We start from the raw sequence: 268,624 nt of genomic DNA on the forward strand, positions 1-268,624 counted from the left end.
GCTGCTCGTCCTTCCCTCCAGGCCTGGGACCCGGACCTTGACTTGGACCTAGCGTGGGCTTGCCTTGCGTGGGACCTGCCACCACCACAACCATCATCCTCGCCCACGCCGACAACGAAGACGAACTGGACGGGGCGGCGGCGAGGTGGGTGTTCGGGCTCTCTGTCGCTCTCACTGTCGAGGCTGACGACTTGCAGCTGGCAGCTGCTGAGTGGGAGTTTCAGAAAGCTCGGGGTAGTGTGCGTCGCATTCTGCCATGGTGATCAAACAGCCACGACCATGGTCCATGGACGGTACCCAGGTTGCGAATGGCCACTGTCGCGCCCCCCCACCACGTATGTGCAAGCGCACCACGCCGGTTTGCCGTCTTGTCGAGAGAGTTTTTGGAAGGTTGATGCTTGAGATCTGGTACCTTGCATGGGAGGCACCGCGCTGCCGTCCGAGGTTCGGCCGTCGCCCCCATTTCGACGTCGACGTCGTGATATCGATCCATGAACGCCCTCCCAGTACAGAGTACCCATGCACCATCATGACCGCGATGTGTCTTTTGACATGCGGGAGCCGGGCTGGAAAAAATTGTGACAGCTCGGCGTACCATATTCCAGTTCTTCTGGTGCCGGAGGATGTGCGGTTTAATCCCCGAGGGAGATCCACTCCCGTTTAGTTCATATCCGTACTGGGTAGCAAGCGAGGAGCGGTGTTCCGTGAGACGACAGCAACCGTGATGAAGAGCTGCCCGGATCGGATGGCTTGCAAGTGCGAAAACGGGATGGCTCTCGAGCCCGACTTCTCCACATGGCCGAAATGGTGCTCTTAGTCAGTTGATTGGCAATGACGCGACTCAAGCAAGGACCCTCCGTTGGTGACATTGCGCATATACAGACAGAAGCCGGGAAGAGGTTTCCAATGGGCGGGAATGTCGAGATTGGAGCCCAGCTTTGGGTATACTGCTATACGCAGGCATTGGCCATGGATGGTAGGCCGTTCAGGCTTGCAGCAGAGAGAGAGAAAGAGCCCAACGGTTGCCAGCAAGCGCCATAGAGCTTTGCTTAGGTTGTGTCTAATGCAAAGTGGGCTGGAAGAAGCAACATGCCGCGGGCAGCAATAGCCAGTATCAAGTTGTAGAGCGGACCGCATGAAGCTCGATGGGAGGGGACGAGCGCCCGGTGACCTGCAAGACATGGGCCGTTGGGCAGTGGATTCGACGAGAGGTAACTTTCTGCTGCGTGTGTGTGGCCAGAGGTTGATGGCATTCGGACGCAATTGGTGCAAGGCGGTCCAATGGGTCCTTGATGACCATCTGCACAGCCCGTTTTGCCGAATGCTTCTTTGGAGCGGATCGTGGCTCGTGGGAGCAAATCATTTCGTGTTAGCGGGAAACATGGTGTTAGTGAGTTGGTTGATGTGGCCGGCCTGGCGCGGGTAAATCGTCACGCTGAAAGCAAGCACTCACTCACTACGCAGTTTTTTGGGTAGGTATCTGGCTGAGGTGCCCTGGCGAGAGTGACTTCCTTCTGCTTCCGCTGGAGGAGGGGTGTGACGGGAGTGATTGGAGGGCAGTGGCTGTAGGTTTGGCAGGAAAGCATGGCTGGAAGTGGGTTAGCGCTGGAAGCTAGCAGCCCAAGCTATTTTCTGAAGCAATGCGCCAGGCATGTTTCACATTTTGCAGGGCTCTTCCCGCGACAGCATCAGATTTCTCCCACTCTTGAGGCCTGACGAACAAGGCAGGAACACCTCCATGGGAGCTGCCACTGCCAGCCAGTCAGCCAGGGTGGCAGTGGTACGGACGCTGCTACCGCCGCTTTTTCTGCCCTCTCGGGCCTCCCGCTGTGAGATGAGTGCCGCGCCGGGCCGCGCAACACACACACACACACACTCACACAAACCCCTCCTCCATCTCACCCCAAACAACGACACACAACCGCTGTCGAGCCGCCTGTAAAGCCTGCCGCCTCTAGCGACCTACAGGTACTGACACTTGCACATGCTGGCCTGATGTCGCTGTTGAACGCTGTAGCATGCTTGGAGATTTGCTAACATATCTCACCGCTGGCCAGCGAGAATGAGTTGAGATGAAAAGAGCCGTCCTGGATCCTGAATGCAATCTGACGATGGCTCACTCTGGCGACGTGGGCGTCTGCTGTTGTCTTGGCCTTATCAATCTCCTTTGTCTCTCTCACAGTCAGACACGGACGGTTGCGGCCCACTGTCCAAGTGCGGGTTGTTGCAAAAAAAAAAAAGCCAAAGGGACAGGAATGCAGCCGTCTTGAAGCCCACGAGAGGGCGCACCAACGGCTGGCTCATTTCCAACGGCCGTTCCCTCACTCAGTCAGCACTTACACACATCCCCTGCCAGCTGGTTGCAACTGGGCATTCCTCACTGCCCACGTTCAAACCTACCCACACGTGAACAACCTCGATCGCTTCACCGACTTCCGCCGTGGTGGCATCGCCAGGTCCTCGGACCTGCAACCCGGGGCTCAGCTGATATAAACAACAGCGTCGCATCGAACGGTACCAGCCCATCTCCTCGGCGTCAGGGGTCGCAACACGAGCCTCTTGTTGAGATGACCCAGCCCGAACTTCTTCAGCAAAAAGAACCCTCCGAGACGCGCGCAGAAAAATAAAAGAGAATTCCGACGCTTGTCACGAAACGGAGCATCTCCGAACGTGCTGATGGCCCTCTAGCAGCAGCAGGAGGGGAAGGGGGCGCGATTGGGAGCAGCCCGCCACGTTGTTGCACTGACGCTCAAGCCATCGAGAAAGAAAAGGCCGACTCTTGTTACAGAGTCAGGCACTCTCTGCTTCGTGCATCTGCAGTCCTCAACGGCCAGACATATGTCGCTGCTGCTGCTGCTGCTCCCTCAAGTTCACCCCGACTTTGGAATGGTTCCGTGGCGCTGAGCCCGTCACATTTCCGTCCGAGCTACATCTTGATGTCGAGACAGCTGTGCTAGTGCGGTCTCGTTCTCATCAAACTACCTAACCACCAAAATGGTGCTCGGACTGGACTCCCCTCGCACCGGTCTTTCGTCTCTGCAAGTGCTCAGGAGAAGCCAATCTTACCACAATGACATAAGGGCAGCGATGTGTCAACTATTGCAGCAACCGCGTGTAGACTTGCATCCGCGCCGCCGTTGGGCACCTGAAGGGTGGTGGTGGCAGCTGCGTGTATCCTCTTCACTTCGCACTCCCCCCCGAAGAAACAAGCGATATTGCAATGTGGAGATTATTGGCCAAATCTCCTCAACTGCACGATAAACACTGGGGAAAGAATGCATTTACCGTTCTCTCTTAGCGGCAAAGCCTGGTCCAAACCTTTTTTTCCCCTCTTGTCCCTGTTGCTTTGCGGTCAAATTTCCCTTTGTCTCGTTTATCCAATAAGACTCTTTCATCATCACCAAGAAAAATGCAGGTCCGCGAAAGGCAAGAAAAGAAGCAATAGAGACTCCGCCCCGGGGATCGTGTCCTGCAAACGCCATCTTGAAAAAAGCGCGCTGCCGGGCTGGCCCCCCCACCCCGCGCAACAAGGACTCGCCCTGTTCCGGTTCGCGGAAGACAATGGGAGAGTTCGCGACATGCGATGACTTGTCTGCGGTTAGGTTAGGTTGCTGGGCGTCATAGAATATGTCAAATCCCGACAGAACAGACCTGAAATTCTTTCTTCGCAGAGTTCTGTGGTTGTAACGCAATGGCCCCTCCATTCGCCTGAGTAGTTCAGCAGTCTTTCTGCCCGGGTCTGCGGCGTGGCTCGTCACCTCTCCCCCGTAGATTCCGGAGCGCAGAAAAGGTACTTGGAGCGCATTCCCGTGTTCCTGCAGAAGGGAAACGAGGTTCAGGACAGGAACAAAAAGGTATCCACCGTGTCTTTCCCCTTCTGGTAGCTGCATCGCCCATTGTCACCGGCCTGTTGGGTCACAGATTTCAATGGGCTCATCTCATCATCCGGGTACGGATAGAGAGGGAAACAACAAACAACCGAAAGAAGATACGATGCCTTGCTCACCCGTATCGGGCAAGGTCCGCGCTCCATTCGTTATCGAAAAATCTGACGACATGGGAAACGAAGGAACGAACGAGCACATGACTTGCCGGGCAGGCAGGACGGGGTTGCAAGAAAGACCCCTTGGGCCAAGAGAATTCCCAAAAGTCCCCCAATGTAACTGTACCTTTCGGATTGTCTCGCCGTCTTTAGAAACAAGACGGCAGCGCAGCGTTCTGGATTCTACCATGTTGTTATTATTGCTCTTATTCGCCTACAGCTATACATACCAACAGCCAAGAGATGCCTTGCCGATAGCAGAAACATGGGGGGAATATCCATGGCTTCAAGCAAAGAGGCGGTCATCCGGAATAGTCTCCCGCCTGCAGGGCCATCATCAATCTTGGTCTGACATAGAGCAATCGCGAAAAATGCGATCCCGAAAGACGACAGATTATATCGTCCATCGACCTGGTTCGATGATTATTGCCCCCAAGCATCGGTACATGCGTGTGACAACCACCCATCTTTGCCTTTACCTATTACCCGTATGTTCGGCATAAACCACCGACTCAAGCAACACCCAAGTGCCACTGCCCGACCAATCAGCGTCCTGAGACTGGCGACCAAAATCAGCACAGCACGTCTCATCAACCGCCAGACGCCGCCCATTGAGCAGCAGCAACAAACTTCTTCAACGGGATCACAGCAGGACACCACCACCGTCCACCACCACCACCCACACCCACTGCCACAGCCACAAAGAGAATTGGTTCTTGACTCTTGAGTCTTGTGACGTGACACGCAAATAGTAACCGCAATTAAAAGACAACAGCAGAAAATCTGCAGCGAGCGGACGTTGCGTATCCGCAAAAACCTCGTGTCCGCCAAGGAAAAACACCCGCCTTCTGCGGGAGCGAGCACGAAAGAGAACGGCAATGACGACGGCCAGAAAAAGCTCAGGGTTAAAGTGGACGTCCACCCACGAGATGGGAATAGATCTTCCCCAAAAGACGAGAGAGTGTGTCTGAGAGAGCACTGTGTCGTCTTCTGAGCATCCACAACCCCTGGCTGCGTATCCCCAGTTTTCCCTCTTCCGTGCCATGGCACACCCCGGCCGCCGTTACTCGCGTCACCCATGCTTACCATTTTCCGCGTGCTGGAAGGTACGGGAGTACCTTGCGGTCTTCTTGCCCGGGGGTTCAACAAGAGCAGAGCAAGAATTATCGGCACGCCCATCTTGCTCTGCTCTCATGGGAACCGGGGGGTGGGCGTTGGTGGGTGGCAGCCAGCAAGGGGACCCGATGGCACTAGAGATTCCTCTCAGATTTGTTGATTTCGATTTGCTCTTTTTGGCTTCATCGCTAAAAAAGTTATTGGCACCCGCACACGCGTGGAAGAGGGAAAACTCCGCAATTCTTCTGCGTCGATGATGGACATATGCCCATTCTCCGGGGACCGAAATGAGAATCCCCTGGACTATCGAGATTAGGTGGTCGCGCCGTTTAACCTTTTGAGCAAGGCCTGGCGGGCGCGATTAGAAAGTGTGGCCCGATGGAGGGGATCTACTGCTAGACACATCGGGGGGCTTAGAGTGAGAAGCGCATATTAATCCCGAGAAGCAGTGGAGATGTAGCGCTGATGCTGCTGTTTCTGCGAGGCCCGGCCGCTGCCCCCTCGCCTCGTGCCTGGGAGCCGTCCCGTCTCGGAGGAGAGAAGAAGAAAAGAAGACAAGATGTCGGAGCATTGATCCCTCTCTTGCATCCCTGAGGAGCCCAGTCTTTCAAGATTTGCAGCCAGGGATCAGTCCATCGGTGCCGTAAAACGTCGAGAACCACTACCGCGTAAGGGTGCCGGATTTTCGATGACTTCTCGCTCCTTGGGCGTTGTGTGTGTGCGGTGGATTTGTAGTGGATGCCGGCTCCAGAGGAGAGCCCTGACAGAAACAGAGGCAAGGTTGACGGCGGACATGATGACATGCGAGGCCAATTGATGGTGGGTAGGCGAGAGTTGACCGCTGCCGCGCCGTGTAGGGGGTGAGAGCCAGCCTATCCGTAGAGGGAGAAGGGCAACGCAGGGACTTGTCACTGACCGAGTTGATTGCCCTGACTTGTGGTCGTGGTTGATGCTACCGCCGTCACGTCAGGCAGGTCAAAGGCGGTAGGCGGGCGCGAGACAGGTCTGACTGCTGACTGACTTGGGCTTGACGGGCTTGTTGGAAAACGACTGAGCGGGACGGGGGACGACGAGAAGGCTACCCTTTCCGAGAGAGGTGCAGGAGTAGTCCGCAGGCAAGGGGAAGAAAAGGGACGAGCGGGAGCCAGTGTCAGTGTCAGTCAAGCAAGTTGAATTGAGCAGGGTCTCGGTAGGCTTTGCTCTGCATCTGTCTGCTGGGCCTTTGACGTTGCTTCTGGCTCTGCTTCTATGCAGATGTAGAGCGTCTGCAAGCAAGACATTTGATGCTCAGTCCATGACAGACATATGTGCGGCATAGTACAGAACACAGCCCGGCGGTCTGGTGTCGTTGCCCGTAGACCGAGCCGACTTGCCAGTTGGGGTTGATGGTTGTTGGTTGTTGGTTGTGGTCTGCCTGCCGCAGCAGCAGAAGCACAGCACACCCTCTCTTTCTCACAATGCGATATCCTAGCCCAGCTCAACTCAATCCGTGGTCTTTGAAGGGGTGGGCTGCCAAGGGTACATGCGTCTGGCGGGCGGTCAGCAGTGAATCGCAAGTACCGCTCACACGCGTCTGTCGATTTTTGTGGTTTTGACTTTTGCCGTTTTCCATGTTACGCTTTCTCGTCTAGCAGCTCTTTGCGCTAGGACGTGGACCATCTCCCACGACGGAAAATGCAGTGAACAAGCGGTCTCTGCCCCCCCCCCCCCCCCCCCCCCCCCCCCCCCCCCTGCTGGGTCCGGAGGTAGGTAATCTTTCAACCGGGGCGGCGGGCGGGCGGGCGAGATTGAAGATCAAGAAGAAGCCGGACGCGAGCCACGCAGTTCGAAAGCCGTGGTGGACGGTAGACTGTGGCAGGGCAGCGCCGCAAAGCAGGGCGCGAAAAAAGGCCATCGGGAGGGAAAGAAAGAAAACAAGCTGGAGGGGAGGTAGGTACTTCGAGGCAGGTACTTGGCTAAGCTGGCTGGCTTGCTTGCTTGGTCAAGGTGGAGGAGGCTAGTTCCATGTCCGGCCAATCGGCGATCCACAATGGAACCCCTGGACCCCCGGTCGGTACTTCCGCACCCTTTCCCCCTTCTCTCCGTGTGGTCCAGTCCAGTGCCTGCCTGCCTTCTGAACTTCTGAGGTGCAGGTGCAGGCTCTCGTCTTCGACTGCCCCTCCTAGAACAGGCACAGTCACGCTGTGGAAGCAGGAACCAGGCACAGAGGGGAGAGGGGCAGGCACAGGGCACGCTCCATTCCCACACTTGTTCTCGTCTAAGTTGGATCACGCGACGGTCTCGCTGCTAGCCGCAAAGTACCGTTCCGCGGTGCCACAAGCGGCATCGGTACGTCTTCAGCCATCTCTACCTACCTACGCATATGTATCTGCGGGAGAAGGGGAAGGGCTTGTAGTTGACCCTTTTGCCGCCACGGGCCACCACGATGGCGAGAGACAGAGACACTGGACTCACTCACTCTCACACTCTAGTCACCCACCACCCTGTGACGGATACCATGTTATCCACATGCGCGACTACTACCAGCACGCTCGTCCGCGTTCCCTCTCAATCTCAATCTCGCGCACGGAAACTAGCCTCTAGGGAGCCCTAAAGATGATCTCGCTCTGGCGGGAACCTACTCTACTTGTGGTAAGCTGAGGCTATATCGACGCTGCATTATTGCCCATCCTGCGTGGTATGCGCTGGGCTGGACGTAGATGGCCGCTTATTCCCTAACGTATACTACCGGCCGTGTTATACCACAATCACCGAACGAGAGACAATCCGGCAGCCTCCGGCGAGCTATGATCTATCAACTCGGCTTCTGCTCCTCTCCTGTGGGCTGTCGGATACGGGTACGGGCACTGGCACTGAGTCTAGACAGTTCGCAGAGACAAACAAACTCGTCATTGCCATTGTTCCTCTGACAATCCCCTGTTCGCCAGCACCGCGGATACAACACACAGCAGCCAAGACAGGACCTGCAGAAACAGAACGACATGGCAACTCGGAGGAGAGCGAGCAGAAACATTTTGCCGATACATGCCAACGGCCATACCGCGTACATAGGCCTACTACTAAGGTATCGACGTTGGCAACATGGCCTGTTGTCTCTGTCTCGCTCTCTTTCTTCTGCGGGCGACTTGTGTGCGCGCGTGTCCTCCCCCCGTGTGCATGTGTGCGCGCGCCGTGTGCCTGTCCTGTCTCTGGCGCTCATTCTACCACGCAGTACTCTGTATCCGTACCAGCAGAAGTACTTGCAAACTGCAAACTGGACGACTGGTAACTGACTGACTGACTGACTGGGTCTTCGTCTTCCACATCCTTCCTGGACCTGGACCTGGACTGGCCCTGGCTCTGGCTCTGGCCCTGGCCCTAGTTGCTAGTGCCTCCCGTCTTTCTCTCCCATCCTCCACAATCCCATCCACAATCCAACCACGGCCCCTTGTCCAGCAAGTCCCATTCCCACTTCCCAATCAGGTCCCGGCCCAGTCCCTCGTCTAGGTGCTCTGCTCAGTACCCAGCAGCCACGGTACCACGACCTCGCGCAGTTGCTGGTTGGTACTGAGCAGCAGTGTGCCCTCTTGTCTGCGTGTATGTGTATGTGCCGCTCAGCACAGGAAACGACTGATCGAACAGAATGCAATTCACGTTAATCTGCCGGCTTCGATGAACAAATCTTAGTGAGATGGGCTAGCATCAAGACCGGGCGTTGAGCGGCAGGAGGGGAGAGAGAGAGGAGGTACCTGTGGTCAATAGGTAAAAAGGTAGGAGAGTGCGGTACCTGCAATGTCCTTGCCTTGGGCAGATGGATGGCGTCTCCCCCTCCCTCATCCTCCTTCTCCTCCTCCTCCCCCCCTTCCCCTTCTTGTCTTATCACACGCCCCCCTCGTTTCCCCCTTAAACACCCCCCCCCCCCCCCCCCCCGGTGCCAGTCTCTCTCACTCACTCACTCTCTCACTTCCCGCCCAGTTGCATCCATCCAGTCGCTGTAAGTACCTTCTTCCCTGGCCAGTCTCTGTGCCCTCGCTCGCCCATCCGCTGCCACCACACACTCTGCCTTCGTCCCCGTCGTCGTCCTCCTCCTCTCTTACCAGGTTCACTCCCCATCAGCAGCAACAACCTGGACTGGTCCCAACCTAACCTGACCACCACCACTACCACCATCCACCCTCCACCACCACACACGCCTCCACATCCACTTCTCTTCTTCCACTCCGGATACCTTGCCCATATCCACATTCGCACACACACGCCCACGCCCACGCGCTGCGACCTTGCCTTAGTACTGCCGCTGTCGCTGTCTGCCGCTGCCGCTTGTCGGGTCCTGTCCTGTCTGTCTGTCGTCTGTCTGTCTGCTTGTCCCTCGTCCTCCTCCTGGTCTAGCTGCTCCTACCCTACCTAGTACCTGTGGCCTGTCCCTCTCTCTCGCTCCATCTCTCTCACGCTCGACCTATTTTCCCCTTCCTCCCTTCCTCACCCCGTCCAAAATCATTAAACCCCCAGACCATCCTCCCATTCCCAAAAGTCTTCCGATATCTCTTTTTACAAGACTCTTCTCTTCTTCCCATCTCTCTTTTCTATTCTCTCCACTTCCCTCCCCCTTCTTCCCTTTCTCCTCGTCGGAGCCGCACATACCTCCCACCCCCCGTTACGGATTGAGCTTTCTCTTTCCCATCTCATCAGGACTGACCACCCCCGAGGCACATCATCCCTCCCGCCGACACATCAGACACTGCTTGTCGCACGCTGTCTATCATCATCGCGAATCGACAAAAACCACAAACTAGTCGCATCAGTCGCCTACAGTTCCTGCGGGGTCCTCTTCGTCGAGCTTTTCACCAATTCTTGTTTTGCCATTGACGCATCCACCATCCTCAACTCGACCCTTAATTCATTCGATCCCGTGTTTCCACTACGAGACCCGAGGACGATACCCAATCAACCCGCCCATATCGACATTAAGCCGCAGCAGCCTTGACGGTCACCGCCTGTGTCGAATTCCCCCCTCCCATCATTCGCTTGAGGTCGAGTTTGGGTCGTGCTGGTCAACAGTGTGCCAAAAGTTATTTCCTCCGGGCTGGACTCGATTTACGTCTCTAAAACCAACAACATCAAAAATCTCCACGGCAGCGCCTCAACTAAAGCGAATATCGCTCAAAATCTCACAACATTTCTTTGACTGTCATCATTGACGCGATCTTGCCGACTCGAAAACAACCCGCGCGGTCTCGCTCTCGATCCGGTCAGACGCGACCGACATTCGTCGTCAATCACCACCACATCACATCCTCAAATCACTGACAGGATGTATTCACAACATGCCGCCGCGGGCATGGCCCCCCAAAAACCAGAGACCTTCATGCTGAGCACTGAGGCCCAGCAGGCTCTCCCCCACGATGCTCAGGTCGCCCTCCAGCAGGTTGACAACCGTGAGTTGCGATTGAGTGGCGGACTCCGACGTTTTTGCTGACAACCTTCTAGTCAAGTACTTCCTCATTTCTGCTCCCGTTGATTGGCAACCGGATCAGTACATCCGCAGATTCCTTCTCCCCACGGGCGAATACGTCTCCTGCGTGCTATGGAACAACCTTTTCCACATCTCCGGCACTGACATCGTCAGGTGTCTGTCTTTCAGATTCCAGGCTTTCGGCCGTCCAGTCAAGAACTCCAAGAAGTTCGAGGAGGGTATCTTTTCCGACCTGAGAAATCTGAAGTCCGGAACCGACGCCTCCCTTGAGGAGCCCAAGAGCCCCTTCCTCGACTTCCTGTACAAGAACAACTGCATCCGAACGCAGAAGAAGCAGAAGGTCTTCTACTGGTACAGCGTCCCCCACGACCGCCTGTTCCTCGACGCCCTGGAGCGCGATCTGAAGCGCGAGAAGATGGGTCAAGAAGCCACCACTGTCGCCGTCAGCGAGCCCGCCCTGTCCTTCCAGTACGACTCGTCTCAGTCGCTGTACGAGCAGCTCACCAAGGCCCAGCAGGCCAACTCTTCTTCCTTCAACGCCCAGCAGGTGACTTTCTCCCAGTCCCAGTCCACTTCTCCCGTCATGAGAGCCATGGACTCAATGCCTCCCCCGCAGATGATCCCCCAATCGGTGGCCCCTTTAGCGGATGGCATGGAGGCGATGGTTCCCTACGGAGCGATGGGAATGCACCAGCAGATGCCTCCTCAGCAGATGGTCAAGAGGGAGCCTGATTTCGCCCGCGTCCAGTACAACCAGAACGGCGTTCCCATCACTCAAGGCCACCAGAGGCACGCCTCCATGCCCGCCTACGGTCTCGAGTACTCGCCCGCTCCTTCCTTCGTCTCCTCCCAATACGAGGACTACAGCAACCGGGGCATCTCCTTCGAGCCCATCACCCCGCCCCAGCAGGCTCTCGGCATGGCCGCCGAGCCCGCCTACATCGCCAACGAGGAGACCGGCCTCTACACCGCGATCCCCGACCACATGGGCGGTGGCGTCAACGGCCTCAACGGCATGATCCAGCTCCCCCCCTCCAACCTCGCCGGTCCTCAGTTCTCCAGGGCCTACGGCACTAACAACGTCTACTCTGTGATTGAGGGCTCCCCGACCTACAAGCAGAGGAGACGCCGTTCTTCCATCCCGCCGTCAATGTCCGCCATTGCCGCTGCAACCGCCCAGGCCCAGGCGCAGGCTGCCGCTCAGCAGCAACAGCAGCAGCAGCAGCACAGACCCTCGGATCTCCGGCGGTCAGTCTCTGCATCTGTCGGCCCTGTCGCTGAAGGCGACGAGTCTGCAGACAACTCCCCTCCCGGCCTTGCCTACAGCAGCTCCGCCATGTCCATGGTAAGCCAGCAGCACAAGGAGATGCTGGAAATGTCCCGACACGGCACCCCGCTGTCCACTGTCGAAGGCAGCCCAGCACTCAACCCCATGTCCCTTCAGCAGCAAGACTTCTCCCACCTCACCAATGACGACTTGTCCGGTGATGGTTCTATGAACGGCGCGTCGCGGCCCGGCATGCAGGGCCCGAACGGCGTCGTTCGCAGAGCCCGCTCCGCGACTGTCATGGAACTTGGACCCTACCCCCAAAAGTCCCACTCCTGCCCCATCCCCACGTGTGGCCGCCTCTTCAAGCGTCTCGAGCACCTCAAGCGGTAAGAACCAGATCTCATTTTCATTTGTCACCAACCATAAAACGACCTGCCTGAAATCTAACCAAAACCTCCAGACACGTGAGAACACATACACAAGAAAGACCCTACATCTGCCCTTATTGTAGCAAGGCATTCTCCAGATCAGACAACCTAGCACAGTATGCCCCAACTTTCCTTGATATCATTTCCTTTGTCATTTCCTTTGTCAGAAGAAGATGTAGAGTGTGGAGCGAGACCCCAAGCGATCAAAACCAACGTCCAACCGCCACGACACAACACAACACTACACATCATCGCAGCCACCAACATGGGGGGACAAGAAACTTTTTCTTAGCAGGACTTGGACTGACCCGAATGCTTCTACAGACACAAGCGTACTCATGATCGTGGCGAGAACGGCGAGGCCGCCCTCAACTTCTCCGGCGAGGAGGAGGAAGAGTACTCTGGCGAGGACCAGCTCGGCTCTCTTGAGGAGGCCTCTCCCAGCTCCGAGAACGCCTACGTTACGGCCTCCATGAACGGCGCCGTCAACAGCTCGTCAACGCCCACGTCTGCCGGCATGGCACCGGCCCCGACGTTCAACAGCCTGCAGACGCTCAGCATGCCAATGACCATCAGCCAACCGGCAGTCAACGCGAGCGCTATCATGTGAGACGGCAACTGAGCTTTAGCTCTCATTACGACTGGAGTTACGTTTCTTCACGGTGTTCTTTAGAGTGGGCGGCATGGCTATGACAAACGGTTCGGAAACGGTCTGGGACTTTTCATTTTTTCTTCATTTATCCAACCATGGATTTTCGGCACGCGTTAGCGACTGGACACTTGCTCCTTTGGCTCCGGGCGATTTTTTTTTTTCTTTCCTCATCGTTTGTTGTTTTCAAGTGTTCAGCATCATCGTCTGGCCTCCGGTGCCAGGCGAAAACCAAAAAGGAAACCCGCACACATAGATGCGCACCGAGAGACTGGGAAGATCTCGAGGAGCGTTTTGTTGTTGTTGTTGTACCCATGGAAAAGAGAGTTTCATGCATGAGCTTAGGGTCGCGATGCGAAGAAGAGAAACGACTCGCACATGTATATATAGTTTGTTTCTTTTCCTTTGTGCTGGAGAGGCATGTTTGAGAAGAAGCAAGCTTGCCTGTATGGCCAGATGATACCAGGGTTAGGAGGAGAGAACTGTGTCGGCGACTCTATGAGTTCCGGACAGGCATGTCACGATCAGAAGCAGAGTCTTGAATGCTGATATATGTTGATCACACTGATTTGTCCCATGTGACGTTTGATTATGCCGTGAATGATGCATGTGATCCAGAGACTCTTAACATGCCCCCGTCAGTCCTAATGTGAACACTGGATGCGTTCAACCATGTCTAATAGGGATATCACAGAGATACTTGTAACAGATAGTCGACATTGATATCTAATGCAATCATCTCCGACCACCCCTTCCACCCCTTCCGCCTCGTCCACCTCTCATACCACCACCACTACCCTCGATACTCCTCACGTCCCTCTCGCTCAACGTCAACTGCGCGCCCCTCATACGTCCCACAGAAGGCCCGCCAACGCTCCTCTCTCCCCTGCCGCCGCCGCTCTTCTTCTTGGGCGCGGGCGCCTCCCTCTCCAGCACGACGCCATTCTCCTTTGCCTGCCTCCTGCGCGTGGTCTCGCGCTGCGCGGCCTTGGCGACGATGCCCTTGCGCTGGGCCATGGGCATCTTGTCCTGCTTGAAGAGGGAGGCGACGCCGGGGGCGAGGGATTGCATGCGCATGTCGAGCTGGCGCTGGCGGAGTTTCCCGGCCGCGAAGGATTTGGGCTCGGAGGAGGTGGAGGAGGAAGTGCTGTGTTTGGCGAGGAGGTGGGATTCGGAGAGGAGGCGTTGGAGGGCGAGGTCGTTTGCGAGCATCGACTTGTCGTTTTCGTCGTCTTCGTCGGCGGGGGTTTCGGAGGCGGGTGTTGTTGGGTTCGGGTCGGTTTGGGAGGGAGGTTTGGAGGACTAAGTGGTTGAGTTAGCTGGGGGATGGAAAGGAGGGAGGTGGGTAGGGTAGCGTACCATGAAGGCTTTGAGCTCGCGTTTCGACATGCTCGGCGCCGGGAGGGGTTTGGACGAGCTGTGGTCCACCACCTCAACCACATTCTCTCCCTCGTCGTCGTCTTCCTCGTCTTCTGTGAGAATGTCAGCGCCCCGGCCTCACCTTTGCGGTTCAGGAATTTCGTTGACATACCATCAGACACACCGCCCCATCCATCCTCGTCGTCAACCCCGACATCCTCATCCAAATCCTCCTCTTCCTCGTCATCATCATCATCATCATCCTCGCTCTCCTCAGCCATCGCCGCCGCCCTGCCCTTCTTCGCCTTGCGCTTCGCTCCCGCTGTCCCGGGCAGCGGCGCAAACGCAGCCTCGAAGTGCCGTCTGAAAATTTCTTGCGCGTCCATCGTCGCCTCGTCCTCTTGCGCCTCGGCCTCTGGTTTCCGGCTCGTTTGCGGCTTTACCGCGCCTGACGTCTTGCGCTTTTTTGTCGTTGCCGCCGCCGCCTTGGAAGCGGAACTACTGCTCTTCTTCGTCGCCGTCGCGGGAGCGGGTTTCTTAGAGACGTTGGCGGATGGCGCCTTGCGCTTCCCGAGTACTGAAGCCATTTTGTCGTTTACTCCGGCCCTGTTTTTTCTCTTTTCGCTCTCGGAAATAGTGTCAGGTCGTGCGGTAGAAGAAAGCCGCAATTGAATCGTCAAAAAGGCCTTGGGAGAATGGGCGTCGGTGGTGCAGGATTCTGCTGAATGCAAAGACACAGAAAAAAAAAGCTATCGCCGCCCGGTGCAGAGACAGAGCGAGAGTGAGCTCCGAATTGAAATTTTAGCGGGTCCATGTAGCCTCGTCCGCCCACTTTTCATCCCTACCCCAATCCCAACGTCCTAACTGGCCTGGGCAGTAAGACACTGAAGACACTGGCGGGGCAGAGCTCTCAGCCTTGGTGGGATACATTCCGCCCCCCTAGGAAGAAAAAAAGGTACATCTCATCCTCACCGTCTCACGTGAAGCACAAAGCCCCAAACCTTCCTGCCAAACTGCTGCACTCCTACATCATGGGACGAAGTTTTCTCTAACAAGGCGCGTCCGCTGTGTACGTTGCCTTTCTACGTGTCACATCAAGCAAAAGTCTGTTCATGTGTGGGACGGCGAGAGGAATACGCAGAGAACAACAAAAAGTTGGAATGCCAAGAGACTGCCGGCGTCCAATGATGCTGAAACTTTTGTTGGCCTGTGAACTGGATGAAACGGACAACAACAGAAGAACTACGGATGATGTGGAGGGATGACTGTTTGATACGTTGGTGTCGCTGACGGGAAGAGACGACGAGATCGAATAGTTCCAGCGGCAACCCTGACACACATACACACGTATGCGCGCGCGCGTGCCCGCTGGGGGGGATCACAAGCGCCAAAGCTACGCTGCGCGCCCAATCGTCACCGAGGTCTCACCCAGAAGCAAAATCAGAAACGGAGGGAGAAGAAAAAGAACTAATAAACACCAAACTATACAGCTTTGACAAACACTGCTTGCTATCCATCCCAAAATCCCCCCGTTTTCATCACATCTTTTCCCCCACTGTCCACACACACCCCTCCCCTAGTTTAGGTAACACGCATTCGGGCAGCAGCATCAGCAGCATCAGCAGCGGCAGCAGCGGTAGTTGTAGTAACATCAAGGATGTGATGTGATCTAAAACCGCGCGGCTTCGAGCTCCAGCTCCAGCTGTCTGATCCTCTCGCTCTGGTCCTGAGATCCACCCGCGTTCACCTTGCGCTTCAGACCCTCCACCTCGGCCGACAGCTGGCTAATCTTGTCATTCTGCTTGCCGATGAGCTTAGTCTGCTGCTCCAGCATCTGTCGGATCTGGTCCAATGAGGACTCGATATGGCCCGAGGAGCTGGGAGAGGGGGCGGCCTGCTTGATGGGGGACGGTTGCGATGTGCTGGCGGGGGACTTGAAGGCAGGGGAGGCGGGCTTGATAGGAGAGGGGATCTTGGTGGCGTGCTCGACACGGGCAGGGGTAGCAGCAGCGGGCGCGGCGCGCTGAGCTGGTCTCTGCACCTCCTCGAAGCTCGAGTTGTCGTCTTCCACCTCCGGCTCGGCGGGCTCGTCATCCTTAAACTTGGACGCCATGTTGGCCATGGATGCACCCTGGTCCTTCATCGACGGAGGCGGCGAGCGCGAGACGGGCGCAGGCTCCGGCGCGGGGGCGGGAGCGGGCTTCGGCGCAGGCTTGGCGGCCGGCGTGGGGGCCGAGGCGATCGTAGGGGGCTTGTAGTCGGCGACGACCTCCTTTGGCGCAGTTCCCTCGTACACGCTCTCGAGGTCGATCTTGTTGGGGATGCCGTCCTTGCCCTCAAGCCACTCCTTGGCGCTGACAGCAGGCTTGAGGCCGGTGGCAGGAGGGAAGATGTCGGACTGGAAGGTTTCGGCTCTGCGGGGAACAGTGAAGGAGATGGGCTCGATGTAAGTGTCGTTGACCGTCTTGTAAGCGCGCATAACCTCGTTCTCATGGACCTGCTGGAGTCAGACATTGCGCCGCTGCTTGAAAGGCTGCATGAACTCACGTTAATTCCACGCCTGGGAACAAAGGCAATTCCTCTTTGGGGCTCCGCAGACTTGTACTCGCTGAGGAACTCAAACTTGTCGTTCTCGTACTCAAAGTAACGAATGTTGCCGTCACTGCAGACGCGTCAGCAGGGCTTTCACCTTCAACAAAGCACCACACCAAATCACTCACCCCTTTCCAGCAAGGTACAGGCAGTTGGATCCCTCGTCTGTACAAAGTCAGCACTTCAGCAATGGACAATCAGAAGACAGCACCAACCCCAGAAGGGCATGCAGACACCCGAAATGGAGTCCAACATGGTAAATCCTCCAATAGGCTCGTTGCGGCCAGGCTCCCACAGGGCGATCTGACGCTCGCTCATTCTCGAGAAACCGCAAGTCGCGAAACGGTTGTGCTCGCCCATCCACACAGCTCTGCTGTTCTTGGCGCCCGGGTGGCCAGGCGCCTCGTGGACGGGCTTCTCGGCGCGCACATCCCACACGCGGATCTTCTTGTCGCGGGAGGTCGTGACTAGCAGGCTGCCGCTGGCGTTCCAGGACAGACTCTGCACGATGTCATTGTGCTTCAAGGAGTGGGTGGACTGGCCGGTGCCAATGTCCCACAGCTTGATCGTGAAGTCGCCGGACGCGGACGCGAGGATGTTCTCGGCGGCGGGGTTGAAGAGGACCTGACCAACCTTTCTGTACGTCTAGCAGTCAGCAACTATAGCTCACAGGGGGGTGATTGGTTTCGTGGCGCGACGAACCTCGAGTGACCGGCGAGCTTGCTGACGGGAGAAACATGGCCGGGCTCCTCGGCATCCGTGTAAAGGGTGAAGTTCTCGGGAACCTCCCAGATGAAGACCTTTCCGTCCTCAGAACCGGAGGCGATGATGCGGTCGTTGAAGGGGTTCCTGGCACGTGAGCCGTCAGCATGTCGCGTGCGCTTGAGGCAGGTGTAGGGGGGGCAGGGCGGTCGCGGGATCGGCGTACCAGTCGGTATCCAAGACGGTGGCGGTATGGCCTCGAAACAGCGGGATCTGGTCGGGGAGCTTTCCCTTCTCGCCGAGGGGGATGACGGCGAAGGCGCCGCCGCCGCCAGCTTCCCAATTGACCGAGAGGTATTCGGGGTTGGCCTAGCAGTAGGGAAAAGTGTCTCGTCAGCTTCTTTGCGTCTCTTCAATTTCGCGGGCGACCCATTGACGTGTCTCGGGCCCGACGACCGTAGAAGAAAAAAAAAAGTCGAGTTCCCCCTTACCTTCACCAGGTTGGTATCCCACGCATTTCGGCTAATGTGAAGGTTGTCGTAGCAGAACTCCTTGCGAGTCGGCTTTCCAAAGACGTGTCCTGTGTAGAGAGAGGTCGGGCGTCAGCAGTCAGCTCCTCGCAGCGCAACGCGGGCGGTTGCGACAAAGGGGATGACGGAGAGAGACCCACGATACTTCGACGCTCGTACAAAGCGGCCCGCCATATGGAATGATGTATTATGTTAAACGGGTATGGAAAAAGCGGGAGTGAGTCGGGAGAGGGAGGGAAGGGGTATCGCAAAGATGCAGACGATAGACGATAGAGAATGCTGTGTGCAAAAGGCCAAGGCCTGCGACGAGTTTTGGTGATCCAAAAGCAAAAGGGGACGACGAGGACGACGACTGGGAACGCGGAGGAATCGATAGCTACAGTTAGCATTACCTTACCTCAAGGTACACTAGTGTAGTGTAGAGCTGCCCGTTGTTCCTCCCAATGGCGGGCCCGGCGGGACCTTGACAGATGAGTGTGGTGCTGCTGGTTCCATCCGTAGCACCAGGGTACCTTATTTCAGGTACCTTTTCCACCCACCTCACTGGACCTGCCTCTTCTGCCTTCCCGCCGCTACGAGGAGCGACACTGGAGCGACATTGCTGCTCATTGCGCCCATCCCGCCGCCCCGTCACTCACAGGCTCGCAACCAGCCCGCTGCCCACGTCCAAGGAGCTACGTACCCACTTCCACTTACTGAAGACGTCCAGCGCTGGAATTACAGATGGATACCTTGCGTGAAACTCCCCCGGGCCAGCTGCGCCTCCGTGGCTCCCCTCCACTTACAGCCAAATGATGGAGCAAGGGTCCAGCCAAGTTCTCAAGTTCATGCACATCACGCCTGTGCTGCACGTGATCCTTTTCCTCACCGAGGTGAGAGGCTGCATGTCGCGTCGACTTTATCACGACAACCACCACCAATCCGCGCATGTCAAAATGATATAAACCTCCCATTTTAGTACTACATCATACGTACACCTAAACGGGAAACCCGACTCCAGAATAATGCTTCCAGAGACCGCGTACGAATCTAGTAGGAAAAGAGAAAAAACCACGTAGACAATGACTCTCACAATCTCCGGAACTTCCACCCGTTGCTTGCTTGCTTGCCTTCCAAACCATGCCCAAACGCCGTCCTATCAGCCAAATTATTAAACATTGGGGCGAGAGTGCGCGAGGCAGACGCAAGCCATCTTTTTTCGGTCAAGAGCGGACGAGACACATGATCATCCGATCACGAACACCTGGTCCAAGAGAATCATAGATCATGCCGTGTCTCCCGTTCCTTCGTCCTCGTCCTCTCCGATCGTCCCGGTCATGCCAAAATCATAAAGAAAAGAAGGGGGTATCGCTTTAGTTGAATGTGCTCTTGGTCCGCGAGTGCACCCGCCGGCCCTCTGCCCGACGTCGCAGCGCATCCTCTCTCTTGAGCACGAGCTCGCACCACTTGCCCTTGCTGCGAGGTCCGTCGTCGCCCTCGCCTCCACCCTCGGGTCGACCGACGACGTCCGTGAGCGCTTGCATCCAGCCCTCCTTGTCCTCGGCCGTGTCGGCGTAGAAGTCGATGAGCTCGCCGTTGTTGAAACGGATGCGGAAGCCCTCCTCGACGAACATGTAGCCTTCTTCTTCTTCGGCAAAGGCAGACCTGCGGCGACGGCCACCCTTGCCTGTCGTCTCCTTCTCCGTCAATGCGCGTCGATCGTCAATCAGGCGCTTGGCATTGGCGAGGTTGATGGTCGCACGGGGCTGACGGGTTGCCTCGTGGTATGCCGTCAGCTTGGTGCCGACAAGCTTGAAGTAGCGACGACGCCAATACTAAGATTGATGTTAGCAAAGAAGTCAAGTAATGGACATTAAAGTATCTTACCGGGCAATCGCCACCCTGCTGACTCAAGTGGCCCTCCCAGTTCTTGGAGAGACGCTCCTCGGCAGCCTTGATCTCCCGGATGCAAGAGTTCATGCTCTTGGGCATGTCGTCGTCCGTGGCTCCCTTAGGGCGCGGGACGAAGAGGAGCTGGAGCTCCAGCTTTCCAATCTTGTACGGGGCACGGCGAACAACCGCGGTGCTACCACGCTTGCTCTTGACGCTAGAGGCAAAGGCAGCCTCCTCCGTGGCCCACTCGTTGAAGCAGGCGACGTTGACGACGTATGGGCGACCGTAGCAGCGAGATTCGTGCTCCTTGAGGCAGACGTAGGAGCGGGCGAAGCTGCCGTCCTCGGCAGCGAGGGGTGACAACAGATCCCAGGCGCTGGGCGCGACCTTCATTTGTCTGGCCTGGGCTTCACGCTGCTGCGCTGCCTGTCTCTCCTCCTCCTCACGGGCGCGCAGCTCCATCTCCTTGCGCTTCTTGGGGGACGCGAACACCCTGCTAAAGGTAGACGTCTTGGGCTTGCTAGCCTTAGTAGGAGACGACTGCACGACGACCTTCTTCGGCAGAGGCTTCTCGAGCTTGACGTTGAGGGTCAGTTGGAACTCGAGATCATTAGGCACAACAAGTTCAAACTCCTGGCCGATGGGAGCGTTGCGAGCGAGCTCAAGCCAAGCCGTGGTGACACAGTGAACACCGTTGTCGAGGGTCAAGCTGAACCAAGTTCGCTCGTCTGGGAAATGTTAGTACCATGTGGCGCTTCATTGGAAAATGCGACTCACTTCTAGGGATGGGAAGATCCAGATCCTTCACACCCAAAACCTTGATGAAGAGTCTGCCGCGCTCACCGCTCTCCTCGGTAGCCAGCTCGGGGTTCAAGTCCTCCTCGGCCAATGGGTTGAGAGTGTGGGCGTTGCTCTCCTGGCCGGGCAAGGGCGGCGCCGGTCCGCTGGTGTGGGCGCGCGATCGTCGTACGCTCTTCTGTCTGGGCCTACCATTCCAGGGCTCGACGGTCCACGACTGCGGGCGGTCGGTCTTGACCGGGGAGTTGCCAGCCGATCTGGTCTTCCACTTGTCATCAGATTCCTTGTCACTTGCGGTAACAAGCTTTGTGTTCTGACGCATGAGGTATCCGCGCTGATTACGAGATTTGATGTTAGCATTCTGTGATTGTGTTTCTTCTGCGATTATCTCTCTGTTGGATGCGGTCGGCCTAGACGCTTGTCTGCTGAGGCTTTTGCTCGCAATCTGGGAGGCTTCGTAAACTTGTTGAGAAAAAGCAACCTTTTGTTGTTCGATGACGCGATCGAAATCTTGGTCGAGACTGAGACCAAAGTCGAGATCCAGGGTGAGACTGCGCTTCTTGAAGCTCGGGTGGCGCTGCGTGTAGTAGTCCTCACCGACGTTGGACTCCTCCGTAAGATCGCGAGACAGTCTGTTGCGGTGACGCTCAGGGATAGGGGGAATATCTGGCACCTCGCGACTAACTTGACGCCGGGCTTCCCTCATGGCAATGATGTCGGAGGGAGTGTTGGACGGCCTAGTCTTGAGCTTGGAGCCGGAGGCCTTGATGGTTGCCTGACGCTCGGGAATAGCAGGGGACTCCAGGGGCTCCTCGGCAATCGAGGGGGGATGCTCAAGCATGGACTCCTCAAAGTCTGACTCCTCGTCCGAATCCTCAATCGGGCGATGAATGACGGACTCGGGCGTACCGGGTTCATCGTCGTATTCATCCTCCGGCTCGCCCCAGCCAGAGCCGTCGTAGAGACCCTGAAGCTGAGGAGGAGTAAAGGGACGCTGAGCCTGAACGTCAGCCATCTTGGGAGGGGGCTGAAGCTCTTCCAAGTCTTGAGCTGTGGGCTCGGGAGGAGGCGGCAACATGAAGGACTGTAGACCCTTGGAGAACTCATTCTCCTTGGCTTCATCCTTCATCTCAGGCAGACCAGAACGGACGGAAGCAGGCGACTCGATCTGCTTCTCCTGCTCTTGCTCAATTTCCTGGATTTCAGGTTCCATCTCAGCCTCAGGCTCAATGACCTCCTCAGGCTCGGGGGTGGGCTCCTTGGCGGGCAGCTCCATAGGAGACTCGACAGGCGACTCAGTAGGGGTGTTTCCAGTCTTGTCGGACTTGAGCTCAAGAGGCCTTATTTCAGAAGCAATATCGAAAGACTGGAAAGCCTGCTGGGGGCTAGCAGCACGAGGAGTGAGGATCTCCTCATTCACTTCAGTGACTTCAGGCACGCGAGCGGGGCCGTCAGAGTAGTGGCTTGCAGAGTCCGCATCGTTCTCATCCTCGGATCGGGCGTAGAAGTCAGTGATAGACTCAGTCTCAGCATCAGTGTCCTCATCGCGGTGGATGATGACACTGCCTTCCTCATCCGACAAGTCGGAGACCTCATCGTCCAAGATGGAGTCTTCGGTGGAAGGAATAGGAACGTCGGGGTCGAGGGGAAGGGGGAGGCGACGCTCAGGGCTTGGGCGCTCCGGGCTGGAGCTAGGCGCCGGAGAGGAGAAGTACTCGGCCTCTTGTGCGGTTTCGCCAGTGTTAACGCGGCGGAGGATGGATTCGCGAGAGATGCGAGTTGGCAGCTCATAGTCCTCAAGCGCCGAGATGTCACCGATGGTGTCGTCCTCCTCATCGGCCTCGAGCATGCTCGACTCAGCAGTCTCCGTCTCGGACGAAGGGCTCTGGAATCTATCGCGTTGAGCGCCACGACGGAGACGACGCTCTCTCTGCTGCTCGCTGGCCGACTTGTGGTCGTCCGAAAGCATCATAAGCTTCAGTCTCTCCTCCAGCGTCATCTTGCCGTTGCCGATACTTTGGATCTCCGACTTGCTTGCAGCAGCGGCCGCGGGCGGCGGTGAGGGCAAGCTGCGGTGGGTACCAAGCATCCTCTCAGCAGTAGCTGAGATGCCGGGTGACCCACGAGAGTCGCTGAGGCGAGACTCGCTGCGGGTGAATGAGCCACCCATGCCGGGGAGAGGCGGCAAGGGGCGGTGGTCTGAGGTGGAGGAGTCGGAGCGAACATGCTCTGGCCTACCGGGGCGGGCGGGCAGTGACTCGGGCATGGGGCTGCTCTCGAAGGGGTCCTCCATGCGCTCGGCAGACTGCCTCCAGTCATCGGGACCGACGACAGGTGTCTTATCTGTGTCCTCCAAGGAAGCGTCGAAGCTGTCCTCTCCGATGTCGTGGTCGCCGAGATGGTAGTGCTCCTCATCATCATCCTCGTCATCCATAGAATCGAAGCTGCCCTCGCGGGAGTTGGATCCGATGGATGAAATGTCGGGTGTGGCCATCTCATACTCGTTGATCTGGGGGGGCGCCGCGTCGAAGGTGACGCTCTTGGCATGCCTGTGGAGGGATTTGCCGGAGGGCAGCTCGCGGTCGTCAAAGGAGGTATCGGCAGACCATGTGCCGGTCTCAGGGTCGAAGCTGCTCTTGAAGTTGCTGCGAGAGAGCGACGACTTCATGGGTGATCCGGGCTCCTTGCCAGGGCTCTTGGGAGGGCTGGAGAAGGTGGCTTGCATCGGAGTGGCGTCGCCAGAAGCCTTGGTCGGGCTCGTTGCCGGGCTGTAAATGGGGATGTTCGACTTGCTGCTGTTGTTGCGCTGGTGGCCGAAACCCCTGCTCAGAGAGTCCGAGGACCGAAGCCCGTTGATGATGGCGGTAGGGGCGGCTGATCCTCCATATGCGGATGCCGAGTAGTTGGCAAGAGGGCGTTCGATCTGAGGCACTCTCGTAGGGTCGTATTCCTGCTTCTGCTCGAGAGCGAGGATGTTGCTATTCTTGACGCGCGAAGCCTTTTGCAGGCGTTCAATGGATGTGCGACGGGTTGGTGAGGGCGAGCCGTGGCGACCGCCGTATAGGTTCTGGGTCTCGGTGCTGATGGAGTCGAGGTTGCGCTTCTGCCAAAACAGCCTAGGTGACGTGGTGGTCTCCATTGGAGACGACTGGAATGGAGAGGAGTCGGTGTTCAGAGTCATCTTCTGCGCGGCGTTTGTTAGAGGAAATTCTGGGCCGGGGGGCTGTCTAAGACACGATCCGCTTACCTTGGATGGCTGCTTGAAGCTGGGAGAGTTTCGTCTAAGGTCCGAAGGGGACAACTCTGAAAGTGCGCGAGGGAGGTTCGCTGCCTTGGGAGGCGGTGATCCCGTTGAGCCCGTGGAGCCCTTGGAGATGCGCAAAGGGTGTACCTGAGGTGACGGTGTTAGTCGCGAGGATGCAATGAGCACTGGGCCGCGGGCAGAGGGACTTACTGGGTCCTCTTGAGATGCCATTTTAGGTGATGTTTCTGTGGCCGCGAAGGCGCATCTGGCGGAAAACAGTCGTAGTAGTAGATGAGTTTTGGCGATGAATGCTCGAAAAGAAATTCAGGGTCGGGCAGGCTTTGCTGCGGCGGATCCTGCTCTCGGGGATTGTCGTAGAATTCGGAGCGGCTCGCAAGACACAAAGGGGAAAACGCGATGCGTAAAGGTTGTACTAGAATGAATGTTTGACGTATTGCGTCTCGTGGGGACACTTCTTTCGCTCTGCCCTTTTTTTTCTTCCTTGCCGTGGTAAAATTCCGATGCTCTGGTGGGTGTAATTGATTGACGAGGGATGACTGGAATGGAGCAGGAGAAGGTTCGGATGGATGGCGGGATGCGGGTAGAAGGTCGCAAAACAACAGGCAACGCACACAAAAAAAAGACCAAAAGGCGGTGCCGCCAAAAGTGCAGCAACAATAAGAGTAGCGTTCCTGACGACGGGGGGGAAGGTGGTGAGAAGGCAACAAGAGAAGAAGCAGGCCGTGTTGTTGGTCGGTGTGGTTTGTCTTGTTGTTTAAGGGCAGGCGGCGGTTGCAATCGAGGTTGAGGCGGGGAAGCGGTGATTGGTGCGCGGGTGCGGGAGAAGTAAACAAACAAGGAAGGCAGCTCTTTGTCGGGCGGGCGTTGCTCCTGGCGACGGCGTATTTACTTCTACGAGGTACCTATCGTAGACGAGGGGCACACACGGCAGTCAGTGGATGGGGGGGGGGGGGGGGGGGCAGCTTCAGTTGGCAGGTGCCCCAAAGGCCGCCGCTATCCACCAGCTACCCGCCTGGAGCACCACTCCATCACCACTGTTTCTGCCGCACGTTCCCACTCTTTCTGTGACCTTAGCGAGCGAGTAATGGGCCTCGATGGCCAACCCAAGGAACACACTGCAGGGAGAAGAAGCAAGCAAGCAAGCAACATGGAGAGCAAAGCAAAGCCTCTAGCCGTGTAGTGGTCGGATGCCTGCCTGTCCAGGGACACTAAGCAAGGAAGGGCATTGTACTTAGTATGCAAGGCCAGGCATGGGCAAAGGCAAGGCAAGGCAAAAAGCTGCAGACGAGGAGTCAAAGTAAACAACAACCTGCTTCCTCTGTTGTTGTCGAGCCGCCGTACATGCACAATTCGCCGGGCCAACACGGCAGCTGAGAGCAAGGATCTCGCCATCCCATCAGACAATGCCATTCAACCAAGTCCAAGTCAGTGATCACCGTGGCCCAGCACCTTGTTTCCCGTCCCTGGTCCAGCTCCATAGAGCTCGCTTCTGTCCGGCGCAAGGCACACGATGTCGTGCTTTCTTTCTATCTGCGCATCGCATCTGTGTCGAGTCTGACGGGGCCCCCTCTCAGTCTTTGGTGGGCTGTTTATTAGTCTTTAGCCTCGAGGCTTGGGATATGTATCCGTAGAAGACTATTCGTACTGGGCAGGTCATTTATGGAGTTGCTAGGGGTACTGCAGAGGTGCATTGCGTGTTGGTAGAGTATCACCATGCCCTCCGAAAAGCGGATTTCGTCTTCCCGCTGTCTTATCTTGCCGTGGTCCCTCACTTGCGCAACTCGTGTATGCCTTAGCTGCAGCCGTCCGTTTTGCTGGCGTGTTTCTTCTCTCTTCTGAAAGGTTTTCCTCTCTAGCTTCGTTATAAACCGTTGCGTCTGTCAAGTCATGATCCGGCCTCTTTCACATGTAGCTAACCCAAGGTAAGGTAAGATAGCCGCGCAATTGATCGCCCGGACTTTGTTCCTAGAAGCTGCACCATCTGCGTCCCCGCCCCCGCCGGCGCAAAAGCCATCGCTCTTTTCCTAAGGCCCGGTGTGCGCCGCGCCGCAACTGACTGACTCCCCCTCCCTCCCCTTGTGGTTCCTCCTGTCAAGATCCCATGTCCAGACGCCTCCAGTCTCCAGTCTCTGTCTCCATTCTCCATCCTCACTGTCTACCTCTCCACGAGCCAGGTGCACCATCTGCCCCCATCCCATCGGATTGCCCCTCCCTTCCACTGCCTCCCCCTCCTCTTCCTTCTGTCATCCTCCTCAGCCCCGGCGAGAGAGGGGAAGATCGGACACGAAGGAGAATAAATGCCCAGCCGGAAGCACATCATCGATCGTGCATCTCCATGTACGTACACATGTACGTAAATCTCGCAGAACGGGGCCCTCTTAGTCCCCTTAGCCTCATCGTATCGCCACGGGCACCAAACAAAGAGGAGTATCGTGTGTTTTACTTCACAACTGGAAACTAAACTAACTCGTTTTTTTTTTTCTCTTCCTCCTCTTCCGCCTTCTCTTCCGGTTTTCTAGCGTCGCACTGGCTGAAACGACTCAACGCCGCCGCCCTCGTCCCAGCCGCACGGTCACCCACCCGAATGTGACGCCTGTCATCTCAACAACTCTGCGAGAAAGACAGAGAGAGGTGTCTTTTCAATGTCCCAAAAACTTTTTTTGATATGACTGCTACCCTACTGCCTCATTGCTGGCCCTTGTTCCACTCCACACACTCCTCCAGCTTGACCCCGTTGCCACCGAAACAGTCCAGCGCGCTGCCAATCGTCAGGTCCACCTTGCCCTTGCTCAGCTTCTTCACCATCTCCAGGTCCTCGAGGTTCCTGCCGCCGCCTGCGTACGTGACCGGCAGGCTGCACCACTCCGCCAGCCTCTCCACGAGCTTCTCGTCAATGCCCTTCTGCAGACCCTCGTTGTCCGCGGCGTGGATGAGAAACTCGGAGCAGTACGGCTCCAACTGCTTGATAGATTCTGGAAAAATGTGTTCACCTCAGTCAGCCACTTCTTCAGCAAGTGATTGATTCAAACGTCAAAACCAACCTGCGTTGACCTCCATGTCCGTGATGGTCTGCCACTTGTTCATAGCCACAAACCATCTATCGTCCCCGCGCCGCCGGCAGCTCAGGTCGATCACGAGCTTGCCCCTGTCGCCCCCGAGAGCCTCCAGCACCGCGTCCAGCCTTTCCTGGCTGAACCGGCCCTCGGGGAACAGGTACGACGTGATGATGACCTTCTCCGCGCCCGCCTCAACCCACTCCTTCGCGTTCCCGTCGTTGATGCCTCCGCCGACCTGCAGCCCGCCCGGCCACGCCTTGAGCGACTCCCTCGCGGCCTCGGTGTTCCCCGGCCCCAGCATAATCACATGCGCGCCCGTGAGGTCATTGTCCCGGTAGAGCTTCGCAAAGTAGGCCGGCGGGTGCGTCGACACGAAGTTGGTCTTGAGCTCCGCCGTCGTGCTGTCCAGCGTGCCGCCGACGATCTGCTTGACCTGCCCCGCGTGCAGGTCTATACACGGCCTGAATCGAGTCATATCTGCGTGTATTTGCGTGCTTTTTTAGCCGTGGCTGAATGGTGTTGAAGGAGGTTCCTCTTCGAGATGCGTCACCACGGATCCGCTGTTGTCACACTGAACTCAACCCCTCCTGTTCAGGTTTTGCGTGGGTGGTGGGGTTCGCCCCGGTACCGGCCTAACTTTTTGGATCGGCGTTCAAAGCTGTCGTGATGTTTGAGCTGCTTTCAATGCTTTCATTTCAGTCAAAGCAAGCTTCTATCAAGAACTACCGAGTCTCAATGCTCACCTATGATTGAGACTAGGATGATTTATATGTTTTGAAGACGGATATGTGATGTGCCCTGTTGAGTAGAAGTTGGACGCTTGTTATGGAGCAACATCCAGCGATCAACCTCGCAACTAAAACTAAGAGCAAAAACCAGATGAAAAGGGAAGCTGTCTCTCTCTCTTTCTCAATTGATGAATGCCATCGAGTTTCTCAGCTCATGCAAAATTGTATGTAGTTGTGCTGAGGCATGTTCCGGTTCTGCTCAGCTCAATGAGGCCCAAGTCAACGAAACCTTGCTGTGATCAAGCATGCGCGCTCCGCGAGGGAACTCAGGCTCAGAATTGGACGAGAAGTTCAACAAGGTCGTGTGTTCTAGTTGGTTAAGATTCTCGCCTCACATTGATGTCCGCGAGAGGTCGCAGGTTCGAGCCCTGCCACGATCAGTTTTTTGCGTATTCGTGCGAATACCAATCTCTTTTGCACGGTGATGTAGTTTGGCAATTGGTCGTGGATAGTGTGTCTCAATCACACAGATGAGTTAGGCGTTAACCTGGGCCGAAATGAATAAGAGATGTAGCAATTTTTGACCCATCCCATGGGCACTCCTTTCTGCTGCCCACCGACAATTAGTGGTGAGTACCGACACACACAAGTCGCAAACTTTGGTCGGGTCAAGCCATAGCCATCCCTTTTTGTCGTGGTCAATTAAAGTGCACCGCTGAACGATTGAATGAAGCGCTCGCGCTGCTGATGGCCTAACCTCTGACGAGATACTGAGCGCGTGGCATTCCAGCATTACTGGATTGCGCAGCTAAATGAATCTATCAAGGTCACAACGAATACAGAATTGCTGAGTTGGCATTTGAGTTAAGAAAGCATGCGAGAGTGAGGTGTGTTGCCCTCTTATCGTCGCCTGATCCGTCGGCGTGAGTGTTGGCATGGGGGCTGGTTTGACGTCATTGGAAGATGCGGCCATCCAGCGAGGAACCCAAGCGCAGCAGAGCAGCAAAACCACAGTAATGCAGCTTTCTTCCTAAAGAACAAGCCAACCTGAGCTTCAATGTAATGCAATCCTCCGTATTGCTCAGAAAAATTGGCTGTGCATTCCGTCAATCGTGACGGGACTAACGAGTCAATCCTCATACCACGCACAAACATGATTGACAAGTCCGTCGGTGAGGGGAGGAGGAGCAAAGTATCTAGGCGGTCAAGCTCGACTAGCACATGAATGCAAAACATTGAAGAACACTAAAATACCCATCCCCTGAACATGGGATTCATGGGCAGATCCAATGGATAATCTCGAATCCTACCATGTGACCCCCCAACTTCAGATTTAGCTCCAGGTTCGGACAATTGACGTGGGATGAACCACGTGGATCTGCGCCGTTCCTGGATCAAGCGGGGATACATGATTGGGGCTTCTGGAGTAAGCTCCGCGAGACTTTGAGGTGATCTGCAACCGTCGTTCAGTTCAATAGAAAGCAGCTAAGCGTTAATAAGCATTGGCCATGTGTGGCTTAATGACTGCGCAGGACAGTATGATGGCGGAACTGAGAGTCTGGCATAACAGATTCATCATAATTGGGTGATTGTGAAATCCGAAGAGTAGAGCTTGTTTCCGTGCTCAGACCGCCAAGCATCGTGAGCCACAAAAAAGGCATCACCTAGATGTGCCCTCAACTACGTTGCCAACCTATCGTCAAGTCAACCACCCGCTAATTATAAATCACCTCAGATGACCACCCATCCAAGATCATGGTCACTACAACGATCAGAACAAACTCCCACCTCATTTTCAACCCACGGCCAAAGGCACACTCTACCCAAGCAATATCTCAACCCGATCCCTCGCAACCGCATCCCAAACCCGCTGCACGACATGCCCCAGTCCCCTCCGGTAGCACACCCCTCCCACCCTCTCAACCCACAGCACATTAACAAAGTCCACAATCTCGTCCTCGTCCATGTTGTCCCGGAACGCCTGGATATCAAACACGTGGCTCCCGCCCCTCTCGCTCGCCGTCGACACGGCGATGAACTCTAACTTCTCCTCCCCGGTGTGGTTCGCCCCCTGCAGGCCGAGCCAGCTGTCGTGCGCCGTCACGTTCCCGCACCACTTGCCCGTCCGCGACCAGATGTTCCCGATCGCAAGCGGCACGCCATATCCCCTGCCGGGCCCGGCGATTCCTACCGCGGAAGCACCATTGACAGCAGCCCCAGCGGCGGCGGCGGCGGCGGCACCTTTGCCATCCACCGGCGCAGCGTTCCTCGCCATCGCAAAGTCGACCTCCAGATAGGCCACCGTGGTGCTGAACGACAGTAGCGTCGCGTTCATGGAGTAATCCCCCAACGGCACCGCTGCCGCGTCCGGCCCGTTCATCTCCCCCACCGGCACCGGGTACCGGAAAACACACTCCGGATCCCCCGCATACCGGAACCCGCCCCCGCCGCTCCTCGACCATCCCGCAGGCAACGGCTGCGTCCTGCGGTGCCGCCGGTCGCGGAACATCAGCCCGTCATTCGGCAGCCGCGTATACGTCGCCCGGTCCGTAAGCTCGTAGCTGACCAACGGCCTCAGCCGGAACGCGTACGGGCTCTTGAACCGCTTCTCCTTTCGGCCCCCTCCTGAGACCGGCGGCGCGTCCTGCACGTAATCTGCCGCCGCCCTCCACAGCGACATGTCCGCGGGAACCCCGTCGTAGTGCCACCCGAGCCAGCTCCAGCTCGGAAGCGGGTTCATCCCCGTGACGGGCTGCACCATCATCCTCCTCCTGATCATCGCGCGGGGCTGCCACAGCATGGCGATGTCCAGGAAGCACACCGGCATCCCGAACACGAACCCGCCCGCGAAGGACTTGGACATGACCGTCGTGATGCCCCGGAGCGCCCTCGTCGTGTCGGACATGAGCGTCACCCGCCTCGAGCTGTAGTCCATCGCGATCCGCGCGTACTCGTCCATGTCAGGCCACACGGGGTGTAGGAACCCCGTCGCCGCAGGGAACGTCCGGGCCAAGCACGGCGCGTTCTTGTTGCCCCCTTTTAGTATCTTGCTGAACCGGCCTCCAGCCCCTGGCGCCCCCTGCCATACCTCGCAATGGCACTCCCACGTCACCGTCTCCTCGAACACGTACACCTTCCTCCGCGAGTACATCCCCTCCTGCACCGTCCACGCCCGGGTGGCCCACCTCGACCCGAGGATCAAATCCTCATGCTTCGTCTTCCCCGGCGGCGCCTTTGCCGGCGTCCGCCTCACCAGCCCATTCAGCCCGCTCTCCGCGTCCCCTGCCGCAGCCACAATCGTAAGGTACGCATTCGCGAACACGTACGCCATGTTCTTCACGTACTCCTCCCTCTCCACGTCGTCGTCCTGCACGATGCAGAACCGGTCCACCCACAGATACTTCACCCCAACCTTTCTCGCCAGCCACATCGCGTCCAGAATCGTCTGCGGTATATCCGCATCGTCCAGACTCGCCGTCAGCATGTCCAGGTTCTCCCTCAACGTCTCCACGGGGCCCCTCGTGCTCGGCAGTGGCGGCTCGTACACGTAGCTCAGCGCGATATACCGGTCCGTCGCCCGCGCCCTCACAAGGCACCGGTTGACGGAGTCGATCAGCCACAGCGGCCGCCACGTCTCCCCCGGCGGGCCGGAACAGTGGTCGCCGTGCTCCGCGTTGCACGTGTCGAGCCACTCGCGCACGCGGGCGATGGGGTTGAACCTGCCCGCGGCCGTGGAGGCGGACGAGGCGCGCCGGGAGGGAGCCGTGAGGGAATTTCCCGCCGGCGGCTCACCTCCCTTGCGCGCCTGCCACGTGCTCATAAGCCGCTCCGTGATGCTCTGTCGTTTGCTGCCGTTGTGGTGGAGGGTGCTCTCGTTCGCCGGCGGCGCCGTTGGTCGTCGGAAGTGCGAGGGATCCGCCGCGACGCTGTGCCTCTTCAAGTCCCGCGGCGGACTGTCCCGTTCTCTGTCGCGATCCCTCGGGCTGTCCCTGTCGCGGTCTTTGTCGCGCCGCGGACTCTCCCTGTCCCAATCCCTATCGCGATTCCTCGGAACGTCTCTTTCGCGCCGTGGGCCTTCCCTGTCCCAGTCCCTATCGCGGCTTCTTGGGACGTCTCTCTCACGTCTCGGGCTCTCTCTTTCACGTCGCGGGCTCTCGCTGTCCCAATCTCTGTCACGGCTGGTCGGCAAATCCCTTTCGCGGCGAGAACTCTCCCTGTCCCTGACCCTATCTCTATCTCTGTCGTCGTCCTTGTCCCGATCTCGATCCCGGTCTCTGTCGCGGTCCCGGGGGATATATCGATCCCCCCTCGGCAAGTCCCTCTCTCGCTCCCGTTTCTCAACCCTGGCAGGCTTAAACGAATCTCGTGGTTGCAAAGGCGTCGGCGCTGGCGGAGGCACAGGCGAGTACTGCTGCTGCGAATGCCTCTTCTGCGGCGGGGGCCGCTTCTGCCCGTGACTCTGAGGCGGGGGTGTCGGCGGTCTATATCCGCCCGCATCCTCCTCGTCCGACATTGAAGATGCAGAAGAAATGTCGTCCGGCAACACTGACGCAACTCCTGCTCCCACCCCATCTCCCCCAGGCCCTCCTCCCGCGGGCCCTGGACCCTTGGCCTCCGGACCGCTGCCGCGGGCGGACGGGGACGTGTGGTCCATCTAAAGCGTCTCACGATATCGGACGCAATGGCACACTTTGCCTCTCCCAACAATGGACGAACACCAATGAAAACCTTAGAATACGGGCATGCAATGGCAAGACCCAAACCAAAGGTCGGGAAAATGAAAAAGAGTTTGGTGTGTGCGTACGTGTGCCTAACGCACACCACGACGCAGTCTCCCTCAAAACCTGCTGCGCTCGCTGCGCGCGCGCGCCCCTCTGCGCCGTGGCCCCTCCCTCTAAAGTAAGGAAAAGGCGAGGTAAGGTAGGCGATCAACCGTGCGACGGACGTCTCCAGTCCAGCTCAGCCCAGCCCAACCCAAGCCCTTGAAAGACAGACGGAGCCCAAGTGGAATCGATGCCGCAGTGCTGTAAAACTGCAGCGCCGATGAACGCGACCGATATCCGATGAAAAGCGACGTTGTTTCCGATGGTTTTCGTTGACATACGCGTATTGCGACAGAGATGTCGGGGAAGGAAAAACAGAAAGAGAGAAGATGTACAGAGTAGAAATGCAGCTTTGCGACACGCGGCTTTCTGCCAGTGAGAGCGATCAGCGTGCGTGAGAGGGTGCGTGAGAGATGGATGAGAGAGGTCAGCGCTCCGCCACCCCCGGCCCGCCCGCCGAACCAACCTCGATCGCTCCATCCCACCACCACCACCGCCCCCAGCCCCCTCTATTAAGCCAAAATTAAGGCCGCACGAAAAACAATAATCATGGGGAGCTTTGCTGGCTTGGGGGAGGGGCCTTCAACACTAATTACGATTGACACCCAACCCAACAGGGGCGTTCCCTACTCCATTTCAGGGCGAATTGATCAACCGTCGAATCCAATCAACAGGGACACAGTCGTGGGGAGAGACATCGCGACATTCGTCAATGACACACTGGGCACTTTTTGGATACGTTTTCAGAAACTGAATCGGCCGATACATCGTGCTCACATCTATTAAAATACAATTGCTTGCTAATCTAACATACTCGCGAACGAGGCTTCTACCGCCGTGAAACCGGAGCAGAAGTCCTCGTCTGCCATCCTCCATTCGAAAGCCTCTTCTTGCCCCGGTGGCCCTTATTTTGGCCCATGGTATTTGTTGTATAAGTGCCGTTCCGCCGTAACCTTTACATATTGCAAAAACCGCCCCTAACCGTTACGCCTGGAAAATGTGTAAAAGGGTTTGACAGTGACGTCGTGGTCTTCGAGCCAGCCGGCACTTGCCACCAGATGAATCGTTCAGTTTACGCCGCCATCGTGCCTTGCGTCAAACCCGAATAAAAAACGACCCTCAAAGTTCATTAAACATCACCTTCCTGTGACCACTGACACGTCAGAAATGAAGACCCTAATCCTCGTCGCTTTGAGTCCCGTTGGCACTGCCATTTGCTTCTTTTGTGCCGTTTGTTGACGAGATGAGCTTGATTCTAGTGCCAGAGGTTGTCGGTTGAGGTGTCCCAACGCTTGCACTAGCGCTCGGCGCCGCAGACCCCTCCTTGTTGGCCGCTATTTCACTTTCAAGCTCCCGTAGCTCGGAATGCTTCTCAAGCTCCTTTTCAAGCTCTGCATGGAAGAATTTCTGGTAAAGGTTAGCAACTTATTTCAATCAGCGGGGGCTTCGTCACCAACCTGGAGAACTTGGGCATCCTGGTAGAGCAGCGATGCCTCCTCGTTGTACGTCTGGCAGTTGTTGAACATCAGATCGACGTCCTTGCGCATCTCGCTCAAGCTGTAGTACTGATTCTTTTTGATCTTGGTCTCGATTTGTTTCATCGAGATGGGGTTCTGGATGATCAAGTAGTAGTCGGCGTAGTCGCGCTTGGGAGGCAGTACCAGGAACGGTCCAATGATGATGCGCTTGCCCGCCACTGACTCGTCGTCATCCTCCTCCTCGGGCGGCTCAGGATCATCGACTTCGAGATTCATCATGCCATCGTAGAGAGCACGAAGACTGGTCTGCAAGACTTGACGTTGGTGGGGATTGACACGTGGGACATCAGCGACCGCAGACACGGACACGGCTTTGGGTCTGCCCTGGGGACCGCGACGCTTCTTGGCAGGGGGCTCATCGTCACCCTCCTCTGCTTTGCGCTTCTCCTGGTTCTTGCTGCCCGGCTTGCGGCCCCTCTTCTTCGGTGTCTCCACCTCTTCAGTGCTGGCGCGGCTTGCGGAAGGCGATGCCTCGGCGGCGTTCATGATGGCGGTCCTCTTGAGCTTGTTGGTCTCTCGCTTGTCCTTGCGAGCTTGCTTTCGGGCGGCAGCGGCTTCAGGAGAGTCATCATCATCGTCCACTGCCATGAGCCACTGCTCCTCGGTGAGACCATCATCGTATTTGACCTTCGTGCGCTCACGAGCTCCACGTCCCAGACTGGTCTCTTGCTCCTCTTCGATAACGGTTCCGTCGCCAAGATAAATATCGGGCAGTTCATCCTCAGCCATTAGACGAGGCTTGGCCTGTTTGCCGGGTCCGTCGCCGTAGATTGGATCATTCCTGCGCTCTTCATCTATCTTCTGGAAGACACCGATCTCATCGTCGTTACGAGCCAGAAGCATGTTGAGCTCATCATCGTCCATCTCGTCCTGCTCGCCCGTTTCAGCCATGTCGGCAGTCTCCAGGAGTGTTCGCAGCATGGCATCACGGTCTGTCTCCGTAGATTTGTTGTCGAAACGACCGGCCTGAATAACCTTGCCGTCCATGTCAAGCTTGAACCTGGCTCTCTCAAGAATCTTCTCCTCAACTGAGTTGGAGCTGATGAGACGCAAGATTCGCACCTCGTTCTTTTGACCAATACGATGAGCACGATCCTGGGCTTGCAAATCCTGATGAGGGTTCCAATCAGAATCGTAGATAATGACAGTGTCAGCAGTCTGCAAGTTCAGACCCAAACCACCAGCACGTGTGGAGAGCAGGAACATGAAGTACTCGGAGTCGGGGGCGTTGAATTCACGCAACAAGTCGGAACGCTCGTCTGACTTGGTCGTACCATCCAGACGCATGTACTTCATGTTGCGGTACCTGAGATAGTCCTCCATAATGTCCATGATGGCTGTCATCTGGAAGAACATGAGCACACGATGGCCAGTCGCCTTGTACTTGGGCAAAATGCGGTCCAGCAGCTCAAACTTGCCGGCTGTCCTCCACAGCAGATCGTTGCTGACGTTCATCGGGTTCAGCAAATTTTCGACCTCATCGAAAACGAACGGATGGTTGCAAAGCTTTCGGAGCTGCATAATCATGTTGCTCAGACCACGAGCACCAGTCTTGCCACCCTGTCCGTCGCTAACGAGAATCTTGTTGTGGGTGACCATCTGCTTGTACAGCTTGGATTGGAGAGCCGAGAACTTGCACTTGATAACCTTTTCTGTCTTGTCCGGCAAGTCCTTCTCGACATCCTTCTTCAAACGACGAAGCAGGAATGGACGCAGCACTTTGTGCAAACGGCGGATGACGAGAATCTGCTCTTCTTCCGTGAGGTCCATCTTGTCTTGGCCTCCCGTGTTGGCAAAGGGTGTGTTGAACCATTCATCGAAGGTCTTAGCTGACTTGAAAATGGTCGGGAGCGTGAAGTTGAGCATGGCCCACAGTTCGGTAAGGTTGTTCTGCAGCGGCGTTCCAGTCAAAATAAGGCGGAATCGGGTGTGGTAGTACTGCTGAATCGTGGACGTCAACTTGGAGTTCTGGTTCTTCATGCGATGACCTTCGTCGATAATCATGTGGAACCACTTGATTTTACTCAAGATCGGACGGTCCTTGATAATATACTCGTAGGTGGTCAACAGAACTTGGAACCGTCCCTGGCGGATCTTATCCTGCTGCTGCTTTCTGGCCAGAGGCGGGCCCTTGTAAACAATCTTGGACACGGACGGCGCCCACTTTTCGAACTCCAAGGTCCAGTTGGTGAGAGTACTGAGGGGCACAATGACGAGGTACGGGCCCTCCTGCTTCTTGCGCTCAATCAGGTAGGTGACCAGACTGATCGTCTGAATGGTTTTACCGAGACCCATCTCGTCGGCAAGGATACCATTGAGGTTGTTGTTGTAGAGCGAGATCATCCACTGCAGACCCTTGATTTGGTACTCCTTGAGAGTACCACCAACCAAGATGTTGGCTTGCTCTGTGACCTCTTCCTTGATGCGATGAGCCACAGCATAGTAGTCAATCTTCCGTGCGCTTTCTTCGTCGTCGCTGTCCACTTCACTGGGCTCCTCTTCCTCTTCTTGGATCTCGTCGTCGAACTGCTCTTGTTGGGCCTTCCGTTGCTGGCTCTTGACGGACGCAGCAAGCTGGCGCAAGAAACCATCGGTCTGCCTGAGAAGGTGGGTGATACGGGTATCCTTGGCTTCGTCGAGCAACTTGAGATAAGCCTCCTCGTCGTTAGCCTTAAGAGCCTGGAGACGCTGCTTCGCAGTGCGCTCAATTCTCTTCTGCTCTTCCTTCTCGATGTTATAATGCTGTGCAAACATGAGTTTGTTGAGCTTGTTGGACTTGTTGCGCTGACTGGATGCGGTTTGCTGAATCTCGTTGCGATGTTGAGTAATAGCTTGGAGGAAGTCGATGTGCCTCTTCTTCTCCCGGTTTTCGCGAATGTCTCGCTGCTGCTTCTCCAACTTCTCAGTAATTCTAGCCTCACGAACGGTCATCTTCTTTGTACGGCGGTATCCAGATCGATTAGTCGTCATAGCGAGGTTGTCGTAGAACATCATGGAACGGCCTATCTTATCTCTTAAAGCGCGCTGCTTTGCATAGAGACCTAGACTCTTCATTTCGATGATGGCTTTGACCTTGGCACTGTCGTCAAGCTCAACGTTCTCCTTGGTGGCATCCCAATGAGCAATGTTCGCCGGGGTAGCTCTCAGCTCGGCATAACGATCTCTCATGCGGTTGAAGACAACCAATTCACGCTCATATCGCAGATGTTCGAAGTCTACTCCAGTTGGGAACAGGCCAGGGATAAGCTTGCGGTTCTTGCGCTGTGTGTGTTCAAAGTGACTGATGGATTTGCGAACCAAGGTAGGATCGTCGTATGGGGCCTTGACGGTCTTGAAAGTTGGGCCTTGAACCTCTGGCACAGATTCGGGCTTCGGCTCACCAGCAGCGGAACCGGGCTGGGCGGAGTCGCGAGATGACGCTTTTGGTGTTGATGAAGCAGCATGAGCTGCGGCTTCTGCGGCGATGGCCTTGCGGCGCTCACGCTGAGCGAAGATAGCCTGCTGCATCGGCAGGGGTACTCCAGCGTTCTTTGTCAAGAGCTTGAATGCATGAATCTGCTGACGAAGCAGACTCAGCTGCTGCGGGTTGAACTGGCCAGCTCCAGGTCCAGCAGACGGGGCTGCAGTGGCTGGTGAGCCAGACGCGGCGGCATTATTTGAGGTCTGTGCCGGCAGTGCAGAGGCACCAAGAGCGGTAGATGATGGAGGTTGTGTTGGTTGAGGCTGCTGCTGTTGGCCAGGCTGCGCGCCATTGACAGCACCGTTGGGGCCAGCCTGTTGCATCTGTCGCTGCATTTGCTGCTGTTGTTGCAGAAATTGTTGTTGCTTCTGTCGCATACGGGCTTGTTGTTGGAAGGACAAGACGAACTGTTCTGCCTTGATGTATTCGGGATCGGTGTTCGGGACGCCGCTTTCTCTCATCTGCTTGAATTTCTGGGTCGTGTCAGCATCATCCATCGAAAGCAAGAGGATTGACCGTCACAGAGATGCATGCCCATCGCAGACTATGGGTGGAGAGGTCTTACGTTAAATATCTCCTGGGCCTGTTGAGGTGTGGTGGCTGCCATGCCGGCGCCAGGGAGCTGGACGGCAGGCGGTGCTTGTACAGAAGCCATTTTGGCAGTGGATGCGCTGCAAATCTATGGACTGCTGGAATCTCAAGAGATGCAGGGACTATCTCGTGCGCATTATCTTGCAAGAAGACTCGTGTAGGTGGACAAGTGGAGCCGTGTGGAAGGTTGGTCGCGCGCTGGGCTCGTCGCGAAATGAAAGACTAGAATGCTAATAGTGGTTGTGATGAAAAATCCGGCGCGTCGTCGACAACACGGCGAGGCAGGGAGCGGCGGCGTCGGGTCGGGCTGAAAAACGCGATGCCGTGGGGAAACCAGATACACGGCGGTCGCGTGGATGTCGTTCACCGAGATGGACGATGGAGTTTGGCCGCCAACCTAATGGGCTGTGGTGCCGCGAATGGAAGCGTGGGGGGGAAACGGGTGGAAGGGGGCAATCGCGGTTGAGGCGAAAATGCGATTTGGGGGGAAAGGCGCGACGTCGGGGCGTTGCCTCGAGCGGAATGCGCGAGGAAATCGCGTCGAAAAGGTTGCTGGACAATTTTTCGAGATGGTGTCGATGCCTGCAGAGGGGGTATGGCGATTTTTCGATGCGCGCGGTGCCGGTTGAGATGGAGAGGTGAGGACAACGACAAGATTCATTGATGGTTGGTGCGGTCTGTGAAACGCGGTCCCCGTAATTTTCAGCACAGCAAGATGTTGATGCCTGAGGCGTCTCGCGCTAGGCTTATTACATACAAGCGAGGGCGCTCGGGCCATCTTTTTCCTTGGTCCGACGCAGGCAGGAAGCAGCAGCAGGCAGGTGCTTGCTCATTTGACTGGCTGGCTTCGGACTTACAAGGTACCTACCTTCCGTGCTTCCTTACCAGCTTACCTGCCAGGTGCCTTGCCGGCCACCTTCGCCTAACGTAACGCCTGTCCCAGCCGCCAGAGAATGCCAGATCCACGCCGCTTGGCATCTGTGATTGCGGGAGGCTTGAGGCTCTGGTCTTGTTTCCAGGCACCTAAGAGCAGGATGAAATAAAGATACATGGTTCCGTCGCACCTAGGGGCGCGTCGCTTCATTCCTTCCTCCAGTCGCGCTCCCTTCCTACCCCACGTAAAAGAACCCTGGGCCTGGCCCGATGAGTTGGCCGCCCGCCCAGGATGCCCACATTGCTGCAAGTCACAGTAGCGCTTGCGTGTCGCCCTGCATCCTCTCCAAAGACTACTCTCCAGCAAAGCTAATCGGAGAGATGAACGGGTGGAGTTCTGCTCGCAAATGTCTCGCCAGTAGCAGCTTCCCCCGGCTAGAAAACTCACCCAAGGTTCCAAACCCATCATGCCATCACCAATCGGCTCTCGACCGACCACTTGCCAAGAATATTTCCTACCCCAATTGCCCTACGAGGATACTGGAGACGGGAACATGGCTAACGGGATTATTATCACCGCTTAGCCTTCTTCTTCTCAGGTCCTTCCTCCTCATCGCTCAAGTTCGCATACTGTGTCACAGGCTGTGTTTTCTGCCAAGCAGCCGTGAACATTGGGTCTTTGTTCGCGGCTTCAGCATACTTGAGCAACGCCTCTCGAGGATCCTCATGCAACATCTTCGCGAGCGGGATGTTCTCCGCAATGTGCTTCTCGTCCGGTTGGTTTCGCATGAATGGCGTCTGCTCCAGCACTGCAGGTCTTCTCGGGTCGCGAGACTTGCCGGATGCTGTAACTCCGCCTGTCCTCCTGCCAGCCATCGCACCGCCCGGTGTGACGATCGAATCACCCGACATTCCCACAGACATGTCGGTCGTGCGAGACGGATCGTCATCAATGTGCCGCTTCTTCGGCGCTCGTGACATGACCTCGACGGCGCCGCGAGTAGACATTGTCGGATTGTACAAAACATGGGTCTCCCCATTCGCCGATCCGGTGACAATTTGGTTGATTTTCGGGTGCCAGTCGACTGTGATGAGAGGCGCTCCAGGCGTGATGGGCGTGACATGCTCGGGGCGCAGGTTCCCGGGGTTGAGAATGTGCAAATCGCCATTCGCGGAACCCGTCAGGATGCTCGTCGAGTTTGGCGAATACCGAATGTTGCTCATCGGGAAATGGTCCGATGTAGAGGCGTGATCCACTGTAACGAGAGGCGTCTTGAACTTGCGTGTGTCCCACAGCTTGATTGTGTTGTCTCCTCCTCGAGTGACCACCATTCGGCCATCGGAAGAAATGTCAATGCCACCAGTCCATGTATCCGGCTTGTGGGCATCGCGGATCTCGGCAGTGGGCCGTGAAAAGGGGCTATTGCCGCTGTACATGACCAAAGACCCGTCCAATGCTGCTGCGACAAGAACGTTGTTGCCTCCTTGCACCGGTGAGCCCCATGCGACCGCCGTCATCCTCGTCCGACCGGCCGACCCGGCCGCCTTCGATTTGAAGACAATAACGTCTCTCTGGCTGCGCTTGTTGTTGACGTCCCAGATTCTGAGGGTGCTGTCTGTACCAGCGGTGATGCAGAGGTTCTTGTCGGCAGGATGCCATGTGCCGGTTGTGACCTCCGAAATATGGCCTTTAGTGTTGTTCATGTCCCGAAGATACATATCGCCCTTGACAAACTCGGTCAAGATATCGCCGTCCCTCGACATGATCTTTGCTTGTGGGTGTGCGGATACACATAGGAAGGCGCTACCCGATAGGTGATTGAACTCGACATGGTGGATCGGATGCGACTCGGCGCTCGCAGCAGAAGCCTTCGTTTCCCAAGGGTCGACAGTTCGAAATGCACGCAGTGTGCTCGGCGTCATGGAGGCGAAGTCGTGCAGATTGATTTTGCAATCGAGAGAAGCTGAGACAAGTCGTCCGCCGGCGGGATCCAACGTCACCGTTGTTACCGCTCTTTCGTGGGTCTTCAGTACCAGCTCATGGGAAACGGGGTAATCGTCGCCGTCATCCGAATCGTCCGAGTCCGAGTTTGAGTCGCTGTCACTGTCACTATCTGAGTCGGGCTTCTTCTCGGTCTGTTCAGTTTTGGGCGGACCTGCGGATCCTTCTTTAGAGCCCCCCGCCGAGGCCTTCTCTGTTGTTCTTCGGCTGCGGTCGATTTGGGCGGCAATATTGGCTTCCTTGGACTTCTTGCCGAATGAGGCGGGGAGGAATGCGCGCATGGGGTCATCCTCGGCGAGCTCTGGTCCTTCGACCACAAAGTCGTCTTCGTCGCTCATCGTGGCAATTCTGTCGGTACGGACGAGGTGTGGCGTGGAGGAGGTTTGGAAAGAGGAAAGAAAGAAGCTGGGCTCAAAATCTACTTAGAACGGCTGGGCCTAAAGCATGGGGTGATGTCAGGCGGAAGCCGTTCCTTCGGCCAGGGTCCTTGCCTAAGCGAAAGCTAGTGGAACGCTAGCAGCTAGATGGAGCTACACCTGCATGACCAGAACACTACCTAGGTACCTTGCCTATCCGCACCTCCACGACGTGGCACTCTAGTGAGGAAGGACCAATTGTTGCAGACACGGCAGAGACACGCTCAAGACAGTGGAAATCGTGGTCCATGTTCGTGAAGGCGCAGCCAGCCAGTTTTTCGGGGTATGAGAGGCAGACTGCATCACTCGGGATACCCGTATGGGTGGTGGAGACTTCGTCGCTGATCCCCGCAGGCATGCCGTCCACTTCATTTCGTCTCCTTTCGAAAGACCAGCCAGCTTCGCATTTGCATGCGAGCAAATCTTTCCGTTGACCGTCTAACGTGATATCGCAGGCAACTGTCACAGAATGGTTGGCCGAACCCGCACCAGTTCCGGGATTGGGGAAAGAGGCGGGTTCGTCCCTAGATATGGATGGTTGGGTCGCTCAGGTTATGGTGAACATCCCACTGGCTTCTACGCGTGTACTTCGAAAAAGCGTTCCGCAAGTTAAAATGGAGTCACAGCTAGCAAATCGAAGTCTGCTTCAGGTTCGATGTCGGTGCACCTTGCGCCGTTGAACGAATGTTTGAGATTACCAAAAGCTGTGGCACAACGAATTCCTCCATCATCCAGAATGGAGACAGGTAAAGCATGCAGTTGGGACTCGGTCGACGCAGAACCCTTCGATAAACAACCCACAACGAGACTCTTGTGCACTCCAGTCCCATATCTGATGTTGAGCTCTCCTTATCGAAGCTGTCTACTTGCAAAAATTGTTTCTACACACAGCTATTACAACAACACATTTCTGAAGTGAGTGTGGTCAACTCAAAGGAGTCAGTACAAACCCACATAAGCAGGGGTAGAGAGACTCGAGGGTAACTTCAAACAGAAGAGAATCAGAAACAGATGAGAAGTGAACGTCGACTCGATTGACAAATATAACAACTTGATTTCGAAGTTAAGGCGCACTCCCAGCAAAGGAACTAGAACAAGTTCACCCAATTCGCGGGCACTTTTCGCAATACGCTGTGCGGGCACTTTGACCTGAGCGCTCTGAAGGGAAGCAGTGTACTTACTCAGTGCTGGTGCGGACTCTCTGAACGTTGGTCATCAGTGATCCCCATAACACGCCTGCTCATTAAGAAATTATACTTTTCTTTCTGAGGATATACTTAATTATCTGGAATAGTTACTGTGGCTGCTTTGGTTTTTGAATGTTGCTTTAGGATGATGCGTTCGCTGCAGAGACTTCTTTGAGGGATTCCTCTATCCAATCTGTCCAGACAAATCTTTCAAAGAATGCACGGCCAGACGGGTCAGCAGCAGCTCAGAAAGTATGGATTGAAGTTGACAACACAGTATATCGTTAAGATCTTTGAATCCGGCCAATGCTGAAAATGTTGATACCCAAATTCGAAAATATTCATTAATATTTGAATGTTAACATCTACTGGCAAGGTTTTCGGACGTTTGGGCTACATCACCCATCTCGACGAGCCCCTCATACACTTTCACGAATAGAGCATGGCTGACACATGCAGATTGAAGTTCGTCGAGTTGGTATCCGTCACCGCCCGGCCCTCCGTATTCTTCAAAAAGCAGTTCCCAGAGAACCTCGAAACCAAGTCAACAATGTCAGCGTGGAACTGCACCCCAGCACAACTCTCAGACCCGCTCGTCCGGTTCGCGTTGAACGAGGAACACGCCCTGAGACAATCTCCCAGCGACCAAGAAACGCCAGCGATGATGTCGATGCCGTCCCCGTTGTTGTCCACGCCGCAGTCGAGGTCGTAACTTGACGACTGACCGCCTGCCGTTATGGAAGCGGTGGTCCCTGAAATACTGGGACAGTCGAGCGCTAGCAGTCCGGACGTGGGCATCGATATCCGGGTGCTGGTTGTGGGCGAGCCTGTCGCTGACGCTTTTGCTGAGCCTGACGCCGAGCCCGTTGCTGAGTTTGTCGCTATCTTGGTCTCTGTCAGGGTTGGAGTAAGAGTAGCTTGGGACTCTTCTGCAGCCTGGGCAACCCTGGATGCTTAACAATAGCTTACGCATTTCTCAACGCGACGAGGGCGTCTATCTTTCTCACCTTTGGGTGTTCTTGACCACGAGCGAACCGCCGACACCTCCGCCGACCGATCCCACAATGATGGCCACTGCAAAAACCAGCGCGAGGTAGAATGTCGACCGATGCAACCCACATATCCTCCGCCCATCGGAATCAGAACCCAATGAAACTTGTTGGCTATACTGTCTGGCATCGATGCCGTGGTGGGCGGGTGTAGGCCAGTACTGTCCTGGTACGACCTCCGGCCCGTGATCCAACTCGTGAGCCACGATCTTCTCCGCCGGTTCTCTGTACCCATTCATACCGCTCATGTTGTGGAACAGCGGAGCACCTTGAGTAGTGCAGTAATCGTCCGGTTTGTTCTCGGAGGTCATTAATTGAGGTGTTCGCGGTGTCAGCTGTGCCTCCCCCTTATGACGCGCATCTTGACGCCTTCCTGTTCAGTCTAGACTGCGACACTAAATCAACACGTTTTGCATTTAAAATGAGATGAGGCCCAGCTGGAGAATCTCTTGGCAGATCCATCAGATACTGCGGTTGGAAGCTCTTCCAACATGTTTTAGCCGCCGCGCAGCTCCTCAACCACTGCCAGCCTTGGACGTTTTCGTGTTGGTCCCAACCAGAGCCAAATTCTCCGACAGGTCAGGAGACGAGTGAGAGACTCGGCTGATCCGTCATTCATTCGGCCGTTGTGTTCTAGAGCACTTATATGGGAGAGCTTTGACATAATTCCCTTTTCTGCCATATTTTCCCGTCAGATACAGCATTCGCTTAATCTCAGGAGGCTAGTAATTAGCCAAGTTTTCAGGAATAGAAATAAGAGCACGTTATGACAATATACGAGGCCTAAACTGAGGTTAGACTAACAGAACTGACTTGGCTCCATCTTCCGAGCTCCAGATTCAAGCACCCATATCATTCAAGATGATACAGCCTCTATGTATGCGAGATAGGCGCTGGTTCTAACCTGGAAGGCTCTCATAGCAGGAGAACAAATCAACAGAAGGCCTTTGTTTTTGTGGTTGACGATTGGCTTAGTCTGACTTATGTACTTCTAGTCTCGTGTAAGAGACAAAAAGAAACATTATGAGACCCAGGATTCTCCTCTGTCAAATGGCGAATTCGTCTATCCCACGGGCATGTGATATGTGATTTTCCTTCTACAGAACTTCCCTTGCAACAGAATGGATCCGGATGAGTGAGAAGGGAGAGGTAAAAAAAAGAAAGAAAGAAAAACCCAGTTCGACCTTCGAGGGTTGGACTAAAAGATTCTTGGACTTTTACTTGTGGTATTATTAATCAGAATGCTGCACTAAGCAGCCTTCTTTGAAAGACATGCATGTAATTAGAATTTGAAGGGTTGCTGCCTATTCTGGCCACTGCCCGCGAAGCAAGTAGCAAAGAAAAAGAGATAGTCAATGATTGACTTCAACAAATGTAAGCTGTTCGTACTCATTTGCCCTCCCAGCTCCCGCCACGCAACGACTGGTCGCCCTACATCGTCACTCATATCTCACATCAAACAGCATCGTCCATAACGTTAAAGTGAGAAGGGGGTATATCATTTCCATTACTTTTCGTCTCCACCGTCAACCCGCAATCAACTTGTCATCCGTCTCCAAGACCTTCTCCTCAACGCTCTTCTCGCCATTCACCTCCCCGTTGCCATTCTCCTTCGCCAACTTGGCCTTGTCCTTCTTACTCAGTGAGACAGCCCCCTTGGCCATGGCCTCCTTCGGCAACGGCCTGATGATGGGCTGCACAACCCACCACGGCCTCGCACACCTCTGCACAGCCCCCTTGGAGCTCTCTCCGTCCTCGACAATCTCCTCCTCCCCCTCTTCACCCTCTGTCTCAAACATCTTCCCATCGCTCTTCTCATACTCGACCAGGCCGTCTGCAACCTTCCTCTCCACCTTGCTCAGAATCTCCTCGTAGGCCTCCATGTCGCCCGCCCGGGCGCGCGCGAGCATGTCCCTGACGTCGGTATGCTTCGACACAAAGTGCCTCAACATGTGGAACATATGCGGCTGCATCGCCGCGTAGTTTGGGTTGTTCGTGCGCTCCTTCTTGCCGCTCGCCTTCTTCCCGGGCGTGTCCTTCTTCCTCTTCTTCCGCGCAGGCTCGTCCTCCTCAGCAGCAGCCTGGTCCATCTCCTCCATCCACGCAGTGTCGTCGCCAGGCACGAACAGCGGACGCCGCGCAGGCGGCTCGACGCCGGCCGCGTACCTGTGCAGGATGTCCATGTACCGCCTCATCACGGCGTCCACCCTCCACCCGCCCTTGCCGTCCTTCCCGCGCCAGTACTCCCTCTTCTCGACCTCGCTCCCGGGCTCGGGCTCCCTGCCGAAGATGGCCGGGTCGCTCAGGTTCCCCTCCGCGCTCATGATTCCGTCCGCGCCCGTCGCCTCCAGCGCGCGCGCCAGGTCCGCATGCTGCAGGATGTTCCCGTTCGCGAAGAGCACCGTCTCAGCCGGCAGCTGCTCGCGCAGCCACCTGATGATGCCCCAGTCCGCCAGCCCCGTGAGGTGCCCCTTCTGCTCCCTCCGGCGGCCGTGCACCGTGACGATCGACGCCCCCGCCGCGAGCACGTTCTTGGCGTACGCGAGCGTCGCCTCCTTGGTGTCCAGGATCCTGATCTTGGCCGTCACGGGGATCGGCAGGTTCTTGTGCAGCGTGTTGATCAGCTTGAAGATGAGCTCCTGGTCCTCCTGCAGGAACGCGCCGTATTTGCCCTTGCGCGCGATGCCCTGCGGACACCCCAGGTTCAGGTCCACCGCATCGCAGTACGGCGCGGCCTTGAGCGCGGCGCCCAGCAGCGCGTCCGGGTCGTTGGCGCAGAACTGCACGAACAGCGGCCGGTCGATCTTCGGGTTGCCATCGAGCCACGGCTCCGGCGTCGGCTTCGCCTCGGTGCCGCCGTTGGTCGCGGGGCGCACGGCCTGGAAGTGGCCGTCGCGGTAGTGCTCCGTGTCGTTGAAGATCCTGGCGTGGAACATGGGCGTGTATGCGACCAGGTTGGTCTGCTCTTCGGGGGTAAGGAACGATCGACTCAGCATTCGCCATGCCTACATAAACGCCAAGCTGTCAGTCATGCGCCCGAGGCAACCGAGTTCATGGGAGACCAAGGGAAAACTCACGAACTCAGATTGGTCCACCATGGGAGCCAGGATGTACTTGGGGCTCCCTATGCTCTCGTAAAAGGCCCGACCGTGAAGCTTCGGCTTGACCTCCGCAGCGGCCTCGGGCCCCGCGGCGGTTGTGTCGGTCGCGGGTTTCGCCATTTTCGTCGAGAAGGAGCGGGTGAGCCGGATGATGTGAGGCGTCCGGAGCCTCCGTAGCCTCAGTATAATCTCCAGAGTGTCGGTATTCTCAGTCCAGTGGGCATGCGACCAAGTGCAGCATCATCCGTGGGCGACTTTGATGGGTGATGGCGAAGGCGATAGGCGGGACCTAAAAAAAAAGTTTTGAGCCTTGCGCTGGTGGGCACGAGGCTGAGGACTCTGAGCTTATCTGATTGGTGGGGCTGCGGGTCTCTGCCAATTCCCCCACGCACCCAAGGGGACCTCGACGCACGACGAATGACGTCGTCCCGCTGGTCCGCAAGGGGTAGCATGTACCGGGTACAACGAGGTGCCTGGGTCTCATCGCGCCGCTCGTCTGAATCTAGCACTGAGACGGTGTGTCGGACCAGTCAGGGCGCGTCAGGAGAACAAAGGACTTCGCCTGGTGGGTAGCATTTCAAGCCGTCGTCACATGTAACCCGGGATAAAGTTTTGCAGGGAGGCAGTCCGCTCTAAAGTATTCAATTCGCTGGAATGGTCGATACCAGCATCAAGACCTCGCTGAGACTAAAGCTGTTTTTTCGAGATGAAAAAGCCACACACACACTTTCTATCTGCCTCCTCTTGACTCCACGAAACTGGAAGGCCACAGAACGCGAATGGAACCGACAGATAAAGAAAACCCTTTGACCGCCGACAAAGCAAATACAAACACAGAAAAACTCGACCGAGTGTCGAGTGCGATGGGATCTCCGTAGAGTCCGCATCTCGTCCTCCAGAAGGCTTGGGCCCATCTGATAAAAAGTGTAAGAACAATGGAGGCTACCACCATTATCGCCATCGTGTCCCATGGTCCGTGTGATCGCTGCCCAAATGCAAACAGGCTTTTCGGCCTGTGTATGCACTGACTGGCCTGTGTATGCTGTTCTGGCTGGCCGCCAACTCCGAGTGTCGCCCAGCCCATCCGCAGAAAATTAATCGATGGAGGGCGGCCCTTCAGCCATTCCAGCCAGGCAATGGAAAATGCTGTCGAGTGACGACTGAGAACGCCTTGACACCGTACGATGCTGTTCCTGAACGCCGTCGAATGGTAAATGTAGTTCAAATACATGATGGGTTGAGTGTACCCATCATCAAGAATCAAAATTTGGAAGATTCCGTCTTGCAGGCGTAGCCGTCGTTAGAAGAAGTGCGTGTAAATCTTGGAGTTTTCGTGAACTTCCATTTCCTGTGTGCTGTTAGCGTTTGCGAGTCTGGAAATTTCCTGCAATACCAACGTACCATCTTGAATGTGTTGAGCTCCTCCTTGATCTGCTGAGCCAACATGGGTGTCAGGCGGTTGCATGTAGCAATCTCGCCCCTGCGATCATACTCTCCACTTGGCCATGTGTCGTGAAAGACGATTCTCGGTGAAAATGTCGCGTTCCTCTTGGTACCTCCGGAAGGCGTTCCAGGAGCACTCTTGCTGTCTTGGCGGAGTCTAAGAGCGGTCATGAAATAATCCTCGCTGCCAATGGCGACCGACCCCGAACGCTTGTGGCCCTGTGCCTCATCATTCGGCGTGCTAGGCGCGGTGGAAATAGGCGAGTCGGAGACATTGGGGATGGCGGGGAGTTCGAAGGGTTTGGCGCCATCGCGTGCTGGGCTGTTTGATCGGCCGTTGTGCTTGAGGATGCCTTTCCTGACAGCAGCCAAAACCTCGGCACGCTCCCTGTCGCCACCCACGATGCTCTTTCGACCGGCGCTGTCGGTGCCAGAACTTCCAGCACGCTCGGAAACCATGCTAGGAGTGTTGGAGACGTCCAGCGAGTTTCGCTCCAGGTGAGGGAACCCTGTACCACCGCCATTTTGTGCGCGGGGGTCAGGGTTGATGTTGACCCTTTCGGCCTCAACAGTGATCATTGAGACAGCGGCCTGGCTAGCTTCCGGAGCCATGGCATCGGCGGCGGGAACGCCAATGACGGACTTCGGTCGGAAGAGACCCACTAATGATCGCGTGCTCTTCTTCATGCCGCGACCCATCTTACGGATCATGATAGAAGCAGAAGACGCCGTTGACGAGATGGACAGATTGTCGGTCGATCCAGAAAATAGCCGTCCGCCGTAAATGTTGCTCCCGATTCCTCCCTCCTCCTGCTTCTTAGCGATGGCCGCCTGCTCAGCCTCGTACAACTCATCTGCGGTCGGGTCCTTGTGCAACTTCGATGCATCACCGGCGTTCACATTGCTGGGTTCCACCGGGGGTTCGGGACCAGCAGCTTTCTTAAAATCAGCGGCGCTGCCAAAAGAAAATGCGCGGCGAAGTCGCGATGTCTTGCTCTTCGATTTCGTGCCATTCTGTTTGATTGCTGCGAGCTGCTGCGCGGCGGGGCTGCTGGCGTTGGCGTTGGATGCAGCCTGCTGCGGAGCATTTCCCAGAGAGGAAGGTGGTTTTTGGGGACTGGACTCGGTCGACATGGTCACCGGCTTGGAGAGAGGAGACGGAGTGGGTTGTCGCTTGGCCGCATCTGACGATGAGTTTCGTGGCGGGATGTTCACGATCTTGAGCTGGTCATGTTTCGATGAAGCATCATCTGGGGTTGAAGAAGACGAGGAGAGAGAGGGGTTTGCCGTGGGGGTGGGTACGCTACGGTTGGCAGACTGGTGGAAATAACCTTGTTAGCGATGGAACACTTCAGGATGGTCGGGCCAATGCGTGATTGGGCAATCCATCAGAGGGATGAGGCGAGAAGACGCATCAACAAAAACAGGTAATGCGGTGTGCGTGCAGAGCGAGATGCTTACCGAGGACGGCCGCGAATGGCTGCTTCGACTCGACGCGACGCTTTCTGCGCTGCCATTGCGAACATGCATGTTGGTGTCGGTGGGAGGAGCGAGACTGGAAACCATGCGAAGCGATTTTTCGTTGTTTTTGGGAGTTGGAACGCGGTCGGGACGGGAGGATTCTTCCGACTGAGCGAATTCCTGTGGGGTTAGCGGCTTGGGATAATCGGCAGAGTCTAGCGAATGCATGCTGCGCCGCCTCAGTCGCATGGTGTCCTCCGCCGGTCGATTCAATTGCATGTCATCAACCGCGCCATAATAACTGCTTGGTCTGCTCTGGAAAGACGCATTCCGGCTTCGCACTGACGCGCTCTTCTGGTCATTGGAGCCAGGTGCATTGTACAAATGACTAACGGTGGCCATGCCTGACCCTGAAGGGGCGCTAGTCTGGCGAGGCTGCTGTTGCTGGAGAGCCGGGCGCCTGTACCTATCAGGTGTCGTCTTAGCACCGGCGGCCTGAGCGAACGTCATTTGCGGTGTCGTGCTGCCGGCAAGATACGCAGATTGAGGTCTCTGTGCCTGGGGATTTGTGCGAGCGGCGGGGATGGCTGAATCGTCTCTGGATCCGCCCTGGCTCGTACCCATGTTATGGCTGTATGAAACGGAAGAGCTTCCAGTGTGACGAGACCGGTTGCCATCATGTCCTTGAACCATACCCTGTGTCGGAACAGCGGGAGAAGATGCCGTGCGATAACCGTTGCCATACTGCTGCCACTGGCCAGTCGTGTTCAGGCTGGGAGTGCTGGTGAAGGCATAGGGCTGGATGGGAGCATTACTGCCACGGTAAACGCCTGACGCCCCCGAGAAGTTTCGCTGCGCCTGCTGGGCGGCCATGTACTGCTGATTTGCCTGAGCTTGTGCGGGCATCATGTTTCCGGATGATCGGGTCTGGAGAGTGACAGTGCTGGTCTGCTGGGGATACGTTTGAACCAACGCAGCCATATTCCAATCAAACGACAACTGCAAAGGTGCCGAACGAGTGCTCTTACGTCAACCTCGTTTTGCTCCTAGGTCAGGTCCAAGCAGACTTGGACGTAACGGCGACAGATGTTTATAGACGGGTGAACTAGCAAATTGCAGCTCAAATGCTAAATACTGAAAATCAGTTGTTAGCCAAGATGTATCGCTTCCAGCAGCATATCCAGATGAAGCCATTCGTATGGCGAGGCTGCGAACACACACAAGCCTCGTTCGCCGTGAAAAGGTCTAGGATGATTTGCGAGATAGGCGATGGACGAACCTTTTAGTCTCTCGAATGCAAGGGAAAGAAATATTTCTGCTGTATCCCGGGTGACCAATAACCGTGTGGGAGAAGTGAAGTTGGCGTGAGTGGTCAGAACTCGGGTGTGGAATGGAAGGTCGCCTGCGGCCAGGGGCAGTAACGGTGTCGTCGTGCCGAAGAGAGTAGACGCTTCACTGCTACCGCGAAGTCGTCGTCTTCGCCGTCGTCGACGAAGTAGTAGCCAAAATGGAAGAGGTGATCGACCGAGGGCAGAGAGAAGAGGGGATCAAGTGTCACGGAGACAACTCGAGTCGTAGCTAGCAATCGACCAAGAACATGGGAATGTCAGGGACTCGTATCCGGTTCGAAATCGTAACGCAGCAGTCGTCGGGAACGGAGAGGGATGGGTGATGACGAGTCAGGGCACGGGATCGTCTAATCGTTGTCGTCGTCGGCTATGGGAAGGAAGCTTTTCGAGAAGCTCCGTCGGGTTCACACAAAGAGGAAGCAATCGTGAGAGGAGTCGGTTGTGTTTTCGGTTTGTGGTTTTTTTTTGTTGTTGGGTTGGGAAAGACGGACGGGCGACACGCGGAAAGGAAAGGAGGCACAGTAAGAACGACGGTAAGAGCGAAGGACGAGTTGAGGTGTGATCGAGGGGACAACGTTGGACCGGGGAATTGAATATGGGGACAACCTAGGAAGCAGGACCCTGAGAGTCAGACAACCTCAGCGTTGGGGGGCGGATTTCGTGACTTTTTTTTTTTTTGGACGAAAAAAAAGGGGTCGTTGATGGGACGAATTGGGAATGATTTTTTTTCTTTGGGGGGGGAAGGGCTGAGGAGGCTGTGGTAGAGAAGGGGGACTAAGGGAAGGGGGGAGGGAAAAAGGGAAGGAAGACGAGATGGGAATTTTTTGAGGGGATACAGAGAGAGGAAGTTGGGTGTGAAGATGGTGAGGTGCGAGGTGAGTGAACGAGAGTCCTGGAAGGAGGAGGAGCACGCTGGACTGGAGACTGGAGACAGACACAGACGGTGGATAGGCAGGAAGGGTCTGGTCGAGATTGGAGACTGCCAGATGGGAAGGTTTTTGGCACTATCGTACCGATGCTGCATTGGCTTGCTGGAGCCAGACGGCGATGGAGTTCCACTTGGACCAAAGCATCCTGGGAGGGAACCCCGGCCGAGTGTCCACAGGCAGACTTACTGCACCACTGCCCACACCATGCACCCGTTCGACGTTCCTATTCGTACCCGCTACCTCGACTGGGGCCTGGAGCAGCGAGGAGCGAAATGTCCCGTCTACCCCGGCACCCTGTGATGTCCACGGCAGCCTGGGTGCCCTGTCCAGCGCCGCTGCCTCTGACTGGTCCAATTCGGCAGGTAGGGGACTTTCCCCCCCATTTGCTGCCATGGCCTTCGATGTGCAATTCATGCCATGCCAGGCCATGCCATGCCCCTTTCACTCAGCACTCTGTCCGCTGTTCATCAGAAGATATTACGGATATCTGCTCAGTTACTCAGTGTGCTGCTGTGGTTCCAGGGGCACCTTCCGTCAGCTTCATCAGCCCGCCTTCAGGACGCCCCTGCCTGCCTAGGTGCCTAGGTTTTCAGAATACACAACGCCGGGCCTCACACTGCACCGGGCTCGCTCAACCACCTCTCTCCTCTCTCGTCTGCTGCTCGTCTCGTCCTCCCAGCAAGACCAAGACAAGACCTGTGTGAGACTTTCCACCACACAGGGCGAACCTTCAGGAAGCCCCCAATACGGAATGGTGCGAACGCGTCCCTTCGTCTCGGGGAGTTGTCTCTCGGCTTGGAGAATTTTGGCATTTTGCCATTGGGCAAACGGCCGAGAGGCGGCGAATCACGACCACGCTACCCCTTGCTCCTGGGCGACAGACATGCCCGCGTTCGACGCTCTCTCCTGAATGAGGTAAGCCGACGGTACTCTGTTAAAGGGAAACAAAACACACATCACAACATTGAACACGCCAAGGAACCGCCAACCTGCCCATGGGATTGGTCCGGCACCGTTTGGTGACGGCCAGATGGAGGCAAATGGCTGGATGGGATAGTGCAGCAGGCTGATCAGCACCACCAGTGCAGGCACAGGCAGGCGCTCATACTCACTTACGCAGGGCCTTGAAGCAACTGCAAAAGGCACATCATCAACATGTCCCGCAGACGCGCAGCAGCCCCTTTGAAGCACGGCCGACGCAGCTCATCAGCGCCAATCCCAACTTCAGGACTGACAGCTTCCTACCTGTCTACCAAGCCTACCTACCAACAAGCATCACGCGGCATCACACGCACACGCAGGGCGCAGAGCACAGGCCCAGGCACAGTAAGACGAGAGATGAAAAGCTGCATCCAGGAGACGCAACGCCTCCTCCGACACAACAAATACACGTAATGGCAATCCATCGCCATCTGCCTTTGCGTTGAAACGAGGCACGAGGAGCGGCAACAAACGGCCCTCGTCTAGACCCAAGACGAAAATCTTCACACTAAGACCCCGAATCGCCTCCCTCCAGCCTCACATCGGGACCCCTTACGCAAGGTACACAGACAGTACAGCGAAGACCTGCGCTGGGACAGAGCCAGCTATTCGGGATTGAGGCACACCATACACCACACCACACACCGCCGTCGCCCCAAAGCCTAGGGGACCAACTAGGTGATGCGCACCAACAAGTAGCGTACAGTCGCGGAGCACGAATACAACACAGTAGCTCGACCCTGCAGATTCCTCAACTCGGCCGGTCTCCCGTATCAGCAGCAGATCGCGCAGCTAAGCTCACCAAAACCAGGCTCGTCAACGCATCTCTCGGTGGAGGGCAAGACAGCCAGACCGCCACGGCGGTACAAACACATGCCTTACGAATCCTGCCCAGCCAATTACACCCGCCTCGCCTCAGTCAGTCTCTCTTGGCCAGTCCGGCCTGTATGAATATCTCTGCCTCTGGCCTCTGCCCCCCTCTTTTGCTGCAGTGCAGTGGTCATTCACCTGTTACGTGTGATGGGCCGGGGGATACGAAGAAAAAGGGAACGCTTTCCCCGTATTTGAGTTCGTGCTTACCCCACCGCAGTGGCTTCGCCTGGCTAAGATGGTGAGGTAATGCTACGTGCATATCGGAAGGGATGGCCTCCCCTGTTCCGGGAAGGAAATTTCACAGGTCATCTCTCAAGTTTCGACACCCATCTCCCACTCCAGAGTCCACGGGGGCCCGACTGCGGAACGTGTGGATTGAGGCCCGTCTGGAGATGCTGCCGGACTTGGTTTGGCTGGTCAGGGCGTCCCAGGTGCTGGCCGACGGAGGGGGGAGCGAAGCCGTTCACGATGGGCTCCGCAGCTCGGCCGCATCAGCAAGCAGCAGCGCCGCAGCCATCACAAACAAATCACAGACGGAGAAGCCCTGTCGGACGACGCACTTTATATCCGGACGTCCAAAAAAGAGTGTCCTGTCTTACGAGTCCGTCCCAATCTACCTCCGGCGCAGTTAATGGCCTGTTGAAGTCACTTGCTTGGCTCAGAATGCTGCACCACGGCCATGCCTGATTCTCGAGGCCGGCCGTTGAGGTTTGACAGCCTCCCATGACGTTGACTGAGGCCCGGCCTCCGATCCGATCTCAGAGTTTGCAGCTGCATGCCGCATCATCCCATGGTTGCCACATTTTTCTTGCTTTCATCCATTCTTTCTTCCTCACGCTTGTTCTTCGCCCTTTCGAGCTTGAGCCTTAGCTCAGTTTTATACACTATATTTAGTCCGTGGCCAGAGACCAGTCGGGGGTCCACCAAGTCAAGTAGGGACCAACGACCAACGGGCTGCCAGTGGCCCACGAGAGAGAGGCGGGCGATGGAGAGACATTCGAGGTATGCTGTACGTGGGATGCACCGCGGCTTACATGCAAAAAGGAGGAGACCTCGCCCGGTCCACTAGGTACTTGTACCCGTATTGTATCTATGCCGCGAGTGGCGGCGACTACGAACCAGTGTACGGCCACGACCACGACTTCGCCCACACGAGATTCCCACAGGCTGAAAACGGGGTCAACAACGACAACGGGGCGGGAATGACGCTAGCAGGCTAGTGGGTACGCAGCAACATGCTTGACAACAGGCCCTGATCGCTTCTGGCGGCGATGCGGCGACGGCCTTGCGGTCCCCTACAACTTTCCGGCGCCCCCTGCCGATGAGATGTGATGCTTCCGCATGCTGACCACTGTGCAATTTGCCTTCAGGATGCAGTGAGGGGGATTATGGGGGCATGAGTAAACAATCCCATGTTATCTCCCCTGTGGAAGGCTGCATATCAAAGCAAGCTACGGACGCTTGATCCTGATGCCACTGCAGCAGCGCTAGCGGCACGCGTCTCTGGCGATGTGAAGTGAGTTGCGGTGAGTTGCTCTCTGCATTTCGATGCTGGCAAACCCCCATGAGGTACTCCAACACATTACTCCGCAACGCAGTCTAGAAGCTCATGCTTTGGAAATGAAGTTTTCCTGTCAGCGACCAGAAGAAAAGAAAACCCCCAGGCCAGGTCCCGCTAACATGGTTTTACAAGGAGCCGCCTGGTCGCGCGCAATCTGCTTCTTACATTGAAGGCTATGCTACCTACGCACAACTCATAAGCTAACGATACTTCAGCCTTGTGATGCTCGATCTGCTAGAAACTATTGAGCCACAGCTGGGCCGCTGGGCATAATACAGCACGCGACAGCAGAGCTATTTTGGCTGTCAGTGTTGCTTTTCCCGCCCATCCGTGCATTGATGCAGAGATTCGTGTCGCTGGCTAGTGCTGTTTGGACGATGCGCGCCCATGTCCTTGGTCCTGGGCTGTGGTGCTGTTCGCGATGAAGAGAATGTCAGCAGCACAAGACCCTGCGTTGCGCCTGAGGTAAGCATCCAGTTTAAGGTTGATCAGGCGATGCCGCTGGTGTGTTCTGATGATGAGCAGCATCGAAATTAAGATTGAAGGACACGAACGACAATATGGAGAATAGTCAAGCGACGAACGGCCTGAGCATTATCTCATCGAAGCCAGCATCTGTACTTTGCTTCCTTCAACCGCCGTCATTATTCCCGACAAAGCCTTCCCCACGGAATAACGCAATCAACACATCCCTGGCCGCCGCGCTCTTGCAACGGGGAAGCCGTCGGCGCCAACGTCTGGCGAATGTTCCTGCGACTGCGAGATGAAGAAGCCCAGACCAGGTGCACAAGTCTCAATCTCGTTGGAAACGTCCCGCTGTCTGCTTGAAACAGCTGTCCCAGACCGATGCTTCACTGTCACCAAGTTTACGAGAATTTTTGTCGTAGCGGGGGGTGACACTCACGCCGTAGAGCCTACCGACAACCTTTGCTGCGACTTATCTGGCTGCTTATTGAGGGCCTGAATGGGTAGGTTTTTAGCATCATTTGCAACAACAGAGTTGCGTCCTGCAGCTTACACACTGCAAGGGAAGGCAACATCATCCCGTCTGGTCTTTTTCCAAGAGCCTCGGCGCCGCAGACATCATCAACTCATCACCATCAACAGAGTTTCGGCAGCTTCCAGCAACGTTTTCTGCCTCATCCCACGTCTCTGGAGCAAACCTTCCGCTCCTAGGCCAATCAACCCCCGTCCCTGTCGCTCAATGCCCCCCGTGGGCCGTCAGCAATCAATCTGGTCTTTCAAGTTCCTTCAAGAGAAAAATGCGGAAAGCACTTCACCAACAGACAAAGACCCCAGAACCTCGCCGTTTTTGCACCCGTCACGATGCTACCGTAACGTTGACAGTATGTAGGGAAAACAAGCTCAACATCAAAAGGGGTCCCCGTTTGGGATGCACTCTTGGTGACTAAGTCCGGAGTCTTCGCCGACGATGGCATTGATTCGCAGAGAAGAAAGGGGCAGGGCAAAAAATTGGCCGCCACTCTTCCACAAAGATGGATTGTTCCTGGCTCTGCCGTTCCCCTCCCCGCGAATATGACCCGATCGGGCAGCACACGACCGAGATAGCTGCCGAATGCCAGGACTCAATGACGCGGGCATTTTGCGGCTTTCGGGGGCAGCCAAGCCGGGCAAGCTGGGGCATGGACGGCTGCCATGTGTATCAACAGCAAGGAGGACGGCCGAACAAGCCGGGTTTGATTATATTGGAAACCTCTACGGACACAACTGCATCGCAGCTCCAGCCATAAAATGACACGATCGCGATCTGCCCAGGTGCCTGGCGGCCAAGTACAAGCAATACTTTAGTAAAGGCTTAGATGCGTCCAGCATCCGGGCTTGCAATGTCGGGCCTACTGAGTGATCTGGAAGGTGCCATCTGAGCCGCCGAATCTTGTCCCGAGGCACGCTCTACGATACCAGACCAGAGGACGAGAGACGGGCCACCCTTGCCCGATCGACCGTTGCAGACTCCCAGAACGCCTTCCAGCGGCTTCCCTGCATCGCTGGCCGCACTTCTCGAATTGTTCGCTGAGGGTGAGCCAAGTCGTGCTGGGACGTCGGGCTAACTCCAACTAGTATCGCGGACACGGATCTTTTCTTCTGGCGTTCGGCTTGTTTCAATCCACCAGCACCAACACAAACACGGGTACACCCAACAACTCCTGACCACCAAGAGATGAGAGACACGACCTCAATTAACGCGCCAGAGTCTCGCGGGCGCGCCCAGAGCGTCCAGTCGCGCTAACAAACATTGACAACAACCGAACGCACAGAGTGCCATCCATGCCAGGCCATGCTAGGCTCTTTTCTTCTTCCTCAAATCTCGGTCGGCTAGGGACTGACCGACTCCAAGGGATCTGAATCCCTATCATTTCCTTCTTGCTTGCTAGTTGTGCGGGGGATAAATTGCACGACTCTATTGGTCAACCGCACAGATGCCCACCGCACTGCAACCAGGAACCTCGCATGTGCAGCTCTCAGCAGGCGCGGCGGGGGAATACCACAGGGACTGGACACTCGCGCACTTTGCCGTTTGCTTGGAAGCAGCGGCGCAATTCAGATTCGGATTCACGTCAGATTCAAACAGCCCTCGACCATGGCCACCAACAACACAGACTGGACAGATACGCAGACGGCTGACAAGGCGCGTGGTCCCTGGATCTCGCCTCGTCGCGCCGCGCAATGTGTATTGTAATCTCCTCTCCAGCCCGCGGTTCAGGACGTTCCGTCTCGTCTTTCGCGCGCAGTTTTTTCATCTGGATCAACCTTGCAACCTGCAGGACAACTGCATACCGACACTGACAAGTCGTCGCCCGCTCCAAGGTCATTCCTGTTGGTGTCCTGGCAGCAGTGTCGAAGATCAGACGCACCTTGTGGAGATTGTCCTATCATGATCACCTTGGCTATGGACCGACTTGGTAGTGATCGCTTCGGGGGTTCAAGAAGAGCCGCCCACCGGCAAAAGTCGCTGGCCAACTGCGACCCTGCCAATGCCAGCAATCACTGGTTGACTGGCAGCGGCTCAAGGTCCCTGAAGCCTTACTGCGTACGCAACCAGGTCTTCTTCCAAGTTTACCCCTGTCTTCAGCATCGCCGTCGCTGCTGATGAACAGTTGCTAGCAGAGCACGGCATCCGTATCCACGGACTGGCAGACTGTTCCGAACCTGGGCTGTTTGGCTAGTGTTTTCCATCCAACGCGATGTGGAAATTGTCAGAGTTGTCACTCGTTGAACCGCCTCACCATTCGCGGCCCCGTCGTCCTCCACAGACTTTGCGCGGCAAGCCACCAACATCTCCAAGGGCTAGGAGGTCCGCCCTCGGACGCAATCGCATCTGTGGGTGAAAGAAGAACGAGAACTGACCTCCAACAGGCGGATTCGCTCGTGCTGCATCTCACATGGCCCCACGATCAAGACTGTGGGGTTCCTGGTGGCTTGTCCTTAGGCTGCGGCACCAGTCTACGACGCCATCGCCCGCGCTAGTCTAGCGAGAAGATGATGGGCGACGATCGTGTCTACCAGAGACAGTCCGTCAATGTTCGCACTCCGTCCTGGCGGGTCCCTGTGCGACGACGACGAACAAGTTGCGCAAGTAGACTTCAAGAACGAAACAGAAAAGTGTTGAGTGCTTCGAGCAAGTTCTAGGTGCAGATGCGCACGCAATGCGAGCGCTTTGAAGCCGCTGCAAGCGATGCAGGCGCAACCACAAGACCGCAAGTCAATCCCGATGAGGCCACACTGGCCGGTCAATCGGTGATATCTTTGCAGGACCCATCATCCTCCACCCGTGGGTACGATCCCGAGGCTTGCAAACTCGCACGGCCAAGACCGGCCATGGCTCCGAGTTTGTGCAATGCTGGAGGGGAGGTGATGACGCCCCATCCAAGATGACAGATCAGTTGCGGTGAGATGAGGGCAACCAACCTTCGTCCCCCGCACTTCTCGACATGTCCATGCCTGCCCGACGTCTGGACAATTCCCATAGTCTTGCCGAGGCCGGGAGCAGCAACCATTCTTCCGAGAAAGCTTAGCGAGATACTGAGTACAACGAAAGGCGTGCGAAGGTATACTTAGCGACCGCCAGTAACCCCCAAGTTGTGGTTGAGTTGCCAATAAAAGAAATCAATTCAATAGAGCCAGCAGAAGCGAGACGAGGCGACCGCGCATTCCCATTCAGTGCTACCGGGCGGCCCCCAATAGCATGACACTTTAAGGCGGACGGCCGGCTGGTTTCCCCCAAAGGGCCCGGACAGCACAAACATCCCCGTCGTATGGCCCGCCGCCCTGGGCGATTCAACTTCACCGAACCCACTCAATACGGCACCTGCTCAGTTCCAACTTGGAAGCGCTCATTGTCCCCCATGCAGATGGACTCCAGCCCTGGACACTGGGGGGCATTAGGACGCCTGTTATTCCCCGCCGGTTGCCGTCAACTGGCCATATTTGGCCTGAAAGACACCATACCTACCACGCTCGCTTCCACAACGGAGACGACCTGCCAGGGATGAGCCGGTGACAGCAGTCGAATAGACGGAGCAGCGCGCCCACACAGCGTTCCTCCGCAGACGGTACGCCGTAGCATCACCGCCAGACCGACTCGCGTCCTCCCTCAGATGGCTCCATCCAGTCCGGTAGAGTCAGTATCCCGAGCCAAGCCGGGTGGAGGTTTCTCCAGCTGCAGGCGGCGACCGCACCGTAGGACGGCGTTCCGGTCCACTCCGTGTGCGTGTGCGGCCACATGCAGGTTGTTCGTCCCACGCCGTGCGACTGTGTCAGGGCTTCCGGCCTCCCAGGAGGACTTGCCGTCGTGCAGAAATCGGGTTCTGATGCCTTGGGCTGACAGCCTCACGCATCCGAGCTCCACTGAGTTGTGCGCCTGGACTATTCGCATTTTCTGCTTGTGGTGGGAAAATAGGGCACAACTCTCGTCCGGCCCAAGAACTGGGTTGCCAGGTTGCACCAGCTGCGGGAGCTGAGTTAGGCCGAAGACAAAGTCGAGGCTTGTTCTGCGGGGTAGAATGCTTGGGAGATGCCACGCGGGTTGTTCCGGTGTCGGGATACCTGAAGTTTTGTGGTGTTCTGTACCGCTATTCAGGATTGGGTTGTGCTCCGGGAGACTTGTCCGGGGACGGGCGGTGGTGAGCTTCCAAACCCCCACCGCCGGCGCCGAGTGGCCGCCATGGGCCGGGATTTGATACGACCGCGATGGGAACGACCTCGGTGTTTTGGAGTCAAGAGTCATCGCAATCCAAGCCTGGCTGGCTGGCACTGGCTGCTTGGTGTTTAAAGATGCGTATATGCCTATGGCTGCTGACCGAAGCTGTCAGTTGCAGCAATGACATGCCAGTCCACGATGGGTTCAGCTGGGACGTCCCGCATCCGATCATGATTGCAACAGGCGCGCCTGGTGATATACAATCATCATCGCTGTAGTGCTTTTCAGAAAAATGGCCTTGCTTGTTGAGGGGTCTGCATTGCGAACGTATACTTGCTTTCGGGCATGTGCATTGCCGCCTTGGTCACTGTGCGTCTGCCTGTCAAGTAAATGAACATCATATTGTCAGGCAGATGATCATATAGCGATCGGGCACCGACGGTCGACCTTTCGCCTCAACCGCCTACCGACGTGGGCCTCAGTACACGAGGGAGCAACGCTCGACTATTTGCCCATCCCAAGGTTTGTGATATTCGATGCAAACATGACATCGATCAAACTTCTGGGGATGACGCGCAAAGTCTCATGCACCTTTTGGCTAGGCATTTGGAGACCTTCCCATCTGCCACATCATTTAGCCGTGCCAAGTGGTAAGATTTCTCGTCGAGTTTTTGAGCCCACCGATCAAGACGAAAGCTCTTCGTTCTGCGTCCACGTGGCGTTCCTCTCGACCCGAACATAAGATTAGGTGAGCGAAAAGAGTTTTGCCAGTCGAGTGTCAAGAAACGCTACCATACGAAGCCATTTTCCAGTCCTCGCCGCCTGTTCCCGACAAAGACATCTGTGATGGCACCCGGCAAGTCTGGCCTAGCATTGCAGCAACGCAGCACGGGACGCTGCGCTGGACGACTGAGCAAACAAGCGGACTCTTGCTACTCCCTCCGAGACGCCTTGCACTCAAATGTTCGCCAAGATGTGCTTCGGGAAGTTGCTTGCAGAGTTGGGGGATATATTTCGGGCAACTGTTCGGCCATGAGGCGTTTCGCGGGATCAACTTCTACTAATCCTTGTCACTTCTCAAATCTTTCTTTGAGGGGATGCATCGCTCGTGAAAGTTCGAGGAATCCATCAACCTTGACCTTCACCTTTGTCTGCTGACAATCTTGTTTGCGCAGTAGGGCGTCGACGGCTTCTTCAACCCATGAACGGGCTTCAAGCGAAGCTGCTTATCGGGTGCTGCATTGGTAGTGATGGCTTTACTGCCAGTGAGCTGATCAAGTGGTTACGCTCGTGGATGGAAGCAATGAGGACGAAAATGCCCATAACGGAGGCGTTCAGCGAAGCGTGTGCGGAGAGTGATGTTAGCCAGTTCAATGAAGGCAGACTCGGAACTGTGTTTGCCTGCCAGACGTGCGATTCTGGCATCATCATGACGTTGATGAGCCAAGTGCCGAAATGGTCAATATCAGAATGGAGTATGTGAAGAAGTCTTGACATGCCGTCATTATCTGAATCCTAGTTCTCTTGGCTCCAAGACCTGGAACGCTCCTCGACAGCTGCGGCGGCGTTGTCATGAAGTTTTGAGGCACTGGAATGACGCAGGACACAAACAAAGTGCAACATAACACACAAACGAGGGCCGTCATCAACATCCAGAATCGTTGATAATGTCGCCTCCCAAGATCAATTTGCTGCTCACATCCGTCAACCCCGCAGCGCAGCTTCGGCCATCCTCCGACCGACGTCAATTTAAACACCAAGACCGTCGTTCCTCGGACCAAGATGAAATGTCTCAGCGAATCGAAAGCGCAATCGACCAGACGATCACCTCCTCTTTTTTTCTCTCCCCCAGACTTTTTCTTCGATTTTGGTAGGTCGTGCTCTGCCGCTAGCTCGAAAATTAACCGGCACGAATCTGTTCCAAGGAAAGGCGCCCAGCCACTGCGGGACGACCGTTGGGACTATGGACCTCGCTTAAGGCTTAGCGGTCTTGGAGTCGATCACAGTAGGCAAGCTCGACGGCAAAGGCCTGGACTTTTCTCTCTCCCTTCTTGTGGACTTGGCATCTCCAGACCGGGCGAAAGCCGTTCAGGCTTTGGTTCGAATTGTATTTGTTTGGCCTGGCTGCTTGCTTCTTGTATCCGTCGGTCATGTGCGCTGTCGCACCTGCAACGGCGTCACACATATCTGAAATCTCCGAGGCGGGGATAGTCAGCAAGCGCTGACGTCCAGCGTGGCTTGTAGCTGATGGGCTTGCTGTGGTCTCCCTTTCAATAGAGTAGCCTACGGATTTGGTCTCTCGGTGTCTACCATTGAAGGATTCACTAGCCGCTGAAGAAAAGCTACTTAGACGCGGCGTTTGTCAGCGTCTAAAACTCGTGGTGGCGCGGTGAGCATTGAGTAGGGCTGCGGTTTGCTTGGAAGAAGCCCTTTTAACTCGATTTGAGGATATGCTTTCCGAGGATTCGGGACGAAGGATGATTGTCTCACAGTTTGCGTGGTTTTTGCCGTTTGTGCTCTTCTGAAAGCACGTTGTGGGCGCTTGGCTAGACGCCTGGTGACGGGGAGAGGATCTTCCGCGGGTGACCGTTGTGCCGGTGAGCGTTGGCAATGCGTCTTGGCGTAACTTGCCTCGTGTGCGTCGAGGGACGACAACGAGCTTGTTTGCTTACGGCTCGGGAGTTCATGTGAGATCATATACCAAGACCCGAAGGTAGGGCTGAGCACACACGGGATTTTTTTAGGGAAAGGCTATGAAGATAAACTTGGAGCGAGGCTCTTCGCATGGCTGTTTTCTATCAAATATGGGCAAATTTGGTACGCGAGAGTGCCTGAAGGGGAAAACAGATTCCATCCGTTGTATTCCGCGCCTCGCTCGCCGCGGCAAACGGCCTTTTACCAACCCGTCCAACGACGTGTCAGCCGTCTAATTCCTTCTACGCAGACCGGAGCATCTTTTGTCATCCGCCTTTTCTCTCCCCTCCTTTCTCATTGACCCAGCCAAAGAAGAAAGGCGGCTTTATTACAAGCCCCTCCTTCTCCTCCTGCGCCTCCCGCCTCTCGTCTTGGCATCTTTCATTCTTGCTTCTCGAGGGGATGGAAAGTGGACTTGGTGATCTTCATCTGGCAGACTGACGCCCCCTCCCTCCCCCATGGGACTCCTTCGTGGACCCCCCAGTCCGGCACCCTGGCCGTGGGGGAGACTGGAGTATCCGTACCTTACCGACACTTTTTCGCGGAAACGGAGCTCGCCAAGATTCTGAACGCCGCTTGAATGGGGAAGCCAAGTTGTTTTGTCACACCCAGCCTCGTGAGATGATGGCTCATTGGAGGTCGAGTCGAACAATGCCTGCTTGTCCTTTGTGCGTACCCGCCAGACAAGCAGCTTACACCCTCCTCCAAGATCTGAGGAGATCGTGTGCCCAGAGATCTGGAGGAGGATAAAGAGCCCCCATCTTCCCGACTTCAGTCTCGAGGTTCATCTCATTCTACAGCTCTCTACTCTTGCAGTCTATTCAACGTACACCAGCCATAATGAAACCCTCAAGCCTCCTCCCCTTCGCAACCCTCTCGGCGGCAATCTGCCACCACCGCACTTCCCTCTACGCCCGCTCCGCTGCAGAGGGCGAGGTCGAGGTCGCAACCTTCGGCTACAACGACCTCGTAGGCCCGCTCAACTGGCACGGCCGCAACAACGCCAGCTCCAAGTGTGCCACGGGCACGCACCAGTCGCCCATCAACCTCAACGACACCTCGGCGACGCTCGTCCCCGGCGTGAGCCTGGGCTTCGACGTGCCGGCGCACCCGGACGGCGCCGTGTTCGAGAATCTCGGCAGCACGCTCGAGGTGGTCGCGCAGAACGGCACGCTGACGCGGGACGGGCGGGTGTACGCGCTCAAGCAGTTCCACTTCCACACACCGAGCGAGCACCGCGTGGACAGCGAGTACTTCCCCATGGAGGTGCACTTTGTCTTTGAGGCGGACGAGGAGGCGAACAAGAGTAAGTTTTTTCTGCCATCTTTTCTTCTCTCGTATTTGTATAAACTTGGTAGTTCATAAATCTCTAACAATCTTGCTCCCCCCCACAGACTCCACCGGTCCCGCCGCCTCCGTCGTGGGATTCCTCATCGAAGTCGACAACGCCGCGCCGTCGCCGTTCCTGGCCAACGTATTCGCGCACCTGGACGAGGTCGCCGAGCCCGGGTCGCACGCGGAGACGCAGGGGCTCGACTTCTGCGAGCTCAAGGACCTGCTCGCGCGGTCCGACGTGTACCAGTACAGCGGCAGCCTGACGACGCCGCCGTGCACCGAGGGCATCGCGTGGAACGTGGTCGCGGAGCCGCTGACGGTGGACGACGTCACGTTCCGCGCGGCGAAGCGGGTGATGAAGTTCAACTCGCGGTACACGCAGAACGTGCCCGGGCACAAGAACCTGCTGGATCACTCCAGGGTCATGTTGAACGCCATGTCGCCTTAGGTGGGTTGTTGGGGGAAGGGAGTTTGCGGAGTAAGTGCGTGGGGGAAGAGGTTGAGGTGAGGTGAGGTGAGGATGCCCACTTGGTAGTCGGGGTTACGCCGATGTGGATCTCATGGAGAGGGTTTTTCTGCTTTTTCACTGGCGTTTTCTGTGATGGGGGCATACACGGGCACAAGTACAAAGGGCTGGGCTTTTTAGACTGGTACACATTGCATCGAGGAGGACGACATGGCAGGTACATACACGCATGATATGCGGTCATATCCATATGGAGAGATGAGAGACGCGAGAGAGCCATGGTATCGACATCATAAGCGTACGAGTTGCAGGGGTTAGATTTCTCGGCGACAGGGTCACGAATTGGCATTAAGATAAGACATTTCTTTGTTGTAATGTAGTTTTTATTATTCAGACCAAAATTTGTTGAACATTTGCTAAACAGATGCTTTGTAGACTGTTTGACTACCTGGTATCATTGACAAAACAGAGACAAGAACAAGGAACATGGTATCAAAAATGAGAAGACAGGATAAAAAAAGCAGAGCTGTCTCAGACAAGAGCTGAGGATGAAGGCTACGGAAACCATGGGGCTTTATCCGCCTCCGAGTTGTCTTCGTGAAGACAAACCGAAATCCGGCTATTGCCATTTGTCCGCGGGCGGTGTCGTCGAGAAGAGATCGCCATCTGCTTGCCAATTGGAGCAGCTGAGAAAGAACAGGACGGATTCTGACCGGAGCGATGTCACGTCGTCCATGGGGTCAATTTATTTCGTCTGCCCTTCTCCGCAATGCGGCGGCGAGCAAGCAGCAGCAGCAAACTGGAAGTTGACGAGGGACGTGGCCAGGACGGCCTCTGATTGGCTCGAGCGTCTTCTGTTTCAACGGTCCCGTTGCTTGGCACAATTCAAGCTCATCCTCCTTACTCGTGGCTTCACCGCTGCCAAGGCGCCAGCAATCAGTTCCCCCGTAAAATTACGAAAGGTGAGATAGGATGAGGGGTGGAGTGGAGATTTTGTTTCCCCTTGCGCGCCCCCAAATGTCTTGTCTTGTCTTGCGTGACGTGACGGAAAAGAAGTTCTTGATGAGAAGGGGAGAGGAGGAGGAGGAGGAGGCTGGAATGCGCTTCTCGTCCCGGGACGGTTCCTCGTCTTGGCGCCGAGGGGACTTGCGCGTTTGTTTACGCCGCATCCGGTGTTCTGCAGATCAATGTTCCGCATCAAACAAAAGGGACACTGGCAGGAAACATCGGAGGGCGGTTTTTGCGGGTTCCCGCTTGGCGCCGCCTTCTGGAGCCGTTCGAGCCGTTGTGGAGCCCTGCGGCCACGCCGTCTTCTTGGCGGGTCTGCTGCCGGTCGCATTCGGCGACGGCGAACGGTTGGATAAACCGTCTGTGGGTGATGACTTTTGCTTGCTACGGTGCTCTCTGCTTTCTTGTCTTTTCTTGCAGAAGAACACCGGTTCACAAACAAATTAGTCGCGCTTGAAGATGGAGCGCGCCATGTCGGTGAATGAGCGACCGCCAAAGAGGAACTGGGAGCTGTGACGCCCGCAGTGGGTGTAGACGTTGACCGTCTGGGAGTGGGAGGACTTTCTCTTCGCCGGACGCGGAGAGTCCTGGGAGACTGCCCTTCTGGTGGTGAAGGAGTCAGTGGAGATGGAGCTCGCGTCGGAGCCGGCGCGGCTGCTCTTGGGCCGCTGCATCTCGAAGTTGGGGGCGGAGAGGTTAGAAGACATTATGTTTGGTGTTTGACTTTGAAAGTGTTTGATATGTGTTGAAGCCAATTGGTTTGTGGCTTTCGATGTTGCTTGATGTGTAGGTGTGAAGTCGAGGCAAGATTACACGATGAGTTGGAAAGACCCGTCTAGACCTCGGGGTGTCCCTCTCTTAAATGCTTGAGAGGATGTCTGTTCTGAATGCGGCTGCACGGCTGCTTATTCTTGGCTCGCGCTCTCGGCCGCTTGGTCGGCATGGATTGACGTCGCCATGGAGCTCGGTGGTCTAAAATGCTGTGCCCCGAGTGGCCGTTTACCGACTTGGCCGGGTTGCCGGTCGTTGGTGGACCCACTGAGGCCGGTCTGCTGAACATGCTTTCCCCATCGATGCGACCGAGTGCGAACCGCAGGTGGGGATGGCCTCGTAAGGCAACAGCTAACGCAGGCTGTCCAACGCTCTCCCTGTGCGTGGTTGTTCCGCATTCGTCCTTCCTGTTGGCTGCAAAATACGCGAGGATCTGCAGGACAACATTACTGGGCTGATTGTTGGGTGATGGCCTCAAAGTTGGTGCTAGGCAATTAGCTTGCACATGCCCAGGAGAGAACAAGGGATAGGTATGCGACGGTTGGTTTGAGGCCCGTCGATGACGACCGGATGAGGAAACTCAAGCTGCTGCTCGTAAAGAGTTCCGAGCCTCATTTGGCTGGTCGCGAAAGCACGAGGCCCGAGGGACGCGAGAAACCGATATTATGCAAGGCTCTGCATGGTATGAATCCCGTGACTCCTTGTCGAGTTTCCGTATTTGCGTATCTGCGAATAGGAACGGTTCGTCGGCACAGCAGCGTCGTCAGCAGCATTGGTTTAGTCACATCCGGCCCGCATGTTCGGACGACGCCGATGGTTTAGCGTCGTTTGCTTCTGGGCGCCGCTGCACGTGATGTTTTGATAGATTGCTGCCTGCTTACTCGGGCGCACCGAGCCACGTTCAGGCCGCAAGGCATGGCTCCACTTCTTCCATGCAGATGCCTTAACCAGGGGGCATCAACACACCAGCCACGTTCCCCGGCCACGTTCCTGAGCTTGGCGGCTCGGAACCTAAAGCCCGCAGGTTACCCCAGACTCGGACTCTGTAGGGCTGATAAAGGGTCGAATTGGCGAAGCTTGGTGTTGAGCCGCCATGATGAGGATGCGATGATGAAGTTTGGAAGTTTTCTGGCGGACTGCAGCTGAAAATTTGACGTCGGGGTTGAGATTACTTGGATAGACACACCCTCGAAACTCCTGGAGCATTGGGCCTCTTCGAGAGCTGGAAACCGCACCGCAGTCAGAGACGGCGCAAACTGAGGCCCGACAACGAGGAACAATCTGAAATGACATCATTGCCGTTCATCGTTCGATGTTTCGCAGATATCTGCGCCGCAGTCCGCATGCCCACGAAGTCGGTGTGAGGTCTCGGCGGCCCGCCTTGCATCCCCCTCGGCAGATCAGATGCACTCGACCAGAGTCGCACTTCATCTCAGTAATACCAGTCTCTTGCTGTCCTCGAGTGGTACCGTGGTCGCGACAACGCGACATTTTGTGGTGGACACTCGACGCCCACTTACCCCGGGCCCGACTTTTTTTAACCTCGCGCGCCGATGAGCACCGTCAATCCTTGCACGGTGATTGACATGCTTCAGACTTGCGGTAGGTCGAGACGAAAATCGGTTGACAGGACACTGACGATGCTTGAGCAGACGCAATACACATGCCGACCAAGTTACTTCGGATCGAGAGAATTTGGTATCAGAGATGCGCGATTGTTGAATCTGAGGCCCCCAAGATTTCCCGTTGAACTGCGGAAAAATGGGTCCAGCCAATGGCTGCTGCTTGAAATGGCAACCTCAGAGGTAGAAAGAAGCGCCGCTCGGACCACTTGTGGCTGGTGTCTGCACGTGAGACCCACTCTACTGACTCCCCGTCCTTCTCGCCCAAGAGTGTGAACGCCTGGCGCGCAAGACGTGGAACGCGCGATGGTGATTTTTCTGCGAATCTGAACCTATCACCAGCCTGTGGTCAAGCCCATCTCCACGCAGCCCGGGATCGCCAACGACGCACGTCGCAGACATCAAGGCCACCTTGACTTTTCGCGTTTGCATCGTCGCAACCCCAATGGCGCACTGCTGCACCACCACCTGACGTCCGCTTCCATTGTTCTTGCTTTCTCCCTGAGCGCTAAGACAGAGGTGAGCCTTCCTTGCATCCACCAACCTCCCAATAGCCCCAATACAGATCAACTTGATACCTTCGCCATCTCAGACACTTTTTTGATGATACTCGAGTGCATGTGGATGCTGACACCGCGTAAACAGACTTCTTCGCGACAACAGGCAGCAGCAGCTCATCGCCAACCAGCGTGCACAACAATCAGAACGCGAAAGCACAACCGATCCGCACCTGCCATTAATAATCCACCCACACCACGATGCCGTCCAAACGTAAGCGCGACATCGAGGACTTCGATCCTAACAAGTCGGATTCCGATGACGAGAACTTCGAGCCCGGTACCGACCAGCCACCCGCACGAAGCAAGAAGCGATCGCGCGGCTCAAAGTCGAAGAGCTCTGGCGGTGGAGGCGGCGGCAGCCGAAGACGCACGAACAAGTATCGTGGATCTGACATCGACGACGATGATGAGGATGTCTCTGATAGTATGGCAGAGGGCTCATTCGTCTCGGAAGACGAGGAGGAGGAAGAAGATCTCCCCGTCAACGCCGCCGGTCGCCGTTCCAGGAAGGCCGCAACAAAGCACAACAGCTACAAGGAGAGTGAAAGCGAGTCTGAGTCTGAAGAAGCTGAAGCATCCGAAGACGAGCTTTCCGAGGACCACGCCAAGCCCAAGAAGAAGAAGGAATCCTTGATGATCAAGCTGAAGGTGCCCAAGAATCCGGCTTCTGCTGCACCTGTCACTAGGAGATCTACCCGCGCCCGGACAGCCGAGGTCGAGGAAGAGCATGTTGAGTTGACAAACTCGGGCAGGCATATGCAGCGTGCTTCTAAGAGTCGAAGCCCGGAAACGTTCGCTCGCACTCGCAACTCCCGCTCAGTTAAGGGACTGAAGAAGGCACCAGACACGATTGAGGAAGCAACTCAGGAGAGCAGCTTCCGTCGCGACGATGACGCCGATGCCGATGAGTTGGCCGGTGATGCAGAGCCAGTGGCTGCAGACACCGAGGAGGTTGTCGATAGCAAGGATGCGGTAATGGAAGATGCCATCAAAGAATCGACCGAGGTGGATCCCGATGCTGCAGCTGATGATGACGATGAAGAGGACGAGGGTCCAATCACACGGCGAACCCGAGCTAAGAGGGGAAGTGCATCTGGACCTTCAGCTGCGGAACCTGAGGAAGACCCCAAGGAACCCACTGATGGCGACGCCCCAACACGACGTCTCACTCGCCGTGGACTTCGAAAGTCGAAATCCCTCCAAGAGCCCAGTAGCGATTTTGAGCCCGGTGAAGAGTCGGCGGAAGACGCGCACATGTCTGACGAATCGCCCACCAAGAAGAATTCCGCCGATGCTGAAGATGGCGACTTTGACAGCCCGGCCCCGCGCGGTAGAGCTGCTAAGCCCAAGGGCAGATCCACCCGAAGCTCGCGCCGTGGGGCCGAGTCCGGGGATGAAGTCGAGCTAGACCATGATGAGCTTGCCGAGGAGCTGCACGAACTTCGACAAGACTCGCGCTCCCGCCGCACAAGGCGACCTTCACCCGCAATCATCTACCAAGAAACTGCGTCGAAGCGTCGCAGAGCCGCAGCAAAGCCAATGAACTACTTCATGCCTCCTCTTTCCGCCGTTAACATAGAGGAAGACGATGGTGAGGACCCCGCCCCGACCCCTGCACGGCGCCGTAACGGACGTGGAGGCGCCAGTCAAGCATGGGACCGCGCTCTCAACACGACTTTTGGTCCCTTTGGAGGCGGAGGCGGTGCAGGTTCCATTCTCGCTGGACCTTGGGGCACCGGCGCTGCTGGAGGTGTTGACTCCGACAGCAGTGACGATGAGATGGGTGGACGTTCTGCCGCCGCCGGCAATGTTGGCATGACTCCCACGTCGGCTGCTGCTCCAGGTGGCCTGCTCCCTGGTCTCGCGCAGCCTGTGGGTGGTGAAGGTGCTGGTGTCGGCGCAACGCCCAACGTCGGCAAGGTTAAAAACACAAAGGCCCTCGCTGATGCCGATCCTCTTGGTGTCGACCTTAACGTGGACTTCAACCAAGTTGGTGGTCTCCAAGGTCACATCGACCAGCTGAAGGAAATGGTTCAGTTACCTCTCCTGTACCCCGAGCTCTTCCAAAAGTTCCACGTCACACCCCCGCGAGGCGTCCTCTTCCACGGTCCTCCTGGTACCGGTAAAACTCTTCTCGCCCGTGCCCTCGCCAACTCTGTTGGTATTGGTGGCCGCAAGATCACCTTCTACATGCGCAAGGGAGCCGATGCCCTGAGCAAGTGGGTTGGTGAAGCCGAGAAGCAGCTGCGGCTGCTGTTTGAGGAAGCCAGACGAACGCAACCAAGTATCATCTTCTTTGACGAAATCGATGGTCTGGCTCCAGTACGTTCTAGTAAACAGGAGCAGATTCACGCGTCGATCGTGTCAACGCTTTTGGCGTTGATGGATGGTATGGATGGCCGAGGACAGGTCATCGTCATCGGAGCCACCAACCGTCCAGACAACATCGATCCTGCGCTGAGAAGACCTGGTCGATTCGATCGAGAGTTCTACTTCCCTCTTCCTGACGTAGAGGGCCGTCGATCCATTCTCGAGATTCACACCAAGGATTGGGGTCTTTCAGAACCTTTCAAGCAATCGCTTGCGGAGAACACCAAGGGTTATGGTGGTGCCGACCTCCGAGCACTTTGCACTGAGGCTGCTCTCAATGCCATCCAACGAACGTACCCACAGATTTATTCCTCAAAAGACAAGCTTATCGTCAACCCCGAAAACATCAGCATTCATGCCACCGACTTCATGATCTCTATCAAGAAGATGGTGCCCTCTTCAGAAAGATCTGCTGGCACAGGCGCAGCTCCGCTGCCCAAGGGAATCGAGCCACTGTTGCGTGATCAATTCGACTCTATCAAGAAGGCTCTCGACGAGGTCCTTCCTCGCAAGAAAAAGCTAACAGCGCTCGAGGAGGCAATGTACGAGCAGTTTGACGACGAAGACCATGGGTTTGGACGCGAGGCCATGCATCAAGAGTTCGAGCGATCTCGTGTGTTCCGCCCACGCTTCCTGATCCATGGGTTTGCCGGCATGGGCCAGAGTTACCTGTCATCTGCGCTTCTTCACTACTTCGAGGGTGTCCAGGTTCAAAACTTCGGCCTTCCCAATTTGCTCGCTGATGGACGGGTAAGTTCATCTTTTCTCTTTTTGTGGTATTTGTACTAACCTATTTGTAGCCCATGGAACAGGTCATCGTTGGCCTTTTTACGGAAGTCAAGAGACACAAGCCCAGTGTCATCTACATTCCTGGCATTGAGTCTTGGTACGCATCACTGCGGGATAGCTTGCCGTTCATGACCTTCAAGGCCATGCTAAAGTCGATTCCGCCAACGGATCCTATCTTGTTGCTAGCGACTTCGGAGTATGAGGCTGGCGAGAACCTTTCTCAAGCCCTCGTCCGAGAGCTGTTTGCATTTTCTCGCAAGAACCGGCTTCAGATCGAGCGGCCCAAGCATGTGAGTACTTGCGCTTCTCTTTTTATAACTAGGCACTGACTAACATGACCAAGCCCAACCGACGCGAATACTTCTCTACAATCGTGGAGCATGTCCGCAAGAGCCCGGCCGAATTCCCTGATCCCGTCAACCGAAAGAAGAGGATCTTGGACCAGCTCCCAGTCGCTCCGCCGCCACCGCCCAAGGTGCCTTCAAAGGAAGAAGTCAAGGCCATGCAGAAGCGCGATCATCAGCTTCTCAACATTCTTAAAGTACAACTTCAACCAATCATGGACCAGATCAACAGAAAGTACAAAAAGTTCAGACAGCCCGTCATTCCACAGAGCCAACTCGACTACCTCTTCGCCGAGAACCAAATTAACTTCGTGCGCCCCGACCTGGCAGGTGTCGAGCCTCGGCCATTCGAGATTGTGAAGGATAAATACGGCGATGACGTGCTTCGCGAAACGGCCACAGGCAAGACGTTCTCGAACTTGGAAACCACGACCATTGAGGAGCGTCTTTCAAACGGGTACTACTGCCGTCCTAAGGACTTCCTCAAAGACATAAAATCTCTTGCGAGGGACTCCAAGAACATCGGCGACAAGGAGCGCACGTTGAAGGCGAACGAGCTTGTAAGCAATGTCGAGGTTGATGTCGCGACTATCGAAGGCAACACAGCCACCGTGGACTGGGAGTCTCTGTACCAGAGACAAGTCCAACGTGCCAGAGCTGCAGCCGAGAAGGAGAGAAAGAGGAAGGCTATGCAGTCCATCGTCGATCGCGTCCAAACTGATGCAGCCGGGGGTAATGACAGCGACTCTCAAGGACCTGTCACCTTGGGCGAGCGCATCCCTGGCTCTTCTCATGCCATGGCTCGCTTCCAGGTTATGAGCCCGGGACCTAGCGGCGGCCCTGCTGTTCCTCCCCAGAGCAATGGAACGTCCAACCCATCACGGCAAAGCGACGTTCACATGAGCGGGGTCGATGATGACACCACCCAGGACAGCTCATCTATGCAGCCTCCCCAGTGGCCGGCACAGGGCAACCAAGCAACGGGCGCGATAACCGGCACAACCGTGGTTTCTCAGAAGTCAATGATCACCACGGTGCCTCCTGGCATGTCTCCTTCAGATCTACTGAACGATGCGTCAACGACTAAGACGTCAGATCCGTCTCAAAGATCGTCGGGAGAGAAGTGGACACAAGGCACTAATGGTGTGCACGGCGAGCAGCAGAGCCAGGGCGATAATTCTCAGCTGCAAGACACGCAGATCCCAGCCGGCATGCAGGCTAGCCAGGCCACCTCGAGCGACGAAATTTGGCCACACTCCCAGGCCCAAGGCATCGCGCGCGGTGTCATACGTCCCTCAATGGGCGGGCCAGGTAGCCAGAACTCATCACCTAACAAGTCTAGAAGCTCGGGTGATTCCAAGTCGCATGCCCCGACTCTGGTTAACATCCTGAACGACTCGCCAGGCGAAGAGATTCGAAATTCCGGCTCGTCCTTGTCGCAGCAACAGCCTGTGATTCACGAGGAACAGGTTGAGAATTTCCTTGACGAGTTGACCGAGGGGACATCGGGCTGTACCATTGAGCAACTCGAGCAGATCAACCGCGAGTTGATGGATGAAATCTGGCGCACGAGGCATGAGTGGAACCGTATGAAGGTTCTTGGAGACCTCACCAAGGTGTTTAATGAGACGATAAGCGACATCGAAAACATCCAAGGGCTCTTCCAGCAGAGCCAGGAGGTATAAAATGAGGGGAGATGGTGTTGCGAAGGGTTTGTAAAAATAGTACATTTGTTGTTTGGTTTTTCAAAACATTCTTTCGGCATTGCGGAGAGAAGGATCTGGCGAGGGGAAAAGGGGACACGGAAAGGGTCTACTAGTTTGCGAGCGACAGGACGACCTCATTTTCTTTGATAAAGTACACTATACCGAGAAGCACCGCATCCTGACTGCGTAGCGCGGCAGGCAATAGACAATAGTTGCATCAACATCACGTCTGGGACAGTGAGGTACTTCTTTCATATCTTTGCTTTTGCACTGCTGTACCTCTTCCCCTCATCATCCTGCTCCTTGACGGTCAAGTCCGGGAGCTCTGCAGGCATAATCCTACGCGGACTTGATCCAGGCACGAGGGCATATTTGGAGAAGTCCGTCACATCCGCGTGGTCTCTCAAGAAGTCTTCGTCGAGCACGAGTTCGCCATTCACGACACCCGCCGGGGCTCGCACGATAGCAAGCACCGCATCTGAGAAGATGGTGGGTTTACGCAGGTCCTTGGCCTCGTCTGGATTTGACGCCTGAAACTTTTGCGTGGCTGCGGATTCGATTGCCTAGAAATTGCAGATAGGTGAATATCTTATACACCGCCGAGGACTTGATTGCAATAAAGGAGACAACATACCACAGCGGGCCAGATGCTGGTGATGGCCATCCGGTCCAACCCCTGCCTCACGAAATCCATGGCTAGACCTTTAGTCAAGACGCTCATGCCGACCTTGCCCATGGCATATGCCGTCTTGCCGCGGAAGAAGCGGCTGTAGATGGGCGGGCTGACCACGACAATGCGGCCGGCGCCCTCGCGCTCTAGGTGCGGGAGGCAGGCGTGCAGGGTGAGGTAGAGGCCCTCTGGGTTGACGCGCTGCATGAGCTGGAAGCGTTTGGGGGGCGTGTCTTCCACGGAGGCCCACCAGATTGCGCCGGAGTTGTAGACTAGGACGTCGAGACGGGAGTATATCTATGTGGTGAAGGGTGAGCTGTGATTGTGCGGCAGTTGAGATTTAGCGGATTAGTAAACGTTTTGGATCGTACCTGGATTGTCTGGTCGACGAGTCGCGTGATGCTCTCCTGGTCACGGACGTCCACGGCTATGGGTGTTGCGTCGCCGCCGGCTTCGTGGATTTCGCGGGCTACGGTGCTGATCGTCGAAGCTTGTGAGTTCGGGTCTGGTGGGAAGGGTGAGACTTTAGAAGCGTCGCTTGTTGACTTTGCGGCTACGACGACTGTGGAATTTGTTAGCGGTCGTGAGGAAGCTGGGTAAATGCCAAGGAGGTGTACCGGCGTAGCCACTTTTTGCAAGATCAATGGCGATTTGACGTCCTATGCCTCTTGATGCGCCTACGACGAGAGCGACTTGCTTCGGTGAGGCCATCTTGACAACTAAAGTCTGAGCTTGGCAGGGGTTGCTGTGTATGAAAGATAATGGATTGTGGGAATGGCACTATTAACCGCTTGAACTGATGGGGTTTTGAAGGTCTTTCAAGATCAAAGCACAAGATTTCTTCTCTTAGAGTTAGAATTTGAACATTCTCGGCCTTGATTACTTCGATTTGTCGCGTCGCACGTCGTCGGTTGTCGGTGATGTGTATTAGTGATCATCCACCCCGGAGCAAGGAGCTTCCCCAGATTCCAGCTGTGCCGAGGATGTAACCCCACTCTGGCGACTTCACCTCATACCTACCACATCACCCGGTTATTTAACAACTTTCCCACTTTGAGCGATTGCGACATCGCGACTGTCGGGGTTATCCATCGCGTTCTCGAAACCATTCGTCCAGAAAGACCAAGCCTGTCGAAAAAATAGTTCGGTCCTGCGTCGCCAAGATGGGCGGCAAAGTAGATATGTACATTGATATCGGTGAGTCTCGGTGTGCAGCAGATAAGCCTGTGAGACTAAGTGGGCGACCAAGCATCGCTGTACAGCTACATCGCGTTCTACTACATCATCAAGAACCAGGGTGCTCTCGCCGCACATGGTGTCAAGCTAGAGTCCGTTCCCATCCCTCACTTCCTAACCTTTGTCTCACCTCTCATCGGCCGGCAGCCTCCATCCCGTGCTTCTCGGCGGCATCAACGCGGCATCCGGTACGTCAGCCCCCTTCCATTCAGGTCTGCCTTCACTAAGATCGTCGCAGGAAACAAGCCGCCATGGACACTCCCCGCAAAGGCCAAGTATGGCACTCATGACGCCCGGCGCTCCTCCATCCGCGTCGGCAAACCCGACATCACCACGCCCCCAGACTTCATGGACCGCAGCATGACGATCCTGCCCCTGCGCGCCCTGCACTTCATCAAAAAGACCTACCCAGACTCGACCTACCAGACAGCCTGGCACTGGCTCCTGCACTGCTTCTGGGAGCCGCCTAACTTGAACCTCACCAAGCCCGACGTCCTGGTCAAAGCGCTGGCCGACGCGCCGCAGGAGTACCCGCCACCTGCGGGAGCCCAGGCCAAGCTGTTCAGCGAGGCCGATGTGAAGAAGATCATGGAGGGCACCGCGACGCAGGAGATCAAGGACGCGGTGAAGGCCAAGACGCAGGAGGCGGTTGAAAGGGGCGCGTTCGGCGCGCCGTGGTTCTGGGCCGTTAACGACGAGGGCAAGGAGGAGCCTTTCTTCGGCAGCGACAGGTTCCATTTCTTGTACGAGTTCTTGGGCGTCCCGTTTCAGGACATTGCGATTCTGCCGCCCGGGTCACAGAGGAAGGACACGAAGCTGTAGTTAAAGAGGGACAGCGAGAATGTAGTCATCTGTGTGAGCAAGGGGTATCTCTTCTTCCAATCTGCCGTAGACAAACGCCTAGCCAAAGCCATCCAATATCCATATAAAAGTGTTCATACACGCCCCGAAATCCTCGCCCGCCGGGCTTCCTCCTCCCTCTTGGCCTCGCTGCGCGCCAAAAAGTCCTGCCTTCCAGCGTAAGACTCCTTGGACCGACCCGCCAGCTCCAACTCGTCCTTGAGACCCTCCTTGTCCACGTACCCGGCCCAGTCCATCTTGCTCTTCTCGACCGTGTTGAGCTTCTTCGCCTGCGCCTGCTTCTCGCGTGCCTTGATCCGCACCGTCATGCCCAGGTTCAAGTCAGACCGCTGCCCGACGATTTCAATGGTGGGCTCAAACGCCGAACGGAATGCCTTCTTCAGAACCCTCTTTGGCTCTTCCGGCTCAGCGGCGGCTTCGTCAGCGGGTGCGTCTTTGCCCAGCGAGGCAAGGTAGAGCTTCGCCTCGGCCGAGTCGCGCGGCACGAGCTTCTCCTCTGTCTGCACTTTTCCGGCAAAATTGTACGTTCGCTTGATGCGGATCATATCTGAGGGCTCGGTTTCCGGTGCGTCGGTTTGCTTTTGCGCGTCTGTTGTGCCGGAAGGTTGCGCGGTGGCGTCCGCTTCTCCGGCGCCCTGTTCTTGGCTCGGTTGCGTCGTCGTCTGCCCCGCGAGCATCTGCGCCCAAATCGCGTCGACGTCGACCGTCACCGGCCCGGTAGCAGCAGCCATCTTTCGCTCTACTTTTCTAATGCACCAAGTCAGCATTCGAGGCCTATTGAGTAACTCAGAGCGACGCGACAACTCACTCTGCAGCGCGCATGCTCCGCGTCTTCACCAGCCCTCCCTCGCCGCCCTCGTCATCCCCGTCCGGCGCCCCATCGCCGCCTCTCGCCTTCTTGCGCTTCTTCTTCGCCTTCTTGATCAGCGCTTCGTCGCCCGAGTTCTCGAATCCCGCATCGTCTGCCTCATCGCCCGCGGCGGCGTCGCGTTTGCGCTTGCTGGTCTTCGCGGTTTCGGAGTCGGAGTCGGAAGAGTCCTCTGCCTCAGACTCGGCACCGCCATCGGCGCCGGCGGCGTCTTCGGGCGCGAAGTCAGAGTCTTGGGAGGACTCGTATTCCTCGTCGTCGATCGTTGGGTCTGGCGGCATCTTGAGGGTCTGGGGTTTCGGGGGTGTAGAAGCTAGGCTGGTGATGTTTGTCGACCTGAAAGATTTGGTCGGTTGGTGTCGGCATTTGATTGACCGAGCTTTCGGTGAGTGGGTCGGTCAATGACCAATCACCAATTCGTGGTTAATTCGACGACTTATGATGGGCTACCCCCAACCTGCACTTGGATGACTCGGCATTTCTGCCATTATCTCCCGAACTAGACTCGTCCTTCACATTGAAGGCCGTTAAACTTTTGGGTTTTCTTCTAGGTGGGGGATCGGCAAGAGACCCATAGAATTCCCATTTAGCCGGCGCGGCCGTTTGTAGCTTCAAAACCGTCGAAGTTATTGACTACATGTGAACCCTCACGACGGCATCTTTCTTCCGAGCACTGCTTGCGTTGACGTCTTTCAAAGTTTTGCGTGAAATTTGGTCTTTTCTGGAGTCTGAAAGTCTTGAAACAAATCCAATCAGACGCGGCTTAATTGACTACTTCTGCATACCTTATCCCGGACCCCGCATCTCCTCGCTCCCGTTCGAGGGACTCGATGCTGGTCCCCAGCTCCTGAGTGGGGGTCTATATCAATCAAGCATATTCTCCCGCCCCTGCGGTTTATTGATTTCTCTCGTCTGCTCCCTTTCATTCCAAAACCATGTCTCCGATAGCAGAACCTCTCACCGAAGCCCAGAAAGAGCACTTCCGGACCACCGGCTGGCTGAAGCTAAGCAATTGCTTCACCAAAGAGCAGGCAGATTGGGTGACAAAAGACGTCTGGACCCGTCTGGGCATGGACCCAAACGATAAGTCAACCTGGAAGCACCGCACAAATATGCCCTCCCACCGCACGTTCGACTGCTCCGAATTCGCACCGAAAGCCTGGGCCGCCATCTGCGAAGTCTGCGGCGGTGAAGACCGCATCGCACCCGACTCGAAACACTGGCGTGACTCCCTCATCGTGAATCTTGGCAGCCCCGAGTTCGAGGGGCAAGAACAGAACCCCAAGGACCTCGACAACTGGCATGTGGACGGCGATTTCTTCGTTCATTACCTCGACTCCGCGGAACAGGGCTTGCTCGTCATACCCCTTTTCACGGACATCGTCCCTGGCGGCGGCGGGACTGTGATTTGCCCCGAAGCGATTCCAAAGGTTGCGAAGCATTTGTACGAACATCCGGACGGGGTCTCGCCACGGATGGTGCCACGGGGTCATCCCGACTTTGCCGCAGAGAGGAACCTAAATTGGTTCAACTCGCTTGCTGAGAGCTGCGGGGAGTTTGTCGAAGCTGTTGGGCAGGTTGGCGACGTGTACCTCCTCCATCCATTGATGCTGCACAGCGCGTCGAGAAATCAGCTACGGAAGTTGCGTATTATCACAAACCCGCCTGTGTCACTGAAAGAACCGCATCGGTTTCATCGACCGCATGGATCAAAGTTCAGCTTGGTGGAGGAGGCAACTTTGAGGGCTTTGGGGGCAGAGTCACTGCCTGAGTGGGGTATCACGTCGCCTAGGGAGAGAGTCGTTCCAGAGAGACTTAAGATTCAAGAGCGGATGAAGGAGGAAGAGCTGAAGAGGCTTCAAGCTAGTGCATAAAGAACTTGTACACACCATATGACAATTGACTCGACTCAGGATATACTCATTATGATCAACGTTGTCAATTGCAGCTGGACTAAGTGACCGCTGCAGGATGAATAAAAGTAGGAATGACTGTGCAACAGTCATAAATCGGCACAACTCAGCTAGTAATACTAGAAGTCTGCCGACCTGAAGTATTACGTTAAAAAGAAGATGATGGGATGAAGAGATGAAGAAGATAAATCCCAGAGTTACTGCCTTACTGGCAATACTACGGCAACTCCACCGGATCATGAGATGCTTGTTTTGGCACTGGCCGCGATTCAAGCTCACTCATAGGTGTCATATCGCTAGGGGAAGAGCCATACATCTCTGCAGGGCCCTTCTGATATTCAGCCATGACCGTTTGATCCAATATTACAGTTTTTGCTTTCCTCCGTCGATAGTAGAAAAAGGCCAACGCGCCAAAACCAGCAAGCGCTGCCACAGAACAACCCAAACCGATGCCTACCTTGGCTCCCGTTGAAAGAACAGCAGAGTCTTCTTTCTGACCGTCATTGCTCGACACGCCAGACTGCACGGGAGGTTCTACGGTAGTGGTGCCGTTTGCCTCGTCTTCGGTCAAGGCCTTCCAAGCTCCCTCCCACGATCGTTCCCAATCATTGCTGCCACTTTTGATGGAAACATCATCTTCGGTAATCTCAATGACGCTTGGAGACAGCTGGATGTTGGGTCCAGGCGCCTGACCAAGCCACCACTTAGACTGCCCCCAATTTGCACCGAGAAACGCGTCCTGGAGAAACGCTCGACCTAAGTTGTATGTGCCAGGGCCGCCAGTAAAGCAAGGAAAGTATTGCATCGGTGAATCGACGAGGGGTTCGGATAGCGTCAAGTTGAGATGGTAAAACGGCACACGGACCGTAGTCGTCTTCGTGTTCGAGTCGGAGAGGAAGGTGAAAGATAATGCTGATGCTGACGAAACAATTTGGCGATATTTTGTAGACTCTGCGTCCCAGATATACAACCCGAGATCGGCGTTGAAAGTAACCGGGAGATTCGCAGCAATGTTGTCGCAGGTTGATCTTGGTAAAGTAAGGTACGGGGAACATCCATCAACAGCCACCGGGAGCCCGTTGGCGATAGAGGTATTCCCTGCGGCTAAGAGACCACTCTTGGCGGTGAATTCGAACGGCGAAGCTCCTTGTATGACATCAATAGCGATATCTTTGAGAGTTATTGGACTCCGAACGAAGTCCTCGTCTGCCACCAAAACGTCCCCGATCAACCTGTTCTGATCGTATCCGCCAAACCAGAGAGATCCCGCCATCTGCGAAGAGACCGATCCAATATGCATGCTGAACGAGTTGGAAGGTATTTTGTCGTTGAACCAGAGCGCACCAGGTATCAGGCTGGCATTAATGGGATACGATGATGTTGTGAAGGACTGATTGACAGTTGCCGCAGCCCCAGTGCCTAGGCACCCAACAAAAGCAGGATACCATGTACCGCCGGGATACGCGATCATTTGGCTTTCCACCAGTGTCAAACTGACATTCTCGACCTGATGTGTCGGCCCAGAAGTTGCGGCTGACTTTAACGCTATTGAATCCACCCAGGAGGTAGGCAAGGTGCCACGAACGTCCATCCCAGCCATCCATTCGTAGAGCGGTGGTTTGTACTGAATTCCAGACGCAGATCCGGTACCATCTTGAAAGGCTTGCGCTCGGTCATACGTCCCTGCTTTCGATGCATAGCAACCGTTGGAGCTGTTTGTCAATTAGGTGTGTGACACAGGGTGGAGGCTCACAGAGGCTAACTGCAGTTAGGGGTCAAAAGATGGATTACTGAAATCTGCCTCCCTATATAATGTGTGTAACCTGCTCCCTATATATAACCTTGCTGCTCTTTTGTTGTTTCCTCCCTATGCTTAACTAGTTCTAGTGATCCTGATAGGGCGCCCTTATCCTAAGAGCTTTGTCTTTAAAGATGAATGTGATATTAGGCTGCCCTATAGTTATTATTCTTACTAGCCTTATATATAGGTTATATTTATGCTGTTAAGGGTATATTTATGCCTAATTAATACCTTTACTTTTTAACTAATTATACTTTCCTTTATAATATCTCTTGCTTTTAAGTTAGCAGTTAACTTACTTTTTAAGGTTAATATAACTTATTTTTTAAGGCTAATAATTATTTCCTCTTTAATATATACTTTCTTATTTCCTTTCCTCTTTTTTCCTTATTTAAGAATAACTTTATATATTTTACTTATTACCTTTTTTATATTATTATTATATCTTCTCTACTAATTATTTATATTATTAGATCTTTATTTATATAGTAGTTCTTAAGATATATTATTACTATATCTTTCTCTCTTTTATACTACTAACTTACTAGCTAGTCTTATTATATCTACTGTTCTTGCCTTTAGTGCCCCCCTATCCCCTAACCTTAATAGTAATAGTAGTAGTAAGCGCCCTCTATCTAACTTTACTTACCTTAATATATATATGCTCTTTATATATATGCTACTTTTATTTATTATTATTTAGCTTACTTCTTAGAAGAAAAGAAAGAAGGTTATAAAAGTGATTAAGGTTAGTAGTGCTTAGGTTAGTTATATATATTATATTACTTATGTTAGACGTAAAGCAGCTAACCTTAATATTAAGTGCTATAATTAAATAGGTATATATTATAATATTACTATTTTATTATAATACTAATAATAGTTTTAGGTAAAGGTGTTTACTATATAGAGTATACTTCTTATAGATATACCTATCTTAGTAGTATAAGTATGCTGCTTCCTTATTACTTCCTTATAGTATCTTAATTACTTTAGATCTTTAACTTTACTGAGGAGGCTATTAATAACCTCTAAGATACTATAGAAGCTTTTAATAATAATATTTATAACTTAGAGGTAAGTTATAGCTCTCTAGTTATTCTTATAATATTCTTTTACTAATTCCTCTAAGTTTAAGAGGATTACTAAGTTATTATTAGTAATATACTAAAGGTGCTTTCTTGCTATAACTCTACTTTTATATATATTATGCCCCCTCTTTAAGCTAAGATTAAGTTTAAAGATCTTATTAGTACTACTCTTATACCTCTTATTCTTATTACTCTTACTTTTATTATTAGTACTACTCTTATATTTATTTTTAGCTCTACTTTTAAGTAGCTCTTAGCTTATATAATTATAGTTATAGAGAACTTTACTTTTCTTAATATTACTCTTATTATACTTTTTAGCTATATAGTTATTACTCTTAATAAGATTTAATAAGTAGTTTACTTTATATATTATTATTTATACTTTTTGAGAACTTAGCTAACTTATTATTATAATATATCTATTTTACTTATATTAAGGGAGAAAGAGAAGAGGAGGAAGAAGAGGAAGAAAGAGAGGAGGAGGAGAGTGAGGAGGAAGAGGAGACTTTATAATACTTTACTTACTACTTAAAAGTTACTCTTATACTACTTTTATGCTGCTACTATATTATTAGGGGGATTAGGTTTTAAAGTTTATAGATAGTTAAGTAGAAAGTTAATTAGTATAACTTCTATATTACTTACTAACTATAGACTATATAGTTTCTCTATAACTATTATTTAATTAATATTACCTCTTTATAATACTATATTAGCGTTATATCCTTAATATAATATTCTAGCTCTTATATATCTTTATTAATATTATACCCCTATTATTAAATAAAGTATTACTTTTTTTTCTTAAAGCTTTAATAGTTTATAATATAGTTAACCTTATATAGAGGTTTATTATTAATATTACTAATAGGTAGTAGTTAGTATAATGCTTTATTATAGTGATTATATAGCTCTAAGAGGGATATATAGAAGATATTATAAATTTAATATTAGCTAGGAATATCTAATTAGTAAGCTACTCTTAATATTTCTATAATTACTAAGATAGTAAAAGGTCTTAGATACTTATTAGCTAACTTCTAGTTAGGTTGCTATCTCTAAATATGTTTTTTAGATAGAAATATTAAGTTTCTAACCTTATAAGCTTTATAGACTTATATTTTATTAGCTTAAGTTACGTATACCTATTATATATACTGTAGTAGGGGCTTAAGGGCTTCTTAGTTAGTATGAAGTTGTTCTATATAGTTAGCTGCTATAGCATTCTTAGTAGTTAGCTTTATATTAAGCTTTATAGTTATAAGACTAATTAGTAGAAATCTAAAAAGGGCCTCTATTAGTGTTACTTATATTACTAAATACTAAGTGTTATTATATATAAATTATATAAGGTGAAGTTATTACGCTTAATCTGATTAGTCTTATATATAGAAGTACTATAGGTACTGCTCTAAGTGTTAGTTCTGCTGTTCTATCTAGCTGTTTATCTAAGAGTAGAAAGCTATACTTAGCTGCCTCTTAATAGCTAAGAGGTAGTAGAGGTATATTTAGAATTTATTAGTGAAGAGTGATCCCCTATTAGAGATAATGCTTTTAGGGATGCTAAATATCTTAAAGATCTTAGTGAATAATAGATTAATAAGGCTTTAGGTAGTAAGCGTTAAGTATATAGTAATATATATACTATATTTAGTGAGCTAATTAACTATTATTAAGATAGTATTATAAGATTTATAGCTTAGGAGTGTTATTAATATAGGTAATCTAGTAATAAAGTTAAGGGAGATCTCTTATTAAGGCTGTTATAGTATAAATAGGAGCTATAATAACCTATAAAGGTGATAATAGTAGGGTTTTATTCTCTAGTATACTATATAAGTATTAATATAAGCCTTAATATCCTTACTTATTAAGTCTTAATAGTAATATCTCTTAAGTAGCATTAATATCTGCTTAATATTATAATACCTTGCTATTAGTATATTATAGCACCTCTTAATAACCTCCTAATAGATGCTGTGGTATATAGGAATATATATATAATTACTAAAATATAGTAACTTTTGCGTATTATATCCTTAGCTTCTCTGCTAGTAACCTTTAGCTTATTATAAGCGTTAGTGCTTCTTAGCTTATTAGTGTTCCTTAATAAAAGCGTCTTTTTATTAGGCTATTAGTAATTAGCTTATTATTAATATCTAACCCTTTTTAATAGCTATTTTAAGCGCTATATCTTTAATATAGTCTTATAGAATAAGTAGCTTATAATTTATAGTTTTAGTAGTAAGCTTAAATATCTCTTTAAGTATTATACTATTACTTTAACGCCTTAAGTTTATAGCTCTATTATACCTCTTAAGTGGCTTTTTAGAGCTTATATCTTAAGCTAGAGCTCCTACCCTCCTTTATTTACTTTACTACTATAGTAACTATATAACCTTAATTTTAGTGCTACTCTTATAGTAATACTTTATAGATATTACTACTATAATAAGTAGCTCCTATATAGCTTTTACGCTTAATAGCTATATTCTTATATCCTTAAGTAATTCTTAAGCTCCTCCCTTAAAGTGTATAAAGCTATAGTTAGGTCTCTATAAAAGCCTATCTGCTAAATTCTTTACTCTTAGTTTAAACTTAATATTAATATTAAAAGCTATTAACTTATTAAGCTAGTATAGCTACTTACTATTTAGTTTCTTTTTTATATTAAGAAACTATAAGTTAAAGTAATTTATAAACACTATAATATAGTTTTTACTATATACTAAATAATGCTATTAGTTCCTTAGAGCGTTTATAATAATAAAAAGCTTTATATCTCTTATTTTATAGTAGCTCTCTATATCTATTAACTTTTACGATCTAAATATAATAAAGTGCTAATAGCTCTTAAATAGCTAAGTGATTACTACCTTAATCGCTTATATAGAAGTATTAATTTATAGCTTTATTAGTAGTATAGGATTAAAATGCTGTAGTATAAGTGCTTTAGTGAATACTTTAAGGAGCGTCTTAAATACTATAATAGCGCTTAGTAGCAAATTAATTTCTCTTAGCTTTACTTTTTAAAGTAGGTTTATTAATAGTATAGTGATCTTAATATAGTTTAATATAAACTATTTATAGAACTTAGTGAAGCTTAAGAACGTTTAGATATCCTTAATACTACGTAATAGTAGCTAGTTTACTATAGCTTTAATATATACTAACTCTATTTTAATCCTTTTATTTAATATAATATATCTTAAGAAGCTTATATATAAAGTGTGAAACTTATATTTATTACTATTTAAGTATAAGTTCTACTAATAAAGCTATTTAAGTATACTATATATATATTCCTTATATGCTTTATAACTACTACTATATATTAAGATATTATCTAGGTATATAATATATATAGTGTTTATTAAGTTGCTTAGAATATTATTAATATATATTTAGAAGGTAGCTAATATATTAGTTAAGCTGAATAGGATAACTAAGTACTTAAACTAGCTATACTTTATATAGAAGGTAGTCTTTTACTTATTACCTTTAGTGATATATATCTAATAATAAGTATTCTTAAGATTAAGTTTAGTGAAGATTAATATATTAGATAGGTAGTTTAGAATCTCTCTAATTAGTAGTAGTAGTATTTTATTTTTATATATAATCTTATTTATTACTTTATAGTTAATATAAAGCTATAGCTCTCTACCCTTCTTAAGGATAAATAAGATAGGTGCCCCTATTAAGCTAGTTAATAGGTATATCTAACCTCTTGCTTCTACTTTTATTAAGTAATCCTATAGGATCTTAAGCTTATAGTTTAATAATAGGTAGATAGGGCCTTAAGGAATAAGAGTAGCGTTATTAAGCTTAATATAATAGTTATAAGCTGCTCTTTTAGGGAGTAAAATAGCTTTCTCTTTTGAAAATAGATTATTAAAGTTATTATAGTATGCTTACTAGTTCTCTATATTACTTAATAGTGCTAGAGGTGTGTTAATAGCTAAGGTAATAGCAATATAAGCTATTATAGCATATTATAAGCTATTTAGTAGCTTCTTCTTGAGGGCGTCTAAGTGGATATAATATTTATAGATTAGATAGCACTATTACTATTATTACTAGCTAATAAGAAGGTTAATATCCTCTAACTATAAGATGCTTAGGATTAGTATAGGTGTTAATAGATCTACTATAATAAAGTAGTATAGCTATATCTCTATGATATTATTGCTATTAGAGATTCTTAGTTAGAGGTAGTAGGTTCTAAGTGTTTAGATCTCTTAGTTATTTATATTTACTAGCTAGGAGGCTAGGTAGATATATAGATTAGCTTTAAATACGTTAAGTAAGCTATAGCTAATAATATTTCCCTCTAATCTTAAGTTAATAAGCGCCTTTAGTTTTGCTTAATTATTATTAAGTTATACTTAGGTTAGGATATCTAAGTAGCACCCTTATTATTATAAATCTATAGTATAAATAGGTATAGTATTAAAGTTTATTACTAAGCCTAGCTGCTCTAGAGCTATGCTGTTTATAAAGTAATTAGCTGCTTTATAGCTTTTTTAGCTATATTTTCTATATATTATATTTAGATATATATTAGCTAAATAGCTTGTTTTACTATAGTTATAGTACTATTAAAGCTATACTTTTAAGTATAAGCAGTCTCTTACTATATAGCTAGATTTATAATAGTTATAATAAATAGTATTTTTAGGAGGGGACTTATACTATTAGAGGGGTGTAGTAGTATTATTAGCTAGCTACTGCTTAGTTAGTAAGGTGCTTCTTAGTAGGCTATTTAGAGGGGAAGCCTATTAGTTAAAGAATATTAATAAAGACTGCTTAATATATTATACTAAGGAGATAAGCTTATTATAGGTATATAGAAGTATTATTTATAAGGTTATAATATAGTATAGTTATAGCTATAGCTTACTAAGTAGTATTAAAATATACTGCTTCTCTATTAGGTAGTAGTCTAATTTAAGCTTTAGGTTATTAATATAACTTATAAATTTATTAACCTACTTTTTAAGCCTTTAGGAGGTATTATTTAGATATATATTAGTAGTTATACTATAGCTTATAAGGTTAGATAAATTATTATATAAAAAGGTTTTAAGCTATAGAAAAGTAATCTAGCTTATATAGAAGCTTAGCTCTTTTTAGAGGTTATAGATATAATATATCTATAAGGTCTTAAGATAGCTATAAATATAGCTTACTATATATATTACTTTATTACTATTAGTATATATCTAGTATGCTTATAGATTAAATTAGTAGCTATAATTAAATAGGAAGCTTTATAGATCTCTTATTAACCCTCTTAAATATAATAAGGTAAGTAGTAAAACTTACTAGAAGATAGTATTAAAGCTTTAAGGTTAAAGTTTAGTAAGTATAAAGCTAGTAGCTTATAGCTTATTTATAAAGTAAGGTTAGCTTTATTCTTATAACTTAGAAGCTTTAGATTTAGTAAGGTTAGATAAAATAGTTTTATAACTAAAGATTAAAGCTTTAGTAATATTAAATATAGTATTAAATTAAGTTAAAGTAAGCTTACTATAGCTTAATTTAGGTGCTAGGCTAGCTAAGGCGCTCTAGAGGCGCTCTAACTTAGTATACCTCCTATATAAGCGTTCCTTATATATAATAATAAGGATCTCCTCTTTAAGTATATGCTCTTCTTTATATAATTTAGATAATTAATTATTAGTAGTATAATTTAGCTATTTATAGGTTTAAGTATACTTAGCTAATAAGGGTTTACTATATTACTTCTACTTAAGAGGAGTAATACCCCCCTATTTTTATTATATCCTCTTTAGAGTTAATTAGTTATTTACCCTTTATTATAGAGGTAGTAAGTCTTACTATTCTTACTTATCTTAAACGCTTAGAGCAGTTAATAATAATAATACCTTATTACTAGGTTACTATATAGATTATACTCTCTTAGTATATTATATTTAAGCTAGTATTTTAAGCTTCTAGCTTAATCCCCTTTATAGGTAGAGATTTTAGACTATTAATTAGGTGTATAATATAGAGTAGAGGTTTATAGAGGCTAACTATAATTAGGGGTTAAAAGATAGATTACTGAAATCTACTTCTCTATATAATATGTGTAACCTGCTCCTTATATATAACCTTGCTGCTCCTTTGTTGCTTCCTCCCTACGCCTAACTGGTTCTAGTGATCCTAACACTGTTAAGCTTGCAGTAGTCTGTGGATATGACGAGAGACTGGAATGTGTGTCCTGGATACAGAGCGACCTTTGAGTTTTCGCCAACGTTGACCTCAACTGCTTGCCATGGGCCATCGGGACCGAATGTTGCTGATGACCATGTTGCTTCGAACGGGGCCGAACTGGCCGCTTGAGTGAGCGTAGTCAAGTGATGTATCAGCCAAAAATAAAAGGCCACAGATGAGCCTCGGAAACTAACTTTCATGACTAGGCGATGATTAAATCTCGACAGTCTCGACAAACACGAAGAATACAAATGCATGGAAGAGAGGGGGAAACAAAAGAGAGAAGGGAATGAACATAACATGGCACACCAACAACACTTTTTGGCTGTGCCTCACTCCATTCCCAGAAGAAGACAAGATCCATGACAATTGCGAAGAACAACGCCCATCAAATTGTCAGCCACGGTGGGTATTCTCCAACTTGCCCTGCTTTTCCAGTTGTCGGAACACGCGGGTTAGTCTTCGTCGCCGTGCCACATCGTCGGTGATCACTGCAATTGGTTGATTTTCGTCAGGAATTCCACTCAAAATACTACCAACACGAAATGAAGTCTGGGAGGCTGCTGCTCTCTTGCTTGGCAGCATGCACGTTAAATGAGGTCCAATCATGGCATGGATGCGCACCAAGGAAAGCTGTATCAACTTGACATTTCGCACTCAACGCCAACATAGAAGTTTCTCATTCCTTTTGTGCTGTGACACGGATTCTGGCATGAAAGAGTTTAGCTTGCCCAAGAAAGAAGACGCTCAAATTGAGTAGGTACTGAACACAATTCCCGTTTTTTTTGATGCTTGAAGTTAGTGCCAAGGAGACCAACGGCCGTCTACCTGAATTCAGACACAACCCCTTGCTTCATGATTCCACTCTTTACATTACGTGACAGGGTTAGTGCGGCACAGAAGGAGGTCATTCGCAAGTTCAGTTGTGTCACCGAGGTTGAGCAGTAATCGCATCACCGGTCCTCTTTCACCAGTCCTATCCAAGATCACTATCTTCTACCTACTTCATGCATCGATTCGAATTTTACGAAGGTTCAAACTTGCAGCATAGTAGGAACGACACTTTGGTTTTGTTACCCAGTTTTTTTTTTTTTAGTGTTCTAGAAAGAGAAAATTCTTACTAATAAACTTCAAGGTATCAACAGATATGCTGCCATTTGGCCTCATCTCTCAAGGTCACAGAGTAGTAGGAACGACACGACTTACAAGTGGTGAGGCGCGCGCCAGAGCGGAGCGGCGCAGTCAGGGGGTTGCATCTTCAAGCGGCAAATCAACGTTTCTGATTGGGTCCGAGCACCAACAAGAGATGCAGCACCCCGGAACCAACGACATAACTACAAAGCGTCCTGCAAACAGGAGAAGGCTCGGTCTTTTTGACTCTCCCCTATTCAACATTCTGCTTCCTGTGGGCCAGTCTTGCAGAGCCTTAAAGCATCAGTTCCGCGACGCAAACGATTCGCACGGCGCTTGATGCACTCACTGTACTAGCTGCTCGCAACCACCAACATGAGCACTCTTTTCAGTCATAGGCGGATCTCCATAGCGGGACTCTGGAGAAGGCAAAACGTCTCGGCACGTTTGTGCGTCACCGGAATTCTTAGCTTGGTGCTCCTTATCTCGGACTCTCGCGGATGGGCTTTCGACCCCGCCTGGTACGAATCTTCTTTGGCCGAGAATGATTCGACATGTTCTGTTATACGGCCAATCATTCAATTGGCTGGGAGTGTATTGAATGCTTTACACATCAATATCTCAAAACGCGTTCCTTTCGAGCTCGTCGCCCGCCTTGCCGCCTACGCCATCACCATCTCACACATCTCTGCGATTGCCTATCTAATCCATAACAATGTGATTTCGGGCTTTCTCGGCAATACGACAGTACCCTGGAGCGATACGAAGAGAGAAGTTTCTCACAGAAATCTTGGAACACGCAGAGATGTGTCTTCCACTTCATTGTCTTGGATTGTCATCTTATCTATCTTTGGCGTATTCTCGTCAGCACTATGGACTGGCGCAATAATGCCGACAAAACATACTGCGGTTGTTTCAGGCAGCATCTCCATCCCATCCTTCGCAAACACGACGTTCATAAAGAACTACCTAGTCGACAATAATGACGGAAAGTCCACTTCTTCCATCAGCCCCAACCTTTTGAAATCTTTGACCGGATTCAAGCCTTCTACAACAGGACAACCGAAACTCGATGACACCGGCTACTTCTTTGAGGGAAGGTCGTATGGAGTTGCCTCATCAGTGGGCATCTCAGACGATGGTCTCAAGAAGTCCGTTCGGAAATACCGGTTTGAGGAGGTTGGCTACCTCCCTCAGGTTGAGTGTCTGTACAACAGCAGCACGAACTTTCGGATCGGGAAAGAATATCCTCATAGAACTTTTGCCGTCACTGGATTCCTACCCGACTCTGTGGGCAGTGCTCAATGGTCTGAGTACATCGGTGCAACTTCTGACTCCATCGTTGCCATTGGTGTCGCCGACAGCGCTCAGTCGCCTCGACGCTACATCTCCATCGCGGCAGGAGAAAATTACCGAGCATTAAACACCACGCAGTGCACAGTAGACTTTGTGCCTACGTTGTTCCAGGCAACAGTCGATGTCAAAGATAAGAGCATCGCTGTCGTTCCAATGAGCGGTGTTAAGACTCAAGACATCGACCCAGAGCGCATCTTGACACGAAGAGCAGTAAGACAATTCGACGTGATGTCGAACAGCTTGCAGAGCTTCTATGGTTCTGTACTTGGAGATGCCCTTCTCTCGAGCATTGCCGCCTGGAACAGTTCGTTCAACGCACAGGGTCTGGTACCAGAACGGGATGCGACATTGTCCGGACTGGAACACGCCTTTGCCGTCATGACTGATTCAATACTAGCGGGCTATGGACAGATTCAACTGGGTCACTTATCCAAGCCAACAACAGCAGAAGTCGAGGTTGATGTTTATGTACTGGGAAAGAAGGCGTTCACCAGCGTAGCTGTGGTGATCAACGCCATGATCACTGTTGCATTTCACTTCTACATTCCGTCATAGGGGCTTCAAAGACCACGTCAGTTGGAAATCGTTCCTCAGCGCTTTTTCAATGATATTGTTGTGTCAACCTTTCTGAGTTATCTTTTTTTTCGTCATCTCCCCAGCACAAATTGCACTGCTCGGCTCAGCGACGTGAAGCATGTCAAATAAATCTGTTTCTGTGCAGGGCAAAAGGTACTCTTGAGTCTCCTGAAATGCTCAACTGGCTGGATACTAGCTAGTTGGTAGAAGCCACTGCCATGCTATGCATGACTACTCAAAAAGACTTTTAGGTGCACTTGTTTCATTTGAGGGCCGCAAATGAATGCCGCGGAAATGCGTACTTTAGACTAAAATGACGCCAGGTTCCTGTTGCGGACTGAGGGAAATGTATTCCCGTCCGTACGAGTCTGTCCGAGGTACTCGCAATCCAAACACGAGAAGTCTACTGCAACGCATGTAGAACGCCACCTTGCGATTTCATCTCTGAAATTTAAATAAATTAAGAGAGAACTGCTCAGTCGGATTATAAACGTTCAACGACGTCCAAAGTATGGCCGTGGCATGTATTCCACTGCTTTCAGACTTTCTTTTAGTACTGTAGTTGTTAAGAACATGTTCGTCTCATCTTTTCTCACGCCCGTTTTCGCTCTCGCCCTGGCTCGTTTAGTTGGAGGACAACTTCTGAAAAGAGATAGTCCGCAGCCGTTTGGGTTCTTCGACAACAACGTTATCTACCAGCCCGAAGATGGGAAATCGGCCTTGTATCCTCGCTTTGTCGAACTGGAAGATGGCACACTTCTGGTTACATCTTCATTGAGTGGCTACTCAGCTTCATTTTTTCCTGTTTTCGAGAGCAAAGATGGCGGTGCAAGTTGGTCTTGGATTTCCAACATAACCGACCAGGTCAACGGTTGGGGTCTCAGCGCTCAGCCTGCATTAGCTGAATTGACAGAGCCTCTCGGTGGCTACCCAGCTGGCACAATTCTGGCTACAGGAAACAGTTGGTCAGAAAATGGCACTCGCTTCGATATCTACGCCAGCACCGATGGAGCAAAGACTTGGGAATTTGTGAGCCTCGCGGCTGAGGGGGGCAGGCCGAACACCACCAATGGAGCAGATCCCGTGTGGGAGCCGTACTTGCTGTAAGCACTCCTTTACCCCATCGCCTACGCCAAGTTGTACAGTCCTTGTGTTTCGCCCCTTCTTCTTGAGCTCACGATCATACTAGCATCTACAACAATTCTCTCGTTTGCTACTACAGCGATCAGCGTGACCCGTTGCACGGTCAGAAGTTGGCACACCAAAGGTCTTTCGACTTGCGACACTGGGAACCTGTTGTCAATGATGTAGCATACGCCGAATATGCTCGACGCCCTGGAATGACGGTGGTGACGTACGTGCAGCCAATCGACAGCTGGGTGCTGGTGTACGAGTTCCCAGGAGCTCCGAATATTACTGGCGCCGAGTATCCCGTCTACTACCGCATCGCACGCAGCCCACTTGAGTTTGATGCCGCGCCACACCACCTTCTTGACACGCGGCGCTTTGGCTCAGCTGCGGCGGCCAGCGCATCTCCGTACGTAACTTGGTCGCCCGAACCGGCGCCCAACGGTACCATCATCGTCTCCGACGCCGATCATTCAGCAGTCTTCACGAATACGGCGCTCGGCGATGGGGGATCTTGGCAGGTCAACAACGTGTCACAGCCGAGCTCATACAGCCGCGCAGTGCACGTGTTCCAGAAACAGCCTGATAGACTCATGATCCTAGGGGCTTCTGTCTTCAACCAGCAACCAGGCGTCAAATATCCGCTTAGCCTTAGTGTCGTCAGTTTGAACAAGACACTCCGGAACTCTTGGCCGCTTACTGAATGACTGCGGGTCAATGACAAACTTTCAACAGCGCGTCTGTATCAACAGCTTTGTGGAAGTTGTTGGGATGTAGCACAACACGAGTAGAGACAAGGTTAGAGAATTGAATTTCAGAACCACCGAATGATTATTCAGAAGCACTGCATGTATTATGCAACCGTTACGATACTATGAGGCGAAAAGTTTAAACCACGAAAGCGAAAAAGGTAGACAAGTGACAGGGGTTAGGGTTAGGGCCTGATATTACATGTCTATCCAGGTACTAGTGCATGTAGTAAGTTTGATTGAGTGTCATCGATCCTTGGAAGAGTTCCGTTGTCTAGCCTATGGACTTTCATTGGCTCTTAGCTTGGTAGTCTTGAGAACAGTACTAATTACTCAAATCCAGTCAGGTTTTGTCAAGATCAGAGGCGGCCCAACATGTGAGTGATAAGACCTTTCGAAAGCTGACCATTGTTCTCAACCATGTCCCGGAAACTCTGCCATGTCCACAAAATATCTATCTTGCAAGCCGCGTACAGAGTGACCAGATGTCTCAGCGGCTCCTTGTCATCCTGCTGGTGCTTCGTAGCTTTGTAGGTATACTTGACAAGATCTGCGACATCGCCGATGGCTTCGTCATTGAACTCATCTAGGAGAAGTTCCTCAAGGGCTGCCCTTAGCTTGCGCAGCGACAGTTCCTGTAGACTTTCAATGTCGTGCTTCTTAGCAAAAACATACATTTCCGCGTTGGATAGGAAAAGCTCGGTATGGTCCCCCTTCCCATCAACAAATTCCTCCGGCTGTATCGGTTCCGGGTGCAGGTTCAAAAACTGACTCCATGGCCTTTTGCGATTGCGCCGTCGCTGGTTCGGCTGGCGTTGTGCAGGCTGATCCCACGATGAATCTGCAGACTGGGACAAAGTCTCTGATACCGCGGAATCTTCTTTGCCAGGGATCATGGCACCATATTCAATCATGCCATGACGAGGGACGACTTTTGCCTCCTTATAGTCACCCGTGTAGATGTAGCTTACGAAGCGACCGAAGATCGCCTCGCCAACGTCTCCCCAATGGACCGAGCCATGATTTTGTTCCGTTGCATGTTCCACCACGAGCTTTTCTAGTGACGGAGACTGAGCTGCAAGAAGCTCACTGTGAACGTAAAATATGGTGCCTGCGCGACCGATTTTGAATGTGACGGGTATAGACTGGGTAGAGCTATCGTGGCATGACGATTAGCATGAAGAATCAAGATGATTCAGGATCTTACCTTGGGAGTGATGTTGAAGACATCTTGTCGAGATCACCATGTCCGTTCCTATTGTTTGATAGACTCGGTGGCTGCGTGTTTGTGTTGAATCGTGGGAGGAATCAGTGAAGTCATGGCGCTTAAATAATTAGAAAATCATTTAGGCTGCAACCGAGCTCTATGGCAAGAATCTCTCAAGGTCTTGAAAATCTTGCAATGGGCTTGAGCTTAGAAATCGTGATTGCTAACCTTGTCCTCTTATGTCAAGCCTCTGCGGGGCTAAAAAGGCTCTCAAGAACTCAAAGTCATTTACATTAACAAAGGTGTCGGGCGCGTGACCAGGATTGTGTATATCTATCTAGGTATGCGTGAAAACAAGCTCGAAACACTGCGTGGGTTATTCGAGCGTGTCTTCCGGTTTGGACCTGTACGTCCTCGCCGGACTGTGTGATTACCATCTTGCCTTCAAAATACTCCGAATATTTGGGTTCTTCAACAACCAAAAACTATGGACATCGGCGCGGAAGGCCGTCCCCGAGGCAGATATCAGAAGACGACCAACCACACCAACCGCCGGAAGCGAATTCCTCGGAGCGACAAATCCAAAAGAGTGAATGCAATATGCTGTTGGAACCAAAATCTACAGCAAACTGCAGCAGTGGAGCTCTGCTGCAAGTCCGATTGGGGCGGGACGCCGTCCCGGCCGCTAAGGAACGACGTCGAGGCCAACAACGGCAAGTGGGGCCGTGGCATACGAACCGCCCACCGTTCCTGGTCCAGCATATCGGAGGTACCTATTGAAGTGGATAGGTTCAAACGAGGATAGCCCTGCGAAGAGGGGTGTCCCAGCCCTTCCGTTGCGTTGCTCCCAGATAAAAGGCGAGCTTGCGCTTTTCTAGCGCGAGCGGGAACTAATGATGTTTAGACGAAGTCCAGGTACGCGAAAGTCAAAATGACCGGTCAACAACAAGAAAGTGAGGCCAGCGCCTCTGCGGCTCCTACTGCGGCCCCTACCACGGCCGCTTCACCCACTGCTCCTCCTCCTACTTCCACGACTGCTCCTACGGCTTCCACAACGGCTGCTCCTACGGCCGATCCGTCGACGCCGATCGCTGCACCAGCAGCCCAGTCTCCTGTGGAGTCCGAGCCTGAGCTCGAACCCGATGTGCCGGGTCCGATCGAACCAGACGCAGACGGTGTCTCGATCGACGGTTACTCCACGACCGATGACTCGCAGGCCTCGCTTCGCCCCACGATTCTCGACTACCGCCGTGAGAACGGCCGTACGTACCACCGCCTCAGTGATGGCAAGTACATTCTGCCAAACGACGATCTGGAGCAGGAGCGCCTCGACATCGTCAACCATGTCTGGATGGTCACTCTGGACAACAGATTCTGCATGTGCCCGAAGAACGAGGGCGCTAAGCGCGTCCTGGACCTTGGAACTGGTACCGGAATATGGGCCCTCGACTACGCTGACGCGTTCCCTGACGCTGAGGTTATTGGCGTAGACCTCAGCCCTATCCAGCCCGGCTATGTTCCCCCGAACTGCGTTTTCGAGATTGATGATGTTGAGAAGGAGTGGACTTGGACCAAGCCCTTCGACTTCATCCTCGCGCGTAACATGATCGGCTGCTTCTCCGATTGGGAAGCAGCTATTGAGCAGGCCTACAACCACCTTGAGCCCGGTGGCTGGATGGAAATCCAGGATAGCGAGTGGCCTGCAGTATGTGACGATGGAAGCATGACCGAGGACATGGCCATCTACAAGTACACGACGATGGGCGCCGAGGCGTGTGAGGAGATCGGTCGCACGATCAGCAAAACGCACACCTTCGATAGGCTTATGAGGGAGGCTGGCTTCGAAGATGTGGTCAAGATCCCTCTCAAGTTCCCCATCTCGCCGTGGCCTAAAGACAGGCGCTTGAAGGAGATTGGTCTCTGGACGCAGGCATCACTACTGCCTGGATTGGAGGGCCTGGCACTGGCCAACTTCACTCGCACTTTAGGCTGGACTAGAGAGGAAACCTTGGTTCTGTGCGCGCAGACCAGAAGAGATATCCAGGACCCAAAGATTCATGCCTACTGGAACGGCTACGTCATTTACGGACGCAAGCCTCTGAAAGCAGACAAGAAGGAAGATGCGCAGCACTAGCTGAGAGGCAAGATGTCTGGCTGCTCACGGCTGGCCCTGCCTCATGGTAGATGTATATCTGATAAACTCGTACAAACTCTGGGAGCAATGATGAAGGCATTTGATGCAATGAATACCATCTGGGAGAGGGGATTGTCTGATTCGTTTTGTCCCGTAACGCGATTGTCTTGGATGATACTGGTTAGCTGTCACATAATACTACGGCCTTTTCTTTGCTCAAGACTTTCTTCTTGCACGTTGAGACACCACAGAACAACTGGCCAAATGCTTACCTCGGCTCGGATGTGGAGCTTTTAGAGTACTCGTGCCACGGGTACCCATGGATACCCAAGCTTGGGTGCTTCCTGATGGGTACCCACGAGATAAAAAGGCCCATTAGTGGTTACCCACGGGCCCATGGGTAATAGGCAATGGGTACTCGTGGGTATCCATGGGTATTTCTAAGCCTATGGCACCATTCGACATGGTACAGCTCCATGTTCCTCCTAGATGAGACACAAAACCTCTTCTCAATTCAAAAATATTGACAAACCGTAGGCAGCAAGAAGATAGCAGTCGACTGGCCGGTCGTCGTTCAGTTGTCAAAGTGCAAGAGAATTGGCATAGCTGAGAATGAGTTGCGGTGCAATTCGACCCTCTGAAAGCAATTGCGTCTTCTTTTTAGCTGGCAAGCTCTCTACCAAGCCGAACTCTGTCGTTAGTTAATGCTGATGAAGGGCACAGCAGCGAGGCGTGTAGAGGGCTGAGAACATGGCCACAACCGCAGCAGTTTGACGCCATCAAGGTCGTCTTATCATCACACAAAAAGATCAATGTTGTAGAAAGGCCGCCCAAAGCAGCAAACCGCCATTCAATTATCACAGCACCGACCCTAAGTCCTGCTAGCTATACAGTTCAATCTGACCCAAACGGGCTTCTTCCATTTCCATCATCATACACTTCCGCCCTGTCTAATCTCCTCTCCGTCCCCTCTTTACGGGCGGTGGACTTCTCGACCTAGATATCGAGTCGCTGTGTCTCCTCCGCTTCACACCGGCCGGGCTTGATCGCACCGGCGAATCCCTTCTCGGCGCAGGCTGTCTTCTGGGCGGCGGGCTCGGTGACCTCGAGTAAGAGTCTCGCCTACCGTTTCGCGCCCTCGGCGGCGGAGAGACGCTACCGCGGGGTGGCGGGGACCGACTATCTCTGGGTCCTCTGCGGTCAACTGGTGAACGGGATCGTGAGTCCACCGAAGATCCGCGACTCGGGGACCGGCTGGGCGAGCGGCTTGGTGAACGGCTGCCGTAGCGGGCGCGTTTGCGCGGCGCGCTGCTCACCGATGAGCTGTTTCGCCTGACAGCCCGACGCGTGTCCTGCTTGGGGCTCCGGCCGCGGGGTGCACCCCTGGCTGGCGGGGGGCTTGCGGAGTAAGATGCGGACCGTCCTCTTCTCGGAGGAGGCGATCTGCTGGCTGAGTAGCTATCTCTTTTGGCGCGACGAGGCGGCGGGCTTCCGCTCTGACTGCGATCTCTGGGGCCATTTCGGGCTGGGGAGGGAGATCGTGAATAGCTGGCGGATCGACCGCGTCGTCTGGGTGGGCTGGCCGAGTAGGAATCTTCGCGGCGTCCCCTGCGCGGAGGGGTAACCGAACGACTGTATGAACGAGATCGTGATGAGCTGCGACTGTACGAGCGGCCTCGTCCGCGGGGTGAAGGAGATCTGGACACTGAGTTTCTGCGATCTGTGACGCGTCTCGGAGACCTTGACCTTGATCTTGACCGTGAAGAGTACGAAGAGCCAGTGTATGAGGAGTAGCTGGATACCGACTCCGAGTCCGATTCGTCGGCGGCTGCGGGGGCGGGCAACGCCGGCTTGGGCATGTTTTGAAGGTACTCGCGCGATGCCTCGGTGAGGGCACCCATGCCGATACTGGTGAAGTAGTTGATGGAGAAGCGAATGTTGCGTGCGTTGTCTCTTGGGAACAAGCCGGTGAAACTGGGTTGAAGGATCTCGTCCTTCATGCGCACTTGGAGCTTCGCCATGCCAATCTCCTCGGAAATGTCCTGGAAAAGAATCTTGATGAAGATTCTGGAACTGCTGGTTGTCTCTTCCTCGTTGAGGTGGATGGCGGACAGGACATGCCAGACTATGGCATCGGTAGCCAGTAGGTGAGCGAAGAAGCGCGCGATATTGCGCAACCTGTTCGTCTCGTAGCGATGGATCTTGTTGTAGTAGTCGACGAAAGAGTCCTCGAAAAGGCCAGTCCATAAGCGGTTGAGCTTAGCAAAGCGCTCTCCAATGAGACCGTGGAATTTGGAGTATGTCTTCTCCTGAGAGCAGATCTCCACAATCATGGAGGGCAATTCTGGCTCCTGTCCCGCGGGAAGGTTGACTCGGAGCAATTTGTGGACTGCTTCCTCGGGGTCGATCGACGACATGACCGTGAGGTAGATCGTTCGTCGGAGGTTGACCAAGTCGGTGTTGGACTGGTCCTTGATCTCCATGGCCTTCTCCTCCTCATCCTCTTCCTCCTCTGAGCTCTCATCTTCGTCGTCGTCATCCTCGTAGTCACTGCCCTCTCCCAAGATCTCAGCCTTCAACTTCTTGTAAGCCTCCTCGTGCTCTTCCCACTGCGGGTCGAACTTGAAGATGTTCAGACTATCCTGAACATCAATCTCGCCATCCAAATCGACCATGTGCGTGATCTGATCCTCTTCTTCCACCAGATCCAGCTCCTCCTTGATAGGCGGGTTGTCCTTGAAGTTGTCCTTACGAACCTGGAAAAGAACCTCAATCATGTACTGCACGCGCTTATCGATATCGGCCTCATGCAACACGTTTCTCAACTGGTCCCAGACCGCCATAGCAATCGCGGGCTGCATGTCTTGCAAGTGTTGTCCGACCTCGCGGAAGAAGTTGACGGCAATCTCTACGCTGTCGTCGGTCGGCTTGTGCAGGAGAAGCAGGAGCATTTGGCCAGCAAGTCTCTCGTGGACGACTTGGTGGTTGATAAGATGTGCCAGGAATGTCGTAGAGGAGACGCAGACAGCCTTGTCGCTGCGCTTGAAGCCCTTGCGGAAGGACATGATGAGGCGCTTCACCAGGAGTTCGCCGACCGCTGGGAGCTTCGTGTTGACGATGGCGGCCATGGCCGCGAAGACGGGCGTGAACGGCAAACTTGCTGCCTGCGCCTTCATAATGGAGCGGCAGAAAAGACCGCGGCCTTTGATCAGGTTCTCGCCAAACAGCTCGGGGACGATGTGCTTGATGTTGGAGTAGTTGACCTTGTTGATCAGACCGTTGATACTCTTCTTCAGCGCCTCCCACATCAACCTCTGGTATTCCTTCGAGCTCTTGTCGGTAATTTGAGCCTGGAGCGCCCTCAGTCGAGCAGGCGGGATGTACGTGCCACCGGATCGCATCGAAAGGAGCTTCTCGTACTCGGCCTTCGCGATGGCCTGCTTCTCCTCCTCGGTCTTCGCAGGCGGGCTCGGACGACGTTCCTTGGGCGCTGGACGGTAGCTATCGGGGCGAGCTCGATCGCGACCACGATCGCGTGGGCGCTCGCCATCGTTATCGTGGCGTGGTCGACGGTCGCTGATGTCGCGTTCGTCGGCAGATTCGCCGTCGCGCTCGCGGCGCTCTGGGCGCGGCGACTCAACGTCTGCCGATGCCATCGTGCCTTTTGCTTTCCAAGTCCCAGAGATCGATCCCGGATTCGAAAAGAACTCGCGACGCTTTGAGGCAAGGGCGGGCGATCGGACACACGCTGATTGCTTGTTGGCGACTTTTTTTTTTCTTGGGGAAAGGATACTTTGACGCAGCCTGGATGGAAGGCTTCCCAAGAAAGGTACCTAAAAATCATAATTGTGGCTGGGGACTTGTAACGCCCCATAATCGAGAAGGACGCACGAGCCAGTTGCGGCTGGAGCTTGCCTTCCTGACAGGGGGACCCGCCCAAGCAAGCGTGTGTGGAAGTGCATTGTCAACCGTGGCAGCTCCTCTGTTAGCACAGGTCCAGTCCAGTCCACCAGGCGCGCCCTCATCCCCTGAAATCGCGACGACAATTTTCCCGATCGGCCAGCTAGCTGTTGACCTTTAACCGCTTTCCTTCTTCCCCACGATACCTCTCCCACCCGGTTACTTGTCAACTATCTCACCGGCAGCCGCACTCGCAACCCGCCAATCCCTTCCTCACGCTCCTTTACTTCCGTTTTACCAACACGACAATGGTACGTCGACCCTTCCCAGGAGACCTGTTCATGCGTCCCACCTTGCGCAACAAGGGATGCAGCGCAAGATGACCGAGGCATTGTCATGGCTAACTTTTGCTCCTCCTCCAGCTTGGAACACTCGTCGGTCTCGCCATGCTCGTGGCTGCCTCTGTGATCTTCACATACTACTCCATCTGGACCCTGCTCATGGTAGATGCCCTTTCCCCCCATGCTTCCACCAAGACCACAAGGTGCGCTAATACGCCCCGCCACAGCCCTTCGTCGATGACGACCATCCGCTTCAGAACTTCTTCCCTCCTCGCGTCTGGGCCATCCGCATCCCCGTCATCCTCATTCTCGTCGGCTGCGCCGTTGTCGGCTCTTTCTTGGGCACCGTTATGATCCGAAGCAACAGAAAGAAGGCCGCCAAGGCCAAGGCTGCCGCGAAGAAGAAGGCGTAAAGGACCTCAGACATTACAGGACGACTGTCGCGGCTCTTGTAGGGCCGATTTCGATCTATTACAATCGGATGTCTTCCGCTCAAAGCAGTCACAAACATCAAGCGAAGGGCGTTGCGCACTTGTATACAGGAATGGGTATCTAAAGCTGGTTGTATTGGAGAATTGAGCACATGGCCAATCTCGGAGCAGTGCTACCTACTCTGCATATGTTTAAGGACTACTACCCTATGCCAGAGAGAAGAATACCAAAAAAGACCAATAAAGGAGTGAGTGGCACGACCGGCCAAGTATCCGCCCCCATGATCCTAGGGCATCGGCCAGCAAACGTGTTTACATACCGACCCCTCCCCCATCCAGTAATGAAATCATGGCGCGAATGACTGTTGGTCTAACCTGGCTCCCAACGCCCTTTGCATTGTTTCTCAAACTCTCTGATCAGCAAAGTCGAGGACTTCACAATCGTCCTCGAAAAAACCATCCTCATCCTCCGCATGACGAGCTCCACGTCGTCTCCGAGTAGTGACAACAATCTCGTCACCATTCTCCCCACGATGCATGACTCTCTCCATCGAAGACAACGGAAGCGCCCGGTGATCATCCGAGATGTTGAATTCATCTTCTGAAACCGAGTGGTGTCCAACGTCCAGCCGAACCATGTTGAGCGGCTGACCAAACGCCCATGCTTGGGAAGTGTTCGGCTCCACCGGGGTGTATGAGACCTGGGGGCGCTGTTGCCGCTTCTTCTGCTTGGGCGTGGGTCGCTCATCGAGGTTGGTCTCTGCCATGAGTGCAGCCAGCGAGGGAGTTGGGTTCGAGGCCTGTTCATTGTACTCGAAGAGAGACACTCGCCTGTCGGTATGGAAGGGCTGGTAAGGTGCGCTGGATTCTATCTCAGCTTGCGGGATCGATGCCTCGGCGCTCAGATCAGCATGCAGCGGTCTAGCACGAGGGTCCAGAGTCAACGTATTGCCAGCGTCCATCTCTCGATCGGACAAGTCAAGATATTCATCTGAGTCGATGAATTGCCTAACAGCAGGGGCAAATCCATCATCTGGCAGCGCTGGCACCTTGAAGTCCTTGTATCGACTACCTCGTGGCATTCGCTGCTTTGAAGGCGTCGGTGCAGGGCGACGGGTTTTGGATGGGTAAGAGCGGACGAGACCATCGCCCACAACGTAAAGCGTATGGTACTTTCTACCAGTAATCCATACGACGCATGAAGCTGTGGGAAGCCATTGGCTTTGCGGCAGAGACACGCGGTTTTCTCCTGTGTGACGCAGTTGGTTGATGGCAACACCGGTCTTGCCGAGGGAATGGCTAATGCTGGCAGCGATCGCCCTGCCACCAACACTCGCAGAATCGACAAAGTTGCCGTGTGCCACGCCTTGCGCATTCGAGCTGCTCCTACGCGGCCGAGTGATGAGAGGCCTGGCTGCATGATAGGCTGCACCAAAGGCACTAGAAGCAATGGAGACAGCAGAGCTAGGGGCGTCCGACGCTGGAGCTCCATTCTCTTCCGTTGCCTTGCGGCGGCGAGGGGGAGGCCAAGTAAACGCGCTCGATGGCATATCAAGAAGATGAACAGTTCCTCGTTCAGTGACCATGGCGATTCGCTCTCCATTGGGCTTCGACCATGCAACTTCGACGATTCGGGCCACAGTCATTCGCGAAAACTGGGCGACTTGACGTACTCTCGGGCCCATCGCGCTGTTAGACGCCAGTACCTGAAGCGGGGAAGACTTGGTGTATTGTATGCACATCAGGTCCCAAACGGTTTGCACGTCGCCCTTGCCGCTTGCTGTGAACAGCGACAGGCCTGTCGGCGAGAATGACAGGAAGCTGCATCCGAGAGGCGAAGCAAATGTGATCAGAGGATGCAACACGGCCGAAGTTGGCAGACTGTCCAGGTCCAGGATAGAGACAAGACCAGGATCCTTAGTGACCGCCTGGCCCGGCGTACCATGAGTTGGCGGGAACTGAGGCGCATCGTGACGGGGAGGGTAGGAACCAGCCCACTGCTGAGCTGCGAGTGGTGGCGATCTCGGCTGTTGGGGCGGCGTTTGGTTCGCACTTTTGTTCCAGTACGAGTTCCAGGCCTGCAAGCCTTGCTGACCAACCCATTTCGCACCAGAGATCAATTCCTGCGTGGTCTCGCGCATGATCTTGTTCACCATGCTCTCTGCCATAGGAGAGTCAACTGCGCCGGTAACACCAGGAACCACAGGCGAAGTTACCGAGGCAATCCCGGGAGCCTTGCCAAAGATGGGAACCGGTACGTGTGCGCGAAGGGCGATCTGTGAATTGGCGGCGGGAGGGCAGTAGGCGAGCCACTTGCCGTTGAGCGACAGAATTGGCGTTTGAGGGTTAGGACGCGGCGGTGCGGGCGAATGTCTTCGCTCCGCTTCTTCCGCAACTTCCCCTCTTGGGAGTTGTTGAAGGCTGGTCCAAAGCTTTCCCACGCAACCGAAGCGAACAGGACTGTCGACAACATCCACAGTTTGTCGGTAAACCCAGCATTCTCCGCTCACGCCTGAAGCTATAACAATGTTGCCAGCATCGGCCTTGACGGTGAACGCGCCTGTGGGAGGTGGCGCCTTGAAGATTGGGCTCGTCACTGGCGTTGAAAGAGGCACTTTTGGAGCTTGAAGAAGTACGTCAACAAGCTTCCCCGTCTTCAGGGAGTACAACTCAACGGAAGTCTGGTAGAACTCGATCGCAGGGGTGAACCGCCCAGAGGGCCCTCCTTTCTGGCTGCCGTCCGCTCGGGGGCTGCCAGGAACTTCGCGCTCTTCAGCGATGGTCTCATTTGCAGTTTGAATGGCGATTTCTGGCGATGTCTGTGGTAGAACTGGACCGTGGACAACGACGGCGACCAGAGGGCCAAGCTCAGCCTGGTCGTTTGGAGTGGACCAAGGCAGAATCTTTGCGTTGTACACACCACCCCGAAGTCCCTTGAGGCCGGCAACACGGTCGAGGCCACGTTTGGTCACGGAGTAGACTTCCAGGCCACCCTCGTACCCCGCCAGTGCGACGTTGTCCGATCCCGGAACAAGCTCGGTGTGGGGAGACGGCAGATTGTCGAAGCCAAAATGGTAGCCTTTGTCACCAGCCTTCAAGCCGGCTTTGGAGGCCATGTCGAAATCGATATCCGGGGCGCCATAAAAATGCGGCTGCGGTTGGTGGGGAAGTGGAGGGTGAGAACCAACTCTTGCGTGGGACAGCTGCGACTGCATGGAGCTACGGCGAAAGGCTGCAGCTGCAGCCGGTTGATGGTAGGCCTCAAGTGGATACTGGGCATCCATTTGGAAGCTGAGTGGGCGCTTCATATGATTTGGCATGCTGTTTGGGGGGGAGGGCGACGCAGTTTGGGGAGTCAAGGACTGGCGCTGGACAGCCCACCCGTGGTGGAGGCGACCGGAATCCTCGTAGGAAGACGGCTGGGTAGGCGGAGATTCACCCATGAGGCTAATCAAGTTTCCTGGAGAACCAGCAAGGCCTCCTCTTGCCCATTCGTGGTTTGTGCTTGCAGCAGTACTCGCGGACACAGACGTCGTGGAGAGGGCATCCAGGGTCGGCGAGATGGTGGGGTGCCCATCGTAGGGTGACGAGCCTTGGGCAATGGGTCTGATGTCGGGGGAGTTGACGGGAGGCGACGACGCATCGGAGGGGGGACTCTTGGAAGGACTGCCGTTTCTTTGAACATGTCAGTGGAAGTTGTCGCGACAAAGGTTTGAAGCAAAGATGCAGAACAAGGCAGCAGTGACTCAAAGGTGCTGATGGCGGGGTTCAGGAGAGGGGAGTAAGAACGTACGCAAACTTGCCCGCGGCGAGTTTCGTCACCGCGGCGCTAACTCCACCATCTTTCGCGTTCTTTCTGTCCTTCTTAGAGCCTTTTTTGAGAATATTCATGAGTATGATGTTCGTCTGCTGAACCTGGCGCGTATGCGTCAGAAGCGCGGAGTAGGTCCGAACTTACTCGGCATTCAAGTGGTGTTGCGCCGCAGTTGGAGCAGTTTCCTGCTCCAAGAACCTGCGTTCCCGCAAGGTAGCTCTACCCTTTCAGAGAATACGAGTACTTTGAATGTATGGAGAGTCGTGGAGGATCGCGATAAGAGGTTCGATGGTGGTATGAGGGGTATCGGGTTAAGCGACGGTTGGTTGGGTCTATTAGAGATGACGGAACGCGGCGAGAAAAGCGGCAGATGACCTCGGAGGGTGAAAGTGCCGCAGACGCTGGGATATGCTTCGGTTTGAACGACGGCTCGATATGGCAAATGGAGAAAATAGGCAAGTTGTGCCTCGTATCGTTGGTGCAAGTTGTCGTTGGTGAAGGTTGTACGGAAGAAGCAGAAGTGTAAAGAGCGGCGTTCTTTCCAGGCACAGCCAAAATGGAGAGGAAGTAATTACGGTCGCAAGTGAAGAAACAGTCTATAGAAGGAAACAGAAGAGGAAAGACGTGACGGACGTGACAGGACGTGACGTGACGAGTATGTTCACGGGAATGCTGCTATCGTAGTTTGGTTTGGTTGTTGTTGATGAGTCGAAGGGAAGGAGCACGGGGGAAGGAAGTGAGGTCAGTCATGGCGACAGGTAGGTAGGTAGCATAGCAGGTCCCCGGTACGGAGTAGGTAGGTGCTGGTACGTGCTCCCCGCCAGCAGGTCTCCAGTAGGTCAGGCCGGGCCTGGTCAGGTACACCACCATCAAATCACAGGCGCGCCGGGGTCGTCTAAGAATGGGTACAGCGGTACATCGGATGCCGTAATGGAACAGAAGAGGTCAGATAAGATACGGGAAGCCGGACCTTCCTTACACAGCGCCTCCCCTCCTACCATCAGCCCAACTAACCTGCCACTTCCACTTCCACATTGCGACGCAGTACTTCATTTACCCCTCGCGACATCCTTCAGAGTCCACCTGCACTTTCGTCCCTCAGCAGGTCACTGGTGCAGCAGCTGCTCTCCGCGGGAGGGAGCGGGGCGTTTGCGTGCTTTCGCAGCTCGACAACCCGAGGACGGCGCGGTGCCCCCAAGGTGTCACTCACTGAATGCCCCCCCTCCAAACCACCCCTCCACGCCCTCCACTTCAATCAGGACAGCCAGTTGGAGGAACTGGGGCCAGGGTGCAGGGGTGTCAAGCGCAGGCAGCTGGCCAGGATTGGAATGAAAGAGGGTGGGAGGGTGAGGGGTGTTTCCGGGGAGAGGGACATCCAGGGCACTGGTGCTGCGCGCTGATGTTGCTGCTGCTGTTGCTGCTGTTTGGCACTGTCCCGCAACTGCAACTGCAAGGCAGGAGGTTCCAGGTGCGAGGTATCTTCTGCCCCTCGAGCATGGCCTCCGGTACATCTCGGCGGCATGTAGCGCAGGGCAGGATGCAGGACGCAGTGCGGATACAGCTACAGATACAGCGCACCAATCTGGAGCCAGCCTTCTTCATCGGACAGGGGGTGGTTGGGACAGGTTGAAGATGATAAAGTCTTCCGAGGTATTCTTTGTGCTAACAATAGCCGCAGAAATACCTGTTTCGATCTCGGGATACTTGGCACTGCAAGCCATTAAGGTACGGCGGTACGTATCCCAGACATCAGCAACAGACACTTGCTGCTTGACACTCAGGTAGACACGCCCAGGCCTCTCTCTACGCGGTAGAGCAGTCGGGTCTGGCCTGGCCTGGTCTGGTGTCCCGGAGTTCAGTCCAGCCCAGCCATCAACAGGAGCAACAATCGCATTATCTGCGATACGCCTCCAGCAGCTCTTTCAACACGGAACCGCAGATGCGCGGTAGTCCTCTCCTTGTGCGAAATCGAAGACGCAAACATCAAAGTCACATCCGCTTGTCAGAGGGACACGATCCAACGCTACGAATTCAATCTTTGTCTGAGACCCCTCGTCTCGCTCAACACTCACCATCTCTTCTTCCATACACTTCCACCGATTTACCATGTGCCTGACGGTTGGCCTCCCACACCACACCACACTCCTGGTGCTAAGCTGAGCTCTGCATACGCATACAGAGTCTCTTCTGCCGAGGCCGGCGACGGGCAACCCAACCTTGGAATCTGTCTCTGTCTCTCTCACTCTTTCTTAGCAGTCAGGACGCAGGCGGCAACGGCGCCGGGTCTAGTCAGAGCCAACCCAGTCAACCAATACCAAGACCAATGCCGAACTGACACTCCCATTGTCACTTACTCCTTCCACCTTCTCCCCCTCATCCACCAATCTCGCTCATCAATCTCCGTCAAATCACTACAATCTCACCCCTGTGTCCGGGACCAGCTGCTGACGCCTGGGCTGTGCGTGCCTACACACGCCTGCGCCCGCAGTGGACGACGGATGATAGTAACGATCCGGGGGTGACCGATGCCATCATTCCGCTTTGGCCTGGTGACGGCGGCGCAGACACAACCTGCTGGACGCTCTCAACCAAGCTTCCCCCGGAACAACAGCACGACGGTTCGTACACTAAAATAACGGTTGCCCGTCTTTCACCTACCGCCAACCTGGAAATTGCCTCGCAACCTCGCTTCTCCATGGCTCTTTACGGTGTGCCGTCGCCCATCCCATTTTACCCCCCCGTCCCCGTCATCGGTCACCCGTCCATCCTATCGCGCGCCAGCTGTTAAACTGCCACACCCGACACTCTTCTGGCCAGACCATCCAACTGACAAAGACACCTGACCCCTCGGTGGAGGACGGGGGGCCACCAAGTCAGGTGAACGGGCCACTCATAGCTCTCCCGTGGCCCACGAGAACAACACACCACCACTGACGTAGGTAGGGCTCTCCTGGTACCCCTCCTTATGCCCGCGGGCTCGCATCTCTGAGAACTCCTCGAACCTCTCAACCCTCACCGTTTCAAGATGAGATGCCGGTTATGAAGTCATCTGTTGGGAAAGCTGAGTTCTGGCTATCGTCGGGTCATTACCTAAGACAACAGCCCCAATCCAACGAGGCGAAGCGAGGCGAGATGGTGCAGGACGAGGCGACGCGGACGACGCATGGCACGGGGACGCCCGTGGTCGCGACCTCGTCGAAGCGCAAGCGCATGGAGCGGTTTGAGGTCGGAGCTACTACCGGATGAATCCATCGTCATCGATGAGATCAAATTCGATGCGCTCCCGTCCGTCAGCCTGAGAATGGAACACCGGAATGCCATCGTGAAAAGGCGCAGTCAGTGGGTTCGACAAAACACACTTTGCGCCAATTCCCAGCGTCTCGTCCAACATCTGTCTTTCGGCGGATAATGCCATGGACGTACGTCGTCCAATTCTAAATTTGCCTTGACAACTCCCAGCCTCTCGGCTCTACAGTGTCCGAGGTGTCGCATTCGACGCTTCAAAAGTTGGACTCAGAAGGCAGTGGCCCCTCAATCGGAGCCCACTGGTCCAGCCAGACCCGATAATCATCCATTCGCCATTCACCATCGTGCTTCTGCCATGCCGCACTCCCAGCCCAACTAAACACGTTCTCACTTCCATCCAGCCCCTTTCTCCTGACACCACCCTTCAACATGACGTGCACACCCTGCTCGGTTACTGACCCGATTGCGCTCGTGATCCAGTGCTTCCTCGCCGCGACTGAGCCCCACATCTCCGTCCGCAGCTGCCGGAGGTCTTGATCCAAGTGTCAGCTTACGGCTGCAACTCATCACCCGCGTCGTACGTACTCTCGTGCTTCTCGGCCGCCTGCGGTCCAATCTTGACTCTCGCGTCCGGCGTGAAGAACGCCAGCCATTGCTCGTTCAGCTCCTTGTTGTCGCTCGTCCGGTAAAAGTCCCTGAGGCGGAGCCGAAGGTCCCGGTCCATAGCCGTCTCGGTCGGCGAGAACGGCTCCAGCCGTGAGTAGCTGTCGTACGGCTCGACGCCTTCTGTCGCTGCGAATTCTCCCATTTTTCGACTTCGTACAGTGAACTTGTTTCTGTTCCTCACTGATACTAGGTTCAACGTATGCGAGCACACACCAGCGAGCGGCGGAGGTGTGTGACGTTTATACCCGTCCCAAGTCCCAGTGTTAGTCAAGTCTTCGGCCCGGGCACCTTGACGGCACCCGAAATTCGGAACTGTTATCCGGGGAGGGAGAACATCATGAGAGTCGGAATTTCCGTTGCGACGATGGTGCAATTGCGCGGCTAACGCACAGCAACCTGTCGTAGTCTTCAAAACTACCATGCGATAGTTGGATCGGTAATCAGAGTCGTTGAGATTCCTCCCTGTGGATGCGGGCTGAGTGCCGCCTTTCGCGGGGTTCCGAGGTTGATGTGGGCGTCGCCCCTCTTAGTACTGCAATCAGCTCCACCGAGCATCTCACCAAGAGAGGCTTAGCCTCTGATATCTCCCCTTGGTGTAGTTGGTTCATCACGTTCGACTGTAATGGTTACATTGTCATCGAAAGGTCTCTAGTTCGATTCTGGAAGGGGAGAACCAATCTTTTTTGTCGGGTTTTGCCATTGCACAATTGCATGCTGGGGCGTATCTGTGGTTGTGCATTTCACTGAGAGGGACAGCATTCCAGTGAAGTTCTTGGCGCTAGAGGCTCAGCAACGTTACTTTGAGCATTTAACTGGCTCTTACATTCACTTTTCACATTTATTTGGGTCATGTTGTCGCGGCACATATGGTATTGCTATTTTTGCCGTTTGAATAATTAAATGTTAGCTGCAGACTTGCCCGCGAAGACTCTGCAAAGCCTTTGACTTGGAGACCAAAACCTATCCCCCTATATTGATCCTCCAGAGGAACCAAGACATTGGAGCGTGAGCAGTGTGGTTCAGTGAGCTTGTGGCAACTGACAAGTTAGTAACAGTCAAACCGCGAAGTTCAGAGGCTTTGGATAAGTATTGGGCGGAACTGTCCGTACAGGCGAGATGTGTGCTGTTGGGGTGGCCAGCTTTGCCGGCGCATAATATGTACTCAATGTACCTGCTCGCTATCTGTGAGATGCGGCGGCCGCGCGGATATTGGAATGGAATGCGGATGGCCGCTGATGAGAAGTCCTCATGCTGAGCGCGTTTTTGTTGTTGTTTATTATGAAGTTTTCGTTTCTACGGGCTGCAGCGCGGTGCGAGTGACTGTTGGTGATTGGCGCCCTAGTGCCGGGCGTGTTGTTTTTCTTGCTGCTGCAGATGTCAGTGTTGTCTTTGCCGACGGCAATGGGCCATTACTTACGTCGACAGTATCTGGGAGCATACGTCGGGCAGGGCGATAAGCACAATCGTCTGTGGTAGCTTGCTCTCTGGAAAGTTGCCGGTGGATGGATCGATGTCATAGTGGTAGCGGTGGTTGGGGAAGGCTTGGTCGATATCGCTCAAGTCGTCGTCGCGGAAAGGGAGAATGACGGCTCAGTCTTGCTACCGATCCCACGGTCTCTGGCCACGCGTTTCTTCGTTTCTCAGGTGCTCTCGTGTGGCCATCAGCGCCTTTCCCAAGCGGTTCTCTCCCCAGTGCTTTCGTTGGTTCATGGCATAGTTTGCACTGTATCCGGTGCCCCAAACGCGGTCTCGAGATGCCGCTTCACACAGCAGGCGGCCATGCGTAGAGAGCAGTTTTCTTGCGAGGTGTGGGTTCCGGCTGAACTTAGCAATGTTGCCTACCTCTACGACTGCGCTCTTGATGGGATCCCAAATCTCGTCGGTGAAGCCTGCTTTGTGGTAGTCTTTCTCGCTTGAGGAGCCATGGCGATTTAGTGGTGGTGGTGGTGGTGTGTTCTTATGAGTTGTAAAAGACCAATAGTAAGAGTATCTACGGTAAGGGTATGACAAGAGTACGGAGAAGGGAAGTATGCATCTGCCTAAAAGTTGGGCAAGACTCTTATATTATAATCCGTTCACAGGACCTCTTAAGCGTAACTGTGTTTTACTTACTGTACATTAAATAGTTAAGCTGAAGATGAACTAGACATTAAGGCCAACAAAGGTAACACCTATAGTAAGACGGAGAACCTTTACAACCTTCAGCTTTTGAGAGGTAATTTAGTCACTTCATGACATCAGAACATCACCAGTGACGCATAAGAAAAGAATCAGCCCATTCTACTCAATGCCAAACATTAATCCGTCGAAAAACACTGGCATTTCAGCTTCAGTAATTTGCTTCGAAGGCAAAGGCAGAGACTTCTCCCACGCACGAACCTTTCGAAGACGACTAACCCAGAAGACAAAATGGTTGCAGTGATGTGTAACAAGGTGCTCGAAAATTCGGATACCTGGAAGCTAGATAGTACTATTTAAATGCGGCACCCTCGGCATCATCCTGTCGTTTCCTTTTGATTGTTCATCCTACAATCCCGATTTCGCAGCTCCAGCTTTACACTTTCGTCAACAAATTGACTCTGCCAAGCTACAGCTAAGATGTCTGCCAACTCTCTGGTTTCCCTTAAAACTCTCCTCGAGATTGGATTCTCACAGGAAAAGACAGAGCAACTCTGGACGAAGTGGTCAAATTGGCCGGAAGGGCCCGTTAGCCGCGAGACAGACCCTTATGATGGGGGCCTGCAGATGACGTTCGACCACTTCTTTGTTGCAGGCCTCGAGAAAGACGACGGAGATGTTTGGGGCGACGACGAAACAGAATGGCGAAACTCACTCACTCGCTACGGCATCAACAGCGACACGCAAGATGCCATTATGGACCCCGAATTCAAACACCTTCGCTTGGCTCAGTCTGCACGGTTCTGGGCTAAAGACACCGTCGAGATGCGCTACGCCTGGTTGCAAAGATGTGCAAACAATTCCACGGCACCTCCGCCCCTACAATCGTCAACAGCGAATAACGATGGCCAGGCACCCAACAACATTCTGCCTGAAGGTAGTCGTGGGCCTCCGTACAAACTGAAACTGTACAAAGCTGCAGACTTGGGTCGTGCCCATCGGCTCTTCGACGAGAACGGAGCGTTTGAGTGTATCGCGGATCTTCGAAGTCCTGCTCCTTCAGACTTCTCTGGACATTCATCAGCATTCTACTTCAGCCCCGATATCGAGGTCGCCCAACTCGAAGGCGCTTACGCGAAGCGCAGGGCGAGTCGCTCATCAATCGCGCTCATACAGATAACGATACCAGTCGATGAGATTGACAAGCTGCCAGACGAAGAGGTTCTCTCTGGCCTGCACTGGACGGACCTCCTGTGGAAACAACTAGTCTGGTCATCTCGAAGAGGAGAGATTCTATCGGGCGACCTCCGCGAATATCGCGGAGTTACTATCATCGTTGGTACTAAGGCTCGATTGCCGAACGCAGTTTACAGTAAGACGGAATCTCCAACAGATATCAAGAAGGATCGTGTCTACATGGTCACCGAAAAGTTTGAGTCTCCGTCGGCAATTCAGTGGATGTTTTCAGCTGAGGGTGAGGGTTTCTTGAGAGATCACGGCTGCTTCAAAGTCGTTAGCTATTTCTAAGTAGATTTGCTATCTGAGCAGACATCTTTACTATCTTTGGCACCAACTACCTAATTATGCCAGTGCTACATCTTGATATTTGATCCACTCACAGAAAGAGGCTTATGTATTCAAGGATGACTAAAAAGAACTAATCACCAAGTATTGAGAGGCTGCACCAGTTACTTCATATGGGTTTGAGCTGTTATTAGATTCATAAGCCTTTGTGCAATCAATCACGCACCTAGTAAGGCCAAGAAAAATACCGAGGACAACAGCGAAGATCAAAATGACAGTCGACTTACATCCTCCATAAGTAACTTAGAATCACCCATGTGTAAGAGACATGTCCAACTCCGCCCGACGCTTCGTAGTATGGATGGCGGAGTCGTCAAGTCAGTATGCGGGTCGAACAATCTTATATAATGGTCAGTTGGTGATCCTGAGACCTTTCCCCCTGTAGATTATGTTCCGCAGCTTCTTCCGCCTTGCACAGCAACAAAGATCTTTTCTTCACCCAGCATAACTGTCAAAATGCCCTACCACTACGTCATTGATATTGGCCAACGTAATGAAGCGGTGCGATAACGAGATGCATTCCAAATGCCGTAGTTTTAAACTCGTACCACGCAGGGCACATGCCGCATCAGGCTCATTCTTCAACTTGGCAGACCTCAAAGTAATGCAACCACTGAGCTGTTCTTGCATGAGAGCTCCACAGACTGTCTGGGGTTCGATTCGCAGACGGCCCCTGAACATCAACGTCCCACACCGGTGGAGTCCAATAACACAAAGATCTTCATTGGATTAGTGAGGGGTCGCTCGGGTAATAAAAATCTCGTGGCTCCCAGGATTTGAAACGTGGTTCTCCCGGAAGCACCGGCCAAGACCTCGGACATTGACATCGTCAACCATGGCTCAGATTTTTTTGTGAGTTGCTTTGCTCATCGCCGTCTCACCGAAGAGATCAGATATTGACCAGAGATTCACAGTGTTGGCGGTACAGGCCACATCGGCGGCGCTGTGCTTGAACTACTTCTCAAGCAACATGCCGACGCCAAAGTGAAGGTCTTGGTGCGGGATGAGGCAAAGGCGGAGCGTCTGGTCAGCAAGTACCCGCAGGTCAGCTACGTCGTCGGTGACACGGGCAACTTTGAGCTTCTCGAGAAGTGCAGCAAGGAGGCCGATATTGTTATCAACACCTCTCCTGACATCACGCACGATGCGGGCATCAAGGCGATCCTCGCGGGCCTGAAGGCGCGCGAAGGACCCAAGGGATACTACATCCACACGTCGGGAGCTTCTCTCATCTGGGACGAGCCCGCCGGCTCCAAGGACGCCCGCTGGTGGGACGACATCAAGGACATCAAGGACATCCTCGCTTTCAAGGGTGAAGCCCACACGCACGCTGTGACCGACAAGATCGTGCGCGATGCCGCCTCAGACGTCAACGTGGCCATTGTCTCGCCCGGCTTCGTCGGCGGCATGAGCCCTTCCATTGAGCACCCGACCCCGATCACCACGCCCGCCATCTTCCTCACCGCCCGCGCCATGAAGACGGGCTGGCAAATCGCAGAGGGAGAGAACACCCACGCCTGGATCGACGTCTCCGACCTCGCGAGAATCTTCCTGATCCTCATCGGAAAGGCCATCAACGGCGCGTCAGACTCTGAGCCGTTTGAGCTCTGGGGACCGGAGGCGTACTACTTCGCCACTGGCGAGGATATCTCGTTCGCCAAGTTCATGAAGCACCTCGTGCCCGTCCTTAAGCAGCACGACGTTATCGAAACCGAGGAGATCAAGTCGGTCAGCGTGGTCGAGGCCGCGAGAACCAGCATGGGCGGAAGCGACTACGACCCCGACGACACGCCGCCGCCGCCTGACACCTGGGCCATGCACATTGCCATCATGTACGGAATCAACATGCGCGTCAGCGCTTCCAGGATGGAGAAGCTTGGCTGGAAGGCTGAGAAGGGCAGCGTCGTCGACACCTTCCCTGAGGTCGTCACCGAGTTTTTGAAGCGGGAGAAGAAATAGTCTAGCTCGCTGTCGTTTCTTATGGACAACATTTCACGACCTGGCAAGATTGGAGGTGGTTTGTAAAAAGAAAAGGACATGTACGTGTGTGGGGGGCGGATTGCTTTCTATTGCCGCAAGGCAGAAATCTACGCATGTATCTCTAATAGCTTCGCTGCTCACTTAGGCGCTGGGGAGTGTTTTTGCTACAGCGCAGCATTTGATACTGGTTTCAGAAACAAAAAAGTTACTATATCCTTCATTAAAGATCACCAATTACAATAAAACTCGTTGCCTGGAACGTGAATGATCTTAGTTTCGGTCTCATGCACCCATCTATTTGTGTTAGAGCAAGCTATCTATTGAGAGTCAAATCACTCAGGTGACGTCGCAACTTTGGAGTAAATGAGTGAGTCTAGAAAGACGAGAGTTTTACATGAGGGCGTGCAAAATGAACTAAGAACTGTATGACTATCTGGTCATGAAGACAGCCGTAAGTGAGACAGATGCTTTTACCCCGAAGTCTCTTATATTGTGTCTGTTCCAGTCTTTGTGGCCTAAATCTCACTTCCAAAGAAATTTGAAACCTGACGGCCTTGATTGTGTTTAGTACAATCAGAGCGTGAGACTTTCGAGTGAAGCAAATTTTATTTGACATTCGTTCAATTGCATAGTCGAGCAAAAGCTAATCTAGTTTGGTCAAACATTCCAGATGAAGTACTTAGCGCGCGATTCAAATCCACTTCCCGTCAATCGTCTAAGTTGATTGGGTTATCAATGCTCCCGCCCTTGCCTTGCAACGCCTTTCCCCTTGCCACAGATGACAATACTTGCGCCGAACCGACACTCTGTGTTAGCGGATGTCTGACGGAATTAACCGCGGAGTAATGCTTCCTCAGCGTTTTCACAACTTCGCTGACACCATCTTCTTGGGGCTGGCTAGTCTCTCGTGACACTGACAATTCATTCCTATTCCTTGGTGAGGGAAAGCTCACAGATCCTTCTCTGACTTGATTGGTAGGTTTGAGCGGTGTTGATTTGTCGACAATATTTAGTGGCTTGCTTGCCGCTTCAAGAACACCTGACAGTACTGCCCCTGAGCCTATTTCTTGGGATGAAGAGTCGCCTAATAAATCCAAGAAATGGTCGTCGTATAATTTGAATTTTGCCGGGGGGTTGGATATTGCCGGTTGTTTAGACCGTGATGTTACTAGAGGAGAATCTTCTGCATTCCTCTTTCGGCCGCGCTGTCCTGTCTGGATTCTGGGTGACGCTCTTTTCTTAGATGCAGTTTTGCAATTTCCACTTGACGCTTTCGTTGGGCCCTTCCGCCATTCGAAGAATTCCTCGTCGGACATTCCCCAGCCGAGAACCGCGTCCAGAATCACAGACTGAACACTTTCAAGAGGCTTCCCCACGACAGCGCTGTCAGCCTCTTTTCCAGTCCGAATCCCGTTAAGTACAGGCATTCCTTGAGGACATCTAGCTTCCTCAATGCCTGGAAATATCTGGCGTGGGTCAATGTCGACAACGCTGGTGACCTGGTTCTTCTGCCTAACATTCTTGACGAGATCGCGAGCGCCGGGTTCTAGGGCCAGTAATCTCTGGTTCAAGGCAACGGGCGCCAGGTGACGAAACCACCATTTTGACGGTTTATTGTAGTGAAATCTGTCTCTCATGTGCGGTATGGTTGTGCGCAAGCTCTCTGTGGAATGGCGTTTGTACCAGTCACCCTGTATGCAGTCTAGGTTGCGTAGTTCGTTATCGCTGGAAACTTTGGGATTTCGGCAATATCCCAACGCTTGAAAGTTCGGAAACTGGCTGATGTTCGCTTTGTCTTTGTCGAAGTGAGATCTCAACGTGGGGCTGAGATTGCCCAGTTGGGCCTCTAGTCGCCTTCGCCACAGATTCCAGCTGCTTTCGCCCGCATTTGCCGATGTTGCTGAAAACTGTTCCACAAGTATCTTCTTTGTAGCCAACTCTCGGCCAACAGCCGTACTACAGCCGTGCAGGCCTTTGGTGTAGTCGCACCCCGCCACCATGGCATACAAAACGATACCATTCGCTGAAATACCCGTCTTCCGTTCGATGTCTCTCAGCCGATAGACTTTTGCTTCGTCTTTGCTCTTTTGTCCATTGCTTTTGAGGAGATTTTTGACGAGGACGGTGCACCCAAACATCAGCGTATCCGAGTCCTCCGACCAGACCGCATCTACTAGGCCTAGCCTCTGTAGGACAGCGCATTCAGCCTCGGCTTCGCCAGGAGCCTGGCGCCAGGGTATGTGGAGTTTCGTCAAGGTTTCCTTGAAAAACCCGCTGTTCTCTTCCCTGGCCTTTCGTCCTGTAGAATCCTCGGTCTTCTTGTCGCGCTTGACATCTGGCCGTCCTTCACCATCGAACACAAAGATGATCTCGATACCGATGTGCACCAGGGACCAAATGCGATCGAGCATGTTCAACTCGCGTGGTCTGGCCGGAGGAGTTCCTAGATAGGCAAATGTTAGATGTGCCTCATTTCGGTTGTTGGGCAAGTGTAAGTAAGGACTCGGGAGGAAGGAGCATGGGCAAGCTGGGTGCGTAGGATATCAAACGCAATAGAGCAGTGTGGCGACGAACTTCTCTTGATCTCTTCGAAGGCTTCAACAGTGATGGCCTTGTAACGCCAGTGCGCCTCATCTATAGCGATCCGCAGTGGCCGCCTATGCTCCTTAATATGGTCCGCAGCCCATCGTGCTAAGGAAGTGTCGATGCCGGTGTCTTTGATGACATCCCAGAACCTAAAATGGACAATCATTAGCACAATTCTGCCCATGCTTCGCAGTTGAAACTTACCCATTGATTCCCATGGTCTTAATCTAGAAGTTGCAAGGAAAGGGCGTCTGACTGGGATGAGGTTCGCGGGCAGCAGCTGCTGGTTTGAGATCGAATCCAAGGGCGGCAAACCGACGACTTAAATACGTGAAAAGGAAGAGGGAACCGTATAGAATTAAATCGAAGTGAAAATAATGAATGCAGCCGCGCAAGGCAGGTCAGTCTAGATCCGCGACGCGACAAAAAGCAATAACGCGTTGCACTGTGAACCTGGAGGGAGAATTCACAGTTACTTCCAATATAGGCAAGGTGGGCCCCGGCCGCCGAAGGTGAACGGAGGCCAACGTGGATGTCCGGAATGGTTGAGACGTGAGACGGGAGTTCCATCGATTGACGGGCTGAGTTTTAGTCGATGTAGAGTAGATGGGAGAGAGAAGGGAAAAATGAATAATTGTAGAGTGGGCGAGAGCGAGGGGCACGAGGACAAAGAACGCACTGTGCATCGGCAACAGCAGAAGGCGCGGGTGAAGCATCCCAAGGCAGGTGCCATTGGTATATAAGGAGGTTCACACCTCCAGCCAGGCAACAGCGGGTGTTGCGGTGGCCGTGAATATGCCGAGTATGGCCCAAATGTCAGCTCAACACGAGTCCACCTTATACACCGCTGGGGCTAGAGGTTCGAATCTCGTTGGGATTCCTTTTTTCCCACTTCCCCTTTCTTGTACGTCCCCGTTTCCTCGCGCCCTACTTTCCAGGAACCGACGGATGTGTCTGTTCATCAACCAAATAAAGTATGAGCATTGCAAGAGGGTATACACTAGTAGTACAAGTACAGTCATGACCTGTAGTCATGATGGGTCTCGCGGCCCTGTCCGCCTCAACCCCCGTCAACGCCGTCGCAGTGCCCAATGAATCATTCCGTGTCCCCGCGTCATCTTACATCTTGATACCCCTAGCATTCACCTCACCCTTCTCTCCAATGTTCAGACGTACACGACAATCAGGGCAATACCACTTCGTCGTGCGCGCGGGTATCTGCGCCATGCCGACACACTCAAGGTGGAACCATTCCTTGTCGCAGTTCTAGGCAAGTTATTAGCTCAAGCGGATGCTCATGCCAAGCAGAGAGACTTACTTCGTTATCGCATGCAATCATATCCCCGAAGCTAACGCGGTTGCAATCGCAGTACCTCGGCTCGTCGGGGTCAATCGGGTTTCCCTCATCGTCTTCCTCCAACTCAATCTCGATCGGCTGGCCCTTCTCCTTCTTTTGGGTTCGCTTCTTCTTCGGCGCGGCCTTTCGCTTAGAGGCGGCACTACTGCCTCCAGCGTTCGTCTTGCTGACGATACCAGGCGCGGGCTTTCTGGTTCTCTTGCTCGGCTGTCTAATCTCTGGCACAGGAGTGTTCCTAGCGGTACTAGTTCTACGGGGTCGCTCGGCGGCCAGTGAGGGCTGTGGTTCTTGACTACTAGCTTTTCCTCGCGAGCTGGGACGACGACTCTCCGGGACGGGCGTGGTGCCTGGCGTCGCCGCCCGGGAGGACGACTGCTTGATAGACGGAGCGGCGGACGATGAGCGGTGTACGAGCGGCAGCTGGGGCTGCGGCACAGATGTAGGAGGATCAACTTGTTGCTGGGTTTTCTTAGCTTCGCCCCTTGTCTCTCTACGTGTTCCGGGGTCACGAACAGGTGGAAGAATTGGTGTTGTTGACTTCTTGGGAGACAGCACCGGCGGTGGAATCGGCGTCTCGGCCGGTGGCTTTGTTACAATGTTCGCCGGGATGGGCGCGGGAGGTGGTCCAGCTTGAACGACAGAGCCAGTTGGCGATGACGCTGGTGCACTTGTATTGGCAGGCTTTGGCGCAGTATTTGTCCCAGGTGCATGCTCCTGACCTGGCACAGGGATGGGCACCGGCGTAGTCATCTTGGGCGTGGCAGCGGAACCTCCTGGCGTGAGAACCGGTGGCGGAATGGGAGTTTCGGTCAACGGCTGAGAGGCAAGATTGGCTCTCAGATTCGGCAGCGGGACCGGAGTCTCCGTCTTCGTGCGCTTCGGTGCCGGACGTGGCGCTGGCGTCTCGACTACTTCTGGCTTCTCAGCTTCCGCCTCTGGGATGGAGTCTCTTTTCCGCTTGTTGCCAATCGCCTTCGCCCTAGACCTCGAGCTTGACTTGGGCGCTGCTTTTGTCTGCTCGTTATTGGCAACTGACGGTGCGGGTGGCTTGTCGCTAGACATTAAAAGCCGCGCTGCCTCTCTGAACTGCCGGGCGGATTCCTCAGCCTCCTCGGCCGCCTGTTTGGCTAACGACTCCCGCTTCAACTTCTTCGCTTCGTTTAGTTTCATGCCCCTGTTGCTCAGCTGAATGTCGTCGGATGCGAGGGCAGCAGCACTTATAGCGCCCTCGGGAATCGGCTTGTTTTCAGATCCAGCATCAGGCGCAAGAGCCGGCGGAACCTGATCAAAGGTTCTGCCTTCATCCTCGGCCTTCTTCTTTGCCTCCTTGTAGGCATCGATACCACGACCAAGTGTCTTTAGCTCTCGCAATATCATAGTATCGCTTGGGTTCCACGTAGCGTTCTTCTTCATGCGCTTCCTGAGCCTGGCAAGCTCCCAGGGCGTCAGCTGCAGCCAGGGGGCATCCGTGCTTCCTATCACGGCGTTCTCCGGTGGCGGCTGCAACGCAGCGGCAGGAGTGGCTGGCACAGTGTGGACCTTGGGAGGACGCGATGCTGGTGCTTTCGGAGTCTTTGGAGGTCTTGCTTTGGGTGTTTTGACGACCTTGATTCTTGGTGCAGGCGTAGACCGGGTGGGTGGAAGAGATTCCTCGTCCTCGGAGGAGGAGCTCTCGTCGCTATCATCCGAGTAGGCCACAAACTGGTCATACGGCGGAAGAACCTCACCAGGAACAGTAATCCTAGGAATCCGTGGACGCCGCACCTTCTCCCCATCCCCGGTCCGCATCATCTTAGGTGCTCTGACCATCTGCGGTGACTTGGACGTTGCCACAGGGCTCTTCTGCTCCTCCGCGGGATAGTTCTCCATCATGTTCTTCAACTTCGCCAGGATCGCATTTGCGCGATTATAATGCCGGTTGACGTTCTCTGACATGCGCACCGCCTCGGCATGCGAATACACCCTCGAGCTGACAGCATGGTTGAGGCTGCTTGAGATATCGGCGCGCAGCTGTGTGGGAGACGGCCTCTCGTCGGCCGGAAGACTGGGGAGCTTGCCCCAGGTGGAGGTGAGGTTGTGGACGTTGAGGGAGGCCTCGGAATAGGTCTGGTCGAGCTTGCCGATCAGGGTAAGGGATCGCATCATATCGGAAGGGAGGTACTCGGTGAAGTCGAGAAAGTCGGTGACGGTGGCTTGCGCATCGGGATCGGCGCGCATCTCGAGAGATTCGACGGAGTTGCTGATGGAGCCAAGCGACTGGCGGATGTCGTGCTCGACCGTGGTCTTATTTTTGGGCGACACATCGACGTCCATGGCGTCTCCGGCGCGCTCCTCGGTGGTGGCCATCTTTGCTGAGCTGAAAATGTCTCTGCGGCCGCTTCTTCGTGGGGCTGATCCCTATGAATGCATTTGTATCGTGAATTGCGGTTGTGGGTGTTGGTTGCGCTGCAATTCGATGCTGCGCATACTTTGAGATGTTGTCGGCTGGCGCGTTTACGAGGGGAGTCGCGACCTTGAGCGTCGCCCAGTTTAGCTTGGGAAGCTTCCTGACGCTAGCAGGAAGTAGCGGGGCCCCTGACATCCACTGACAGATCCTTGTTGAGCTGACCTTGACTTGGTCTGTGCACGTCGTCGGAACATACAATTTCCATACCCGGGCTGCCGCCGGGCTCCACGGCGGCTCGAGCACGGGCCAGGTCAGTATCTCCCCGTCACGGTGGACCTCGCCGAACCAGGTGACTCTTTAGTGTCAGTGATCAACAATGCCAATCGAGATCGTCACACGCAGCTTTCGACTTCAGAGCTGAGACCGTTTAGCTGCACTCTTAGGCAGACGTGTTTTCCTCTTCTCGAGACTGTAGGCTCTTGAATATACACGACATCTTCAATCTACGGAAGCATCATTCAATTGAGGACACTCCAATTCAACATGTGTCTAAAAATAGCCCATTGAAGAGCGCCATTCCCAATGCCGAAAGCGAACGGACAAAAGCCTCCCAACGCCATATCGTACAAACAATGTTTCCCGCCGGTCGTTTCCCATAATTCCAACTCAGCTAGCCCGAATACCTCCCCTGCATCCCACGTCCGTCTCCCAGGACCCCGGGAAGACGCTCGCATGCATGTCTCAGTTACACTACACACATCCCATCCCATGCTTCACCAGCGCGCTTCCTCCTCGCGGCTGATAATCGCACCCCAAATCTTTTCCTCCTCCTCGGCCTGATACCCAGAGTTCTCGCCAATGATGGTGAGGGTGCCATACAACGTCATCTTTTTGCATTTTCTGCATCGCGGCACTGTCAGCATTACGATCACTGTCGTGCCACGCGGAGAGAAAGGGCACATCTGGGACTTACAGAAAGCCATTGATTGTCGTGTTGCCATAAATCTCGAGCTCCTTAGCCTCGCATGTACCGGTAACTCTCAACTTTCCGAAGCCTTTGACCTTGTCACTGGACCATCTTCATCAGCTTCCAGTCAGTCAAGTGCTTGAAGCCGGTCGTATTGCTTACCCGACAGACATGTACCCCGCCACATTGATGTTGCCATACGCCTTCATCTTGCCCCTTGCAAATTCATCAGCACCCCAACTTTTCCAAGCCCAAATTCTCCGAGGGACTTACTCGCAGGACAGATTTCCATTAACCTCAATCCCTCCATACGCCTCCACTTTATCCCGGACGTCAAAGTCCCCGTTGAACGTGATATTACCCCCCGACCTCACCGACCCAGCAACCTCGATGGGTCCCTGGAGCGTGATCTCGCCCTCGCTCTTGATGGACTTGGACTTGAGCACCGTCTGCTTGGGTGTCCCCGGATCAGCAGTGGTTGGTGCCGTCGTCGACGAGGAAGCAGAGTAGCTGTCCGTCCCCGCCGGTGATGCGTACTGCTCTTCGTAGTTGTGTTCTCGCGTGCTCTCCTGGCCTTTCCTGGACGACTTCTTGGATCTGGAAGAAGACATTGGGAGAATCAATAGACACGCAGCAGCAAATGCAGAATAATGTTGAGAATAATGCTCCGTGAAAGAAGAATACGATGCTCATTCTAAATCTCATCTCTATTCGAGGAGATCCCAAACTCATATATGGAGATCCCCAAGTCCCCACGCTCCTCAAGAACGCCGTCCTCGAAGAAAAGTCATCGATATCCCACCGACAAACGCCTCAGCCGCATCATACAACCCACAGAGAAGCACGCAAAGCTGAACACTCCAGGTTGCATCCGACGCAATTTCACTCCCCTTTCCCCCCGCGAACCCCAGCAAGAGTCAACCTCGACCATTCCCACCTCCACGCAGAACATGACCGGTCACCACCAGAAGCAAGGGCCCGAGAGCACCAGATAGGCATCCGATCGACCGTCACGCAACGTCGAACAGGCATGCTCACCTGCGCTAAGATGTGCATGTCCCAAGAAATGCAAGGCAAATCATCGTCACCACCATCCCAAGAAACAAACACCATGACCCCGGCTGCACATCACCGCCCTGCGCCGGGCAAATCATCCCGCCCTCACCCACGCCTCCCCAAGCGCGGCAGACGCCGGAACAAGCATCCATCCCGTTCGTGACCATGACCATGTCCGCGCCCCCATGAACACCTGAACACGCTCCTCTCCATAGTCTCAGTTCATCACCAATACCCGGGAAACAGAACCCCTGGGCAGTTCCCTCCCCAAACCCCGGTGGGACCCGCAAAAAGAAAGCCTGACAAGAAACACAGTCCAAGTACCCGCCTTTCGGTATCAAGCCCTGCGCAAATCATCCCGACCCGGCCTCCTCGGTCACCGGGAGGAGGGGGAGGGCGCAGCCTCGCCTGCACCCTTACAAAGAAAAGCATGCCCAATGTCCGACCACCTCGCTACATTAACCAACGAAGAAAAAGTGAGCTCGCCTCACCAAAACATGCATTGATTAAGAGCGGGCAGAAAAAGAGTGCCTCAGCTGCGTTCTCCGCCGCCCATGTCGCGTAGACACCGCAACAAAGCCCGAATGAATTGCTCCTTCTTTCCAGGCTGCCAGGCTCTTGCGTCGTCGCATTCTTGGGCTCGTCAACCACCACCACTACCCCCCACCCTTTCAGCCCTACGTCGGCTGCCCGACCACTCAACTCAACTCCTCCTCAGCCCATCCCCAATCAGGCGCCAGAGACATTTTCCCGCTAGCGCGCTGCACAGAGCCGATTGATATGGACTAGCCTCCAGCTCTATTGTCCAGGCGAGGCTGACTGCGGGTTCATCATGACCGGCACGTCACCCCCGAAAGGGCAAGATCGTAGCGACGAGACCAGTGTATGCCCAGGTTTGCTGCGTTCAAAACCGGTTTCTGGGAGCCCACACCGAGACACAGCTTTTGAAGAGATATTGAGTTGTGCATTACTCAAGATAGATACGAGAGAGAGAAAAGGAAAAGCAAAAAAAGCAGAAATGGTATACAGAAGCTTGATGACTGACGGAGCAAGGCGCAACATCCATGTTGTGCACCTTTCGCAGTCCCCGTGGTCCGTCCCAAACAGATGGCCAGCCTCCTCTTCTGCCCGTTACAAAGCTGCAAAAAGCAGCTCGCAGTAAACCCGCCCGTGGCTGATGACGAGTTGCCCGACAAACTCCTCTTGAACCCAAAAGCAATTCCCAAGTCTGCCCCGCCAAGCTGGCCGTCCCCCTAGTTTACAGTACAAAGTGAGGCAAGCTCTCCCCCACACTTATGCCTCTCCGCCACCGACGAAGCCGAGGCCGACGCCTGTGAGGAATGCAGCAGCAACCCAGGCACCGGCGTAAAGGGCAGCACCATAAGACTCTACGCCGTTGACCGTCATGAAAGTCTGCAAGTATGTGTTGACACCCGTCAAGATCATAGCCACCGTGGTGCGGAAAATGACGACCTTTGCGCGTGTGGTGTAGCCCCACAGGTTCCAAGCCAGGGTCTCGCCCAGCGTAGCCGTGGCGGGGTCGAACTCCTCCAGCTTACCATCCTCCGTGGTCTTGCCGGTCGCCACAAATGGTGTAAAGATGTAGGTCTTCGCGGCGATACCGAAAGCCAATGTAACAGGGAGCGTGGCCACGAAGTTGGAACCGTAGGCGGGCTCCAAGGTGGGCAGGCCCTTGAAGTACATCACCAGTGCCGTCGGCAGGTACGTCTTGTACGAGACAAAGAGGGTGGCGCTGTAGGTGGCCGCCGCGAGGACAGTGGTGAAGATGGTGATCGAGACGTCGGAAAGGAGTTCGCGGTTGGCGACGTTCTTAGCGCCGGCGTGCGCGCCTGACAGAGGCCTAAGGAGCTGGAATGGCACGAAGGTGGAAAGCATCTCGATGCCCAGCGCAGAGATCGCAGTGGCAGGGCTAATCTTGTAGAAAGTTGCAATGAGGTAAACCTAAACATGACTTCTCGTCAGTACGCCGAAAAGCTTGATTCGGATGTCTCCAAACCACCGTCCACAACGAGGTTGAACATACCGGTGGACCATGCGCGAGCAAGTTGAGCGCAGCGAGATCGTAGCTGTCGAAGTTACCGAACCAGCCCAAAGCAAGCTCGAATCTGTCCAAAGCAACCCATATCAGTAAACGCGCATTGAATGCGGTCATCGCGTAGCCAGTCGCCGCACGAGCTCAGGGACAACTCACATTCTCCATCCCGCCAGTGTCGCGACTTCTCCCCAGGTATCAAGGCTCTTGGAGATGCCTGCCAGCTCTCCGCGACTCCACTCGCTGAGGAAGCTGTAGCACAAGCTCGAAATGCTGAAGCTCAGGACTGCGACGAGGGGGAACTGTAGCGCGGTAGGCAGGTGCGAGCGCTGTCGTCTAGGGTGCTGGTGGTCGCGATCCCTTTCGCTGATCTGCTCTGTGATCTCCTCCTTCGTTGTGACCTCCGTCGCATCCTTGACGACGCCGAGCGCTTCGAGCTGTCCATCAGGCGCGGTGGCCAGGGTCTCGAGGTTGCTCGCGACAGGTTCGACCGCGCGAGTCTTGGTCTCGTCAACGTCGATGTCGACGTCTTCGACGGGCCGTGAGGCAGCTCTTCTCCTGAGAGTAGGCATTGTGATTTGTTTTTTTGGTATGTTGTGGAGGTGTTGTGAGTGAGTGTCTGCTTCGAAGAGCCGATTAAAAGGAGTAAGTGCACCTAGCGATGCGCCCAGCAAGAGGGGTAGAGGAAAGGAAAACTCGGGCGATAGCACGATAAGACGACGCGAAGCGCAGCTACCGTTTGCGACTTGCGACAGAATGAGCTCAAGAAGGTAAGAGGGAGAAAAAAGTGAGACCTTCCTCTCCCACCAATACGGGTAATCGTGGCCTATGATGTTGACGAGTGGAGAAAAAGCTGTGCCTGCGGGTAAGGTGACGTCGCCGGGGAAACATCAGCTAGAGGAAGGTGGTGAGAGCGAACGACGCTGAAAGGGCCCGCAATGGCTGATTACCTTAGGTAAGGCAGCTGGGCTGGAGGCTGTGACAGCTGGCATCAGCTGGCTGCCGGCCCGGGGCAGCTAGACCGTCCTGCTTGTTGTCGCTGCTGCCACTGTCTGCTCATTCCCCATACCGCCGGCCCCCGAACGACCGCCGTGCTTCCGCCCACTGCAGCACCCCAAACTCCACAGCGAGCGGGTGCTCGCAAGGATCGAATTTTACTTGCTCCGTTTATTCGATCCGTATGTTGCAGAGTTTTCTCTTCTCTGCTTTTTTTCCTCCTCTCCTGCATGCTTTCATCATCTTCCTCGCCAACCTAGAAACATAAAATACCCAATTGCCTCCCTCGCGTCTTGGGCCCAAACATTTCCTCTCTCTCTAACGCTCTGTTCCACCAGCCTCCCGTGTGCTTGCCTGGGTGCCTGTGTGATCTTCAAAGCTTGATGAGCTCACATGCAAATCTTCGCCTTCGGGAGCAAAGCTCCGGGGATGCTGCCTGGTTAAGTTTGTTGCTGGCTTGAGCCTGCCAACCTGCCGCATCAATCCAGCCAACCATCGCCATGGTAAACAAGAGCCACCGACTACAGCCAGTCATTTATTGCCAACCATCTCCGTCATCAAGGCCAAACAGGTCACAACTTGCACATGACGGTTTTTGATCTTTTTTTCTCTTTATTTCTTATGCTGGCGTCAAACCGATCAAAAGAGCTTGCGGCCATTCGTGTGGACATCGCACTCGTTTGTATCGCAAGATCCATCAGTGTGATAGTTTGGGCGTTCGCTCGACGCCTTCTCCGTCTCTCACTTTAACCTCGTGGAGATGCAATCTCGATCTCCTTCCCCCCCGGCGCCCAACGCCTTGCTCCCCCTCCCATGGCCTCGCCATGATGATGCAAGATCGGGCCCTCCACTCCTTGGTGCTGAGAGATCGGCGGCGGAGACAGAACCACCTCATTTACAGGGTTTAGTATATGGTGGTACAAATGAAACATTCCTCCCCTCGTCTTCCCCTCGCGGTCATGAACTCATATCCTCAGATATCGTCGGCATCAATGGTCGATGGCAGAAGCGCTACTCTTCCATCCGTCCGAAAACGCCATCGTCGTCCTCGTCGCTTCGAGATCGAGATCGACGGTCAAAGTCGTCATCGTCCATGACACTGTCGTTGTCCTCCATCTTGACATCGGCACCGCGAACTTCACCGCGAGTGAAGCTCTCGGGCTGTCTGCTGGGGAAGCTGCTGAGGAATCCTGCGCTGAATCCTGCGCTGAAGCCACCACTGAATCCTGCACTGGAGAATGATGCGGCTTGATCGAGGTATTGCGCCGGCAGAGGAGGCACGGGAGGAGCATCAGCGGGAACACCCACCGGGCGCCCGTTGTTGCTGTTGAAGCTGCAGCTCAGGAGCTCGACGGCAGCCGCAAGGTCGCGGTCTTCTTGGCCAGTAGCATTCCTTCCTGACGACGGTGGTCGCTGGTCTTGGCTGTTGTGGCGGAAGTGGGAGGAGATTCCTGAGTCATGGGGCATGCTGCCCGTCACGAGTGGGTTGGTAGAAGGCGCAGATTGATACGACCGACCGAATCCGCTTCCAGAGCCAAATCTCTTCGCGAACGAACGATCCGACGAAGCAAAACCTTCCAATTGAGGCGGAGGAGTGGTATCAGCCGAGCTGTGCCTCTCGTCCGAGTATCCAGATGCCGCCGGAGAGGCAGACTCTTGGTCACTGGGGAAATCCTTGGCAGAATCCGGGGGCGTGGCCGCATCGGCGTCGGCCTCGTCCTTACCATGGTTCATTGTCAGAAGGACAGATGCTGCCTCTAGTAGTTGCACTTGTTGGTGCTTAGAGATGAGGAGCTTGGAAGTCAAAGACCACTCGGGAGTGTGTTCCCACCTGACCAGAGAATGAGTCAACAAACCGCCCGATTACTACATTGATGATACCAGGTCCGTCGTTCGGATCTCGAAACCCGGGACGGGAACTGGAGAACGGGGATGCGGGGAATGGGGAAGGGAACGAACAAATGCTTGGTCAGGCAACTGCTGTGCTTGTATCCCTTTCCACAAGTCTCGCACTTGAGCTCAACGCGGTTGAACTTCCTGCTGCCCTCCTTGACGAGAGGCTGGCCATCGCTAGCGCGACGCATGCGAGCCTTTTGCGTGTTGTTTTCCCCCTCGTCGCCCGATGCGTTGTTCGGTTCGTCCTCAATTGCGTTCTCGTTGACTTCCGTTTTGCCGTCCAAGTGGAACTTCTGCGTTGGCAGGCTCGCTGGGGGAGAAGGTAGGCTCCCGACGATTGCGGCGCGAGCAGCAGCGCTCTTCGACGCCGTGTTACGGCGAGAGCTCACGGCAATAGGCGTGACCTTATCCCCTCCGACTTCTCTGATCGCCGCTGCCATGGCTGCCGCGTTCGCAGCAGTGTTCGTCATGGACTTTCGGCGGGTGACACGATGGTTGGCATTGAGGGCGCCGCTGAGGATGGAGTGGGAGTTGGTACGCGAGTGGGATTGTCGGGTGGTAAGTCCGGAAGAAGAGGCAGACGAGAGCGACGGACGGTGCTGGTTCAATGGCCTCGTGGTCTGCTGCATTTCCTGAAGACGGACGACGAGTAATCAGCACGAGAGACTGGGTTGCGGATGCGTGATAGGAGCGAGCTAGGCAGGGCAGGGCATGGGGTAGAATCCCGAAGTCGGGCATACTTTTGAGGAGGCCATTGCCGACTACCGATGCTGATCAGGTTCGACGCGGGTGGTCGAACACTTTGTGACTCGCAAAATATCGTAGAAACGTAGTCGTTTGTAGAAACGGTGGTGTTTTGGTGGTGTTGTTGGACAGCGTTAGACAAGTAGGCAGGTGATGAGTGAGTCGCAAAGACAAGCCTCCGGACGCAAGAAATAATATTATTTTGGGGAGGAGCAGCAATTCAGCAGGGGTGTGTCTGTGGGCGGGTGTGCCTAGTAGCTCCGAGCTGGGCCAGCCGACAGCATGTGGTGGGAGGTGGTGGTGGTACTGGTAGTGGTGGTATTGAACGGTTAAGGGTGTCTTCCTTTGGAGGGGGCTCTAGGGGGGTTAGTCGACTGATTATCAACAGGGCTTTCGAGGTCCAGGCCGGCTTCAACTTTTTTGTTCTTGTGCTGTGTTCTGTGTTGCTTTGTTTTGTATGGACGGAAGCTGAGTGAGAGCAAAAGTTGTGGGCTCGAGACAGAGGACGTTTGGAAGACGGACCCAAAAAGTCCAGCGATGGGCGAAACAGACCAGACAGCCCTTTCCCAAGTTGCCAGAATGAAAGAGAAGCGCTGGTCGGGGACGAGGATCTGTCTTCATTGGCCGCTTTAGCAACAAGATCACTAGGATGAAGGTGCCAGAAGGAGGGATGGAGGGGAGGGGCACAGTCTCCTCTCTCTGTCTCTCTCCCGCCGTCTGTCTCTTCGTCTCTCGCTCTGCCCACGACACTCCCTCCCACGTCCTCATTGCTCACCTTTCGCCATACTGTGCTTTGTACCGCCGTAGAGCGCCGCCAGACAGCGAAAGAGGAGAGGAAGGGTGGAGGGATGTGGTGGTGGACTGGGGCTGGGGGTGGGCCGCGGAAAAGGGGGCGTAGACTTTGGAGTTTGGTTGGAGAGTGGAAGAAGTGTCCATGGGTGGGCAACCGGGGCGGGCACGGTATGGATGGTGAAGTGAAGGTACCTCTTGCCCCCTTCCACCTTGCGCAGCCGCAGGAGGAGAGAGAAGGTGTCCAGTGCCAATTGCAGTCCCACAGTGTAAGGTACTTCGTACAAGCTGCCAGGCCTGGGCTGCCAGGTAGCACCACGCGCTCGCTCCGGTGGTGGGAAGTGGACGACGACGCTGTGGACAGCGGACGGGCGCCAGGAACAAGGAGCATGGAGCATGGCCCGTGGTGTGTCCTTGTCCCCTCTGGGCTTGCCCTGGGCCGCCGCTGGACCAGCGATGGTCGGCCTCCCGAGCGATTGCTGTGTCCGTAAGGCGCCGGTGCGGCGGGGAAAGGTCACTCGCAGAGGGGTGAGCTGATCAATCTTGGGAAACCAGTCCATTCAGACCCAGGCCCAAGTTGCAGTCCCCCGTCCCCATGTTCAGTCCAGCCAGATCCATCAACCAATCCTTGCTGATTCAAGCCCGATAGCGTGCCTGGGTTGCATGTCGTAAATAGCAATGGGCAATTTTATGTCCGGCACTTTTATCCTCTCGAAGCTGATGTGCTCGAAGCGATGGTTCTGAAAAAGACTGCCTACAGCAGTCAGTTATTGCGAGCCTCGTTCAGCAGAGTTGCTCGTGCAGGCGGTAGAGACGAACTCGGGTTAGGTGTAAGCGTTGGATGTTTTTGGAGAGAGGCATCCACCGTCAGCGCAAAGCCAAACGTAATGAGATGCCCCAGCAAAGGACCGCCGTTCTTTGTTGGTTAGGTGCCTCGCCCGTCTCACTCCAAAAGATGGTGGACTCGTGCCTTGCTCTGCCCGGACAAAGGTGGCTTAATTTGGCTCGGGTGGCCTATTCTTCCCTAGTCAATTCCCCTCGCCGTGCTCTCGTCTGAAGTGAGAAATGGTCGTGTTGTGTCAGCCTTTTTTTTTTTTTTTTTCCTTCTTCTTCTCATTGGGGTTGATTTGACGAACGATGCTGTTCGCGAGGGAACCCAGTGGAATGATTGAGAGGATGGGTTCAGAAAATGCCATGTCTTGGGTTCAAGCGAGAGGCTCGTCGTTAAGCAAAGTGGCATGTTTCGGCGACCGCCAGACGCTTAGTTGCGTTGCACCCCACGACAGCTTCTCTCCCCTGCCTGCTGGCCTGACAACTCCATCAGGTACCCGTAGGTGTATCCGTCCAACCTCAACCGGAAGTCCATCCTTTGCTCCCGGGCGCGGCCAGGAGTCTGGAGATGGAGCATTGGTCGCCTCCGTTTCTCAATTAAATGGAGAAGTGGCTCCTCTTCGGATCAGGAACGAGAGTTAGAGGACGCGGGGAGGAACGCAGTAGCAGCATCCGTAGCTCTGCCGTGTTTTGGTTTCGATGCTTTGCCATGCCATGGCCTGCCTTGCCATGTTGTCCATGCCGCGTTGTGCTGTGCGAGCTTCAAGGTTGTGAGCTGTGTGAGCTGTGCGCAATGCGCTGTGTTGTGCTGTGCCGTGGACGAATGAGGGGTAGTAGGCCGGACGAGAGACAGGAAGCTTGGGGAAGGTGGAATAAGAAAGCGCTGCGTGTCTGCAAAGTACAGATATTGAAACTCGGATGGATGATGTGCAGCGTTTCTTCAATTGCCGTGTGTGCCTTGACATCGGCTCGGGTAGACATTGAGACAGAGAGCTCTTTTCCTGAGTTGGTTTCTGTTGCTGTCAACGTACATGTTCTCTGGCTTCCACTTCTCCATCACCTCCTGCCAATCAATTGAGTGATGGTAAGAACCGGAGATGTCAGCAGGCCGCAGAGAACACCAAAAGAAACAATAAAGAAAACAAAATTCCCCGACGGTTCTGTTGATCGTTGATCACACGGGAGCCAAGCTAGAGACAGTTCTTCGACGGCGCTGTTGGGCTGATCAGCATTGGGGAAGCTCGCTCTGGGTACCTAGGTAGGTGCTCGCACTAAAATTATGCTGCTGGAGAAGCAGGAACCAGTTCTTGCACAGTGCAGAGCCATTGGTCAAGATGCAGAAAGATACCTCGCCCTGCCCTCCTCAGAGAAACCACATGCCCATCAGTGCTACAGTCACGCCCCCAGTGCAGACTACAGTGTCAGCTGGGAGGCGTGGTGACTGGACACTGTGTGGCGATGGCTCAGCGCTCCTGCGACCGCACAGTGGGGACAGTGTACGGATACCTGGGGAAAGTCCGTCCGTATTGAGAGAGGCAGTGACGTAGTTGCTTCCGACAGTACAAACACGGACCAGGTCTCAAAGTCTCCATTCTCGTCAGATCAGGGGCAGCAGGTGCAGTTCCATGTTGAGCGGAAAGCACGGTGGAAAGCAAGGGGAAAGAAATGCCTCTTGTCGAGGAAAGAATAAAAAAAGTTCAGATAAAAAAAAAATGCGGTACACAGTTGAATTGCAGAGTGCGACAGCAACTGCGACGATGGAGAGAGAAGCACTGGCCAATTGGTAGGGTATTACTGACTATCCGTACCTACTGCCACCACACCACCCACACGCCCCTCCTCTATCTCTTCCCCTCTTCCTTGTCACTTCACTTCAGGTTGTCTTTCCAATCCCACTCCTTGCCCAGCTCGTCCCCCATCCTGCCTTAGGTAAGGGCATCGCAGTCCAGCCAAACCCCCAGCGACGATGTGCTAATCGTGCCCCCAAGAGGATGGCCGGGCGGGCTCTGCACTTGGCGACCTTTCCGCCTGGGGCTGCCACACCTAATCCCTCCTCACCACCACCACCTCCAACCACCAAGACGTTCTGGTCCAATGCAGGCCCCTCCCGGTGACCACAAATCACAGGACTCACCCGCTGGGACGGTCTGCCTGAAGTTATCCAGCTTGTTGGTTGCCGTTGGGGCGGCCAGGAGCGAATCCGATGAAGAGGCTGCCCGAGCTTGGGGCTTTCTGACGCTGCTGTGCTGGCTGGCGCGTCAGTCAACGCCGCCGCCCCCGTCGTCGTATGTATATGTACGCACTTTCTGATGCATACGATGCGATGCCATGCGATGGCGAATCTTTATGCTCGGCTACGTTACCTCGCCTGTCCCTACCTGCTAATTGCCTCGAATTCGTCAAGCGCACGACTCCCGCAGACCACAGTCGCCTCATTCGTGTCCTTGCTGGCCATGAATCCGCCGATCCCAGAGAACTCTCTTCTGAGGTCTTGACCGCGGCACGCATTACGGATCCCGCAGTCCCGGGAAAACGCTCTATCCCAAGGGCCGTCTCGCTCCCGTCTCGTCATTTCCGTACTAGAGCGCCGCCAGAGCCATTCGGGACGGTCAGCTGCTCCCATCTCCCTTCCATCGGGCAACATGCGGCCTGCTGCTCTGGGCAAGTCGGGTGGGCTTTCGTGGCACTGGCGGCACGCCGCTCCTCCCGTCGGTCATTGTGCTCTCTCCGATGCAATCCGTCGCTGAAGTTGTCTCTGCCCGCCGCCGCCTCACCGGTCAGAATGGACCACGGTCGCCACTTGACACTACTTCCCCGGTATCTGCGCTTTTCAGGTGTGGTGTAATATCTAAGCAGCGGGCAGGAATTTCACAGGGCAATGGGAAGATCGTCAGCGAAGAATTTCTTCCAGCACCGGCCGGCCCGCCAGTGACCGGACCGGACATGGACACACCACACCACACCACACTGCAAGTTGGCAACGAAGAGTGAGGGCATTTTTTGCTTGAGTCTTGAAAGCTTTTCGCCTTCTCAATGCACCTAGCATGCAACCAGTGCGTCACTGGGCGCAGCCGTCCAAGTCCAGGCTGGGTTGATCGGAGTTTCAGTTGCCAAAACTGACGCTTTGAATGCATCCAAGACATCTTCGGCGTGTCCCGTTGTTCGGGCTTGAATGTGTCCTCAACGTCGAATGAAGTCTTCTGGTGGCTCGTAATGGGGTCATTCAGCCTGATGTCCAGCAGTTGGACGAGAGGGGAATATGCTCTAACGTCTATTACTCTGCGGCTCTGTATGGCTTGACGCCAACTTGCTTACTTGCGACTAATCGATACTCGTGACCGTTTTTGTCAATCTTTTGGGTAATTTATACTCTGCCTTGCACTTAGAAACACCTTCACCGGGCGGCAACTTAATACCAAGGGATGATGGCAACTAATCCTCTTTGATTCCAGGAGAAAAGGGCACGCATCTTAGTACAACGCCTTAACTCTTAAATCGACGCTATGTCACCGACAGATGACCTTCTCGCAGAAAACAGATTGGTTTGGTCAGACGCCCGAGATTCACTAGGATCTTATCGGTCTGGTTAAGGGACTTGACTTGCTATTGAGCCCCAGCAAAGCGGTCAAGGTCTCACAAGCGGCTCAACCGCGACTCGACACGCCCTGAACAAGGACTTTGATATTAAGTTGCAAGGACTTGTCTTACGTGGACGGGGCAGACGGCATCGGGGGCAGCCGAGAGAACAGTTGTTCAAAGTTGCATATGGGAATCAACATCACCAATGTCTGATCCACGCAAGAGGCGGATTGGCGCTGCCACAGCTTGCAAGTCGGCATCCATGTTCAGGATCGACAGCTGTTCCGACGAGTTGGACAAGCATTACTTCAATCCCTTCCCTTCACACGCATTCAACAAATCATGGCACGCAGACCCGTCGGTTTGCACTCCGACAACCTGTCCAAAAGTTTTCAAAAAGTTGGCTCGGGCAGAATAAAAAACGCACTAAGGGCAACGCCCCAAGTCGCCCAACAATCGCATACTCCACAGCAGAATGGCCGACTCGATGTCGATCGTCAACTCTATCCCCATTTGTCGGCGCTGTAAAACAGGGAGGACCCAGTCCGCCGCGCGGATGAAGAGGAAATTCCTGGGCCGAATCGACGATTGCTCACAAAACTTCAGCAGTGTGGTTCTGTAGGGCAACTCCATGAGACACGAACGTCAGGGTCATGCCCTGTAGGCGTGCAGCTGCACCCCTCACTCTCTGAACAGTGCCATGCCATCCCGAAGCTGGAATCACCATGCATGAGCTCTCCAATCAAGGCAGGAATCCCCGCCGATCTTTCAGTTGCAGCACAATGACTGCACAAACCGTTTGTGCCGGTAGTGTACGGTCTTCAGAGACTCAACCCTGCTTGTCCAGGAGATAAGGTTTCCCACTGAAGTGACAGCTTCACGGCCGAAGTCGCGTCTTAGAGGAAACGAGACATGGATCAGGAAGATGCCTGTTTCCTCGTAGTCATGGGACCGAGCACGGGAGAGGGCTAGCTGCGCCTCGTCTTACGTGAGTATGGGATTTTCTCTTTTCCCTTCTCTTCGACCGGCATCGGGACGATTATCGCAGAGTCAGCCGTCACCTCTCCATCCCGGTCCGGCCGTAGTTATCATTGCGCGCTGCCATCCCCGCGTCAAATTGACGAGAGCAGGAAACGGCGGAGATACAAGCGGACGAGAGTTCGAAAAGTGGCTAGGGCGATCAGCACGTCTAGCCAGCCCCTCTCGCGGCAGCTGCACATCACCCCTCCAGGCTCCGCAAGATGCGTGTCGCTATCAAGAGACCTGTCAATGAGTGGGTACATGTCAGGTACCCAGTCGTACCCCGAGGTACTCTCCAAACTGTGCTCGTTATCATTGCGAAACTCGTCGTTGACCTCCCCCTTGTGGCTCAAACTATTGCTTCTCACAGCTTGCTCTCGGCGTACCTGCGTCAGCAAAGCATTCCACGTGGAAGCATACTCCGTTTCCTTGATTTTCGAGCAGCTGCCCTTTGCCCCAGGAGCACACACCGTATTCTGCGGAAGGTTCATCGGGGATGAAGAGAAGGTTTGGGTGCTGGCGCTCCCGTGCGTTCCGCTCCTCCTTCATCGAGGGGGTTGGACCCCTGGATTATTTCTGGATCACATCGTGAGATGCAAAGGGAAAGTTACCCCCAAGCGGCCCTCGGGGAAGGGCGGCGGCGCGCGGGTACCTGATATGATGGTCGTCAATCGCCTCCCTCTTGATGCGGTCGACGAGCAATGTTGAGCAACGACGTCGGTCTTCATTTTTCTATCTCAAGGGGCCTTGTCGATGTACCTGTCGATCTCCCTTCAAATATGCCCGAATCCGAACAGAATTCGAGGCTCCTGTCCGAACGTGGGAGGCCCAGGATGAAGGCTCACTGAGGGATGCTCGAACGCGGCGATCGACAGGCGAATGCTGCGTCACATTAACCTCGTCCAATGAACCGCATGCATCTTCCCCTTCGAGAATAGCCAGGACGTCCTTAAAAAAGCACAGTTCGTCCAACAAATCTCGGGCAACCGGTCGGCGCGCGGACCAGAGGAGGCAATGGAATGTCTTCATTGACGAAGGAATGTTTCTGACTGAAAAAAGAACAAGCCGAAAAATAGAACCGGCTGCGGACACCGATAACGTGGTCGGGGCCTCCCACTCAGCTTTGATTAACCCCGCGGCGCCACACCTGCCAAGGGGTGAACCCGCTAATGACTTTCATTTACAACAAAACTGCACGTCACTCATCGCCGCAGCCAGCAGCCCTTATCAGAGATATCGCCTGCCTAACTCATTGACTGGCAATTCAATAGATTTGTCTGCCTGCGTGGCCATATCTTTCGAATCGCGTTTCTTTTCTCCGTACATCGCGCAGGCGTCAGACGTTCAGAGCCAGATTTAATTAGACACAAGATACCCACTGACCATCGTCATGTCTGACGTATTCCGAAAGGTCGGCCGAGGCGGGGCAGGCAACTTTTACTCGAAAAAGGACGTCGAGGACGTTGAAAAGGCCAAGCCAGAGGTATGCAAAGCTTCTAGGTCAATGTTGTGCAACTTCAAATTGCCACAACGACTGCAAGCATGTTCGAAAGAAGACATTGGCTCACGAGATGCCTATGACAGGACGCCGAGGCTCAGAAGGACGCTGCTGCCGCCGCCACCACCACCAGTCCGACATCGTCCTCCAACGGATCAGCCTACGCCCGCGCCGGCCGTGGTGGGGCGGGCAACTTTTATGATCACTCTTCGCTGCCGGATACCAAGCAGCAAGAGGAGGCCGCGGGCAAGACACAAGCGGCGGTGAACGCCAGCTTGGCGCGGTCCGCGAGGGGCGCTACCGGGCGGGGCGGCGCGGGCAACTACGGTGACTCGACGGTGCCCGGGAGCGAGACGGCCGAGGACGAGGTCAAGCGCAAAGAGGCGCTGGAGAAGAAGATCATCGAGGACGTCGAGGCGGGGCTTCCCATGCCGCCCAAGACATATTATCATCAATCCACAAAGGAGAGCAAGGAGGTCGCGTGAGTCGGCTGCTGAAGGAGTAAGAGTTTATGGGGCGTCGGTTTTGAGGCAGGGCTTTCGGTCGTAGAAGGCCTGCGGCTTGGAGTTTTGGGGGAAAACCTTTGTACAACATCTACAGTATTGATACCCGCGACGCTCGCTTTGGGCGCATCACTTCCACTTCGGCTTGGATGACATTGACGGTAGTAGATGTGGACTTTTCGCATTTGGATATCTATGTTCCCTGACCTTGGAAAAGGCACCCATGCTGTGAACCGGCTGCCAATCCTCGGGACAGCTTAGACAAAGCGCCCGCTAGCCCCTGGCAAAACATGAAGCCATCATGCAGCATCTACAGTTGCGCAGGCTGCCACGATGACTGGCATCAGAAGACGGAAAGCAAAGGCGGCGACTGAGAATGATGGACCGTTCTGACCCGGAAAACTTTTCTTCTTGGTATTCCTCAGAGCCACCAACGCCGTCGATGCTATACCGCCTTGTATACCTGAACGCCAGAAACCCAAAAAGTCACCCCCTTCCCTCCTCATCGAGGAGAAGAGGGAAATAGGGGTTCCTCGATTAGCATTTTTTGTCTTTGTCTCGCTCGTTTTTCTCTTTCTCCCAGCCCTCTTAATCCTCCATCTCGACATCATCGCCCTCCTCGTCATCGTCACCTTCCTCGTCATCCCACTCCTCGTCGCCCTCCTGCATGACGCCCTCCCTCTCCTCGACGACGTCTCCGTCGACGGTGACGCGCTGCCTGACCTTCTCCTTTCCGAACACCTTGCCGGCCCTGTTCTTGGACAGCACGCGGCCCTCGGCCTCGATGGCGGCGATCTCCTCCTCGGTGGCGCCCTCGGCGGCGAGACGCTTCTTCTCGGAGCCGCGCAGGCGGGGGAGCAGGTGCTCGTTCTCGGCGACGAGCTTGCGGGCGGCGGCGATCTCGCGCTCGCGCTTGCCCTGCATGCGCTTCTTGTAGAAGACGCGCTCGCGGCGGGCGCGGATCTCGGAGACGCGCTCCATGGCCTTGAGCGTCTTGGCCATGAGGTCGCGGTCGTAGCGGACGGGCACGTTGCGGCGTGCGCCGAACTGCAGCGTGCTGTCGACCGTCATCTCCTTGTGCGCCGAGGCGCGGTACGCCTTTGTCCACTTGAGCTTGCGGGGGTTGCGCTTCATCTTGAACTGTTGGTGAGGGGGTTCGGGTTAGCTGGTTGTTCTTCCTTCCCACGGTTCGCCTTTGCTTCCAACGTCTTCGAAGGGGGGCCTGGCGGCGAGGAGTTCGGTTTCGGGTTAGAGACGTACGTTCTTGTGGCACTTGCTGCGGCAGAAGCGGAAGACCTTGGCATCGTTGCGGACGAAGGTGATGCCCTTGCTGGGGTATGCAGGGCGACTGCAAAAGTAGCAAGTTTCGATTCTGGAAGCATTGTTAGTAGCTTGAAACTTCGATGATACCAGCCTTTCTTTCTTGCAAGAAAGACGGGAATGGTGCAAACGTACCTCATTGTGAGGACGTAGATACCTCACCGGGTATCACGGGCTCGAATCTGTCGGAAAAGGAAGGGAAGGAGGTTTGGGTGGGTAGGATGTTGACGCTTCCTCTCGTTCAGCGGAAGGCGGTGATCGAAATGGCCTTGGGGATCTCCAAATCTTCAGGAAGTTTTTTAGAAATTTTTTGGTCCGGCCTTATCGATTGGATGGTGGGGCGAACTATGCGATAAAATTAGCGTGCATCCCGACCTCCAGCTCCTCAAGGACAAGAAGAAAAAAAGAGACACGGAACAACCAGCATTCCGATCAAAGGCCGACCCTTTACTTGACTGAACAAAGTGCACGGGCCATCTCCGGCGCATCACGGGCTTGGTGGACGGCGAACTTTGGAGGGAAAAAAAAAGCTCCCACTTCATCCAGCATCTTCTTCCGTGATCCGCTTTTGCCCGCACCCTGTACCAACACCGCACGTACATACTCAACCATGGCTTCTGTTCTCGCTATCGGAACCGGCGCTGCTGTCGCGGCCTTCCTGGTATGCTTCTCTGCTTGTGTGGACCTTCTCATCAGTTGCAGGCAACTAACAATTCTGCGTGCAGGGCCGAGCTGGACTTGTCGCATGGCGCCGATCTCGCGGCGGCGTGGGCGCGATGGGCAAGGCTTTCTACAAGGGCGGATTCGAGCCGAAGATGAACAAGCGCGAGGCCTGCCTTGTCCTCTCTCTGTCGTAAGTTTCGTACCGATGCTGTTTACAGCAAGTTCGACCAAGAAACGGGGAAGGCTGACTGAATGTCACTTGCAGGGAGTCCGGCGTCACCCGCGACAAGATCCGCAAGCAGCACCGCACCCTGATGCTACTCAACCACCCCGACCGTGGCGGAAGCCCGTACCTTGCGACCAAGGTGAACGAGGCGAAGGAGTTGCTTGAGAAGACAACGTCTTGAGACTGTGCCCCGTGAGGGGATACCGGCGGTGGTGACGTGTATAACATGGACGACGACGAACCCGACAATGATTATGTGTGGCAGGAGGCTCTGCTGGCGGTGGAATGTATAACAGACTAGTCGTTCTTCATAGCGGCGGCGTTTTAAGGATGGACCCGAGGGTGTATTGAAAAATGGGACTCGGCTTTTGGGCTGGCCTTTGCGGATTAGACAGGGGGATTAACTGTTGGACCAGATATTTAATGGCAGGAGGCCAAATCGTCTCTCTTCTCTACTACTTGACACTTGTCCCGGTTGTTGATTTGGTTTTCTAAGGTGCAAATCTTGCTTGAGTTTGGACGGCTCTTGTGAGGATCTCATCTTCAGACCCTCGTGGTCTTGAAGTGAGACCGCCCAGGGTTCTCCAGCTGCAGGAGCTATACGTCTCATTTGGCAAACGGAATGGAGCCCCAGTCATCAGGCCAAGTCGAACAACATTCATGGAGAATGACCAGAGACAAGGGCGGAGAACGGAGCAAATGCCGCACAGAATGGATGCTGCCTGTACAGGTGTTGTCTTTCATCTAACATCTTTTGCTGCTCTTGATTGATCCTGCTGCAGTCAGTCTCCGAACGAAGGCTGGATCACTTGCATCGCAACAAAGAACATCAATTGGTGTGTTAGAAGACTTTCTGTGGGCTCCTTAGACTTTTCAGGCACTTCTTCCTAGTTAACAAGCATGGGTTTTCGTCTTTGTCAAGTCAGGGACCAGTCACTTTTCTGCTGAGGAATTGCCACTGGGTCAATTCTTGACATGTCCTGGAAGTCATCATCAAATGGGACCTGATCGACCCAAGCCTCGCCCAATGCCAGTATCCAGTTGATGAACAAACTGCGTATCCCAACTTTGCATAGTAGATGTTGCTTGTGGTACTGATTGCTTCAGCCCAGAATGAAACGAGTATGTTCCCCAGCCGTCATACGCTTGCCGCAAACAGATATACAAACATAAACCTGACTTACAACATTCGGTTGTAATTCTTTCTATAACAGTGCGTCTTCGGTCTGATCTCGCCATAGAGAGACCAGCATCATCGACGGATCGAGGAGTACTCCCACTTCCTCTCATCTCCTCTACTAGTTCAACGATAGCTTGCTTGATTCAGCTGACCGACCGAAGTGCTTTCGCAACTCACATTCAGCTCGAGAAGCAATTTGAATTCAAACCCTCAAATATTCTCTGTTTTACACCTCCAGGAAGGAACTCACACCCACCTCCTTCCTCGATATCTTCAAATTAGCAACCAAGCTCACATCCTCACCTGCTTCTTCCACAGTCACCCATAAAAAGCCCCTTCTTGACCCTCGATACCATCCACTCTCTTCCTCTCCCACACTACAACATAAACCAGTTGCACATTCACATTCACATTGACTCTTGCCTGAACCCCTTCATCCTTCTTCTGTAAGATCCCTCCAGTTCTGATATTTTGGCGACCTATTCCCCATACATCACAACTTCTGGACTTCGTTCCACCATGGCTGCTACACAAACTGACCTCAAGACGCAAGACGTCTTCGTCACCGATGAACCCATCGAAGACTGCAACCTAACCTCAGATCAGCTCGCTGAGCGCATGCAGGAGCTGCTAGGCGAAGGTTTCCGCTTCGAGAACCGCACCTACCCCAGCAAATCCGAGGTCATTGAGAAGATCATCCTCGATACCCTCGCACTCGACCGCCAGACCGCTGCTCTCAAGGCCGCCAAGGCAGGCAAGGACCCCAGAACGCAGGGCCAACAGACGGACCACACGAGACCCGTCTACATTCCATCATCCTCCGAGAAGCTATCTACTGAAGAGTACAACAGGCTGATGACAAAGACCTTCCCCAAGTACGAGACCATGAAGCCGGGTGAATGGTCGGAGGAGAACACCAAGTTCGTCGCTTGGGATCTCGTAAAGCGGTACCCTTCGAACTACATCGGCAAGACCAACCGGCCGAAGGTGAGTGCTCCTTCCCTATATTCCTGCAAGGCGAGGATTAGTCCGCTAACTTTATCAGTGCACCCCCTTCTTCAAGAACATGACTGAAGAACACACTTGGGACTTGTAAGTCACCCTCAGGAGACCCTTCCCCGAGGACGAAAAACTAACAACCCCAGCTTCTACGTGTACCACCCCAAGGCACTCGACCAAGCCCCTTTCATCTTCATCCCCACCGAGCAATTCGACCACTTCCTCGACATTATCAACGCCTCGGTCCAGACGAAGCTGACCATCCCTCCCGGCAAGCCAAGCGAGAAGTTCTACCTCACCTTCGGCTCCTCTTGCACCATCCGTCCCAAGTACATCGGTCGCTCTTCCTCGCACAACGAGTATAAGGCCCTCCAGAATGCGATCCCGGCCCCTGAGGACGAGGACGCCTGCAAGGAAGCGACCGTACACGGAATGGAGTTCCTTCTGGCCAACCTCAGCGCTCATGCCAAGGAGGACCAGCCCAAGAGCAAGAGCAAGAAGAGGAAGCAGGAGAAGACACAGAGTCGGGAGGAGAACATCTACGATGCTCAGCTGTACCTCGGCATTCGACCTCTGCCCAGCGTGACCGAGGGCAAGGACAAGAAGGTCAAGGTCGACGAGTCGGTTCCCCATGTCCTGGACAAGGACGTTGTCTTCATGTGCATCGACATAGAGGTCGCTGAGGAGCACCATGGGACCGTCCTGGAGGTCGGCATGACAACTCTCGACACCCGCGACATCGTGGGCGTTCCACCCGGCGAGGTCGGTCGCGACTGGTTCCCCTACATCAAGAGTCGTCACCTCATCACGGAGGACTACAAGCACATTGTCAACAAGAAGTACATCAAGGGTTGCCCTGATCTCTTCGATTTTGGGTAAACCTCCCGCAAGCCCCCCTTTACTTCTTTCAACCTGCTGACCAGGACCATAGTGAGAGCGAGTACCCCAAGCGCAAAGACCTCCGAGACCAGATTCTCAACGCCTTCGCTGAACTCTCCGGTACTGATAAGGACAAACCGCCCCGCAACATCGTCCTCGTCGGCCACGGCCTCAGCTCCGACCTCACATTCATGACAGGCATGGACGTCCACCCTTGGTCCGTCCCTGGCATGATCCGCTGCCTCGACACCAAGGACATGCACCAGGCCTGGCGGGAGGAGACGCAAGGCCGCAGCCTGGTCTTCGTGCTGCAGGACCTCGATATACCGTCCAAGAACCTGCACAACGCCGGCAATGATGCCGCGTACACCCTGCGCGCCATGCTCGGTCTGGCCGTCCGCGCCAAGATTGACGAGCAGGCCGCGGCGGAGAAGAAGGTTGTCGTTTCTTGAGTTGTGAGATATGCCCTGGATGAGATTTCTTCTTTCTTTCTTTTCGTTTGCGATGCATGGAAGCTTGGATTGGTGAGAGAAACGAGTCATTTGACTGGCGGAAAGCTTGAGAACATGGACACAGATAGCCAAGTTCATAGACGGTAGCACAGATTCGATAAGAATCTACAGAATCAACTTGATCATTACAGAACCCAACGCCCGCTTGGCCCCTTGCCTTATTTTGACTTCAAAAACTCATCAGCCTCGTCACTCGTCACTTTCGACACTTCAGACGCAGACTGGTCGATCAATCCCAACCTCGATGTCCGAATCCTCCACCACATCTCTCTCCGATCACCGCCTAACTCTCCAGAGAGCATCTTCTTCTTGAGGTCTCTCATAAAGTCATTGTAGATACCGGGCTCCTCCATGTCAACCAGGCCCTCCCTCAGCACACCCAAATTCTCCGCCGCGCGAGCATAGTTGGCATCCCCGAAGCTGTCCGTGACGAGCGAGCGCACAATGGAGCCCATCTGCGCCGCGGCGTCCTTGATCTGCGCAATGTCCTCGGCAGTATCGAGGGCCTGCTTGAACTCAGGGATGGCGTTCTCTGGGGAGATCTTGGCGCGTTTGGGAGCAGTGCCGAGGAGGGCGTCGACATCGAGGCCGGACAGGGGCTTGATCGTCTCGCGATTGCGCTTGCCCTTTGCTTTGGGAGGTACTTTCTTGACGTCTGCCGCGGTGATGAGGGCTTCGATTGATGAGGTCGACTTTTGAACGAGGTCTTCAGGGGGCGCGGCGTAGCGGACGAGGACCGGTGGGACGGGGTCGATTTTGCCTTCTGGATCGACGGCTCGTTGGCGGATTGCTTGATTTAGGCGGTGGATTATGGGGTTATAGGTGTCGTCAATTGCTGCATATTCGGATGGGTTTCTAAGGGGTGTTAGGGATGACACTGAGTTGTGAACAAAGGGGGACTTACCCCTCATCATCATTGCCAAAAGTGCCCAAATCCATCGAGTCAACGTAATCACTCATCGCATCAGTTAGCTCATCGCTAGGGAGCAGACGATGATTTGTGGTGATCTTTTGCCCGCTGACGGTAATAACCTGGTCGAGGGGTGGGAACTGGTAGCCGCGAACGTCCTCCGCAAATGGGAGAGGGATATCGTAGAGGCATTCCATATCGGGCTCGATGCGAGGCGCAAGGAGTACGAGAAGGGGATCTTTCTTCTCTTTGATGACGAGGCGAGCGACGGCATAAGATTCTAACTCGTAAAGGGCGTGAATCAGGGAAGAGAGGGCCAGTTGGGATTTCTCGTCAAACTTGCGGCCTACTGTTACGCAGGTCTCGCCCATGTTGAGGAACGGCTCGTACTAGATCTTGTAAGCACTATGTTTGACCAAGAGAGGAACGAAGAGAGGAACGAAAGTACCTTTTCGCTAGGTATGAACCCAATGATGGTAAACGTCTTGATAGTCTCGAGCTTGGTGACATTCCACTCAGACTCGCTAATCGCGACTGCCGTCCGGCCGTACTCATACCCCTTCGCCAACGCCTCAAACTCGACATCCCGCTTTCCACCAGGAGCATCAGGGTCATTGACCTTATATGTCCTCGCAGACTTCACAGCAGCAAAGCCAGCTGTTGACTCGACACCTTCCATGGGCTCGGCGTCCATGGTGTGCGTCGATTGCGACGAAGGATCAGCTGATACGACGACCGTGGAGGAGCCTGGTGCCTTGGCAAGCTTGGTCTTGAAGTAGCGCTCGACGTTGATGATGACGGGCGTAGGAGGGATCTTGAGCTCTGGTGGCGGGTCGGCGTGGCCGAGGGTCAGGGGACCGTCGTACGTCTTGTAGGGACGAACGGCCTTGAGTCGAGGGGTGTCGAGCTCGTCGATTGCCTCTGCTATGGTTGCAAATTGACCATTGTCGCATTTCGAGACAAGGTCTTTCAGGACTTGCTCGTTTTGTTTCTGAAATGTGTAAGTAGCTTGTCAGGCCGAGTGAGGCCAGATAGCATACCTTGATTGAAGGCTTGTCCTCCTCCTTGAAGTCGTACTCAGCATCGTCAAAATCCACACCCCTGCTCGTGTTAGTTGACGCTACCGAATGGTGATCATGGCACTCACAAGACAATCAACTCAATCCCGTCAGAGTTGATCTTCTTGGCAATATCATCGACATCGTCCGCATCAATTGGCCCTAGACCGTCCGTGATGAGGTACACCCGGCGCTTGTACTTGAGCTTCTTTGTGAACGTCTGGATCATGTCGACAGCAATCACCACCGCGGAGACTGCATCACCAGTCTCCGTGCCACTTGGCCTGATCTCCTCCTTGAGCTCTCTCATGGAGGTCAAAGTCATTGGCCCGAGTTCCTGCAACACGGAGATGCTTTCGTAGCCCTCGTCGTCCTGCATGGCGTTGCGCGTGTCGTCCGTCTTGAGACCTACCACGCCGACGGTCCAGGTCTTGCGCGACGCGGCGACGGTGGTAGAGATCTTGTCCCAAACGTAGCGCATGCTCCAGTCAAGATCTGACTCCGTGCGGCCGTTGTGGCAGTCGGCCATCGAGTTGCCAACATCGATGATGTACACGGAAGCCTCCTTGTCCGCCATTTTGGGTGGTTCTTTGAGAAAGGGGTGACGTTATTTCAGAAATCAAACATTAGAGACGAGCAATTGCAAACAAGTCAGGAAGTGAAGAAATGAAGAGCAAAGCGGAAGCGGGTATTAATGAATGGCGTTGCGACGGATGGGACGTCGGTTCTGGACCCTGGTTCACTTTAGGCAGAGGAGGTCCATCCTGAGCTCCAGGCTGCTGCGCGCCCCAGCGCGTTTGGATGCGCTTGGCTCTGCACGCGATCACGTGATGATAACGATAAGGGAAGTGCTAGCGGGTGTTCCTCTGTCCCCTGCAGCTTCCTCTAGCACATCGTATTTTGAGTACCTGTCTTATCGAGGTATCGGAAATGCTCTCAGATTGAACTAATGAGTGAAGCAATGAGATGTATCGACGTTATGCATGCCGCCTACTGAGTAAGGTTCAAGCACTGTAGTGCAGCGCTGGCATGGCGCTCTGTGGCAGTCCAATGCCGAGAGTGACCTCATACATTGCAAACCCCTGTCTCCTCACTGGGCGGCGGCTCGTTCCAGATGGCACCGTCCGTCTGCTACCATTCGCCGCCGCAACCTCATCCTCCAACCTCAACTCTCCTTTGTGAATAACACCGCCAGACTTCCAAAAACAACCAGTAGAATCTTTCCAGTATCGCCCAATATGCCCGACTCAATCCTCTTCTCGGCGGCGCCGTACCACATCATCTCGTAAGAACGACTTCTCCCAATGAGACGAGTTCCGTCTCATCAGGTCATTCGTCATCGATCCCTAACGCTCTTGGCTAGATACGGCACCCTTTTGGGAACGACGTTCTTCCACGTATGTCGCCAACGACTTTCTCAATCTACCCTGAGACTGGTGATTTACTGACTAAATAAGTCCTTTGTGAATGGCATCACAATGTTCCGCGTCCTCGAGCGGCCCGCCTTCTCAACCGCTCAGAACGCCCTCTTCCCTGTCTACTTCACCATCCAGACGGCCCTCCCCGCCGTCATGGCCCTGACGTTCCCCGGCAGCGCCAGCCCGTTTGGTGTGCAGGAGAGCAGCATCAGCGGTCTCCTGCATGAGTCCAACAGAACCAGCGCGTTGCTGCCCATCGCCACCATGTTCGTGACGGGCCTGCTGAACTTGGTAGTGATTCTGCCCAAGACGCAGAAGGTCATGGCAGCTAGATATGCCCAGGGTAATTAGTCTCATTGCGGGTTTTCATCTGATGGTCACTAACATCCGGTGTAGAGAAGAAGGATGGGAAGAAGAGCTACGACAAGCCGCCGCACTCGCAGGAGATGCTTGCCCTTAACAAGTCGTTTGGCAAGCTGCACGGTGTTTCCACCCTCGTCAACCTTGCTGGCTTCATTGCGACCGTCGCTTACGGCTTCTCTCTTGCCAAGCGCCTCGACTAAGTGTATGCTTGTCACTGTAGCAGTAGTGTAGGTGATTTGTGTGTATTAGGCTGATCGAAACCCGGTAGTATGGGTTGCTCAGAATGCATTATGTACAGGTTCAGACTGCCGTATCGTGCAGTGGCCATCTCGTCAAAACTCTTGTCCCTTCTTGACCAAATGAATAGGCAAAATCAAAAGTCTTTACCAAATGAAACGCCGTTTGGTGCAATGACAATTCGCTTCCGTGCACTGGTAGTTCCCGAGACGCCTTCCGTCTGACGCATCGAATCAATCGCTTTTCATCCTATCCTCCCTTATCCTTCTCTCCGACCTAACCGTGGGTATCGTACCTCAACGACCGCTGCGGGTCCGTTCGCGCACCGATTGTTGAAGTGTAACAAGCAAAAGCAAGATTTTGTTGGTTTTTGGTGATTTTACGTTGTTGGGGTGGAGCGGGCTTCCTTAGAAGTTGTTCTTGCGAGGAGGCAGAGAGATGGTCTTGAGAGACTCGCTGGCGGCGAAGAGGTTCTTCTTTGCGTCGGCGAGGGCCTGCAGACGCTTGGCCTTCTCCTTTTCCTCGTCAACGACGGGACGGATGCGCGCGTTCTCGGCGGCGACGGCGCCTTGGATAGTCCAGCGACCGGGCTTGCGGGCAAGGGCCTCGGCGACGTTGATGTCCTCGGCGGGCTTGGGGAAGTCGCGGGACAGAGGAGGGAGGGGGTTCTTGGCCTTGAGCTGCTGGGGAGCGCTGGTGACGGCCGGACGCTGGATCTCAGCGGAGGTGCGCGAAGAGTTGGTAGAGGAGCTCTGGGAGGACGGGCCGAAGTAGTCGGTCTGAGAAAGCTCAGTGGAAGCCGTGGCAGGAGTCTGCTGGGCGCTGTGGGATGCCATTGTGTATTCGGGGGCGGGAAGAGAACGCAAGCTTTGGAGCTGCTCCTGAGTGAAGGTAACGGGGGCCATGGTTGCTAATTAATGGGCGAGAGTGAGTGGAGTACTGGTTTTTTTCGGTCCCAATATTGAGATGAGACGGTCCGCCGGCGTCGCGTTTGGTACGGTGGGGAGCGCGGGCAACGAAAGTCTGGGCCGGTGGATGGGGGCCACGACAGGGACCAAGGTAGGAGCTGAAGACGGGGAGCCGGAATAGAAGCCAGGGACGGGGACTGGGTGCTGATAGGCAAGCGGAGTTATTTTGGTGCGAGCGTGGTGGTGGTGGTGTGTCAAGTCTCGTGTACGTCGGGTGTATTGAGCAAGTGACGTGACGATGGAGGGAATTGAACAAATTAAGTAGTTGTTTGCCGGAGAAACCTTGCGCGTGACGAAGCTCGTAAAGCGAATGGAGATGGCGAGCTTTTCGCTTTGGTTCGTATCGTGAGAGACCGAGGTGTGGCGAGAGGAAAGATGGAATAGGGAAGAGGAAGGATTTATAAGACGGTGGGAGCAAAAAGGTGAACTTTTTTGTACCGACCCTCGTGGACAGACCGGAGAAAGGAAAAAAAAGAAAAAAAGAAAATATTGATCAAAAGGCGAGGTGAAAGGCCATTCACCGGACAAACTCCGTTAGGACGATTTAGTCTCTGCTTTGGAAGGAGCGTCTAACGACACAATAGGTAGGTGCGCCTCAAGGCAGGTTGACCAAGACACACTTCAGCTTCACCTCGACCACGATCATTCCAATATCGGTGTCCCAAGCTTTCTCCTTCCCCGGACCAGACCCTGAGATCTAGTCCCTCCTGCAATGGTCGACGGCCTGTCTCTCCCCCCACGCTTCATTCCACCAGGGTGCCTGCCTGTCGGTGAAACAGAGCGCAAGCGGTGAAGCGGTCTTTTACAGCTTAATCCTCACCGCCGAGGTCGACTGACTTATTTTCAGTTGGGTAGGCAGGTCAGTCAGGAAGTCACGGCATGGGGGAGAGACGAGACAGTCCACCACGGTCGGCCTTGCGCAGGAGACTTAGCACGCCTAGCCCGCCGGCATGAGAAACTTTCCTGCCAGAGCCAGCCAGCACACCATCCTTATCTCCCGTGTCGAAATTTCTTCAAGGATGCATGATGTTGACGGGTGAGATGTGACGCCGCCACGCCGCCCACCGGAGCTAGGGGCACGGCCATCACGTTGCGAACGGGAGAGCCGCAGCGCAGGTCATGAGCTACAGCGCGGGATTCGGTTGCCATCACCTAAAATCCGTTGACACCGAAAGGGGGGGATGGGTTTTCATTGGACCCATTGCGTCCTCCAGGGACCTTTCTTTCAGGGTCGCGGAGCCGCTGATCGACGCTATTCCGCCGTCCGCCAGAGCGGCAATCTTCCGCTGAATGTTCGACGGAGCCTTCGGTGCTTCGGCGGCATGGCTATGACCAACCACGCTTGCTTAGTATTCCTTGAAGGAGATCTACGTCAGCCAGATGGGTCGCGATCTTGTCGGGCCGTATTTACGGATCTCAAATAAGAAAGGAATATGCACGTGGAAAATTCGTTCATCTGCCTTGCGCCGTGCGCCGCCACCCACTATCACTGCCACCCGACAGTTGAACGACTCATGTAGCAATCCCTTCTGACGTCATTTACGATGGAAGTTCTGACTGATGGCATCCGCAAGATTCAGATAGCTCCGGATTACCAATGCAAGCTACAGCGAGAGAGTCCACTGGGGCGATGCCGTTGAAAATGCTGCATATGCACGAAACATTTGAGGAAGCTCCGCAGACGGCTGCATTTGCTTATTCCTTCTTGACGTGGGGCCGTAGCCGTGACCCCCGCGGGCAGGAAGGATGAGCTGCATAGCGCCGCATTCCATTGACATCCTTACTTTTGCGATCGGAAGAGGTTTGCTGAATGTGCGGTGTAAGCTTTTTGACAAGTTGCTCCAGGAGAAACATTGAGGGGAAAACAATGTGTCAAACTGCATTCCTTGCCCGTTCTGGACTGTTCAAATTGCATGTAAGTTGTTGAATGATCCGGGACCCCGCGTGCCACTGCGTCAAGAGGCCATCGTGAGAAGAATGTAGGTCAAACGCATGAAGCTCAACGTCCGGTTTCGCTCCTACGAGATGCGCACCTCGGATCAATCGTCGACATATTCTCAACAGTGATTCGGATGATTGCATGCAACAAGCAAGAATTCACAACGTTGACATGCCATTGAATCTGGGGAAGGAGGCTGGAAACTGAAGATCCACCTTACTCATCTCATCCAAGAAGCCTCAAACGGCCTGTTCGTCCTGACTTTCTCCCCCAGATTTCACCACTCCGTCGTAACCGTCTTGTGCAACAAACAGACGCTAGCCCATCGCATCCAGAACCAAAATATTCCAATGGCCCTCCCAGCTCCGAGACCGCACCGTCTCAGTCTCACTCTTCCTCCCCGGGTTTCAATAATCTCATGCTGCCACCGACGCCCCGTACCTCGGCGGCAGCCACGACCCGCGGATCGACCAATCGGACGATGGCCGTCCAACCTCACTCTCACTCCCGTCCACTTATCGTCATCCAGTGCCATACCTAAATCACCCTTGCTCCAAACTCACTCCAGCACTCGTCGTATTCGCTCCGTCGATTTTGTTGAAAACACCAGACGCTCGAAAGTCACGATGTCTCAACCACCCAAGTACCTGACCGGCGACCCCACCGCCATCCAAGAATTCCTCGACAAGTTTGACGTGCGCGATTTCCCACTGCCCCCCACCACCAGACGCTGAGTCATATCCGTAAAGCATCGTGATGGGTAGAGACTGATCGTGAGATTTCTGAGAGACAGACTTTCCTGCTAGACTGCGATGGTAATGATCGATCTCGTCTTCGTGTGCGGTCGGCAGCAGGCTAACCCGACCTAAGGCGTCCTCTGGTCCGGAGACCACCTGTTCGACGGCATCCGCGAGACCCTCGCCTTTCTGCGCTCAAGAGGTTACTCACCACCCTTCTCACTCTCACGCCCCTCCGTAACCTCTTCAATCTCATCCAAACCCCACCCCTTTGTAAACGAACCCTCGTGCCCCTAACATCGTGAACGTTCGTTTCGTCCAAAAACAGGCAAGAGAACCGTTTTCGTAACCAACAACTCCACAAAGTCCCGCCCGGACTACCACAAGAAGTTCGCCGCCCTCGACATCCCCTCCGAGGTCGAGGACATCTTCGGCTCCGCCTACTCCTCCGCCGTCTACATCTCCCGCATCCTCCAGCTCCCCGAGGGCAAGCGCAAGGTCTTCGTCATCGGCGAGGCCGGCATCGAAGCTGAGCTCCGCGCCGAGGGCGTCGACTTCATCGGCGGCACCGACCCGGCCCTCCGCCGCGACATCGGCCCGGAGGACTTTGCCGGCATCGCCGACGGCTCGCTGCTGGACCCCGAGGTCGGCGTCGTCCTCGCCGGCCTCGACTTCCACATCAACTACCTGAAGCTGTCGCTCGGCTACCAGTACCTCCGCCGCGGCGCCGTCTTCCTGGCGACCAACACCGACAGCACGCTGCCCATGTCGCACACCTTCTTCCCCGGCGCGGGTTCCATCTCGATCCCGCTGATCAACATGAGCCAGCAGCAGCCGCTGGCGCTGGGCAAGCCGTCGCAGGCCATGATGGACGCCGTCGAGGGCAAGTTCCAGCTGAACCGGGAGCGGACGTGCATGATTGGCGACCGGCTTGATACCGACATCAAGTTTGGAAGGGAAGGCAAGCTGGGCGGTACGCTAGCTGTGCTGACTGGCGTGCACAAGAAGGAGGACTGGGAGAAGGAGGGCGCCGCGGCTGTGCCGGCGTACTATGTCGACAGTCTTGCAAGCTTGAACCTCGATGCATGAGCGTGTCATTGCGGTGATGAAACATTTCTACGGGAATAGAGACTAGAAACTTCAGAAGCGCGCCTAGAGCTAGAAAGACCCCTAGAAGTATACACAGATGCATTACTCTAGTTCACATGACATATAGCATCTCCCAAGTCACTCTATATCACGGACAGTATGCTGTCGCCGACCAGTTTACCTGTCCTTCTTTGTCTGTCTCTTGGCCAATTCGCTGGTCTTGATGATCTTGGGCTGGGGCTTGCGGTACCCGAATACCGACGTGGGCATGAACATGCCAACCTGCTTCTGATACTCGCTGTACTCGGCGTATTTGCCAGAGGTGATCAACTCCGTGAGCCACGTCGACCCCTGAAAAAGCATGATCAAGAACGCGGAGCCGGCAAAGGTGTAGCTGTACAGCACCTTGGTCGCGTAGCAACTCCACTGGTACAACACGAACCAGATCATCTGCTCAGCGAAGAAGTTGGGGTGGCGGCTGTAAGCCCACAAGCCCCCGGTCACGAAACCACGGTCGAGATCTTCCTGCGCCCAGCCGCGGGGCGCCTTCTTGTCCTTGAGATAAGAATGCTTGGCGGTCTGGTAGTCCCACTGCTGGCCGTCGGAGATGTACTCGCTCAGGACGAGGCCGACGATGATGGAGAAGAAAGACCAGTCCGCGGCGGAAATCGCGGGCTCGACGCGGCTGGCGAGGAGGAGGGAGTAAGCCGGCGCAGCAGAGAAGGCGAAGAGGAGGATGGACTGGATGAAGGAGATGAATGTCACGTTGAAGACGAAGAAGACGACGGCCGGGACTTGTTTGCGGACGATTTCCCATCTGTAGTCCTCGCTTCCACGTTCGTATCCGCCCTTGCGCCAGTAGTTGAAGGTCAGTCGACCCTGGAAGCGCATCTGGTTAGCTGTCGTAGGACGAAGGCCTGGGTCAGACGGGGCTACTCACGCTCCAGAGCGTAGTCGCAACAGCGGTCAAAATCAGCCTCTGTGCGGGAATTCCGTTCAAATGCGCCCACACGGCCATGTGAACGATGTACCAGTTAGGTAGAAGACTCCATAACCGGTCGATCTGGGAGTAGTTCCTGTTGTACTCCGACACCACGAGGGCGAGGAAGCCGATGAGGAGCGAGAACGCGAAGCCGGAGACGAGCGGGTTTGTTTCGAGGTAGATCTGCGGAAGAGATTGCGGGCTCGCTGCGATTCGGCGCGGGAGATCGAGAAGCTGCGGAATGAAGGGCTCAGCGGCCTTGGCCCAGTCGGAGCAATCCTCGAGGGAGCTGATTGAGGGGAGCGCCATTGTTTACTTCGGATCGAAGACAAATTGCAGCGGCGACTGGTCGTATGCCTGGTTTTTAAAGCCTGTAAAAAGGCAAAGATCTCAATTATAAAGACAATGCAGAAAGCGACTGTCGGAATCAGCAGGTCGTGATGTTTTGGCTCGAGAGCTCTGGTGGTTTAGTCTGCGGTAACCGTGGGGTTGGTGCAAACAGAGCGTCATAGATCCGTAAATTGGACGCCAGAGAGCTCTGGTGCCGCCCAGAGTGCAGGGGTCTTCGGGCATTGTGACCACCGAATGCTCCGTTCGCTTAAGTCTAGAGACGCCCAAGCTTCTTTGTTTAACGACGATCGAGGACAACCAAACCACTCAAAGAATATCGAGGTTGATGAGAGGCTAGATAACATCGATCTGCGCTAGCCCCCATTTTGAATATTTTCCAACTTGAATCAAAATGGAGGGTTCATGTTAGTTCGTCCTTGCAGATGGCTATCTAGATCCCGTAAATGTCATCGCCATTCAGCGGGCAGGTCACCCCTCCAAAGCTGAAAGCACGGCGCGTCGCAGTGCCGGGGGAGCTCCAATGAACGCGGCAGCCCCGCTGTGGGGTTGCACTGGGCACTAAGGTACCTAGGCGAGGAGCTGGACCTCCAAAACAAAACTTCACCTCAGCTTGCAACACGTCAAGCCTTGATATCGTCAACGACGCGACCTTTATGAATAAGGAAACCAAAACTTGGTATCGTGATATAAAGGTCTTGAAGTACTTGTCTAGGGCTGTTTTATAGAAACTGAGCGTCTAGATACGGGCACTGCTGAGGACGCGGAGGAGAGAGCGCACTTGCCCTGTGAAAACGTCTCCCAAAACCGCAATCACGACGACATGCTCCTGCTTTCACCGTCATGACACCTGCTTCCCATCCGACGAACTCAGACGTTGTTGCAGGTCTTCTTGGACATCAACAGACACATGTGATCTTGTCGTCCTGTAAATCTCAGCAACATGAAGGTTCTTTGCGTCGCAGAGAAGCCGTCCATCTCCAAGGCCGTGGCTGGCCACTTGGCTGGACAGAATCCCACAGTTGTGAGCGCACATCGACGAAATCGCGTTTGCATCAACTGACTAACTTCGTGACAGCATAACACGCGCTCGACATACATCAAGAACTACGGCTTCAACTTCAACTTTGGCCCACCATGGAACGCGTGCGATGTCACCATGACAGCTGTTCTGGGCCATCTGACTGCCCTGGATTTTACTCCCGCAAACAAGAGCTGGCAGCATCCTCCTCCGGAAAGCCTCTTTACCGCTCCAGTGGTGACTTTAGTGCCGGATGTGAGTGTCTTTGCCCATCGTATCGATAGCATGTGGCAGTCACTGACTTCCGCAGGACAAGAAAACCGTCGCCGAGAATATTGAGCGCCAAGCACGTTACTGCCAACTACTTGTTATCTGGACCGATTGTGATCGTGAGGGAGAGCATATTGGCAAGGAGATTGTACACGCTGCTAGAAAAGGCAAACCTGATATCCAGGTTAAGCGTGCCACCTTCAGCAATATTGAACGAGCGTAAGGCGCCCGTCCTCTTTTGCCATGGAGGGCCATGCTGATGAATAACAGACACATCCTATCCGCAGCACGTCGGCTCACCGATTTAGACCAGAAGCAAGTCGACGCTGTGGACACCAGAATAGAGCTAGACCTCAGGATTGGATACGCCTTCACGCGTTTCCTGACCCTCAGCCTCCGGCCTCTCGGGGGCGCGCTGCAGGAGAAAACCATTAGCTACGGTAGGCCAGCCAACACTCGAAAAGTTTCTATTTTGACTCTTGAATAGGCTCTTGTCAATTTCCCACCCTTGGATTCGTCGTTGATCGGTACTTTCGAGTCCAGAACTTTGTGCCTGAGCAGTTCTGGAGTATCAAAGTCATGCACAATCGCGAAGGGAAGAAAGCCAACTTCAGTTGGTCACGAAACAGAATCTTTGATCGCATGTCTGTCGTGATTCTTTACGAGCGATGCATTAGAGCAAAGAAGGCCAAGGTCACAAAGGTCCAGGAGAAGGCAACGAGGAAATGGAAGCCGCTCCCTTTGACCACCGTTGAGCTCCAGAAGGCAGCCACTCGCCTCCTCCGCATGAGTGGTCAACAGGCCATGACTATTGCGGAAAACCTCTACAACAGGGGTTTCATCAGCTACCCCAGAACAGAGACGGATCGGTTCGATAAAGGCATGGACCTGAAGGCGTTGGTCAGAAAGCAAACGCCACATCAACGATGGGGCGAATATGCCGAAGGCCTCCTGAATGGAAACTTCAGCCAACCGCGCGAGGGCCGACACGACGATAAGGCTCACCCGCCTATTCATCCAGTTACATATGCTGCCCCGAGTGTGTTGAAGCCGGAAGAGGCGCAGCTCTATGAGTATGTTGTGCGGCGGTTTCTTGCCTGTTGCTCCGAGGATGCCAAAGGTATGGCAACCGACATCGAAATCCGCTACGGCGAGGAGACATTCCACGCGCGTGGCCTACGCGTCCTGGAGCGCAACTATTTGGACGTCTTCATCTACGAGAAGTGGAACGACTCGGCAGAATTGCCACACTATACTCAGGGAGAAACATTCGTTCCAACAGAGGCCATGATGACGGATGGAAAAACTAGCCCGCCGGGCTACCTGACAGAAGCAGACCTCATTGCGCTAATGGACGCCAACGGCATTGGTACAGACGCGACAATGGCAGAGCACATTCAGAAGATCCAAGATAGGGAGTATGTACAACTAGCGGACGGCGGACGACGTAGCCAGGATGATGACGACGGTGATGACCAGGATAGACCTCCATCGCCGCCGGCAAGAGGTCGGGGACGCGGCAATCGCGGACGCGGCGGGCGTGGTGGGCGCGCCGCATCAGGAGGCCGCACAGGTCTCAAGGTCTTCATTCCGACCCAGCTCGGGGTGGCTCTTATCATGGGTTTCGATCGCATGGAATTCGAAACGAGTCTGGGCAAACCTTTCCTGCGTAAAGAGATGGAGAACAAGATGAAGGCAATATGCGACGGGCGCATGTCCAAAGAAGCCGTCCTGCGCGAAAGTCTTGGCCAGTACCGGCAAGTATTCCGGGACTCTCAAGAGAGACTGAACGTGCTTAAAGCTGTAAGTAAGGGTCCCATCACTAACATGTTCACGCGCGCTGACTTTCCTAGGCGTGTCGCGAATACATGGCACTGTAGTTCAACATGACATTGTGTTCATGATGTTGATAAGGGCTGAGCCCTGGATGAATGCGAAATGTCAGGGCGCCGAAGCGAAGTGGGATGATCCTGAATGATGTCGTCACGGTTGCAAAGCTCCATACGCACAAGGACCACGGTGCGAGATTTCGTTATCAATCGTGTCCACCAGAATCCAAACGTGGGTGCGACGACTGGCACAATGGGAGCCTCAAGTTCCGAGAACCGGCGCAGTTATTACTAGCTTGTCTGGCTGCGCGACATATCCGAAGATGCAGGCTGTCGGCGGCTAAGAACGACAGCTGGTTGCCTTGGTTGACCGGTCGTTCGGGACCAGGCAAATCACGGAAGAGGTCGGAGAGGCGCAGTGATGAGGATGTGATGAACCCCGCCCGCGATATCTTGGACAAGAAGCGGGGTGATTACTCCTGGGGATGCAGCTACTGCAATCGCTGCAGTGGTGCCGCCGCGATGAGGGGGCACCCGGAAAGAAGTCGGTCCAAAGGCGGAGGATTTTCCTGGGATCTGAGGCCGAGAAACGCAGAGAGCGGCGGCGGGTGAATACCCACAGACTTCCGATGGGAAGCAAAGGGCAGCATCGGGAGAGGGGCCATCTGGAGGAGCTTGGAGCCCGAAGCCTCAACGATGCAGCATGTCACAACGTGGGGTTTCGTAAGTGGATGAGTGACGAACACGGCTCGTGTTGAAGCACGATGATTCGACAGCGGCTATGCTATAGCGACTTCAACAATGGAAGTGAAGGAGTTGAGAAACAGGTGCCCACAAAGTCAAGACAACACCAAGTACAAGTGGAGGTACATGGAGGTATTGGGAGCGGCACATTCACTGTTGCGTTTCTTCAGAGACGACGACGAAGGTTGTGGCGGCTGGCGCTTCGGGGCTCAAACTGGGACGCGATTCCTCTACCTCCACGTCTAGGCGAGAAACCAATCAGCTTGAAGCCTGGGCGCAACGTGATGGTTGCGCTCGACGGCGTGCGACGTAAAGGGTTGCGCGAATTCCGGGGAGGCCTGAGTCGGATGTGCTGCAATTCCAGGCTCAAGCTTGCTGCGGCCAGCAATTTTGAGGAAACCGAGACAGGTACGGACAGGAACACGGATACACGGGGTGGCTGGTTCAACCTACGATCTCCATTCGGATTCCACTACATTATTTCCTGTCCGTCATGTAAAGGCAAGGTACCGGCGGCAACGGATACGATACGATGTGATGCACATCAGCATCAGCACATCGGCAAGGGAACGAGAGGGGGTGTTTTTCTCGTTGCTACCAGGCTTTGAGGGGGTGGAATGCTGCTCGCTGGAATCAGATCAGATGAGATGCGATGGAGGATTGGGGGCACATGGACGGATTTGACGGAGGGGCGGCGATTGCTGAAGAAGGTCGTCAGCTGTCGGCCACTACGAAAAGGAAGGCGAAAGAAAGGCCTGGCTTTCTGGCTGGGCTGACTACGGCGCATCGGGCGACATCATATTTGGATGAGCATGGTACACTTTCAGGTCATCGTCAGCCATTTGAGCGCCTCAGCCGACCTTGGCTGTTGGCTATTAATGATAAGCGTCGAAGATACGGGTGGCTTATCTGTTCGAGGCAAGGTACCTCTGGCAGGTTGTTGACAACACAGGCCGTGTGCGCGTAGAGATATCGTGCATCTCTCGGTTTTTGTGTATCTTTACTGTGGAGAGAGGGTAGGGCGAGCGTACGGCGTACGGCGAGGTACTCGACAATACGTCTCTCCAAACGGCACAAACCTAATAAGGTGAAGGGTCAGTTCCAGCCCCATGCGTCCTAAGTTCCAAGCCACACCGCAGCTGGGGTGAGTCTAACTTGACCCTGCACACCCAGCATCACGTTGCTGGCTCCACGGTCGAGAGTCGAAAGAGCTGACCTTGTACACAGTGTGTCGCACACTCATTCCCGCGACCACGCAGGTCAATCGCAGTTCGCTTTCTGTGCAATTCCTATTCCGGGCGGAGATTCAACTTTGATTGATGGCTGAGTTGGAATACGACGGTGAGGACAGACTTGAGCTGGGCCTTATTTGCCTCTGTATCAGCCGTGCATAGTTTCTTTGTTTCGACGTTGATTGCGGTTACCCCAAAAGCATCTTGGGTTGCGACAGCGCGCCTTTCCCGCTGTCGCTGGACGATGGGTAAGGGGACAACGACTCAACCGTCCCTTACACTCCTCCCTCCTCAATTGGCAACTCTGTCTTTGAGTTTCGGAAACATCCCTGTGTGATTAGGGTATTAAAGATACACAACTCAACCGCGAATACTTGCTAACATCGCGACAATTCAACAACAACACACGTCCTCCAAACAACCCACATGGCGGAGCCTACAGGTCCTCCGTCACCGCGGCGCTGGCCCCAAGGTTGACCGCCGCGGGTTCTCCATCGTGATGGATACCTCTAGCTTGGGAGCTTTTTTAACAACTTGACCGCCGCAGGTAGTCGCAAAGTACCTTACCCATGGTTCCATGGGGTCCCATGGAGGTTGAGAAGAAGATGGCCCGCGACGTGCCCATGTGCCCACGTCGCGTTGTTCTGCTGGCCCCCCGCCAACTGGAGTCGCTGAAACGAAGTTCCCACCCGTCGACCTCTTCCCCGGACTGCCGACAGGGTCAAGCAGGGCCTTCTGGGACAAACAGTTTCTGGGTACGGGGGGAACATCACCCGTGGCCTTCCGGAATTGCAGCGATATCCACACATGATTTTCGCCTAACAGGTGTGGGCTTCTAGGCCCCTTGGATGTCTTTTTTGTCATTCATCCCGTCCCTCTGCCGGATCCTCTGGGTAGGTATCTACAAGGTACAGGGGAAGGCTCCCTTCCAGAAGGCTGGCTTTGTCTTTGGCGAAAGGGGGACGGCAAGACGGGTTTGACGGGATCACCAGTGACAGACTTGCAGCAGCCTCAGTGCTTCCCTGCCGGGCATCACGTCTCGACGAATACTCCGACACGGCCACCACACGCCACCGTTCGTCCCGAATCATTATTATTTTAATCGCAACCGCGGCGCAGGAGTGTCAAGTCACTTGACGCACCCACAAACCTTGAATCGACTCTATCCCGGCGTTGTGAAGCCAACGATGTACCCCGTCATCGACACATAAGGCATAATCGAACCTACACCTCGGCAACAGCGTGCGTGGCGGCCTTGCGGCATATCGTGTTCGTCGAAAGCTTACCAATCTGTCGGAGATGGGCAGCACCAAGACCAAGGCAGAAGACGGCCGTGAAACTCTGGTTGATGCGAGTTGCGACTTGCGCTCTTACCAGATTGCCCGTTTCCATTTTCAGTTCCCCCCTCCACCCCTTGAACTCCACCATCGATAACACAAACTCGATTCATGAACCTCGATACCATACCCCTTGATTTCATGAATGGTTGCTCGCTCTGCCCACGAGGCCTTTTAGGTTGTCGTAGGGTTGCAGAACCCCAATCGCGATCTGACTCCTCCCACACAACCACACACTTTTTTCTCACGATTTAGAATTGTGCGATATCGTCGACGTTGGGAGGAGGCATTGTCAATGTCCGTATCCGCTTCCTTTGTCGGCCAACCCCTGTCATCCCGTGACCCATCTATCAGGGTGCCCTTGTCACCGTCTTCTTTCCAACCCCTGGCTTTGGGACGTGGAGTTCCCGCTGGGAAGAGAGCGAACACACACAAAAGACGCGGCGACGGTCTCGGTCCACAGTATCAAGCAAAACCCGCCAGCAGCAAGCAAACCGCCCTCTTCTTTCCCAGACACCGGGCGGTGACAGCAACAAAGTGTTTCCACGCGCACGCAGGAGGCGGAACGGGGGGCCTTGCTGCACGCGTGCAAGCCGCTGCTTGTTGGGCGTGGCCCCCCTCTGTTACTTGGACCAACGCAGGCCACAGCGCACACTCCCACAGCTCTCCACTACCCGGAGACGAGACCGCTTTCCTCTGCCCAAGCTTGGGAAATGTGACAGTGTCGTCATCAATCGCCGACAACCTCGAAAGAAGATGAGGTGGGCTGGCGGGCGTGGCCCATCGCGCGCCGGCCGGCCGGTTGACCGGGGACCTGGTAAACAACAAGGGCAACGAAGACCTCACAATCACACCTCTCCTATTTTTTTGGTGTGCTGCGTTGCAATTTTGAGAAAAATCTGAAATTTCGAAATTTCGAGTGAGGAGTGCTCAGATCACGTACAAGATCGAGATTCGCCAGAGAGAAAATTGATGCCCTCTTTGGCGAGATTGGAATTCCTTCCTATGCGAAGGCGAGATCCGAGGGAATGACGGTGCCTGGAAAAAGTAACGATGCGCCTCGAAAATAGAAAGGCCACACTTTAGCAGCAAGAAGCATCAACGGGAGCAGAAACGCAGCCACAGAGAGCAGCAGAGCCGAGCAGAGCAGGGGTGTCTGAGTGAACCGTCCGCCCGGCACTGCAATTTCGTGCAGAAGCCAGCTGAGTGTGTCTGTGGTTCGATCAACCAGAACCATCAGTCTTGTCTTCTCTTCTTCATGTCCGTCCCCGTCAGGCCCCTTTCCATGAACAATTACAGACGATTGTCTAAGACACATGGTCGGAAAGGGCGAGTTTGGTCGTCATAATCCATTCTCCTCCCCTTTCTGGACCGGGGCTTTTGGGGCGTGGTACAACTACATTACACAGGACAAGTTTGCAACTTAGACCCATTTCAACCTGGCCAAGGAATCAAAAGACACGGTCTAGAATCCAAGAAGTAAGTCTTGGTTTTAGGTGCAGTTGCTTCTAACAGTTTCCAAGTAAAAGCGAAAAGAATGCGCGACGTGTCCTCGCAAAGACCAACAACATACAACCATCTGAACGCGCCGTCGTCTCTCTTACAAGACGCGCACACCACAAACACAACCTGCGATAATGCCTGGACCTTGTCCGCCGTCAGCTGGCCCCCAAGCTATTCCCGTAGACCTTGGACTTTTGAGACTTGGACACACACACTGCTGCTACTGCTACTGCTGGTGCTGATGCTGCGAAATGGGTGGCCGGCCGTCCAAGCACACCAGCTTGACGCTGGGGTGTGACTCTAACAATCAGCTGCCCATGGCTTGAGGGTACAACTGGCTGGGGACTCCTTTTTTAGGGAGTGGACGGTCCAAGGACATGAGGGATAACCACCATTGGTCCTCTCGCCGCAGCCAGAGGCTGTCACCACCTGGCAACGGACCCCCCAGCCCACACGCCCCTTCTGCATCTGCGATTCCCGTCGGCGGCGCTCTTTGTTCGGCTTTCGCTGTCGCCGACGCCGCTGCTGCTGCTGCTGATGATGATGATGGTGCTGCTGCAATGGCGACCGGTTGGTTGCCTTGTGGTTTGGGTTTCTGCGCGGTGGTGCTGCAGCCTGGCTTGGGCCTTCAACCACACATGTTCGCCTTTCTTCGCCTTCATTGCCAGAGAAGTGCAGGCCAAGCAGCTGCAGCACTGCAGCACTTGCGTACAGGGCGCGCGACCTTGGTTTGACGTATCCGTGTTGCTGATGTTGTCGGTTGATCGATTGTCATCGACAGGTGAGGGAAGGTAGGTACCAACCATGGTACTTGGGGCGGATCACTCAGCGTGGAGGCGGCAAGACTCACACTCGTGGCCGGTAAGGTACTCCTCAGATACCTCCCCATCCTGGCCCTTCCTTGGGTTGCATCCGTCCGGTACCGTGGGTACCTCCTCCCCGGCCGCCGTCTCTGAAAGGTGCCCACCCCAGGTCTCCCACGTCTGCAAGGTCGCTCAATGTACCCCAAGTATCTGCGCGGTATCTGCCCTCCTCTACCACTAAGTATGGGCAAGCACAGAGTAGTAGACTCATGGCTCATTGTCAGTCTGTCACTCGTTGTTCTCCCCCAATCGCCCATCCCACGCCGTATCCGTCGCCGTTCCCTTTACTTTAGCCCTGGTTGTCGCCCTTCCTCGCGCACCCTTTCCCTTCCTTTTCCTTCTTCTTCAACACAAATCCAACAATACGAAGAATCACACAACCATACTGACGAGATTCTCTTGTCACAGTCAAGATAATCGCAACAGCTCTGCCAGCCTTGATCTGCCAAAAGTCACTAGCCGGACCGTCGACCGCTTTGCCTACCCGCAAAGTTCCACACTTGCTTTCGCATCCCTTCCGCTTCTAGCAGTACGTCAACAATAACCCTACCACAACCCGTCATCCCCCTGGTGACTCAACACCACCGCCAAAATATCACCATATTTTGTGTGTTGCGTGTGCACCTGCCGCCTCTCCCTACTCAGACACCAACACTGGTCATCTGCCTCGTTACTGACTTGTCCTAGACACGTCTAGAAGCATCAGACACGTCTAAACGACATCATGGCGACCATGGCAGCTGCTGCTCGCGATTTCAACCAGGCCTCCGACATGAGCCGAGACAACTTAGCTGTTGTAGCGGCTCGGAGTGTCCCTGCGACGACTGTGACACGATCTCAAGCCCTCCCCACCCCTCCCAACTCCATATCTCCCGCCCTGCCGCCTCACGGCCTCAAGGCCCAGCTCCAGAAGGCCAAGCTCGAGCCTATTGACTCCGACCTTGACCTGCACGACGAGCAGGCCCAGCGACAAGCCTCGCGCTCGCCCTCCCACGACACGACAGGCACCATCAGCACATCCCTGCTGGCCAAGCACCATCTCCCCGAGATCCTCCTCAACCACGGCCCCTTGGCCATTCGCCACATCATGGGCTACCTGACAACGTCGGTACCGGGTTTCGCAGGAATCCCCCCGACGAAGGCTCGTCGTCTAGTGGTCGGAGCGTTGGAGGGCCGCGGAGGCGAGGGTGGCGGTGTCGACGGCGACGTGGAGTTTGAGAAGGTGGGCTGGGGACGATGGGACGCCCGACGACGCGGACAGCCTTCGCGGAGCTCGCCTCCTGCAGACTACCGCTCCGGTATCCCCATTAGCAAGAACGGCGGACGCGGCACCGACAGGTCTCGCCTGAACGCTGCCTCTTCCAGCAACGGCGACGAGTCGTTCGTCTTCTCCCACGACGACCGCGACGCCATGATGATGGAATGCGAAGCGGATAAGATGTCCCTGGATGGCTCAGCGTCCGCATCGTGCTCCGAGGCTCCGGACGACGATGACATCATGAACGATGACCCTGAGGACGCTACCGATGACGAGGACTGGGCTGCTGTGGGAGCTGCCGCTCTCCGCGCCGAGTCCTACAACGCTGCCGCTCATTCGGCCGGACGCAGCTTCCTCTCCAACGGTGTATATACTTCTGGAGGACTGCGATCCGTCGCAACCGGCATGGCTCGTTCGCACCAACCTTTGCCCTTCGACTTCTCGGCGCTGGGGGCCACGTCTGACGCGCAAGAGCGTGAGGCGGTGGAGGCTCTCCTGCGACTGGGTTCTGTATAATACCATTTTGCATAGCACGGCGTTGGGGTTGGGAGATGCGCTGTGCGATCGGCCTTTTTTGGCTGATGAGAAAGCGTCTCCCTTTTTTGATTGGGTTCGGAACGGTTGGCTGGGTTGGCTGGGCCAAGCATTCCGTGTCATGATCATGGTGATTGGGCCGGCGTGCTCAACATCTCATCTCACCTCTCTCCATTGACACGGCGACACTATTTTTCTGGGTTCGGCGTCCTGGCATTGGAACGACAAACCACGCCCTCGCGCGAAGGGCAATCAATGTGGCATTGGGCACCACTTTGCATTACGATCACGGCTCTATTGGAGGATACCCCTACATCTGTCTGTCGGCTTTCGACGGATCACGCTTGGCCGGTTGGCCATTGGGACGTTCATCGCGCTCCATCTCTGGTCGAGTGTGCCCTGGCAACCCGATGGCAAGAACCAACGCAGCATGGCACGCGCTTGCAGGCTTCGGTATCTCAGGATCAGCTGCCATGGCACGGAGATCATGGACGGAGTGGGAACGATGACAGGTTGGAAAAGGCTGGCCTGACACCACACACCCACACTTCGTTTCTCTCCCATTCATGCGTATACCTCTTTTTGCACATACCCCACTGTTTTCTTTTTACATCTGCATACCCCCACTTCAACAATCGTGGAGGAACAACACAACACATCTAGGCTGGGCGAGCGTCACCTCGTCAGCCGCCCCATTTACACCCTTCTCATCACCTGTTTAATTACCTGGGGGTTTGAAGAAGGCACTATGGCTACTCGGGCTGTTTCGGCACCGAATGAGAAAAAGAAATATCGACACATACACATGCTGTGTCTTGCGGACTGGAGATGTTGGACCTGAAGTGGTCTTTAGCAACTCTCGCGGAGGACAGGACGCGTAGGAAGAGGGAAACAAAAACCCGGTGATGCTTGGCTCGCTGATATCGTCCATTTCCTGATCGGCTTTGGAGCACTATGTCTTTCGGGGCATGAGGATGAGCAGAGGAGAAAATTCGAAAAGAATTAAACAAAAAATACCTCCCCCTTTTTTGGTGAACGGCGGCTTTGGGGGTTTTCTACGCTTGGGCGGCTAGGTCTAGCTCAAAGAATGGAACTCTTGACTGTTTGGTCCCATTTGATGGTCTATCGTTATCGTGACTCGTGCTACTGTGGGTTGAGATGCGTCTGGGGGATGTGCTATAAAAGCTACTCAGCTGTTTGTCTTCGGAGTTTGCCCAAGAATGGCCGGAGGCCGGAAGGACGGCCTCGAGCCAGTGACATTGTGAGGATGATTCAAAGCATGCTCTTGTAAAGCGTATGGTCACTGACATCAACTGCATTTTGATTGTCTCGACGGCTACCTCTATTATCGATGGTTGATACGCTTGACGATCAACCATGGACGGGAGCAAATAGCAACAGGAAGATGGCAGTTATTGCACTCAGATCATACCATGAGGGGCGCTCTTGATCCCATCGACGATGAACTGAGGCACTGCTGCATCGCAAAAAGCCTGTGGATGCAGGCAGATTGGTTGACAGATTTTATCGGACGGTCTGCGACCTACCCCGACATCTCGCGGGAAGACGTGGACGCGTTGGCGGTATATAAGTGTTCCTCTGCGCGTTGACTGTCAAGTCGAGAGGCACGACCAAGAATGGTAATTCGGCGATCATCTCTTTCTAATGGATGGTGCGATGTGGCAGGCTCATACCCGAGACTATGCAGAGGTCATCAGACGCTCGTCTTGTCATGACGTCGAGAAACTCCTGGGTTGTAAGCAATACGAACAAAGAACCAGAGAGGAGGAGCAGCGGAGGTTGTCTTGAACGAAGGGGGGATCCTTCCACGGCTTAGGTTCTGCTCGGCCCTGGAGTCGTTGGTCTTTGCCAAGTGACGAGCCTTAAGATTGTGCACTACGCAATTTTCCGTCAATGGTCCTCATTGGCAACTTTAGACATGCGAGACGGCAACAGGTTTGTTTTTGTAGTTGGCATGTGTCTGGGCTTTGGCGAGGATATTTAAACGGAGGTTCTGCCGCTGAGACTTGGCTTCTTCAGCAATGTCTCCTTTTGAAGATTTCGCTTTCCTGGTGTGAACAGACTTTCCTGAAGGGATTCCACTTTTGGGGCGGTTTATTATTTGACAGGGCCCTGAGATTCGTTATCAAAGTAGGCGCCGCTGGTATTCGGTTGTTATTCTGTGGACTATACCATGAAAGACGACTGACAACGAGCCTTGCTCAAGGCAGATTGAGTTCAGGGGCTCGGAAGTCTGGTGTTGATGAGAGCGAAGAATATGAAATGAGCTCCGTTAGGGGTCTTGAAGTTCCACTTGAGGAGGTACGGATGTCTACCATTGGGGTTCCTGGCCTAGAAACCCGATTCTGCCGTTGCTTTTAAGCTGGATGACGTCTGGTTTCTTTCACCTGTGCCGCACAGCGCGGACAGTACCGTTCTAGGCAGGGGCAAGCTAGAGGATCAGAGGAAGTCTCGTGTCGATATATTAAGCCGTCTCCTGCCCAGAGACGTAACTCGCTTTAACAATGGGCCATTCGCCTTCCGGAGTTCTTTGGTCTACAACGAGCAGTTGAGTTGTGCCTTTCCCAAAACGTTCTGTCTGGCTTGGGAACGGGAACCTTGCGCGAGCGGTTCCAGGACCGATGGAGTCTTCAACTACGACCATCGTTTGGCTCTGCTGACCTCTGGGGCTTATTCAGAGGATGCATACCATCGTTGAAATCCCTTTTGAAACGAGGGCTGAAGTTTTGTTGGCGTGAAGCACGTGTATCGCAAAAGGCTTATGCTGCTTTGCTGTACTTCAAAAGCAATCAATCATGCCTTGAGACGTGGATTGCATTTGGAGCTCATCATCGGTCGAACCTAGTCGTGGTCTTTTATAGTCGCAGAATTGGGACAATTAGAGTACGGACTCAACTATTAAAGCAAGAAGTTGTTGCTGTTGACGTCTTTCTCGGAAGCAAATGCTAATCTTCGATAGGTGACTAACAGTCTCCATGAAGTGACACGCATGATGTTGGCCAGAAGGAGACTAATCAGGCTTTTCATTCAGAGTCTGTTTCCGAAGGCTGCGAAAGGTGTTCCTCCGGTCTTCGGGTCCTTCTTCTCTATGTCTTTGAGAGTATGTGACGTGTATACAATAGGGACGTAATTGACGTGAAATGGGACCCAGCAAGGCTCAAAGATTTCAGACTTGAGGGAAAGACAAGCTCACAGAAGCCGCCACTGAGACAAAGGAGATGCGGAGATCGGATGGTAAAACTGTTGCCCTGACGTCTCACTTGCAAAGCGGGCTGTAGAAATCAATTTATATCTTGGTATCAATATGTTGCATTATGTCGCTGATTCGCTATGAAGTATAAACATATCATCTACCCTAGACCAAAAACTCGTTGGGCACGTAGAGCGGCATGGAATCCTCCCACAAGCTGTCCGTCAACATGCGCTTGTTAGATCCATCAGCATCCATGACAATGATCTGGCCGTAAGGCTGGAAGGTCTGGTCGTAGATGGCGGCCTCGTCACGGAAGCCGTACATGCCGCTCGAGTACAGGATCTTCCCGTCAGCGGTCCAGACGGCGTGGGCGTCGTTGGCTCCGCTGGAAGTGAGAATCTGCAGGTCCGTCCCGTCGGGGCGGATGGTGGCGACGTCGAAGTTGGTCGAGCTCACCTTGCGGGTGAAGACGAGGCGCTCGCCGTCGGGCGACCAGAAGGGCAAGTTGTCCGTGGCGTTGGTCAGGCTGCGGACTTCGCGGGTCTCGAGGTCGAGGATGCGGATGCCGTAGCGGAGACCCCACTCGCGGAAGGCGACGTAGCGCCCGTCGGGGGAGTAGCTGGGGAAACCGGAGTGGACGGTGCCGTCGGTCAAAGCCTCGTAGTAGCTTCCGTTGGAGGTGGCACGGTAGACGCGGGCCTTACCGGTGGCGCGGGACTGGAACCAGGAGCCAAGGCCAAAGACAACCCACTCTCCGTCAGCAGACCAGGCAGGCTGGAAGGCTCCGGCGAGACCCTTCGCGACGAGGGCGGAGTCGAGCTCGCCGGTGGAGTAGGAGTCGAAGACGAGCTTGAGATCGCTTCCGTCGGGGTTCATGGAGACGATGGAGGAGTTGCCGAGCTGCTTCTGTGTGATGACGAGACGGCCCTGGAGAGAAAGCTGGGGGAAGACGTCTGTGGATCGGTACTCCCAGTCCTCATCCCAGCTGTAAAGGGGCTTCTCCTGAGCGCGCGCGGTGAAGCCGACCTTCTCGTAGACTACGAACTTTCCATCAGGGGACCAGGCCGGGGAGCGGATGGCAGCCTTGACGGCGGCAGTCGCACCGGAAGTGTAGTTGTAGCCCTCGTTATCATTGCCCTTGATCAAGTACGCGATGTTATCGGTGGCATCTGTTTCCCCAGACAACCACTGGGGGAACATCTTCAGGCCAGAGCCAGAGGCATGCTCAACACGATCAGTTCCAGTCTCAAAGTCCACGGAGACGATCGCGGAGGTGACAGCGGCGACAGACTCGGGGCGGTGCGCGTTCCATGTGTCCTCGACAGTGATCTCGTAGTATACCACGCGCTTGCCATCCGTAGACCACTTCGGGGAGCCGAGGCAGTATCCGGACTTTGTCGCAACTTCGCGGAAGCCAGTGCCGTCAGGGCGGATGGCGTAGACGGAGAGCTCCTGCGTGTGTTCCCAACCGGTTCCGTTGCCGTGACCACGCCATGCCGTGTTGCGGTCTGAGGCGAAGGCGATCCATTCGCCGTCAGGAGACCAGCTGGGGCGGAAGTATCCATCCGGCAACAACGGGTCGCCGGCGATCTCGGCGGTGTTGGTGAGGTTACGCCTCTCCCCGGTGGCCAGGTCCTGGACCCAGATGTTGGTCTTGTAGCCGTTCTCGGTCGAGACGAAGGCGAGCTGGGTTCCATCGGGAGAGAGAGCGCCGGCATCCTCGACAGACGGCGTGGCGATGAGCTTCTCTAAGTCCGAGCAGGTTCCGTTGGCCGCGGCAGAGACGCGGCACCTGTACAGGTCAGAGTTGCCGTCGCCGTTGCGCTCCGTGGTGAAGACGACCCATTGACCGTCCGGCGAGAAGGAGGCGTGGTACTCGAAGGAGGAGCTGTTTCCGAGGAGCTTCCGCTCGTTCGTGCCGTCCGCGTTGGCGATGTAGAGTTCAGACGAAGAGGGGCCGATGCGGTTCATGAGGAGAACGCCCTTCTTGCCGTCTGCGGCCGGGAGACCACGAGCGGAGTGGGCTTGCGGGAGGGCCGCAGAGTTGAAGTCTGCCCGCATCTGGTGGACATGGCGGGCAAAGGTCGAGCCTGTGGCGAGGCCAAGGACAGAGTAAAGGAGTGAGGACCGCATCTTCGGGCAACCTCGAGGAAGAAACGAACGAGAGGAGAAAGGCTGGGTGGCGAGTAGGAGAAGAGGAGATCTATGAGGCCGCTACATGTTGTCGTCTTATATGTATTGCGCTCTGCACAGCCTGCCTGCATTCGCCATCGAGCGCATTTGGAGATTCAACGCCGAAGTTCGACATTGACGAATTCTTAATCGACCAGGGGTCCAGGGGATCGGCACCGAGCCCAGATCAGTGCGAGTTCATTGGTGTCCATCGAGACTACAACGCTTCCTTCCCGCACAATTGCCGTTTTCCGCCTGCGGAGGGCGATTAAGGTCTTGGCAGCGTGGGAGGCAAGGGTCGTGGCAAGAGCTTGTTTAGACAGTTGGCTCCGAAAAGAGGTTGAAGAGGTTGTAGCGAAGCTTCCTCAGCGCGATGCTATTCGATCGCATCTGCCCCACTCACGGGCCTCGGATAGCTCCCGCCTGCAAGTGCCTGGAGTGGAGGACCCGAGCCTATGGAGAGGTTCCCATCCTCCTGCTTGATTAAACGGACGCATGAGGAAGGGGCCCAATAGTGATTTTGTGATTTTGCATCACCTGCGTTCTTTGGAAGAGTACCGAAGTCCGATGAAGAAAATAAGTAGGAGGCCTGCAAAGAAAAAAAAGTCATGCAACGGTGCGGGGGTGATGCGAACACCAACCGGGGGTTTTCGTGTACGGCACCTTTGATGGAGTGATGTTGAAGTTGACTTGTCTTATCAATCAGTTTCTTTTCTGCAAGAACGATCTAACTTGATCCACCCCTGTCTCGAGCGAGAGGTTTCCTACTGAGTACGGCGTATTCATGCCGGCCGAATCGGCGGCGAGAGTTTCCACCTTGAGAAGCTCGGCCTCGGTCGAAGACCAGCAGTCGGGTTGTCAAATTTCATGGCCCCGTAGTGTGCAATTCTTTTTGATAATATTTTGTGGCAGTTTACCACCTATTGGAATACCATCTAGGTCTACGGCAAGTCAGTCCTCACACGCCAGTGCGTGGTCGACCTCTTCGGCCAATTGATTAAGCGAGGTTGAAAGTTTGATGTGTTCACGTCATCGTTCCAGGAAACAGAACGTCCCCAACCAATAGAGAACTAAGCTTACATAGATAGTCGACATGGAAATCTGTGCAGTCAAGTTATCTCCAAAAACAGAACATTCACAGCTTGATTACTATGCAAAATAGTATCTTGTTTTTCAGCACGTTGGTGATCGCCTGGTTGAGATTTGGGAGGGCAAATGCAATGTTAGCCATATTTACGACAAGGGCAACGGAAGAAAACTGGCGGAGAAGTTCTATAGCATCGACAGCTCCAACGCTGCATTCCACAACCTCATGAAGGACTTTCTCCAGCGTATCGTCAACAAATACTTCTTCGACGACACAGACAACAAAGACAACACAGAAAACACCAAATTGCGCGTCAAGGAGATTGGCGCCGGTATGGGAGTCGTGGCAACATGGTTGGCGCCCCTATTGAAGGAAAAGATTGGCATCTCCAACGTGACGTACTCCTTCACCGACATCGGGCATCGTCCAATCACTCAAGAACATCCGCCAACATCTTCGAAAGGAAGGCGGCATCGTCCTTTTGCTCAAGACAACAGAACTAGACTGCTGCTGGACGGACTTCCTCTTTGAATTTACGGAGAATTGGTGGAGCAGGAAGGACAAGAGGGAACACGCCCTGCAGTGTGAGGTTGAGTGGCACAAGGCCTTGTTCGAGGCCGGCTTTACGATAGTCGAGCAGACCACAGGTAGCTGCGGGGACTCGAGATTTCAGACGCTTTTCATGGCGTCCACGCACCCGAAGGATGCAGCAAAGCCACCCAAGGCTTAGAGAGTTTTGGGAAGCAATGGAACATGTGGTCAGGTAGGAACGGTGGTATATAACTTCATTTTGAATTGCTGGTCATTAACGATTCATTCACTGAAATATCATCAGGACAATGTTACCCGGAATATAACACAATGCATATGTAACTGGCACTCTGTGTATTGTTCCTTCGTCCCAGAACCTGCCCATAGATCTTCCATTCCAAAATCCGTGTTGTTTCCAGTCATTTCGGATAAAGAATCCTCGCAGATGTCCGGGTCCCGATGATGATATATGCCCAGCGGGTTGTCACATTCATGTGGCACTGCTGCTAATCGCAGTAGTCGTGGCCATGCCCTTGGGTGGTACGACTGCTGGGTAAGGGGTGATTGAACCGTCACCCCACGCGTTAAGGGCCCTTCCACCGTCTTCTTCGTATTTAGCAGCCGCTTGAAAGCCAAGATTGAAGTTATCGCCCATATCGATCCCTATGGTGTGCCAGGCGAAGATGCCGTCTGCCAGGTCATTCGTCAAGTACGCATACTTGAGGAAAGGGTCATAAGGCCCCAAGTCACCAACCGTGTTGCCATTGATCGTCTTGTTTTCGGCCAGAATGTAATCATCCACATTTTTGAAGTTGTCCTTATCTGTATTGGTGTTGTAAGGCCAGATTGGGTCAACGGCATCACGTAGCTTCTGCTCGTAATACAGCTGCCCTACGTAGCGCACAAAGGTGTCGTCTGTTGCGAGACCACCAGCTACAGTACCCTTCAAATCGTCAGCATTCTGAAAGAGCAAAGCACCTCTGCAGAGCGCACACAACTCCGAGCGCAACAGGATGAAAACATGGCAAAAGCCATCATCAGTGGACTCACATTGGCAAACGTTGTAGCATTTCCCCATGCCACAATATGTGTATGTGTGGCGCGAGGGTAATAGTGTCCAGGTATAATTAGGTCGAAACTCGCCACACCGTGTTCGTCTGTGATCTGGATGCCTCGTAGAAAGGTGGAGTTGAGACCGCCGAATCCGCTGAAGCCTGCGGGCGAGTCCGCTCCAGAGTAGCCACCCGTTGCATTAGCACCCCAGATGTCGATGAAGAGGGCGGGAACTGGCTTGCAAGTATTGACATCAACGAACTGTATCTCCATGTGCATCGGTATGCCGATCTGGTCTTCGGTGATGTTACTGCGAATGAGCTCGCCCTCGACGTAGTAAGGGCCGATGGTCTCAGCTCGACCCAGTACGCAAGAGGCATTCGAACCAAACAACTCTTCGTAGGATCCGCTCTTGACCATGGACGTCAGATTGTGGTTGAGGGAGTCATAGTAGGATACCTCTGCCTTGTTACGGCGCTGTACGTCAGCTTGGGGCGTGAAGCCCCTTTCTTGCCGTAGGCGCTCCAAGGTCCCGGCGCGTCGTTGGATGGCGCTCTGCCTGACGGATCCCGAGGTATCGGCACAACGACTCATCTTCTCAGCCCCGGCGATCGCTGTTCGCTTATGGAAGGCATGTTTTCGCTCCAAATGGGATATATCTGGGTGGTGGTCGCCCGGGTGTGCAGCGGTGCCGCCGACAAGCAGCACTGTAAAGAGTGTGATAGAAGTCAGAATGCGAACCATGTTGATCTTGGTTTCAGGAAGACTGTTGAAATGGTTGGTTTTGCTCTGATGATGTGGGTAACTGAGCCGACGAGGGCAAGCAGAAGCCATCCTCTTTATACGCATGACAAAGCAATAGAATTGGTTTGCCGCATTTACCTGCTCGATATCTGATTTCCTTCTTCAGTCAACAACCGAATCCATCACGATGTTCTCTTGCTCATGTCAGCGGAAATTTGACGTCCCTGTGACTCCGAGAGAAGGTTGAAATGGCTGAGAATCGTCATCCCCTGTCCTGTACTACATAATCTAAGCTAGGTAGCAAGCTGGCTAGGCCGTGCCGCAAAGACATAAGACCCACCAGAAGATTGCATTGGTAGAAGAAATAGCCCCCTCCCTTGCGACCGGTATACACTATAATAAGATTCAAGTTTTAATCATCAAGAGTGCGTCTTCTCTTCCCGACTTCCTTGAAGTATCTACCTCAAAGTGACGCTACGTAATATAACACACCATATTGGTCAGCTTTCATAATGCGCGGCGTTCTTCTTGATTGAATACCATCTTTGACAGAAGCAATTCCATCTGCAGAACAGTGCTTTTATGTTGCAGCATTCGCGTGCTGTTTCTCCGTACTATCGTAGACTCTCCGCTGCCGCATGTAAGCTGTGCTGGGTAGGTTCTGAACAGCGCTACATAGTAGGCTAGTATGAAATCTACATTCTCAGGACCTGTAACGAACGAGGCCGCTTACGGCAGCGGAGTTTTAGCTGAACGAAAGTGTACGGGGGGCATTTCTGTTAGAAAAGGTTATCCTATAGTCGCGGGGGTGCGTAGACCTGTGATTGGTAAAATAGAACATCTGATTTGAGGCGTAGCGCGCGCTAGGACTGCTAGACCGGGTCTTTACTGTTACTGCGGCGTGCGGTAAGTGGGTTCCTTAATCTTTGCTGTGATGCCGTCCGGAGTTATCATGCTCAATCGGTCAAAGTTCCTGCCGTGCGGACTTAATCCAGTCGTGTAACTGCGTCTGTCGTTCGGACTTATCGCTTTGGGTCACAGTGCACCATGTTGGCAAAGTCATCTGGAAAAAATTCTTTGGTTCACCCAGAAGTTGCCAGTGAAGGTTGGAGTAGTCTCCGGGTCAGTAATGACTCGCGAATGTCTGGTGTAGTGTGCTACGTTTGTTTTTGCTCATTCTTTTTTGGTGGACATTTCGTCCCTCTCAAACATCATAGCTTAGTGTCTGAATCGTTTCTGATATGCTTTCTGAGGAACTGACTATTCCGTCGCTTCTTCAAATTCAAACTGAAAAGCTAACAATGTGGCTGTCCAACTTTGCCTTATGTTTTCCATTCATTTTGGGTGTTCCATGGGAGGATAGTTGCTAGCTAGTGTTCATCCGGTCCGCGTAGGCCTCAAACGCCGGCCTTGGATCGAGCTCTGTCGTACCTGCAAGGGCCACCCGAGTTAAGCGCCGCCAAATCGGCTCAGTCCCATGGGAAACCAACCTGGCGCCACCGATGGCATTACTGACACGGCATGTAAGTCCGCTTCATTTCTTGACGACTGTGGAGTGTCCGTTGCTCCAGCTCTTTCCTCTCACGTCCGTCTCTCTAAAGTTCTAAACGAGTCGGCGAGACCCATCTAGGACATCGTTATGTTCAATTGTAGGCCTGATAGCCGGGTGGATAACTACCTCTTGATTAACTTTAACTATCATCGTCGCTATTTCTATCCTTCTCTCTATCCTTATAATTATCGTCGACATTATTGTTATCGTCGTCGTCGTTATTGTCGGTCTTATTGTCGTTTTCGTCGATTATCCCTATCCATTTTATGATACGGCCAAATTCATGATCAGAAACGGACAAACAAGCTTCGAAGCTTCCTCCTGCCTTGACTTGCCCGTACTTGCGTCAGCAATTTTGAGTTGTAAGACATGCTAATTACTTTCAGAGCTTGCGCAGCGGTAACACGACATCAAGCTCTGACCCTACAGTTTGTGGAATCTTCAGCAGACTATGATTCGACTGAGCCTGCTGCCTGGATGACCAGCGAGGACTTCTAAATAACTGAATTTTGAGGTAAAGAAGTGGGATGAGAGAGGAAATTTGAAGCTGATGAAGGGCGTCATCTAAAGCATGTAGGCTCATGATGATCCTGGCACACACAAACATGACTACCACAGACTACAAATGGCTAAGGGCTTGCTTCAACACAATAGACATAACATGTAATAACGCAGTCAGTACTGAGGTCAGGAATAATTTGGCACGTTAAAAGCTCCTGAGGGGTTGTGTCATTTTGGCACATCAAATCAGTGAGACCACTACAACAGACTGTCATGAGAAACGTTCTGTGCACAACTCCTTAATCGTAAATGACGCTGTCTTTATAGTTTCATCCTTCGCCGTCTAAACTTTACATTACATATTGTGATTTGACCTTTGACTGCGCATCTAATAACCCTCATCTGACTGGTATCATTCTTTGTCAGTGTGACATTGATTCAAGGTTACGACCTGTTCTCATCACACCTTAGTTCCTAATAAATACGAGTAAAACTTCACTACAAGAGTCTTACCATCGAATCGAAAACTCCCAAACCACATTAGAGCCCATCTTGCCCTAGCAGCACGTATCGTGCAGACCCTGTTGCCAGCTGAACGTAGAGCAGGAAGAAGATGAGAGTCATGGCTAAAGTAGCGACCAAAAGCGCCACGCTGGTTCTCAATCGTCGCACCTTTCTCCTTAGGGCCTCAAGCTCGTCTTCTACCGTCTTAACCGGGGGCGGATCATCCGGAATTTGGCGCTCTTCGTCGTTGGTAGATGACGACACTCGTGACTCATCCCGCCGGACTGCTTTGTACTGTCCTCGCTTCGACTTGAAAGAACTCATTTTGGAATGACGATAAAAGGAACCCAAGAGATTAAAAACGAGACACGCTATTGGAAGAATGTTATCGGTAGGAAGAATGTCGTGAAGCCAGGACTGTTGAGATTCTACTGTTGAGGAGGGGTCGGCAAGGATCCTAGCTGGAGGGACGGCATTAAGGTTCGGTCAAGACTTAAGTTGGCCGGTTCGGTCCGATATGCTCGGTGATAAGAGGACTCCCTCGCGCAAAACTCCTGTCACCGTGAGACATCGATTATCTACCAAGAACTGGCCCTGGCGTTTTAAAACTGCTCAGAACTGATTCCCAAGCCGAGGTAGTGAAAAAAGACCTGTGCACTGACTTCCATTCGTGTTCCTTCATCATAGCGTAGTCAGGCGATGTTTTCCTCAAAGGAGTGAGTCGTTTCATAAAACTTAGTTGATATCTAACTCCGAAAACCAAAGGCACGTACAGTCTAAAACATAAAAAATCTACTTGTTCATGAAAAATTCCTCAAAATCCTCATCGGGTAGCGCAGGCTGCTCGTCCACGCCATCCAGCAGGCCCAGATACCAGCTCAAGTCCCTACCGTCCTGCTCACGAACCGCGAATCCGTTGCCCCAGTACCCGAACCGATTCGTCGTGGTGTACTTGAGCTCGTAATCCTCCCACCGCGGGGTGTTGATTGTCTCGAAGAACTGAATTCTCGAGCCAGGCCACATCATCGGCTCGCCGTCGACGGTGCCCTGCTTGAACCACGACCTACAGGGCGAAGTCCACGCCGTGCGCGGGAGGAATTTCCTGCGGTGCTCGACGAAGTCGTTGACCGCCTCCTGCCTGGGGCAGAAGGATGCAACCTCCTCCTCGGACATTTTCTGCAGCAGTTGCATGACGTAGCGGGCAACTGCCTCGGTGATGGGGAGGAAGCTTCCGTGGCCGTAGGGTCCGAAGGGCCCGTTGAAGACTTGGCTCAGTGTTAGCCAGCAGATTCCTTCGATTGGAGGATTTTGAGGTTGCTTACTGATGTAGTTAGGCATGTTTGCCACTGTCAAAGACAGATATGTGTTTGGCGTCTCCTTCCAGTACTCGCTGAGACTGACGCCGTTGCGGCCGATGGTGGGATAATGCGGGCGCCAGCTGACGTCGAACCCGGTGGCGCAGACGATGATGTCGAACTCGTGCTCGGTGCCGTCTGCTGTCTTAATGCCCTTGGGTGTGATTTCCTGGATACTTGATGACACGACGTTCACGTTCTCTTTGCAGAGCGCCTCGAGGTAGCCGTTACCGGGCGTCGGTCTGCGGCAGCCGACGGCGAAGTCTTTGGGGATGATGAGGTCTTGAAGATCAGGTCTGGGCGCAAGCTTGGAGCGCATGTCCTTCTCCGCGAACTGGACGACAAGATGGTGAGCGGAGGTGTTCTAAGGGGACGAGCAAAGTGGGTTCACTTACATCTCTGGCATCTTGTTGCTCTTTTGACCCGTTGAGGATGAAACGGAAGCGGGAGTTGAGTTCTGACTCGATCTTCTTCCTGTACGCCAGGTACTTCTTGGGGTCGTTGCGGAGGATCTCGTGTTGCTCCTCGCTGTCTGCAAGCAAGCGAGTCAGCTCCGTTAGACTCGAGTTGCGCGGACGAACCACTTACACTTAAAGTTGCTGCCATTCTTTCCGGCAAACCGTTGGCCAAAGCCACCGACAACCCATGAAGAGCTACGAATGAAACAGCTCAAGCTGCCAACGACTATGCACAATCAGCACCTGGATTTGTTCACAGAAGGAAGGTAACTTACTGGGCTGGATGTTGGGAACGATTTGAACCGCAGAAGAACCGGAGCCGATGACGCCGACGCGCTTCCCCTCGAGGGAGATGCTGTTGTCCCAGTTGGCGCTGTGAAGCATCTTTCCCTTGAAGGTTTCCCTGCCCTTGATGGCGGGCCATTTCCACTTGCTGAGAGCATTTGGTCAGACCACGATCGACCGTGAGAAAGTTGACGAGACTTACTTCAAAACACCGCTCGCATTGACAAAGATGTCGGCAGTATCTTCAATGACGGTGCCATCCTGCTGCTCGACACGAATGTTCCACTTTTGCGTGGGTTCGTCCCAGAAAGCACCGACAACTCTGTGGTTGAGGCGGATGTACTTATTCAAATCATACTTTTCCGCGACATCCTTGAAGTACTGAAGAATCTCAGGGGCACTCGAGTAACTTTGTGTACCTCGTCAGCAGAAACGCTCCCCTGGTCCGGATTACTCTAATCTCTTTACTCACAATTGCGTCCACTCAGGCGAAGGCGCCCAGGAGAACTGGTAATTGACCGAGGGAATGTCACATCCACAGCCCGGGTAGCGGTTCTCGTACCACGTTCCGCCGATAGACGGGTTCTTCTCGTAACACACAAGCTCGAGATCGAGAGTGTTGCATGTGCTGACCTCATGCGCGAGGTTGAGAGCGCTCGCGCCGCCGCCGAGACAGACGATGCGGAGCTTCCGGCCGCTGCGGCTCGGCTTCTCCAAGATCTTGTACTCGGGCTTTACCGGGGCGGGGAGAGAACCCATGTTTGCGCTTATCAACTCCGGGGGGTTGAACAGGGGGCGGAGAAGAGTTGGTCAGGGGTATTGGTCTGGGTTGTTGTTGTGAGTGAGTTGTGACTTATGAAAAGAAAGAAGCTGCTGCGACTGCCTCAGAAGCGATAACATGTTATCTTTCGGGAAGATCATTCTTATATGGCAACTTGAGACTTTGGTAACACGATTGGCGATCCGTCGTACCCCGCGAGTGCGGCGTTAATTCGCGTCCTCATGCTGAGCCTGCGGAGCTCCGCTCAAGACAAGCGCGTGATGGTTGAAGAGCCATCTCCACTTATTGCGATGGTTGTCCCCTTTCACCCGCGGCCTTCACTCCGCCGCCACCTCCGCCTCCGCCTCCACCGCAGTCAGCGCAGGAATACCTCGAATATCTGCCGCGGAAAGTGTGTTGGCTCGCACTGTATTATCGGCAATCAGGGTGGAGCAGAGGAGACGGACCAATCTCGAGGTGGTGCTGGGGACCATTCGGAGGCGACTTAGTAAGAGCAATCCTGGGGAACCGATAGCGATAACCTTGAGAAGTTGTGTAATTCGGATTGGTTTAGAGGAAGCGGGACTAGTCCTTGTAATTGACGACAATCGGTCACGATATACGCGTTCCAGGACATAGGAATCAACAGATTGAATCAGATTTCCTGGTAGAATGCTTGTTAGGAACATCAAAGGCATATACACAGCTTGATGGCAAAATGTCTCATGAATTTGATCAATTTATCTTCAGAAAGACGAAGAGCTATCCAGCACAACGAAAGAGAGAATCCGTTTTCAGCCCATATCCTCCCGTCTCCGCTTTCTGCTCTTCCCCTGTCCATCTCTTTGATCAACCCATTCAAGCAGCCGGGGTCCAGGGGTATCCAGGCAAGTACTTCTCGCCATAGCTGAAGGGGCAGTAGACCGCGGGGCAGTTGCACTCCTCGTCCTTGGGGATTGCACTGCACTTGACGGGGAAAACCTCCGAGTTCGGGAAGCAGCAGCAGCACTGCTTCTGCGTCTCCGGCTCGTGCGGGCACAGCTGCAGGGTGCAGATGGGGTCCTCGGCGCCGCCCTGTGCCTCCGGAACCTTGCAGTTGTACCCGGGGCGGCTGCTGTCGCAGCAGCAGAGGTTCGCGGCGGGGCGCGGGGCGTCGCGGACGTCGATGTCGGCCGGGGAAGCGGCTGTGGGGCCGGCGTTGAGGAGGAGGACCAGGGTGGCGGTCGTGATGTTGGCGATGGAGAATCTCATTTTGGTGGTTTTGAGGTGGGTGTTTGCCTGGGAGGAGACTTGGAGTGATAATATGGATTATGTATTAGGACTTAAGGGGATGTTTTGTGTGGAGTTTGCTTGTGTCTTGTGTGATGAGAAAGAAAGAGGCCCTCGAGGTTTGGTTCCCTTTGATGGTTTATATATCCCCGCGGTCACACACAACAACACACAGCGCAGTTGGTTTCGACCAGCAATTCTTGTTGCTCTGTGTCGTTCAAAGGTAACAAGTCAACGATGACAACATCGCCAAGCATGACCATAGATCATTCGGGATGCGTAGTATCCTACCTTACCCTCGACGGAGCAGCACACACCGAGCGTAAGACAGAGTGAGCACCTCTACTTGCAAGCTTGCAGCTTAGTAGCAAACCGTTGTGGTAAGTTATGTCTCGAAAAGACTAAAATAACATTGCCCAGACGAACAAGTCTGTCGATCAGCGCCCGGTATGGACTCCAACTCGCTCCCTGCAAAACCTAAAGGATCGGGTCGTTAGCGCTTCGAGTTTTTCTCTTTACCTTACCCCTTACGACCGTTCCGCCTCTGGGATCTCAAGTGACAGGCGAATCGGCGTCTTTCCACTCTTCGCGTCTGATGTATCGTATCGTTGAAGATGTAACCGAACGAGGAAATTCGGGGTAGGGCTGCTTACAACTTCGCCCCGGTGGGCGGTGGCCATCGCACCGTTTGCTTGGCAGTTGGGTCAACGAGCTGTGACTTCAAGGTCATACTCTGGGGACATGCTAATGAAGGATTAACATTGGGTGAATTCATCTTGAGCTCGGCTTCCAAGTGGAGTGATTCCTCGGAAAAAGGGCCGACCACAGGGCTGACTTGTCACTTGTGTCACTTGTCGGAGTCCTCGGGCCGGTGAAATGTCAGCTCTGGAATGTTTGAAGGGATGAGAAAGACAAGCAGGACCCAATAGGTATAGACGTCTCACGGCGCCCGTGTTCTGCCAAGAAGCGTCATGAGGTTTGCTGAATGAGGTTTGTGTTACGATGGCTTGGAGTCCAGGCCAGCTTCGGCGACTTTGGGATCGTTTGTTGCCGGTTGACATCGGACTCTAGGAGGTCAACCTGCTTCTGCTCCTCGCATGCTAGTAGCATTCCCCAGATGCATCCTCAAGCCAGATCATCGTGCCAATCTTCGACGTCTGAACATGGTCAGCAAGATGGTAGCAGATCTAGACAACGGTGTGCTCCTCATTCATGCTAGTCTGCCAAAGAAGCTTGATTCCAAAGACCAGATGAGCTATTTTAATCTGCGATTTGGACGAATTCATCTCCATCTATAAATATAGACCCCAAGGGACGTGGAACAGACGGGTGCGGTCCGACGGCAGGCGTCCTGGGCAGACGTTGCCGATGACGCCCCATCCCCGGATCCGGCACTCTGCGGACCTCGACGGCGGGTTAGACGAGAGACCGGGCTAAACACCATTTATAGCACAGCGACGTGACATTCACGGGTTCGTGAGGAAAGACCACCGGCCATGGTAAGAGAAAAAGAGAAGAGCCGTGGCGAGATGATGGAGGCGGCGAAAACGTATAATGACTTCACATTTGGATGGTGGCCCGGTTCTATCGTGAGTCTCGGGAGCGTCCGCGGCTTCCGGCTTACGACACCACGAGCTTCGAGCCTCGAACTTTCTCCCGGAACATTTGTGAGACAACCAGATATGACAGGGCCAGCCGAGTAGAGGACAGCAAAGGCTAATAGTGCGGACTGTCTTGAAAAGGCCGATGTCAACCGAGATGTTCTTGATCAACCATCACAATAGGTACCATCTTCACCCTGCCAAGGACCCTACACGAGGCTGGCCCACCTCAATCAAGTATGTAGTTGAGACAATCTCATCACGTTGGTAGAGCAAGGTGGAATGAAGTCACCGTGAGAACGTCATGTCAGAGGTGCAATAAGCATTTTTCATTCGACCCTCAATCGAGCCAAGGAGACTACATAATGGCGAAGCAACATGACTTGTTTTCATGATCTCATTCCCGTTCCAATATCCGTCCGTTATAATCCGCGACCGTTTGAAAAAAAGTGTTTCCGCACCAAGATGTTGGTTGTTTTTGCTTTGCTCGCAAAGCCCTCCCGAATGTAAAAAGCTTCTTTCGCTCCCCTTCGTTGACGTGATAGATGAAATAAATCAAAAGACGTGTTTTTTGAGGGGTTTCCGGTGACCATCAGCTGGCACCGGGGGTGATAAACCACCACAATCCATCTGCGTTTTGGGGACTGCGCATCAATCCTCTTCCCCTTTCAACTTCCGACCGACCAGGGTATGTAACGTAACAAAGAGGTGTGGGCTTCGACAGGTGGGAGGTATTTTGCCAGAAGCGCTTTGTAGGCAATGTAAAAAAAGAATGCAGTAGAATAGAATACGAACCAAGGTTGAACCGATCACTTTGCCCTTTCCTTTTGGAAGAAAACTTTTCACAAACACGCTTGTAGACAACTGTTGGTACACGCACCCAGCTTGGTAGTGACTGGGGCCTCGCTTCTTCAGCACCGGCTCATGTTGAGTTGCGGATCTCAGTTGGGCATGCGCAAGACAGGGTACAGCGGCGCTGCTGGGGCGGGCTTGGCATCGACCTCCATAGGCTCAGGAGACTTGAGACGGCTGGCCTCCGGGGAGCGAGCCTCCTCGGCGAAGTCCTTGCGGTCGATACGCTCGCGGATGTACTCGCGCAGAGCCTCGATGGTTCGCATGTTCTCGAGCCATTGGTCGTACTTCTCCTCGCGGTCACGAGCACCCTCGCTCATGTCGGAATCGGAAGAGGCGGACGGAGAACCGATGGAGGAGGCGACAGACTCGGCCTTGGGAGTGGAGAAGCCGGAGGAGTCCTCCCTGATGATGGGGGATCTCGGTGACGACGGGTTGGCACGCTGGAGCATGCCGCCCGAGTAGCGTCTGCGCTCGTTGCTGTCGAAGCTGGGTCCGAGAGTAGAGGTCGTGGATTGACCGGGGAAGACGGAGCTGACAGCAGGGAGGTTGGGGTACATGACTGAGGATGCGGTCGAGGAGTGTCTTGATTGAGGAGACATGCCGGAAGAAGAGGGGCTGGGCGAGTGACCAGAGGTGTATGACATGGTGCTTGAGGGGGGAGTGACGGCGGGCGTTCCAGTGGAGGAGATTGCGGTGAGCGGCGACGCCATGTGAGCAGCGGAGACGGCATCGTAGCCGCCGTTGGAGACTGGAATGCCGGCGGCGGAGCCTCTGTGGCCGCCAGGAGGCGAGGGGCTGTTGCGGAGATCGAACGTGTTCTGGCCGTGGATGTGGATTCCTTGTGTGGCCTGGTTCGCGTTTTCGTAGACAGTGCTCTGCATTTGCTCCAGGATCTGATCGATCTGGATCAGATCGTTCTTGGTGCGGGCGTTGGGCATGGGCGGCAGGTAGTACTGCTGGGTCAGAGGGCCAGGACCAGAGGGGGCACCACCGACGTGCTGGTGGTGCTGTACGTGCTGCGGGGGAGGAGCCGCCATGTAGTCGGAGCCAGGCATGGGACCGGCGTGGAGGCCGAGGGCACCGTGGAGGGGGAGAAGGGATCGGCCTACTTGTTGGTAGGAAGTAGGGTCGACCTGGCGGCGCTTGGCGTGTGCAAAGAAGTCGTCGACCATGTCGAAAGCGCGCTTCCGGTTGTCGTAGCCGCCATGGTGGCCGATGTACTCAGTTCGGGGAGGGTTCAAGGGTTGTTGGTTGAAGTACAGTCCATAGTTTGTAGATGGTTGGGGAGCATAGTAGCTAGCATGCCCAGCCTGGTGTGCGAAGGCGGCCGAGTTAGTCCTCATGTGGCCATTATGATCATAGTAGCTAGAAGAAGCTGGAGGCACATTAGCCTCTGGTTGGGAGAAAACGAGAGGACATTGGATGCGCAAACTGAGCTGTACATACCTTTGCCAGGCTGCGCCCGATAGCCGTTCATCCCCTGGTCCTGAGGTGATCGGCCGACGAGCACCGAGTCATCGGCGTGGGTCTGGGAGTGTGAGCGACGTGCGATTCCCCTGAGGTTGGAGGCTATTTACCTTGACGTGCTTCTTCAAGTCCTGAGGGCGCTTGAAAGACTTGCCACAGAACTCACACTTGTGAGGCTTGAGCGGTACGTGGACGCGGATGTGAGAGGTGATGTGGTCACGCTTCACGGTGGTTGTCCTGCAGGAGTTCCATTGGCAGGTCAGGTTGAGGTTGTTGGTGCTCTTGCGGCCGACATGGCGCTCGCAGATGTGCTCCTGTTGAGTTTGTTAGTCATGAGATCCTCATGTTGAGTTCTTAAACTAGTGCGACTTACGTAGAGAGCCTCAGGCGTAACGAACTTTAGGTTGCAGCTGTTCCACTTGCAGATGAGGTTGTCGTCGGCGCTGGTGCTGCCCGCGCTCTGGGAAGTGTTGCTAGTGGCTGTCGAGGGAGCAGGAGTGCTGCTCTTGGGGGAGTTGCTCCCCGAAGACTCGTGTTCTTGCTTGGTGGACATGATGTGTGAGTTGACCGAGCTAGCTCGGTGAGGAAGTCCGGAAGATTAGGTTCGGCCGGGACCCGTTTGGTTGGGACACCGAAAACAAGGTGCGTGGGCGTGGGATGCTGTGTAAGTGAGAGTGGAGTCGAAGTCTGGGCTAAGGCAGGTGGAGGGGCCGATTGCCGAGAACAGGCGAGAAGATACTTGGGATCGATCAAGCAGCTGCAAATGGGAAAAAAGAGTCGGTCAGCGATGCTTTATGTTTTTTGCTGACGGTCAAAAGACCAAGAGTTGCTTTCGAGGGGAATTAATCAGACTGATCTGGGGGCATGGACAGACGGCTTCTCTCTTTATTCATGAATCACATTTCCTCTCCGCTCTTCCTACCCTCCCAAGAGCCTTGGCGAGTCTTGGCAAAGTCTTGGCGACCGGGGGCTTGTGAGACCAGCTGACTTGTGATTGGACGGTGGTGGCGAGGGCTTCCGAGCTGATGTCGCGGAAGATGGGGGGAGACAAGGGAGCTTTATGCTGCGTCCGAGTGTCCGACAATTGGCACAGTACGCGGGCCTGGCTGATACTAACTTCGACGCTGCAGAAATGGCGTTGAGGGTGGTAGATGAGGCTGCTGCCACAGTCGCCAGCTCTGTTTCGACACAGTCGGCGCACGCTGACTCCGCAAGTCACTCGCCAACACCGCAACATCCGGGCGCATACGATGCCAAGACTTTTGGCTGTCTTGGGAGTCTTGGCAAATCTCCATTTTTCACTCTTCTCCCTTCGCCGAGATCTTGGCATTCGTCCTTGGCGCGCATTGCTTCATCCTGCGAGCACCCGTTTACCATTCGTGTTGGTCAATAGCTCGCCATCAGCTGATGACCGCAAGCGCGGCGTTTGGTTTCTTCATTTACGCGGCGGCCGTTGTGGTTTCCCATGCTTCCGTGTCGCTACCGTTGAGGGTAGAGTCGTCATGGCCACGGCCACGGTTCTTGGTCGCGTTGATCGGCAGCAGGATCCATCATGGTCGAAGCTTTTTTGGCAGTGATTATTTCTGTTTGTGTCGTCTGAAATTCAAAAGAGGCCTGCGACCGTCTCAGATGGAGAGATGCTGTTTCCAGCCAAGTACGGCGCACTGGAGCCGAGTATTTTTGGGGCCCTTGGGTGTGACCACCCGGGACAGGACCACCCCCAAGAAACAGAGGCACGGGTATCGAGTACATGCCTCCAGGTACTGCCGCACAGCTGATGTCACTGCCACCAGAGCATCCTTCCGTCGTACCCAAGTACACTCTGCCCAGGGCACACTCAGTGGAAAGATAGGACGACTGACAGGAGGCTTGGGGGGCAACATGGGAGTGCCAGCACGATTGACAGGGAAGGGGCCGATGAGGAGGGGGAGGGATAAGCGTGACAAGCCTTCCTTCCCAAGAAACCCAAGAAGCACCAAGAACACCAAGAGAATGCTCAAAACACGGGGCCTCCGGGCGCACGGCGCTAGCATCTGTTAAACGCATAGTCTTCATAAGGTGCCCCGTAACTCCATAATAACGTAATCGTGGTGGGACCACCGCGAACGGGATGCAGCTGCAGCCAGCCCGTCATCGGTCTTCACAGTGAGTGATGGACGGGACACCTCACGCCGGGCTGCCAATGTGCTTAACCGAGCAGCCCTTCCGTTCCCCACCTCCCCTTTTCGACTCAACCTCCTCGATAAGCAGGGTTAGCTGGGCCTGCTGTGGACAGGTGACTTTCGGTTTCTGGCAAGCCAAGTGCGAGAAAAGAAGCTTTCCGCTCCTCTCTTCTTGGCCTCTCCGCCGCAGCCAAGACCGCCAAGCTCTTAGCGCCAAGGGCTACGCGCAAGCCAAAAGACTCTCGCCTGTTGTGCCCCCTCTTCTTTACCTCATGGCGATACTGTCGTCTGTTGGAATTGGTCCAGCAGAGGCCGTTGAACCGGCTCGTCCTGAGAGTGTTGCGCAATACCGCCAGTTGTGGCCCACGCAAGGAAGCCGATGTCCCGGCTGTTTTTATCGCCTTTATTTTACGTGCATTCGGTGTGAGATGGGTGGACTCTGCCAAGACCACAGGCAGCCTTGTTGAGTGCGAGATTGAGACTGAGGTGGTGGTGGTGCGCAGCACTCGGGGTCCGACGATGTACCTCACACTCCAGGAAACACTGCCTTTGTACCTTCGTACCTTGCACCAGGTACGTACCCTTACTCAATCTGGCTGGCAACTCTGATGAATGCCAAACCGCGGCGTCAATTCTGGTGCCGGCAGGTACAGTGTGCGACCCGACCTCCAACCAACCCGACCCCTTCCCTGGAGGGAGAAGCTCCCCCTCATTTTGTCTGCCCAACGGGTTTCTTGCCGCACTGCGCTGCACCGGCAGCGTTTCCCACCTTTTTACCTTTTGGCAATTTGGCTCTCGTTGTCGGATTGCCTATCGAGCATCGAGCATCCAACCAACCCATCGATATCGATTCTGCGCATCGCACACACACACCCAGCAATTAAACGCACCGGCACAGCCTCCACGATCCCGAGCGATTGTTATCCCGTCTGTACCTTAAAACATGGATCCAACGTGCCCGTGCCGTCGCCATCAACGCCAACGCCCGTCTTTACTCAGATGGGCGGGTCGGTCGACCTTGGCAGTTCGACCCACGCTGACGGTACGCCAACCGGTGTCAGAATCGTCACTTGGATGTCTCCGTCGCTGTCGCTTTCGCCAGGCATTCCGTCGGGCGTCGTGTTGATCTCCCTTCCTCCACTGTTACTGGTACCTGCTATTGGCACTGGATATCTCCTGCCTTCCAACCGCGCCAAGCTTCAGCAAGAGAGACACGAACCACCCAAGCATCGCCAACCCGTCTCACAAACCATGCCATCGCATCATCTGTCCATCGCCATTCCCCCGCGCAGAGACGGGACACGTACTGCTACCAGCACCATGCGTCGCTGCAGACTGCAGACGCTGCAGCTTTGCTTGGCTTCGCTACAAACCACCAGCCAGACCTCACAATTTGCCGCTTCATCGCCCAGCCAGAGGAAAGCTGGGCAAAGACTGGGCAGGCTCGGCAACCTGGGCGGTCTTGGCTGCAGATACCAAGCACCTTCAGCTTGTATTCTGCGGCACGGTGACAGGGCACCTTACGCGATGCTTTGCATCCCCAGTTTGACTCTGGACTAAGGACGGACAATCTGGCCAGTCTCGCGGTCCTTGAGTCTCTTACCTTGTTGCGGCCGCCGACTTGACTTGCGATTGAGGCTGTGCAAGTGTGCCAAGACCTACGAGGATGGTCGGTTTCGACTTGGGTTCAACCTTCGCCCGTTTAGTTCGGCCTTCAGGGGGGGGCCACCACCGAACCACCAGCACCACCGCCGCCTCGCCAGTCAGCATACATGCAATCAAAACGAGGCCTATAATCAGTCTTGGCACTGCGAGCTCTCTCCATGTCTGCTCCATGTCTGGCCGCCACTTGCATTTCATTTGCGCGATTTGTGAGTTTGTTTGGGCCGTCTCAACCTCGAAGCCCCGATCCCCGTCAATCATCACTTTGACTTCTTCTATCCGCATTGGTCGGTGTTTGTCCCACGTTGGATGCCTCCTTGCGCTCACCACGATGGCAGTCTCTAGTCACTGACAAGACCTCGAGAATTTAAGGTTCAAGTACACTCCTTGTACAGGATGAGCATTTCATTGGCTGCTCTGCACGCCGCGGGATTGTTCGCCACAGCCTGGCATGCCATGCTGCGGCATCGTACCAAGCTTTCAAGTTGAGGTCTAGGCGAAGTGAAGGGACAAGCACGCACCCGCCCTCGTGCTCCGTGGCAACACTATGCGCGTCGATACAATCACCTGGTGGCTGGCCGTTCCTGTCCGGCACAGCATCGACAACCACCTCACATGGACTGGAACTCGCTGCGTTTGGTCGCAGTTATTCCGGGCGCTCATCAGGCCATCGTTTGCTGCCCCAGACGATCGCGACGGACCCCGGCAGTTCAAGCACGGGATGGGCCACCGAAAGCCCAAATGCGGAGGTTCGAATGGGGTGGCACATGTTCGGACGCCAGGCCGAGATTAGGAAGGACTCTGCAGGCGGTGCTGGCAGACCAAGAGGGGGATCACCGCATTCCTGGCTCGGCGGGAGCAAGCCAAGATGCCAGTAGGGCTTATTGCGCTGTGGGCTCTGCTCCATTCTCATGGAACCCATGCGCTCTTGGCCTTCTCTCACGAGCTCTAGGCTTTCGAAGACTCTTTCCAAGAAGAGCCAATCCCAGCCTGTGAGGTGGGCAGGCAAGGAACGCGCAGTGCATTCGCCCTTGGAAATCTCTCGGCGTCTTGGTCTTCTTGGTCCGTCAGCCTGAGGCTTGAGCGGCTTGGACTCTTGGATTACATCAAGTCTCGGCGCCAATTGGTTCTGGTGGGTTGGCGGGGAGGCCAAGCATCTCTCATTTCATCCTCCCTTCGGTGCAAATGCTCGGCACACACCTGCAATAGGAGAGAGGTGAGAGGATGTGGCCACAACTGGTACTGACATGCGTTGTACAGGAGACACGCGATCATGGCGCAACCCTCCGAAAACACTCGAGAAACTCATGCGACCCGCAAGACGTCGACGGAGCTTGCAACTCAAAAGCGGCACAGCCTTGGTCATGGTCTTGGCTCCATCTTGGCCGGATGAATGTGACAGTCATGAAGAGGAAATCTGGGATCTCTGGAGACTGAAACGGAGAGCGCACTCCGGCACCCGGACCCGACCCTGCCGGCAGACCAGAGCGGATGAACGTCAAGCAATGGGCCGTGCTGTCAATTGGCGATTACCCGTCCTACCGAGCAACCTCGACGACTTGTCTTGCCTTGGCGTTTGTCTACCAACCGATAACCTCGACGTTCAGCATCGCCAGCTGGGTCGCCAAGACCTCACCATCATCCAGTCGTCCTACCGCCTCGTATCTTTGGCGGTCCGGTTTTCCCACCTGAGACTTGGTCTACTGCCCGTCTTTACGCCAGCAAGTTGCTGCAGCTAACGTTCGACGATGGCCTCAGAGGTCAACTCGACGGTCACATTGTTCCTGCGCATTCAACTACTATTGACCAAAAATACTGGTCTCTGGAACAGTTGATGATTCCGTAGGCCTGTGAATGTCGCACAGGGTCATGTTGGCCTTTCCAGTGGTCCAGTGACACGACGAAAGGACAGCTCCACTTGCAGAAAATAGCTGTAACCCCCAACCCCTTTCTCCTATCGCGGATTTTTGTTTGTTTCCAATCTCCGTTTCCAGCTATTTTTGTTTCTCATCGTCTCCATTCGAGCAGCTGCGATCAACTCTCCGAAATGACCCGGCGGCTCACACCCCATGAGACGCCAAGCATTTGGAGTTGCTTCGTTTTTCTGTCGTCCAGCAGGCCTTCTTGCAGGTCTCCGCACCTGCATTGCTGAAATTCCCTCAACGAGGGAGATCAAATTGATCTGCGAGCAAGTCGGATCTGGGTTATTCGTGGGATCTGCATTCTCCAGGGCCGCGAGCTGGTCTCCCTTGTGTGTGTCCTGCGTGCTTTCGCGTGAGGCCTCCAGATTAACGACGGTCTTGCCCAAAGACTCAGCATTGCGCAATTTGCGAGAGAAAGGGAGAAGAAGTGCAATAATCCCAGCAATGGACTCTGGTTTGCTGTTGATACTGCCCGGGTGGCCAGGCTTGCCTCAGAGTCGACCGCCGTCTGGAGATAGCATTCTTCTCGTGGACAATCCAAGCCCCCGCCTGAGAGGCCGTCCACTTTGCAAGTCTTGAGGAGGACTCTGTGTCCTGAATATTGGCACTTCGCGCTATCTCTTCTGTAGTGCCGGTCAGTCTTGACCGCGGTTTCGAACAGGAGCACCGCGACTTTCCCACGTATAATCAGATCGAGTGGCGGGCCCTGGTTAGGCGAGAACTGTGACTTGCCAAACACCGGTGACCTTGTGTGGCCGTCTCCTTGTATGTGGAATCTGATTCTCTCCGTATACCCGAACTGAGTCTATCATCGGCGTCTCTTGTCTCTGACTGGCCTCCGACCCCGTAAATTCGTCCGCGACCTCGAGGCGACATTCGTGCCGTCTCTAGGAGCTTTGCGATGCCGACGTGCTGCCCTCAGGGTCGAATTCGGGACGATGACCAGGGTCAACAGCGCATCGTGCCTGTGAAATCGCATACAGAATCCCACCGGAAACTGCTCTTCTCGGGGAGTTCCTGCAGCCACGCTGCGTCTCTTGATCCGGTGCCCTGTACGACCGAAGCTGTCCTCTTTGTCACAATTCCCGATGTTGATGTGAGGCATACCGTCACTTACTGAGATGCTCGGCAGCTCTTTCTCGAAGCTCTTGGATCCCGCGTTCTCGTCTTTCAAGCGTCGCGTTCTTCGTCGCTGGGGATCTTTTGCCCCGCAGCCACCTCGAGACCCGCGCACCAGATTCCCATAGAAGCACAGCTGCAATCCATGAGTCTCCTGTAGATTTTGAACATCACGTGTCTTTGAATGCACGTCGAACGACAGCCACGGTATGCGTAAGGCCCCGACATCGCCTCAGCTCCCGATCCTTTCTGTTTCATAGAAACCCGCGCCCACGATAGGCAGCCCGGGATGCAGGACGATGAGACCAGCCGGTGTTGTAGATATCCTTCCTTCGAACGATGATTGATAACGTCTGGCATCGAAGCACTGTTGGCGATGACGGTCGAGACCGAGCCCGGTACTCCTGATATACCCAATGCTCGACGGCTGAGGGACCCCGCGCGCAAGACTTGCCGGGCGGGCGAGATGCAATCCAGCAGGATGACGTCGCGGTCCGAGCCACCTTGCATCTTCAGCATTACTCTGCGCTCGTGGAAGAAGAAGAAGATTGAATTACGTGTCCAGCAAGACGAAGATCGTGCCTGTATCGCGCCGGTGCCGACGTCGTCAGCGCCCGAGGCTGCCTGGTCCAAGAGAACCTGTCGGCCCTATCTGCGTCATCCGTGAGTTGTAGACGGGTAGAGCGCTTGAGTCAGTCTTCTCATGCTTGGAGAAAAGATGATTGAGCCTACTCCGATGGCTCTGGCAACGCTGTTGTGGCCTCGACAGTTCTTCTTGACGTCTGTGCTGCTGGGTCTCGATTGCCGCATCAGCAGAAGAACGTCTCAACCGTGGACTTGACTATGGCTCGTCGACTCGCTCCTCGCAAAACTGCTGCGAAGATAGGTAGGAATCTTTCCAGACTTTCGTACACCGTCCAACCGTCTCGATTTCTTGTTTTTACCTTGATAATTGCCCGTCTACCGTTCTACTTTTCTCGCAATCAGTGTTGGAAACGCTCACAGCGCAGGCCTGGCCAAGTAATGCGCCTGTAAACAAGACCTCCACGAATGGCCACGTTGTCAATCAAGCTGTACCAGAGTCGAAATCATATGATAGCCTACACACCCACACAATTTTCCTTTGCAACAATCACGCGAGGACATCTTGATGTGCAGCCGGTATGGTCTAGAACAGCCTTACACTTTCTTACACCAAATAACGTGTCAAATCTGATCCTCCTCTATTATCTACATGGAACCCAAGGGCAAAAACCTCTTTCTAAAGCACATACCGGAAGCCAGGCTGCTCAAAATCCGTCAAATCCAAGAACTCGGTCCCCGTCGCGACGGTCTCGGGCTGCTCGGCCGCCTTCTTGTCGCGCCGCTTGTTCTCCCAGATGTTGACGAGCCGGATCGCGACGATGGTGCACGCCGCAAGACCGTACATGATGGCCACCATCAGCTTGCCGTTCTTGTAGTTGGGCGCCTCGTTGGAGCGGAAGGTCTGCGGGCCGATCCAGTTGCCGGCGCCGTAGGCCAGGATCTGCAGGCCGTTGACGGTAGCCTTTTTGGTGTAGCCCAGCGTGTTGTTGGAGATCATGACCATGATCAGGCACCAGCTCGCACCGGCGGCCCCGATGGAGTAGTACCCGACCAGCAGACCGGCTTGGTTCGTGAGCGGGAGGGCGATCATGAGGATGCCGCCGACCATGGGGATCAGGATGGCGATGAAGGCGAAGAGGGTGCGGTCGAGGAGGCGGTCGGAGAGGTAAGTGAAGAGGAGCTTGCAGGTGATGTCGACGACGCCGGTGGGCATGTTGAGCAGCAGGGACAGGCGCGAGTTGAAGCCGAAGGAGTTGATGATGATGGAGCCGAAGGCGGTGATGCCACCGTTGGGGATGTTCATGAGCAGCGAGAAGAGGACGTAGAGGTACGTGCGGGGGTCGCGGAAGGCCTCGAAGAACTGGTCCCACTTCCACTTGCGGCTGCCGATGCCCTGGAAGTTGCCGCGGATGCGCTCGATGGAGATTGCCTTCTCGCGGTGGGTGAGGAAGCGGGCGTTGGTCTGGTTGTCGGGCATGAACCACCAGCAGTAGGCGCCGGTGATGACGGTGGGGAGGCCGAGGACGAGGTAGAGGACCTTCCAGGTCGCGAGGACGGTGTTGTGGGCCCCGGAGAGGCCGTAGGCGACGGGGCCGAGGGTCAGGAGGGCGACGCCATTGCAGGAGAGCCAGTAGCCCATGCGCTTAGCCTGTTCATTCTGCTTGTACCAAGCCGAGGTGAGGATGACGAAGGCCGGGGTGACGGTTGCTTCGAGGGCGCCGAGGAAGAAGCGCACGGAGAGGAGGCCGGCGTAGTTAAAGGCGAAGATGTGGCACACGAGGACGAGGCCCCAGAGGGTGATGTTGGCAGAGGTGTACTTGCCGAGGGGCAGGGCTCGGAGGAGGTAAGTTGTTGGGAATCTTGAGTGAGAGTCAGCATCTTGCACGATGTGATTCAACGTGATCATTGTGTACTTACTCCCAGAGGATGTAACCAGCGTAGAAGATGCTCGACGCCCAGCTGTACTGCTGGCTGTGGGGGTCCAGGCCGGTGTCCTCGCGGATGCCCATCAGCGAGGCATAGTTGAGGGATGTCTTGTCGGCGAACTGCAGCGCGTAGATCCAGCAGAGTAGGGGCATCAAGGCCCAGTCGATCTTTCGAAGGACAGCAGCCTCCTCTTCAGGGGTAAATTGGACTTGTTCGCCGTTGACGAAGGCAAGGGCAGGGTCGACTTCGCCGTGCTTGAGCTTCTCGATGCTGCCATCTTCCAAGTCGGTCTGAGTTCGGATGACGTCGCCTCCGTCTGGGCTGGTTGTCTTGTCCTTGTTGTTGGACGACATTATGAAGGGTGTTGTGTGAAGGCCGAATGAGGATGCGGGATATTCCACCTTTCGTAAAAGTTTGACTCGATGTTTGATGCTTCCTAGACCCTGGGGAATGAAGGCCTAAAGATGGAAATGAATCCCTGAGAGAAGCAGTTGAAGACCGACGTAGCAGAAGCCCAGCTCAACTCCTTTGAGACGGAACGTGACAGCTCAAGTCTAGGTTGGAAGTCGTAAGGGAGGCTCGGAGTTTATACGTGTCCCGTCACTCGGGAACAGTTACGGTCAAGGCATACCTTTCATCTTGACGCGGACGGGCTGATCACAGTACATCCGGCAAGGGCTCTCTCTCTGTGCCTACCCAGGAAGTTGGAATCCATGACTAGATGTCAATGGTTGGCTATCGCGTTAGTCTGGGGCAATGATAGGAGATTTCTGTTTTAGTCTTGGTGCTATCTCCGGCTCCATAGTGTCAAATGCGCGTCGACGGAGCTCCGCCCCCGCATTTTGGGACGTCGCCTCGGCCAACTCTCCGCATTCTTGGGGAGGTGACTAGGATCCCCTATCCTTGTAGATTGCAGCGGAAGGGGAGCTGTGCATGTGTACATGACTAAAGATATCTTGTCGGTTGAATGGGGTGAAGAAGCTACCCGAGTGCCGGATGTAATCATTGATAGTCCCCGACATACAGGCATCGAAGAAGACAAAGTTGACATTGACTCTCGGACAAGGCATCCGAAGATAATGGTAATGAATTCTTTTAAGACGATTTTAGCTTTGTCTGCTATGATGGGTCTCTTTCACGATGTAGTCGATGTTCCGCTGTCAAGAGAGTTGATTCATCGCAAAAGTTGCAGCCTTCGACAGCAATCTTCCAGAATACACGATAACTTCGCTTTTCTTAATTTGACTGTCTGCTAGTCTCATTCCAGAAGGGCAAGCCTGCCTCAAGTCGAGCTGCACCGTACACAGACGAGCTATCCAAAGAGTCCCCAGCAAACTCTCGCGCAGCCTCCATGCGGGCTAACGCCGTCTCAATCGTCGGGATCCGAGTTCCATTCTCCTTGGCAATCCTGATCGCGTGGCCTGCGTCCTTAGTTGCAAGGGTCACGGCAAACCCCGGAGGAGTACCCAATGGCGGCGCATACGCCCCTGTAGTCATGCGCTTGGAGTAGCTCTCGATGACAGGGCCGTACATATCGCTGATAAACTGCTCCATCTGGCGGGTGCCCAGCCCCGTCTTCTCCGCAAAGACTTGAGCCTCTGCAGTCAGCTCCTGAAAGCCAATGACAAAGATGTTGCTGTTGTTGGGTTTGGGTATTAGCGGCAATCTTTGTTCGAGGATGATTGAAATGTCACTCACCCCGATATCTTGAGAAGGCTCGACTTGCGAACATCTTCGCCCATGTCGATAATGCTCCTTCCCATTACATCAATAACATACGGACGAACCTTCTCCAAGGCTGTGGAGGGTCCAGCCATGGCAAAGATAAGCTTCCCAGCAGCCGCCATCGGGCTGGCGCCGAATACGGGCGAGGAGATGAAAAAGGCACCAGCCTTGGCAAGACGCTCAGAGCATCTCGCCACGGTATCCGGGTGAACGGTTGATGTGTCCACAAATATCTTGCCTTCTAGCAGAGCGCCGCTCCATGTGCTCAGAGCTTTTGAAATCAGGCTCTCCAGGACTTCATCGTTGGAGATCTTTGACGGGTTAGTTCAGACGACGGTCGTAGTAGACAGTGCATAGTACCATTGTGAAGATAATTGTGGACTTGAGGACAAGCGTTTCAAAGTCCCGTTCCGGCAAACCACCAACCTCTCGGAGGGCGTCGCCTCGGGACAACGTCCGGTTGCTGTACCGAAGTGGCGGTAGACCATTGGCTGCAAGGTGGTTATGGAGGTTCAGCGCCATGCCGATACCCATGGACCCCAGGCCATACTAGATGATACGTGAGCATGGAGTAGTGATAAGAGCCAGGGCCTATGAGATTACCCATCCAAAGCTCTCTGTTTCCGGCATCTTGCTTGGCGGTGGTCGATATCCACGGAACTTGATTCTTATCGGATAACAAAACGAAGGCGATTCAGATATTTTGGTGGCTTAGACGAATGGAAAGTGTCTCGGCGGGTTCGGAATGTCACAGGTTGGTTGCAAGTGACCTCTCGATCGTCTCTTTGTAGTGCAAGATATACAGCTCAAGATTGCGGAGGCGGCGGCGGCGGAGCTCCGCTGGGCCCATCTCAGCGCGTCCCAACCCCCCTGACCTTGACCCCAGCGCGCTTCACTCCGCGCCCCTTAACTCGTAAGCCATGCCGCCAGCCGAGATAATCTCCTCCAACACCGTCGTCATGAAGGATCCCATGGACCACACCGGCCTATCCTTCCAGAACTGCAACACCGTCTCCATGAAGCGTGCCTCGCTGTCGTCCGAGGTCATTCCCAATGCGGTAGTCTCCCGAGCCGGCCTTGAGAGACGTCGGGTCTGTGATTCGAGTTCCTCCGGAGAGCTGATTACCTCCAGGATAGAGTTGAAGACTATTGTTGAGGCCTCGAAGCGGCTGCGAACCGTCGCTTGAGACCCTGCTTTTCGGCGCATCTCCCCGGTTGCCCAGCGCAGTAATCTCCAGATGGCGAGGAGGATCCTGTATGTGGCTACCGTAGCCCACGGTACCTCACGCAAGGGGTCTTGCTTATCAAGACTCGTGACGCTGGAGAGGACATCCATGAGGTCGTCAAGGAAGACAAGCATGCCATCGTCTCCGGAGTTGTAGCGAAGAAGGTTCTGTAGTGATCTCCGAGCGCCGACTTGAAGACCTAAAGTGAGATGTGTGGCAGTGGTCAGGCCGGCTACCACACTGTTCTCAACGATACCGCCAATCAAAAGGTCGTCGGGCTTGCAGAGAGCGAGTTTCACGGACAGAGCTATCCGATCTGCAAACTTCAAGATGTGCCAGTTTGAACTGTTTGCCTGGGCGAGCTGCGCTGTGATGATCTCAGCTGCATATCGCAACGCTGCGCTGACCTGTCTGTTTTGTGATTGTGTGAGAATATGGAAAGCATTCGGATCGGCCAGGGCGGGCGGCATCTGATAATAACACCTCGTAAACTCCCTCACGAGGCTCTCCAGACTAGTAAGGATGAAAATAGCTGCCATGGTGGAAGCCTTGAGTGCCGCTAATAATTGAGGACTTGGGGTATCAGTCATTAGTGATTGGATGGCCAAATTCAATGATTTTGTTGTGGGGCATGGTATGCCGGACGCGTCGCCTGACCGAGTCAAGTAAAGGGTACGGGGTTCATCACCGAGCCTTTGGGCCCAGCTCAATGAAGTGTCCGCTTCCCACAGAGCACCTGGAAGGGGCAGCTCCCAGTCAAGCTCGATTGGTGTGGTTAGGGGACGTATGTTGCAGGGGGAGAAGATATGGGAGTCTAGGAAAAGTATGGTGTACATGCAAAGCTTCATAGACTCGGACTCCACGTAGGACATCCAGTGGTCATGAAGCGTTTGCTCTTCGCCGTCATGGAATCTTGTAGTAGATGTGAAGACGCTTTGTCGTAGAAGACCCAAATCTCTGGCGGCCTGATAGTTTTTATTAGCCGAAAGAGATGACTATGAATTAGTGAGGGAAACAGAGAGGTCACGTACATCCACCACCCAACGCAGCATCTTCTTGGCCTTATCAAAGTGGGTTGCATTGCCTGTGAAGGCGCCGTAGATGATGTGCAGAAGCCAGGCTTGCATGACCCACGTTCGTCGGATTTCTCTCCAGTCTGTCTCCACCTGCAACACATATCAATATTGGATCATGAATGTCGAGTGGTTGGCTTACTAGTCGCCAAAGTTCTTCTTGGCCATCTTGCCACAAGTTTTGACTTTGCCGTAGCACAAAATCTGCATCTTCTTCAGAGGAATGCCTTGGCCTTGAATATAGAATACCAATGGCGACGAGAATCTGTTTTGACAATTTAGGCATGTCTCTCCTTACACTCTGGCGATGAAGCAGCGGAAATGACGGGTGAAAGCATTCGAAATAAGCCGCGATGAAACTCTCTGAGTGATTGATCATAAATCTGTATCGCCATTCTCAGTCAGTCCAGATTTCCTGCTGAGAGAAATGAGCATGTTGAGACTCACTCTGATGATAGTAAGTCCCGAGACGCGGTCCCTCCGCCTGTTTCTGGCGAGCTATCATGATATGTCTCATCATTCATAGCAACAGTTGTGTCCACAGAAGCATTCGCTTCAGGCGAATCGTCCGCGTCTGGATCATTTGACGATAGTGCGGTCTCATCGATGACTGACTCCGTGTGCTCTGGTTCACCCTCTGCACCAAGTACCGTCAGGACGCGTCCGAAGGCGCCGCGACATCTCTCAGAGTGACGTTTACAGACGTCTTTCCTAGTGAATCGTGCGCGACATGTATAGCACTTAAATGGTCTGCGGCTGTCGCTTCCGTGCCCTGCCGGTAATCAGTATCATCATGCAAGAAAGGGGGGTTACGAGTGGGACTCACTTGAGCGCTTGTGCCGTTCGAGGTTTTCCTACGCAATCTATCAGTATGAGTCTTGATTGGAAAAAAACAGTAACTAACATTTCGGGTAAAAGTTTGGGAGCATTCTGTGCAGGTGAACGGCCTAGAGAGCTCCATTTTGGGTGTGGATTTGGCGACGTGATGCAGAAGTAGACATTGATGGGGATCAGAGAAAGCGAGTCAAAGATGCATAAAGTCTGTGCGGCATGAGCGTTGAATGACCGGTTATGTTATTATAAGGAAGATAACCCCGATTATTGCATATACTTGCTTCGGCTTGCACATCTTTTGAAGCCAGCTGAGCTGAAGAACAATATATCTTACTTACCGAATGTGTAAATTGAGGGAATCATACTTGTATAATTAGAAGAATATGGAACTAGGATAATATGCTGAACTGTCCGCCCTATCACCTCGCGTTGGTGATAATCTCAGCGCCCAAAACCGGTGGAGTTGTTAACTTGTAAGTACAAAGCGACCGTCAACGAGGGATTCCGATGAGGCCTCGAAGAATAGAATTGAAATGGCAAATTTTTCGCCGATATTTCACAATTTTCAGTGAGGGAGATGACTCTCAGAAGGCAACCCAAATGACCAGTTGTTACTCAGCCGTGATATTGTCAGGGAGCTTGCCCTCAGGGAAAGCCCTGATCATCACACCCACGGCAGGGTCATCGAACGCCGTTGTCTGTCCCATGACCTTACCATTGAATGTGCAGAAGTCCATGATCCTACCAGCACTCCGAGCAACCCCAGCACTACATAGAGGTCAGCGTTCTGCATTTGCCGATGTAGCGTATGATACATGAAATTCCTACCAAGACGGAGCGTTTATAGACAGCTCATCAATTTTTCTCCATCCGATGATGAAGTCTGGCCCCGACTGACAGTAGCTCGTGACCTGTTGTGTGTAGCAAGGCTTGTTCCCGATTCGGGCTAAATGCTCAATGCAAAACACGACGTTGGAAACCTATGTTTTGATTCAAGTCAGACCCCATCTTCATTCCTGATGGGCCGTGAAGTTTCTTACCATCGACAGCTGTCTCGGATATGTGTTGCATTGGACGCCTTCGAGGCCAATCCCGACAGTTGAGGCCTCGTCGGTCTTCAAGCCCTTCTCGCCAGGCTTAGTGCTCTTGACAACTTTGCGAAACTGAAGCAGAATTCTCCTGAAAACATTCATAGTGGGAGAATTCTTGCGTTGCAAGTCTGGTTGCTCGACGCCTTTCCCGCGACTCATTGGGGTCCGAATGGCGGCAGCGATAGCCTCGTCAGATGACAAGTGACTTCCGTTGGGGTTTGTGCTGATGCCGTCGATCCATGACTCGAATGAGAATAAGTCTTGCGAAGGGATTAATGACGGGCTTGTTAGGAGCGCATTCGTTTTGCTTATATCTACCCTCGGGGCGGCGGTGACGATTGGGACGACTGCCAGAACGGCGAGGGCCAAACACAATGGTTGAAACATTGCAGTCGGAATGAAGGTCAATGTAGCGATGGGACTGGCTTGGTAAACGAGAGTGATGATGTGTAGAAGATTTGCTGGTATGGCTGCACGTCCACGAATATTATATAAACAATTCCAGTGATGAAAAAAGAACTCTGAACCGAATTCAGCAGTATGTGCTTTTGCCTGTATTCAGCCCTTCCGTTTTCTCCCTTACCACAGTTGTTCTTTGACATCCCCATCCGACTGCTTCGCAATTGGTCTGAGCAAAAGAGCAACTGCTCCATTGGCGACGAATGCAGCAGACTCGCCAAAATTTGCGTTGTTGAAAACATGCCATGCGGACAAAGAGTCCTCAAATTGACTACCTCTAAATGGCCTTCGATCGTGTGGCCGACAGCTTTGGGCAAATTCTCCCTGATAATGTCACACAACGCTTAGACGTCCGCTTCCACGTGTGAGTTTAGCATTGTCTTCTCGTCTTTGGCAGTGGATAGAACGACGGATTTGTGACAAAGAAGTTCTGTCCCGACGAGGGGTCAGCAGGATGAGACATTCTTCTCTGTATAGATTTAGCACAGACTCGCTCGCATAAGACTAAAACATGAGTGATGAAGCGTACTGAAAGTCTTGGATTTAGAAGGAGATGAGTGGTGACATGAAATCATGAAGTAAACATCGATGCCAAATTCAACCTTAGCATGTCCTTACGAGACTGATTCCAGGGAAAATGGCAGAAAGGCCGGTCTGCACAAGCCTTCCTGAATCTTTCGATTTAATCAGCTCATCATTAGCCCAATGGCCTCTACTCCGCACCTCAATTCACAGTCCAATCACTCATCTTCCTCCTACCTCAACTTCTAAAATCTATGGTCTATTCAATGCCAAAGAAGGGACAGCGGCGTATCTTGTGATAAATGGGAAAGTTAAAGCCAAGAAATAGTGTGCAACATTTTAGATAATTTTCAAAGCAAGCACGTCCTGCGAAAGTGACACGGGTGGCACGGGTGGCTTTGGTAGCATCGCCAACTAACTATCAGCAGAAAAGTTGAGTCTGTGCCTTGATGTCTCGAAATTGAGACTACTCCCCGAGGAACACCTACATCTTTCAGGATATGATTTTCCTCGTTTTGTGGCCTCTTGACGGCGAGATCTCTTCGGAAGTACATGCCTACGTAAATCATCTCGTTGAAGACTCTTCATTTTCGGCATGGTTCTGTGCTTTCACACGACTCAAGTTGAATTTACCATATTCCACATATTCTAAGTACGTTTTCTGTCTCTGTCGCTTTGGTGTTATCACTACCTTGTTACAGATTGACGATCCTCCGTAGCTAATATTCAAGTGGCTGCATACAACATCCACCAATATACATGCCACTAAAATACCTAGAACTTGGAGCAATCGGAGGGAAGCATGGTCAATTTCTGCCCAAGCTATCCCACAACTTAGGATGGGTCTATACTTATGCTCAATCAGACTTCGAAAGTGGCTCCTCATTCCACGCATCAGGAATGCCGAGAACTGATTCAGAAGCAGCGTCTCTGGTAAATGCTCCACATAAATAGAGTGAGATATGTCTTTGTCGATATCCGCAACGAAATGTGAGAAGGCATAGTGCATTGTGAGCTCCTACAATCTACAACGGAGCTCATCCTAATTCTCGCTTAAGCAGGAGACGGCCATGGGCTCAACAGTCTTTGCCGCATGATCGGCTCGGTCTTACCCCGCTCTATTAAATTCACCTTATTCGACGTGAGAAACGTTGAATACGTCGTGAGGGGGCAAGTTCTGGGTCTAGCAACCTCGGGCTACAGCCTAGCTTTGACCTGGAGCTGGTCTTCCGTCAGCAAAGTGCCGGGGCCATATTACCTGCCAGCACGAGGAAGGTGGTGACCGTGGTCAGAAGTATTTTTGTTCGAAACGAAGGTAGAGTAATGACAACTTCTTTTTTCAGAGTTCTTGCGGTTAGTTCCAAACGTCGTGATGTTTCGACAGGTCGAGCTAATCGCTTTGGTCCTGGATTCGCAGCCCACGCCTCGATGTCTAGAAAGTATACATTGCTACAAGTAGCATAGAACGATCAGAACACTAAAAAATGATCGTTCAAATGGGTTATGCTGTTATTGGGTGACAGGTGAACCAATCGCCTGCTCGGCCGCTTCCCAACAAGGGTGCATCACCGTCTCGAATCATCAACTCACACCCTGTCAATTCTCTTCTCTTCTATCGCCCAGTTATGCGACGCTATTACTCTGAATCAACTCTTGAGTCGCTTTTCAACAAGACAGCATCTGAAGAGACAACGTCTCCGATCCCAGAAGTTGCCCTTCATTGTGGACCCAGGAAGAGATGCGTGATGTGATGGACGGGAGGTCAATCCACGACCAAATTTGCTGTTGTGGACCTTGAAACCGTGTTTCAAAGAGTGAAATAGTCAGTCGAACAGCTTCGTTGCAGGGATCGTTCAGATTTCAATCCGTCGACTCAGGGGGCAGACCATCCCCGTGACCCCCCTTGATCGAGGCAATTGCGTCGCCTATAAAGACCAACATGTTACACGCTCTATTACACTTAGAGAAATGAGACTAAGCAAATAACGGAGTCGTCGCTCATTCTGCGAGTTGGCATGACAGCAATCGCATGTCGAACCACCATCATTGAGCACGTCCCGCTTCCTTCGGAGGCGGGCTCCATCGCCGACGACCTGTCTCGCTACCCCGCCCAACCACCCCTGTCCAACGTGGTCCTACAGATATTCTATTCCAAATACTAGGCCGAAAGGAGAGACTATAGTGTCGTGCATGGGTTGGTTGCCATGAGTGACTTGGCCCTAGCCAGAGCCGGACTCGGTGGACTATCTCCCCCTATTCAACGACAATGTGTGGGATTCTCTTTCCTTGAGTTAAAAAGTTCATGCTCATTTAGAAAGAGATTTGGGTCGTCGGAAGAAAGGTCCCGTCGCGGGTCAAGAAGCGGGGCGACGTCATCTCAACGCTGAATGAACTACCAAATACCAGTGCATCAACATACCAACTGCATCCATCATCACAGGAACGTGCCCAACCTCCCTTTGTGAGACTTTAATAACACTATTTAGAACTTTTCATCAGGATTAACCTCAGTTCAATCCAATGTGACGCGAAAAGCCACCTCAACCTAGACAACCGCAACCTCTCGACTATGCCAACAACCTCAGCTGAAACATTCGACCCGTTTCACAACAGACTTTCAACTCGCACTCAACCATACGAGTTGATATGTATCCGAGAAATCAAGGGTGTAGGAATTCAAAGTCGCCCTCAACTCTGATTTCTAACAGACGCCGCTCTCAGACAGCTTGCAGGTCTCCCCGGACCACAGGCTCCAAGCCTGTATGAGGACTTTGATCAGTGGGTCCAACTCTAGAGTAGGAGAATGGACTACATATACTTCCATATCAAGTCCGAAATCATCTTGATTCAACACTGGTATCAAAGGGGAGGACCAACCAGACTTACGGGTATGGATGGTCCTCGACGTTGACCTGTGATTGACCTAGCCCATCCAGCACTACGTCTCGGAGAAGGTAAAACACACACCTACGACCAGAATACAACATTGAAAGGAAGTTCAGTCCCAGGCCATAAAGTAGGGAATGGATGGTTGGCGATGATTATGCCGAGTATGGCTCAAGCACCAACTCATCACGAGGATACTACCCAACGCTGTGGGGGAACCCCCGGAGACCGGGTTCGATCTTCCCTTTCGTCGCGTTCTTTCTTCTCTTCTTCTTTTTCTCCGCTGTTATGTTTTGTTTCCGTTCTTCCGCTTCTTGTCCTATCTCTCCCTTCCATGTTTGCGAATGTTTTTGCGACTTCCGCCATTTGTTTTCGCAGCGTGACCATGGGTGCGCCCCCCACGCATCAAGGTCGAAATCTACCGCTGCCACGTCGGCCCCACAGTGGTCTGCGCCGCCGACCTCAATTGCTCCAAACGACGGGCACCTACGACACACGGTATGCCCCCCGTCAGTAAACATGGAATCCAAGGCTTGATGTCATGTTCGCCAACGTTAAAATCGCGATGAAGGAGGCACATCGACGTCGGTGGAAGAAACAAGGTGCCATGGCGAAGCCTACTACCAGGGTCTCCGCCTTGCACGAGGACAGAAGACAGTTGTCACAAGCAGACGACGTCAAAACTAATGTGTGCAGGCAGTTATGGGGCCAAGGCAAACGTTCGCAATGACATCAGAACACACGGAAAAAATTGCAAGGGTTCAGTTTGTCATTGCAAGCCCGCAGCAAGTTAGTTGTTCTCTATGCACGCCCATGGGCTGGCAAAACCATGGCAAGGGAAAGTGACGAGCGCGCATCATCAAAGTCGGTGTCGACAGCATGTCGGCAGTTGGGGAATGGGGAAAAAGCTGAGAGTCAACTTCGCAAGTTGTCGGAACCCGCCGTGCGGCCATGCTAGCCCAACAGGTCAAGTTGGCCCGAGTGGTCGGTGGCTAGCCACTTCGTCATAATGCAGGCGCACTCTGCAAGCAATCACCCAGACATCGTTGGCTTCTTTAACGCGCCAACGGTGTGGGTTTGCCAGCGACAAACATGCAGCTTTATGGCAAGCCCTCTCAGAACTGAGCGGCACATATGCGGGGCAGGATGCTTTGCACACAAAAGCTGGGATTTGTAACGGACCGACCTTACACATTGACAATTCGTCCCCTAATTCGTCCCCTAAACTTGGAGCAAATTGTGCGGTATCACCGACCATTAATTAGACCAAGGCGTTCAGGGCTACTTGGTTCATTATCCAAAGAGTATACGGTGAAGAGTAATAGAGGAGGACACTGGTCTCGAGAATCAAAACCGGGCTTGATAGTCGAAAGTCCAAAAAATGGATGGAAGTGGGAGGTAAACGAGGCATGCGCATACGGTTTGGTGTGAGAGAATGTCGCGACATAGAGGGCAGTTAGCAAGAGCAGCCTCTGACAGTCCAGAGGCTGCCAAAGAGATGTGAAAGAGGCAAAGGATATTTCGCGATTCGATGTCGTGTATGCTTCCCTCCATACCCGTTCCCGCTCGTGTACAAAACCAAATGATGCGACCACAAGACACGTGTCGTCTGGGTCTTATTTGTTGCCTACTCCGCCCAGAACCGAAGTGTCTACCCGATATATTCTATTCGCAAGTCGCTCGATTTTCGCAAAATTCCACCCGTCATAATTGATGGTGCGCCGTGCAAGTCCGAAATGTCTCGAGGCAGGCGATGCCTCTCAAGACGTCGCCGCAGCTTCTGTTCGGCAACGAGAGCACATGCACAAACCGCCCAGAGCTCCCTTTGCCCATGCGCGTCGTTCATCGACAGGCATTCTGATGTCGGTATAGTGATTCAGGACCTCATCCCCGGCCTTGAGCCCCGGTTTGTCTCCCATGATCTTTTCTTCTCTGGCCCTCAGTATGATGCGCCCTGCCCAGTCCCATGTAACGTTCGGGTTGCAGTCGTGATTGGCTATGCACCAGAAAGGATGCACTGCAGCAACCTCTGGCCGGCCGGTGCGGGGGTTCTTGTGACTCGACGCGGTGCCGCGGAATTTGCTGTAGAGGGTATTGAAAACCCATAGATCGTATTCGGGCATCCCCGCAAAGATATCCACGTCCATGTTTTCGAGCATGTGCAGAGGTTGCTTAACATTGTACTCGAACGAGAATCGAAGCGTCCAAGTCGGCGGCGGGATCGGTCTCGGCGATATGTCAATGTTTTGGGAGTCCGAACGCACAAAGTCGCCCCAGATGTACTTGACTTGTGGGAGATCAAGAGGGTGGACGCCTTGGTGTTCCGCAAGAGCCAAAACGCGGGCGAGAAGCAGGAAGTACAAAGCCTCGTCAGCCTCTGACGCATCGGGGTCCTTATTGATATTATCCACGTCCTTCTCGCAGACTGCTGGATGGTACAATTCCTGGGCCTTGTCGTGGCAGTACTGAGAGCAGAACACTGTATCGTAGCATTCTTCGCATTTGATGGCGGGCGAGTCGGCATCCAGTGGAGGCAGTTCAGCGCCGCAGGCATCGCAGACTGGGTCCTTGTGGCGGTTATTTGCCGTCAAGAGAGAGTATTCCTCGAGGACTGGCTCTCCAGGCGCAATATCTTCCTTGGCGAAGAGCCCGAGTTGTTCGCACGTTATTGTGCCTTGGCTGTTGTCGTCTTCCTCAAACAGAACAGGTAGATTGGAAACTCTGACTTCGCATTTGGGCGAGAATTCAGAGAGCTGGTTGTTGAGATACTGGAGGGTCTGAGGACCGTAACGATCAGGCTCGTGGTCGTTCCAGGGATAGACCTCTCGCCGAACCATGCCCCATTCCGGCAGCATGTTGGAGTTGATATCATCTTTTCGGAGCCTTTGGCGAGCAATCTTGATGACTTGCTCCATACTGGTGAGCAGCTCTTCGTTGTCAGGGGCCAGTTGCAGACCCTTCTCGGCGAAGTCGTAGGCCGGCTTCAGACACGAGCACAACAATGAGCTGAGAGACAGTATCTGATAGCATCGAATAGAAGCCAGCCTGGCGACATGAGCAACCAGGCCGGCTTGGTCCTTAGCCTCGCCATCGATGAAGTCGCCTCGAAGCTCTGACAAGCGGCCGTGATCAAGAACGAACGGCAGAGGGTCGAGAGGACGGGACTGCAACGCCTCAACGGCTTGCTCGTGGTATTCGAAACCCTCGGTAAGAACTTCGTCGGTCAAAAGCAGAGCTCGGTAGGCATCCCCAACAGCGAGGTCAGGGTAGCCCAGATCGGAGTGGACCTTGGCCCGCTCAAGGTAGAGGATCAAGTCGTAGGGAAGCTCTTTCAGGGCATTGGTGAGGTGTTGACGACGCTCACGCAGCGTTTCCAGTTCTAGGAAGCGACGACAGGAGTCGTCTTCCATGGGCGACTCGTTGCCGCCAATGCTGGATGTGGACATTGTGTAAAGTAGAGAGCGTGTACAATGCCTGTCGGTTAAGCCAAGCACGGTTCAGGTCTAGCAGTAAGCAGCCTAGGCCACAAAGATGCAGGAGCGACTCCCTGATAAAATGAAGAGGAAGAAAGATTCGGGCGAGAGATCGAGATTGCAATCGAAGAAATCGAAACAGCAAGCGACACTGACGTCAGTGAGGAGAACAGCGATCCCGGTCTTGCTGGACTCAAGGTCCAAGTCAGACGGAAGCGCTGTGGTACCTGACTGAACACCGTCTCGGCGGACGGGACGGTGAGAATTCGAACCCTAGAAAATGAAAACCGGCACACGGCCGATGGTGTCTCAAGGATTTGGTTTTTGGGTTTTTTTCGGCCAACGAACGGGGCGAGCCCACACTGGTCAGACCACTTCAAGGCAACCCTGCCGGACCGGGTCCGTTGGTGATTTTGAAAATAAAAGTGTGGTAAAATTGAACACGGAGAAATTGGCAAAGTAGAGGGAAGAGGAAGAAAAAAGTAGGGAAAAAGGAAAGGCCTCGTCTAGAACGGTGCGATGTCCGTATTCGCCAGATGGACAGACAGGGTATGAAATAGGTAAATTGAAGGAGCGTTCGTGGTTGGCGCGGTGTTGCGCCCTGGACTGAATTGGAGAGGGGGTTGCCTAGGGCCAGGCGTAAGGTCTTTTTTTAGTCGGACCTATTCCTTCGTTTTGACAGGCTTGGCAAGGAGATTAACTGATTGAAAATCGTGCCAGATGCACATTGAACCCTGTTCCGTTGGATGGGAGTAGTAGCTGCCGTAGAACGACGCCGTTTTGTGAGGGGTTAAAGGGGACTGACTGTCGCGAGACGTCGACCTTTGGGAAGAAATTTGCAACTCATCAATTGGATAGTGGCGCGGATTGGAGTCCGCTCCGGTGCGCGGTGACAAGTGGGGGGTCTGGACCCTTGAAAAATGGAACTTCAGGGTCCAAGGCGTGGAGGGGTAACTGTCCAGGACCAGGACCGGGACCAGGACCACCACGACGTGCCAGCCGGTCGATGGTCGATGGATGGAGGGATGGATCATGGCTGGCTGGATGGATGGTAGGGCAGGCCATGCAGCGTTCCAAGACGTTCCTGAGGCCCTGGGTACTTTGTACATCTTGTCCCCTCTCCTTTGTCTTTGTGTATGTTGAACAGTTTCTGCGCCCGATGCCCAAAACAAGACAGTTGGCGCAACCTTGGAACTAGGGGGGATGGCACCGTCCGGACACTCTTGGTTTGGGACGATGCGCAACGTGAGGACGGCCCAGAGCCGGCGAGAGACACAGAGACCTGGAGACTTCCCCAAGTACCACATACTGCATAGTGCTGCGTACCCTCCTCCAGCGTCTCCCCCAACCTCACGTACCATGCGTCTCCCCGTGCATGCTCCTCCATGCTTCCTCCATGGGCCCCCTCCCGGCGCAAATTGGGTTGGAAGCTCTCCAAGGAACATGATGATCCGTGACGTCATGAGTTCACTTGGAACCCTTCGTCCCGTCACGTCCGTTTTGCGCTGGGTCCCTTTTTATGGGCTCGTTGGGTTTTCGCATGAACTCTTCGTCGTGTATCGTGTGGCATTTCACATGCCACTCCCGTCACGGGTTGAGACAAGCTTCCAGCAGCGACGGATTAGACGCGTTTGATGGGGCCATTGACGCCCTGTTACCTGGAAACGGTTTCCTGGGGACGTATTGCCGCCGTCTTCCGCTCCCCGTCGTTTCTGCTAAATAAATGTTTCTCCTGATCAGTGCCTGATCACCGTCTGCTGCATGGCCGTGTTGGGGGTTGGCTCCACGGAATATGAAGAATGAGGCTTACATACAAGGGCCCTGGCCACCCCCAGCCGCTGCTGAAGCATCCAGTTGCCAACACTAAACTTCAGGGTCCAAAGCTCGGAGCTCAAGGTTGGCGGTTTTGGCAAAAGCTTCCCCTGTCCCGTTTGTCACCCAACCCAACTTTGACGGTGACATTGGCCGGGAACATTGCAAAACATGGAAGGCACTGCGGCTTCATTTGCGTTGCCTCGTTTTGCAACATCCTGGACTCTTGCGCCTTGCCTTGCAGTGTGGGTTGGACGTTGGATTTGCAGCACACCGCCCTGGGTGATGTTCATGTTCTGCAATGTCCTGCAGTGCCGACGCCTCTGACACATCCATCGTCGATGCAGCATCTGCTCTTTTGGTCTTTTTGGGTCGACAACGCGCAATCATCGTGATCTCTATTGCTATGCGGACCGTTTGTGGACGATGGTATGTCCGTTTCAAAGTTGTTCGTCTCAGCTCAGCGCGCGCGGCGGCGACCCGCCAGCACCCCTCCCTCTCCCCCTCTAACTCAAGGCAATGACGCCAGTGTCTCCGCAGCGCCAGGCCAGGGCTTGGTGAACCCCCGCCCGCCCGGCGGTTCGTGATGGTTCCCCTGATCAGTGAATCGAGGAATCCCGAGTCAGTCCGGCGAGAGCTACGTCATTGTCGTGATGCCTCGATGTAGGGCGCAACACTAAAATACTCCGATGGAATATTCCGACCAACCTCAGCTTGCGATACCAAACTCCAGCTCCGAGTCAATCGAGCCTCTTGCACTGCTTCATCGAGTCATGTCTGTCGGTATCCATCAAACACGCCGGAAAACATGACGCATTGCTCCCCTATTTTTGATGCTCTCCGGAAGTCTGAATCTCGAATCCCGGAGATTGGAGATGAAGCTGACGGTATCGTTGCGTTGCGGGCGCGGGAAAGGCTGAACGGGAGAAATGACGAGGCGTTGGGGGTGGCAGCTTCGTGTTGGAAATGTCATGCATGGGTTGGGAGGTAGTGCTGCGGTGGTGGTGACTGGAGGGGCGCATGGTGGATACATGAGAGTATTTCGTCAATTTGACATAATACTTGTTTTGCCGGCTGCGAAATAAGGCATTGAACCCTTGGCCGCGCCCCCATGGATGGTTTTGTGTAACGCTGTGAACAGATCGCATCTCGGTCGCGAGGGCGGAATCTCCTCGATCTATAGTCATCGACGGTTGCGAAGGGTAAACGGAAATAGAGACCCAAAATCAGGCGACTTGGCACTCCGACGTCGTTGCAGGTCGCTTGTCGCCTCTGCGGATTCGACAGTCTTTAACGGTTCGCGGGCCTGTGAATAGCATCAACGTCTTGGTGTTGGTCCGTTTCGCGGCTCCAGACGCGCTGGCTCTCATGCCATCCCGTCGGTTGGTTCTAGACTCTTTACCCCAGAGATGGTCGTACACGAACAGACGAGCCACAACAACGTGGGAAATCGCTTGGGTGGTTCTGAGGTGCATCGCAGTGTCGATCCAGCGGAAGCATTGCATTCCTTAGGAGGTAATTGATAATCGAGCACGCAACAGTGGCGGAGGGCCTGAAATGCCCTATGGCTTTCGACGGGCGGCGGTAGCTCCGGTGGGCTTGTTAATTGGCCAACAAAAGACGGACATGGCTCATAGATCATCTGAGCCGTCGTCCGGCCGCTTGCAGTCGGTCAGATAGTGATGAGGCCTGACATTGGACGCAAGGGAGGTTCATGTGCAAGTAACAATTATCATACCAGCAAGGCAGGCAACAATTGCATACCTTATGGGCCGACGCCTGCCTTCATCCTTGACCGCAACTCACCCCATTCCTTCTGAAAATGCTCAAGGCACAGGCAGCTCTTGGAAGGTGCGAAGAATGAAGCCGGGAAAGCACGCGGGGCATTTGCTCCTACCTTGGGCGGTGCAGATGGCGCACCGATGAATCAGGAAACAAGCCATCCCGCATGCCAGCCGGTCCGTGGCGTGACTAAGGCAGCTAAGCATTCAATAGGTAAGGCAGGTACAGAGTCTGCATTCTACCTCGCACTAGGTAGGCCGTCCGGATACTTTTCCTAAGGTAATTCATGTCCGGTCATCGCGTTTCCGGGCCCGGTCTCTGCGGGTGCTATCTTTCGGCAGTCGTTGCCCTTTGTTGGTGGTTGAGGCAAGAGGGGGGCACCCGAGCGATGACAATATCACTGCTTCCTTCCTCGACAAGACCCAGCTCTTTCTTGCCTCGTCTCCGCAGCCACGCTTGCTCTTGCCTTTTCAACAGAGGCACTTGTGGCTTTACCGGGTCTTTAGTAACGGTAAGTAAGCCTGGCGGTCCCGAAAGGCCCGGACCTTCGCCGAGAGCACCTCATGAAGCGGAACACCCAAGAGAACTCTCTTGATCCTCTGTCGCCCTGCAATCTGATCCTCGCGCTTCGGAATTCCCACGCGTGCGGTACCCAGGCGACGCCGCCGGATCTGCCTCTAGACTCTAAACGGGGCCGCTGTCACTGCTTGCTCTAGCGGCGCTGCTTCCCGGCGGCCGGCTGTCCTAGCCCAAGGGCCCAAGTCCGTCCATCATCGAGCGCCTCCATCCCAGCAACACCAGTCATCCCACTGCATCGTCCCACCCCATTCGCCCACCACCAACCGTCCCAAGGCCTCTGCATCCGCCAGCCACCCGGCGTCCCGACCTCATCTTGACGGACGGACTCTAGCTCCGGCCCAGCAGCTCTTTGGGACTGGTTGCGCGGTTGCCGGCGGATCTAACGTGCTACCACGCCTGGCGAAAGATCATCCGGTCCCTGAGTCGCCAGTACCTAACCGTCTGCGAATTACAGAGGCACGTTGTCTACCGTACATGGGGGATCTGACTCTTATCAGCACCTCACTTCACAAAGAGATGGATGGGGCGAATAGATACATGAGGTGAGCTGTCATGATGACTGACGGCAACTCGTCCCTTCACCCGGGGAGCCCTGGATGACTTGCTTGAAATACCTGCCTCCAGCTTGTAGCAAGATAGTCTCTTCGTTCTCGCACATAATACCGCATTACCATCGCCCGCTGAGTCCACCTCGTTGTCCACTGCATATCGTAACCGGCGGTCCACCATTGGCAACCTGAAATATCGCAACCCCACCATCTCGCATCACTGGCCGTCAATTGCAGCGTCACTTTCTTGTCTCCCGCCGTTATCGATGGTGAAACCGTACAAATTTACCTGCAGCCCGCACACTTCCGCCCGCGCCCCGGTATTGCTGTTGCACATCCAACCACCACTAAACGGCTCACACTGACCACCATCAAACAAAACGGCTGGATTTGAGCGACAAAACACGCCGAGATCCAACCAAAGCACCAACAGTCAAGCCACAGCCTGAGCTGCCCTGCCGCCCCTGCACCCACGTCTGTGCTGTGCTTTACAATTTCATTTCGCAACTGCCTGCCTGCATTCTGGACATCCTGCCCCGAAAAAGACAAAACATTCTAGCCCCGCTATCGTTTTTTTGTCTTTATTTTCTGCCCTCTCCAAAGGTCAGTGTGTGTCACCGTGTGTGTGTGTTCCAGGCATCTGGAAACATCCATGACCCATCCGTCGCCCGCTAGATTCTTAGACCGACCCTGCCACTCCTCGGGCCTTATTACCTGTCTCCCGTGTGTCGTCGTTCCGACTCGAGCCTTTTTCGTCTGAACCTCCAGATAAACCAAAGGCGCACCACCACCACCAACACCATCCGTCCACGCCTGCCGAATCAACAGCATCCTGCAGATACCTTACTGCACACCCCGAGCCACACAGCTTCGCCAAATTTCAGGCCAACCCACCAGCAAACATTTTTCTCAGATTCTGCACCCTAAGCAGCCTGCTCGCTTCCGCCTACCTCCCCTCTTCCATTCTTCACAACCTCGCTTCCGACAACACCTCCGCCCCCGCCTTTCACCTGCCAAAAAATTACCCCACCATGAGCAACAAGCAGCCAAACCTCTACGCCTACCCATCGGTCAGCGAGCTCGCGCCCGCTCTGCGAGCCTACGTCATCCAAGCACAGAATGCCGGCCTGAGTCGTCACGGTGCCTTCAAGGTCGCCGTTTCTGGCGGTTCCCTCCCCAAGACGCTGGCGCAAGCCCTGCTCACCCCGTCCTCTGGCCCCGAAGATACCGTCCACTTTGGCAAGTGGGAGATCTTCTTCGCCGACGAGCGCGCCGTGCCCCTCGACCACGAAGACTCCAACTACGCCCTCCTGAAGAAGGAGCTGCTCGAGAAGATCCCCGAGGAGCTCGGCGCCCCGACCGTCCACCCCATCGACACCACCTACCTCAACGACACCCAGGAGCTGGCCGACCAGTACGAAAAGACCCTCGTCACCAGCTTCGCCAGCCGCGATAGCGTGCGCCTGCCCATCTTTGATCTCCTGCTGCTCGGCTCCGGTCCCGACGGCCACACCTGCAGCCTGTTCCCCGGCCACGAGCTCCTGCGCGAGACCACCGCCTGGGTCGCCCCCATCGAGGACTCCCCCAAGCCCCCGCCGAAGCGCATCACCCTCACCCTCCCCGTCGTCAACCACGGCGTCAAGATCGCCTTCGTCGCCACCGGCGGCGGCAAGAAGGACATCATGAAGAGGATCTTTGAGCACGGCGACGGCCTTCCCTGCGCCCTGGTCAACGAGGGCGCCGGCGACCGCGTCAGCTGGTTCGTCGACAACCCGGCCGTCGAGGGCGTCAGCTTCCCCCGCCGCTCCTTCCTGTGAATTGGTCGAAAGCGGGAGGTCGCGGGGGGTTAGAAGAGGGAAAACCTGGAGATACGTGGGAGGAATCCGATTTGCGCGTATTTAAAAACCACATTGCTCATTTCAGATAGACAAAGGGACCCAGACGAAACGGCCTATCTCTAGAAGGGATGCGATTGCGAAGGACCAAAAAAGCAAAAGAAGACAAACCCAAACAACAGTCTGTGTCCGCGGGGTCGCGGGCGCTTGTCGCGGATATCACCATTGGGAGCGAAAGCTGGATCTTTATTCGTCTTTGCCATATGTTTTCCATCTTTGGGCTCTTGTTCTTCGCTGTTCCCCCTCCTTTGATCTTCGCCTTTTGGTCGCAAAAAGTCCCTCCCAGCTTTGATATCCCATCCCCTACCAATGTCAAACCCAAAAAAAACCAATTATGATTTCATGATATGAAAGGAATGAGGGGATCACCGTTTTTTACTACCCAGTGTCTGATGGACTCTCGGTTGACGCTTAGGAAAAGGATTCTAGAGAGATAAAATTCCAAAAACCAAAACATTTCCCACAAGCACAAGTGGCGGCCGTTGCTGTTCAACGTGGCCGGCCATCCAATAACTTCAGGGGCTCGTAGAGTATGTGCATGACTAGTCTTCTTCATCACTGCCATCGAGGCAGGTGGCGAGACGCAATGGTTGCCTTGCTTCTGTGCGAGTACCTTGGCGGGCTAGCGCCACCTACCTCACCCCGCGGAAGACGATCTCCGTAGGGCTGAGGGAGAGAGGGACGACGTCCGGTTTTGCCGAGCTTGCATGCCCCATCATCTGTCTCACGGGTGATCGGCGAAGAACGATGGATCTTCCGATGCGGGTAGGCAAATCTTGCGGGCCGGATGGTGTATGTGTGGGTTGATGGTTTCCGTGATGCAGGCCTGGTATGCTTTGGGTGAGATCGTCGAAGCATCAATGACAAAAACGACAGGACAACAACACCACACGCTCACATCATGATAGAACTTAAAAAAATACACATATCACATCAAAATTAGAGTCACAAAAAGCAAAAGATGGGACACGCGTCCCCACCTCTAGGCCCTTTCCTGTAAGAATACCGCGTGACGGGATTCGAACTTAGCGCCCCTCTAGGATAACCAGGAATCCTTCCGAGGAATTTGTTTGAGCTAGGTGATTACCAACTGGGTCACGCCGTCGCTGTTGAACTGGTTGAGGGGGATGGGACGGAAGTTGGATAAGTAGGCAGGCAGGCAGGAAGGCGCCTTGAGGATCGGGAAACGGAAGGTGGTGGTGGCGATGGGGTGAATGTGAGGAAGGAGGGAGCGACACTGGAGGTTGGAATGGAAGGCGCGGGTGGGTGAAAGGAAACGATGGCTCTGGGTTTGCTGTATGCAGGCACAGAGATAACTTCCGGTTTTGACATGAAGTCTGAAGAATCTGGATGAACGGCGAGAGCTGCCCTTCAGAAGTACCGACAAAGTGTATTTATGCCGCCTAGAAGTTTTTCGAATCAACTCAAATATTCTGTACACCACCGGAATTTCCCAACAAATGTCACCGAATGAGCTGGGAGAGAATGTGACAAAATGGAGCATGTTTACAGCGTGCCCGTCTACACTTCGCTTGACGTGTGTTCGAAGTTCGTTGTCTTCATCCACCTTCAACTGTCACCACTGCCAGAGTATTATCTAGTTATTCGCAATGCTTCTCATTGATTACCTAGCAATCAAATGAAATTACATTGAGATGGACGAGCCGCCGATTGATCACATGGACCTCAGACTGCCCATGCCCAAGAGACAACGCGTACCATTTCCCTCCGATTCTGGTGTACAACTGAATGTCAAAAGAGCGATTTTCTTGACCCTCGGTGGCTGATCATACTGAGACGGTTATATGTACTAACGCCCTACGCTTTTTGCTCAGAATCCGAAGGCTTTGGCAACGCCAATGCCCCCCGTTTGTGTGCTGCGCTCACTACATATTAGCTTGGGTCCTCGAACCCGTTATATGCTACAAGGCATTCGAAAAATTTGTTGATAGTAGTTCAGATGTCTCGCGAATGATCAGGGGATCTACGAGGACCTCAATTCGGCGCATTCCAACTGAGCGATGTCTGGCAAGATGGGAACATTCTCCGCTCGTCGTCGGTCATGGTTGGTACTTTATACACCTGTATCCTCATTGGGCACAAGTTTTGGCCGCGTGATAGAGTCGCATATCCCGAACGTCCTTGACGGTTAGGGGAGGCGAAGCCATGTACTCCTATCAGAATGTTCCCCAAGCAACCCATCGATTTATGTCTATCGTCGCTTGGAAGATATAAGAAAGACGATGGGGGTTTTAAACCTTTGCTTTAGCGAGTTTCATAGCTATTACGGGCTTTTTAGACGAGAATCCCAGTCTTTCATCGTCTCTATGAAACGCGCCACCAGGGAAACAATAGGCCCGAGACTTCAGATGTCAGACTTCGGATCCTTAAGTATCAATGGCACAGCTCTCATTCACCAGTTTTGATATGAGATGCACCGGGAACTAGTCTAGTTTCGACCACACGGGGAGATTTGGGTATATGCTGCCTAGTCGGAATAGCATCGTCGTCTCCAAATCCTGAAATGACTTCGGAACACAGCTAATGTAGTAACGATGAAGGGTCAAGCCGCAAACAGACAGGTTCTGGTGTCAATCTATAATTGTAGCTGTGGCATAGGTCTCGCAAGTCTGAACCATAACACATCAAGCCTCAAATAGGGCGAGCATTCCCCTTGCGTTGTAAGTAGCCTTGACAAATGCCGCACGAACACAAATTGTACTCGGTTTTCACCCACTGAATCGAAAACATCACTGAATACTCACAATATGCTGCGAATTATGACAACCAAGACGAACAGAAGGCTCAGATGTTAACACCGATCATGCATGACAAAAGGGGTGCTCCGATGTGCAAAATTCTGATTGGCTCACTTTTAACAGCAAGATCTATCTGCTAAATGAATTGTTTGTCTTGAATCGAGAAAAGAGAAGCCCTCAAAGGACGCTTTTATTGATTTCACATTCTCTGCAGACGCTACTGTTTTCTCTCTCTGAGTGCTCATCCAAGTTTTGTATGCCGAGGTTTGATAAGACCTTTGCGAGTACCGAGAAAACTTCGAAAATGCATGCATTGAGTACCCTGTGAGATAGGCGCGACCTAGGTAATGTTATATGAGATGTTGAACACCATTTCGGTGTATCCATCGAAGGATCTCAAGGTATCTATATTATCCACGTCTCCGTCTGAGCACCTTGTCAGATAAATTCATATTTATAATAGAAGCATGTTGAATACTGCAGAAATAATCAAGTACACATGCAGGAAAACTATTCCTCAACTTCTTTTTCGCCTAGAAACTGGGTTGTTCCCAAACACCCCGATACCATCTTCAATCTAACAGCTCACAACATCACTCTCACAACTATCAACTTCATCACAAATCTATCTGCTCCGAAGATGTCAGAACGCAAAGTTGTTTCCAAGTACTATCCGCCCACCTTCGACCCTAGCCAGCGGCTACCGGTACGACACAGGGGGAGGGCAGCTGCACCGGAGGGGCAACAAGTCCGATGGGCGGCACCCTTTTCGATGCAATGCACCTCATGCGGCGAGTATATCGGAAAGGGGCGCAAGTTCAATGCCCGGAAATTGACGCCAGACGAGAATTACCTGGGTGCTATCCAGATCTACCGCCTCTTCTTTCGTTGCACGCGATGTGTAAGCCTCCCCTTCCACCATCCTCTGACTTGAATTTCAAGGCCTAAATTGCTAACCAGCCTCATCAGTCGCGAGAAATCACTCTTAGAACCGTTCCTCAAGCAAGCGACTATGTCTGTGAGACTGGCGCAAAGCGTATCACGGAACCATGGCGCATAGGTGACGACATAGCCAACGAGACGGCGGACGAGCGTCTAGATCGACTAGAGAGAGAGCACGAGAAACGCGAGAACACCGAAAAGACCACGATGGAGGATATCGAAAAAGAAGCCCTCGCGACAGAGACACACATGGCTGTCGCCGATGCGCTGGACGAAGTCCGCGCCCGAAACGCCCGACTGGAAAGGCTTCTTCGAGATGGAATCATGGTGGATAAGAACGCTGCTATGACGGCGGAAGACCAGAAGGATGAAGAGCACACGAAGCGCGCTTTCTCTTTGCATGCGAGGGCCGAAGCTGACGTATCGGGTCAGAGGGAATCACACACCGCAAGACACACCGATATTAACGCCCTCGTCAAAACGAAACGCCACCCGAAGCAGACCAAGTTGCTGCCAGGGCTGAAGCAAGCACAAACAAAAGCTCCGCCCGCTACCCCTTCCTTGGTGGACTATGGCTCTGACTCTGAGTGATCTAGTTCAGCCTCGACATGATATCCATCGCAAGAAGTCATCATTAATGCAACATTCCCTTGCCAGGCATTGGTTATGGAACGGGTGCAGCGAGAGGCTTCTTCACTGATCTGACTGACGCACGTCATGCATCATTTCGGATCTTGATGCATCAGGAGCCACTATGTTCGAATGGGAAGATCGAACTTCACTGGTCCGAGAATCGAGAGACGACGAGAACGTTGTTGATGTTGTTGTAGAAAGAAGAATGGAATCTTGGCTATTTCACTGAACCATCCACCGTGGTATCTTACTCGTCAATTTCAGCAAAAGTCAAGCGTTGAGCTGGTCAAGTATCAAATCACCATGCTCATCTCGAATCGGGAACAATGGCAACACTGCCTGTCGGCTGGCCGGACTCCATGCTTTGCCTTGTTCCTCCGGAGATGAGAGATGAGCAAAGACTTGCCAGCCGCGTCTTTTTCTTATCATCGCCGAATCGTTCAAATGGGATCTGGGAAAGAGACGAAACTGCTAAGAAGAATGCAATTTTAGCGCCGATGCTGTCTTTGGCAACTGAGCTCGCGAAGCATATCATGGTCATCTACAGTAAGCTGAGCGATAGCTTACCCCGTCTTGCAGAAATGGTATTGGATCCAACGGCAGGTAATTGAAGAAATATTACTGGTTTTCAAGGGAAAGCCCGCTCTGTTTGAAATAGCGACAGCATTGGCTGGAAGAAACAATACCGCAGCTTGTATATACAATGAATATAACACAATAGAGCTTGAGCATTCAGGAGTGGCTGAACGAGAGAAAATCCAAGAGCCGAAGGTCGACTTTACTTTATTCTGCATACAAATGGTGGACGGATACACACTCCCTAACCATGAAATCTCAGCACCAACTTCCTGTGTTCATCGGATCCTCTTCTGTTCTCCACCAGCTTCTTCCATCGTTTATCTGGCAAGTATTCAGGAAAGAATTCTATATCAGGAAGACAAAACACCGCAAAGTACTCATCAGGTCTCTGACTGAGCCAAAGCCTGACGAGGGTGATGCTCAACACCGTGGATGTAATTAAACTTGCTCTCTGCAGAGCGATTTGATTGTGAGCCAGCAAAAGGCTAGTCGCCGTCGTCGTCTTATATAAGTCTACGAAGCCGCCGTGGGCTACGTGGCCCCACGCTATCTACGCGTGAAGTTCATTCATAGATGTTGGTCCGACGAGTGAGCTGACAGCCTACGTACCATGGTATTCGCAGACACACCGAGGCCGAGATATTGCCGTCCAAGCTCAGTATAAATGCAAAGGCCCCTGGCGAGTTCCTTCAGGCACGCCCGAGCACAATCGGGCAAGCATGTCATTGTAGAGACTTGAAAGCATTGCTAGACAGGAATAGTTGTTCACTACCAAGATCTTGACGCAGTGCATCTCGATCCTACATGCATTGGTTGTCATCGTCTCCGTCCAGCAGTTATTCCGTCAGGTGATACCGCTTACATTTTGCTATCTCGGGATGTTGAAATACAGCACGAAGAGGTCTCTTCTGGCTTGAGTCCGCTACATTGGGCTGTTCGCCTTCGCAACCGACAGGTGTATGAAGTAGTCAAAATCCTTGGCCGGAAGCAAGAATCTGAAAATCATCCCTCCATTTTATATGGGCACCTAGAGACGTATTACCAGCCTCCTACAGTGCAACAAGAGCTGAGAGCTTCCCGCTGTGATCGAATGGATGCAAGAGGCCTGTCATGAGTGTAAACTAGACGCCATACCTTGCCGAGGTAGCTCCCCCACCCCTTTCCGTCTCGACAACAACCACCACCACCACCGACACACCCCCTCACTTACTCAAAGCCCGCTCCCGAATAAAGAACGTCGACGCAAAAGCAAGCACCAAGAACGCCGTCATGGGCACCATGGCCCCCAACGTAGCCACCTGGTAACTCCCCCTCACCTCCCCCTGCACGCCCGGCTCCAGCTCGCGGATATAGTCCAAACTCTCCCGCACCCTCTCTTCGATCCTCCGCGCCTCCTCCCCGTCGCTCAGCCTGACCCTCAGCTGCGTCCGCAACACCTGCTGCAGCACCGCCGAGCACACGCTGATGCCGATGCTGCTGCCCAAACTCCTGAACAAATACGAACACGCCACCACGACCGCCGTGTCCTCCACCGCCGCGTTCGACAGCAGCGCCACCAGCGTCGTCGTGATCCCCGCCCCGCCGCCCAGCGCCAGCACCGCCATCCCGCCCACAACCCCCGCCGTTGACCGTACCCACAGCGCCGCCACGACCGGCACCAGCGCCGCGCACATCAGCCCGAACGCCGCCACCGTCAGCTTGTAGTACCGCCCCGTCCGCTTCATAATCACGCCGCTGCCCACCGACGCAACCACCGAGAAGATCATCGCGGGCACCAGGAACGCGCCCGCCTGCGTCGCCGACGCGCCCTGCACGGCCTGGAAGAAGAGCGGCAGGAAGAAGATGCTCGCAATGTGCCCCGCCACGCCGAAGAAGTTGGTCAGGTACCCCGCGAACAGGCTGCGGTCGAAGATGATGTGCCCCGGCGCGAACGGGTGGCTCGCGACGCGCATCTCGACGAAGACGAACACGCCGAACAGCACAGGAGCGGCTGCCAGCCCCGCGAGCGTCATGCCGTTCGCCCACCCGCGGTTCGAGCCCGCATCGAGCCCGACCAGCAGCGCCACGACGGCGGCGACCAGACACCCGGCACCGAGGAAATCGATGCGCCGCACCTTCTCGCGCCAGTGGTCGTGGCTGGTCTGCGGCAGGTCGAGGACAAAATACACGGCCGCGAAGGCCGCGACGCACAGCGGGACCTGGCCGATGAAGGACCAGCGCCAGCCAACGGAGTCGGCGAGCAGGCCGCCGAGCGGGGCGCCGGTGGAGGTGCCGGCGGCGAAGATGATGTTGATGTAGCCCTGCCAGACGCCGCGGTCGCGCAGGGGCACGATGTCGGACATGAGAATGCTGACGACACTGTTCATGCCGCCGCCGCCGATGCCGGCGACGGCGCGCGCGAGGCACAGCTGCGTGAAGGTCCGCGCGAGGCCGCAGCCCAGCGAGCCGAGGGCGAAAACGGTGTACGCGAAGAGGAGGCACTCCTTGCGGCCGAATATGTCTGAGAGTTTGCCGTAGAGGGGCTGGAAGGAGGTCAGGGTGATGAAGTAGCTGGGATGCGGTCAACAGAAGGCACTTCAGAGAGGGCGAGTAAGTACGTACGCTGTCGCAAGCCAGCTCGTGTTGTTCAAGGCGTGTAGTTCACTGCCTATCTTGGCGTATGTGGCCACGGTGAGGAGCTGGTCCACGGCGCAGAGGTAGATCTGGGTATATCCCGGGTGAGCATGCGAGTCGCGCGGGAGACTGCGGGGCAGAAGTGAGACCTACGCCGATGCCGATGGCCGGGAGCAGGAGGTGCATCTTTTTGGCCATCTCGGGGTTGCCGTCCCGCTTGTCGTCGCGGCCGGCGCCGCCATTTTGAATGGCGCCGTTGCCGTTACCGTTGACGGGCTCCGGATCGGTGCTGCGCAGTAGGGGAGACGTCTCCGTCGGGGCGGAGGCGCCGTTCGGTAAGCCGGTCATTGTAAGATGGGGCCGAAGTCAATTAATGCTGGAAAAAAAGAATTGAAGACTACTTTTCTTCTTCTTCTTCCGCCTCCTCTGGTTTTCGACTAAAGCAACAATCGTTAGTCTCCGCTCTTTTCAATTCTGCACCGCTATCTCTCACCTCCCCCCGTCGTCTCCTCACCAACGATTGCTAATCCGGCTGCTGCATACGGTATCGCTCTCCCCTCGTCGGGGCCGCTCATCGGAGACTTGCCCGCGATAAGCCGGGGCCCGTCCCCTATCGGGTATGACGCCATGCATGCGATAACACACGTGCTCTCTGACACCGCGGCTCAACGAGATATGGTGCCTCATCTCATCTCTCTCCCGGTCCGTCCACGCTGAGACTGGGAAAATCGGATGAAGCTTGTACGAGTATCAGATGCCGCGATAGCCTCAGTTATGGCGCTGATGCGGCCTGCAGAACTTTCTGCAGAACTCTGTACAACAACTAAGCGCATAGCAAAAACTCTGTCCGCGGCAACCGGTAAAAGAAGCTAACCACGAAAACCATGAATTGAGGGGCCGCGGCAGAGCAAAAGTGGGAGAATGCGACGGTCCAACGGCGCCGGAGATCAAAAATCACCTTGGTGTCCACTAGGACGCCCCCAAACTCCAAAGATCTCGGCCAGGCGCGGGCTTCGACCGAATCTCTCCGCAGCCCCTAGCATTCAATGATCAATCACCTCGTCAATCAATTGATCGGTCAGCGGGTAAGGCAGACGACGGCCATCGGGGCGGGTAAAAGAGACGGATGGAATGGGCGGATCGCAACTCATCTTAAAAATCCTGCCGGTGTGAAACAAACCGTCGCGTAGCTGCTCCATCGACACTTGCGAGGGGTCCAAAAGTCATTTCAATGTTAATTAATTTTCCGCGATGCGGGTGCCCGGAGGCGCGGGCTGCATGCTGCGATGCCACCCGTTGGGATTCGAATCCTCGCGACAGACTTTGTCAACAAGGCCTTTGTTGGTTTGATGAATGGGCTGCGTCTTTTTTCTTTTCTTTTCGTGCCAAGGATGAAAGCGTTGGTCCCTTTCATCAAACGGCCGCCTGACCTAGTAGGACGAACCCCGTAACGGCACGATGCCGCGGTATTGCTTCTCGTCTGCGGTGCAACTCTCGCGAAGTCTGCAGCCTGGCGATGAAGAACATTTCGTCCTTATTCTGAACTCTCAGCATTGAGCAGTGGCATCGGTGCAACGACAGTGCATCTACCATCTCTCGTGTCGTCCCAACTTTGTGTACCTGGGCGGCGGGAACCGACCTTCCGTCGTCATCGAATTCAGGGGTGGGCGAATGCACAGGTCGCAGGGAAAGCACGGCGCCTTCGGTCTGATGTATCCACCAGGACGCGCCCGGGGCATGCTTGTGAGACTTGGACGACCGAGAAGTCAAAATGGCTCAAACCCGTTCATGCAAACAGCGAGCCCCCTGCCGTGCTCAGCTTCGCCAGGCACACGTCTGATTTGCCCGGTTTGCGGCGCTGACTGATCTGTGAGCGTGCCGTCCAGGTGCCGGTGCGCTTCTCAGGGGCGATCCGATGCTCATCAGACTTGGATTTCACCTCACTTTCCAAACATATTCCTCGCTCAGGGGGTGAAGGGCAGGCTTCGGCAGGCGTCTGCTGCTGGGCTTAGCGAGCCGCAAGGCAAGGCACCGCCCCCCGTTTTTCTGATGCCGGACGGGGATTTGCCTGGCGGGGGGCTCGAGAAGTGAGATGCGACCCTCATCATCGACCCAGACATTCGTAGGGCTCCCGGTGTCTTGCAATCTGGTTGGCTTCCCTGGCGCAGATCGCTATTCGCCGCCGTGGCTGACTCAAATTGCTGGAACGGCGCGCGGCGACGGCGAGCGAGCGCAGACCAGCTGTCAATATCGTAGTCTAGAAGACGGCGAACCCTAGGCTGATGGATAGACAGATGCAAGTGCAGACGAGGAGGGCCAAGAGCTCAAAGGGTCGACGAATGAAGCGATTCGAGCGATTCGAACCCTAGCACGGCTCAACCAAGACATCAGGCGGCTTTGGCTTCTGCCACGTCCCGCAGGCCGGAAAGCGGCCTCTGTGTTCAGCTGCAATGGTTCGCGGCGAGGTCCAAGTCTGCAACGGTCCATTCTTTGGTTACCGCATTCCAACATGGAAAAGCTGCTGGGCCAGGCCATTTTGCGCATGTTGGCTGCAATCGGCCAGTGGCTGATGGGCGCACGCAGCAAACGGTAGTTTGGTGGTTCGGGCTGCGTCCTCGTGCCCACCAGGCCGCATTCTGTGGTAGTGCATCAGGGTAGTCATCCGATAGAGCTTGCTCTGATGCAAATGCAGACAGCAACCGAATCGAATACGACGTTGTTGTCGATATCATTACGCGGCGCGTCGGGCTAGAGACGCGGATGGCTGGCGCCTCCAAAATTGGCGTGCGGGCTGCAAACGACCATTGTCATCCAACGCCGGCCAGCAGACTTCAATGCTCGGACGAGAAATCAGGCATCGGATTGTTTGCTCGACGATGCAGTTGGTGATGCTGGCGGTGGTAGCTGGCTGGCCGCGGCATGGCGTCATCTAGACCACATTGTGGACTTGAGAAATTGAAGATGTTCATTTCGAACGGTTTACTCGTGACAAGTCGCATTCTTGACAATTGCGACATGCGATCCGTGGTGATTAAACGCAGGCCTGGCAAGGAAGACCCTTTTTTCTCTTCTCCTATTTAGCGGCGGGCGGTTTCAGCCTATCGAGAATCGAGATGGGAATGCTTGCTGGCAGCAGCCTGGGAACTTGGCATCCGCTGGTCTCTGCCAAGTATTGGCGGACGGGAGGGGTGCGTAGAGAGAGAGAGAGTGTGTGTGTGAGAGGCTGCCAGTGGCAGTCTGTCTGCCGTCTGTCCGTTTGCTGCTGCATCCATGTCTGTCAGTCAGCGTGTCTCTCTGTTTTTATTAGTGTCTTGAAGTTGACAGAGGCCGAAGCACGCAGGATTAAGATTGGAGATGAAAAGTGAATCATGGAGCGCAGGAGAGGGCGCGCCGTATTGGCTGCTTCGAGAGGGGATGGTGCGTTCAGGAATGGCTTGCATGAGTGAATAGCCTTCGGGGCTTGATGAGGTGTTGGAGGTGCTGGAGGTGCTGGAAACGTGTTGCTGGATGTCCGTGGGATGCGATGGCCGGCTGGCTGTGCTGTCTGATGTTCATGGACGACGATGTGGCGTGGCGGGCGGTGGTGCTGTCAGTGGGTGGCTGATGTCAGTAGCAGGGTGCCAAGTGGACAGCGCGATGTGAGTATGTGCATTGAAAGTGCTGCACCAGCCCCGAACAGCCTCCCAGCCCCGCCTCGGCACCGGGGCCAGGAGTACCTGTTCCTGAGTTTCCGGTGTGCAGCTCTTTTCTTAATTGCAGGGCTGCCGATGGGAAAGTCTCAAGGTTGCAGACAGAAAGAGGCTGGCCTTGCTCTGCACCTGAGCCTGCACCTGGGAGGGGCCGGTTCCAATCTGACGGAGCCAATGACGACGGGACTCCCGCCGCATCCTTACTGAGCTGGACAGGCACGCACTGCACGCTAACACCAGCTCCAGTGCCAACACGGCCACAGCACCCAACACGTTGCAGACGTGCAAATGGTCCGAAATAGTGTAAAAAGGTACTTTAGTCTCTTCCTTAGCATCCATTTACATCCAGCTTTTACGCGCATTCAGATCACATCCTTGTCCGTCCTCCGTCCGAAAACCGAGGAAAGGAGACCACCGAAGAGAAAAAAAAAAAAAAGAGAGTCAAATGTTCAGACCCAGACCCTCCTCCACCCATCCTTGAAGCAGGGTTCTCCGTGGCTGCCAGCATTAAACTTGTTACTTGAGGCCCGAATTACACGCCCCTTCACCCCCCCTCCCCCGGCGCCCTCTGGTGTCATTGTTCTCATCCGCGCCCCTCTCTCCCACTCCCACTCCCAAGTTCCAATCATCGACCTCCTGTTACTGCGAACGCCATTCGAGTTTCTTTTCCTCTAGCATCTCCCCTCCTCCACATATCCTGCAGGCACTTGCTGCTGTCCTCGTCGCGCAATCCTCGTCATCTACTCCGTACTCCTTACTATTACACCTTACACCTCCTCTTCAAAACCCTTGATGCTGGTAACCTTCCAGCATCACCATGTTACGGCACTGAACGTCGTGCTCAACTCCGAACCACCATCGCTCCAATAACCTTCCGTCCTTCACTCCTTCGTCCCACGTTGTCGAGTCCCACCGGCCTGCCTGGGTCAATTTGGTTCCTTGATTCCCCCCTCCTGCTTGGTTCTCCTCCCCAGCCGATTGGGTAAGAATCTGGGAGACGCAGAGCAAAATCCGACGCCGCAGTCACAGCCAGAGAGGCCTAGAGAGAGGCGAGGCAAGGTAGCATAGGGGAAGGGGGAACGGAATCATCCCAATTATAGCCAAAGAGCCCCGTACAACATGCATATGGACTTCCTCCGTTCCTCCTCCAGGAAGGGGAGGTCTCGTTTCTCAAAAGCTTTACCCAACCCTCCACCTCCGCCGCCGGACCCCGTTCAACCTTCTTCTCCTTCTGTCGGTGACAGGGTCATAAAGAGACTTCCCTCGATACCTCGTGTCCCAGTACGATCCCCTCCGCCAAAGTCGCCCGCCATGTCCGACAAACCTTTGCCGCCGCCGCAGCCCCTCAACCAGTCTCTTCCGCCTCTCCCTCCCCTTCAGACGAAAGAGCTCCCCAAGATGCATATAGCCCGCCGCCCAGTCGCCGCAACGAAGCCTGTCGCACCTCCCAAGCCCCAGCCAGAGGAACACTCGCCCACTGGATCTATCGGAAGTCTGCTGTCGGCGTACTCGAGGAGTTCAGGAGAGTCCCTCATGGCCAAGTCACCATCAACCCAGCGAGACTCGGCCCCGATGTTTCCCTCTGACCATGAGGGGACAACAAAAGAGTCAAAAGTCTTGACGCCCACCTCAGTGTCATCCGTCGACAATGAGGCTTCCTACTCCCGCCTCGGCGCACCAAACCTCACACACAACAAAGGCCTGCCGCCGTCTCCTGCCTATGCCCGCGAGCAGGGCCCTCCTCCGCCGGCAAAGGCAGCGGCTGGCGGTGGTGACAGCCCAACCAGCTTCACATCCACCTCGTCCCAGCAGCAAAGGCCTCTCTGGAGGAGGAGGTCTGTAAAATCTGACCGCAATATAGAGGTGCCAGATCTAAAACTGGCAGTAAGTCATGGGTCGACTGCTGCTTCTACACCAAACACCGCGCAACCATCGTCAACCGCGGCTCCTCCTCCCCCGGCGCAGCAACAACAACAGCAACAGCAACAATTCCCCCCTCGCTCTACTTCCGGGCTCCCCGGCAGGAATATCCGGCCCATCCATCTCCAGAACCTGCCCTCCACGCAAGAACCGACAGAAGACATGGGCCAGGAGGCGTCGCGCCTGCGCGAGAAGGTCTCGCACGTCCGCGGGCAGAACCAAACCAACGGCGCAAACGTCGGAGCCTCACACAGCGACACCGCGCTCTCGCCCTCCCAGCGGCTGCCGACGCCCGACTACGAAAAGGAAGACGTCAAGACGCCCGTCGTCGACACCGTCGTCTCGCCCATCTCCCCAGCCTCGTCCCCGGAGCCCGCCGCCGCGGAGCAGAAGCAGCAGCAGCAGCAGCCGCAGCAGCCCATCCCGCGCAAGGCAGTCACGACGGACCGCAACAACGTCCACAATGCCAAAAGCCTCCCGCAGATGCGCGTCGACCCGCCCACGACCAGCAGCGAGGCTCCCCCGACCATCGCCAGAGACTTCGCCGTCAGTCCCATCAGCCCGGAGGCGCAACAAGGCCAGTTCCCTGCTCGCAACTCGTCCAATCAGCAGCAGCAGCAGCCACCGCAACAGCAGCAGAGGGGTCAATGGCTTCCTGCAGCTCGGGAGCATGCTGCGCAGGGTGGCGACATGCGCCGGGACCAGCGACCGGGCCAGGAACCCGTCGAGTACCGCGAGATGAAGCAGCAGCAAGACATGCCCGCCGACCCGCGCGCGTCCTTCTTCCCCATCACCACCCCGGAGCCGCCCAGCCCGTCTATCGTGTACAGCGCCCGCCCCATCAAGGAGAGCATGCTCGACTGCTACGCCCGCCACCGCACTGTCGACCGCACCCGCAACCGCAACTACGCCCTCAGCTGCCAGACCTGCGGCAAGGCCGACACCGAGGACCGCTTCAAGTGCCAGTGGTGCTACGTGCGTATGTGCGCGTCGTGTCTGACTGTGTTCAACCGCAACGGCAGAGACCTCCGCCAGCTCCTCGCCCACCTCGAGGGCAACCCGCAGAGCAGCGGCGACGTTGATGGAGCCAACAACACCAACGAGGCAGCCACATCCGAAGAGCACTTGACTGTGCAACAACAGCCTGCCGAAGGACAGCAGTATCACCATCAGCAGCAGCACCACCCTCAGATGGTTGCAGCCTAAGAGATCACCAGCATCATTAATTCACTTCTTCTCTCCCCCCTTGGACTAGGGAATTTGGACGGCATTCGGTTCAAGACGGTTTGCATTACATGGACCCCCAGGAAACCAAAAAACTTCATTTGTGGAAACTAGACAGAGAGATGGATGGTTGATACCCTTTCTCCCCATGATTTGTGTTGTGTGTTGTGTATAGCGCGGGGAAGCCACACCTCCCACAACTCTTCTTTCATTTTCTCTTCTTTTTCCACCTTTTTGTTCAAAGGAGGAAGATTCAACCACACAAGGTTTATTACTTGCTTGAAGCAGGCTCTGGGCATACGACGGAAAGCTTGATAACGAGACGAAAAGAATTGGGCACATGCGATATTGGCCCTCTCTCCCTGGTTTAGAGGCTCAAATTTTAAACGAAATTCAAAGTTCTGAAACAACCGTATCTGCAGCTCCCTTTCTCGCGCGTGAGATGTGTGCAACTTCAACGAGAGTCAAGCGGGCAGCATGAACATGCCTTGCCTTGGGCCACCTGTCCGTCGCACGACGAAAATAGCTCTGAGACCTGCCGTACCTTCTCTGCGCGTCGCGCACACTGACCCCCGACAAAGCCTGCGTTGCGGATGATTTTCCCACGGATGCGCCGGAAATTGCGCTCATCGTAAGGTGCCATACGGATAGGCGCCAGTATCCATCCCTCCGAACCCGAATGACGAACGGAAGAAGGCGTCGGTCGGGCCAGCCCGTTACCCTCGTCCCCCCGACTCGACGTCCCAACATGCAAAGGGAGGAAAGCAAGCCCACCCAGCCCGAGCGTCGGGAAGCTAATCAGGGGCGCATGCAAGCCGGCGGCTTGATTTTCGATAGACTCCAACTCTCTCGGAGCCACGTTACTGCGATACTACCTCTCCCACCAACACACGTCCGCCCGCCCAGGTACCCTGCCATCTGCCGTCCCCCGGGTCTCCACCCACAGACGTCGGCTTCTGGAGGTGGGTCGTCCGCACCCCCGTAGCAACCCCCACACCGCAAGTACCACCAACACCACCACACCCCCTGAGATCAACATCAACACCACGGCCCGTTTTCCCCTTCAGCCTCATCGCGAAAAATCGCATGCCAGAATCCAATTCTCGCCCTCACCCGGCGCACGAACCCGACGACATCCCCGCAGGTCACAGTCGAATGTGACCGCCACAAAAATGTCCTCCTCGCTGGCCCGCAGCCGTTCCCTCCGCAAACCAACAGACCTCTCCTCCTCCTCCACCGCTCCGCAGCGCAACGTCTCTCCGAGCCGCCTCCCCGCCCCGCGCCCGACGCGCCCGACCACCCGCAACGTCTCCTCCGGGAGCCTGAACGACACCGCAGCCGCCGCTGCACCTAAGAAGAAGCCCTCGGCGCTGTCCTCGCTGCTCTCCCGCGGTTCCTCCACACGCCAGACCGCCGCCCGCAAAGATGCCTCGTCCACCTCCTCCACCACCGCACCGTCATCGCGTACAGCGAACGCTCCCACCCGGACCTCGTCAACCCGCGAGCCGACCGCAGGCCTGAACAGGCTCCGCAACCCCGCCGCGTCTTCAACGAGTAATCTCCCGGGAACAAGCGGCAGCAGCAGCGGCAGCACGCGACCAACAACATCGAGCGGCCTCGCCCAGAAGCGGACCACACCGACGTCCTCCACGGGCCCAGGCTTAGGCCATACCCGGGCGCGGAGCGTGGCGACTCTCAACGGAAGCACGACCCTCCCTCCTCCAAACCAGTCCTCCACGACGTCCAGGTCCACGGCCCCGAAACCCCGTCCGACGTCCCTCTACGGCGCCCCGTCAACCTCCACAACCTCTCTCGCCTCCTCCACAGCAGCCGCCAGACGCCCCGGCTCCGCAGCAGCCCAAGACCCCGCCAGACCACCGCGCCCAGGCTCAGGCTCCTCGACGTCAACGACCTCAACCGCCACGACCTCGACCACGAACCTCACCCACAAGCCCTCCGTCGCGAGCATCTCGACCCGAACCCGCGCCGGCTCCACAGCCTCGACCAAACCCCCCTCCAAACCACCGACCCGCCAACAAACCACTCCAACCTCCCCCCGGCACCCCAAACCTCCCGTCCGTCAACAGCAACAAACCTCCCAACCCGCCTCCCCGCGCTCCCCACGATCCCCTCCTCGAAACAAACCCCTCCTCAAACCGGCCTTCACAACCCTTCAACAGCACTACTCCCCCGCAAAGAACCTAGCCCCGAAGCCCCTCACAGCAACCTACCTCGCGCCCCCCTCCCCCTCCAAACTCCCCACAAACGTCGCCCTCTCCGCCGAAACATCCCGCCTCCAAACCGAGCTCCTCCAACTCCACCTCCTCCACCGCGACCTCCCGACAACCACCTCCCAATGGCACGCCTCCGCCCGGTCCCACCTCGCCTCCCTCCACGCCGCCCTCGCCTCCTCCTCAAAGGACCTCGTGTCCCTCGAAGCCGACGCCGCAGAACGCCTCAACGTAGCCGCCCTCCACCGCTGGGCCACCCCCAGAAAAGGCCTCCTCGAGGAAAAGATCCAACGCCTCGACGCCCTCCTCACGTCCCTCTGGTCCCTCGACTCCCCCGGCGGCAAACACAACCGCCTCGTCCGCGCCTTCGAGCGCTGGGCCTCCTCCCTCTCCGACCTCGAAGCCGCGCGCGCGAGGGCAGACGGCCCCGACTCGGACCCCGCCGCCCTGCTCGACGCGAACCTCGAGGTCCGCTTCGGCGGCGGCCTCGACGCCCGCTGGAAGGAGGAATGCGCCCTCCTCGTCCGCCGCCTCGAGGGCTGGGATCTGCAGCTGAAGGAGCTGGCGTACGACGACGAGGAAGAAGAAGCGGAGGACATGGCCCAGACGTCCAGTCTGAAAAGGATGCTGGACGGCTGCGAGAGCTTGATCAAGGATATGCTCGGCGAGCTGGCCGTCATGGAGGAGATTGAGGCCGCTGCTGTGCAGAGGGAGACGGAGTGGATCAAGAAGATGAACAGGCAAGGGGATGACGGCGGCAAGAGAGATACCCCGAGGGCTGGTGCCGTTTGGAGAGTGATTTGAGCCGGCACCGCTCCTCTTCGCAGTCACACAGATTGTCATGACCCCTTTTAACAGCGAGCATACATGCGAAGCATTGATTTCAAAGTCTGGGTTCTCGATTGCGGTCCAAATGCGTGTTTTCTCTGTGCATGCTGTCCATATCCCACCCCAGATTCAGGAGGGGCATATTCCATCCCACTCTAATCCCACCCTCAAATGCCAATGCCATCTCGATTAACTGTACAAACATGTTCGTGTAAGCGAGACGTCGATCTCCACTCCCTGACTCTAAAGGGCGGCGAGCCGCGTCTCAAGCCAGCTCAGGTCGCCGTCCAAGGCGAACTTCCACCATGCAACCCCGGCAACGATGGCAGCCGTGCTCGTGGCCAGCATCCTGCGGACAAAAGTCAACCTGTCAGATTTCGTGAGGAGTATTAAAACGTAAAAACAAAAGGAAAAACAAGCAAAAGCCTGATCATCGGCAGCCAGTCTTCTTCTCTTCATCTTTCAAGAACCGGGAAGGAGGTGAGAAAACCTTACGCCTTTCTCTTGCTGCCGAACAACCGGCTAAATAGACCGCCGATCCAGTCAACAAAAAGTACGCGGAAAAAGGCCGAGAGCCAGTTGCCCTTGCTGTCGGCGACGCTGTGTATGGACGAGGGGGTTCCCGGGCGATCGGTCGACGAGGCTCCTCCGCGCTTCTTAAGCTGCCCCTTGTGGCTTTCGTCTCGGGCAGTCGTCGAGGCTTTTCCATCTGAGTTGGATGCAGCGGCGTTGCTGGACTCGGCTGGGTCCTCGGGGGGCTGCACATGGATGCTCGGGCTGTCCGGCTGTGCGGGCTGCGTCTTCGGGGAGAGGTCTCTCGAATGCTTGCCGTTGGTGTTACCGTTGTAGTCGGGAGACTCTGATCTGCCAGACTCGCCGCTCTTCTTTGACTTAGACTTGGAGCCCTTCATAACGACTCCTTCGTCCTCGTCACTAGCGGGAGAGGTGAAGACGTTGGGTGTTGGGCGGACTGCGGGGCTAGGGACGCGGACGGGACCTTCGGTCTCGCGATTCGCCTCATCCAACCCAGGTGAGTCCTTGCCCTCCTCCTCGACGATCGAGCCTAACGAAGCGAGAGATCTTTCCGACACCATTGAGCCCTGCTTCTTCCGAGGCAGCTCGAGCTTCTTGCCTACACCTGGACTAGAGGGGCCTGGCGAGATCACCGCCTCCTCGTATGGGTCGAGGCTTGCTTTTCTTGATCCGACGATGGGTGACATGGGAGTGCCGTGAAAGTACGTCTGGTCTTCGTTGCGGCCCGTCTCCACGTTTCGAACGGTGTTCAGAATCTCCTCGCGTTTTGACGGCAGTCTCTCCAGAGCTGGGTCGTTCAAGTCGTACTTGTCGACGTCATACTCAACGGTGCCGTGGTGCTCATACTCCTTCGTAGCATCCTCACTATCACTCGGTGGCTCGTACGGGCCGAGGGCTTCATGGGCGAACAGAGGCGGAGGACCGTCGTCGGCCAGATCCTTGTCGTCAAAGTCCTGCGCTGCGTTAGCCCTGAGGTCTTATGTCGCCTGCCGTCTTGCCAGAAGTGCATACCTGATCGGCGTCCAGCATCTCTGCCGTGTCAGCAACCTCCGCTGCAGTAGTAGCCACCTGCTCAATCGGAGTCGAAGAAAGACGCTTTCTCTCCTCGTCCTTGATACGGGCAAGTGGTGTGAGGCGGGCCGTGTTGTCTTCGGCATCAAGCTTCTCAGCAGTGTCGGCAACCTCTGCAGCGGTCTCTGCAACCTTTTCAATCGGGGTCGACGACAGTCGCTGCCGTTCCTCGTCCTTCAGGTGGTCGATCATCTTAGGCTTCGGCTCAAGCTGAGCAGTCGCGTGGGCAGCGGAAATAGTTGAGGCATCCATGTTGGTAGGATTTGAGTCCGTCTGGTGGTTCTGTTGCTCGCCGTTGGATTTTACACCGTTCATCTCTGTGAACTCTTGAGAAGCCGGGGCCGTCAGGACGTTGTTCTGGTTGCCAGAGTCGTCGGTCACTGCAGGGTCACGTCATGTCAGGCAAGATGCGGTTGGGATCGGAGCTAGAGAGACCTTACCTGTAGTAGCGCTTTGGTTGAGAACCCACCAGTCACCAAGGCCAACACGAAATTTGTACTGGATCTGCGAACTTGGCGGTACCTCGACGGATTTGAAGAATGTATGCTCTCCTCCCTCGTCGGTGGTGAACTGCATCTCAAGAGGCTGCCATTGCGGATCGGAGAAGGAGCCCGCAACAAATATGGGCGGCTGGGTGCCCGGCTGGCGGTAGGAGATGGTGACGGAAACCATTTTTTGATGCTGGTTTCCGCGGCAAGGTATGCGAAAGTTCGAAGTGTGGAAGAAGGCCGATATCACTCCGCCAACTCGATCATTCGAGCAGTTTCCGGGCAGGCGGGTATTTTGGGTTTGGGGGCTGCTGCCTTCTACAACACTCCAGAGTCAGTTCAGATAAGGGCACTTCTCTTGCTTCGGGAGAGGGAAAAACTCGTCAAGAGATGCAGAGATGGAGACCGTCCCCCTGGAGCCCACGGTGAAGGTGGCGGATTGTGGATTGGGTTGGGCGTGGGTAGAAACGCTGACGAATGCGGCTGTCTCTGGGTGATACCTTACGATGCTAGCCGTGAGGAGCGAGAAGGCGTTGGATTGCCTTCGTGGGAAAAAGCAAAAAGGCAAGGAAGCGAAAACAAGGCCAATTCTTTGTGAGGAATTCAAAGTGGAGTCTTCGTGTCTGAGTGTTTCACGCAACGAAGAGGGATCGGGGGTTACGTGTTTGTGCGAGTGAAACAGCTTTGAGGGAACGAGCTGACCTAGGGGCAGAAGACGAGGGCAGAATGATGAACTTACCCGTGGGACAGGAGAGATACGACGTACGGACCGGAAGAGCAAATGCCACCTTGATCAGCCAAGGCGAGGGGAGCTCAGATAGCAGGGAGGGGAGATCAGAAGCCGGAAGACTGGTGTCTGACGTTGGGAGGTGCAGCAGCTCAGAACAGGGAAGCTGTGGCACAGGAGGGGTCCATTGCATGATTATGCCATGGGTGCTATGTCCAACGTGTGTTGGGGAAGGGGAAGGCTTGAGTAAGGCAAGAGGGGGAATACGGGAAGAGAGGTTGGGAAGGTGTGGCTGGCAGAAACCAGCACTCGCTCCAACCTGGCAGTCTGGCTCAGCTAAGGGTAGTAACGAGGCGAGATGGGATGGTCCAGTGAGTTGCAGATTGAGAAACAATACTCAGGCGTACATAAAGAGAAACTGGACGTATTGCTTGTTGTGGCGGCCATCAAACTGCCTCCCCACATGAGCTTGATGGCCCATGACTGCCGCGAAACCTGGGACAGGCAAAGAATGACGCTGAGGTATGGGACGAGATTGTCAACGACCTCCCTTCGCCGCTCCAATTCTGTTGACGCCGGCCACCCGGACAGCTGCAACTGCAACTGCATCTGCACAAAAAAGGATCAGAAGCTTCCCCCTCCAATAATGGAGCTACTAAACAGCAGCCAGTAGCGGCTATCAGCAATGGAACAGGCAAATCCTACCCGTTCACTGCCTCCGTCGGCATGCTTTTTGCGTCACCATCCCTGGACATGTCCCGAGCTGGGGAGTTGCGGGAACATGCCCATTGGCCGTGGCTGTTCATGTTTCCAAGGTACTGGGGACTTTCCCGCAATGCACGAGCCAGGCTTTGCCCCACCGACTCGCGGGTCCCAATGGAAAGGCCCAGACCGGGACAAACGCCCCAGACACCGAGACCTCCAGAAGCGCCCCCCGGGGAAGCTATCAGCCACCTCCATCATGCCAGAGCATCCTGTGGAATGGGCAATGTCGGCATGAAAATCCCATCTAAATAACCGCCTAACAGAAGAGAGCAAAAACAAGCTGTTCGTCTGCTTAGCCGGGTTCGCTGCTGCGTTTTCTAGCTACGAGCCACCGGTGCTCAGCTACTGCAGCTCTGCCAAATCGCATGGCAGCCATCACGAAGGCTGAAAATCAAGCAACGCCTCAACTTTGCCAGCAAATTGCAGTTTTCAACAAGCCCCATATCCCTAGGCAAAGAACTCTCAATGATACGGAAGGAACCGGGTGGTTTCAGACGCAATCGAGCTCACCATCATAGCAATCTTCACAAGCTCTCTAGGTCTCGGCCGGACGACCCTTGTCCTGGTTGCCAGCCATCCCGCGTCCAAAGAGTTTGAGCTGCCCACAGCCCGTTCGGCTCTTCTGCCCCATTTAATGCGCTGGACTGGTTCCTATAGTCCAGTGGCATTGACAATCTGTCTGACCGAGTGCTCAAGCAGTCTTGAAGCGAAGCTCCTAGCTTGATCGGCGCAAGGCGGGGCTTCTTTCCCCAAGCCGGCAATGGCAGCCAACAGCCCGGAGGGGCTGGGATCACCCCCGGACGCTTGCACGATTCTGCCAAAGGCGGTCAATCCCCTGGCCAATGACATACCCCACCGATAAGCTCGTCTTATCTGAAATGGATCTTTGACGTGCTGCCATCCAGCTGGTGCGGCAGGCTTCCAGAAAAATCCATCTCGCGAGAAAAAAAAGAAGAGCAACATCGTCGCATGAATTACGACGTGGCATAGCCAGACACCGAACCGGGGACATCCAGTTTCGAGCTGCCACGAACATTCTAATCCCTTCGTTCAAACATCTACCACATAGTAGCCCGTAACCACATCTCTACCACTGCCCGTAGTCTTCTCGTCAACATGTCTGCCCCTCCTCACTTGATCCACATCAAGCGGAAGCGGGGCGACGAGGATGCGCCGGTTACCTACCTCCGTATGTTGCCTCCTTTGTTTGATGCGTTGAAGCGCAGACTGACAAGCGACAGAGCTTGAGTCAGCGAAACGACACCAGAGTGGCAGCAGCTGGGTCTACCGACGACGCATAGCACCAGCAAAGTCCAGTTCAAGGTCCGGCGCAGGCTCGCTACACCACTCCCCGACCAAGCCCGTGATCCAAACCTCCAAGCCCGGCGACGAGCTCCCGCATTCGAGCCACTCTCCCGCAAAGCCCGTTCAGCCCGCGCCCGATAATGCTGCCGCGACCGACAAACCCCCCGCCGCCGAGGCAACGGCCCCGGGCCCGGCCACCCCCTCTGCTGCTCAGCGACCAGCGAACCCCGCGGCCGAGCCCAGACGATTCCACATGTCCCGTTCGGCAATGAGCTCCCCGACGGGCAGCACGATCCTCAAGGCCGGCGGCGTCACCAAGCGCGGCCGCTACGGAACAGCAGTCTTCGTCGAGCGAGGCAAGAAGAAGGCATCAAAAAGGCTCTCCGTGGCCCTCGACGCCAAACACGCCGCCGCTATCTCTACTCCGGAGGTCGAAATGGGCGACGACGCCAAGCCGGCGCCCAAGAAACCCCAGACCAAACGCCCTTCTGCTCCTCGTCAAGATGTCGAATCCCAGCGCAAACCCCTGCCCAGCGTCGCGCCCACCCAGGACATGAGTAAGATCGCCGCCGACATGGACCAGTGGGTGCTCCACGAGATCGGGCTGAACCTCAAGTCAATGGAGCTGGAAAACCCAGCGCCTCCTGCTTCTTCTGCTACAACCTCCTCGCCATCGCGGTTCAAGCCCAAGGCCCCCGTCAAGCGCTTCGCCGAACGGCACCCCGAGCTGGCAAAGGAGCTCGACGGCGGGAAAGACCGGGACGAGTCCATGACGGACGCCAGCGAGGCCGACGACGACGATGATGACTACGTCATTGAAGTGTATGAGCTCGCGCCGTCCAAGCCCTTGTTGGCGAACATCCCGCCCGAGGAGATTGGCGTACTGCGGTTCGATACCAAGGAAGATATGGAGCTGTTTTACGGGAATGAAGAGGAGGACGACTCGGACTACGACGATGATGAGGATGAGAATGGTAAGGATGATATACTTGGACACCAGGAGAGGGACTTTGTGCTGACTTTGTATAACAGCGGAAAACCACTATACTGCAGACTACCCCGAGGACGAGGTCGACTCGGAGGATGAGTACGATCGACACGCCTATCTCTTCCGCAATGCCAATGCGTCGGACGACGAGGAGTTTGACCTGCGCGAGCAAGAGGAGGACGAAGACGAGGACATGTACGTCATGGAGGGTGACAACAGGCGCGACGAGGACGATGTCTTCCAGGAGAAGATCCGGAGGTACATCCGCCAGCACGGCTCGGACTAAATATAGCCTCGTTGTCTTGTTTCTTCCGCAGCATTCCAGCAGCGGCGAGACGGTTCAAACATCAACAGCATTGGGTCATGGTTTAGTGTGGACATTTTATATGTTCAAATTGAAATAGCCCCAGATTCCAATCATAGATACAAATGGCACGCGCATGCATGCCCCGCAGTCTGTATCTGTTCCAAGAAAAAAAAATAGGAACCAAAAAAAGAGATCCTGCACTCTTTAACCTCCCAAGCCCAAGATTTCCCAACCCATCCCAAACACCATAAAGAGAAAATGTGTGCGTTCATGACTAACAGCACGGAAATATGGGAAAAGAAGGACGCCTTTCCAGTGTGAGACGCCGTCTTCGAGACACTCTCGCACGCTGGTGCGAGGTGAGTTGAATGGGGCGATGCATCCCAATCTAATAATGAAGTAACGTGTCGCTTTGACTCCAGGGGATGAATATATACCGATAACAGATGAAATGTGTGAAACAGGGGGACCATTTGGACCGCAAGATTCTCCTTCACATTCTAGGCGCAAAACTGTCTGCAGCGGTATCCTCACATAACTGTGCAGGATCCGACGGTCCGGCCCCGGCGACGGCCACCGTTGCCGCCATCTTCCTCGTCGGCATGGAGCATCTGGGCTTCCCGGGCACGGCGTCTGCGACGGCGATGTCCGGCGCCAGTGGTGCCAGCCTCCTCGGTAGCCTGCATATATTCGCCCCAGCGGCGCTCGAGGCGGTTGGCCGCGGCGAGGTCTCCCCGGACCACGCGCTTCATGTGCTCGTCAACGGTCATCTGGAACTTGTAGAAGCATTTGAGGCTGATTGCCTCGCCGGAGTAAGCATGTTTGCCGGGTTCTGATGTGGAGGGCTTTGACTGAGCGTTGCGGAAGAGAACCTCGCGAATGCCAGTCCAGGTGACGTTTTGGCAGTCGTAAACCACCATGTGAAGGCCGACCTTGGGCTTGGGCTTCTTCGCGGTGCATTGGGAGCGATTGTTGACCATGTAAGCCGCTTCAGCGAGAACGAGATCACTGATCCGGGTGTTGTCCAGGTCAATGCTCCTCAGGTTGGTGCAGTTCTTTACGATGGGCAGTACGCCGCTGTCGCCGAGGTTCTCGCAATAGCTGATCGAGAGATGCTCCAGCCACGGTGCACACGGAGCCTTGGCCAAATGCTCCGAAAGAAGGCTGTTGGTGAGATCTGAAAGATCTTCCATCTCGAGGTGGGTGAGGCGTGGGGTCGATGCGAAGATGGGCTCGAGTGCTGCGTCAGTCAAGGCGGTGCAACCGGATAGTCGCAGGGCTTGTAAATCCGGAATGTTGTAACCCAATGCCTTCACTCCCTGGTTTGTGAGACGACCGCATCTACTGAGGTCCAGGTGACGCCATTTCCTCGGGGGTACGACTGGTCGATCTGTAAGAATATCGATTTCGGGATCTTCTCCGTGGATCATGATCTTGAGTGCCCGGTCATTGAGCTCTGCGCAGCCATTCAACACCAGCCGCTCCAGGCTGTTGGTATTGTAGAGTGTTTCAGCCACCTCCAAGTTGTCGAAGCCTCGAACTTCCCCAGCCCTCAGGTCCTTCAACTTTGGGCAACCGTCCAATACGGTCTTGATTCCCCGGGCATCCATGTGCACGCACCATGATACGTTAAACATCTCGAGTTGCGGGCATGACTCGGCGATGATTTTGCAGGACATGTTGGTGACTGCAGTCAGCCCCGTGAGGTTAAGGTTGGCAAGCTTGTCATTTGTCCTCAACAAGCTGTGAAGGGTGTTTCGTTGGAAATTCCGGCATCCCTCGAGAGTGGCATTGACGAGGTTCTTACAAGCCTTGACAACCACTTCGGCACGCTTGTAGTGCTCAACCTGTACGCAGCCTCTCAAGTTGAGGTCTTTAATAAAAGGTCCCGCGGCGACAATAATTCTTGCCAGAGACTCGGCCGGTATCGTCTGATAAAACTCGGTTGCGTCGAAGCAAGTCCAAAGCTGCCCGTCGAAGCAGATCTTGTAGAACATCTTGCTTACACGAGAGGTCCTCACCAACTCCTTTGGCGAGAGGTAGGAAAATATTTGAACGCGCATTTCGTGGGGCATGTTCTCCCAAAAGTTAAAGTCCCGTTTGGGAACCGCCGGATTCGCGACTTGCATCTTGCTCGTCGTCCGCAGGTCGCTGGGAAGGCCGATCGACTGGGGACCGGGAGACTGCGCTGTAGAAATGGCATTGTCGACCCTCCGAACAGCAAGGCGGCCGTCGATACCTTCGAATTGGATGATTTCGCTGGATGGCGTCGGCGGAACAGAACTCGAGGCGCTGGCATAGCCGGATGCTGTTGCTCCTGCGGGGAAGTAGGAGTCGCCCCCAAAAGAGCTTCCGGCTGTTGATGGTCCTGCCAAGCTAACGCAGGAGATGCTCGCTCGCCCTCGCTGAGGGTTACTCTCTGATCTGGCACGGCCATTTCGAGGAAGTGATGGCGAGGAAGACATTCTGTGAATGCCACAGAGCACTCGGTGCCGGTTCCTGCCCTTGTTCGTTGGCTCTGAGAGGCCGGGGCCCTGCTCGTCGACAACCTCCATTGGAGTTGACCCCAAGGTATCGGCCATGGTTGAGAGGCGCAATAGAGTTGTCGGACGGGAATACATGGAAAAGAAAAAAGTTGGGTCAAGAGAAAAAGACCCAAGACCGCGGTGTCTAACTGCAGCAACAAAGCCTAATTTTCAAAACGTTTCTCGAGTCGGCAATCACAATGCGTCGTCTCGTATCCTCCGTGCTTCCACGGCGGTTGTGTGGCGCGCGGGGCAGTTGAGTAGCAGGAAGTGTACTGGGAATTGGAGCTCGGAGGTCCACTTCGACCCTTGAGGGCAGAGCGCTCGGAACAGCCGGTGGACGGTCTTATTTCATAGTCGGTGTGTCGGAGCAGATCTGAGAAACTGGATGAAGCAGCTCAACAGACGGATCGGTCTCTAGAAAAGAAAATGAGACATGCGAGCGCGAAGAACCGGAAAAGGCTGTGGTCTTGAGGCGCTGGAGGAGGGGTGGGTGAGGCCAGGGGACTTGGATGGGGATCTGCTATCAGGACGGGTGAGAGCCGGCTATCGATAATGGAGGTCAGCAGATAGCGGGGTGTGGAGCTTTTACTATGCAGCAGAAGGCTGGAGGAAGGGTACCTACGGGATGGGGCGGAGCACATGGCACACCGAAGCTCAAGATATCATGGCCTCTGGTTCTTGCAAAGAGGTCACACGAGCACCGGGCTGGGGATGTTGTGGTGTGTAAGGTGGAAAGTTGAGATAGGAAGAAAGATCTTCGGAGAATGGGAAAAGACGGGAAACACACAAAGGGGAGGGTCGAAGAGAAAAAGAACACGAAGAAAAGAAACAGCAGAGTGGAAACAACGCAAACCACTCCCAAGACGGCCGACTTGCTGCCTCGCCTACCTAGCATAGCATACGTACATACTGCGTACATACACTACCCACCATACACCACGCCGCAGGGTAAGGGAAGGTGAAGCTTAAAACGCGCTCAGAACGGATGCACAAAACGGCCTTCCCACCCCCTTCCAGTCTGCGAAACAGGGTCCCTCCTTATCGATGGGCATCGATGGATCCCGGCTCGCCTTACACCCACCAGTCACAGCTGCCAAATGCCCTTGGTGCGTCTTCTAGTTGACGGATCATTGGATCTGGTGGGTGGCCACTGGCCAGACGGAAAGGCCCTCGGTTTCTCGGCTGGTCTTGGGCAAGCCATGGACCATAAATCCCGCCGCGAAGAGCCCAAGATGACCGGTCTCTACCTGCCTGTTTGGCCCTCTTGGCAGTACAGACTTTGAAGGCTGGCCAGGGGTACAGATCGAATGAAAGAACATGGCAGCAGAAACCCTTGATCAACATGCAAAACGACCTGTTGCAGACTGGCTACCAAGCAGTAGGCTGCATCAAGAAGCACACCACAGGCAAGACATTTGGGAGTTCGACACAACCACAGATTCAGCGGCGTCCAGTGGCCAAGCGGGAACAAACACCCACCACATCGCTGCTGTATGCCCCTGCTGTGGGGCCCGTGGCCGGGCGAAAGAGCGGGCAGGTGGGGGATGGACGTCGCTGTGGAGGGGGGGAGCGAGGGGCCCGCCCGGAGCGCTGTCCAGAGACTTCTCTCATGCGCCAATCACGACCGGCAGTGGCATGAATAAGTGGAACCAGGGTGATCCTGACCCCACCAAGCAGAACCAGTCAGGTCTCTGCTGACTGACACCACAACGCCAACGCCGACCGAGAACATGACATGAGCAGCAGGTCCAATTCGTGCACTTGCCCAACCAAAGTCACTATCGTCTCTCTGTGGCACCATCAGCAGCCTTCATCCCGCCATCTGGGCAGTCAACTGATGCCATGCCGGTGCTGAAAGATAGAAGGCAAGAATGAGAAAGAAGACCAAGTCAAGCTTTCACTGCTCTCGACATTCCAGATGCTACCATGCCTACCACCCGGGGTGGGGATCACTCGACGAACGGCTTTGCACATGCGGGATACACCAAGTCCAAAGCTTTCGGTACATTAGATGTCGGTGTACCTACGGCCTGCAGAGCAGCACCTACTGCAGACAGATCCTCACCGCAGGGTCCTCCGAGTGTCTGGCCGCGGTAAGCAGGGACCTGAGCCTGCGAGCCTCCAAGACCAACGAATCCACTACGCTCAACACCTATCCGTCTCCTTCAACCCGCTAGCGCCACGGGCTGGAACCTTGGATTTCTGCTGCGTCCGCTCTTGGGCTGATTCGCAGCCCGGAATTCCTCCCGTTTCTGGAGGCCCCCCCCCCCCCCCCCCCCCCAACATTCACCAACCTCGTTCCAGCCGCCGGTGCGTCTTTCCGTCTCGCTGCACGGCCGTGGCGTGAAGTCGCCTCTCAGCATCACGCGTCTAAGCTTCCCAGAGCCGGTTCCACCTGGCGCGCAGCGGTATCCATCTGAAATTCACCGATAGTGACAGGAACTTGACACCGGTTGCCCGGCTCAGGTAAATCCACTCGAAACTGTCGGGAAACGGGCTGACTCGTTACGGGTGCCTTGGCGAGTCGTTTCTGTCTCCTCTTCCAAGGTTTCCGCTGACGAAGAGCAGGAAAACGAGTCGCCGCAATGGAGCCCTTGTGAGCGATATTTCCTCTAGTCGACGTCGGCTTGGAGCATTGTTTCGACCCCACGGACAGGGTATGCGAACCGATTGTCGTCCATCGGAGGAGTCGCCTTTGGGGACCGACTCCCGCCCTCCTTAGCGCCTTCCGCATTCAACCAATCCTTGACGAGAAGAAGTTTCCCCTCCAAAAAGAAGCCGAATTCGAACTTTTCGGCGGGGCTGCCATTCCCACCTCCATTCGTTTCCCATTCTCTCGGTTCATCGACTCCCTCGCCACCGTCCTTTCTTTTGAACCCGGTTGCCATTGACAGGAGTTTCGCAAGGACGCAAGTGGTGCACATCACCAGTCAGCCGCCGCCACTCGGTCTCTCTAACCGCAGATGGAAGGTCCAGCTCGTCCAACTCTCTTCGTCTGAAGCTGTGCCGAAGCTGACATCCGTCGCTTTGAACCTGCGCACAATGTTCCGTTCCGAGCATCTTCAGGTCTCAAAACCCAGATCGATATCTGAAAACCAGTAGGACATTCTGTTACCGCTTTTCCATGCAACGCCCGTGGTCCTGTCATGGCCTAGCTTCCGCTAGCACCTCCATTTACGGGCTTGCTATGTCGGCTGACGCTGCTCACGCCGAAAATCGGGGATCTGGTACTACCTTTGAGAGCGTCAGGCGATCAGGCACAACAGATAAGGATGCAGCAAGCGGTGAGCCACGCGACACTTCCTTGAGAGCGTCTTGACTGGCGAATCGCAAATGATGGCTTGTGGTTCTAAATGCGAATGGCCGGTTGCCAGTACAGTGACCTGTTCACGAATTGCGAAATGCAACCGACCGTCTCTTGGCTCATACCAAACCGAATGATCTTGTGGTCTCTTGTCTCATTTTCAGTCATCAGAGTGAAAGATCAAGAGAGAATTTTGATGTTCAGATCTACTCTCGGAAAAGTCAGCTAACAAGTGTCGACTTGTGCGCACGACCAAACATCCGTTAATTGCCACGGCATAGTCTGATGGCTCGCTAATCGCAAAGTCCGACGCCCCAAAACCTTTAATCAGCCTCCACGATGTGGTAACGCCGGAGGCTGGCACCTCGGAGCAAAGCTGCGGAGCACTCTGTTTTCCACGTGCCATCCGGACATCTGGAATTCATGACGATAAGATAAGGGACTGTCAAAGCGGTCCAGACCCGGCCACTGCTGAGTTGCGTGCGCATCAACGGGTCACAGCAGAGTCCGCTCAAACCCATGGCAATATGTCGAGCAAGTAAGCCCAGCTCGCTGATTCGGGTTCACACTTTCCCGGAAGCTCGCAAAGCTGCTGCCGATGATGAAGAACGAGAAGCGTCTCCGGGAATTTCTGCAGGTTTTGAGATGCGGCACAGCAGCCATTGCTCCTTGTCAAGTCAAATGCGGGGTTAGCCTAAGAGCGTGAACAAGCGCCAGTATCGCCAAAAAAACCCTTGGACGAGTCGTTGAGACACGGACCATCGACTGACTGTCCAGTGTGCCCTGTGTTGCCGGTTGCAGTTATCCAGGTAAACGGGAAGATGGGGGCGGGTTGCCCGACCCGGGTATAATTAGGTTCGTTTCTGAGCAATTTCACTCAGAAGCAAATAGACCCTCGGAACTCAGCCTGTCAGAAGCTTCTGAATGTCCAACTGCGCGCGCCGCGGCCAATCCCAGCTCTTGGTCAACTGTCACAAAGCAAGATGAGCGAGAGCTTGAGGGTGTCCTGGCTGAGAAGGCTGAGAAGCAGAGCAAGTGAGTAAGTGAGTAAGTAGACCGGTGCGGTGCGTGATCCTCTAGTCGTCGAGGAGATGATTTTCACCCTCGTCACAGACTCGCAACACGCTCCACACTGCCCACCCGCCAATCCTTTGCATCCTGCTTCCTCAAACAGACATGGCTCTGCCCTCCCTGATGGTTTTGATAATGGCGGATCTCACAGCATGCATCGGCAGCCGCACAGAGCCCTAGTTTGCATCTAGGAGAGTTCGGATCAACGGGCTTGGCAAACCCTTCATACTTGCGGACCGAGCAACCTCTTGTTGGTTGGGTTGCGGCAGTGAAGGTGGTAGAGTTGTGTTGTCATTAGGATGGAGGTTGATGTGCAGGGGTCTGCCCCGTCTGAGGTGGTTGGCTGGACGGTCGATGGAATGTTTGTTTTGCCGTGGATGCCGTGCAGCGGCAACGATAAACTTCGTTTCGAGTGTTGGTTATCTGGGTTCCCAGAGTCGCACCTAGGCTAAGAAGGATGGCATTGCATTGCCCAAGAGCCTCGGAATGATGTTGCTCAGAGATTGGCGGCGATCTGCGGCTTCAGACAGCATGTCTCCGGGCTTGGCTGCGGCACTGTGACGTATCGGGCCCCGGGAGAGGGAGATTGGCGCCGTTGGACGGACATGGACGAGTCGGATCCACCGACGGCGGTCACAAGCGATGCTTCAGCTGAGAATAGCCCAGCACAGAGAGAAGTGAGGTGAGCCCAGAAGCTGGGACTGCTTCACGTGTTGCACAGCGTAAGGCATGTTATTGTTGGGTTGGGGACAGCAACACCGATGGATGCTTTCAGTGGACTTGCTCCCTAGCGAGCCCCCACTTCGCATCCATCTCAGGGCGAGCACTGCATGATATGCCCCCCAATCAGTGTTGCATCTTGTCTCCGGCCCTGTAAGTAGGTCGAGGCCGGCGTGGAACTGATGCTGTGCGCCCACCAGAAACTGCTGCGATGTGCGGGTTTTTGGAGGGGGGTTTGGTTTCCTGCGGAAGGAAAGAATGGAAGGGTTTTGCGAGGCAGCTGGACACACCACACACCACACAAGCACACACACAAGGTGGAGGGAGGAGCAATGAACGGATGCATCTCAAAATTTTCGATCAACAGCGCAAAGAGTGGATTTCACTTTTTTCCCCTTCCTTGCCCTCCCTCGTCACCCTCTTTTTCCCTACATTTGTCCCCTCTCCCACGCGCCAAAACACCTCACCTCTCCTCTCCTCTCGCAGCCTCTCAGAGCAAGAAAGTGACACTGCACTGCACTTGAACTTCCGTCCCGTGTCCTCCGACCACGATCCGACGCCGCGCCGCAGCCTTCGTCCGTGACTTGACGCCCGCTGTTACCTCAAGCTCCAGACTCGCTGTTTGGGCCTGACTTGATCAGGGGACAGAAACTACCCAGCTCACACTGTCGAGGCGCCCCTCTCTTTCAGACAAGCATCTGCGGCAACATAGTGGCGCTGAACCGTCCTGGGTCCCCGGCTCCCTTACCTCACTGCCCGTCTTAGGTCATCTTTCAACACACCTCACTCTACGACACTCCTTCCAAGACTGCTCACAGACACACGTGGTGGTTTACGGCGTGTAGAACCAGCCACTCATCTGCACGCACGCATTGCTCACTCACTCGCTCTTCCTAACGCGCTTTTCAACGGCAAACCGAGCGCGCAACGAGAGCATAGAGGGAGAGTGAAAACAAGAAAAGCCTTGGTCGAACTCGAGAGCGCGCAAACAGCTGGTTCCGGCATTAGCATCGGCACTGACTGACATTGGCATTCGCACTGGCTCTAGCATTGGCCATTGGCATTGGTCCTGGGCTCTCTCTGGAGTGGCACTAGCACGGTAACGACTCACGTTCCCTTTCCTGGTCCTTCGGTGAATTGGGGCGGTCCAAATCCAGATCCAGATCCAGAAGCAGACGGGGTGCTGTCATCTGCTGTTTCTGCTACAGCTCCTGCTGCGCTGCTCTGCTTGCTGTTTCTGCAGGCTTCTGCACGCAGCTTCTCCTCGACCCAAATTTCCGCCTATTCGTCGTCGGATCATTCCATCGATCCTTCCCTTCCCACACTGCCTTGCCTCGCCTTGCCTCGCCTTGCCTCGCCTTGCCTCGCCTTGCCTTGCCTTGCCTTGTCGTAAAGGTCGGACCACCAAGAGCAGGAAGAGAGAGAGAAAGACGAACGGTGAGAGAAGCAAAAGACATTCTTTACAAGCCGGGGCGCTCAACAGCGAAACTCTCTCTTACTCATCCCTGTGGCAAACCTTACCCGCCAACCAACCTGGTCGCCTACCACCTAACCCAAGACCTCACCTTACCTGGCTGACCTTACCTACCTACCTTGCCTTGTCTGTTGCTGAACCTCGTCCTGGGCAGTTCCGTTTGTACCTTAGCTGCGACAGCCACCGTCGTACCGCTCTTCGCAGCCCAGCACTCCAACCACTGTCCAACAGCACCTCCTCCGCTCTCTCTCACGCACACGTCTAAAGAGCAGACCGACGACCCCGATCGATACCTGCCAGACAGACCGACCTTTGCTGTGTGTCTCGACCCCGCCGAATCCGAACCTGCATCGTCGAATCCGCCTCCTGCCCGCATTTATCCCTCCATCTTCCCCGAGTTGAATTTGCCATTTCTTTTTCAATTATGCTACAGACGCATGGGGGACCTCACGACAATGGTACGTGTTGCAGCCTCGCAAGTCCGCATCCAGGCCCAAAGCTGGACCAAGAATATCTCCGACCTGACCAAGACTTCCACCTGTTGCAGGCACCGACACACACCATGAAGAGCCACGCGGAAGGAGCAGAGTGCCGACGACACAGCTTCAACTCCCAAAGAACCGAAGTACCGGAAATCTCGCCGTCGTAAACGATCAAACGGGCCGCGGCCGAATGCGCTTTTCCTTCGATTCCAGCTCTGTCGCCGAGGGCGAACCGATGCCTCCAAGGTGGGTTCATTCGTACTTGGGAATATCCGGTCTGTCTTTTTTGGTGTGGTAGAGGGGCGAAGCGCGCGATCACCACGGTGAATCACTCGTCGTGTTGAACCGCCAAAGTACCGAGTACACTTTGTGGCCCTTGCGAACCTCTGACGCGCGAACCCTCGCGAGGGCGCATCCAGGCCTGGGAGATCTCGAATGAGCGAGTCCAAGTGGCTCGTTCAATGCGATTTCCATCGTTTCATGCGCCGACTGAAAGAGCTGGCAATGTACAAATTTGCAGGAATATCCAAAGGCCGTCGGCCTGATGGACGTCACGGGTGCTAGTGTACCACTCGAGCTGTCACGGTGGCGGTTACACGATCACATGGCATCCCACAATCAGGCAAGGCATCGTGTCGCTGACAAGCCCTGCATAGCCACAGGTCCTCTATTGTAACAGACCACGACCATGGACTTGGTCTATCCGGATTGCGTCGAATTCGACAACAGCCCTCTTCCCGAGCCCCGACTATACCGTCATCGTCGAACCCCGCCTCTAGAAGCTCATCCATCGGTCTATCGAGATCAACCTCTATGACAACCCTGATGGCAAACGCTCCAGGCATGTCTTTCAGCTCGCACCCATCGTCGCCAAACTTTTCCGAAGATCTCTCCCGCTTTCCCTCCGAATCGTTACACTCGTTCTCCTTCGCCCACCAATCAGAAGAATATATCCACAACCGCCAAAATGTTTTGAAGAGATCTATAGAATTTATGAAAGACAGAATTGGGTGGTCCGTCTCGTCTTCAGATGTTGCACTTGCGAGTGCTCAGGCGCGAGCAGCGGGCGATGTCGAAACACAAAACATGCTCGATCTGCTGGCAAGGGCACAACTCGTCGGTGCAGGCAACCTCCCCACCAACGATCAAGCCCTCATCGGGCCTCTCACCGGACCTGCCCAAGTTTCCGGAGAGAACTTGTTCGAAGCAAACTTCATCCCACGAACCTCGAGCCCAGAGCCTTTTCACTCACCTTGCGAATCCCCAACCACGACACAACCAAAGCCGTTTTTCCCAGGAAGGGAGGAGTCACCGCAGAAGAAGCAAGAAGAGAAGCCGAAACAAACGTCAGGCGATGCAGAATCAGAAAGCTCAAGCAGGACCCCGACGAACGAGAGCGGTACAACAACAAAGACATCTCCACCACCATCTCGTAGGCTGAGTCTGAAGCGCACGTTGACGGACACCCTCCCGATCTCGGTTCACCAGCAGTTGATAGAGACAATGGCGCAGCCATACCTAGCGGCTCACGAAGCACTCGCATCCCCGACGACAGCTCACCCTCTATCTGCAGGCAATATGCCAAGCGCCTTAGGTCCGGCTGTACATGGGCATTCGACAAGATGGGTTCCTGCAGCACAAGCAATTTTCACGACAGAGTCCAAACCTCCATGGACAATCATCGCCGCCAACGATCTAGCTTGCCTGGTTTTCGGAGTCACAAAAGCTGAAGTCAGGAAAATGGGTATTCTGGAAGTCGTCCAAGAAGAGAGAAGAGCTTGGTTGGAGAAGAAATTGCTGCAAATGGAGCCCGAAGAGAGCCTAAACCACGAGGCTGAAGATGTTCCAGTACCTTCTCCTCCACCGGCATCTTCAACATCACTACTGGGTGGCCGCGGCGGCATAACGGCCCAATTGCTGAGCAAGCCCAATTCAAGATCGCAGCCCCCGAAAACCGTTCAACGCAAGGCACAAACCGTTCACAGCGGAGATCCTAATCCGCCAAAACTCAGAGGAAGCTCACGGCATCAGAGCAGTAGATCCAGAGGTGTTTTGCTGTGTGGTGACGTGGTTCCAATCCAAAAGCGAAACGGTGCGACGGGCTCCGCAAGTTTGTGGGTAAAGGAGAAGCGGGTTGGTTTGATCTGGGTCCTCGAGGAAATCCATGAAGACGTGGCCAATATCGAGCTCGACGACGAAGGTATCGTTCAGAAGATTTCGGGTGCTACGGCACCGATATGGGGCTATGAGTCCCTCAGGCCTGGGGTGGACGTCGGCAAGCTGATCCCGCGCATTCCCCGCCAAGGCATTGACCCTCGCACTGGTGAGGTTGACTTTGCCCAGATTGCGAGGCGCAAGTTTTTCACATGTCCAAACCCGGCCAAAGTCAACATTCCTTGTACGGTTGAGCAGGTACGCGGCAAGACTGAGCTGAGAGTCTCGAGCTTCCCGCACATTGCAGGGATCATCGTCGTTGACCCAGAGAACCTCAAAATTCAAAGCTCGAATTCCGTGTTCTGCGGAGCTCTGTTTGGGTTCGAAAAGCCCGACGGCATGCCCATTGACTCGCTCATTCCGAATTTTCAAAAGATACTCCATATTCTGACGGAGGAAGATGGCGTTGAGCTCCAAGATGGGATTGTTGTACCTGAGCACAGCTTCCGACGGGCATCGGCCATTTTGGGCCTGCGAGAAAACCGCCCAGATGCTGCCGCAACGTTTTTGCGCCCGGATGGGTTGCCGGGAAAACATAGGGACGGTTCTGAACTCAAGATCGACGTCCAAATGAGAGTTGTCAGAAGTGCAAAGCAATCCACGGTGATCCAGGAGACGGTGATTGAGGATGAGGATGAAGATAAGGGCGGAGATCAGCAAGACGACACATTCGCCATTACTCATTCGGAGGTCGTGTTCGCCCTTTGGATTACCTACTCCAGGCACATGCACGCCAGCAGATCAACTCTCGGCGTGACGTCGGCATCAGCCTCTGGAACGACAACTCCCTTACATCAGCCGTCGCCCGGACAGACGCCCGCACACACGCCACTCGAGATTAGTTCGGATTCCGACGAGCCCAAGTCGAAGGAACCGTCAACTGCTTCCGCCATCACCAAGCAGCTCAAGGAAGTCGCAATGACGGCGGCCGCGAAGCTGACTGGTGCACATCGATCCCCGGAAAAGAAGCAGCAAGAGAAGCCGTCCGTCCCGCAAGTCGTCGAGCCCTCTCACAAGAAGACAATTGATGATTTCCAGATCATCGAGGACATGGGACAGGGTGCATATGGTCAAGTCAAGCTGGCGAAGTACAAAACGACACAAAAGAAGGTAGTTTTGAAATACGTCACCAAGCGGCGCATTCTCGTGGATACGTGGACGAGAGATCGCAAGCTGGGCACAGTGCCTTTGGAAATTCACGTTCTTGACTACCTGCGACGGCCCGATCTCAAACATCCGAACATTGTCGACATGGAGGACTTCTTCGAGGACGATGTCAACTACTACATCGAGATGGCTCCGCATGGTCTGCCGGGAATGGATCTCTTCGATTACATCGAGCTTCGCAGCAACATGGAAGAGGCCGAGTGCCGCAGCATGTTCGTTCAGGTCGCAAAGGCTATTGGCCATCTTCACACGAAGGCGCTGGTAGTACACAGAGATATCAAGGACGAGAACGTCATTTTGGACGGCGAGGGCAACATCAAGCTGATTGACTTTGGGAGTGCGGCGTATATCAAGAACGGGCCCTTTGACGTGTTCGTGGGCACGATTGGTAAGAGCAGTCAGATCTATTTCTCGTGGATGTACTAACGCAAACATAGATTACGCTGCGCCGGAAGTCCTCGCGGGCAAGCCATACGGCGGCAAGGAACAAGATGTATGGGCACTGGGAATTCTGCTGTATACGATCATCTACAAGGAGAATCCGTTTTACAGCATCGACGAAATCATGGATCGCGACCTCCGCGTGCCGTGGACGATGAGCGACGAGAGCATAGACCTGGTGCGGTGCATGCTAAACCGGGATGTGGAGGCGCGATACGACATCAACCAAGTACTCGCCCATCCCTGGTGCCGGGAAGTTGACGCCGAGTAACTGACTCGATGGTTTATGGTTGACGATGGAATGAGGAGTGGGGGTGAATGGTATAGGCCTGCGGAGGGCATGAAACAATTTGGTCAAGATACCCAAGAGCAATCTTGAACAGCACGGCCGGGTTCACCAGACCGGCCGGTTGTGCTTAGAGAGAGCCATTTGACGCAAGCAAGAGACTTTTTTCTTTTCTTTTCCTTCGTTTGAATGTGATGAATTCGGGATGGAAGAGGGGTCAAGGGATGTACGGCGTGATGGCCGGCGGAGGAAAACGACGAGACTCGGGAGAGACGGACAATCGGGGTGCACTTTGTACTGTGTTTGCATGGAGCTAGGTGGCATTTCAGCGAAGACAAGACACTTGATAGAAAGAATCACAACTTTGGCAAACGGGATGGTGGGGGGGCCGGCGTAGCTTGTAGGGAACATAAAATATGGAATATATTTTTCTGAAAACTTTGTTCTGGTCGTGTTGACGATGCTCGTTGGACATGGGTCTGAAGGACTGTGGGCCTTCGGCTTCGAAGCCGAGTCCGGGGTCATTGGAGCCCCGCTCCGGTCCCGGGAAGGGTTCCGGCCCTCTGGATGCAATGTTGAGATGAAAGGACTTTTGGTCCGATCAGAAACGCCTCCGGCCTTTGCACCTTTTGTGCGTTGTGAGTGTGCGCCATAGGTCACAGCCAGGTTATAAAGACGTCGAAGCAGCAGGGTGGAAATCGAAAACTGCGCGGTGCAAAGATGGGGAGATGGGGAAGGAGGGCGACCAATGTTTGTGCCCTTTCCTATGAAGGCTTGGATGCTGGGTGGTACTCTGAGCTGGGCATGCTAGGGGAGAGGCAAGAGAAGGGGTCTGTGTTATTTGAGGTTTGTAAATTAGTGCTTGTCAGTTATTTATACGTCTTTGAATATGGTGGAGATGCGGGTGACGGAGAGGAGGGGCTTGTTTTGGACTGGACCTCATGCCTTGGGTGAGGCTGCATCCTAAGGCACGCACTCTTCAGTGTTGATATCAAGGTGCTAATCATTTGTATGCCAGGAATACACCTGAATTATTGGTTGCTTGAGGAGATCAATAGTCTATCCTACAAGAAGCCTTTTTAAATTGATGCCTCTGGCGGGGATGCTGATGTCAGGTAATATGGTTCGTGAGCAGCTATGAGAGGAACCTTTAAGCACTCAAACAATCGTATAATCGTTCAGATACGCACAATCTCCTCGGAACTTTCCTTCCCTTGGGCCGCAATGAGATGGGTCGAGTGAATGTAGAAACATCTTTTTGAATGAACAGAAGTGTTTGCAGTGTACAAGCATGTTGAATAGCTGTCTTTGTGGAAAGGAATCTCGCCAGCTCACAAAAGCTTACAGCTAGCAGATTATTTACGTAATTAATACTCTGGAGATTGTAACAGAGGTGATGAGAGGCAGGCCGTGAGACGTTGTAATATGCCAGCGCAAGACTCTAATGGACTTACATCGGGGGCCGTAGGGAACAAAGACATCGTGTATCGCCCCAAGGACCAGTGCCTCATTTCTAGCCATCTTCTCTGGTTTGCACATGGTTTTCTGTTTTCTCGGGAAGGAAAAAAAATATTGTGTGATTGGCGCACGATACATGTAGCAGTGGTCCGCGTCCGCGAACGTGGTGGTGCGGGCAATGGTCTCCTCCGATAGCTTCACGCTTCGCAATGCTTGCCGTTACGTTCATTATGCATATTAAATAAATACCGTTACTTAAAACATGGCCAATACTGACAAGCAATGGGAGCCCATGGTATTGCTACTGATGATAGTATTAGCGAGAGCTCACTCTGGCAGTGTTTCAAGAAGAGAAGTGCATTATAGAGCTAACTATCCATATGGGCGTATAGTAAGCTGCCTCGAGGTTTAGTTCCTGTTTATACTTGAATGATGACTCTAAAAGAGATGGAGATACTCTACAAGAAGGAAGGGATGACGCGATAATATGATAGTTCTTAGTATTGAAGAGATGCAGACCGCTTCAGAGGGGTTAACAATACATGTTAGGTTAAATGTTCAAGAAAAGTGGGCTCTCACGCAGTCATGTCCTGCGCAAAATTGATCCCTTCCACCCTTAAAAGCATATTTATAGGGTATATCTCTTCAAGGTGATACTGTGAAGCTCTAAATATGGCTGAAAGAGAGCACATGCTTGTGCTGGTGACGCGGCGGCTGAACCACCGACGCATTTCTACGATATGCCAGCTTATCGTCCGCAAAACCTGGTAGATCAGACTTTCTATACAATCCGTAGTTGAGTATGTCGAAAAGGTCTCTGGGCACATTGAATCCTTTGAACTCCAGGAGGTGATGGAAGCCTCTGCACTGACGACTTTGAGTAGGATTGAACGGGGCTTTGACCGCAGGACGCCCGCTTATGAGAAAGCAGTCATCATCTCAAGCCAGAAGCTGCGAAATTGAAGTATTCTGGCGAATACTACAGAAGAGAGTAGGACGGACAGCGAGGGCGCAAGTGAGGAGGCTTTCCCAAAGTTGCAATCTTCAATGAAGCTGAGAGCATCGTCTCGCATCCTAGGTAGGCGAGAACGTTCCGTTTACCAAAAATGCAGGACTGGCTCGATGACATAAACATCACCTGTGATTCCAGCAACTTGATCCAATTGGACGCTTTTATACATGTATGCTCGGTTGTACGCGGGAAGGGCCAAGACAGCCCTTTAAGCCAGTTCTTGGATGCATCATACCAGCCCGAGGTCTCCTTGCTTCGTACTTGCACCGTCGATCTCGGCGTCCTTTGTCCTTTTCGCTGTGTCTCAACCAACTTGTGATACCCTCGTCCTCTCGATCTGGAAAATGATAGAAACCAGGACGGCATTGAGACCTTTATTTCATCGCTGCCACGTTGCAGCAGCAGTCCCACGGTGCCCGAATCCGTTTGCCTTTGCAAGAGACTTGGCATGCGGTGCGTACAAATAGGCCGCAGAACACTCGAAGTTTGCCTGCTTCCTCATCGAACTCGGACTGCGTGTCTGCCAAGATCTCCACAAGACGAAAGCACAATCTTTCAAATCAACCCGGCCCCGAGATCTGTCTGTCGTTTCCAACATACCTCCCCTAACACCATGAGGCTCCTCCTCCACCCAGCAATCCTCCTCCTCCTCGCCACCCTGACATCCCTCACCTCCGCCTCCTCTGCCAAATGCTCCCGCTGGAAAGACGGCATTCCCATTACCAAAAACTTCGTCATCCCCATGTACCGCCGCTATTCCATCGAGGTCAGCGGTATGGACGAGGGCGAAGACGTGCCGGCGCTCTGCGGCACGCTCTGGAAGGAGCTGAAGCAGTTTAAGGGCAGCTGCGTCGTCTCCGTTGACAAGCCGACGTGCGAGGCCAACGGCCCCACGGCGCTCCAGTGGTCTTTCAGCGTGGGGCTGGGGTGTAATAAGGGGATGGTGCATGCGGCGTGGTGGGATTCTACGAAGAACCGGCTGGGGAAGATTGAGTGTTGGAACGCTTGAGAGGATGTGGTGGTTGTCGTGATGGGCTGTACATATACTGGCCTGCGGCTTCCCTATTGTTTTGAACCTGAGGACTGCGTTTGGGGTTTCGCTTGCCACCAGACATAATCTAGGATTGACTGACCAGCTGACGAGGTCAACTCGCTCATAATCTGCCGCTGGCTGCAACCTCGTTTCTCCCACACAAGGCGTGTATATTCGATAAACAACTAACTCTTGTACTGAGTCGTGAGTATCTCGTAATGGTATCTCTATATACTGCAGGGTACGCCGAATGATGCGGTGTCAGGGGCCAGCTGGTTGGGGACAATTCTTCCAGTCCTCGATGAAAACCGATGCTGAGAGAAGACTGCATATTTGATAAGACGACCCCAAGAATGGCAATGGCAGTCTGGAGCAATCAGTAATGCGTGTTATGATAGAGTCAATTGACGGACGTAACATTTCTTTTGAGTGTTCGGGCAAGATCTAGTAACTTTTTGATGGGAATATACAAGTTCCCTTTTTGTTTCCGTGGACCATCCTCGGCATAAACCCCCTCGAATTCCAAAATTCCCAGAGACAGTTCAATCTAATGGGAGATCAAGTCCCCCACAGGAAGCAACAGCTTAAACGCTGAGCTGCGCGGTGCCAGACTTGTTGATGTAGTCTGCGTAAGGGGCAAGAGCCTTCTGGATGGGACCGCCAGGGCCAACATACCGCTCGACGATAGTTCCGGAGCGTCCGGTGTACAGAGCGGGGTCCAAAATGTTGTCCAGCTCTGCGTGGACAGGCGCAAAGTACGGGGTCGCCCGGATACGCTCGATCAGGTCGTTGGCGCCTCCCTCCTTCTTGACGACGTCGCTGGCCTGGTGGGACAGAACACGGATCTCCTCGTGTGCGTCCTGGCGAGAGCCGCCCTTAGCCACCAGCTTCATGATAATGTTCTCTGGCGATGGACGTTAGCACTCGCCCAGATCCTGGGGAACCCGATGGACAGGAAAAATGGCTGTAACATGGAAGCTGCGTTGGTAGAATCAGGGCCATTGAACGATATACGTTCGAGTCGGACGGGTTGAGGTTGATCCTTCGTTGGCGTTTGAAGTGTCGTCATTGCCGATAACGTGTTGTTTCCGGAGCGGTTTCTAGCGGAAAACAAACTCAACCGAACCAAAGTTATACCTTCTAATGGCCCTGATTCTACTAGTTTTAGCAGGACCTTTGCAGGACCTTTGTGTTTCTTATTGCGGCTCATGTCATAGGCATTCAGAGTCGAGTTAGGCCTTGCATATCCTAATCACACGGCGAGCTCTAAGTGAACACTGTCGTATCGCGAGATCATGCTGAAAACAAGAGATGACGGCCTCAAAAGACTGTATGGCCATTTTTCCTGTCCAAAGGATGATGGAATGAGGAAAAGACTTACCGGTGGCCATGAACGGAAGCTCGTCCATCACTCGGGCGTGGATACGCTTAGGGTAGACAACCTTTGATTTTGTGAATAAATTGTTCAGATGGTAGAAGGGGAAGACTTACCAAGCCAGAGGTCACGTTGTCCAGTCCCAAAAGGATGGCGTCGGCAAGGAGGAACATCTGGATTTGTTAGTTTCAGGAGTTCCAAAGCTGAGTGAGTGATCGAACCTCTGGGATATCAATTCGCCTGATGGCAGAGTCATCGAGGGTACGTTCGAACCACTACACCGTAAGTCAGAAATATGTAGTCCAGCGATGCTTCGATGCTTACCTGATCCGCAAAAGTATCCGCGAAGTTGACGGGCAATGAACGAAGTTTCCTTCCCAAAGAGCAAATACGCTCGCTCTAAAACTCGTTAGCATTTATTGGTATGACATGAAGGCGGGCGGGAGAGGGGAGGGGTTTTCGGCTCAGAATTGTTTTTGACGATTCCAGGCAAATGAATTAAACTACGTACTCTCATGGGGTTTCTCTTGTCTATATTCAATTCAGCTTCAGTTCATATATCAAGGCTCTTTTGCGACAATGAAAGTATGTGGTTTTCTCTTTTTTGTTGTAAAAGGGGTTGGATCGGGGATGAGAAGTGAAACTTACAAGCCATGGCGCTTGATCCGATCTGGTCCTTCTCGAAAGGCCTAATCGAACGTTAGGAAATCTATCCAATAGGATCGCTTCATCTTGATAACTCACTCCTCGATCTCCTTCTGCGTAGCGAGGTGACGCAGGTCGTTGGTGATGTGCATCGCGGTGGCACCAAGGCCAGCAATGGCGTTGGACACATCCAAATCGACCTTACGGCTGTAAGTCTGGACTGAGATGTCGTAGACACCTGTTTCGAAGCCAGCCAGCTCGCACAGGCGCTCATTCAGCTTGTCAATCTTCTCTCCGTCGCCGTGGTAGACCTCCATGAAAGAAGCCTGAGTGCCGGTGGTACCCATCGCACCACGGAAACGCAGTTCCTTGCGCTGAGTCTCAATGTTCTTCAAGTCCCTGGCCTAGAATACTGTCAGCACGGTGCAATCAACTTTGGCAGGGCACTAACCAGGTCCTGAATCCACTGAGTAGCGCGACGGCCAACGGTGACTAAGAGATGATGGTCAGCCTTTTGGTTTTTAAGCAACGCTGACGATTTTCATGCGCCCCCAAATATTGATTGAGGGACATCTGAAAATAGCCTGTCCTGAAGCGTGCAAGAAGAGGAAATAAACGCACTCAGCTGGGCGGGCTGGTAGTGGGTGTAGCCGAGGGTGGGGAGACTGCGATTCATCAGAAAAGGTGCCCAGTATTAGGGGCCTGGCGGTGTCCTCACTCCTTGTGCTCGAGAGCAAACTTAGAAAGGTTGTCGATCACCTTGGCCAGCTTGGGCAGCAGCAAGTCCATGGCATCTCTCATCAGAATCAACTCGGCATTGTCAGTGACATAGCCTAGTTTATCTGGTTAGCCATATCCTTAAGAGGGCTATGTGAGAGAATGTTTACATGAAGTTGCTCCGTAATGGATGATTGGGGCAGCCGCAGGAGCGACTTGCCCAAAGGCATGGACGTCTAAGTCGTGTCAGTCATATGGCCTTGAGACTGGGAAATGTCTGCCGTAATGAACTCACGGGCCATCTACGGATTGTCAGTAACTCTCGGATGATTTGGCATTCGGATAACATACAACATCGTGACGGCGTCTCTTCTCCTCAACAGCGGCCACCTGAAAGTCCTCGTCCGTGACAGTCAGATGCTCTTCCATCTGCTTCAACGCCTCGTCTGTGATGCCCTCAACGCCAGTCTCCTTCTCGGCTTGGGCAAGGAAAAGCTTAAATAATTCGTCAACAGAATTTACCGTAATTTGAGAGACTTCTACCCACCCATAACTTGCGCCAGGTCGAGTGTCTGGATCTCGCTCCGAAGAGCGTTTTCATCTCGGGGCTGGCATATCTGCCGTCGAGCGGGGTTGCGTACGTGTCGAAGCCCATCTTTTTCTTGTTTGTGGCGGCTGTACTCAAAAGCTGGAAGATGAGTTTGTGAAGACGCAAAATTGAAGACTTGAGTCAACCCGAAGTTTTCCGTTCAAAAAAAAAGCTGTCTGAGTTACCAGTGAGGTGACCCCGCCATCTGCCACACTGACCCCGCGGTGCTGTTTTCGGCAGGCGGTCAGAAAACCCCAAGTGCCCCGGCAGCCCACTTCAGCAAGCCGACCGGTGACCCCTGCCGGTCGGGTCCTCTTACCTCATCTTGGGAAGCACGAATCAAGGTACATCGGCTTGGCCCAAGCTTCAGCCAACTCTTGTTTAGTTCCTCTCCAGCCACCATCGACCAACTAACTACATTCCACTTCATCATCAGTCGAAGCCTGTCGTTGTAGCTCTTTGAGTGCTGAAGCTTGATCTGGGATGTGCGTCCCATCGCTTCTCATCTCTTGTAGTCAACAGAACTCCTGGTTCAGGGGGTAATCAGTGCACGATGAGAGCCTTCGATGAGACCCAGTGAGTGCGCGTCGCATCATCACAACAGCCCTGACATCATCCTCACCGACTAATCCAATACACAGGACCCGATGGGCCGAGACGTTGAAGTATGCAGGCATTCTGCCTGATTTACAGCGCGCAGTAAAATACAATGGCTCATCGAGTCCGTGTGTCTCGGGTTGTAGGTCTGTTTGCTGGAAGGTCAGTGTGAACTGAGTGCAGCCCGTCGTCTCATGCCACTGCGAGCTGACCAGCGCACACACCCAGGCTTTCCTGCTTTTTCAGACTGCAGAAGTTGCAGAGTGGGCACAACACATTTCCGAATCCCGTGATTACTACTCTCGACAGCGCGACCATTTCTTGAAGTTCATAAAGCATCCCGAAGAGCTTGCCAAAGTGGCTGTTGATCCTCTGACCGATGATCCGAAGGTCAGCATCCCGGCGTTATTATTATCATATGCCGACATGCTCACCTCCCCTCCCAGTCCCCTTGGAACACCGTTCGCCAGGACGAGATTATTCGAGCAGAAATCGCGCAGGACGTTCGTCGCCTCCCAGACGAGCCATTTTATCATGAAGAACGAATCCAAACGATGATCGTTGATGCGCTATTCGTGTACTGCAAATTGCATCCGAACAGCGGTGGCTACCGTCAGGGCATGCATGAGCTTTTTGCGCCCATTGCATATGTCGTCAACCAAGATACGCTGGACCGCGAAAGCCTCTCTTCGAGTGGTGCCACGGCAGATGAGACAATGCTCACAGTGCTTGATTCGTCCTACATCGAGCATGACACCTTTGCGATGTTCTCAAAGATCATGGAGAAAGCGAAGGCGTTTTACGAAGTTAAGGATTCCATTTCTAGAGCAGCACTGGCATCCGCCTCCAAGGATCGGGCTGAAACCTCGGCCATCGTCGAGAAGAGCAAGTACATCCACGAGGTTTGCTTGGCAAAGGTCGATCCTGAGCTGGCAAACCATCTCAAAGATATTGAAATCCTGCCACAGATCTTTCTTATGTAAGTGCTTCAGGCTAGAATTTTCTGTCACTCCTCCTAACACAGGTCTCAGTCGTTGGATCCGCCTTCTATTTGGGCGCGAGTTCCCATTTGATCAGTGCCTCGTACTCTGGGATACCATGTTTGCCGTCGACCCGTCGCTAAACTTGATTGATCTTATTTGCGTTGCTATGCTTATTAGGATCCGCTGGAGTTGTGAGTCTTTTGACACCTGCAGTGATTTCTCAATTAACACCCCCCAGTGCTCGAAGCAGACTACTCTGTTTGTTTACAGTTGCTCTTGAAATACCCAGCCCCTGAAGCTCCCCATGGCCCACACACGTTCGTGGACGATGCAGTGTATCTCAGAACGCATCTTAATATGTCAGGTGGCGCGTCACTTATCTTGAAATACACGCGGAAGATGCCGAGCTCAACACCGACGCCATCGGCTGGTAGCTCACGGCCATCGACGCCGATGGGTCAGGCATTCTCCTCGTTCAGGCACCGCAACAAGGGAGCCCACTCCCCAATACCGTCCCCAGGCAGGTTTATCCAACAGCAAGGCGGTGTGGAGGCTCTGTTTCAAGGTGCCGCCAAAAACATGCTCGAAAGGAGCGAGAAGCTCGGCATTAACCAGGCCGTTCGGGATGCCATGGGCGAAATCAAAAGAAACATGCAAGGTCTCAACGACGTGCGCTACTCGCCTCGTGTGGCGAGGCAGCTGCTCAACGACGAGACGGCGGCCCAGGCAGTGGCCGCATTGGAGAGAAGAAATAGACTATTGGCCAACATGCTAGACGAGACGGTTTCTAGCCTGAGATCTCTGGCTACATCTAATCTGGATAACAAGGTTAAGACCCTAGAACTTGTCGAAGTCGCCGCCGCGAAGGTCCAGTTCGTTAAGGTGTACTTGGAGGATTCCACTATCGAGGTTCCGGATCTGGAGAGTATCGCAAGCCCAACATCCGAGGATACCAAAGAAGAGGTCCCGATGGACATCGGACCAGACGACAGCGCCGTGCTTGGTGGAATGCCCGCCCCTGAAAATGTCGCAAATGGCATTTCAACTTTGTCGCTTCAAGAAGACAGGGAGCCGAAATCTTCGGATAAGCAACCGATTCAGCCTGATGCAATGGAGATCACCGAAGACAGCCTTCCTACTCAGCCATCGGAGGCGCCATCAGTGTCGGTATCGAGTCCGGCATCTGGCACTCCCTCACCGAAGGTCCAACGGCCTCAACCGCCCATCCCAACACGATCAACTCTCGCACAGTCTTCGTTCTCTTGGATGCTCGAGCCGGACCAGTCGGCGCACTCAGCAACGCCGCCGCAGCTACCCAAGGCTACTTCAGGAGGTAATCACAAGAAGCGGCCCTCTCAAAATATCAGCAGAGAGCGCAACGCATTTCTCTTTGGCGAGGTCGTTGCCGAGTCAGAGGACCAGAGCAAGCCGGTCAAGTCGGACGATATTTTTGGACTACAGCCGATGGGCAAGTCGAAGTCCCCTTTTGCATGAAGTACGCATTGCAGATTTAGATTCACATAACGATTACGAGGTCAATACGGAACGCTGTAGCGGCATGGTTATGATGAGGTTACGACGCGTTGCATTATTTCTTAGAAGGCTTGCAGTCTACACAGCATAATGCTATGGTAATGATCATCGTCTCTCTGCTCTACGGGTCCAATGCATTATGTTGGAACAAATGGCAGGTTCTATCGATGCTGTGCCGCATATATTGATACTGTGCTTCACCTGTCTCTGCTACCTGAGCATTCGGGGCCTCTTTCCATGCTCGCTCTCAGGATTTCGACGGGCACCAGGCCGATCTTTCCTTCCCCTGTCTAGTGACAATCAGACGATGTCGAGGTAGGAGCCAACTTGTTGGAGCCGGGTGCCAGGAAGGTACGTTGCCTGTGGCTACCTATGCATCAGTGTCCAGAGTTCCACATTCGTCACCGTTTACTGACAACTTCACATCGTGGAACCAACAGTGGACAATTTGTGCGCGCAAACCTCGCTTGGTGCTCCCTGTTGCGACACACTTCTCATTCGCCTCAAAGGACCTCTGGAAATCCACATCTCATCAATTGGGCCCTCAGCCAAGATCTGAATGGACAGTAGCTGCATTGCCTCCTACGTGCCCCGTTCCACACCACACCGAAAGCAACAAGATCTGCCCACTGCCACGATTCCATATCCTCGGGCTCGGGGGCGGTGTCGCCTCGTCCTACGGCGCACACGCACGCCAAATCCAACAAGCCCTGAAGACATCAACATCGTCAAGCCAACTGATCCTTCGAGAATGCTTCCATGCGGGCTTGACAACAATCACCAACGCGCATTCAGCAACGCCACCACACGCGAGAGCCCAAGCCATTGACGCTAATCAAGGAAAACACACAGTCCAAAGCGGCCGGATCACCAACCAGGAACCAACAACCACTTCCTCGACAACCCTTGCTCGAGTGGAGACGACCAAAGAAATTCAACCTCTCTCAACCCTGTCAGCGGTAGCAAACACGCAGCAGAACCATCCGTCTTCATCGTCACCAACAACAAGCGTATCCACCCTTCTTCATGAATCCGTCAAACCATGCAACCCCAATTTGAATTCTACAACTACAGGGGTTGCTTGTAACTCAGCAAAGACACTCGGAAAACACCCTGTCCAGGGGTTCGTCGTCCTCGACCCGAAGTCCCGACTCTAACAAGCTTGGCAACCCCCAAGATTGACTCTGTGCTGCTTGACAAACTTGCGGCACACACCTTGAAGAGAACGCATCCCAATCCAACGGCAAGTTATCTGTCTATGTCTGGCCTGTGGCACCACACCCCAACTCCCTGAAAACCCCATACCCAAGGATTCGTCACATGGCCTCCCGATTTCATCAAGAGCAATCTACTTGGCTGAAAAAGGCAAGCAAACAAGCAAACAATTCAGCAGCTTTGGCCATCTTGCAAACTGCCACACGCCCCTCGGTGCCCCCGGCAGTACAAGTCCTTCATGCTCTCAACGGTCTGTCACTTCTGAACCGACGCCACCAACGGTCAGGCAGTTCCGACAGTCTGGTTCGTAACATCCTTTGGACACCATGACAGGTGCAAACACGAGAACCAATCCTCGCATCCCCACAGTGGCAATCATCGTCAGAATTCTTCATCTCTTCATCACCACTGCATCACATCCCTTCGTTAGCTTGCCTGCCCCAGTATGGTGCCCCTGGAATATTCGACAACAATAGGGCATCCGGTGAAAGCCCATGTTCCTGCGTCGAGGAAACAAGCCACCACACATCGCTCATCCTCATCTCTTGTCTTCTCGTCCAGCCGCTAGTTTGCCCAACACACGCCCCTGCTGACCGAAGAATGCCATGTCAGCCCCTCCCCCAACACCAACGCCAACGCCGTGCGTCTACAGGCGCTGCCCACATCATCCAATGCCTGCCCAGCCTCACGGCCTCACCACACAGCCCTGATCTCCTGGAGACCTGTCCTGCTTCACGCCCCGGCACCATCAAGTCCGAACCTGCACCCCAAACCAAGCAATGGCCAACTCATCCCACATACACATCTCTCCCCAAGCCACCCAACCGCCCTCCACGACTAGGCCACGGCCGTATGAAGAAGATGCTATTCATGCTTGCCCGAGCGCCTTGTGCCAGGCGGTTACACAGCAGTACTGCACCGAACTTGCTGATGGGGGAGGAATTCCGCCCAGCATGCAGGGGTCGAGACACGACAGCCGTCAAAAGACAGGTGTTTGCCTCGCCCCGTTCTGCCTTATTCCCTCCTATTCCCCAAATAATCTTCTTTCCAACGTGGCCCCAAACCCCCTGATCCCAGACATCCTCTCCCAGTTTCAGTGCCTTATTGTCCAAGCCCAGGACAATGGGGGGCACAGACGTCGACGAAAAAGCAGCCGCATGATGATCTGCTCCCCCAACTCCCACCAAAGCCCCAGTCTAAGCGGGTTCTCTCTTACAATCCAGGAGATCACAAAGGGAAAGTCGTTCAGCTGACCCATTAATCAATCTGAGCACACAAGGAGTGGAGGTTCGCTTGGTTCGGTTTCGAGTATTTCAGTATTGAGCATCTTGAGGCGCTCCCTGTGTTCGTCTAAATCTACTATTATCCTACCCTTGTCCGGGGTGGGAAAGATGGTTTCTATATACAACCAGGACGGCAACAATGGCCAACCCCGTAAGAGACATGTACAGACGGGGCTTCCAACCCGCCCCCAACCTCCTCCGCTCCCCCCGCAGGAAAAGCAAGACCATCGTGAATGCAGAGAAACACACTTCGTATATCATAATCCCTGAGGCGAATCGCCCCTTAAGATGTAAGAAAAGGTTGGACCCCTTTGATAGTGTTTGAAAACAGACAATAAGAGAAAATCAAGTCAGACAAGCTGACCACGGCCTTCCCCCCGGGCCTCCCGACGCGCGCCTGGTATCTCGTTTTGCCCATGACACCTGCCTCCCCTTCCAAATGTAGCAACTCCGGTTTTTTTCATTTCGTTTCCCACCGTGAATTCCCATGAGTCCCGTCCCCGTCGTCTCGGCATCCCAATAAAAGACAAAGAAAAAAAAAGGAGGCAAATGAACTTCAGGCGGCGACCTATGGAGGTGCCAGCCCATGTACCCTTGCACTCCAAAGAAACGTTGTGATCTCTACCGGGGAGAGAGCCGAATAGAAGAGGAAAGCAGACGATGTAAAGGATCAAAACTCCCTGCCGAAAACAAGCACCCCCTTGATTCTTCATCATCGTACACGACCACAGTGTGTTTTTTATGACTTTTAGTGCTTTTGGCTTTTCGCTCGCGGGGTAAAAAGAAAAGGAAAATGATGGCTCTTTTAGAGATTACACACTAATAACCTGATTTTTGTGTATCCTTTTTTGTGACGTGTGATTTTGATTGTGGCCCCTGGTGTAAAGTCTTGTGTGAAGATGTGGAAAAGGGAGAAGGAGACCAGAATTGAAGGGGGTTTGGGATATCTGTCATAAGAACGCAAGAGAAAGAAAAAAGCAAAATCTCGTAACGGAAGAAGAGAAGTAGTACGCAGAGAAGAGAAGCTAGAGACGGCTGTTTTGGATGGCTCGCCTGCGCTTCTTGCGTTGCTCTGCGGCGTCGAGCTGGGCTTGTCTCGCACGACCTGCGGTTGATGTTAGCTTTTATGGCTTGCTTTGTAATTAGAGTCAACGTAAACATACCAACTTTCTCGTACTGCCTCTTGTGCTCCTCCGAGACCCAGGAGTAGGTGATGGCGCGCTCGGGATGCATGGCGAGCAGGCCGATGGAGTTGTTCATCTTCTTGCCCTGCTCGCGAACGTCGCACTGGAAGGTGCGCGGGTTGTCGTCCTCGTCGAAGACGAAGAGGTTGTTCTGGTCCGTGGCGGGGATCTGCTTGTTCTTGCGGTAGTAGACGCCCTGGAGCCCCTGGGGCCCGCGCTTGTGGCCCTTTGCGGCGTCCTCGGGGAAGACGGAGGCGTACTTGGCCTCGACCTCCTTCCAGGAGAGGTGGTGGTCGACGCGGAAGTAGTCGATGAAGTCGACCTGCTGGATGGTGTATTTTACGTTGCAGCGGGAGCCGGTGGGAGAGCGGCGGGGGCGGCGGGAGGGAGAGGAGCCGCCGGTGCGGAGAGTCACGGGGAGGCGGTTCGTGAGGCGACGACCGACGATGGGGGGCGAGAGGGGGTGGCGGTGATGCTGGTGCTGGCTTGTTGTTGGGGAGGGGAGGGCGTCTGGGTAGGCCATAGGCGGGATGGGCATGCGGTAGGCGGTTGGGCTGGGGATGTCGATGCGGGATTCTGGGAAGGAGTTGATGGACTCGAGAGAGGTTCTACGGGGACCCGTCAGGGGGGTCATGAAGGTTGCCGAGTTTGGCGGTTGAGGGGGGAATTCTGGGTCCGGGAGGCGGAGGTCGAGTTCGCGGAGGCGTGGGAGGGTGATTTGGGCGTTGGCCGAGGAGGACGAGAAACTGCCGTCTTTGGAGGTGAAGGAGAGCTGAGAGGAGACAGACGGAAGGAGGTCTGGCGATCTTGGTTCAGGAGAGGAGAACTGAGAGTTTGTTGATCTCGTCATATCTGAGACTTGACGTGTGAGCCGTCGGTTCCTGCCTTGAGTGAGAGAGGGCTTTCCCTACCTTCTGACTTTACTGATGAGAAGCTTTGTGTGGGTGAGGGGAGCGTGGGTGACTTGAGGTTGAAAGATGCCATGGAGGCGAGTGTGGTTGCGACTTCCACTTCGTGGCGCTGGCCCGTTGATGAGGGCTGCTGCTTCGAGTCGTAGCGGACATCGACGTCCATTCTGTCATCGTAGCCGAAGGAGGAGGAGAGACTTGGGAGAACCCTGGGCACGTCGTCGTTGCGGGCTTGAGTGAGGCTGCTTGGCGGAGGTAGTCTGTCCATGCCGTGCCGGTGTTCTTGTAAGCCAACAAACATCTTGCCTGATGTTGATGATGATGAGGTTGTGTGAGGTGTCGACGAGGTAGGTGATCCAAAGACGACGATGTCTGAAGGGCAATGAGGACCTGGCACCTGCGGAGATCTTATCGATGAAGAATGGTGAAGGAAGTTTGGGGGCGAGGTATGTTGATGATCGGGAAAGGAGAGACGAGACGAGTCATCGACAACGGGTCAGACCCTGATTATCAACTTCTATCCGTCCGCGATGGATCTGGGTTGTCTCTAGGTTATACGTCTTCTTTTTCTGTTGTGTCGTCTGGGCCCCTGGTCTTCCCGCTTCCTCACTCACTTAATCTACGCCTGGGAAAGAAAAAATAAGTAGGGACCCTGGTTCGGCTTGGTTGGTAGTCGGTCGAGTCGACACGACCGGGGGTGTTTGAGTTGAAGACGACGAGCAAGGTTTATGGGCTATTAGCTCTAAGCAAGGGCCTAGGGAGATCGGGCTCCGCCAGGAGGCTTCTTGACAGCGAAAAAGCCGTTTCTTATTTCTTGCGGTGCAGACGCAGCCAAAGGGTAGATCCATGGCATGTATCCTGCACGTCGCCCAATCTGTCGAGTCTCTCTCTGGACTGGCGGCCGAAAGGTGTGGTGTGGTGTGCGCCTCCTCCTCCTCCTCCGCCGCCTCCTCCTCTCCGAGCCTGCCTCGCTCTGGGGACACGATCCCGGTTCGTCATCTTTGAGCAATTGGGTCTCTGGCCCCCCTCTTCCAATTGTGTAATGCGTGTTCAGTGTCTATCGGTATACCTTTGGAACGCCACCCTCCTTATGAGTGGACGAGCAAGGGTTTTGGAGGCTACGGGGACTATGGAAGGCGGGTAGCAAACAAGGCTCTGACCTGTTTGGGAATGACGAGGATTGGGTGTGAGATGGCGGGCATGCATTGTGAGACGGGGAGGTGTGAGGATCAAAGAAGAGGGAAATGGACCGCGGGAAGGAACTTGCGGCCGCAGGTGGGGGTTTTGCAGGTTTGCAAGGGAGACTTAATCCGCATGTCGACCTTGGACCAAATAGTCGAGATGACGGTGCATGTCCATACAATAGAGAGGGGGGGAGGAGGACCTTTCGGGGGAGCTGCAGTAGGCGGTACTATTAATGAAAAAGGACGGGTAGCGTGTACTGCTGTGTGTACCTCCCTACATCAATATGTGTGTGGGCAACCTTGCTACAAGGTGCGTTGCGTCCGCTGTCCTGCCGTTGCGCGCAGGCCGCAGGTTGGTGGTATTCGGGACCTGCTGCACAGTCGATATTCTCCTCTCCGGGGGCGCTAGTCTTAGATCGAGCTGCGCGTCACAGCTGGGTGCGTGAGGGTTTGAAGGGTAGTACTGGCCCGGGGGGCCAAGCCGCGAGTTCCACTGTCTTTCGGACGTAGCAGAGACGAATAACGGATGATGGGTGTGTTTTTTTCATTTTTTTTGCATTGGGTTTTGTTCCATGGCGATTCGGGGCCGCGGGTGTGAAAGGGGGTGTGGATAGCGAGAATATGCACTTTGGAGCATGTTGTATCCATTGGTTGGTGGGGATAGCGCCAGCCGAAAGAAGTGGTCGAGCAAGCGTCCAGTGTGTGAAATGTGTGATGAGAAACAGAGCAACTGTAAAAGTGACAGTGACAGTGACAGTGCGTTGGAGAGCAGAAAGACAGAACCGCAGACACAGGCTGCAAGCATATCTTCTGTCCATAGTGCGGCGCGCTGTGCTTTGCTTTGCCTTGTGCGACCTCCAGCCTCATCAGCAGTTGGACCAACACGATCTTGTCATTGGCTCTTGTTGGGTCCCCCCAAGCCTGACCTGGGACTCGAAGATGAGGGTCATAATCGGTTGGAGTATTGTCGTCCCGGATTTCTGGAAGCGAGTGCAATAATAGCAGACATGGCCCTGGCTCTGCCTCCAGCATGCTCTGCTCAAAATGACAAAATGCGGTTGTCGAGTTTGCTTGCCTTGGGGCCGCCCATTGTTGTTATTGTCGTTGCCGTTTCATTTGGCCCATACATTACCATGTCGTCCATCCATCCCGTACAATACGATGACATCCGTCTGAATCCCACACACACACACTCACTCACTCCCATGTGTTTGCAGCGTGGCCTGCTACCGGTGTTCGAGAGTCGGTGTGATTCTGCATCGCGCTGCGGAATGGAACGCCCTTTCTATTCGGCCACCTGCCTCTCGCTTTCCTCTCTCCTCCTTTCTCGGACCTCTCTCCACACACCCAGTAGCCGAAGTCACTCACGACGACGACCAAGCCTGCAAAGCTGCAATCTCGCAGGCGAATCCCCCTTCGTAATAACTCAGGTTTCTGTCTGAGATGCATTTCTGATTTGAGAGCGATAATCACACTACCACATCGGTCCCGCTGACGGAGGAATCGATGAATGGCGGCCGATTGAAAGCACCACGCGGTAGTCGTCGACTGCAGCCGCCTTACCGCCGCCCGTCAAGGGTCTGGGAACACGGTTTGTGGGGCCGCCGTCCTGTCTGGCCTCGAGCTCGTCCGTTCGATTCTTGCGGGGACCGCCCGACGAGGGTGGGCAAGGCGCACACGGCAAGCTGCTGCTGAAGTTCCCAGGTTCCTACCACCTCTTCAACACCCAGTTTTGGCAGCGTTGGCAAGGTTGGGTACGCTTAGGTCAACCATGACCAGGGGGGGAGGGGTGTCCCTTGGCTGGCTTCGTTGTAGCGTAATTTGCGCAAGGTCGCCATGAGCGCATCTGGATCTTCATCATGATTCGAGACGCTGGAATAAGAAAGCGTCGCCGCCACAGATTTCGATGGCCAGATGGGCGGCGGATGGCGGAACACGTCTTGCTGGGGGTCCCGACCCGGACTCCCCACACCACACAAGAAGCATACATACGGATAGCATGTAACGGTCTTCTTGTGGTACAGTGCAGTGCATCCAAACCTGTCCACATTCGCCCGTCCTGTGCGCCTGCGTCTGCGAACCTGTTGCCGGCCGGCTCACCGTCTGGCCAACGGACCCCAGATTTCTTATTCCACTCCCAGAAGGTACCCTTTGTCTCGTCTGGACTCTTCACTAGATTCATCCCAAGCGCGCTGTCAAATTCAGGGATCATCCTCCCTTTAGTCAAAGCCACGCGACGATGGCTGGGCGAGTGCGAGGTGCAGGAGCGTTCGCCATGATGTCTTCTTTTCTTTTTCTACTTCTTCGCCCGTCTCCTTTCCTTTACCGCTCTGACGACGGAGCGGTGATAAAATCGCTTTAGAGTCCGAGTTACCGTGTCGAACCCTGGTCATCGCTCGGTCCTGGTTGGACCACCTTGAATAGCTTCTGGTGCGTTGATTCTGCAAACTCGAGCGGCGTGCTTTTTACTAAACCTCACAGCCTTGACTTCGCAGCGAATCGCTCGACGCAACACTTGCATTTTGCAGCAGTTCTTTGTGTCGCCCGTTGCCAATCAGCCCTGAAACCCGGGTTGCTTATTGATTGTTTGGGAAACTTTGTGCGACCCCGCGTGTCGAATGCCATGATGCATATCAATTTCTGGAACCGGCAGCGACGTTGACAACGGAACGCAAGCCACGAGGTCGCGCAATTGTGCCTGACTATGTTCTTAGGCCACGTCTGAATGGTAGCCGTTGAAGGCCGCTTTCGGTCTCCTTCGTGACCGCCTCAACTTGGGTTGCCGAATGTTGACATCTGCAGATGGTCGTGCTAGAGCAGCGGCTGCGTTGTTGTCAATAATGCCACCCAAAAGGCTTCGCCCTGCGTTTGTGTGGCTACCCGTTGTTCTTTTTCTGCGTTTCC

At 54.0% G+C, this 268,624-nt stretch overlaps 68 protein-coding genes across 68 annotated transcripts; 25 read left to right on the top strand and 43 right to left on the bottom strand.

Moving 5' to 3' along the window:
* Window positions 1–10,448: 10,448 nt before the first annotated feature.
* steA-1 (Transcription factor steA) lies at window positions 10,449–12,918 on the top strand (the record flags this gene model as incomplete). The annotated part of the gene is made up of 3 exons (XM_036638455.1): window positions 10,449–10,572; window positions 10,625–12,266; window positions 12,633–12,918. The coding sequence occupies 3 exons, from the start codon at window positions 10,449–10,451 to the stop codon at window positions 12,916–12,918; spliced, it is 2,052 nt and encodes a 683-aa protein (XP_036495477.1).
* Window positions 12,919–13,766: 848 nt separating this feature from the next.
* On the bottom strand, window positions 13,767–14,903 carry CGCS363_v006607 (Uncharacterized protein; the record flags this gene model as incomplete). Its single annotated transcript, XM_036638456.1, has 4 exons — window positions 13,767–13,774; window positions 13,809–14,259; window positions 14,317–14,429; window positions 14,489–14,903. 4 exons carry the CDS (start codon window positions 14,901–14,903, stop codon window positions 13,767–13,769), a joined length of 987 nt encoding a protein of 328 aa, XP_036495478.1.
* Window positions 14,904–15,985: 1,082 nt separating this feature from the next.
* On the bottom strand, window positions 15,986–18,314 carry crn1 (Coronin-like protein crn1; the record flags this gene model as incomplete). Its single annotated transcript, XM_036638457.1, has 8 exons — window positions 15,986–16,813; window positions 16,864–16,978; window positions 17,037–17,073; window positions 17,124–17,545; window positions 17,611–17,757; window positions 17,837–17,979; window positions 18,102–18,190; window positions 18,281–18,314. The coding sequence occupies 8 exons, from the start codon at window positions 18,312–18,314 to the stop codon at window positions 15,986–15,988; spliced, it is 1,815 nt and encodes a 604-aa protein (XP_036495485.1).
* A 1,178-nt stretch (window positions 18,315–19,492) lies between these two features.
* Window positions 19,493–24,285, bottom strand: BUD4 (Bud site selection protein BUD4; the record flags this gene model as incomplete). The annotated part of the gene is made up of 5 exons (XM_036638458.1): window positions 19,493–19,954; window positions 20,007–20,740; window positions 20,790–23,994; window positions 24,058–24,201; window positions 24,265–24,285. The coding sequence occupies 5 exons, from the start codon at window positions 24,283–24,285 to the stop codon at window positions 19,493–19,495; spliced, it is 4,566 nt and encodes a 1,521-aa protein (XP_036495486.1).
* A 2,475-nt stretch (window positions 24,286–26,760) lies between these two features.
* Window positions 26,761–27,606, bottom strand: his-7 (1-(5-phosphoribosyl)-5-[(5-phosphoribosylamino)methylideneamino] imidazole-4-carboxamide isomerase; the record flags this gene model as incomplete). Its single annotated transcript, XM_036638459.1, has 2 exons — window positions 26,761–27,047; window positions 27,117–27,606. 2 exons carry the CDS (start codon window positions 27,604–27,606, stop codon window positions 26,761–26,763), a joined length of 777 nt encoding a protein of 258 aa, XP_036496313.1.
* A 2,072-nt stretch (window positions 27,607–29,678) lies between these two features.
* On the bottom strand, window positions 29,679–32,513 carry nipblb-1 (Nipped-B-like protein B; the record flags this gene model as incomplete). The annotated part of the gene is made up of 1 exon (XM_036638460.1): window positions 29,679–32,513. One exon carries the CDS (start codon window positions 32,511–32,513, stop codon window positions 29,679–29,681), a length of 2,835 nt encoding a protein of 944 aa, XP_036496309.1.
* Window positions 32,514–33,858: 1,345 nt separating this feature from the next.
* Window positions 33,859–38,335, bottom strand: snf21 (Chromatin structure-remodeling complex subunit snf21; the record flags this gene model as incomplete). The annotated part of the gene is made up of 3 exons (XM_036638461.1): window positions 33,859–34,089; window positions 34,140–38,153; window positions 38,246–38,335. 3 exons carry the CDS (start codon window positions 38,333–38,335, stop codon window positions 33,859–33,861), a joined length of 4,335 nt encoding a protein of 1,444 aa, XP_036496315.1.
* Window positions 38,336–39,717: 1,382 nt separating this feature from the next.
* On the bottom strand, window positions 39,718–41,484 carry CGCS363_v006613 (putative WD repeat-containing protein; the record flags this gene model as incomplete). Its single annotated transcript, XM_036638462.1, has 1 exon — window positions 39,718–41,484. The coding sequence occupies one exon, from the start codon at window positions 41,482–41,484 to the stop codon at window positions 39,718–39,720; it is 1,767 nt and encodes a 588-aa protein (XP_036496314.1).
* A 1,694-nt stretch (window positions 41,485–43,178) lies between these two features.
* On the bottom strand, window positions 43,179–44,046 carry CGCS363_v006614 (uncharacterized protein; the record flags this gene model as incomplete). Its single annotated transcript, XM_036638463.1, has 2 exons — window positions 43,179–43,695; window positions 43,757–44,046. The coding sequence occupies 2 exons, from the start codon at window positions 44,044–44,046 to the stop codon at window positions 43,179–43,181; spliced, it is 807 nt and encodes a 268-aa protein (XP_036496311.1).
* A 1,278-nt stretch (window positions 44,047–45,324) lies between these two features.
* CGCS363_v006615 (tRNA-dihydrouridine(16/17) synthase) lies at window positions 45,325–47,019 on the bottom strand (the record flags this gene model as incomplete). Its single annotated transcript, XM_036638464.1, has 2 exons — window positions 45,325–46,803; window positions 46,876–47,019. The coding sequence occupies 2 exons, from the start codon at window positions 47,017–47,019 to the stop codon at window positions 45,325–45,327; spliced, it is 1,623 nt and encodes a 540-aa protein (XP_036496316.1).
* Window positions 47,020–48,199: 1,180 nt separating this feature from the next.
* Window positions 48,200–50,784, bottom strand: BNI4 (the record flags this gene model as incomplete). The annotated part of the gene is made up of 4 exons (XM_036638465.1): window positions 48,200–48,247; window positions 48,301–49,659; window positions 49,804–49,983; window positions 50,197–50,784. 4 exons carry the CDS (start codon window positions 50,782–50,784, stop codon window positions 48,200–48,202), a joined length of 2,175 nt encoding a protein of 724 aa, XP_036496318.1.
* Window positions 50,785–64,188: 13,404 nt separating this feature from the next.
* cah-2 (Carbonic anhydrase) lies at window positions 64,189–65,131 on the top strand (the record flags this gene model as incomplete). The annotated part of the gene is made up of 2 exons (XM_036638466.1): window positions 64,189–64,654; window positions 64,743–65,131. 2 exons carry the CDS (start codon window positions 64,189–64,191, stop codon window positions 65,129–65,131), a joined length of 855 nt encoding a protein of 284 aa, XP_036496317.1.
* A 1,469-nt stretch (window positions 65,132–66,600) lies between these two features.
* CGCS363_v006618 (uncharacterized protein) lies at window positions 66,601–66,864 on the bottom strand (the record flags this gene model as incomplete). The annotated part of the gene is made up of 1 exon (XM_036638467.1): window positions 66,601–66,864. One exon carries the CDS (start codon window positions 66,862–66,864, stop codon window positions 66,601–66,603), a length of 264 nt encoding a protein of 87 aa, XP_036496307.1.
* A 2,444-nt stretch (window positions 66,865–69,308) lies between these two features.
* On the top strand, window positions 69,309–74,298 carry CGCS363_v006619 (Tat-binding-like protein 7; the record flags this gene model as incomplete). The annotated part of the gene is made up of 3 exons (XM_036638468.1): window positions 69,309–72,230; window positions 72,281–72,559; window positions 72,613–74,298. 3 exons carry the CDS (start codon window positions 69,309–69,311, stop codon window positions 74,296–74,298), a joined length of 4,887 nt encoding a protein of 1,628 aa, XP_036496312.1.
* A 272-nt stretch (window positions 74,299–74,570) lies between these two features.
* Hsdl2 (Hydroxysteroid dehydrogenase-like protein 2) lies at window positions 74,571–75,700 on the bottom strand (the record flags this gene model as incomplete). Its single annotated transcript, XM_036638469.1, has 4 exons — window positions 74,571–74,882; window positions 74,954–75,286; window positions 75,361–75,551; window positions 75,607–75,700. The coding sequence occupies 4 exons, from the start codon at window positions 75,698–75,700 to the stop codon at window positions 74,571–74,573; spliced, it is 930 nt and encodes a 309-aa protein (XP_036495420.1).
* Window positions 75,701–76,152: 452 nt separating this feature from the next.
* Window positions 76,153–77,047, top strand: GSTK1 (Glutathione S-transferase kappa 1; the record flags this gene model as incomplete). Its single annotated transcript, XM_036638470.1, has 4 exons — window positions 76,153–76,186; window positions 76,239–76,317; window positions 76,373–76,413; window positions 76,464–77,047. 4 exons carry the CDS (start codon window positions 76,153–76,155, stop codon window positions 77,045–77,047), a joined length of 738 nt encoding a protein of 245 aa, XP_036495421.1.
* A 113-nt stretch (window positions 77,048–77,160) lies between these two features.
* Window positions 77,161–78,235, bottom strand: SWC5 (SWR1-complex protein 5; the record flags this gene model as incomplete). Its single annotated transcript, XM_036638471.1, has 2 exons — window positions 77,161–77,833; window positions 77,895–78,235. The coding sequence occupies 2 exons, from the start codon at window positions 78,233–78,235 to the stop codon at window positions 77,161–77,163; spliced, it is 1,014 nt and encodes a 337-aa protein (XP_036495422.1).
* Window positions 78,236–78,889: 654 nt separating this feature from the next.
* Window positions 78,890–79,828, top strand: CGCS363_v006623 (uncharacterized protein; the record flags this gene model as incomplete). The annotated part of the gene is made up of 1 exon (XM_036638472.1): window positions 78,890–79,828. The coding sequence occupies one exon, from the start codon at window positions 78,890–78,892 to the stop codon at window positions 79,826–79,828; it is 939 nt and encodes a 312-aa protein (XP_036495423.1).
* Window positions 79,829–80,084: 256 nt separating this feature from the next.
* On the bottom strand, window positions 80,085–81,167 carry CGCS363_v006624 (uncharacterized protein; the record flags this gene model as incomplete). Its single annotated transcript, XM_036638473.1, has 1 exon — window positions 80,085–81,167. One exon carries the CDS (start codon window positions 81,165–81,167, stop codon window positions 80,085–80,087), a length of 1,083 nt encoding a protein of 360 aa, XP_036495416.1.
* Window positions 81,168–91,003: 9,836 nt separating this feature from the next.
* On the top strand, window positions 91,004–92,026 carry CGCS363_v006625 (uncharacterized protein; the record flags this gene model as incomplete). Its single annotated transcript, XM_036638474.1, has 1 exon — window positions 91,004–92,026. One exon carries the CDS (start codon window positions 91,004–91,006, stop codon window positions 92,024–92,026), a length of 1,023 nt encoding a protein of 340 aa, XP_036495417.1.
* A 594-nt stretch (window positions 92,027–92,620) lies between these two features.
* Window positions 92,621–93,882, top strand: CGCS363_v006626 (uncharacterized protein; the record flags this gene model as incomplete). Its single annotated transcript, XM_036638475.1, has 2 exons — window positions 92,621–93,150; window positions 93,237–93,882. 2 exons carry the CDS (start codon window positions 92,621–92,623, stop codon window positions 93,880–93,882), a joined length of 1,176 nt encoding a protein of 391 aa, XP_036495418.1.
* A 401-nt stretch (window positions 93,883–94,283) lies between these two features.
* Window positions 94,284–95,154, bottom strand: CGCS363_v006627 (uncharacterized protein; the record flags this gene model as incomplete). Its single annotated transcript, XM_036638476.1, has 2 exons — window positions 94,284–95,079; window positions 95,132–95,154. 2 exons carry the CDS (start codon window positions 95,152–95,154, stop codon window positions 94,284–94,286), a joined length of 819 nt encoding a protein of 272 aa, XP_036495419.1.
* Window positions 95,155–96,062: 908 nt separating this feature from the next.
* laeA-7 (Secondary metabolism regulator laeA) lies at window positions 96,063–97,265 on the top strand (the record flags this gene model as incomplete). Its single annotated transcript, XM_036638477.1, has 1 exon — window positions 96,063–97,265. One exon carries the CDS (start codon window positions 96,063–96,065, stop codon window positions 97,263–97,265), a length of 1,203 nt encoding a protein of 400 aa, XP_036495414.1.
* A 1,200-nt stretch (window positions 97,266–98,465) lies between these two features.
* On the bottom strand, window positions 98,466–100,921 carry cwc22 (Pre-mRNA-splicing factor cwc22; the record flags this gene model as incomplete). Its single annotated transcript, XM_036638478.1, has 3 exons — window positions 98,466–98,715; window positions 98,767–99,017; window positions 99,068–100,921. 3 exons carry the CDS (start codon window positions 100,919–100,921, stop codon window positions 98,466–98,468), a joined length of 2,355 nt encoding a protein of 784 aa, XP_036495415.1.
* A 690-nt stretch (window positions 100,922–101,611) lies between these two features.
* Window positions 101,612–101,919, top strand: dpm2-1 (Dolichol phosphate-mannose biosynthesis regulatory protein; the record flags this gene model as incomplete). The annotated part of the gene is made up of 2 exons (XM_036638479.1): window positions 101,612–101,668; window positions 101,734–101,919. The coding sequence occupies 2 exons, from the start codon at window positions 101,612–101,614 to the stop codon at window positions 101,917–101,919; spliced, it is 243 nt and encodes an 80-aa protein (XP_036496258.1).
* A 422-nt stretch (window positions 101,920–102,341) lies between these two features.
* Window positions 102,342–106,786, bottom strand: CGCS363_v006631 (uncharacterized protein; the record flags this gene model as incomplete). The annotated part of the gene is made up of 3 exons (XM_036638480.1): window positions 102,342–105,612; window positions 105,731–105,852; window positions 106,766–106,786. 3 exons carry the CDS (start codon window positions 106,784–106,786, stop codon window positions 102,342–102,344), a joined length of 3,414 nt encoding a protein of 1,137 aa, XP_036496257.1.
* A 2,465-nt stretch (window positions 106,787–109,251) lies between these two features.
* On the bottom strand, window positions 109,252–109,805 carry CGCS363_v006632 (uncharacterized protein; the record flags this gene model as incomplete). The annotated part of the gene is made up of 2 exons (XM_036638481.1): window positions 109,252–109,529; window positions 109,583–109,805. 2 exons carry the CDS (start codon window positions 109,803–109,805, stop codon window positions 109,252–109,254), a joined length of 501 nt encoding a protein of 166 aa, XP_036496256.1.
* Window positions 109,806–112,408: 2,603 nt separating this feature from the next.
* Window positions 112,409–113,308, top strand: CGCS363_v006633 (uncharacterized protein; the record flags this gene model as incomplete). Its single annotated transcript, XM_036638482.1, has 1 exon — window positions 112,409–113,308. One exon carries the CDS (start codon window positions 112,409–112,411, stop codon window positions 113,306–113,308), a length of 900 nt encoding a protein of 299 aa, XP_036496255.1.
* A 5,742-nt stretch (window positions 113,309–119,050) lies between these two features.
* ING2 (PHD finger protein ING2) lies at window positions 119,051–121,634 on the bottom strand (the record flags this gene model as incomplete). Its single annotated transcript, XM_036638483.1, has 2 exons — window positions 119,051–119,197; window positions 119,250–121,634. The coding sequence occupies 2 exons, from the start codon at window positions 121,632–121,634 to the stop codon at window positions 119,051–119,053; spliced, it is 2,532 nt and encodes an 843-aa protein (XP_036496254.1).
* Window positions 121,635–122,447: 813 nt separating this feature from the next.
* CGCS363_v006635 (uncharacterized protein) lies at window positions 122,448–123,252 on the bottom strand (the record flags this gene model as incomplete). The annotated part of the gene is made up of 4 exons (XM_036638484.1): window positions 122,448–122,574; window positions 122,648–122,743; window positions 122,804–122,857; window positions 122,915–123,252. The coding sequence occupies 4 exons, from the start codon at window positions 123,250–123,252 to the stop codon at window positions 122,448–122,450; spliced, it is 615 nt and encodes a 204-aa protein (XP_036496253.1).
* A 1,738-nt stretch (window positions 123,253–124,990) lies between these two features.
* Window positions 124,991–126,322, bottom strand: CGCS363_v006636 (uncharacterized protein; the record flags this gene model as incomplete). The annotated part of the gene is made up of 3 exons (XM_036638485.1): window positions 124,991–125,659; window positions 125,742–125,823; window positions 125,910–126,322. 3 exons carry the CDS (start codon window positions 126,320–126,322, stop codon window positions 124,991–124,993), a joined length of 1,164 nt encoding a protein of 387 aa, XP_036496252.1.
* A 1,435-nt stretch (window positions 126,323–127,757) lies between these two features.
* On the bottom strand, window positions 127,758–129,082 carry CGCS363_v006637 (uncharacterized protein; the record flags this gene model as incomplete). Its single annotated transcript, XM_036638486.1, has 2 exons — window positions 127,758–128,577; window positions 128,706–129,082. The coding sequence occupies 2 exons, from the start codon at window positions 129,080–129,082 to the stop codon at window positions 127,758–127,760; spliced, it is 1,197 nt and encodes a 398-aa protein (XP_036496251.1).
* A 7,913-nt stretch (window positions 129,083–136,995) lies between these two features.
* Window positions 136,996–137,588, top strand: CGCS363_v006638 (uncharacterized protein; the record flags this gene model as incomplete). Its single annotated transcript, XM_036638487.1, has 2 exons — window positions 136,996–137,088; window positions 137,190–137,588. The coding sequence occupies 2 exons, from the start codon at window positions 136,996–136,998 to the stop codon at window positions 137,586–137,588; spliced, it is 492 nt and encodes a 163-aa protein (XP_036496250.1).
* A 606-nt stretch (window positions 137,589–138,194) lies between these two features.
* On the bottom strand, window positions 138,195–139,066 carry rlp24 (Ribosome biogenesis protein rlp24; the record flags this gene model as incomplete). Its single annotated transcript, XM_036638488.1, has 3 exons — window positions 138,195–138,746; window positions 138,867–138,978; window positions 139,062–139,066. The coding sequence occupies 3 exons, from the start codon at window positions 139,064–139,066 to the stop codon at window positions 138,195–138,197; spliced, it is 669 nt and encodes a 222-aa protein (XP_036496249.1).
* A 470-nt stretch (window positions 139,067–139,536) lies between these two features.
* pam18 (Mitochondrial import inner membrane translocase subunit tim14) lies at window positions 139,537–139,996 on the top strand (the record flags this gene model as incomplete). The annotated part of the gene is made up of 3 exons (XM_036638489.1): window positions 139,537–139,587; window positions 139,652–139,779; window positions 139,855–139,996. The coding sequence occupies 3 exons, from the start codon at window positions 139,537–139,539 to the stop codon at window positions 139,994–139,996; spliced, it is 321 nt and encodes a 106-aa protein (XP_036495571.1).
* A 1,518-nt stretch (window positions 139,997–141,514) lies between these two features.
* Window positions 141,515–143,325, top strand: GFD2 (Good for full DBP5 activity protein 2; the record flags this gene model as incomplete). Its single annotated transcript, XM_036638490.1, has 4 exons — window positions 141,515–141,982; window positions 142,041–142,087; window positions 142,141–142,869; window positions 142,926–143,325. 4 exons carry the CDS (start codon window positions 141,515–141,517, stop codon window positions 143,323–143,325), a joined length of 1,644 nt encoding a protein of 547 aa, XP_036495572.1.
* A 218-nt stretch (window positions 143,326–143,543) lies between these two features.
* KU80 (ATP-dependent DNA helicase II subunit 2) lies at window positions 143,544–145,930 on the bottom strand (the record flags this gene model as incomplete). The annotated part of the gene is made up of 5 exons (XM_036638491.1): window positions 143,544–144,240; window positions 144,290–144,684; window positions 144,744–145,286; window positions 145,336–145,396; window positions 145,443–145,930. 5 exons carry the CDS (start codon window positions 145,928–145,930, stop codon window positions 143,544–143,546), a joined length of 2,184 nt encoding a protein of 727 aa, XP_036495569.1.
* Window positions 145,931–146,591: 661 nt separating this feature from the next.
* CGCS363_v006643 (putative mitochondrial outer membrane protein) lies at window positions 146,592–147,334 on the top strand (the record flags this gene model as incomplete). The annotated part of the gene is made up of 4 exons (XM_036638492.1): window positions 146,592–146,638; window positions 146,717–146,750; window positions 146,811–147,114; window positions 147,168–147,334. The coding sequence occupies 4 exons, from the start codon at window positions 146,592–146,594 to the stop codon at window positions 147,332–147,334; spliced, it is 552 nt and encodes a 183-aa protein (XP_036495570.1).
* Window positions 147,335–147,778: 444 nt separating this feature from the next.
* On the bottom strand, window positions 147,779–148,276 carry CGCS363_v006644 (uncharacterized protein; the record flags this gene model as incomplete). The annotated part of the gene is made up of 1 exon (XM_036638493.1): window positions 147,779–148,276. The coding sequence occupies one exon, from the start codon at window positions 148,274–148,276 to the stop codon at window positions 147,779–147,781; it is 498 nt and encodes a 165-aa protein (XP_036495575.1).
* A 2,628-nt stretch (window positions 148,277–150,904) lies between these two features.
* Window positions 150,905–152,104, top strand: pho2 (4-nitrophenylphosphatase; the record flags this gene model as incomplete). Its single annotated transcript, XM_036638494.1, has 4 exons — window positions 150,905–150,973; window positions 151,072–151,093; window positions 151,149–151,217; window positions 151,344–152,104. The coding sequence occupies 4 exons, from the start codon at window positions 150,905–150,907 to the stop codon at window positions 152,102–152,104; spliced, it is 921 nt and encodes a 306-aa protein (XP_036495576.1).
* A 177-nt stretch (window positions 152,105–152,281) lies between these two features.
* Window positions 152,282–153,395, bottom strand: CGCS363_v006646 (Uncharacterized protein; the record flags this gene model as incomplete). Its single annotated transcript, XM_036638495.1, has 2 exons — window positions 152,282–152,983; window positions 153,045–153,395. 2 exons carry the CDS (start codon window positions 153,393–153,395, stop codon window positions 152,282–152,284), a joined length of 1,053 nt encoding a protein of 350 aa, XP_036495573.1.
* Window positions 153,396–154,377: 982 nt separating this feature from the next.
* top3 (DNA topoisomerase 3) lies at window positions 154,378–156,605 on the top strand (the record flags this gene model as incomplete). The annotated part of the gene is made up of 6 exons (XM_036638496.1): window positions 154,378–154,458; window positions 154,513–154,710; window positions 154,766–154,944; window positions 154,996–155,165; window positions 155,213–156,528; window positions 156,579–156,605. 6 exons carry the CDS (start codon window positions 154,378–154,380, stop codon window positions 156,603–156,605), a joined length of 1,971 nt encoding a protein of 656 aa, XP_036495574.1.
* Window positions 156,606–162,957: 6,352 nt separating this feature from the next.
* CGCS363_v006648 (Protein STB3-like protein) lies at window positions 162,958–164,007 on the top strand (the record flags this gene model as incomplete). Its single annotated transcript, XM_036638497.1, has 1 exon — window positions 162,958–164,007. The coding sequence occupies one exon, from the start codon at window positions 162,958–162,960 to the stop codon at window positions 164,005–164,007; it is 1,050 nt and encodes a 349-aa protein (XP_036495566.1).
* Window positions 164,008–167,401: 3,394 nt separating this feature from the next.
* tolB (Tol-Pal system protein TolB) lies at window positions 167,402–169,372 on the bottom strand (the record flags this gene model as incomplete). Its single annotated transcript, XM_036638498.1, has 1 exon — window positions 167,402–169,372. One exon carries the CDS (start codon window positions 169,370–169,372, stop codon window positions 167,402–167,404), a length of 1,971 nt encoding a protein of 656 aa, XP_036495567.1.
* A 2,147-nt stretch (window positions 169,373–171,519) lies between these two features.
* Window positions 171,520–172,826, bottom strand: CGCS363_v006650 (uncharacterized protein; the record flags this gene model as incomplete). The annotated part of the gene is made up of 2 exons (XM_036638499.1): window positions 171,520–171,972; window positions 172,080–172,826. 2 exons carry the CDS (start codon window positions 172,824–172,826, stop codon window positions 171,520–171,522), a joined length of 1,200 nt encoding a protein of 399 aa, XP_036496438.1.
* Window positions 172,827–175,277: 2,451 nt separating this feature from the next.
* Window positions 175,278–175,707, bottom strand: CGCS363_v006651 (uncharacterized protein; the record flags this gene model as incomplete). The annotated part of the gene is made up of 2 exons (XM_036638500.1): window positions 175,278–175,281; window positions 175,460–175,707. 2 exons carry the CDS (start codon window positions 175,705–175,707, stop codon window positions 175,278–175,280), a joined length of 252 nt encoding a protein of 83 aa, XP_036496437.1.
* Window positions 175,708–176,175: 468 nt separating this feature from the next.
* On the bottom strand, window positions 176,176–178,240 carry moxY-10 (FAD-binding monooxygenase moxY; the record flags this gene model as incomplete). The annotated part of the gene is made up of 7 exons (XM_036638501.1): window positions 176,176–176,648; window positions 176,706–177,072; window positions 177,134–177,270; window positions 177,327–177,422; window positions 177,472–177,629; window positions 177,684–177,890; window positions 177,954–178,240. The coding sequence occupies 7 exons, from the start codon at window positions 178,238–178,240 to the stop codon at window positions 176,176–176,178; spliced, it is 1,725 nt and encodes a 574-aa protein (XP_036496440.1).
* An 859-nt stretch (window positions 178,241–179,099) lies between these two features.
* CGCS363_v006653 (uncharacterized protein) lies at window positions 179,100–179,492 on the bottom strand (the record flags this gene model as incomplete). Its single annotated transcript, XM_036638502.1, has 1 exon — window positions 179,100–179,492. The coding sequence occupies one exon, from the start codon at window positions 179,490–179,492 to the stop codon at window positions 179,100–179,102; it is 393 nt and encodes a 130-aa protein (XP_036496439.1).
* Window positions 179,493–182,052: 2,560 nt separating this feature from the next.
* pacC (pH-response transcription factor pacC/RIM101) lies at window positions 182,053–183,986 on the bottom strand (the record flags this gene model as incomplete). Its single annotated transcript, XM_036638503.1, has 4 exons — window positions 182,053–183,341; window positions 183,413–183,494; window positions 183,544–183,747; window positions 183,807–183,986. The coding sequence occupies 4 exons, from the start codon at window positions 183,984–183,986 to the stop codon at window positions 182,053–182,055; spliced, it is 1,755 nt and encodes a 584-aa protein (XP_036496434.1).
* A 7,573-nt stretch (window positions 183,987–191,559) lies between these two features.
* Window positions 191,560–193,162, bottom strand: CGCS363_v006655 (putative transporter; the record flags this gene model as incomplete). Its single annotated transcript, XM_036638504.1, has 2 exons — window positions 191,560–192,742; window positions 192,801–193,162. 2 exons carry the CDS (start codon window positions 193,160–193,162, stop codon window positions 191,560–191,562), a joined length of 1,545 nt encoding a protein of 514 aa, XP_036496433.1.
* Window positions 193,163–194,045: 883 nt separating this feature from the next.
* yfjR-1 (putative oxidoreductase YfjR) lies at window positions 194,046–195,164 on the bottom strand (the record flags this gene model as incomplete). The annotated part of the gene is made up of 4 exons (XM_036638505.1): window positions 194,046–194,445; window positions 194,508–194,845; window positions 194,895–195,083; window positions 195,138–195,164. 4 exons carry the CDS (start codon window positions 195,162–195,164, stop codon window positions 194,046–194,048), a joined length of 954 nt encoding a protein of 317 aa, XP_036496436.1.
* A 262-nt stretch (window positions 195,165–195,426) lies between these two features.
* On the bottom strand, window positions 195,427–197,794 carry CGCS363_v006657 (Zinc finger protein; the record flags this gene model as incomplete). Its single annotated transcript, XM_036638506.1, has 6 exons — window positions 195,427–196,725; window positions 196,792–196,926; window positions 196,976–197,216; window positions 197,281–197,605; window positions 197,660–197,687; window positions 197,738–197,794. The coding sequence occupies 6 exons, from the start codon at window positions 197,792–197,794 to the stop codon at window positions 195,427–195,429; spliced, it is 2,085 nt and encodes a 694-aa protein (XP_036496435.1).
* Window positions 197,795–198,278: 484 nt separating this feature from the next.
* CGCS363_v006658 (uncharacterized protein) lies at window positions 198,279–198,860 on the bottom strand (the record flags this gene model as incomplete). The annotated part of the gene is made up of 3 exons (XM_036638507.1): window positions 198,279–198,435; window positions 198,496–198,647; window positions 198,708–198,860. 3 exons carry the CDS (start codon window positions 198,858–198,860, stop codon window positions 198,279–198,281), a joined length of 462 nt encoding a protein of 153 aa, XP_036496432.1.
* Window positions 198,861–204,385: 5,525 nt separating this feature from the next.
* On the bottom strand, window positions 204,386–206,071 carry CGCS363_v006659 (uncharacterized protein; the record flags this gene model as incomplete). The annotated part of the gene is made up of 1 exon (XM_036638508.1): window positions 204,386–206,071. The coding sequence occupies one exon, from the start codon at window positions 206,069–206,071 to the stop codon at window positions 204,386–204,388; it is 1,686 nt and encodes a 561-aa protein (XP_036495281.1).
* A 5,779-nt stretch (window positions 206,072–211,850) lies between these two features.
* CGCS363_v006660 (putative 6-phosphogluconolactonase) lies at window positions 211,851–212,636 on the top strand (the record flags this gene model as incomplete). Its single annotated transcript, XM_036638509.1, has 1 exon — window positions 211,851–212,636. The coding sequence occupies one exon, from the start codon at window positions 211,851–211,853 to the stop codon at window positions 212,634–212,636; it is 786 nt and encodes a 261-aa protein (XP_036495520.1).
* A 3,477-nt stretch (window positions 212,637–216,113) lies between these two features.
* Window positions 216,114–217,006, top strand: cwf16 (Pre-mRNA-splicing factor cwf16; the record flags this gene model as incomplete). Its single annotated transcript, XM_036638510.1, has 2 exons — window positions 216,114–216,374; window positions 216,443–217,006. 2 exons carry the CDS (start codon window positions 216,114–216,116, stop codon window positions 217,004–217,006), a joined length of 825 nt encoding a protein of 274 aa, XP_036495521.1.
* Window positions 217,007–218,829: 1,823 nt separating this feature from the next.
* Window positions 218,830–220,588, bottom strand: fnx2 (Vacuolar membrane amino acid uptake transporter fnx2; the record flags this gene model as incomplete). The annotated part of the gene is made up of 3 exons (XM_036638511.1): window positions 218,830–220,177; window positions 220,229–220,329; window positions 220,394–220,588. The coding sequence occupies 3 exons, from the start codon at window positions 220,586–220,588 to the stop codon at window positions 218,830–218,832; spliced, it is 1,644 nt and encodes a 547-aa protein (XP_036495522.1).
* A 4,652-nt stretch (window positions 220,589–225,240) lies between these two features.
* CGCS363_v006663 (uncharacterized protein) lies at window positions 225,241–227,055 on the top strand (the record flags this gene model as incomplete). The annotated part of the gene is made up of 1 exon (XM_036638512.1): window positions 225,241–227,055. One exon carries the CDS (start codon window positions 225,241–225,243, stop codon window positions 227,053–227,055), a length of 1,815 nt encoding a protein of 604 aa, XP_036495523.1.
* Window positions 227,056–228,245: 1,190 nt separating this feature from the next.
* CGCS363_v006664 (uncharacterized protein) lies at window positions 228,246–230,108 on the top strand (the record flags this gene model as incomplete). The annotated part of the gene is made up of 1 exon (XM_036638513.1): window positions 228,246–230,108. The coding sequence occupies one exon, from the start codon at window positions 228,246–228,248 to the stop codon at window positions 230,106–230,108; it is 1,863 nt and encodes a 620-aa protein (XP_036495524.1).
* Window positions 230,109–230,375: 267 nt separating this feature from the next.
* Window positions 230,376–232,409, bottom strand: CGCS363_v006665 (uncharacterized protein; the record flags this gene model as incomplete). Its single annotated transcript, XM_036638514.1, has 4 exons — window positions 230,376–230,481; window positions 230,628–231,619; window positions 231,678–232,117; window positions 232,178–232,409. 4 exons carry the CDS (start codon window positions 232,407–232,409, stop codon window positions 230,376–230,378), a joined length of 1,770 nt encoding a protein of 589 aa, XP_036495525.1.
* A 609-nt stretch (window positions 232,410–233,018) lies between these two features.
* CGCS363_v006666 (uncharacterized protein) lies at window positions 233,019–233,561 on the bottom strand (the record flags this gene model as incomplete). Its single annotated transcript, XM_036638515.1, has 2 exons — window positions 233,019–233,118; window positions 233,344–233,561. The coding sequence occupies 2 exons, from the start codon at window positions 233,559–233,561 to the stop codon at window positions 233,019–233,021; spliced, it is 318 nt and encodes a 105-aa protein (XP_036495526.1).
* A 1,272-nt stretch (window positions 233,562–234,833) lies between these two features.
* CGCS363_v006667 (uncharacterized protein) lies at window positions 234,834–236,296 on the top strand (the record flags this gene model as incomplete). Its single annotated transcript, XM_036638516.1, has 3 exons — window positions 234,834–234,906; window positions 234,959–235,996; window positions 236,055–236,296. The coding sequence occupies 3 exons, from the start codon at window positions 234,834–234,836 to the stop codon at window positions 236,294–236,296; spliced, it is 1,353 nt and encodes a 450-aa protein (XP_036495527.1).
* Window positions 236,297–236,847: 551 nt separating this feature from the next.
* On the bottom strand, window positions 236,848–238,899 carry Fbxl2 (F-box/LRR-repeat protein 2; the record flags this gene model as incomplete). The annotated part of the gene is made up of 1 exon (XM_036638517.1): window positions 236,848–238,899. The coding sequence occupies one exon, from the start codon at window positions 238,897–238,899 to the stop codon at window positions 236,848–236,850; it is 2,052 nt and encodes a 683-aa protein (XP_036495528.1).
* Window positions 238,900–247,636: 8,737 nt separating this feature from the next.
* ppk6 (Serine/threonine-protein kinase ppk6) lies at window positions 247,637–249,989 on the top strand (the record flags this gene model as incomplete). The annotated part of the gene is made up of 2 exons (XM_036638518.1): window positions 247,637–249,665; window positions 249,715–249,989. The coding sequence occupies 2 exons, from the start codon at window positions 247,637–247,639 to the stop codon at window positions 249,987–249,989; spliced, it is 2,304 nt and encodes a 767-aa protein (XP_036495529.1).
* A 3,098-nt stretch (window positions 249,990–253,087) lies between these two features.
* Window positions 253,088–253,483, top strand: CGCS363_v006670 (uncharacterized protein; the record flags this gene model as incomplete). Its single annotated transcript, XM_036638519.1, has 1 exon — window positions 253,088–253,483. The coding sequence occupies one exon, from the start codon at window positions 253,088–253,090 to the stop codon at window positions 253,481–253,483; it is 396 nt and encodes a 131-aa protein (XP_036496382.1).
* Window positions 253,484–254,091: 608 nt separating this feature from the next.
* Window positions 254,092–256,899, bottom strand: ADE13 (Adenylosuccinate lyase; the record flags this gene model as incomplete). Its single annotated transcript, XM_036638520.1, has 15 exons — window positions 254,092–254,411; window positions 254,889–254,949; window positions 254,999–255,055; window positions 255,104–255,157; window positions 255,207–255,281; window positions 255,394–255,413; window positions 255,531–255,571; window positions 255,627–255,931; window positions 255,979–256,019; window positions 256,149–256,192; window positions 256,246–256,360; window positions 256,415–256,480; window positions 256,540–256,546; window positions 256,596–256,739; window positions 256,792–256,899. The coding sequence occupies 15 exons, from the start codon at window positions 256,897–256,899 to the stop codon at window positions 254,092–254,094; spliced, it is 1,458 nt and encodes a 485-aa protein (XP_036496381.1).
* Window positions 256,900–257,386: 487 nt separating this feature from the next.
* On the top strand, window positions 257,387–259,907 carry TBC1D5 (TBC1 domain family member 5; the record flags this gene model as incomplete). Its single annotated transcript, XM_036638521.1, has 6 exons — window positions 257,387–257,409; window positions 257,475–257,532; window positions 257,659–257,820; window positions 257,877–258,409; window positions 258,462–258,604; window positions 258,652–259,907. 6 exons carry the CDS (start codon window positions 257,387–257,389, stop codon window positions 259,905–259,907), a joined length of 2,175 nt encoding a protein of 724 aa, XP_036496380.1.
* Window positions 259,908–263,469: 3,562 nt separating this feature from the next.
* CGCS363_v006673 (uncharacterized protein) lies at window positions 263,470–264,837 on the bottom strand (the record flags this gene model as incomplete). The annotated part of the gene is made up of 3 exons (XM_036638522.1): window positions 263,470–263,549; window positions 263,608–264,486; window positions 264,540–264,837. The coding sequence occupies 3 exons, from the start codon at window positions 264,835–264,837 to the stop codon at window positions 263,470–263,472; spliced, it is 1,257 nt and encodes a 418-aa protein (XP_036496379.1).
* Between the last annotated feature and the right edge of the window lie 3,787 nt (window positions 264,838–268,624).

The sequence above is a fragment of the Colletotrichum siamense genome (genome assembly GCF_013390195.1).
Source record: "Colletotrichum siamense strain Cg363 chromosome Unknown KSG_Cg363_contig04, whole genome shotgun sequence".
NCBI lineage: Eukaryota > Fungi > Ascomycota > Sordariomycetes > Glomerellales > Glomerellaceae > Colletotrichum > Colletotrichum siamense.